General features: G+C 42.2%; 21 protein-coding genes, 1 long non-coding RNA gene and 1 other non-coding gene across 45 annotated transcripts in view; 13 read left to right on the forward strand and 10 right to left on the reverse strand.

Moving 5' to 3' along the window:
* The first annotated feature begins 5,496 nt into the window (after positions 1 to 5,496).
* On the forward strand, positions 5,497 to 7,539 carry LOC118385035 (cystatin-B-like). The gene is made up of 3 exons (XM_035771822.2): positions 5,497 to 5,665; positions 6,431 to 6,532; positions 7,226 to 7,539. The coding sequence occupies exons 1-3, from the start codon at positions 5,600 to 5,602 to the stop codon at positions 7,352 to 7,354; spliced, it is 297 nt and encodes a 98-aa protein (XP_035627715.1). The 5' UTR covers positions 5,497 to 5,599; the 3' UTR covers positions 7,355 to 7,539.
* Positions 7,540 to 14,288: 6,749 nt separating this feature from the next.
* LOC118385034 (lipocalin-like) lies at positions 14,289 to 16,990 on the forward strand. Its single transcript, XM_035771821.2, has 6 exons — positions 14,289 to 14,476; positions 14,794 to 14,933; positions 15,079 to 15,158; positions 16,076 to 16,189; positions 16,347 to 16,448; positions 16,745 to 16,990. Exons 1-6 carry the CDS (start codon positions 14,381 to 14,383, stop codon positions 16,762 to 16,764), a joined length of 552 nt encoding a protein of 183 aa, XP_035627714.1. The 5' UTR covers positions 14,289 to 14,380; the 3' UTR covers positions 16,765 to 16,990.
* Positions 16,991 to 18,868: 1,878 nt separating this feature from the next.
* On the reverse strand, positions 18,869 to 29,460 carry LOC118385036 (zinc finger Y-chromosomal protein 1-like). 2 transcript variants are annotated; one of them, XM_035771825.2, is made up of 8 exons: positions 29,330 to 29,460; positions 23,427 to 23,523; positions 22,899 to 23,234; positions 22,602 to 22,751; positions 22,386 to 22,493; positions 22,168 to 22,302; positions 21,870 to 22,016; positions 18,869 to 21,699 (listed from the first exon to the last, which is right to left on the reverse strand). In XM_035771825.2, the coding sequence occupies exons 2-8, from the start codon at positions 23,491 to 23,493 to the stop codon at positions 20,420 to 20,422; spliced, it is 2,223 nt and encodes a 740-aa protein (XP_035627718.2). In that variant the 5' UTR covers positions 23,494 to 23,523; positions 29,330 to 29,460; the 3' UTR covers positions 18,869 to 20,419. The 2 variants fall into 2 exon arrangements, with proteins under 2 accessions (XP_035627718.2, XP_035627716.2); XM_035771823.2 differs by lacking the exon at positions 29,330 to 29,460 and adding an exon at positions 28,566 to 29,255.
* Positions 29,461 to 38,004: 8,544 nt separating this feature from the next.
* On the forward strand, positions 38,005 to 43,689 carry LOC118385040 (MICOS complex subunit MIC26-like). Of its 5 annotated transcripts, XR_008139050.1 has the most exons (7): positions 38,136 to 38,213; positions 39,450 to 39,551; positions 39,667 to 39,786; positions 40,035 to 41,703; positions 42,202 to 42,284; positions 42,445 to 42,533; positions 42,850 to 43,689. XR_008139050.1 is itself a non-coding variant. In XM_035771830.2 (6 exons), exons 1-5 carry the CDS (start codon positions 38,151 to 38,153, stop codon positions 42,482 to 42,484), a joined length of 408 nt encoding a protein of 135 aa, XP_035627723.1. In that variant the 5' UTR covers positions 38,011 to 38,150; the 3' UTR covers positions 42,485 to 42,533; positions 42,850 to 43,689. The 5 variants fall into 5 exon arrangements, 2 of the variants coding, with proteins under 2 accessions (XP_035627724.1, XP_035627723.1); XM_035771830.2 differs by lacking the exon at positions 40,035 to 41,703 and having other exon boundaries at positions 38,011 to 38,213; XR_008139049.1 differs by having other exon boundaries at positions 38,137 to 38,213; positions 40,035 to 42,284.
* Positions 43,690 to 43,744: 55 nt separating this feature from the next.
* Positions 43,745 to 45,882, reverse strand: LOC118385039 (diamine acetyltransferase 1-like). Its single transcript, XM_035771829.2, has 6 exons — positions 45,637 to 45,882; positions 45,385 to 45,436; positions 45,194 to 45,277; positions 44,474 to 44,575; positions 44,157 to 44,197; positions 43,745 to 44,019 (listed from the first exon to the last, which is right to left on the reverse strand). Exons 1-6 carry the CDS (start codon positions 45,700 to 45,702, stop codon positions 43,846 to 43,848), a joined length of 519 nt encoding a protein of 172 aa, XP_035627722.1. The 5' UTR covers positions 45,703 to 45,882; the 3' UTR covers positions 43,745 to 43,845.
* A 2,361-nt stretch (positions 45,883 to 48,243) lies between these two features.
* LOC118385038 (peroxiredoxin-4-like) lies at positions 48,244 to 57,075 on the reverse strand. 3 transcript variants are annotated; one of them, XM_052520835.1, is made up of 8 exons: positions 57,039 to 57,075; positions 56,164 to 56,289; positions 52,108 to 52,225; positions 49,948 to 50,064; positions 49,728 to 49,850; positions 49,369 to 49,499; positions 49,209 to 49,243; positions 48,244 to 49,095 (listed from the first exon to the last, which is right to left on the reverse strand). In XM_052520835.1, the coding sequence occupies exons 1-8, from the start codon at positions 57,058 to 57,060 to the stop codon at positions 49,045 to 49,047; spliced, it is 723 nt and encodes a 240-aa protein (XP_052376795.1). In that variant the 5' UTR covers positions 57,061 to 57,075; the 3' UTR covers positions 48,244 to 49,044. The 3 variants fall into 3 exon arrangements, with proteins under 3 accessions (XP_052376795.1, XP_052376794.1, XP_035627721.1); XM_052520834.1 differs by lacking the exon at positions 57,039 to 57,075 and adding an exon at positions 56,931 to 56,997; XM_035771828.2 differs by lacking the exon at positions 57,039 to 57,075 and having other exon boundaries at positions 56,164 to 56,498.
* A 1,253-nt stretch (positions 57,076 to 58,328) lies between these two features.
* Positions 58,329 to 69,714, forward strand: LOC118385037 (pyruvate dehydrogenase E1 component subunit alpha, mitochondrial). Of its 2 annotated transcripts, XM_035771826.2 has the most exons (13): positions 58,329 to 58,493; positions 58,899 to 59,007; positions 60,886 to 60,906; positions 62,618 to 62,686; positions 62,771 to 62,944; positions 63,320 to 63,446; positions 63,606 to 63,697; positions 63,847 to 63,939; positions 64,053 to 64,208; positions 64,292 to 64,363; positions 64,486 to 64,553; positions 64,806 to 64,914; positions 68,451 to 69,714. In XM_035771826.2, the coding sequence occupies exons 2-13, from the start codon at positions 58,951 to 58,953 to the stop codon at positions 68,613 to 68,615; spliced, it is 1,203 nt and encodes a 400-aa protein (XP_035627719.1). In that variant the 5' UTR covers positions 58,329 to 58,493; positions 58,899 to 58,950; the 3' UTR covers positions 68,616 to 69,714. The 2 variants fall into 2 exon arrangements, with proteins under 2 accessions (XP_035627719.1, XP_035627720.1); XM_035771827.2 differs by lacking the exon at positions 60,886 to 60,906 and having other exon boundaries at positions 58,336 to 58,493.
* Positions 69,715 to 69,983: 269 nt separating this feature from the next.
* Positions 69,984 to 92,367, forward strand: LOC118385041 (ribosomal protein S6 kinase alpha-3). Of its 2 annotated transcripts, none has more exons than XM_035771832.2 (22): positions 69,984 to 70,312; positions 70,779 to 70,820; positions 71,858 to 71,974; positions 72,152 to 72,233; positions 72,401 to 72,481; positions 72,599 to 72,678; positions 72,788 to 72,906; positions 73,122 to 73,159; positions 73,333 to 73,475; positions 73,662 to 73,732; positions 73,836 to 73,924; positions 76,201 to 76,265; positions 78,068 to 78,170; positions 78,270 to 78,394; positions 78,500 to 78,625; positions 78,721 to 78,810; positions 83,540 to 83,698; positions 83,885 to 84,046; positions 84,219 to 84,295; positions 86,021 to 86,138; positions 89,250 to 89,390; positions 89,496 to 92,367. In XM_035771832.2, exons 1-22 carry the CDS (start codon positions 70,247 to 70,249, stop codon positions 89,616 to 89,618), a joined length of 2,217 nt encoding a protein of 738 aa, XP_035627725.2. In that variant the 5' UTR covers positions 69,984 to 70,246; the 3' UTR covers positions 89,619 to 92,367. The 2 variants fall into 2 exon arrangements, with proteins under 2 accessions (XP_035627725.2, XP_035627726.2); XM_035771833.2 differs by having other exon boundaries at positions 69,985 to 70,312; positions 72,800 to 72,906.
* Positions 92,368 to 92,491: 124 nt separating this feature from the next.
* LOC118385043 (eukaryotic translation initiation factor 1A, X-chromosomal-like) lies at positions 92,492 to 95,523 on the forward strand. The gene is made up of 7 exons (XM_035771834.2): positions 92,492 to 92,685; positions 93,244 to 93,327; positions 93,586 to 93,689; positions 93,973 to 94,023; positions 94,100 to 94,181; positions 94,427 to 94,518; positions 95,281 to 95,523. The coding sequence occupies exons 1-7, from the start codon at positions 92,670 to 92,672 to the stop codon at positions 95,284 to 95,286; spliced, it is 435 nt and encodes a 144-aa protein (XP_035627727.1). The 5' UTR covers positions 92,492 to 92,669; the 3' UTR covers positions 95,287 to 95,523.
* A 959-nt stretch (positions 95,524 to 96,482) lies between these two features.
* Positions 96,483 to 116,560, forward strand: LOC118385044 (MAP7 domain-containing protein 2-like). Of its 7 annotated transcripts, none has more exons than XM_052520841.1 (18): positions 96,483 to 96,948; positions 99,888 to 99,995; positions 100,988 to 101,098; positions 101,320 to 101,397; positions 102,203 to 102,366; positions 104,028 to 104,127; positions 105,194 to 105,274; positions 110,225 to 110,346; positions 110,475 to 110,590; positions 110,676 to 111,133; positions 111,251 to 111,401; positions 111,550 to 111,712; positions 111,872 to 111,976; positions 112,108 to 112,167; positions 112,499 to 112,550; positions 114,310 to 114,880; positions 115,242 to 115,504; positions 115,670 to 116,560. In XM_052520841.1, the coding sequence occupies exons 1-17, from the start codon at positions 96,906 to 96,908 to the stop codon at positions 115,498 to 115,500; spliced, it is 2,742 nt and encodes a 913-aa protein (XP_052376801.1). In that variant the 5' UTR covers positions 96,483 to 96,905; the 3' UTR covers positions 115,501 to 115,504; positions 115,670 to 116,560. The 7 variants fall into 7 exon arrangements, with proteins under 7 accessions (XP_052376801.1, XP_052376797.1, XP_052376802.1 ...); XM_052520837.1 differs by having other exon boundaries at positions 96,484 to 96,948; positions 111,550 to 111,730; positions 115,242 to 115,520; XM_052520842.1 differs by having other exon boundaries at positions 96,485 to 96,948; positions 110,742 to 111,133; positions 111,550 to 111,730.
* Positions 116,561 to 125,800: 9,240 nt separating this feature from the next.
* Positions 125,801 to 133,059, forward strand: LOC118385045 (serine/arginine repetitive matrix protein 1-like). 3 transcript variants are annotated; one of them, XM_035771844.2, is made up of 9 exons: positions 125,801 to 126,005; positions 126,958 to 127,019; positions 127,197 to 127,934; positions 128,260 to 128,907; positions 131,207 to 131,337; positions 131,492 to 131,597; positions 131,818 to 131,881; positions 132,099 to 132,200; positions 132,391 to 133,059. In XM_035771844.2, the coding sequence occupies exons 1-9, from the start codon at positions 125,958 to 125,960 to the stop codon at positions 132,529 to 132,531; spliced, it is 2,040 nt and encodes a 679-aa protein (XP_035627737.1). In that variant the 5' UTR covers positions 125,801 to 125,957; the 3' UTR covers positions 132,532 to 133,059. The 3 variants fall into 3 exon arrangements, with proteins under 3 accessions (XP_035627737.1, XP_035627739.1, XP_035627738.1); XM_035771846.2 differs by having other exon boundaries at positions 125,828 to 126,094; XM_035771845.2 differs by having other exon boundaries at positions 125,830 to 126,272.
* Positions 133,060 to 134,576: 1,517 nt separating this feature from the next.
* On the forward strand, positions 134,577 to 136,139 carry LOC118385638 (uncharacterized). Its single transcript, XR_004826065.2, has 3 exons — positions 134,577 to 134,811; positions 135,524 to 135,627; positions 136,001 to 136,139. It is a non-coding gene; the product is annotated as an uncharacterized LOC118385638 (long non-coding RNA).
* A 1,203-nt stretch (positions 136,140 to 137,342) lies between these two features.
* LOC118385046 (lipase member H-like) lies at positions 137,343 to 162,248 on the reverse strand. 2 transcript variants are annotated; one of them, XR_008139051.1, is made up of 12 exons: positions 162,160 to 162,248; positions 160,251 to 160,314; positions 159,591 to 159,961; positions 159,370 to 159,478; positions 159,124 to 159,225; positions 158,935 to 159,024; positions 158,620 to 158,787; positions 158,174 to 158,263; positions 157,772 to 157,880; positions 157,485 to 157,658; positions 154,720 to 154,901; positions 139,192 to 139,322 (listed from the first exon to the last, which is right to left on the reverse strand). XR_008139051.1 is itself a non-coding variant. In XM_035771848.2 (11 exons), exons 2-11 carry the CDS (start codon positions 160,306 to 160,308, stop codon positions 139,238 to 139,240), a joined length of 1,356 nt encoding a protein of 451 aa, XP_035627741.1. In that variant the 5' UTR covers positions 160,309 to 160,314; positions 162,160 to 162,248; the 3' UTR covers positions 137,343 to 139,237. The 2 variants fall into 2 exon arrangements, 1 of the variants encoding a protein (XP_035627741.1); XM_035771848.2 differs by lacking the exon at positions 154,720 to 154,901 and having other exon boundaries at positions 137,343 to 139,322.
* A 16,784-nt stretch (positions 162,249 to 179,032) lies between these two features.
* LOC118385047 (protein O-glucosyltransferase 3-like) lies at positions 179,033 to 185,268 on the forward strand. Of its 2 annotated transcripts, none has more exons than XM_035771849.2 (8): positions 179,033 to 179,550; positions 180,797 to 180,994; positions 181,361 to 181,644; positions 181,851 to 182,067; positions 182,165 to 182,361; positions 182,530 to 182,724; positions 184,562 to 184,666; positions 184,793 to 185,268. In XM_035771849.2, the coding sequence occupies exons 1-8, from the start codon at positions 179,316 to 179,318 to the stop codon at positions 184,934 to 184,936; spliced, it is 1,575 nt and encodes a 524-aa protein (XP_035627742.1). In that variant the 5' UTR covers positions 179,033 to 179,315; the 3' UTR covers positions 184,937 to 185,268. The 2 variants fall into 2 exon arrangements, with proteins under 2 accessions (XP_035627742.1, XP_035627743.1); XM_035771850.2 differs by lacking the exon at positions 179,033 to 179,550 and adding an exon at positions 180,179 to 180,560.
* Positions 185,269 to 186,082: 814 nt separating this feature from the next.
* On the reverse strand, positions 186,083 to 186,154 carry trnac-gca (transfer RNA cysteine (anticodon GCA)). The gene has a single exon. It is a non-coding gene; the product is annotated as a tRNA-Cys (tRNA).
* Positions 186,155 to 187,970: 1,816 nt separating this feature from the next.
* Positions 187,971 to 191,312, reverse strand: LOC118385049 (coiled-coil domain-containing protein 82-like). The gene is made up of 7 exons (XM_035771852.2): positions 190,503 to 191,312; positions 190,122 to 190,335; positions 189,935 to 190,027; positions 189,709 to 189,833; positions 189,377 to 189,547; positions 188,927 to 189,115; positions 187,971 to 188,658 (listed from the first exon to the last, which is right to left on the reverse strand). Exons 1-7 carry the CDS (start codon positions 191,022 to 191,024, stop codon positions 188,593 to 188,595), a joined length of 1,380 nt encoding a protein of 459 aa, XP_035627745.1. The 5' UTR covers positions 191,025 to 191,312; the 3' UTR covers positions 187,971 to 188,592.
* A 186-nt stretch (positions 191,313 to 191,498) lies between these two features.
* On the reverse strand, positions 191,499 to 193,809 carry LOC118385048 (sperm-associated antigen 16 protein). The gene has a single exon (XM_035771851.2). It carries the CDS (start codon positions 193,654 to 193,656, stop codon positions 191,758 to 191,760), a length of 1,899 nt encoding a protein of 632 aa, XP_035627744.1. The 5' UTR covers positions 193,657 to 193,809; the 3' UTR covers positions 191,499 to 191,757.
* Positions 193,810 to 194,245: 436 nt separating this feature from the next.
* LOC118385050 (aristaless-related homeobox protein-like) lies at positions 194,246 to 201,037 on the forward strand. The gene is made up of 5 exons (XM_035771853.2): positions 194,246 to 195,188; positions 195,729 to 196,263; positions 197,241 to 197,286; positions 198,124 to 198,428; positions 198,588 to 201,037. Exons 1-5 carry the CDS (start codon positions 195,008 to 195,010, stop codon positions 198,811 to 198,813), a joined length of 1,293 nt encoding a protein of 430 aa, XP_035627746.1. The 5' UTR covers positions 194,246 to 195,007; the 3' UTR covers positions 198,814 to 201,037.
* Positions 201,038 to 213,061: 12,024 nt separating this feature from the next.
* On the forward strand, positions 213,062 to 229,124 carry LOC118385051 (choline-phosphate cytidylyltransferase B-like). The gene is made up of 10 exons (XM_035771854.2): positions 213,062 to 213,141; positions 216,702 to 216,741; positions 224,656 to 224,826; positions 225,610 to 225,709; positions 226,166 to 226,282; positions 226,402 to 226,553; positions 227,086 to 227,164; positions 227,311 to 227,453; positions 227,632 to 227,820; positions 227,991 to 229,124. The coding sequence occupies exons 3-10, from the start codon at positions 224,746 to 224,748 to the stop codon at positions 228,234 to 228,236; spliced, it is 1,107 nt and encodes a 368-aa protein (XP_035627747.1). The 5' UTR covers positions 213,062 to 213,141; positions 216,702 to 216,741; positions 224,656 to 224,745; the 3' UTR covers positions 228,237 to 229,124.
* A 14,494-nt stretch (positions 229,125 to 243,618) lies between these two features.
* LOC118385639 (organic solute transporter subunit alpha-like) lies at positions 243,619 to 249,213 on the reverse strand. Its single transcript, XM_035772861.2, has 8 exons — positions 249,036 to 249,213; positions 247,762 to 247,913; positions 246,451 to 246,524; positions 245,553 to 245,711; positions 245,074 to 245,185; positions 244,774 to 244,920; positions 244,452 to 244,557; positions 243,619 to 244,277 (listed from the first exon to the last, which is right to left on the reverse strand). The coding sequence occupies exons 1-8, from the start codon at positions 249,115 to 249,117 to the stop codon at positions 244,111 to 244,113; spliced, it is 999 nt and encodes a 332-aa protein (XP_035628754.1). The 5' UTR covers positions 249,118 to 249,213; the 3' UTR covers positions 243,619 to 244,110.
* Positions 249,214 to 254,300: 5,087 nt separating this feature from the next.
* LOC118385052 (palmitoyltransferase ZDHHC20-B-like) lies at positions 254,301 to 263,875 on the reverse strand. Of its 4 annotated transcripts, none has more exons than XM_035771858.2 (14): positions 263,534 to 263,875; positions 262,767 to 262,793; positions 262,564 to 262,658; positions 261,158 to 261,275; positions 260,991 to 261,060; positions 260,818 to 260,850; positions 260,356 to 260,476; positions 260,069 to 260,104; positions 259,308 to 259,440; positions 259,072 to 259,198; positions 257,403 to 257,489; positions 257,231 to 257,304; positions 257,098 to 257,145; positions 254,301 to 255,939 (listed from the first exon to the last, which is right to left on the reverse strand). In XM_035771858.2, exons 1-13 carry the CDS (start codon positions 263,649 to 263,651, stop codon positions 257,102 to 257,104), a joined length of 1,083 nt encoding a protein of 360 aa, XP_035627751.1. In that variant the 5' UTR covers positions 263,652 to 263,875; the 3' UTR covers positions 254,301 to 255,939; positions 257,098 to 257,101. The 4 variants fall into 4 exon arrangements, with proteins under 4 accessions (XP_035627751.1, XP_035627750.1, XP_035627749.1 ...); XM_035771857.2 differs by having other exon boundaries at positions 254,301 to 256,930; XM_035771856.2 differs by having other exon boundaries at positions 254,301 to 257,145; positions 263,534 to 263,873.
* Positions 263,876 to 271,074: 7,199 nt separating this feature from the next.
* si:ch211-244c8.4 (APC membrane recruitment protein 2) lies at positions 271,075 to 275,555 on the forward strand. The gene has a single exon (XM_052520846.1). The coding sequence runs from the start codon at positions 271,672 to 271,674 to the stop codon at positions 274,366 to 274,368; it is 2,697 nt and encodes an 898-aa protein (XP_052376806.1). The 5' UTR covers positions 271,075 to 271,671; the 3' UTR covers positions 274,369 to 275,555.
* Positions 275,556 to 280,098: 4,543 nt separating this feature from the next.
* LOC118385053 (pleckstrin homology-like domain family B member 2) overlaps positions 280,099 to 283,849 on the reverse strand; it is a 39,799-nt gene continuing 36,048 nt past the window's right edge. Inside the window, 1 exon segment of the mRNA XM_052520847.1 lies at positions 280,099 to 283,849. This exon segment is cut by the window's right edge and continues 211 nt beyond it. The gene's annotated coding sequence lies outside the window, so the exon portion shown is untranslated.

The raw sequence follows: 283,849 nt of genomic DNA on the forward strand, positions 1-283,849 counted from the left end.
GTGGTTTGCAAAATGTTTGGTGAACAATGTTGTACATTTATACCTAATAATACCAGTCCTGATGGGAGTATATCAAAAGCATTGGTTGGGTTGGACGAGCTTGCGGCGGGAAATTAAGGGCGTGGCTGGGGTGGAGGAGTCTGGCTGGATGTCTTGGATGGGGGTGTGGATTGGCGAGTATGCATCACTGATGGTTACTGGATTTCTGATCCTAATTCTTGTATTTTTATCATTGATGTGTTGTGCTGCTTGCATCATACCGTGTTTTAAGAAGTCTGTTACAGATGTGGTGAAGGCTTCAGGCATGATGCCTTTGCTTGATGCTCCAGTTGGAGATGCTGATACTGAATCAAGCTTTCAGGGGAGGATGGGACTGACTGAAGATGACCCATGGTATACTGTGGGTGAGGTAGTAGAATAAATATTATACCACCACAGTTCCTTCTTTTACATTTTTGTTTTATGATAAGTTTTCTTTCCAGTATGTTTGTTCTCCCTGTTCTCCCTGTTGTGAGGGTTTGGAGTCCCTGGGTGGCATGGAGCCCACCTGGTACAGGATAGGAATAGCTGAGAGGACCAGACGGTTTATAATAATGCTTGGCTTTGCTTTACCCTGTTTTCCATGACCAAAGTTTTATCCTATATCTAACATGTCAATAAACAATAAAGTGTTATCCTATTTTTGACAAGTGACACCCTTGTGGGTGTCAAAAGGGGGAGACAAAAGCATATTTCTATTTTTATTTGTTGATTTTTCCTTGTGTTTGTATGTGACAATATTGAGCACATGGTGTGACTTGCTGTATCTTACAAAGTTGTGGTTTATCAGGTACAGGGAGGGGAGGCTCATCACAAGGTTTGATTGAATTAGAAAATACTGAATAACACAATAACAGATAACGGAAACTGAGTAGTTGCAGTAACTAGGGTGTGATACCAGAACAGTGAGAATCTATACATCGACAGAGGGTAAACTCCAAGAAGCGCCAAGAAGCTAGGACTAGTCTGAGCGCCTGTGATAGGCTGAGCAAAGTCTAAACCACGCTCAGCCTCTACTGTGATAGGCCAACAGACAGGTTGGAACTATGTTTATCACAGTATAAGAACAACTGTTTACGTACATCTGCACGACGCAACGCGGAGTGCCTGGATACAGCCCTTAGCCGTGGTATATTGGTCATATACCACAAACCCCTGAGGTGCCTTATTGCTATTATAAACTGGTTATTATATACAGTCGTAGTGGTTGTGTATCCAGTTTTCCATTTTTTTTCCATTATTGGTATCACTCCTGTATTTCAACACTAGGTGGAGACATTGACCACAGCACACCACACCTTGGCTGCATTTCAAACTCAAAGTAGACAGCCATCGGCTCTTAACCCTCAGCCCTTGAATGAGGTTTTACATCGTGTGTCTTAAATGTACCTTGCCCAAGCGAGGAAGAGTGATGATCAGAGAGGCAAAGTCCTTGGTGGAAATCTTTAAGTTGAGCTTAAAAACAACCAACCTAAAGCTATTAATGTACCTAGTAAGCTAACATAGTTAGCTAGCACTCATGTCGGGTAGCTAGCTACAGTTAGCTATAATGTTAACTGGCTGGCTAGTTTTATAGTTTGGTCATTTATTGCAATACATTTCAGAATTCCCCAAAATATGTTTATGAATCTAGCTCCGTTTTATTATCTCCTCATTACGAGACTAAGCCAATTTGCCAATGATTAAAACAATGTCGTTTATATATATTTTAGCAAACTACCTTCATAAATATTTCTGACATGCCGAAAATGCAGCCTTGTTGATTAATTTTGACCCTTCGCGGCCACCAGAGTTTGACATGTGAAGAGAAAAGGGGGGACCTGGTCAGTTGTACATCACATGATAGTGAGTGTATTACTACAAATATTTGTACTACTCCCTTCACAGACCATAGAGCTATTTACATTGATATCAAAAGATTTATCCATGATACTAACCTTGGTAGAGCATCTTACTGGAAGCTAAATAGCTCATTATTAAATAATGATATAGTTAAATTTGAGGTTAAAGATCTGCTTTCACACTTTTGGGAAAGTACTTGTGAAGAAAAATCTTATTGCAAGAACTGGGAGCTCTTTAAATTTGAGGTGTCCAAATACCTTAGAAAATATGGCAGTAATCTTGCTAAGACCAGAAGAGCTGAGAAGGAAAAGGTGATCATTAAGATAACTTCCCTTTCTCAGAGGTCCCCAACCGAGGAGAAGATGGAACTAATTGAGTTACAAAATAAACTGGATAATATTTATAAAGTAAAAGCAGAAGGAGCCTTTATTAGATCTAGGAAAAAATGGATTGAGGAGGGAGAACAGAATTCATCCTATTTCTTTAGACTTCTTTAGAAATTTCACTCTAAAAATAACACTATCCATAAGTTAAACATTGATGGTGTTATTACAGATGACCAAAAATTAATCGCTAAATACTGTAACAATTTGTACAGAAAATGGTATAGCTCTACGTACTGTCAGGAATCCACAGATATGTTTTTTAACTCACTGAATAATGTTCACTCTATCAGTGATATAGAATCTAAACAGTGTGATGAACCCATCAAAGTTGAAGAGATTATAGAGTCTATCAAACATCTAAAGAACAATAAATCACCAGGTGTTGATGGAATTACATCAGAATTTTTCAAATGATTTTCTGAACAAGTAGCTCCCTTCCTATTTGAAGTATTTGTAGAGAGTATTAAAAACAATGTTCTCCCTCCTATAATGAGTCAGGGGTTAATAACACTGATTCCTACGCACAAAAAATAAGTGCTCATCGATAACCGGTGTCCAATTTGTCTTCTTAATAATGACTATAAGATATTAGCTTTACTACTTGCAAAAATAATTAAAGAAGTCCTGGATGCAATCATTGATGAAACACAGTCTGGCTTCATGAGGAACAGACATATTTATAACAATGTCAGACTAGTATTAGACATACTTGACTACTCAGACCTAATAACTGAGGATAGCTTCATATTATTTTTAGATTTTTATAAAGCATTTGACACAGTAGAGCATCAGTTTCTCTTCCACTCCCTTGAGAGACTTGGCTTTGGGGACTTTTTTCTGTAAGGCTATTAAGACTCTCTATGCAAATGGTCACAGCTCTATCAAATTGAAATATGGCACTTCACCTAGATTTGAGTTAAAGAGAGGAATTAGGCAAGGTTGTCCTATCTCTCCGTACCTGTTTTTGCAACTCTCGCTCTCTTATAACTAATAACTGAGGATAGCTTCATATTATTTTTAGATTTTTATAAAGCATTTGACACAGTAGGCATCAGTTTCTCTTCCCTTAATCACCCAACTTCTTGCAAATTCTTTAAATAATAGTCCTGTACAAGGTATTTCCATAGCTGGTAAATAAATTATTATAAGCCAGCTGGCTGATGATAATTCACTTTTTCTGAAAGACGCTAACCAAATTCCCATATCGATCAATGTGATTACAATCCTTTTCCAGAGCATCTGGTCTATATCTTAACATTAATACATGTGAACTCATAGCTGTCAAAGATTGCGTGACACCTTCATATTATGGTATTCCAGTAAAAGAAGAACTTACATATTTAGGCATAACCATTACAAAGGATCAGAAGTCTAGAGGCTTACTAAATTTTAACCCTCTTATTAAAAATACCCAGAAGAAGCTAAATCAATGGCTACAGAGGGACGTATCTTTAAAAGGTAGTCCTAATAACCAAGGCCGAAAGTGTCTCTAGACTAACATATGGTGCTCTATCTTTATATCTTGACAGTAAAATAAGCAAGGAGATAGACCAGATGCTTTTCAACTTTCTTTGGAGAAACCGTACCCATTACATTAGGAAAACTGTTTTAATGAACATTTGTGAGAATGGTGGACTGAATTTTCTGGACTTTACTACTTTAAATAATACTTTCAAGATCAATTGGATAAAACAATTCCTAAGAAGACCCACTTCTATCTGGAATTTATTCCTCATCATGTCTTCTCTACTTTTGGTGGCCTTAACTTCATGTTGTTTTGCATATAATATTGACAAAGTTCCAGTGAAACGTTCTGCTTTTCATCGGCAGATTTTCTTGTCATTGTCCTTCATTTATAAACACAATTTTTCTCCACACAGATATTATATGTGGAATAATCATGATATATTGTATAAAAATACTTCTTTGTTTTTAGAATATTGGTTCCGAAATAATATCCTATTGGTGAGCCAACTGGTAAAGACAGAGGGTCTTTTACTCAGTTATAAAGAATTCTTATCACTTTACAAGGTCCCTGTAACACCTAAAGATTTTGCAATTGTTTTAGATGCCATTCCCTCGGGTGTTGCTCTGTTATTCAGGAACGTGTCAAGACCTGACCCTCGGAGCCTACCTTCTATTGACACTGTTGACTCATCAGTAGGAAAGATTTGTTTGTCTTTTGGTCCATTCAACAACATAGCGATACAAACCTTTTTTTCAGCAGGATGTTGTATACCTTATGTCATGCCTTATTGGAATGGATTTATTGATAATATCTGTTGGAAAAAAGTTTGGATGTTGCCACACACATACCTACTTGTTAACAAAATTAAGGAAGTTTCCTTTAAAATTATTCATAAATATTATCCTGCCAACCACTATATGAAGACATTTAAGGAAAACATCAACTCAAATTGCTCCTTTTGTAATGACCAACCCAGAAACAGTGTTGCATCTTTTTTGGCATTGTATTCATGTAAGAAAACTGTGGCAAGACATCAGTAGGTTTATAATTGAACACATTTATGAAGATTTTACACTATTATGGAGAGATGTACTGTTTGGATTCTTTACATACAATAGAAATATGCAGAAACATTTTTATGTCATTAATTTCATTATTCTTTTGGCCAAATTTCATATACACAAATGTAAATTTACAAACAGAAAACCACATTTTCGTACCCTACAAAAAGAAATTGAACTGTATTTTAAGACGGTTAAATGCTCTACTAACAAAAAAGCTGTTAGAATTGTAAGTATATGCATGTCCCTTAAGGTCCTTGTGGAATTGTAATGTGATATTGTACCCCCTAGCTCGATTGTCTATTGTTTGTAATCTATGTATGCTTGTGTTCCCTCGTGTGCTTTATGTATTGATTTGTTGTTAATAAAAAAATATATAATAATAATAAAAAATATATTTAAAAAAAAAAGAAAAAAAAAGAGACGCAGCAATTTGCCTCGTGATTGAACCGCCCACGACTGGAGCCGCACCTCCGCCTAAACTATTCTAAGGTTGAAGGGGGTTTAGCAAATTTTTATACACGATTAAAAGAGCACCTTTCTGGTCACATATACCCTAAATGACACAATATATGAATTTAAACATGCATTAACTACAAATGTTAAAGCTTGGTTTAAGTGCCCTATGTTTTTCATTATAAGATACAGCGGCTGTTTTTCCACTTCATAAACATAATGGTACCTTCTAAAATAACATGAAAACATGACTCGAGTCATGTGATGCGACAATATAAATAAGGAAGTTTAAATCCATGTGTGAAATATTTCAGTCGTAAGTAACTTTCCATCTGCAATTAATCGTAATGAAGTGTGGCGGTACTGCCGAGGCGAAGGATGCCACACCCGAAGTGCAGCAAATCTGCGATGAGGTAAGCATATTTCCTTCATTTATCCTGCATAGTCTAGCTGAGGAACACTCAACTCCGTTATCGAGGCAGAGTTGAGTATTGAGAGCTGGTCGCGCGATTTGCTAACAGCAATGTGTTCCCATTCGTCGATTTATATTTTTACAAGAGTGTAAACACTTACCTGTACTTATGTTTGTCTTGCACCACTGCGGTCCTTCAGCGGGGCGCTGAAAGTCATACTTTTAATGAACATTTATCGAATACAACCACCGATTTGTGTTGCTCAACTCGGCGCGAGAGTCCCAGTTGTAGTTTACTACGTCAAGGCCGCTACGTCTCCAGTTGATTAATGCAAATTAAGAAAAAGTCGGTTCTCGAAAAGTATTTATAAAAGTTAGGAATTTCAGCACTCTGCGGAAGGATCGCAGTTGTACAGGACAAACTTGGATGCATGAAAGCTTTTTCAGAATTGTCATTACTAGTATTGGCTGATGGTGACTCAAAGTTGTTGCGAGAATCTCGTGACCAGTTATAAATTCTCACCTCCGCCTCGATGTAGGAACGAAGTTGCGCGTTCCTCATCTGTCCCTCTGAACATCATCTTTTTAACAGCGTTGAGACTCAGACTTGATGGTGTGATCTATTGAATAATAAGCTCTACAGTGTGTATTGTCAACGTTCAATCTATAGGACTGTAGGTGTGCATGTGCGTATGCTATATGGAGGAAATGTGTGATGCTGTGGGAACAACTGAGTCATTGCCTGAGTATTGTTAAATGTTTCTAGATGAAGCCATATGCAGAGGAGAAAGCTGCAAAGAAGTTTGACGTCTTTGCTGCCAAAACATTCGCAACGCAAGTTGTGGCTGGGACCAACTTCTTCATTAAAGTGAGTTACATTTTATAAATATAATCTCTAGCCTTTCAGTTATGCAAAAATAGTCACCAGTTTCACTAAATTATATGTATTACCCCTAGATGGCTGACATTGTTTTGAAGCCACTGTACATAATTGTATTTTTTTAGAAAGCTATAAAATAAATGCATTGATTAATGTCTACATTTGTTTTTGACTATATTAGACACCTTTAATGCATAGGCCTACTTTTAAATTAAGTGAACTGAAAGTGAAAGTATTTTTAAATTCCTTCATTTTTTCAGAGTACCAATGTCACTGTCCCCAATACAACAAATACTTTATTTTGGTTTCAAGCTCGGTGACAGCCTGCCACATCCTCACAACCCCTGTGTGGGGTTCAAAGCATTGGGCTGCATCAAAAGGTTATAGGGAGTGAGGAAGGTGGTGGCACCTTAATTGGGGAGGACAGGCTCATAGTCATGGCTGAAATGGCATTAATGGAATGGTATCTAACACATGGTTTCCATGTGGTTGACGTCATTCCATTTACCATATTCCAGGCATTATTATAAGCCTTCATCCCCTTGGCAGTCTCCTGTGGAGTGAACATGTACATACTGGGAGAGCTATGTGAACTCTAAACAAAAAGGACTCTGAGTAATTATCTGTCTCCCCATCACCTATTCTTCACTCACCGGCCCCTATTCCATCCTTTTCTCATAGGTCCATGTTGGTGGAGATGAATTTGTGCACCTGCGGGTCCATAGAACTCTACCCCATGCTGGTGGGAAACTGGAGCTTCATGGCGTACAGACATCCAAAGCTCAACATGACCCCATTGGTTTCTTCTGATTACCTGTAACTCCCTGCAGGGGATGCCACACCTCTACTCCATGCCTGGATCATGTGTACCCTTGTTTATTATGGTCACCTGTATTGTATACTTCTGGTGTTAAATGTCTGTCTTTTGTACTAAAAGCTGTCTACACCTTTGACTAAATGGCTTTTGCTAGAACATAAATACAAATTTGACAGAAGACTTGTTTTTGTCAATCTGTGGCGGTTAGTAGTGACTAACCTGTTTCTCGGGATTGCGTGGTACATTTCGGGGAGGAGTGATTCAATTGGGTTTGTTTTTCCATTTAGAAAAAAAAGTTTAAATCCAGTGCAGTCTTTCAATTGAGGACCTCAAATAAAGGTCTCCTTAAAATCGGTACAGCTGGAGGAAGTGATTTGACACCCAGTTTTCCTTCCTGCAAAGAAGCCTCTGATTATAGCTCTATACTGTTTGAAAATCTATTTTTTGAAAGATAGAAAGATGTATGTAATTACTTTTGGTTCTGGACATCAAAATTAAATGTTGGCAACAGGAAAGGGTGCATCAATTGCGGTTTCTTTTTTCTGAAAACAATTGGGTGTCCACTGCATGCAACTCAAGAGGACTGCAACCATTCTAGAGGTGATCACAACTTGTAATGACAGCATGATTGGCTGATGGCAGCTTTTACCTGTTAAATTCCACAAACACACAAAGCTGAAAACTGCTAGTTATCCCTTTGCCTTTGGGGGTTTGAGGGGAATAAAAAGTAGAGGTTTATGGGAAGAATAGTGTACAAAACATTAGGCACCCCTTCCAAATATTGAGTTGAAATCCCACCCCCACTCCAATTACGCTCACAGTTGAATTAAGTTGGCTGAATGTCCTTTGGGTGGTGGACCATTCTTGATACACAGGTGACAAAGTGGAAAAACAGCTGCATTGCAGTTCTTGACACAAACCGTTGCACTTGGCTGGCACCTGCTACCATACACCGTTAAAAGGCACTTCAATATTTTTTCTTGCCCACTCACCCTCTGAGTGGCACACAATCCAAGTCTCCAGGCGTATACACTTTAACATTTCTCCTCCCCTTCATCTACACTGAAGTGGATATAAGTGACATCAATAAGAGATTATAGCTTATGTCAGTCTGTCATGGAAAGAGCAGGTGTTCTTTAAGTTTGTACATTTAAGTATCCTATTCTATAAGCCACCAGATTAAGAGAGTAGGTGAACACCACTAGAATGATCAAATAAAATTGTATTTGTCCTATGCGCCGACTACAACTAGCCCTTAACCAACAATGCAGTTTTACAAAAATAATTAACACCATGAAATTATAAGGCTATATACAGTGCCTTTGGAATGTATTCAGACCCCATTTTCCACATTTTGTTAAGTTATTTCCAAAATGTAATTTTATTTTTTTAGTTCCTCAATACCCCATAATGACATAGCAAACACTTAACATTTTTAAAAATAAATGCTTTATTTACATAAGTATTCAGACCCTTTGCTATGAGTCTCAAAATTGAGCTCAGGTGCATCCTGTTTCCATTGATCATCTTTGAGGTGTTTCTACAACTTGATTGGAGTCCACCTGTGCAATTGATTGGACATGATTTGTAAAGGCAAACACCTGTCTATATAAGGTCCCTCAGTTAACAGTATATGTTAGAGCAAAAACCAAGCCATGAGGTCGAAGGAATGAGCCGTAGAGTTCTGCGTCAGGATTGTGTCGAGACAGCTCTGGGGAAGGTTAAAGAAAAATATTGTCTGCAACATTAAAGGTCTCCAAGAACTCAGTGGCCTCCATCATTCTTAAATGGAAGTCTGGAACCACCAAAACTCTTCCTAGAGCTGGCCGCCCGGCAAAACTGAGCAATCGGGGGAGATGGGATAACATTCCAGAAGGACAACCATCTCTGCAGCTCTCCACCGATCAGGCCTTTATGGTAGAGTACCAGACAGAAGCCACTCGTCAATAAAAGGCAAATGACAGCCCGCTTGGAGTTTGCCAAAAGGCACCAAAAGGACACTCGGACCATGAGAAACTAGATTATCTGGTCTGATGAAACCTGAATGCCAAGCGTCATGGTGGAAACCTGGCACCATCCCTACGGTGAAGCATGGTGGTGGGGATGTTTTTCAGGGACTGGGAGCCTACCGGTAGTCAGGATCGAGGCAAAGATGAACAGAGCAAAGTACAGAGAGATCCTTGCTGAAAACTTGCTCCAGAGTGTTCAGGACCTCAAACTGGGGGCAAAGGATAGCCTTCCAACAGGACAACAACCCTAAGCACACAACCAAGACAATGCAGGAGTGGCTTCGGGACAATTCTCTGAATGTCCTTGAGTGGCCCAGCCAAAGCCCGGACTTGAACCCAATCGAACATCTCTGGAGAGAACTGAAAATAGCTGTGCAGCAACACTCCCCATCCAACCTGACAGAGCTTGAGAGGATCTGCAGAGAGGAATGGGAGAAAATACCCAATGCAGGTGTGCCAATTTTGTAGCGTCATACCCAAGTAGACTCAAGGCTGTAAACCCTGCTAAGGTACTTCAACAAAGTACTGAGTAAACAGTCTGAATACTTATGTCATATTTTAATACATTTGCTAAAGTTTCTGACCTTCCTATAGACGTACGTGTGTGTGTGTGTGTGTGTGTGTGTGTGTGTGTGTGTGTGTAAAAGGGTTTGAGTACTTCTCGAATAAACTGTACAGAGGGTACCAAGTCATTGTGCGTGGGTACAGGTTAGTCAAGGTAATTGAGAGAATATGTACAGTACCAGTCAAACATTTGGACACACCTACTCATTCCTGGGGTTTTCTTTAGAATAATAGTGATGAAATCAAAACTATGAAATAACACATGGAATCATGTGATAAAGAAAATATATTTTAGATTCTTCAAAGTAGCCACCCTTTGCACACTCTTGGCATTCTCTCTACCAGGTTCATGAGGTAGTCACCTGGAATGCATTTCAATTAACAGGTGTGCCTTAAGTTAACTTGTGGAATTTCTTTCCATTTTAATGCGTTTGAGCCAGTCAGTTGTGTTGTGACGAGGTATGGGGTGGTATACAGAATATAGTCCTATTTGGTAAAAGACCGAGTCCATATTATGGCAGTAACGGCTCAAATAAGCAAAGAGAAACAACAGTCCATTACTTTAACACATGGTCAGTCAATACGGAAAAAGTGCAGTCGCAAAAACCATCAAGCGCTATGATTAAACTGACTCTCATGAGAACCGCCACATTAGAGTTACCAACCTCAGAAATTGCAGCCCAACTAAATGCTCCATACAGTTCAAGTAACAGACACATCTCAGCATCAACTGTTCAGAGGAGACTGGATCAGGCCTTCATTGTCAAATTTCTGCAAAGACAATACACTACTAAATTACATCAATAAGAAGAAGATAGTTGTTTTGGCCAAGAAACACGAGTAATGGACATTAGACCAGTGGAAACCTGTCCTTTGGTCTGATGAGTCCAAATTGGAGATTTTTGGTTCCAACCGCTGTGTCTTTGTGCGATGCTGTTGAGCGGATGATTTCCCACCGTGAAGCATGGAAGAGGAGATGTGAGAGTGCTTTGCTGGTGACACTGTCAGTGATTTATTTAGAATTCAAGGCACACTTAACCAGCATGGCTATCACAGCATTCTGCGACGATACGCCATCCAATCTGGTTTGCGCTTAGTGAAGGAAAAGCAGCCAACAAGTGCTCAGCATAACTCCTGCAAGGCTATTGAAAAAGCATTCCAGTTGAAGCTGGTTGAGAGAATGCCAAGAGTTTATAAAGCTGTCATCAAGGCAAAGGGTGGCTACTTTGAAGAATCTAAAATTTAAATACATTTTGATTTAACACTTTCTTGGTTACATGTGTGTTATTTCATAGTTTTGACGTTTTCACTATTATTCTACAATGTAGAAAATGGTCCAAATATATAAAAACCCTTGAATGAATAGGATTGTCCAAACTTTTGGCTGGTTCGGAACATGTCGGTAGGGGTAAAGTGTGGCTTCGGGACAAAAGCGACTATGCATAGATAATAAACAGCGAGTAGCAGCAGTAGCGAGTAGCAGCAGTCCAGGTAGCCAATTGTTCAGCAGCCTTATGGCTTCAGGGTAGAAGCTGTTAAGGAGCCTTTTGGACCTAGACTTTTTGAAGATCTAGGGGCCCATGCCAAATCTTTTCAGTCTCCTGTGGGGGAATAAGTGTTGTCGTGCCCTCTTCACGACTGTCTTGGTGTGTTTGGACCATGATAGTTTGTTGATGATGGGCCACCAAAGAACTTGAAGCTCTCAACCTGCTCCACTACAGCCTGTCAATGTGAATGGGGGTGTGTTTGGCCCTCCTTTTACTGTAGTCCACGATCAGCTCCTTTGTCTTGCTCACATTGAGGGAGATGTTGTTATACTGGCACCACCCTGCCAGGTCTCTGACCTCCTCCCTATAGCCTGACTCGTGGTTGTCGGTGATCAGGCCTATCACCGTTGTGTCGTCAGCAAACTTAATGATAGTGTTGGAGTCGTGTTTGGCCAGGCAGTCGTTGGTGAACAGGGAGTACAGGAAGGGAAAAAGCATGCACCCTTGAATAAGGTCAATGCTGACCATGATGCTCGTGGTGGCGTTGCCTTGCTTACTGAAGCTGGCGAGTATGACATAACATAGTATGCAGCGTGACACTCAGGACATAATCATGTGATTATGATAAGTGTTACAGGATAGGCTACAGAAACAACCTTGAGTGACTCACGGACTTCCTTGTTTTATATATTTTTTATATGAAGAAACTCAAAGAAACGCAAAACCAAGAAAAAGAGGATGTCATTACCCAGAGGAGTGAAGAAGATTCAAGAAGCCCTGGGGGAGTCATACGTTATAACTTGACTTGTTTGCCTGTGTACTCTTCCTCTCTTTCTCTCCCCCACACCACCACTGTGTTTTCTGGGTGATTCCTTGCATGTGACACTGTGTGGTGATTAAAACTTTATTAAGAATTGAGAGCCTTGATGTTAAAACTGTTACGTTTCATATCCACATTTTTCTCTGTCCTTTCTGTCTGTTTTTCTGTCTGCCTGTCTGGCATTCATCAGTGATTAAAACAATCATTTCTGATCTTACAATTTAGAAAAAGTTATTGTTAAGGGTGTCTGTAAGACAGGTGAGTATAGTAAAATTGAGAGAAACCTAATGAAGACAACATACACATACTGTGAATGTTTTAGTGGACTGTTGTCTAATTAGTTTCCCTCATTTGGTTTCCTCCTGTCCTTTATCCCTACAGTCAGCTATTTATCAGGGATTTTATTAAAATATATATATAATTAGGTCAGTGCTTATGTTTGTCCTATTTCACACATGTACACGTGTATTAATACGCATATTTTATTTAATTATCAAGCAGAACAGAAGAACCACCAGGATCCGAACCTCGTAGGGTTAGAGTTGAATACCCCTGTAAGAGATGTTCTGCTTTATATCATCTAGTGATTCAAAGACTTGTACTCTCCTCTGTCCTCAACTTGAAGAACACCATGTCAATACTGTAGATGGACAGCAGAGGTCCTCTTCCTCACGGAATATGCTACGGTGCGAAGTTGGAGTGAAAAGACAGCAGAGGTCCTCTTCCTCATGGAATATGCTACCGTGCAAAGTTGGAGTGAAAAGACTTGCAGTAACATTTTGAAGCTTCTGCAGTCAAACCACAAACTGAGTCTGCCACCTGTCAGTATGAACATAGTGGCACACTATCTTACAGGGATTCAATACAATTGATGACTGTCCATTTTCGTGCTCATAGTACATACTAGTTCATCTAGAACACAACATAGTAATACCCAAACGTGCAGCTTCAGTCAGTAGACGACAAGCCATACATAAGTGGCAACCTTAGGTCAAACTTAACATTTACATTTACAATGACATTTTTTGTTAATAAGAGAATGTTCCAGTAAACTATTTTGTCCACTCAATCAAGTGGTTTGATTTTATTTGCACACTTGAATTAAGCACACAAATATTGTCATTAGATACTGAGAACATTTCGTGATTTGATTTCTCAACATTGGACTGATTCATGGTTTCCAGACCACTGTTTCAACTGGCAAGGTATGTGGGTTGCAGGTGTGTCTATGTCTTTTAGACTTGCCCACACCTGTTTCAGGAGTTCCATCCCAGTATGTCTATCACCTTACCTTAAGTCCAACAGTCAAAAGAGTGAAACATTTACCACTGGAAAATAGTTTCTTACCTCATCTCGTGTTTTAGAACTTTTATAAGAATGACTTGCCTGAAGCAGTATCCGATTTAAAGGGATAGATCCCCTAAAAAGATAAGTGGAGAAACATATTAGGTTGTGTTTTGAGGGGACTATAAATTTAAAAATGTTGACCTGAGATAAATCAAACTGAGATTACATGAAGGCTTGCTCTACCTCTTCCAGCAAGGTTTTACACTGATAGTTAAGATGTAATATTAAACCACACACACGCTCGCACACACACACACACACACACAAACACAAAGAGATTCAGGGCTTGTGTGTTAGGGGGAGCTCTGTTTACCATCCAAAGTGCTGACAGTTGGTTTTGATTATCTGTTTCCTGCCCACAGAAAGCACTGGAGAGGCAGACACTGCATTGTTCATCACTGTCTTTGTGGGGGATGGGGGGGTAGGGCGCTGCTCCTGTTTGAACCCATCCCACCTCCAGGGTTCTATAGAGGGAGGAGTGACTGGGAGGTCCCGGCCACACCCCCCACAAGCCCCATCTCCACCCGTTGGTATTGTGTGTGTGTGTGTGTGTGTGGGTGTGGTGTGTGTGTGTGTGTGTGTATGTCTGTCTAGGGGGTGTGGTATAGAGATGGTGACAGGTAGCAGGTTGTGTATGGGAAGAGGGAGGGGAGGGGGGTTATGTAAGCTCATGCTCTACAGTATATATAGGAGTGAGAGGCAGCGAAGAAAAACAGATCTCCTGTTCTGTCCTCTTCCTCGTACAACCACTGACTTTACAATTCTTGATACTGACCCTGCTCAGCTGTAGTCATGACGACCATGCTGCTGAGAGCGCTAGGAGCACTGCTCTGCTCCTTGGTTGTCACCGCTGAGGTTCTTCCCCAAGGAGACTTCAATCTACAGGGGGTAAGAGAGAGAATGAAGAGAGGGATTATCAAATCAGGGATATATTGAAAATCAAATGATGAGGACCAAACTAGAGATTATTATAGAGAAAAAATGTACTGAAAAAAAGAAAAAAAAAGAAACTGTGATACAAATGGAAATGATTAAGAGAAATGTGGGAATTCTAGTGACACATTTTCAGATTGAGAATTTCATTTATAAATGATTCAGGGATATTCCAGTATCAGCTCTCACAGATTTAGGATCGAAAAATTCTGTGACCCCACAAACAGGAATGAGAAGGTGTTGTAATCTAATCAGGGCTGGGTTTTTTTCAGGTTGCAGGAAAGTGGTACCTGATTGGATTTGCTACTAATGCCCAGTGGTTTGTCAGCCACAGGGCCGGCATGAAGATGGGCACCGCCATGCTGACACCAACTGTTGAAGGAGACCTGGACATGGCATATGCTAGCCTGAAGTGAGTGAGTGAGTGAGTGAGTGAGTGAGTGAGTGAGTGAGTGAGTGAGTGAGCGAGTGAGTGAGTGAGCGAGTGAGTGAGTGAGCGAGTGAGCGAGCGAGCGAGACTTTCTACTGAACCCGAATGAACTGTATTGTCTCTGTAGCACTGATGGCTCCTGCTGGAGAATGAACCACCTGGCTGAGAAGACAAACCTTCCTGGGAAATTCATCTTCAAGAGCCAGCGTAAGTCTATAACCTACACACATACACACACACAGGGCCGGTTATAACCTTTTGTGGGCCCTAAGCGAGATTTGGTTACAGGGCCCACACCTCGCAGAAAAACATTTTAGTGGCCCCCTCTAGACAGTGTAGAGAAACATTCCCTGCAATTCTACACATTTTGCCATGGGGCGAAGAGAAACTGTGCAGTTTTATAACTAACTTTGTTATGACTTATGCCACATTAATATGGTCTGAGTGAGAATGACTAACAAACTCGATGGGGGCTCCCCAACTGATGATGCACAACCAAATTGCACCTGGTGTATTCTACTATTCTTACCAATGATATATGTAAACCCTGGATTGCTGATGCTATGTATTAGGCAATGAGAGACTTTGAAGCCACTGGATGGCCACATTGGCACTCCTCAGAAAAGCAGTCCTCCATAGGAATAAATGTAACAACATTACATGTATTTAAGTGTTTTTGTTGTTGTAGTGGGGACAGTAACATTAGTACTTTCTAAGTATTATATAAAATATTATATAAACTTGTTTTATATCTTTTCAAATGTTTCATTTTTTATGTTTAGCTCACACAATATAGTTTAAAAGTATGCACTAAGGTGTCTGTAATAGAACAAGTGTTTCAAAAGCAAATGTAGACTTTTATAAAAGCCTTTCTATAGCTTCCAAAATATATTTTACAACGGTGGGGGAGTGCCAAGATGGAGTCGCGGTTGCTTCAAGACATCGCCCCCTGTCAGTTATCTAGTATATGTATAAACTGTTTGTTGAGACCCGACTGAGTTCCTAAAAAATATATATATGTTGCTTATGCCTGGAACCCTGCTCATATATATATATATATATATATATATATATATATATATATATCACACAAAAAATGTGTGTGTCTATTCACCCCTCTTTAGGCTGGAATAATGAAAATGACATGCGTGTCGTTGATGTTAAGTATGATGAGTACGCCCTCATTCACACCATCAAGACCAAGGGAGGTGTTTCAACTGTGCTCAACAAACTGTATGGTAAGTTCTTTTCCACTCCTCTGTTAATTCCTATAACTCAGTCTCATTTTGTCACTATTTTTCCCCCATAATTTGTTTGCAATCTTGCATTATAAATTGTATTGTATCCTTCATAGTATATTTAGTCTGCCATGTTCTGCCTGTGTGGTGTCTACAGCCCGCGGGACAGACCTGAGCCCTGACCTGCTGCAGAAGTTTAAGCAGTTCTCCATGGACACTGGCATTCTGCCTGAGAACATTGCTATCCTCCCCAAAAACGGTTAGTCCCATTTCTGTTTGTGACATGTATTTAAGGGTTCTATTAAATCCATATTGCAGAAGTTCAGCGTTACAGCGTGGTTGAAATTTAAAGGCAATGTTCCTGCGTTAGCGGAGACTGCATTTCATGGTGCATATGTAACCACTGCATATTTCTGCTCAATCAGATTTACCTTAACATTTCCAGCCTGCAATCTGTAATGCTTCAGCGGTACCGGTTGAATAGAGCCCTAAGTTGAACAATATTTCTGGATAGAAGTGTGGAATGTCTCAGGCCTTCTTTCTCTCTTTCTACAGATGAGTGCCCCGCTGCGTAATTTCATCGATGCTCATCACTTCCAAAGCATCCTCCCTTGATCCTTCTGCATGGCTTTGCTACTTGATGGGTAGGCAGACACATGGCAACTGTGACAACCAAGAATCACCTTAAGCTGCAGTGACCCATCTGGTTCCGCCTTAACCTGCAGCTACGCTACATTACCCACTGAAGCCTAGTTTTCCACTTCCCCGATTTGTTCCAATAAAATACTGTCTGGTGCTTTATCTGTTTGTCAGGCATCCTACTCTTATATATGACGGTATTTAATACCTCTGATCCTAAGTAATATAAGCTGCTTTAGAAGTCTGATCACATGTATGCCCTATTGTAAACCCAGCTGTAAAAGAAAATGTTATCCTACTCCTTGCAGTTATTAGTTGACAATTACACAGGGCCTTCAGAAAGTATTCACAACCGTTTACTCTTTCCACATTGTGTTGTGTTACAGCCTGAATTTAAAATGGATTCAATTGAGATTTTGTGTCAATGGCCTGTGGTGGATAAAGTTACCCAATTGTCATACAGATCAGAGGCAATAGGGATGACCTGGGATGTTCTCTTGATAAGTGTGTGAATTGGACCATTTTCTTGTCCTGCTAAGCATTCAAAATGTTACTAGTACTTTTGGCTGTCTGGGAAAATGTATGGAGTAAAAGGTACATTATAAGTATTTTTACAACACTGACTGTCCTACACACAATACCCCATAATGTCAAAGTGGAAATATGTTTTTAGAAATGTCTTGAGTCAATAAGTATTCAAGCCCTTTGTTATGGGAAGCCTAAATAAGTTCAGGAGTAAAAATGTGCTTAACAAGTCACATAAGTTGCATGGACTCACTCTGTGTGCAATAATAGTGTTTAACATGATTTTTGAATGACTACCTCATCTCTGTACCCCACACATTATCTGTAAGGTCCCTCAGTCAAGCAGTGAATTTAAAATACAGATTCAACCAAAAAGACAGAAGTTTCCAATGCCGTGCAAAGAAGCGCACCTCATTAGTAAATGGCAAAACAATTAAAAAAGCAGACATTGAATATTCTTTTGAGCATAGTGTAATGATTAATGGCACTTTGGGTGGTGTATCAATATACCCAGTCACTACAAAGATACAGGCGTCCTTCCTAATTCAGTTGCCGGAGAGGAAGGAAACTGCTCAGGTATTTCACCATGAGGCCCATGGTGACTTTAAAACAGTAAAATGGCTGTGATAGAAAATGAAGAATGGATCAACAACATTGTAGTTATGACAGAGTGAAAAGAAGGAAGCATCTAAGGAATACAAATATTCCAAAACATGCATCCTGTTTGCAATAAGTCGCTAAAGTAAAACTGCAAATGCGGCAAAGAAATTAACTTTGTCCTGAATACAAAATATTAGGTTTAGGGCAAATCCAACACATCACTGAGTACCAGTCTTCATATTTTCCAAGCATGGTGGTGGCTGCATAATGTTATGGTTATGCTTGTCATTGGCAAGGACTAGGGAGTTGTTTAGGATAAAAAATAAAAGGAATAGAGCTAAGCACAGACAAAATCCTAGTGGATAACCTTGTTGTCTGCTTTCCAACAGACACTGGGAGACAAATTCACCTTTCAGCAGGTCAATAACCTAAAACACAAGGCTAGATATACACTAGAGATGCTTATCACGACGACATTCAATGTTCCTTAGGGGCCTAGTTACAGTTTCGCCTTGAAAATCTATGGCAACACTTGATAATGGCTGTCTAGCAATGATCAACAATCAACTTGACAGACCTCAAATAAAAAAATATATAATAATGTGCAAATATTGTACAATCCAGGTTTGCAAAGCTTTTGGAAACTTACCCAAAGACTCAGATGAAATCACTTCTAAAGGTGATTCTAACATGTACTAACTCAGGGGTGTGAATACTTACATCAATTGGATATTTCAGTATTTCATTTCCAATACATTTTCAAAAATGTCTAAAAACATGTTTTCACTTTTATTAAATTAAAAAACTGTTCCATGTTTTATTCAGGCTGTAACAACAATATGGAATAAGTCAAGGGGTATGAGGACTTTCTGAAGGCACTGTATTGGTCAATTATTAAAAAGACAAACAAGCATGTAAAATACTTTGCTTTTATTATCTTTTTTCATATCTTTTTTTAACAAATACGTCAAGTACATCCATAACAACACAGTTCTGATTCCTCCTTTTATGTAAGTGTTTACATCTACACACTTTTTACAGATTTGTGTACAAAACAATAATTTACGTCCCATAGAATTCTAGTTACACTGAACTATACAACAAATTTCATGATGATGAAATAAATATAAAAACTAAAAATGATCACAGGGGAAGGAACTGACGAAGCCAGAGTACAAACATACCACGAGTTACATCTCTCTTCAGGGAACTAATACCGCTCACTGGTCACTGGTATAAGTAGATGGGAGAATCTCAATCGCATACTCCTCGCATCCTCTCCTTCTCAAAATCCAATTGAGAAGGTCAGATGGGATGGACCTATGGCTCTCTCATCCAATAGGTTTTGAGGAGCGTGTAATGTTGTGATCATGAATTAGTGGTACCAGATAGTGTGCATCCTCACTCCGAAGGCCTTGCTGGCGCTGCATCACGCTTCAGTCAGGTGTCTGATAATCAAGCTTATTAGGGGTAAAATTATATGTATAAAGAGGGGTTTATGGGTTGGAGTTGATACTGCTTACCTGTATATTAGATCCCTCTACCCCGATGGCATGGTTGGCCACATCTAGTATCTCACTGTGTTAAGAAGCGAATCAACTAATAAACCTTCTCTGAAGCCGCAGCTTTTACAAATGCCGTGGCTATTTGCTATGATGCAGTCAACTCCTTCACCGGACAGACAGTTCTCCTCAGAACAACAACGACAGTTCTCAGAATACCAAAGATAAGACAACAGGGAGATGTGGGGTCAGACTACCAGGAAGCACAATAGATACATTAACTGACATCCCTCACAACAGGCATACACACAAGCAAGCACTCAACTACATACAACACACATACTCTTCGTGTCTCAACGTTCAAAGCATCAGGTATAATTAATGAGTTCATGACTACTGCATTCATAATTCTTAAAATAAATTGGTGGCAAGTGCTATTAGAATTGAGTTAATCTCGACCACTCTGCTCAGTGGATCTGCCTTTTCTCTCAGCAGGTGAGTGTCCATTTTATTGTGTGAATACAAACAGCTTGTAGATCATATTTTATCTTAGTCGTGTGCCAAGTTAAAGTAGGCTTAAAAATCGGCACTTTAATAAAGAACTGATTGTGGCTGTGGAGTAAAAACAATGAATCTACAAAGACCTCAGAGAGACCTGCGACTCTTGCACATTCTGCCATGCAATACTGTCACCAGCAGGGGGACATGCAGATAAAGTGCAAGTCTGTACAGGGCTTTGTCACCGTATTCCATAGGCCTTACACCGGTATATGTACACGCAAATTCATTTTCAGTTGCAGGAAAGTTGGCTTGAGAGTCATTGCGGTAAAAATAATAGATGTTCCCTGTTAATGCAGCAGACACACACGCACACACACTCACACACACACATTCAATTGATTACGGTGTGGTGGTGGTTGCATTAGTGTTGTTCTGGTGGTATGAAGGGTGGGCAGTGCCAGGATCACTCTGCCTGCACCAAGTCCTTGTGGTGGCGTGCGATATGCTGGTTCTTCTCCGAGGGCCTGCGGAAGCCTTTAGAGCAGATCTCACAGCGGTGGGGGTAGTCTTTTGTGTGGATGGAGATCACATGGCGCTTGAAGCCTGAGGCATCCCCACTGCTGTAATCACAGTACTGACACTGGTACACCCTCCTCTCCCTGGGCCCTGTGGCCAAGCCCGCAGCACTAGAACTAGCACCAGGCACCAAAACCTGCTTCTTTGCCACCGGTGCACTGGCAGAGGCAGAAGCAGGGGAAGGTCCCAATAAGGTCCTTTTGGCTCCGTTCTTTTCAGGAGAGGCCTGTTGCTCCTTGGTGTGGACTGACAGGATATGGCGACTGAGCACAAAGGGGTCCGCGATCTTGAAGTTGCAGTGTCGGCACTGGTGCAGTTTCTTGGCACGGTGCGACGCAGAGTGCTTCTTCAGTTCAGACGGCCGGTGGAAACCTTTATCGCAGACTGCACATTTGTGGGGGTAGTCCTTGGTGTGCACCGATATGATGTGGCGCTTCAGGTCACTGGAGTTGGAGCTCTTGTGTTCACAGTGGGCACACTGGTGGGTTTTGGCCTCCTCGTGCGTCAGCCCGTGCTGCAGCAACTCCTCCTCCTCAGCAAAGGTCTGGAAGCAGCGCTCACACTTGAAGGGCATCTCTTTGCTGTGCTTGGTCTTGACATGCGTCTTCAGGTTGGAGGAATCAGCCGACTTGTAGTCGCAGTAGAGGCAAGAGTAAGGCTTCTCGCCGGTGTGCGTGCGCATGTGTTTCTTCAGCTCGGAGGGGTGCCGGAAACCCTTGCCACATTCCACACAAATGTGGGGAAAGCTCTTACTATGGACGGCCAGCAAGTGGCGATTGAGCAGTCCTTGTTCAGCCGTCTCATAGTCACAGAATTTGCACTTGTGCATCTTGTTGGCCTGTGAAGGCACAGGGCTCTTGGGCTCACGGTGGTGGTGCTGCAGTCGATGGGAGAACAGCGCCGCCTGCTGGTGGAACTCCTTGCCACACACCTCACACTCAAACAGAGCCTTGTTGCTCAGCGTGTGCACCTCCATGTGGTTATGAAGGCTGGCCTTCTTGTTGGTGGTGAAGTCACAGTCCGTGCACTGGTACTTTTTCCTGGTCAGGACATCCTGGTGGTGGTTTTTGGTGTGGCGCTTCAGGAAGCCTCGCGACTTGAACTTCTTGCCACAGAGCATGCAGGGATATACTGTCAGAGGCTGGCCATACGGACCAATGATGATGGCTAGGATGGGAAACAGCGAGAGAGAAGAAAATTAGGGCAGATACATGACTCACAGACATCACTTGACGGTGTAAAAACAAGATGGTCTGTATTCAAAAAATGAAACGTGAAAACCCAAGCCATAGAATCAGTACCAGATAGTTATTTTGTCCCATCTGACAGCTGTGTACCTGTCTGGACCTGGCGAGGCTCAGCCCTTGTTCTCTTGTTCTTGTTTCGTTGCCTGTTGAGCTTGTCCACTCCGTCTGATTCATCAATGTGCAGCAGAGCACTGGCAGCACCGTTTCTGTTCTCACAGCTCTCACTGTCCTCAGAACCTGCAATAACACAGCAAACGTTCGATGCAAATGCACACCTTCTCTCACCCCTGCTAGAGCAGAGATACGTATCACTACAGAAGGCAGGTGAGAAAGAAGACATTATCTGCCTTGTTAAACTGTATGTTTGTATGTAAAGTGTGTTACTGACCATACGTGGCTGCCCAGGCCACAGGCATGAAGTCCTTGCTGAGAGCCGTGCCGTCGTACGACCGCTCGTGGGTCACTGGTTCCTCACCCCCCACCACCACCTCCATATAAACCTCATCAGATATCTTTGATGAACCTGCAGGGTAACATACTAGTTACAACACAACCGTAAAAAACACACACACACACACACACACACACACAGAATTGATCACTTACCATGGTCCCCCTGAGACATGTACACCATCTTCTCTCGGAGCGTTCGGCCTGGAGAGTCCGTCAGTGCCACATCCTCTGTGTCTCCATCACTGATGTCCACTGTTTCTCCTACACAGACAACCACACACTGATATAATACTCCTTGGTGATCAACTATTATAGGTTATAGAATCCCTCTTTCCTGAGGTACTAAACATTATTCATATGTCTCCTTACCCAGGTCATCCTCCCCAGAGTCTGCCTTGAAGATGTACACCTTGATCACCTCCTGGCCGTCCTCATCCTTCTCCACCTCCTGGTCCTCCTCGGCTCCCTCCACAGTCACCTCTGTGCCATCGTCTGACACCATCTTGCCTGCCTCATCCACTGGAGGAAGACGAAAAGAGAGAGACAGGGTGAGAGATCCATTCACTACTGGTCATTAGTTTAACTGTAATGTTTCCTTTATAAAGAGGCCAGATGACAGTGGTATTGATGTAGAACTGGAGAGGAGAGAAGCAGCCTGGTACTCACAGGAGATCATCAGGTAGTCCCCACAGCCGTCTGTGTCTTGCTCTGGGTCCAGTTCATCCTGGGTATGCCCATCTGCGACCATCACATCCTCAGGAATGTCCCCCATGGCAACACCTTCGTCCTCCCCCTCCAGTGACATCACACACGTCTCCACGGCAACATCCTCATCCTCATCACAGTGCACATACTCAGACACTACGTCCTCAACAGCATCCTGGATCACCAGCTCGTCTGAAGCAAATCCATGCACCGCCATTCCCTCCCCCTCCCCCTCCGACACCAGCACAGTCTCCTGCAGCTCCACCACAAACTCCTCCCCTGCAGCACCACCCTCGTCTGGAACACATCAACACAGGAACAGTTGGATATATTCAGCATAGGCCTACATAAACATGCCGCAGAAAACACATTCATGCACTCTTACAGACAATAACAACAAAAAACTTGGGAAGAAATGTTAGATTTTTGTGCAGAACAACGAACAGTACAGGGAATTACTCGAATGCGAAAACACAATTTTGCTATTACCTGATCCATGGAGAATGATTTTAGGCTCTTGGGAATGTAGTGCCAGCCTGGTCTCGTCCTCATCCATTGTCCTTACACCTCATTGGTCACTGCAGCACTGGAGGCAATAATTGACCAGTCAAATCAGTCACATAGGCCTAATGGCAACCAAAATGAGTCTACCACAGGGGTGCAACTTTCACTGGGGACAGGGGAGACATGACCCCAACATATTCTAAAATTACATTTTTGTTCCCCCTGTTTTATCATTGCTGTGTGATACTAAAAGCGCCATAGGTGTGCTTAAGAACCATGCGGAGGCCTCAGAGCGGTTGGGTAAGTTGTTTGCCGGTTTCAGCAGGTAGGATTTAGGACCGCACGGAAACCACAGAGCGTGCGGACAGGCTGTATGAAGGCAAAGCTATTATTATCGGACCAGCACGGTGCTGCTGCCTGCATCTTCTGTGCATTCTCTCCAGGTTGTAAAAGCAAGCAGAGCAGAAACTGGCTACTTTTTATTTGATTGATGCAGCTGGCAAGGTAACTGTCGTTTGACTTAACAGAAAAAAGTATGTATTCCCAGTGCTGAGATAGTAGCGTAACTGACATGTAACATGACATGTTTCATCCCTCTCAAGAAGTTCTGTCTGAAGAGAACTAACTAGCTAGCTAATAGCTGCCACAGTTCTAGCCTCTAGCAATCTGTCAGATAGCAGCATCTAACAGCTGTTCTGTGTATGGAAATGTTTTGTAGCCTTTTTTGTCCTGTTTCAACAGAAGCAAATTAACTTGCCTAGTTTATGCTCGTTGATATAGAATTAGAGAGCTAGTCAAAAGTTGGCTAACGTTAGCTAGCCAGCTCACTAATTTCAGCTATTATTTTTGCCTCAATCACACTAGACCTGAATCAAACGAGGAAACCAGTGACCAAAAAATTTGAGGGACAATATTCAGACATTTTTTTGACAACGCAATGTGATTTTACATTAGTCACTATAGCAATGTAACGTTATTGATCTGTCAGTTTCTCTAGCTAATTCCCTACTTTTCACTCTGACATAGTATAAACAGTTCTACAGGCTACACTGTCATGGTGCACAGTCAGTACACAACACTATGTTCATCATATCTTAGCAGATCAGATGGTGACAGGTGTCCCAGCAGGATCAGACAGCCAGGGAAGACCAGTTTACAGAGCTCAGGTGAATATTGCAGTATATAAAAATCAGTGACTGGATACAAAGTTCCATGTTGCGTTGATGGGTTGGCTACAGTCTTGGATCTAGGAATAATGGCCATTTCAATTATTGAACCATGGATGCTGTTCTAGGATAATATAATGTATAAATGTACACCAAGGTCATTATTTTTCAAGCCTCGTCTGAGCAGGATCAGATGGTGACAGGGGACTCAGCATGGTCAGGCAACCAGGGAAGACCAGTCTCACAGCACTGAGGTGAACTTTTGCAGATACAACACTTTACAACACTCTGTGTAGAAAACACTGGACAAGCCAGGCGCTTCATAGATTGAAACTATTTTAAGGCAGTCTGACAAATCTCTAAAGTTGATTTCCAAAAAGTATCAAGGCTTGAGAGGCTTTTCCCAATGACACAAAACACTCCAAGCAAAAATGTGAGGAAGACCTGGAGACACTCACTATTGATGATGATGAATGGATACTGATATGTTTGAATGTCCAGTAATGTTCATGTATAGCGGCTAAGAAATGCATTGCTATTAATTGGAAGGTTGGTTATCTTCCCACAATGTCACAATGGATGGCAGAAATGTCAAGATATGCATCACTAGTAGAGGTCGGACAATTAATTGGAACGGCCGATAAATTAGGGGCGATTTCAAGTTTTCACAACAATCGGCGCCCAAAAATAACGATTTTCGATTGTTAAAAAAAAAAAGTATACCTTTTATTTAACTAGAGACAGATATTATTTTTTTGTCAGGGACAGCCCTATACCAGTCTGCTGTTCCCACATGCTTCAAGAGGGCCACCATTGTTCCTGTTCCCAAGAAAGCTAAGGTAACTGAGCTAAACGACTACCGCCCCGTAGCACTCACTTCCGTCATCATGAAGTGCTTTGAGAGACTAGTCAAGGACCATATCACCTCCACCCTACCTGACACCCTAGACCCACTCCAATTTGCTTACCGCCCAAATAGGTCCACAGACGATGCAATCTCAACCACACTGCACACTGCCCTAACCCATCTGGACAAGAGGAATACCTATGTGAGAATGCTGTTCATCGACTACAGCTCGGCATTCAACACCATAGTACCCTCCAAGCTCGTCATCAAGCTCGAGACCCTGGGTCTCGACCCCGCCCTGTGCAACTGGGTACTGGACTTCCTGACGGGCCGCCCCCAGGTGGTGAGGGTAGGCAACAACATCTCCACCCCGCTGATCCTCAACACTGGGGCCCCACAAGGGTGCGTTCTGAGCCCTCTCCTGTACTCCCTGTTCACCCACGACTGCGTGGCCACGCACGCCTCCAACTCAATCATCAAGTTTGCGGACAACACAACAGTGGTAGGCTTGATTACCAACAACGACGAGACGGCCTACAGGGAGGAGGTGAGGGCCCTCGGAGTGTGGTGTCAGGAAAATAACCTCACACTCATCGTCAACAAAACTAAGGAGATGATTGTGGACTTCAGGAAACAGCAGAGGGAACACCCCCCTATCAACATCGATGTAAGTCGCTCTGGATAAGAGCGTCTGCTAAATGACTTAAATGTAATGTAATGGAACAGTAGTGGAGAGGGTAGTAAGTTTTAAGTTCCTCGGCGTACACATCACAGACAAACTGAATTGGTCCACTCACACAGACAGCATCGTGAAGATGGCGCAGCAGCGCCTCTTCAACCTCAGGAGGCTGAAGAAATTTGGCTTGTCACCAAAAGCACTCACAAACTTCTACAGATGCACAATCGGGAGCATCCTGGCGGGCTGTATCACCACCTGGTACAGCAACTGCTCCGCCCACAACTGTAAGGCTCTCCAGAGGGTAGTGAGGTCTGCACAACGCATCACCGGGGGCAAACTACCTGCCCTCCAGGACACCTACACCACCCGATGTTACAGGAAGGCCATAAAGATCATCAAGGACAACAACCACCCGAGCCACTGCCTGTTCACCCCGCTATCATCCAGAAGGAGAGGTCAGTACAGGTGCATCAACGCTGGGACCGAGAGACTGAAAAACAGCTTCTATCTCAAGGCCATCAGACTGTTAAACAGCCACCACCAACATTGAATGGCTGCTGCCAACACACTGACAGACTCAACTCCAGCCACTTTAATAATGGGAATTGATGGGAAATTATGTAAAATATATCACTAAGCCACTTTAAACAATGCTACCTTATATAATGTTACATACCCTACATTACTCATCTCATATGCATACGTATATACTGTACTCTATATCATCTACTGCATCCTTATGTAATACATGTATCACTAGCCACTTTAACTATGCCACTTTGTTTACATACTCATCTCATATGTATATACTGTACTCGATACCATCTACTGTATCTTGCCTATGCTGCTCTGTACCATCACTCATTCATATATCTTTATGTACATATTCTTTATCCCCTTACACTGTGTATAAGACAGTAGTTTTGGAATTGTTAGTTAGATTACTTGTTGGTTATTACTGCATTGTCGGAACTAGAAGCACAAGCATTTCGCTACACTCGCATTAACATCTGCTAACCATGTGTATGTGACAAATACAATTTGATTTGATTTTGGATTTGATAGAAATACAGGAAATGAGCTTTAGAAAAATCCTGAGCGAGGTCCCCCCTGACAGTTTGTCCCATAGTCTACCATATTCAAATCCTAAATCTCAAACATATTTGTATCTCTAACAAGAAGCAATCATGATACAATGTAACATATACATATATCATTAAGCACATGTATTTCACATCCTGTGAAATGTAGCCATGTCCCAATCGGTCGAGACATCAATTATATTGGTCTGCACTTTGGGGGCAATCTAAACTCGCTAGCTATTTTACTTGGCCTACTGCCTAAACCAAAATGAGGAAGGGTATAGGCAGCGATTAGGTTTATTACATCTGTGATAAGAATGAAAATATCATACTTTTGTTGTAATGTGCTTTGCCATAACGAGCGACGTTTTCAGCCATGCAAAAACATTACTATCTTAATCCTCATAGTCTTGCAATGTGAAGGAATCCATGTGGTTACTTGCCGAAATGATTCGAGACAAAAAGGGTTTGGGCAACGTGCCGTTTAATTTCTCGTCCAATTCACCCACCCCCATGGTCAAATCTGACAGCAGTGGTGTGGGAGCGCGAGACAGGCAGTGCAGCTGCATAATGAGCTGATCTGACTCAAAACCTCTAGCTGGCCTACCATGAAAATAGGAACGAACTCAGTACAAAAACGACTGGTATAATGTATATTTACGCAAGAAAACATTTAAGACTAAAGGTCTGCAAGCAAACAAAATAAGGACATTTCACCAAATTATCTGGCGGTCGTAATAAAATGTTTACGTCATACCTAATATAAATCAAACAGTAGCTCGTCTAGCTAAATGTGGTTAATGTTGTTTGTGGGGCAGCTTTGAACTTGCTAACATAAATGGAAACATGAGTTTCATGACAATAGCCCACACATCCACCCGATAGTCAATATCAATGCATGTAGTAGCTATTTCGCGAGCCACCTGAAAGGTTTATAGCTAGGTAACTATGGCGGCTACCCTGGCTAGCTAACGCCCATTTCCTTCAGTGTTTTCAAAAACAGAAGTACGCCATTTTGTGTTGGAAATCACTGGACAAACATTTTGCCCAATATTGCATAATAATGCATGCACAGTATCATATTTGAACATGGTGGCTACTATTGTATTTTGTGGGGGTATCTGACTAGCAGACGAACGTTACCGATGTTTAGAAAAATCCCCTCCCGGATTTTCTAGGCCGTAATTGTGGCCTGCTTAAGGCCTGGGCCCAAATAAGCAAGAAAGGCCCAACTCCTCGTGCGCTTCTCCGCTTGTCAGATAGAAAAATAGAATAATGTAAACGCAATCACATATGCAAGGCATTTCATATGCTCCGTGCACATAAAAAAGCGTAAGATAACCTGCTTACCAGATTTTGTAGTACGGGTTGGCCTCTCTCCGTCGCTCGATTTCCAGGCCGTCCGGTTTCCCCAGACTCGGGCAGGATTCAATCGGGAGTTTTGCGCTAGCTGGGCGGGCCGCTGAGGCGCAGGGAGGGAGGGGCCGAGACTTTCGAAGCTCCACTGATACTCAGAATCGCTACAGCCCCCAGCTCCGCCAGCACCAAGGCCGCCGTCAGCATTCACGTCACAGCCCGAAAGTCGTAGGAAAATGCGGAAGAAGTCTGGAAACCTAACTGGTAATTGCAGGCAGGCCACGATCAGGGACTCAACACCGCGTCTGTTTGCTTTGCATACCTTTTGAAAGACTGGTTTAGTTTGTTCATGTATTGGTTCATTGAATGTCTCTAAAAATCAAGAACAATCTGCGAGAACTTTAACTGCTGCCGCCATTAATTAGCAAGATACTGTTATTTTACATCTATATTTAGCCCTGTATAAAACCCTTGGTTTGTTACTACCAACTTACACTACAGGTTAACTTCACGGCTACATATTTGCCATTGATTGACCACTTCTTTTTGGTCATTTGACACTATTTATTATTACAGTTGATATTCCTTGATCTTCTCTCTTGCCTGCAATTTGATGTCTTTTGAGATAAGAACATATTTTGAATGTAGCAAGAGAGACCAGCTGACAGGGGGCTCGATTTCTTCCTGTGCTGAGGGACACGCTCTACCACATGTACGGTAAAAGCCCAGGTCTCGTGTAGAAGCAGTAAAACACTTACACAAACAGTAGCCTATTCCCCAAGAAGTGTCTCCGTGCACAAAGCCCCACCTGTTAGCAGGGGACACGTACTTCTACAACACCCGTGACACTATAATAATAGTGTAGCGGGAGAGAGAACAGCATCGATTTTACGGTGCAGAGGCTACTGCTCTACCACCTGTAATACGAAAAAACAGGCCTCAGTTAAAGGCAAGAGACCACTCACAGTCACACACTGTATTACACAAAATACTTTATACGATTTGTGTGCAAAGAAAGAACAGAAAACTAACCCACCCATATGAGTGGAGCAGGGTAATGCTACCCATAGTCATTTTAATTCTGTATCATTTAGTCTTTTCCAGGTGAAGTTCTACAGTAGTTCAGATGGGCATCACATTGTCCAGAGCAGAGTTTCACTGCTTCCTCTTCCCACTCAAAATCTGAGAGGGAATCCTCACTGGAGTCTTCCTTCAGTCCCAATGGCACAACTATCTGGGGTGCTTCACAATACTTCCTTCCATGTCTTTTTCTCTTGTCTAATTTTGGGCAGGTTCCATTCTCTAATGGTTGGTTTTATTCCTCTGTTACTTCATTATTCTCATCCTGTAGAAAGATATAGAAAGAAACTGATCGGGAATCAAGAATGGCTACCAGTACATGAAAGTGGCTTCTTCTATGTCCTGTTTTCTAATGCACAGTGTATTGATTCATGGACAAATAACCAAGCAAGTAGAATTTATGGTGTGCATGAATATGTTGGATGTAGACTCACCTTCAGTGTACCCCCAAGGATATACAGATGTGTCTTGCGGGCAGCTGTGGTGCATGCACGGACAGAGGGGCGAGTTGAGGGGAGGGGTATGGAGTTAGTGGCAGGTTGTGAGGGATGGGGTGTTGTAGAAACCACAGAAGAGGGTGGTGCAGCAGGAGACCTATGATCAAGTGAAGACTATATTGCAGTCTGTCACGAGTCATAAACCACAGTTACTCAAATAATGTTACACACACACATCACTGACGCCACACACTTACACCCACATGCACACACCCCTCACACCTACGCTGCTGCAAAATTATTATTGATTAGATTCATTACTACCATTCTGCTGCTGTTCATTGATTATTGATTGCCATTACCATTAGTATCTAGCCATTTGTCCTGCTACTGGTCACTATTACTCCCGTTTACATGTATATACACTGCTCAAAAAAATAAAGGGAACTAAAATAACACATCCTAGATCTGAATGAATGAAATATTCTTATTAAATACTTTTTTCTTTACATAGTTGAATGTGCTGACAACAGAATCACGCAAAAAATGATCAATGGAAATCTAATTTATCAACCCATGGAGGTCTGGATTTGGAGTCACTCAAAATTAAAGTGGAAAACCACACTACAGGCTGATCCAACTTTGATGTAATGTCCTTAAAACAAGTCAAAATGAGGCTCAGTAGTGTGTGTGGCTTCCACGTGCCTGTATGACCTCCCTACAACGCCTGGGCATGCTCCTGATGAGGTGGCGGATGGTCTCCCGAGGGATCTCCTCCCAGACCTGGACTAAAGCATCCGTCAACTCCTGGACAGTCTGTGGTGCAAGTAGGTGTGTCCAAACTTTTGACTGGTTCTATATATCATGTGGATATAGTACATGTTGGATTGTACATGTGGATAATATGTTGGATTATGAATAAAGTGACATAATAATCTGACTGAAGTCAGTAATCCAGATAGATGGGGCAAAGATACAGAACGGCAGGCAGGCTCAGGGTCAGGCAGAGATCAGTAATCCAGATAGATGGGGCAAAGGTACAGGACGGCAGGCAGGCTCAGGGTCAGGCAAAGGTCAGTAATCCAGACAGTCTGGTACAAAATCAAAGTCTCAGCATCACTTGGTTACTGTTGAATTGCCCATGTTGATAAATTTGATTTCCATTGATCATTTTTGTGTGATTTTGTTGTCAGCACATTCAACAATGTAAAGAAAAAAGTATTTCATAAGAATATTTCATTCATTCAGATCTAGGATGTGTTATTTTAGTGTTCCCTTTATTATTTTGAGCAGTGTATTATTGTTACCCATCGGGGATCCTATGGGAGGAGAAGAGACAGTCTGGTACAAGTAAAAATCAATAATAGTCTACTGGTCTTCCAGCAATGCAAGCTCTCCGAATTTGGCCACGTAGCGGGCCACAACATTCTTGCTGTGGGCAAAGTCATTCCGTAGCTCGCCCACTTCCTGTTGTAGCGATTGGTGGATGTAGCGAGACATGATGTCCCAGATGTGCTCAATTGGATTCAGGTCTGGGGAACGGGCGGGCCAGTCCATAGCATCAATGCCTTCCTCTTGCAGGAACTGCTGACACACTCCAGCCACATGAGGTCCAGCATTGTCTTGCATTAGGAGGAACCCAGGGCCAACCGCACCAGAATATGGTCTCACAAGGGGTCTGAGGATCTCATCTCGGTACCTAATGGCAGTCAGGCTACCTCTGGTGAGCACATGGAGGGCTGTGCGGCCCCCCAAAGAAATGCCACCCCACACCATGACTGACCCACCGCCAAACCGGTCATGCTGGAGGATGTTGCAGGCAGCAGAACGTTCTCCACGGCGTCTCCAGACTCTGTCACGTCTGTCACATGTGCTCAGTGTGAACCTGCTTTAATCTGTGAAGACCACAGGGCGCCAGTGGCGAATTTGCCAATCTTGGTGTTCTCTGGCAAATGCCAAACATCCAGCACGTTATTGGGCTGTAAGCACAACCCCCACCTGTGGACGTCGGGCCCTCATACCACCCTCATGGAGTCTGTTTCTGACCGTTTCAGCAGACACATGCCCATTTGTGGCCTGCTGGAGGTCATTTTTCAGAGCTCTGGCAGTGCTCCTCCTGCTCCTCCTTGCACAAAGGCGGAGGTAGTGGTCCTGCTGCTGGGTTGTTGCCCTCCTACGGCCTCCTACACGTCTCCTGATGTACTGGCCTGTCTCCTGGTAGCGCCTCCATGCTCTGGACACTACGCTGACAGACACAGCAAATCTTCTTGCCACAGCTCGCATTAATGTACCATCCTGGATGAGCTGCACTACTTGAGCTTGTGTGTGTTGTAGACTCCGTCTCATGCTACCACTAGAGTGAAAGCACCGCCAGCATTCAAAAGTGACCAAAACATCAGCCAGGAAGCATAGGAACTGAGAAGTGGTCTGTGGTCACCACCTGCAGAACCACTCCTTTATTGGGGGTGTCTTGCTAATTGCCTATCATTTCCACCTGTTGTCTATTCCATTTGCACAACAGCATGTGAAATTTATTGTCAATCAGTGTTGCTTCCTAAGTGGACAGTTTGATTTCACAGAATTGTTTATTTTTTTGAGCAGTGTACATTATTTTACCATCAGTATATTACCATAAATATTTATATATTCCTGCTACCAGTCTCTCACACACTCACAATAACACCCACACTCCACTTATGCTGCCATATTGCTTATTATTATTTATCCTGCTACCAGTCACCTAATTCCTGTCTACATGTACCTCAACTACTCCAGTATCCCTGGACATTGTACATTTGGTACTGGCACTGACCCTGTATATACTATAGTGAACAAACATATAAATGCAACATGAAACAATTTCAAAGCTTTTACTGAGTTCCAGTTCATGTAAGGAAATCAATTAATTGAAATATATTCATTAGAAGCTAATCGATGGATTTCACATGACTGGGGAGCCAGGCCCAGCCAATCTGAATGAGTTTTTAACCACAAAGGGGCTTTATTACTGACATAAATACTCCTCAGCACCCCATCAGATGATCCCGCAGTTGAAGAAGCCGGATTTGGAGGTCCTGGGTGGGCGTGGTTACACATGGTCTGTGGTTGTGAGGCCAGTTGGACATACTGCCAAATTCTCTAAAATGGATGCGGCATATGGTAGAGAAATTTACATTAAATTATCTGGCAACAGCTCTGGTGGACATTCCTGCAGTCAGGAAGCCCATTGCATGCTCCCTCAACTTGAGACATCTGTGGTATTGTGTTGTGTGAAAAACTGCACATTTTAGAGTGGCTTTTCATAGTCCATGCACAAGGTGCACCTGTGTAATGATCATGCTATTCAATCAGCTTCTTTATATGCCACACCTGTCAGGTGAACGGATTATCTTGGCAAAGGATAAATTCTTACTAACAGGTTTGAGATAAATTGTGCTTATTGAACATTTCTGGGATCTTATATTTCAGCTCATGAAACATGGGACCAACACTTTACATGTTGCGTTTATATTTTTGTTCAGTATACAGTATATACAGTGCCTTCAGAAGGTTTTCACACCCTTTACTTTTTCCAAATGTTGTTTTACAGCCTGAATTTAAAATATATTAAATTGAGATTTTGTGTCACTGATCTACACACAATACCACATATCAAAGTGGATTTTTTGTTGTTGAATTTTCTAAAAATTTATAAAAAATGAAAAGCTGAAATGTCTTGAGTTAATAAGTATGCAACCTCTTTGTTATGGCTAGCTGAAATAAGTTCAAGAGTAAAAATGTGCTTAACAAAATCACAATAAGTTGCATGGACTCATTCTGTGTTCAATAAAAGTGGTTAATGTGATTTTTGAATGACTACCCCATCTCTATACCCAACATATACAATTATCAGTAAGGTCCCTCAATCGAGTAGTACATTTCAAGCACAGACTCAACCACAAAAACCAGGGAGGTTTTTAAGTGCTTCGCAAAGAAGGGCACTGATCGGTAGATATGTAAAAAAATATATATATATATATATATATATATAATAAAAAAACAGTGCTTCCAAACTCACTTGCCAGAGAGGAAGCAAACTGCTCAGGAATTTCACCATGAGGCCAATGGTGATTTTAAAACAGTTACAGAGTTTAATGGTTGTGATATGAGAGAACTGAGGATGGATCAACAACATTGTATTTACTCCACAATATTAACCTAAATGACAGAGTGAAAAAAGGGAGACTGTACAGAATAGAAATATTCCAAAACATGCATCCTGTTTGCAACAGGGCACTAAAGTAATACTGCAAAAACCGTGGCAAAGAAATGTACTTTTTGTCCTGAACACAGTGTTGTTTTTGGGGGAAATTCAACACAACACATCACTGAGTACCACTCTTCATATTTTCAAGCATTGTGGTAGCTACATCATGTTATGGGTATGCTTGTCATCAGCAAGGGCTAGGTTTTCGGGGGGGATAAAAATAAACGGAATAGAGCTAAGCACAAGCAAGATCCTAGAGGAAAAAAATGGTTCAGTTTGCTTTCAAACAAACACTGGGAGAGGAATTCATCTTTCAGCAGGACAATAACCTAAAACACAAGGCCAAATCTATGATGGAGTTGCTTACCAAGACAACATTGAATGTTCCTGAGTGGCTTAGTTACAGTTTTGACTTAAATCGGCTTAGAAATGTATGGCAAGACTTGAAACTGGCTGTCTAGCAAAGATCAATAACTAACTTGACAGAGCTTGAAGAATTTAAAAAAGAAAATCGGGCAAATATTGTACAATTCATGTGTGCAAAGCTATTAGAGACTCAAAAACTCACAGCTGTAATCGCTGCCAAAGGTGTTTCTAACGTTGACTCAGGGGGATGAATACTTATCTAATCAAGATTTGTTTTTATTAATTTGTAATAAATGTTAGAATTACATTACAAAATATTTTGTGTAGATCGTTGACCAAAAATGACAATTAAATCTATTGGAGTTCCACTCTAAAACAAAAGAAAATGGAAAATATTAAGGGCTGTGAATATTTCTGAGGAGACTGTAGCTGACATTCTCCAGTTTTTCTCGTGTTCTCGTGAATTTTACTTATATACTATTTTGATTTTGAATACTGCATTGTTGGGAATTATAAGGGCTTGCAAGTTAAACATTTCAATGTACCCATGCATGACACACAACTTGAACCTACTGTGCCTTCGGAAAGTATTCAAACCCCTCGACTTTTCCCCCATTTTGTTACCTTACAGCCTTGTTCTAAACTTAATATGCCATTTAGCAGACGCTTTTATCCAAAGCGACTTACAGTCATGTGTGCATACATTCTACGTATGGGTGGTCCCGGGAATCGAACCCACTACCCTGGCGTTACAAGCGCCATGCTCTACCAACTGAGCTACAGAAGGACTAAATTGTTTTTACCTTCATCAATCCACACACAATACCCCATGATGAGAAAGCAAAAACTTGTTCATTGAAATGTTTGCTAATTTATAAATAAAATAAAAATAAAACATTACATTTACATAAGTTCAGACCCTTTACTCAGTACATTGTTAAAGCACCTTTGGCAGCGTTTACAGCATCGAGTGTTCTTTGGAATGACGCTACAAGCTTGGCACACATGTATTTGGGGAGTTTCTCCCATTCTTTCTGCAGATCCTCTCAAGCAATGTCAGGTTGGATGGGGAGCGTTGCTGCACAGCTATTTTCAGGTCTCTCCAGAGATATTTCATTCGGTTCAAGTCCGGGCTCGGGCTGGGCCACTCATGGACATTCAGAGACTTGTCCTGAAGCCACTCCTGCGTTGTCTTGGTTGTGTGCTTAGGGTCATTGTCCTGTTGGAAGGTGAACATTTGCCCCCAGGCTGAGGTCCTGAGCGCTCTGGAGCAGGTTTTTATCAAGGATCTCTTTGTACTTTGCTCCGTTCATCTTTGCCTCGATCCTGACTAGTCTCGAAGTCCCTGCCCCTGAAAAACATCCACACAGTATGATGCTCCCTCCACCAGGCTTCACTGTAGGAATGGTGCAAGGTTTCCTTCCGATATGATGCTTGACATTCAGGCCAAAGAGTTCAATCTTGGTTTCATCAGACCAGACAATCTTGTTTCTCATGGTCTGAGAGGTGCCTTTTGGCAAACTCCAAGCAGGCTGTCATGTGCCTTTTACTGAGGAGTGGCTTCCATATGGCCACTCTACCATAAAGGCTTGATTGGTAGAGTGCTGCAGAGATGGTTGTCCTTCTGGAAGGTTCTTCCATCTCCACAGAGTAACTCTAGAGCTCTGCCAGAGTGACCATTGGTTTCTTGATCAGCTCCCTTGGTCAGCTCCCAAGCCTCTTCTCCCCTGATTGCTCAGTTTGGCCGGGCAGCCAGTTCTAGGCAGAGTCTTGGTGGTTCCAAACTTCTTCCATTTAATAATGATGGAGGCCACTGTGTACTTGGGGACTTTCAGTGCTGCAGACATTTGTTGGTACCCTTCCCCAGATCTGTGCCTAGACACAATCCTGTGACTGAAAAACAGCTTCTATCTCAAGGCCATCATACTCTTAAACAGCCACCACTAACATTGAGGGGCTGCTGCCAACACACTGACTCAACTCCAGCCACTTTAATAATGGGAATTGATGGAAATTGATGGAAAATATATCACTAGCCACTTTAAACAATGCTACTTAATATAATGTTTACATACCCTACATTACTCATCTCATATGTATATGTATATACTGTACTCTATATCATCTACTGCATCTTTATGTAATACATGTATCACTAGCCACTTTAAACTATGCCACTTTGTTTACATACCCTACATTACTCATCTCATATGTATATACTGTACTCTATACCATCTACTGCATCTTGCCTATGCCGTTCTGTACCATCACTCATTCATATATCTTTATGTACATATTCTTTATCCCTTTACACTTGTGTGTATAAGGTAGTAGTTTTGGAATTGTTAGGTTGGTTATTACTGCATTGTCGGAACTAGAAGCACAAGCATTTTGCTACACTTGCATTAACATCTGCTAACCATGTGTATGTGACGAATACAATTTGATTTGATTTGAAAAAAATATATATAAGGAATTAATCAAAAAAGTGTTAAACAAGTCAAAATATATTTTATATTTGAGATTCTGCAAAGTTGCCTTTGCCTTGGTGACAGCTTTGGACACTATTGGCGCTACCTGCTCGAATGCACAGTGCCAACTGTAAAGTTTGGTGAAGGAGGAATAATGGTCTAGGGCTGTATTTCATGGTTTGGGCTAGGCCCCTTAGTTTCAGTGAAGGTAAATCTTAAGGCAACAGTATACAATGACATTCTAGACGTTTCTGTGCTTCCAACTTTGTGGCAACAGTTCGGGGAAGTCCCTTTCCTGTACTGGCCTGCACAGAGCCCTGACCTCTACCCCATCGAACACCTTTGGAATAAATTGGAACGCAGACTGCGAGCCAGGCCTCACTACCCAATGTCAGTGCCCGACCTCACTAATGCTTTTGTGGCTGAATGGATGCAAGTCCCGGCATCAATATCTAGTGGAAAGCCTTCCCAGAAGATTGGAGGCTGTTGTAGCATCAAAGGGGGGACCAACTCCATATTAATTCCCATGATTTTGGACGAGCAGGTTAACACATATTTTTGGTCATGTAGTGTATCTCAGTGAGACATTTAACAACAAAGGCAGACTTGATTATGTGCGCCTCGTCTTGTATAATGAATATATGGCCCCTTACCCATATTTCATTATCCACTCCTGCAATGTTGTTTGGCTACTGACTTGTTTGAGAAGAGTTGCTAAAGGATGATTAGAATACTGACTTCATGAGCCAATGTCAAATCCACCTTTCCTGAGCTAATGAGCACTGAAAAAAGACCACAAAAACTTTACAGTAAACTGATTGTCGACATTTGCATTCTGCTATTTGTTAAATAACAAGTTACTATCAAGTAATTATCAGGTTATTCATTGGTTTTATTATGAGAGCACCGGCCTATAGTAGATGAACCAGAATTGAAAGAAGGTAACAAGAACGGATTGGAATGCAGCCAGAGAAGCAGCATGTCCCCTCTCATACACCGTAGGTACTTGAAGTTTGGCACCGCAAAAAGGATCATGTACAAGGTGAGAATATAAACTTTATTTACTACGTAACAACTAAATCACTTGCATTAATGTATGTCGTCTTCAGTCCACATAGATTTATTGTCGTGTTTTTACATTTTATTATTTGAATTGAATAGCGATCTGTTTCATAAAAAAATATTTAGGGGACTCGAACTCCCGGTGACGCACCAGAGGCTTTTAAGGACAGCGAGCCAGACACCAGACTGTCAAGGGCATTGCTTTGCAAGAAGTGCATAATGTAGTATAAAACCTATAATAAAAAAATAAAAAATAAAAATGCAGTATGTCGGGGACATTAATAACCAACTGAACAACGTTAACTCCTTATGGCGCTGTAAGGTAGCCAATATGTCACTAGTAATCCATAGCCAGCTAATTTAAAAAGTGAGTAAACTCGCCTAGTTACTTTTTCACACGTGTTATTTAACCAGTGAGTTTACCATTTTGTCATCTTGTTGCTACAGTGTGGAAATGCTTTAGGCTATGATGTGACTGCAAGAAATTCATGAACTGGACAGACACTTGATAACCGGTAAATGTGTGTAGCTATCAAGTCCCCACTTAATGGGATTAACAATACACTTATTTGACACTAGATGGCAACACAGTTTTTTTTGTAAATCTTAAGGGCCTCAATTCTCAATTTTATTACAACTTCTAGCGTCTACTCCTAGGGTGTTTGCAGGTCTGAATGGACTGTTGGGCCTGTGAAACGTTCAACATTGGGATGGCTCCATTGAGCCCTCCAATAGTATGTCTCAGCTACTAAATGTAACATTTTAGCCAAATATTTGGAAAGTATTTATTCAGTATTCAATTGTTTTTAATACTTAATATTAATGAAGGCAATATTCACATTCTCAAAAATGTGTGTCTGTGTGTTCATGTGTTTGACCTTTGCAAACAAGCACGAGTCAAGTCTATAATCCACTGAACAGTATGTCAAGCTAAATTCATGTAAATGATTGACAATCAAAAAATGGAGAAAAAAAACCTGAAGAGCTTCCAATACATATATATATATATATATATTTTGGGGTGAAATTTTGTGTGTTGTGTAAATGTTTCTTTGTTCCAAAATGTGACGTGTGTTTGCTTATGCTGCTATGCTGAGAGTGGATATGCTCTCAACTGCAAAACGTGAATAATAGCCTTGAGACCTATCATTTCTCTGTGTGACTGAGAGAGTGTAGACCAAACTGTTGATGTCCCAGTTGTTCTGTGTCACCTCAGGTAGCAGGGGTGGCTGCTGTGCCTGTAACTCTCAGCCTGATGTCAGGTACTGTGTTAGCTGCCGCCGAGGACAAGCCCAATGTCACCTTAAATACAAATGAGGTACTGCATTGTGCACAGAATCACACTTTCTGAAATCTGTCAGCATACTTCCTGTCTGAGGCAAGCCAACATTGGTATGAGGTAACTGACCCATGTAAAATGTTGTTTGTTACAGCTCTCCCTCTACACTACACCGCAGCAGAAGTTCCGCTATGTGGAGCCAGATATAGGGCACTTGGAGCCAGGTGTTACCACTCTAAGGAAACTGGCAGAGCCATATGTTACTCGGTGTCAGGTACATTGATAACCCTACTCACCAGTGAGCTACTGGGTGACAGTCATTATCTCCTTCTATATTCTATTATCTCCTTCTAAATTCATGAAAAATCCTACAATGTTATTTTCTGGATTTTTTTTCTAATTTTGTCTGTCATAGTTGAAGTGTACCTATGATGAAAATTACAGGCCTCTCTCATCTTTTTAAGTGTGAGAACTTGCACAATTGGTGGCTGACTAAATACTTTTTTGCCCCACTGTATACAGAATGGTGTCGTCTGCGTAGAGGTGGATCAAATAATCACCAGCAGCGAGAGCGACATCATTGATGTATACAGAGAAGAGAGTCGGCCCGAGAATTGAACCCTGTGGCACCCCCATAGAGACTGCCAGAGGTCCGGACAACAGGCCCTCCGATTTGCCACAGTGAACTCTATCAGAGAAGTAGTTGGTGAACCAGTCGAGGCAATCATTTGAGAAACCATGGCTGTTGAGTCTGCCAATAAGAATGTTGTGATTGACAGAGTCGAAAGCCTTAGCCAGGTCGATGAATACGGCTGCACAGTAATGTCTCTTATCAGTTGCGGTTATGATATCGTTTAGTACCTTGAGCGTGGCTGAGGTGCACCCATGACCAGCTCTGAAAGTGTTTCCTAGCCTTAGTGCAGTGGGCAGCTGGGAGGAGGTGCTCTTATTCTCCATGGAGTTTGTGCTACAGGATGCAAATTTCTGCTAGCCTTAGCTTTCCTAACTGCCTGTGTATAATTGTTCCTAACTTCCCTGAAAAGTTGCATATCACGGCGGCAGTAAATCTGTACATTTCACATGGATCAGTAGACCTTTACTGTGAATTCATGCTGCAATCGATAATCATTGCACGTGTTGGAATGATTTTGTCTGTCTGCTGTGAAGTGTTAGTTGTGATTGTGCTGCTCTGCTTCTGCCCATGTGATCACACCAACGATCTGCTACCCTTTTAGCAAACAAGCCATTCGACAGTGGAAAAGGTTCAGGTACTCCCCATAGCCACGAACACATACACTTGTGTACACACACACACACAGAATCATCATAAACTCAAAGAGGGGGATAAAGATTAAGCTGATTAGTTAATTTTAAGAGACTGGTAAAGTACTCTATAAAGAATGTAAAAATTCACAGGTACTGCTGACACATGCCAGACCTTACAATGCCTGGATAGGTCCTTTTTTTGTATCAGCTAACCACATCATATGTTTTAGCAATCTGTGAGTCGATGACACACTCAACCATTGGTTGATGCATGCAACGTCTGAGTAGGGGATCTCGACATCTGTGTTTGTCACTGTGTTCACTGTTTCTTAGTTGCCCTCCTTACCTCTCCCCATTGACTCTTTCAGTCCAGAGATAAGCAGCTCATTAACATACAGCACATGTTTGTCAGTACAGCGACTTGGCTGGAACTTTATTGGTAGTTGTTCTTGTACAGTGCAGAATGTCTTTACAATGAGTCAATGGTACACAAAGTGCTGTGGTTTGATGTTCAACTCAAGCACTCTACTGGATAACAGAATGGCCAGTGCTTAAGGCCCACAGAACTGGATGAGGTTTCTGGGGGCATGGCAGTCCTACCACTAGTTATACTACCAGTACAAACAACGTAAAGCATCACAGGTGCACAGTGTGCTCAGTAACCTTAAATTTAAGACTATTTGGCAAGAGCATATTTACTATGAAATATAGTATTATCATGTTATCATATTATTAAATGTGAACTTATTCTTTAACAATTAAAAATAAGCATTTATCCATTCTTGAATAGCTGTCAAGGTGCAGACATTGGGTGATATTACCGGATGTATGTTACATGTTCACTGTACTGTCCTCTCCTGTAGGGTTCAGGGTACCATTGTAAAAGTGAAGCCCAAGGTTGAAAGTGCCATCCAATTAGGAAGTGGTAAGAAAACACACACCCCGTGATACACACAAAGTGCACACATTACTCATTACTGTGATCCTGTGTGGCTCAGTTGTTAAAGCATGGTGCTTGTAATGCGTGGGTTCAATTCCCACTGGGGCCACTCAGTGGGACACCTGACTGTTTAGTAGTTACTTTGGATTGGGTTGCGGTCTATGGATTTGCTGGTATCGTTGGACTCTTTCTTGCAAGAGGTATTAGTTTTGAGTTTGGATGACGAGTACCCTGTTTTTTTTATCTCCATTGTGTGTTTGGGTTTATCCACTTTGTCTCTGTGTTTAAGCAAACACTCTGTATCAGTGAGTCTCTGAGCTAGAGTCTGGTCTAGCGGTAGAGCTGTTGCCTCCAGACCATATCAAATATCAGGCCTACTACTGCTTCCTGTTGCCCTATCCAGTTTTTCCTTTCTTGCTTCTAATCTATCTTCTTGAATAAAAATAGTCTGTGGTCCCCACTCTTGTGTCTCCTGGGCTCCAGGGTGAAGAAGCTCATCTACCCTACAGGGCTGATGGCTGCGGGACACTATGTACTACCCCCAAGCGGCCGCATCAATCGCCAAGGTGAGTGAGCGTGTCAATATATCGTATGTTGTTTTTATTTGTACTTGTGGGAGAAAATGAATATTGTTCCATGCCAAGACATGCTGTAGGGTAATCTTGTGATATTCAGTTCTCCATGTACAGTATACTGTTGTGTTGAAGCTATTTTTCCTTCCCACAGAACACTCGTTGTACGATTTCGCCCTGCAGGGCTACGCTAACATAGAGACATTTTTCAAGTCCACCACCACCACACCTGTAGAGGGGAAGGTGAGCTCATCCTGTCAGGTCCAAAACTAATACAGATTATTTGTGGGCTCCCAAATGGTGTATCAGTCACAGCATCGCTGTGCTAGAGGCATCACTACAGACCCTGGTTCAATACCGGGCTGTATCACAACCGGCCGCGATCGGGGGTCCAATAATTGGCCCAGCGTCATCCGGGTTAGAGGATTTGGCCGGGGTAGGCAGTCATTGTAAATAAGAATGTTTCAAGTGGACTTGCCTAGTTAAATAAAAGGTTACAAAAATGTGTAAAGGGTTGTCAAGTCTGAATTTTCACATGCTGCCATGATTACTTTCACAGCCAATGAAAAACAAGAGGAAAACAGCTCAGCTGCAGAGTCCGAAACCTGAACATTTCTGCACAATACCAGTCTTCCAGCACCTTCATTGACCTGGTGGTCAATTAGCCTCTTGATCAGCCTGCAGATGTATAGAACACCCCAATCACTTGTCAATTCATGATAAAACACAGTGTACTTTACATAGCAGGTGCTTATGCTAACAAATTATTGCAGCTAAAGGCTTAGTGACTTATTTCAGATAAGGTGTGATAGGATCGACAAAGATTAGCAGTATTCCCAGGTATAACAGGTCCAGCTCCCTGTATGCTACTGTACATATTGTTAGGCTAACTCCCAAATCTGCAATATCCCAGTGTTTCTCTGGCATTTACCCAGGACCAGTCACTTAGGTTATAAAATGTATGTTCAATTTTGTGATTTAAATGTACTGTATCTATGTTGACCTGAAAATGTTTTGTATCTATTGACAACATTGCTTTTTTTACAGTAAACTAAAGGCCACAAAAAAATACTATAATGGCACTCTAGGCATGTGAGGACAAATGAGTGGGAAAAAAAATACTTGTTTGACAAGACATTTAAGAGTCCTGTCCTTCCATAAACAAGCCCCTACTTCTGAGCCAGACGTTATCATTGGTAGAAAAACATAAGGAGTTTCGAAAGCAACATGCCGATTCCTCTATGTGCTAGTACACAATCACATGACTAGCTGATGTCAGTATAGTTCTGGGGTGATGTTAAATGTTTAAGACATCAGTTGACTTAGGTATCCCCATTTCCTTGATGAAGGTAGGTCACTCACAACCAGTCAGATGCAAGTAAATTGAACTTGCTGACTTTAGTTATGTTTTAAAAAATATATATAACCAGTCCTGCATGAAGAACTTTAACAAATAAGGTTCTGTATTTAATGATACACATTTTTAAAAAATAATTAAAAACATTGCCAATGGAGTCAAAGGGGGAAGGCTGCCATCAGTAATCATTTGACAAATTTAGCGCGTCTTGGTAGAAATCTTAACCAGGTCATCCTTCTCAATCGCATAGAGTCGCCAGCCCTCCTCATCCGACAGGTCTGAGGCTCCACGGCGCTTGTAGAACTCTATGGACGGCTTGTTCCACTCTGCTACAATGAAGTGCATGCTACTGCAGCGAGTCTTAACTGCAGTCTGTTGAAGGGAGGACAATAAAGTTAGACTGGACAGGGTCATCAAATAGCTTGAGATTGTTCCATAGGCTCAACTTTTTCATGTTTTGGAAAAGAAAATGTCCTTCCGGTGAATTGATTGCAAAAAAGTAGACCTACCCCACTCAGAAGCTTCAGGATATCTGACCCAATACCATAACCTGAGAATAAACAGGATCAAAGGTTACATTGATTTTTAAGCTCTGGATCCATGGACCCTGATTCACTTGCCTTCAAAGTAAATAACACATCATATCTACAGTATTATTGATTATGTTTTGTTCATTACATGTGTAACTCTGTGTTGTATGTGTCGAACTGCTATGCTTTATCTTGGCCAGGTCGCAGTTGCAAATGAGAAGTTGTTCTCAACTAGCTTACCTGGTGAAATAAAATAAAAATATTTTATGACAAGACTCAGGGTAGACAATACTTACCCCTGAACTCTTTCATCACATAGAAGTCCTCTAGGTAGAGCAGCTTTCCAATCCAGGGGTCATAGGTGAAGTAGTACATGGCAAACCCAATGACAGTGTATCCTAGAACAGTGAAAACATCCACATCAAAACCGGCAAGGAAGTAAGTGTAAAACTATTATACTACTAGGACTTGATGCTAAACCCCACTGGGCTTATTGTGTATGATAATGGACATTGGTCTTGGTCAGTCAGGAAAATCTATGGGGCCTAATTATGATATAACTAGGTGTTGGAGAATTTATAAGTTGACATTCCAAACCACATCATGATTAATATCAGAGTCCATGCTTGGTCAGGTTGGTCCTTGAGATAAATCATGCTCTGCGAGGTTGTCCGAGTTGAAACTGGACTTCGAGTTATGCACACCAACACTGCACATTTCAAGTTTTGAATTTAAAAGGGAAACGCCACTCAAACGCATATCGTCTCATCCCAATGATGGCAGGAGTTACTTTGCTTCTTGAACGTCCAATATCTTGAAAACTTGCCTGTTGACATATGCAAAACTTGTTGGGACTATAAACATTGGACTAATGTAAAAAATAAAATACAAAAATTGAGTTGGAGTGGATTTTCCCTGGAATGATTTAATCGTTGCACTATTTCCTTACAAACGGTCATTGAAATGTGTGTGGTGTGAGCGAGAGAACGTGGAAACCAAATTACAACATATTTTACCATCTGAGCTCTGATGATCATCAGGGACTTCCGCGACGACGCAATGGTAGAACGGATGATCCCCAAAGCCGTCCTCGAGTAGTTCTAAAGTAAATTATGAGGACATTTATGAAGAGACTTCGGATTTGTTTGGGGAAACATTTCATATGGTCACAATAGGCCAAACAAACACGGGCCTAAGAGTAGACTACCTTTCTCTGTCAAGATGACCTGCTCCTCCATTTCTTCAAATTTAGCAAGTTCCTGGAAATATAGGGCATGAAAAAAAAAAAATCCTTATATAGTTAATAAAATAATTGTTAGTCAAATGTCACAATAACATTGAGAAATATGCCTAGGCTTTTTTTAATGAACAAGAAAATCAAACTTTTCTAACAGGGATTTGAGAAAGACTTCATGCATTTCTACACAAATCCTTAAACATAGGGAATGGAACCTCCTACCTTTATGAGTCGCAATATGTCTGACACGTCCTTGGGCTCAGCTTTCCGTAATATAAAGTTCGACATTTTCTTCTTTTACTCTTTTTTCCTTTTCTTACAAGTCCTCGGAATGTAAAAAGAAGCAAAACCTGTTTCTTCATCCGCTTCTCAGGAGTTCACCCCCCGCAGTAAGGTTAGGATTCCAGCTCGTGCGGAATTACATTCGCCTAGGTCGCAGGCAGCGCAATACCTTTCTAGAGTGCTTTACCCCTTTTTATACGCACTTCGTAAGCATGTCACAATCACATCCGGATGACTAAAACGGTCGTCACTAGTTCCCCAAACAACAAAGTATTTTCTCAAATTAATATTCTTAAAATGTGATTTTAAACCTAACCTTGACCCCACTGCGAACTTAGTGCCTAACTCTAACCTTAAATGAAGACAAAAAAGCTCAAATGTTGTTTTCATACATTTTTATGAGAAATTGCGTTTAGAATTTGTGGCTGTGCTATCTAATGTCAATCAGACTAAACGGGGAAATAGCCTAACAACGTCATAGGGTTTCTGCCGTGCATTGGGTGTGGTGCGTTCAGCAATGCCGCGTTAAACTCAGGAAAGTGCACCTGCGACAGACAAACACCAACGTTAGTGGTTTTCTAACAGCAAGGCTCAGATCAACATGGCAGTGTCAACAAACATTTATAAACAATCCGTTTACTTTACAACATTTCGAAATATACTTTTCTATACCTCCACATCATACACACTCAAATTGAAAACATGACGCGCGTGCAATTGTTTCAGAGAGGTATCCCTGTAGCTTTTAGAATCACAGCAAAGTTGGTTCCTGTTTCAATCACGTCAAAGAGTATCTATTATATTGACAAGATAGTTGAGTGACCGCTCCAACATTGGAAATACAAGTCCTCAAAAGATGGAAGGCAGGCGAGATCAGATGGGGCCATTCTATCAAATGAGAGGGCAGACATACTGTGAACAACAGGCACAACTAAAGTCTTTTTTCTAAAATTTGCAGGAATGCCACGTACATCCACTCATATCAGTACGTTTGTTAATAGCCTAAACATTGCAAACCTCTATTGGATCAAATAGGCCTAGTGTAATTCGATTTTGCTCATTTTACACGGACAGATTTTGGGGTAAATCCTCTCGCTTCACCTCTTCCTTTTGGGTTATTTGATTCAGCTATGTATTGGGGGCAGGACCGAGTTCGGGAAACCCTGCATTTGACTGTTGTCTGTATGTTGCTGTTGATGAGAAGCATTCGCAGTGACTTGAAGGCAATTTCATCAAATCTGCATGATCTTTGATCACATGGTTTTTTGTAAAGTTCATTTTTATTCCCATAATGCAACACACTTTCAAAGGCGGTGACCATCGGACTAGACAAAATTGACCAGCTCAAACGCGCCCATTTTAGGACTTCTGCAGGCTGCTTAATGCTCATCTCTTGATGACAGTGCATGTACAGTAGGCCTACATCTGTCCATGCATTGTAAAGACTCTCTACAATAGGTTTAGGGTTAACTCTAATTCAGTCATATTTGCCTAGACGACCTACTTGACTTTGTGGAATGGGTCTATTTAAAAATATATAAAGTTATTAAAATCAGTGCACAATGACACACACTTTTACTAGTATTGTAAATGGGTCATGTTTTATATAAAAAGGTAATGTGATAAATGCATGAAATGACCAAAGTTATTTATCTTGTCACATGGTGTACAGTATTTGTGTGACACCCACATTGTAAAAACAGCGTCTCACAATGCCTTGAAGCTGTCCCACATGCACACATCTGTTTCACAGTACCATCAGAAACACATAGTCCATATGTTTATGATGTATCACAAGTTTGAGAAGGGATGGTCAATCAAGGGACATAAAAACAAATGTAGTTACGTGGTAGGCACATCTACAGAGTATTTATTGTACACATTGGTAGGCACATGTAGACTAATTACAGGTCACAGTTGTAAGTGCCATAACCCTGTGTGCCTACACTGTAATTACACAGTACCCACCTTTGTAACTTAATTGTAAATACATAGGCTTAAACATGAATCACTGAGGTTAAGGGCCCTTCATCTCTTCTTTATGTCAACAAAATATCCAATATTCTTAAGAAAAAAAACACCTATTCTTGTCAAATAGGCCTGCAGTCTTGGCAGCAATATTGTACTGCCAGTCTGAGTTATGTGAAATCCCAGGATTTATTGGAAGTGTCAGTTAGTTATAAAAGTCTTGAGTAATTTAAACTAGATAAGAGACCATATTTAAAAAATGTTTATGACTCAGTCCATGGCATTGCTCTGCAAAGCTTCATAGTAGTGACTCAGATGTACTACAATCTCCAGGAAAGCAGATGCTGGCATGATCTATAAACTTGTGACCTTGAACTGCCACGAAACTCTTTACGTTTGGTTTCTCTTTGACTGGTCCTGCATGTGATATTCTGATGGCATTTCATTAATTGAGACATGTGACCATGCAGACCTACTGTACATGTTGTGTAAATGAATTGTGTTTTTACTTTGAGGTACACATTATGGATGTACTGTAGTTTAATTTACATTTAAAATTATTTCCAGAGTGCATGTCCATCATATTCCAGAGTATTTATTTATTATAGGACCCCTCCCCAGGAATGCCCAATACTCAAGCGACTAGTTTATAGCCAACTGTTATCTGGTGTCCAGTCCATTGGAGTGGGACATATTTGGCACACTCAACATATTATATAATAACAGCGTTTCCCCTATATTCATTTAGACTCCAAAAATATGACTAAAACTAGATCAAGTATGTATGTAAAGTATGTCATGTAATAATTCTCATCTTTGAGAACTAACAATCACCAAAATAAAAAAAACTAAGTCAGGGAGAATCTAAAATACCCAAAATGTCATGACTTGGGGCACCATTATAGCATAGGAACACACCATAAACAATGGCAAAATGTGTAGAATTGCAAGAAATTAGTTTTAAAACAGCAACATTGTGTCTGCAGCCAAGAGTGCCTTAAAAAAAAAAAAAAAAAAAAAAAAAAAGGCCACGCCCACTACACTAACTTTGCCAACCTTGCTGGGCGAAAAAAATAAATAAAAAATAAAAAAAATCATAGGAGAAACATTGAATACATGCATTTCACTAATTTCATCAACAGCGCCATCTAATGTCTCCCATTAGGAGAGGGTGACTCAGTTCCAAAAGGCATTATTTGGTTGTTGTAGTTCGTGGCCTGTTTCTCATCTCAAAAGTAACCAGTTTACTCAGAGATCACTAGATGAGATTTAATAATGTCAAATATGCCTGTACATTGCTAAAACAAAACAGACACCAGATTATAAAAACCCTGTTTTTATTCTGAGCTTCAACCAAAGTGTTTAGAGAGCAAGGGAGGGTCAGTTCAGCTTGTCAAAGTACTTGAGTTTTCCCGATGGGTCTGGGATTATCTATGGAGAGTAATACACTGAATTAGTACAGTTGTCTCAAGCAATGTCTATGAAAATAATATTTCTCTCATGCATGCACTTATTTGGAAACACACACACAGTATGAAACTCACCGTATCACTGCCTGGCTTCCATCCTGCTGGGCACACTGCAAAAAGAAAAAGTATTTATTTCACACAAACTGTAAACAAAGACCATCCATAGCAACCACAGGTAGTTAAGTATCTAGCTGTAATATCTGAGAATGTGTTATGTGATGAGACTGAACCATACCTTCACCATGTTTGTCAGTGTACTGGAATGCCTGAACCAGCCGCAGGGTCTCATCTACAGAGCGCCCTACCGGGAGGTCATTCATGGTAATCTGCCTCAGGACTCCCTTGTCATCGATGATGAACAGGCCCCTGAGGGGGAGAATGACAACAATGATTGCTTCAGTTTCAAACTGCATGAATTTAGACTTCATGAACTTAAAACAGTTAACAGGTATTTTGTTGTACCGCTTTTCACTGAACCGATTTATAAAAGGAGGTTAATGAGGAAAAATGTTCTGGCTATAGCAGTTGTATCAAACCAATACTAGGCATCATCTTTTGTAGTAGTTTCTACTTCATGTGTGAGTGTAACTGCACCGGAGTGTGTGTCCTGCATCCTCTAGGAAGACTCCATAGTCCTTGGAAATCTGGTGTGTGAGGTCAGACAGCAGAGGGACTTTCATTGGCCCAAGTCCACCCTGCTTCCTAGGTGTGTTGATCCTGTTAACATAAAACCAGAGGGTCAAGGGAAAAAAGCTGAAGTTCTCTGAAAAAGTCCAAGCACCTCTGAAGAGGGGTGTGATGCTTATAATCTTACCATGCCAGATGGGTGAATTGTGAGTCAACAGAGCAGGCAACAACCTCAGCATTGATGGCATGGAACTCGTGCACACGATCACTGAATGCAATAATCTCAGTCGGGCAGACAAATGTGCTGCAGGTACACAGTGTGAGGGTCATCAGAATAATACATAGCCAACAGCATTATTACTTTAGACATAGCATACTGCATTTTCATTCAGTCAATGATTCTATAATATAGAAAATGTCATGTAAGAACTCAGAAAAGTGTATAAACAGTTACTACAGTGTATATTTTATAATAAAATACTAAAACAAATAGGCCAGACTCACGATTAAAAGCTGGGGTGTATTCATTACCCAATTCTGTTGCAAAACTTTCTATTGGACAACTACAGGAAGGTTCCTCCCTGTTTCGTTTGGTTCTTAAACTAGTAAACGGTTTCCATTGCAAGAGGTAATTAATACACCACAGATTATTTAGATTTCTATTTGATATTTTAGAGCAGTGGTCGGTCACCAACCTTTTCTCAGTCAGGATAACTTTTGCAGTCAAAAACAAAGCAGAGACCTACCGCTCAGATTTTTGCTTATTTTTTAAATCATGACTTAACTGTTTTTATTAGGTTCATGTAAAAAAAAAATTTAAAAAAAATGTAGGAACGAGGTTTGGGCAGTAGGCCTAAACATTAACACAGCATATTACCTTTATGCCTGGCAATATTGTTATTCTCAGACAGTATTAGATTTCAAAATACGAGCTTTGATAACAAAATGGGATAAGTTAGTGTAATAAGTTAGCACTTGCGGTGTACTGCGGAACATAAATTTAAATAATTTGCTTTTTCATTTTACTGGGCAGATGGTAAATGCATCCGATTGTGCTTTCAAGACAACAGGGAACTCGGGAGAAAATTTAAAAAATAAGTCAAATCATGACGAGTTGGATAACCTTTCCAAACTATTTTTTGTAGTCGGATCTCGCTTTTGTTCCTATGACTAGACAAATTGAAATATTCCGCAATTGTAAAATAGACAAGCTGCTAAGAATAATTTTAAAAACGCAGAGCTATCGATACACTTGGCTACTCATTCATTGCAGTTGCAACAAGAGTAGAAGTAGAGAAACACGTTTTATATTTTTATTCAACACAATTACAAAAGTGTCGACACTGCTGAACAAATACGTAAACATGGCCTCCCAAAGTGGCACAGTGGTCTAAGGCACTGCATCACAGTGCTAGAGGTGTCACTACAGATCTGGGTTAGATTCCGGGCTGTGGCACAGCCAGCGACGACCGGGAGACCTGTGAGGCGGCGCACAATTGGCCCAGCGTCGTCAGGGTTAGGGGAGAGTTTGGCCTGCTGGGATGTCCTTGTCCCATCGCGCTCTAGCGACTCCTTGTGGCAGTACCGGCCCATCCACGCTGACTGCGGTAGCCAGCTGTACGGTATTTCCTCCGGCACATTGGTGCCGCGCGGCTCGGCGGGGTCGTGTTTCGGAGGACGCATGGCTCTTGACCTTTGCCTCTCCCGAGTCCATACAGACTTGGACAAGTCTGTATGGACTAACTACCAACTAACTACCAATTGAATATCACAAAATTGGGGAGAAAAGGGGGTAAAAAGTCATTTAAAAAAAATTTAAACATGAAATTATGCAAAAACAGCAGCTCTTTGCTTTATTGTTTGACAGTCTCTGAGGTCATGGTTTTAAAAAAGATTACATCATACGCTAGTCTCAAACTTTGCCATGGCCGGGGGCATGGAAGATCTGTAGGCACAGTGATTTGAACTATCCAATTGGCTACATTGAGTGGCCAAAGATCTCCCGGTCCGCCGGGTAGGCAGAGTTAGTCATTTCAGACAGAAAAAAAAAAATAGTTAAAAAATGGGAACACTTTGCTTATCCAGTACGCAGGGCTTCTGAATCAAGTGCACCTACCACCAACAGCTCAACAAACAATCATTTTTAAAAAAGTGCCAGCCTTTATCGTTGACTTTTCTACAGAAAGGTTTGGTGATCGACTAGGGATGCCTGGAATGTCGACCACTGTTATAGAGTAACAAAGTTACTAACAGAAAGTTAATAGCCTATGAACACATTTTCTGACAGTTGCAACCAACAGTACAGAGATTTGTTTTAGGATGAAGGTCAATAAAAGATAGTACTCACAAGTCCAGGGGGTAGAAGAAGAAGACTAGGTATTTCCCTTTGTAGTCAGAAAGCTTGAGCTCCTTAAACTCTCCATCGATCACAGCTGACCCCTCAAAATAAGGTGCCGGCTTTGAAACTGCAAAAATAAGAAAGAAATATATAATTTCATAATGGTTCCAAGCACGAGCAAGCAAGATATTTGCTGATCACCTTTTAGGGACAAACAAATCAAAAGTCTTCAGATTCAAAATGAAAAAGTAACAGGAAGGGTACAAATCCTGCTGTGCACATGATTACTGCATTTATACTGAACAAAATATAAAACTCAACATGCAACAATTAACAATTTTACTGAGTTACAGTTCATATAAGGAAATCAGTCAATTGAAATCAATTCTTTAGGTCCTATTCTACGAATTCCACATGACTGGGCAGGGGTGCAGAATGAGAATCAGAATGAGTTTTTCCTCAGACAGAAATAATAATATAATAATAATAAATGCCATTTAGCTGACGCTTTTATCCAAAGCGACTTACAGTCATGTGTGCATACATTCTACGTATGGGTGGTCCCGGGAATCGAACCCAATACCCTGGCGTTACAAGCGCCATGCTCTACCAACTGAGCCACAGAAGGACCACTAGTCCTTTGTTTCATCAGCTGTCCAAGTGGCTGGTCTCAGATGATCCTGCAGGTGAAGAAGCCGGACGTGGAGGTCCTGGGCTATTGTGGTTACATGTGGACTGCAGTTGTGAGGCCAGTTAGACAAACTGCCAATTTCTCTTAAACAAAATGTTGGAGGTGGCTCATGGAGAGAAATTTACATTAAAATTCTCTGGCAACAGCTCTGGTGGGAATTCCTGCAGTCAGGATGCACATTGCACACTCCCTCAAAACATCTGTGGTATTGTGTTGTGCGAAAACTGCACATTTTAGAGCTGCCTTTTATTGTCCAAAGCACAAGGTGCACCTGCGTAATGATAATGCAGTTTAATCAGCTTTTTGATATGCCACACCTGTCAGGTGGATGCATTATCTTGGCAAAGGAGAAATACTCACAGGGATGTAAACACATTTGTGCACAAAATAAGCTTTTTGTGCATATAGAAATTTCTGGAATCTTCTTTCAGCTCATGAAACATGGGACCAACACTTTACATGTTGTATTTCTATTTTTGTTCAGTATATTATGCATGGGGGACAACTAATAGTATTTGTTCATTGTTGGTGAGCAGTGTGCAGGTAGGCCTATATCTCAGGCCAGGTTTGTGGCACACTTGGCTATCCCTTGGGGAGCATCACATCATTGGGTGCATATCAGCCAGAATAGATGTCGACCCCACTCTTGATTATAGCTGCACTGGGGTCAGACAGGATTCCTGTTTAGATTAAGAACACGCAGAGCCAGCACAAGATATGACTTGGAAAACAAACCTCAATACAGGGTTAAGAACTGCGTTGTACTCCGTTATCCCAACTGTTACACCTCGAAGATTAAAAAACTGCTAGTTTTTTTTCCGTCCTGATGCTAGGTAGCAGTAGTCACAGCTGCCATTATGGAAAGGCATATGTTGAATAACAAAGGAGCCGATTGGCTGACACTACTGGTCTGAGGGAGCAGGCGCGTCGCACCAAACGAGAAGTATTTTGGTGTACGAGATTTGACGTTACAAGAGTTACAGGCTGTGTCGAGTGGTGGTGTCAGTGTTGGCCTGAGGTAGGTTTAGAGTGGAGTAGGGTGGTGGGTTTTTAATGAGTGTAGGGTTAGATGATTGGGCAATAGTTGATTTATTTTCCTTTTTTCAAGCAAAGTATAAGGGTTATACACTAGTCTAGTTGGTGGTGGTAATGCAACATTTATTGGATACCAACCGCTGTTTAACTTCAAAGAAGGCTGACACTGCCATTACAAAATGGCTGGTGTGGCTTATGCTACCTAGCATGAGCTCGAAAAGGGCAGTTATTTCATGTAACAGTTGGGATAATGGTCCTATTCAGAGTATAACACATTTCTTATTTCTTCTGATTTGGAGTCACACGCAAAATTAAAGTGGAAAACCACACTATAGGCTGGTCCAACTTTGATGTAATGTCCTTAAAACAAGTCAAAATAAGGCTCAGTAGTGTGTGTGGCCTCCACGTGCCTGTATAAACTCCCTACAACGCCTGGGCATGCGCCTGATGAGGTGGCGGATGGTCTCCTGAGGGATCTCCTCCCAGACCTGGACTAAAGCATCCGCCAACTCCTGGACAGTCTGTGGTGCAACATGGCGATGGTGGATGGAGCGAGACATGATGTCCCAGATGTGCTCAATTGGATTCAGGTCTGGAGAACGGGCAGGCCAGTCCATATAGCATCAATGTCTTCCTCTTGCAGGAACTGCTGACACACTCCAGCCACATGAGGTCTAGCATTGTCTTGCATTAGGAGGAACCCAGGGCCAACCGCACTAGCATATGGTCTCACAAGGGGTCTGAGGATCTCATCTCGGTACCTAATGGTAGTCAGGCTACCTCTGGTGAGCACATGGAGGGCTGTGCGGCCCCCCAAAGAAATGCCACCCCACACCATGACTGACCCACCGCCAAACCGGTCATGCTGGAGGATGTTGCAGGCAGCAGAACGTTCTCCACGACGTCTCCAGACTCTGTCACATGTGCTCAGTGTGAACCTGCTTTCATCTGTGAAGAGCACAGGACGCCAATGGCGAACTTGCCAATCTTGATGTTCTCTGGCAAATGCCAAACGTCCTGCACAGTGTTGGCTGTAAGCACAACCCCCACCTGTGGACGTCGGGCCCTCATACCACCCTCATGGAGTCTGTTTCTGACCGTATGCACATTTGTGACCTGCTGGAGGTCATTTTGCAGGGCTCTGGCAGTGCTCCTCCTTGCACAAAGGCGGAGGTAGTGGTCCTGCTGCTGGATTGTTGCCCTCCTACAGCCTCCTCCACGTCTCCTGATGTACTGGCCTGTCTCCTGGTAGCGCCTCCATGCTCTGGACACTACGCTGACAGACACAGCAAACCTTCTTGCCACAGCTCGCATTGATGTTCCATCCTGGATGAGCTGCACTACCTGGATGAGCTGCACTACCTGAGTCACTTGTGTGGGTCGTAGACTCCATCTCATGCTACCACTAGAGTGAAAGCACCACCAGCATTCAAAAGTGACCAAAACATCAGCCAGGAAGCATAGGAACTGAGAAGTGGTCTGTGGTTACCACCTGCAGAACCACTCCTTAATTGGGGGTGTCTTGCTAATTGCCTATCATTTCCACCTGTTGTATATTCCATTTGCACAACAGCATGTGAAATTCGTCAATCAGTGTTGCTTCCTAAGTGGACAGTTTGATTTCACAGAAGTGTAATTGACTTGGAGTTACATTGCGTTGTTTAAGTGTTCATATATATATATATATATATATTACTGCTCAAAAAAATAAAGGGAACACTTAAATATATATAGTGTATTCTGGATGGTTGCATCTCAGAAGTCTGGTATTGGCTTCCTTGTCACCTAGCCATCTTGTTTGGAAAACGCAGGAAATGTGAAAGCGAATGGAGGCCACCTACTGAGAATATACATTTCACCTGCCTCTTAACGAATGCTGATGAAGGCGTGAGCTCGAAAAGGAACCCACATAACTGACTGAGATGCATCCATTGGGATTGTGTGGTACGCAGTAATTGTTAATACGCGGGTACTCCTGTACTCGACAAAGTAATTGGAGCAACGTTTTGGCTTAACGTGTCCAAATGTACTAACTACTACTTATTAATGTTGATCTACAAGTAAAAGCTGGCATTATTACAATAACGCGCATACAAATGTTATGCTAACGTCAGTGGTGAACTTTGCAAGGGAAAACTGGACAATTTGCAGATTATTAGCTAGACACGGTGCAAATTAAGTCAGCTAACGTTAGCTAATTAAGTTGCCTGCAGTCAAGCTAAATAGCGCCGTAGCTAAAAACAAAAGTACCATATGCATATAATGTTGAGTAAAAAAATGATTAAAATAATTTGAGACAATGTGATTGTTAAGTACAACTGTACAGGGACAATACCCACTTTTCGCCTTGCTGAGGTGCAGGGAATGGTCAGAGACGGGGACACGGAAAGCCTCTCCAGGGTAAACGTGTCCTCCAGCGTAGTTGTGACACTCTTGGTCCTTTTTCCCATTAGAGCCGTCTTGGGCTGCAGTGGAAAAATTGGTGACCAAACAAATTGTGCAAAACACACTTAAAATGCCCTTTAACATCTTCATATGAAGCATGACGTCCATTACACTGTCTTGCTAAAAGCACGTAGCTAGCTAGTTTCTAGGAAAGTGCAGGGGCGCTATTTCACGTGAACGCGAAATTGGCCTCGATCGATAGAACCTTTTCGCAATGTACTTTCCCTTTCTCCTGAAAGGAGGTCGTCCTTGTTCAAGTAAACGGAAATGGTTATTAGTGTCTGATAATGATCGATTTGGGTATATCGAACTATATGAAAACAATGTGATGAACGCATATATTTCCTATTTTATTTATTTGATCATTATTATTTTTGCATTCAAGGGTCCTCACAATATAGTTCATATTGTGTTACTTCATCTTAAACAGGGATGTGCAGATTCAAATCGAAGTTTATTGGTCACGTGCACATGGTAGAGTGAACCGCTTGTTTGTTAACTCCTCAGCAATGCAGTAGAATAACAATATCAATCAAAAGTCAAATACAAAATTAAAAAAAGAACAAGTAGTAATAAAAATCTGAAGAAAAAAGAGAAACTAGGTCCCTGTATAAAAAAAATCATATACCAGTCTATACATCGTTTCTATTTATGACTTTACCATTTTCTTTTGTATGTGCCTGGTAATTCCCGAGGCTTGCACTGATGGTCATGATAAAGATTTGTTTTAAGTCTGATGGTAGGAGTAACATTTTTGCAGAAAGTTTACCGGTGCCTTTTGGATGATCCATATATGGTTTCAGAGTGGGTTAAAACGTTGGGTGCTGTGGTATCGGTTAAGGTAACCCTACGTGACCTTGTGATAATTGTGTTTCCCGCTGGTCAGAGGGAGCAGGGGTTCCGCGCCACGCGAATGGGGACCAGAGATGGGACTTGTTTTGCGCTAAAGAAAAGAGCGCTGTTGAAAAGAGTGATTACTGGGGTAACGGTAAATGCGAAAATGGATCAACTGAAGGGGAAGATTCCCGGTGTTTGTGACGCTCATCGTTTGGTGCGACACAGACAGGGTGTAGTGACAGGTGAAACAGAAGTCATTGTTTGTTCTTTTGAGTTGATGTTGAGTCTTTGACCGACAAAGTGATGTTAGGATATTTCAGTTATCCACTACAAGCTTTTGTGACGAATCCATTATGTTGTTACAGGTGTCAAGCTTATAGGCATGGCCCAGCAGTGTGTAGGAGGGAGGTTACCAGGTGTGCAGAAGGGCATGAGACAAAGGAATGTGTAGTATTGAAGGGAAAAAAAGCAGCATGTGTTAATTGTACAGGTGCCCATGGGGCTGGGGATCAGAAATGTCTGGTGCGAGAGACAGGTTGAGGTTAGAGTAGTGCAGAGGGTGTCTGTCAGATGTTGAGGCAGTGAAGAAAGTAGAGGAAGATGGGTCAAGGGGGAGGGATCCTGGGAGGATTAGTGTGAGAATTGGCTTTGGCTTTTTAGCATTCATAGCTATGGTTATCAACTGTACCACAGGGATGGAACATAAGTCGCAGAAAATAGAGGTTGTGGTGGCAGCTGCATAAAAATGTTAGTGTACGAGATTTGACGTCAGAAGAGTTACAGGGTGTGTTGAGTGGTGTCCTGTCTTTCCAGGCGGTTGGCCTGAGGTAGGATTATATATGTTTAAATAGTCAACTAGCGTGGTGTGTTTAATGAGTGTAGGGTTATGGTAGGATATTTAAAAACGATATCTTCCCTCAAAGTACAAGGCAGGACTGTCCAACCCTCTTCCTGGAGAGCTAGGTTCAGTCCAACCCTAACTTAGCATATCTGATTCAGCTAGTTAAGGTCTTGAGCAGCTAATTAGTAGAATCAGGTGTGTTAAATTAGGGTTGGACTGAAACCCCACAGAACTGTAGATCTCCAGGACGAGGGTTGGGTTGCTTATATATATATATATATATATATATACACACACACACACACACACACACAAAATATCCCAGTCTAGTTTCATTTAACTAGGCAAGTCAGATAAGAACAAATTCTTATTTACAATGACGGCCTACCAAAAGGCTCATTTGAGGACAGGGATAACAAATTCAAAAATACATGTAGGACAAAACACACCACTACATAAAGAGACCTAAGACAACATAGCATTGTAGAAACATTATTGGGCAAGAAGGTAGCGACAATACCTCACGCGAAGCAGCCACAACTGTCAGTAAGTGTCCATGATTGAGTCTTTGAAGAGATGGAGATAAAATGGTCCAATTTGAGTGTTCCAGTCGCTATCTGCAGCGAACTGAAAAGAGGAGCGACCCAGGGATGTGTGTGCTTTGGGGAACCTTTAACAGAATGTTAAAGGTCCCTCCTCTTTTCAGTTGGTTGCGGTAATGCAACATGTATTGGATGCAATCCGCCGTTAAACATAATCGAATAAGTACCTGGTAATTCATTGTGCAATCAAATACTTGAAGAGGAACTCGCTCGTACAGAAAGAAGCCTGTGCTTCTGCAAAATCTCGAAGCTCTTGCATTTATTTATTTTTCGGCGTAGCGCATGTCGTCATCTGCAGTCGACGTGGATTTTGTCGGTAACGTCATTTTGGTAGCGTTTGTTTTGACAGGCAGGAAGGACGGAGGGGAAAACCTTCTGCAGATCGCTGGCGGCCAAATAGTATGCAAAAGATGTTGACAATAATCTCCAACGTGCTGAGGGGTAGCGCAAGAAGAAATGTAAGTACTGTTTATGTATAGTATTTTAATATAGGATACACATGACCGCTTGTCCTTTTCTTAAAAAACGAGACGAGCTGCGGTCCTGACCTTGCCATCCCGATAGGCCCCGATTCGTACCCGTACCACAGTAACTTGCTAGCCGCCCTTGGCTTTAGCTAAATATGACTTGGCAAGTTTTAGGTAAATCTGCGAACTAGCTATAATCCAAAGAATCATATGCCTACTTAGTTAGCTGCCAACTTGTCAAAATAGTTATCATTGCGGTGCGTTCAAGATTGCCTGGATTGGGAAACTCGATGTTCAATTCCATAGAATTCTATGTCGGACAGAAATCAGAGTTTGAATCAGGAAAGTGATCGATCACGACCTCAACAAGCCAGCATGTTGAATACACATTTATTTCAACGTACTTTACCGGTGTTCTGTGCGGTTGGTGTTTTTGCTGTTGTAATGTGAGACAATGTCCACAGGAAGTATAATTACATCTACTTTTCAAGGCGCTGGTACTGCATTCCGTTTTCTATTACCCAAAGCACGTGCAGAACCATGTAAACACGTGCATGTGTCTTGTGCATCTATTTTTATATTGTTCGCATGTTTCAGGTGATAGAAATGCAATGCCAGCGCTTTGAAAAGTAATTAAACTGTAATGAAACAGGCAGGGAGCAGGTCTCGAACCCTCGACCTTCTAGCCCAACGTCCGGCAGGGTCGATTTCCACGCGTATAAACCCAGGGTAGTTACAATACTTTCCTGTGGTTATATACTTACCGCCAAAAGGATCAACCACACGGGCAACCCGTAAAGATAACTTTTCTCATTCAAACTCTCTTTGCCACCATGTCAGCTTTTAATCAAGATATCCAGTGGTAAGTAGCAACCGTCTCAATTATGAGAAAAAGCTTTGACGAAGGCTCATAGGTGAATAATGGTAAGTAGAAGTACCGGTAATGAAAAACCTTTTATTAATATATTTGGTAGACATTTCTTTATTTTCACCTCTCCACAGTTCATTGGAAGTGTAAACTCTTAACAGTCTATTACCTAGAAAAGTATCTTGGCGGCGTAAAGAATTGTGCTATTGTGAAGCTCATTTTCTGTAGTTCTACCAATTAATTTTGATTGTTAGTTCTCAGAGATGGTATTTAAAAATAAATATAGTTCAATATTTTCTGCGTGCTTTTGAAAATTATCACTTAGAACCACGTAACAATTTTCTATAAAGGAAAAACCCCTGTATTTAGCTCCAATGACTAATTTTCTTCATATTAAATGGATATATTTAGGCTATGAAGCCATTTATCTACTTCCCCAGAGTTAGCATGCTAGCTGTTCATCTAACTGTTGCTGTAGACTTCCACTAATTGCGCTAATGCGTGTTCATCATTGGCTTGTGAAATACCTTTAACTAGGGCTCCCAAGTGGCGCAGCGATCTAAGGCACTGCATCTCAGTGGCTGTATCACATCTGGCTGTGTTTGGGAGTCCCATAGGGCGGCGCACAATTGGCCTGGGGTAGGCCGTCATTGTAAATAAGAATTTGTTCTTAACTGACTTGCCTAGTTAAATAAGCTTCCTTCATACTGGACTCGTAGACATAAAAATGCATTCCACGATGGTATTCTGTTGTAGCTAGTGATATTTTTTTTTAAATTAGAGGAAGGGGGAATTAATATTTGCAATGATTGGCTGGTCACCATGAATAACACAACTCAAATATTTGTGGCACAGAATTGTCTGAATTTTCCCTTTAATGTCTGACAATAAAATCTTTCCTGTGATTCTCTAATGTAATAATCTCTTTATATATTAATGTCTCCTGTTGTACTCCCTCAATGCTTCCCTTTTCTGCTTCTCTCCCATTGGCTGCCTGATAGGGAGCCCAGGTTGTGTCAGAGGTAAGATGTGGTTTTACTGTGGTGTAGTCGGTGATACAATCCCTGTGGCACACCCGATTCTGCCTATTTTGTGCTCCATCTTTATTCCTAATGATTTCTTTCCCTTTCACATGTTAACATTATATTCTATACTTTAACTCATTCATTTAGTTATTTATTTGGGGTCCAATTACAGAATAATTTAACATTGCATTTACCCAACCCCATAAGAATAATTTTCATTTGGAAATGTTCTCGTTCAGCAATTATGCTATGCATCATAGACCACACTTTAACAGAAGCAGAAATGGTATCTGACCGACTAACTCTAGAACTACCATCACCAGAAATACCTCTTAAAGTGGACCAACCAACCCGGGAATGAAACGTTTCAGAACCTGACATCAGTACTAACAGGGGTGCTTCTGACTCATCCATATTTGAGCTTCAGCTGGCAGAGAGGAGCCAGAATACTGACATAGCGTTGCTTCAACACCCTGAGATTGCACTGAGCTTGACTGAACCATTCTAACTTTTACAGTACTTTGCCTGATGCTGTGAGCCGCCTGCTTTCTCTCACTAACACCATGCCCAAACCAGACGCGCACGTGTGTCTGCCATCGTGCACAAATGTTTTTTGTCCCCCCACCCCAAACGTGATCACGACACGGGAGGTTCAAGTATCAAAACAAACTCTGAACCAATTATATTAATTTGGAGACAGATTGAAAAGCATAAAATATTTATGGAAATTTGGCTAGCTAGCTTGCTGTTGCTAGCTAATTTGTCCTGGGATATAAACATTGAGCTGTTATTTTACCTGAACTGCACAAGGTCCTCTACTCTGACAATTAATCCACACAAAACGGTCAACCGAATCATTTCCTCCTTCCAGGCTTTTTTTTCTTTGGACTTTATATAGCGATTAACAACTAACTTTCATAATAAGATGCTTTACCACAACTGACTTCAGTTCATCTTTCAATCACCCATGTGGGTATGTGTTCTTAAAAACCAATGAGAAAATGGCACGTGGGTATAGGCTTCTAAAACCCAATGAGAAGTTGGGAGAGGCAGGACTTGCAGTGCGTTCTGCGACAAATCGAATCAACTTCTATTTTAGCGCCTGGCAACGTAGATGCTCGTGAGCAGTGTGGGTGCAATGATTGAATAACATGTATGTGTACATTTATTTTGCAACGCTCGTGCACGCGACACGACCGGTGTGGTCAGCATGTAAGGCCATGGTGTGATCACTCATATTCCTTAGTGCTTGAATTGACTCGCTGTGTGAACCTGCCCACTCTGAAATTTGGTCTACAACACAATAATATATTTCTCCTTCATTAACCATTCACATTTGAACACACATTTGATTTTCAGAGTGACGGAAATATTCTGGATATGTCTTTTTCAGCCAATGAGGCATTCTTGTTAGTTGATTGGTTCAGTGTTTTTCAAGACAGTCTGACTTTTCACCGGTGCTTGTCAGTGACAATGGAGTGTTTCTTCAGTCTCATTGTGGTGTGTGGATCAACCTCTGGAAGTATAGCTATGTTCCATACCATAGTTTTTCACTCTACTTCTCACTTTGGGTCTGTCCTACTGCAGATGCTTTTGTGCTACCTCTCCCGGCTTGCCCAACCGCAGGTCTTGCGAAGTAGATTTGTGTTGTGAAAAGACGTGATGTCCGGTTAAATGAATCTCTCAAGTGTCCTCTGTTTTATTTTAGGCTACCAGTCTGGTGGTGGCATCACGCTCGTATGCTGATTTCACTCCTGAGGCCACCTTTGACATTAAGGTAAAACAAAAAATATACACAATGTGTAGCTGATTTTGATGCTCAGTCTGCCGTGTTGAGTTCTCATTGTGTGTTCTCCTACAGAAAGTTGACCTTCATCGTCTGGAGGAGGGCCCACCCCTGACAGCCACTCTGACCCGGGAGGAGGGGCTGAAGTATTATCGTACCATGCAGACCATAAGACGCATGGAGCTGAAGGCTGACCAGCTCTATAAGCAGAAGATCATCAGAGGCTTTTGTCACCTGTATGATGGCCAGGTTAGAAGACACAATCTCACTCACCTATTGTATAAGCAAACATACAGTTTCACATTAACACACACTATTGCAGGCTGGTGGGAGGAGCTATAGGAGGACAGGCTCATTGTAATGGCTGGAATGGAACAAATGGAACTGTATCATATACATAAAACATGTGAAACACGTTTTTGATTCTGTTCCATTTATTCCATTCCAGCCATTATAATGAACCTGTCCTCCTATAGCTCATCCCACCAGCCTCCACTGACTCACGCACACACTGCATTCAAATAGCAACTAGCATTTCGCTGCACCTGCAATAACATTGCTAAATATTTGTGACCAATAAAATTTGATTTTAATATGAATGCTCAGATTGTTATTCTTTGATAGGAAGCCTGTGCGGTTGGCATTGAGGGGGGTATCACCCTGTCAGATCACCTGATCACTGCATACCGTGCCCATGGCTACACCCTCACCAGGGGTGGGACTGTCAGGGAGATCATGGCAGAGCTCACTGGTGAGTGGACTTGACTCAGTCCAATAGAGAACCCTAATAAGATCTAATCACTGTACTTTGAACCTCTGATTTTATCTCCCTAAACATTAAAACTAACCTCTTTCGCTCTTTTTGTTTTCTTCCCTAATTTTTGTATTTTCTACCTTTGCTGTCTCTTAGGTCGTAGAGGAGGCATTGCTAAGGGCAAGGGAGGCTCTATGCACATGTATACTAAAAACTTCTATGGAGGCAATGGCATTGTGGGAGCTCAGGTAATTCACAAAGGCCTAGCGTTATTCCTTTATCTTAGATTTGAAAGAATCCCATTTAGATTTTTTTTTAAATTTTTTACCTCATTTGCATCTGGTTTATATCCGATTCAAAGATCCACAAATATAACATCTGCCTAATTTCCGCTCAGGTACCGCTGGGAGCCGGTGTAGCCCTGGCCTGCAAGTACCTGGGCAATGATCAGCTGTGTGTCAGTCTCTATGGTGATGGCGCAGCCAATCAGGTTTGACATAAGGCATGCTTCTTGAACCCTGCATGCATTAAACATATGAAGGACACTCAACTTCAAGTTTTTATTTGACCCCAGCTGTTGACAGAATTTTTATTAATCCACAGGGTCAGATCTTTGAGACATATAACATGTCATCTCTGTGGAAGTTACCCATCATTTTCATCTGTGAGAACAACCAATATGCCATGGGCACATCAGTAGAGCGCTCTGCTGCGAGCACCGAATACTACAAGAGAGGAGACTACATTCCTGGCATTAGGGTAGACCGCTAACTAATATATTCAAACTCCTATACCTCTTACAAAATATATTCTGTAGTCTCACACAATGCATCTGTATCCAGGTGGATGGGATGGATGTCCTGTGTGTTAGAGAGGCCACCAAGTTTGCAGCTGCTCACTGCCGATCTGGAAAGGTGAGCATCAACCTTAGTAGGTAGGATGGTTGATTTGTTTCTGTGTGTACTGTGTATAGGTTTGTGTGTTTTTAGTTGAAGTAGCACAACTTAAACTTTCTCTGTGCACCACCTGTGTTAAGGGCCCTATCCTCATGGAGCTACAGACCTACCGTTACCATGGACACAGCATGAGCGATCCTGGGGTCAGGTAAAAGTCTACATCTATATTGTTATTATTGGATTACTGTTGTTGTTATTGACATTATTATTGTTACATACCTATGTTTTTTTTACTCCATCAGTGCCAACGTACCAGGGATTCAGCTAAGCTTTCAGTGCTCTAATATATTGCTGTCCCTGCACTCTGCTATGTCCCCCAGTAGCCTCCTCCCTGCCCTCCTACCCCCCTGTAGTGACACTGCATAGCCCTGATCCCTACCCGCTCTTCCCCCTTCCTCAGCTACCGCACACGTGAGGAGATCCAGGAGGTCCGTAGTAAGAGCGATCCCATCTCCATGCTGAAGGACCGCATGCTCAGCAACAACATGGCCAGCATAGAGGAGCTCAAGGTGATTCTCAAACATTCACTAATATACTGCACATTCAACACAGTATGAATAGGCAGCATATACAGGTATCTGCCATAATAAAGGAAATGCCAACAGTGTCTTCACACGGTGTTGGTAGGGCTGGGTGACATCTCAAATTAATTTGTTTGTTTTGGCAAATACCTGTATCACAAGAATCTAGTTTTTTAGAGAGCTTTCTTTTTTATGAGAGCTTATGTCCGTCCGCTTGTTTTCTATTGGTCTCTTTCGTTCCTTCTGCTGTGACTGTACACCTTCCCATTTACACACAGCCACTCCCCTACCTGGCACTCACTGTTAACTTGAAATGACACAACGACAAGGTTCCAGTTTAACATACTTTACTATACCGTGTGAACACACTGCAAGGTAGCCATGCCACTCAAGGCTAGGTCCATCAACAACTAAACTTCCCGCGCAGGCGCACTCTTGACAGAGTGATAGCCCCGTAATAATAGAAATATATACTTAAAACATGAACTTCACACTCACGACAACGAAGATGAAACATCACTTCTTCAATAAGCGGTTTCAACTCGCTATTTGCATTTGATGTTTGGTATAACAGAATCGGTCATATTGAGACATTATTTGACTGTAATAGATGAGAAATTTATCTTTCTAAGAATACCCTTTTTATGTTTCAAATCAAATTGTGCAGAGCAGACTCTACTAAAATGGGAGTATCAATGAACATTGATTCTGGAAAATATATACGCAGTTTGTTGCGCGTGACATTGCGGTACCATGTACTGCTAGCAGCATTTATGTGTGTGTTTTATAAATGTGCAATAGCCATAAAAAAAGTTATTATATAAGGAATTAGCAACTTATTCTGAGAAATAAGGTAGGCCACTTGATTTCAACATCTGAACAAAGTGGACAGGCTAGCATGCTGTTCAAACAGTTGGAGACAGAAGGGTGTCTTCATAACAATTCAACTGTTTTACCTCGTTAGCTAGCAAATAGATCCAAGTTTACTTTAACTGTAAAGATTAGCTGGCTACTCACTAGCAAGTGTGCTTGTGCTTGAGAGATTGTTTGAGATCTGTGTTAATTTTCTATAATGCCTGCTACAAGAAGTTGGTCATTAGTGAATGCCTTGTGTGGTTCTCATTACATTTTCTATTGTAAAGTGGCCGTTCCACTGGATGTCATAAGGTGAATGCACCAATTTGTAAGTCGCTCTGGATAAGAGCGTCTGCTAAATGACTTAAATGTAAATGTAATTTTCAATAAAAAGGGCCATTCTGATAGACTTGAAAGCAAGATCATTGATCATAAAAATTAAAAGCAGGTTAAACCTGTGTTTATTAGTGGGTCTTATGGTTGTGGAAGGCTTATATTACATTTACATTTAAGTCATTTAGCAGACGCTCTTATCCAGAGCGACTTACAAATTGGTGCATTCACCTTATGACATCCAGTGGAACAGCCACTTTACAATAGTGCATCTAAATCTTTTAAGGGGGGGGGGGGGTGAGAAGGATTACTTATAGGATCTCGCTAGCTCGTGCTTGGCTCTGCCCACTTCCTTACTTGTTCTGCCCACTATGACTCATCTGTTCCCATTGGAAACGACAGGCTGTGGTCTATCTTCGTTTAGTTATAAAAATCTTTGCCCTAGGTTTAGCTGAACGCCATCCCCAAACTACTAGCATGTGTATATGAAAAACTGTTTACCAATACAACAGTGACACTTATGGTAACGGGGCATAATGCTACATACTATAAATGATATGCCAAACAGAAGTGTAATAGCTGTACTATAGAACATATAGTTCCACATTGATCATAGTTACTGAGTCATCTGTGGTTATTACCCATTACTACACAACATGTAAAAAGAAACCAAATACACCCCCGCAACTTACATTTCGATGCACGCACAACATTCATGTATTCTTGTTACTATCCAAAATAAAAATTGTCCTCAGAAATTGTGCGTCTTCTTTCTTCCTATGAGGAGTGAGGGATTCCTAAAAGGGTAGGCTGCTGGGAATTAGCAAAACAAAGAGTGTTCCCCTCCTGTCCTTGACTAGAAAATAAACTGAACATCATATTTAATTTTTTTGGCCCATCCAAGTTGAGAAACCAGTACCTATTTTACTAATAATAACAGTACCAGCATCACAGTTAATGGTTTCCTCTCAGCCAACTAGCTATTCATGAAAATATGAATAACAGATGAAAACACACAACAAACATCCCGGTGTGTCACAAAGACGTGTGCCGAGAAGAGCTCCATTTTACAATGAATTCCAAGTCCATTATAATAATTATTAGACCTCGGTAGAGAACATACCAAGCCAGAGATAATGTTTTTTATCCACTCTCAGGCTTTTAACTGACATCAACATGCCTAATCATTTATATTTGAGTCACACTCTTACCCAGCCAGCGACCTTTCTGTAAACCGGTCCAAAGTTTTTAACCTCCAGGCTACCTGCTGCTGTTCTCACCCTTCCTGTCCTCTCCGTCTCTAGTGAAGCCACACCCCACTCTGGTCTTGAGGCAGTGAGCATGCCCAGTTGAGACCAACATGCCTGTTATCTCTCACTGATGACCACGAAGTCAGAAACATAGTATTTCAACTGACTATGACATGAAGCAAGAACACCAACTAAATGTTATTTAAATTGGGAAAACAAACAAGCAGTTTTCAAATAACATTTTCTTTCTTCCCAGATATTTCTTTCTGAACGCAGACTTTTTTGACTGCTAGTAATCTGTTTATGCTAGTAATCTGTGTACTGGGTATAACAATCCTTCAGCCCTATACAAATACAGTATTTTTCAGCAGCGACTTATATTTAGCCGAGGTATAATTTAACAAGCGCTGACTTCATTAGAGTATGTTTGAAATGCAGTGTATTTTAGCAAAGCTTCTTTAGAGAAAAAATGGATGTATGATTTTAGGCCATATCGCCCAGCCTTAGGCGTTGGGCCACCATGAGCCGCTTCAATGTGCCTTGGCATAAATTATACAAGTGTCTGGAAGTCTATTGGTGGGATTCAACACCATTCTTCCATGATCAATTCCATCATTTCATGTTTTGTTGATGGTGGTGGAAAACGCTATCTCAAGTGCCGCTCCAGAATCTCCCATAAGTGTTCAATTGGATTGAGATCTGGTGACTGACACACACCCACACACCATTTAAACCCCCTATGCTCCCTTGAGGCCCCTCTTTCAAAGTTACTGATCTCTTCTTCTAGCCATGTTAGGCAAAATAATGGGAAACTCAGCATTTTTGTACATGACCCTAAGCATGATAGAATGTTAATTGCTTAATTAACTAAAGATCCACATATGTGTGGAAGCACCTGCTTTTATACTTTGTATCCCTCATTTATCCAAGTGTTTCCTTTATTTTGACAGTTTCCTACACAAAGTCAAATAGCTGAATTTGTTTGAAAAACGCATGATTATTGACACATTGAAAATAGTTACAGCTGACTGAAGCATGTCTTTGAGGATGTAAAGACCAAACTTCCCTTGTCCTGTATGTGTGCAGGAGATTGACATTGCGGTGAGGAAGGAGATTGAAGATGCTGCACAGTTCGCCACCACAGACCCCGAGCCCCCTCTGGATGACCTGTGTAGCCACATCTTTGCCAACGATCAGCCCTTTGAAGTGCGTGGTGCCACCCCATGGACCAAGCTGACGTCGACCAGCTAAAGTAGCGTTTCCCAAACTCTGCCCTCGGGACCCCAAGGGGTGCACATTTGTTTTTTCCCTCTCTCTACACAGCTGATTTAAAATAATCAAAGCATGATGATTAGTTAATTATTTGAATGGGTTGTGTAGTGCTAGGGCAATAACCAAAATGTGCACCCCTTTGGGTCCCCAGGCCCGAGTTTGGGGAACCGCTGAGCTAAAAGCTCTTGTGCCCCACCCATTTGTCTCCCAGGCCCTTCCCCTATCCTCCATCAATGCACATTTGTCTTTGCACACATCACCTTCTCCATCTCAGCCAATGGCCTTCGTGGACTCTAATCTCTCGCCCCAAAGAAAGGCTCTTTAACAGAGAAGTTAAGAACCTTGCATTGTCCCTCTCCAAATGTACTGAGACTGGTCACATGGACCAATTGTCCTTATCAACATTACAGGTGTAGTTACTCCTATTCAATGATTGTGGTTGGTTTTCTCTCCAAATATAAGATTGAAAGGTATTTTAAATAAAGTGATTTACATTGGGATTATTTTTTGTCATGCCAAATCAAATCTGTGCCTGTGGGATCTGGTCTGTGTTTCGACCATGCGCGTCTCTAGGCTGCGGATCACTCATAGCAGAACACAAACACTGCAGAGCCGCATGGATGAAGTCTGGATATTGTGGTGTGATGCTTCAGAGAGATATTATGAAATCATGTTGACCTCATGCCTTCACTTTCTTGTCAGTCATACCCCAACTTTGTAGACAATGATTGTCCTTCTAAATCATTATTTGCCCTGCTCTCTTGTTTCCTGAATTGTTTTTATTTTTTATTCTATCAGCCTCATGTATTTATTGCTGAATGTGTTTTGTAACTGACATCCCAATGTGGTTTGTTCAAACTACAACTACTTTAAGCAGGAATAGAAAATGCTGATTTTTTTTGGGTCGTCAACTGTTACAGTGGATAATGGTCAGAGAACAGTGGGGCACTACACACAGATCTGTCCTAGTTTTCCCCCAGAGATGCTAATGTATCAGGAAGTGTATGTATGCCTTGATTGTCTTTGTACAGTCTATCAAACAAATAAACTTAGAAAGAAAGCTTTGTATACAAATGTGTCTGAAGTGTGAATGTGTGATCCTTGTTCTAAACAAAAGGCATGGATGGGGGGCTTAATGTTAAACAATTACATGGCTATTCAACTTATATGACCCTATTGTGATGTAAGTTCTAGGTTACATTTTCCATGTCACATCGAGGCTTATTGCATATTTGATCAACTTTAACCTAGTAATTGCTTATCATCACCTGTTTTGATGCCATATCATGTCCCTCCCAACCAATGACGTATGACGCATTCCAGAGCCTCGTTCTGACATACAGGTAGACCGAACCACGGCGCCATATTGAGAGAGAACGGAAGTGAGTGATTTTTGATGTGGAAAAAGTGTTTATGAAGTTCCTAGAAAACATTGGCAAGAGTGATGAAAGCCGTTTAAACGCACAATTAGGGTTGAACTGGAACCATTTTACTATTTTGTTTTTTTTATCGCTTAAGAGAACCCCCCTCAAGAAATACTTTTTCGAATCCCACCCTTGACAGTGTTAAGTCACTGGAAGCGCGCGGCAGCGACTGAACTCTTGTCGAAGATGCCCTTGGCACAGTTTGGAGCAGACCCATGGCAGAAAATGGCCTTGGAGAATTCGGAAAACGAGGTAATGAACATGCCAATGAACGATGGCCACCTTAGCTGTATTTGTCAACGTTTGACGCGGGCTGTTGTGAATCCACTTCCTCACACAGTTTGTGGGACACCAACTCCGATTTAGTTTCGCATAAACTGATTATTAAACTTAAGCGATTAAAAAAAGGACTACATATTTGTGATTAAAGCTGTCTTATTTCTCAAGAAGTGCAGGCTGATAACTAACAGCCATTTGTTGCAGGACATCGTGGGGGGGGGGACAAATCGCTAACTACTCACTACAGCGAACATGTGATATTTATCGTTCAAGTTGCTATTTCTAAAGTGTAAACTGGGTCTATTAAAATGCAGTTTTATTTCTATATGTTCTAATCAACTAACAATTGGCCCTGAAGCATATTACACAGTTTCAATAACACGAGCCCACCCCAATTTTGTGTGAGAGACAAAGTTAAATCGCTTTCTCTGTGTTACAGGTCATGGATGACTCAATGGGGGAGGATGAAACCGTATGTAGTGTGAGTAAACATTTTTAATAATCTCACCTGTCTTCTCCCAGACTGTCTCATTTTCACAGGAGGTTGGTGGCACCTTAATTGGGGAGAACGTGCTCGTGGTAATGTCTGGAGAGGAATCATTGGAATGGTATCAAACACATGGTTTCCATGTGTTTGATGCCATGCCATTTCCTCCTTTCCAGACATTATTATGAGCCGTCCTCCCCTCACTAGCCTCCACTGGTGTGTGCATATGTGTTTATGTTTCATGTTCTCTCTCAATTCAGTTTTCTCTCTTTGTCCTCTCGCACCTACTCACACACCTACATCCAGGCACTCCACAATAATACTGAGTACTATTAATATGGACTAGTGGTGGGGTCGGTGAGAGCAAAATGATTAAAGAGAAGATAAGGGTAGCGAAAGAGTGAAAGCGACTGTGAAAGAGGGAGAGTGCATGCTATGTCTTTTAGTCATCCTCCTCCACACCTTTTGATGCAGTGGGAGGGGGTGTTGAATGCGTGGAGCCGGTTGCAAGCTGTCCGTCGGCAGCTCCCTCCCCCGGCAGATCAGAGCGTAGCGCAGTCTATCCCAGTGCAGCCACACTGTGACACAGGGACAGGGGCTCTGCTGGCCCAGCACCGGGATGGGGGATTTGGACACCGCTGGGGCAGAACACGGGCCAAAGAAGGAATTTGCTGAGAGCTGGTGTGCTGTACGTGGGTCTGATGTGGCTTGGTGTTGTGTTTGGGTGGGAAAGCATGGGATTTGATTTCTCCATCCTTCCACAGTATGACTCTCTGCTCTAGTGCAAAGAAAAGGTTCTGAGTATGCAGCGCTGAAACAGTCTCTTTCTTGGTAGGGTTTTACTTCAAAACTTGTGAATGTATTTTATTTTATTAATTCCATTGCTTCTCTTTATTATTCTTTGTGATGTGTGTCTGTACATTTGTGTGTTTGTTTTATAGAATTACTGTGTATTCCTATTCTCTCTCCACACTGCGGTGCATTTGGCGCGTACCTGGTTTTGTTTTGACTGTGTCTCTAATCTTTCACAGGATGAGGGCTCAGTGAATGAGATCAGTATCACAAACCATGTTAAAGAGGGCTCTGAAAGGGCTGATCCTAGGCAGTTTGAGCTCCGCAAGGTACTGGGACAGGGATCCTTTGGGAAGGTAAATGACAGTGTGTGAGATGAAACTGTGTAGTGGTTGAAATATATATTTTTTTAAATTATGAATTATGGTTTTCATATCTCTGAACATTTCTGTATATTAGACTGACTGATTGATGGATGCTGTTGGGTTTAATAGCTGAATTGTTATGTGTCTTATCTATGTTCCCCTGTTCAGGTGTTCCTTGTGAAGAAAATAACAGGGCCTGATGCTGGACAGCTGTATGCTATGAAGGTGCTGAAAAAGGCCACTTTGAAAGGTACACTAGTCTGCTGTGATAATGATTTTTTTTCTGTGAATATTTTTTCTGTGAATATATTATGCTTGCAATGGTTTTAAAACTACTTTACAAATACAGTATATATATATTTTTTGAATTATATTACAGTCATGTTTTTAATTGTCATTTCTTTCACGAATTAACAGTGCGAGATAGGGTCCGTACCAAGATGGAGCGAGACATTCTGGTAGAGGTGAACCATCCTTTCATAGTCAGACTACACTACGGTGAGTTATCAGACATTATCTGCCTGCCCTGTCATATGTCTACGTCTGATATAAGCACAGGTCATTAAACCTTACAGATGAGTTTTGACTTCAATATGTACCCATGATTCTTCACAGCATTCCAGACAGAAGGGAAGCTGTACCTGATTCTGGACTTCCTCCGAGGTGGAGATCTATTCACACGGCTGTCTAAAGAGGTGAGCAGAATTAAAACAATAATTATTTATTTTTTTTACATTAAAAAAATGTATATTTTTTCCTGGTAATTCATGTCCATATTATATTAGGTGTGTTGTTTTTAACAAGTCTGTCTACCAGGTGATGTTCACAGAGGAGGATGTGAAGTTCTACCTGGCAGAGCTGGCTCTGGCCCTGGACCATCTGCATGGCCTGGGAATCATCTACAGAGACCTTAAACCTGAGAAGTACATATTACACTAATGCTATGACATTGCTTCTTCCCATTAGGTACTTGTTTCTCTTCCAATCAGCAACCAGGGAAATGATTGCATATTTTTTTATTTAAATCTAATGTTATTTTGAGCTTCGAATTTATGTTATATACTGTCTGTTTACTGTATGTGTTTCTGCTGGCGGATGTTGAATTTCCTCTCTGACTGAGATCACTCTGTCCTTTCAGCATTCTGTTAGATGAGGAGGGCCATATCAAACTCACTGGTGGGTGATTTTCTGCTCCTATTACATATTAATGTTTCATATTCACACTCGGCCTGACTCAGCCACCGAGCAGAATAAGAAAGTGTTTTTAATGCCTTTTAATTGTAGGAGCCCTTAGTCTTCCTATGTACCATTTTCACTCGACTCATTTTGCTGCCCTTTGTTTGTTCCAGACTTCGGCCTTAGTAAAGAGTCCATTGATCATGAGAACAAGGCCTACTCTTTCTGTGGAACAGTGGAGTACATGGCACCAGAGGTTGTGAACCGCCGAGGACACACCCTTAGCGCTGACTGGTGGTCCTACGGTGTGCTCATGGTGAGTGTTGGAGTTCCAAATGGTTCTGTCTCTCTGCAATTCATTACCCTGGGATGTGTTCAAATATCTGATATCCAGTATCAAGTGTGTCCACATTCATATCTGCCTGGATGGGCCAATGTGTCCAATGGCTGACATTGCCACTGATTAGACATGTTAATACAATGTTGTTTTCATCTTCCCCAGTTTGAGATGTTGACTGGGACACTGCCTTTCCAAGGGAAGGACCGGAAGGAAACCATGACCATGATACTGAAGTGCGTCTTACTCAACCTGTCTTGAGTACAAGTTTAACCAGGCTGTTAGCACATAACAGTTTAATCTCAATCTACCATGGTAATTGTTTTGTTTGCACTGCAGGGCCAAGTTGGGAATGCCACAGTTCCTGAGCCAAGACGCCCAATCTCTCCTACGTAACCTTTTCAAACGCAACCCAGGCAACAGACTAGGTAATCATTCTCCATCACTAAAAGGGTATTGTGCACCATGGCTTGTAACTGATGATTGCTTAAAGTGGCAATCAACAGTTGAAACAATAACAAAGCGCATCCCTGCCCTTGTTTTGGTAAAAAGCTGAGGGGTGGGGCTGGAGAAATGTAACCACTCTTAAATTCATAGACATAGCTATGGATGCAAAGATTGACCATTCATGATATCAACATTTATAGTTTTAAAAGTTTAGGCTATGAAGTGTTTTTACATTTACTTTGTTTACAAACATTGGAGTAAAAACAGCTTATTTTGAGTTGTTATGGCGTACAACAGTTGAACTAATAAGTTCATGAGGTATTTTATAAGTTCATGAGGTATTTTATAAGTTATCTTATTCAACCAATACATTTGAAGTCGGAAGTTTACATACACCTTAGGCAAATACATTTAAACTCAGTTTTTCACAATTCCTGACATATAATCCTAGTAAAAATTCCCTGTCTTAGGTCAGTTAGGATCACCACTTTATTTTAAGAATGTAAAATGTCAGAATAATAGTAGTGATTTATTTCAGCTTTTATTTCTTTCATCATATTCCCAGTGGGTCAGAAGTTTACATGCACTCAGTTAGTATTTGGTAGAATTGCCTTTAAATTGTTGATCTTGGGTCAAACGTTTCGGGTAGCCTTCCACACGCTTCCCACAATAAGTTGGGTGAATTTTGACCCATTCCTCCTGACAGAGCTGGTGTAACTGAGTCAGGTTTGTCGGCATCCTTGCTCGCACATGCTTTTTCGGTTCTGCCCACAAATTTTCTATAGGATTGAGGTCGGGGCTTTGTGATGGCCACACCAATACCTGGACTTTGTTGTCCTTATTTGCCACAACTTTGGAAGTATGCTTGGGGTCATTGTCCATTTGGAAGACCCATTTGTGACCACGTTTTAACTGTCTGACTGCTGTCTTGAGATGTTGCTTCAATATATCCACCCAATTTTCCTACCTCATGATGCCATCTATTTTGTGAAGTGCAGCAAAGCACCCCCACAACATGATGCTGCCATCCCCGTGCTTCACGGTTGGGATGGTGTTCTTCGGCTTGCAAGACTCCCCCTTTTTCCTCCAAACATAACAATGGTCATTATGGCCAAACAGTTCTAATTTTGTTTCATCAGACCAGAGGACATTTCTCCAAAAAGTACGATCTTTGTCCCCATGTGCAGATGCAAACCGTAGTCTGTTTTTTTATGGTGGTTTTGGAGCAGTGGCTTCATCCTTGCTGAGTGGCCTTTCCGGTTATGTCGATATAGGACTCGTTTTACTGTGGATATAGATACTTTTGTACATGTTTCCTCCAGCATTTTCACAAGGTCCTTTGCTGCTGTTCTGGGATTGAGTTGCACTTTTTGCACCAAAGTAGGTTAATCTATAGGAAACAGAACGCGTCTCCTTCCTGAGCAGTATGGCGGAATTGTGACGCAGTGAATTATAAGTGAAATAATCTGTCTGTAAACAATTGTTGGAAAAATGACTTGTGTCATGCACAAAGTAGATGTCCTAACCGACTTGCCGAAACTATAGTTTGTTAACAAGAAATTTGTGGGGTGATTGAAAAACAAGTTTTAATGACTCCAATGACTCCAAGTGTATGTAAACTTATGACTTCAACTGCACATATTTCATTCACAAGTCCAAAAATGTTTGTAGCAGTCACAGATTGCCCCTTTAAATGAATCTCACTCGATAGAAGAAAAAAAATATCTTGCCACTCTAGGCGGAACATAGTGTTTGGTTGTCTCCCAAGTGGTGCAGTGGTCTAAGGCACTGCGTCGCAGTGCTAGAGGCGTCACTACAGATCTGGGTTCTAGCTGGGCTGTGTTGCAGCCAGCTGTGACCGGGAGACCCGTGAGGCGGTGTACAATTGGCCCAGCATTGTCCGGGTTAGGGGAGGGTTTGGACGGCAAGGATGTCCTTGTCCCATCGTGTTCTAACGACTCCCGTGGCAGGCCGGGCACACTGACACGGTCGCAAGTTGGACTGTTTCCTCTGACCCATTGGTGAGTCTAGCTTCCGGGTTAAGCGTGCAGTGTGGCTTGTGGCAGGGTCGTGCTTCAGAGAACGCATGACTCTTGACCTTCACCTCTCCCGAGTCTGTACGGGAGTTGCAGCGATGGGACAAGACTGTAACTACCAATTATATACCATGAAATGAAATTTGTCATCACTGAACTGCAATCATATTACAAAAGATACCACAGGTATCCTGTAATGTGTGTGGATTTGTTGTTCACAGGTGCTGGTCCAGATGGAGTGGAAGAGATCAAGAGACATTCCTTATTTTCCACAATTGACTGGAACGTAAGTTTGCATATTAATATGCGTTTGCCATCTGCCTGCTCCTCTGTCAGTGTGTATTATAAATGCTTTATGTTTTTAAACTCTCGAGTGGCGCAGCTGTCTTTAGTTCTAGAGGCGTCACTACGGACCCTGGTTCGATTCTGGTCTGTATCACAACCAGCCTTGACTGGGAGTCTCATAGGGCGGCTCACAATTGGCCCAGCGTCGTCCGGGTTAGGGTTTGGCCGGATTAGGCCATCATTGTAAATAGGAATTTGTTCTTAATCTGTCTTGGACTTGGGTTCCATTCCGGTCGCGCAACCCCTCGCCAACAGCCAATAAAATTGCAGGGCGCCAAATACAGATCAACAGTAATCTCATAAATCAAATTTCTCAAACATACAAGTATTAGGCACCATTTTAAAGATACAATTCTCGTTAATCCTGCCACAGTGTCTGCTTTCAAAAATGCTTTACAGCGAAAGCTCCACAAACGATGATGTTAGGTCACCACTTATCACAGAAAAACCCAGCCATTTTTCCAGCCAAAGAGAGGAGTCACAAAAAGCACACATAGAGATAAAATTCATCACTAACCTTTGATGATCTTCATCAGATGGAACTCACAGGACATCATGTTACACAATACATGATGTTTTGTTCGGTAAACATTTACATTTAAGTCATTTAGCAGACGCTCTTATCCAGAGCGACTTACAAATTGGTGCAGTTCATATTTATATCCAAAAATCTTATTTTACATTGGAGTGTTAGATTCAGTAGTTCCAAAACATGCAGTGATATTGCAGAGAGCCACATGAATTCACAGAAATACTCATAATAAATGTTGATGAAAATACAGCTATTATACACTAAACTTTAAATACACTTCTCCTTAATGCAACCACTGTGTCAGATTTCAAAAAAACTTTACGGAAAAAGCATAATCTGAGAACGGCGCTCAGAGCCCAAAACAGCCAGAGAAATATCCGCCATTTTGGGTCGTCAACATTATTCATAAATAGTATCATAAATATTCACTTACCTTTGATCTTCATCAGAATGCACTCTCAGGAATTGCAGTTCCACAACAAATGCTTGTTTTGTTTGATAATGTCCTTCATTTATGTCCAATAGCTTATTTTGTTAGGGCGTTTGGTAAACAAATCCAAATGCTCGATCTGGTCTATTTGGACAAAATGTTTTAAAAAGAAAATTGTCAAACTAAGTATAGAATCCATTTTTAGGATGTTTTTATCATAAAAGTTCAATAATGTTCCAACCGGAGAATTACATTGTCTGTTGAAAAGCAATTGAACGACAGCTACCTCTCAAGTGAAAGCGTGTGACCGAGAACGAGGCAGTAGGCAGACCACTGACTCAGAGCTCCCTTCCGATCCTACATCACATGAGAAGCCTGAAACAACGTTCTAAAGACGGTTGACATCTAGTGGAAGCCTTAGGAAGTGCAAAATAACCCATATCCCACTGTGTATTCGATAGGGGTGACTTCAAAAACTACCTCAATTTCCCACTTCCTGTTTGGATTTTTTCTCAGGTCTTTGCCTGCCATATGAGTTCTGTTATACTCACAGACATCATTCAAACAGTTTTAGAAACTTCAGAGTGTTTTCTATCCAATACTAATATGAATATATTAGCATCTGGGACTGAGGAGGCAGTTCCCTCTGGGCACACTATTCATCCAAAAGTGAAAATGCTGCCCCCTATCCCAAAGAATTTAACTGACTTGCCCAGTTAAATAAAATGAACATGTTAAGGTTTATTCCAATGTTTCCCCCTTTTTTTTGGTATGCCTGTAGAAATTATTCAGGAGAGAACTCCATCCCCCCTTTAAACCTGCGAGTGGCAGACCTGATGACACCATCTACTTTGACTCTGAATTCACTGCAAAAACTCCACGGGGTAAATGACAGATTCTTGTTTGGTGCTTTATACAATACATGAAAAGTATGAAAAGTGAATGAAAAGTAGTGAGGGTTGACATGAGGATTTTCCCCACAGACTCTCCCGGCTGTCCCCCGAGTGCCAACACCAACCAGCTGTTTAGAGGCTTCAGCTTCGTGGCTATCTCAGATGAGGAGAGTCAACCTCCACAGAACATTAACATCAACATGTCCTCTATACAGGTACCAACACACGCACGCACTGGATAGGTCCCTGTATTTATTTATTATAATATGGTTGTGTGTGGAAATAACAGAATTGGTCTCTGTGTCTATCTCTCTCTTCAGCAACTCCACAGAAACACAGCAAAGTTTAGTGATGCCTACGATGTAAAGGAGGACATTGGTGTGGGCTCTTACTCCATATGCAAACGCTGTGTTCAGAAGAGCAACACTATGGATTATGCTGTAAAGGTGAGCTGTAACGCTGGGGCTGCCCATGTCACACCCTGGGAATGCCCATGGTAGAATGGTAGGATTAACTGTTATTACTGATGTTGTTATCCCAGATCATCAGTAAGGCCAAGAGGGACACAACAGAAGAGGTGGAGATTCTTCTGCGCTATGGACAGCACCCCAACATCATCACTCTCAAAGATGTGAGTCATTACATCAGCAGTATGCGAATGAAGCAAGCAGCAATGTTTTTTGAATATTTTTTTTATGTATTTGACTTTTTCTTCCTAATTTTGATCTTCTCGCATCACTGCGACTCCCCAACGGGCTCGGGAGGCGAGTCATGCATCCTGCCAAACAGCACTTCTTAACACCCGCTCACTTAACCTGGAAGCCAGCCGCACCAATGTGTCGGAGGAAACGCTGTTCAACTGACAACTGAGGTCAGCCTGCAGGCCTACAGCCTGCCACAAGGAGTCGCTAGAGCACGATGAGCCAAGTAAAACCTCTACTAACCCAGACGATGCTGGGCCAATTGTGCGACACCTTATGGGATTCTCGATCAAGGCTGTTTGTGATACAGCCTGGGATCGGACCGGGGTCTGTAGTGACGCCTCTAGCACTGCGATGCTGTGCCTTAGACCGCTTCGCCACTCGGGAGGCCCTGCGCTGTTTTGCTTTTAAGCCTCAGTTGTCACCGTTGACTGAAGTTACAGCAAGATGGTGTTATTATCCTAAATTCAGCAATAAAAGAAAAGTCCTCTCACTGTCAACTACGTTTATTTTCCGCAAACTTAACGTGTAAATATTTATATGAACATAATAAGATTCAACAACTGAGACATAAACTGAACAAGTTTCACAGACATGGAGGGTCATGTCAGGATGAGCCTGCAGGAAGGGTACCATATGAGGGAGGAGGATGTCTTCCCTGTAACGCACAGCGTTGAGATTGCCTACAATGACACTAAGCTCAGTCCGATGATGCTGTGACACACTGTCCCAGACCATGATGGGCCCTCCAAATCGATCCCACTCCAGAGTACAGGCCTCGGTGTAACGCTCATTCCTTCGACGATAAACGCAAATCCGACCATCACCCCTGGTGAGACAAAACTGCGACTCGTCAGTGAAGAGCACTTTTTGCCAGTCCTGTCTGTTCCAGCGACGTGTTTGTCCACATAGGCGACGTTGTTGCCGGTGATGTCTGGTGAGGACCTGCCTTACAACAGGCCTACAAGCCCTCAGTCCAGGCTATTGTGGACAGTCTGAGCACTGACGGAGTGATTGTGCATTCCTGGTGTAACTCGGGCAGTTGTTGTTGCCATCCTGTACTTGTCTCGCAGGTGTGATGTTCGGATGTACCGATCCTGTGCAGGTGTTGTTACACGTGGTCTGCCACTGCGAGGACGCTCAGCTGTCCGTCCTGTCTCCCTATAGCGCTGTCTTAGGCGTCTCACAGTACGGACATTGCAATTTATTTCCCTGGCCACATCTGCAGTCAGTAGAAAGGCCTCTTTTAGTGTCCTAAGTTTTCATATATATATATATATATATGCCATTTAGCAGACGCTTTTATCCAAAGCGACTTACAGTCATGTGTGCATACATTCTACGTATGGGTGGTCCTGGGAATCGAACCCACTACCCTGGCGTTACAAGCGCCATGCTCTACCAACTGAGCTACAGAAGGACCACCCATTCATAACTGTGACCTTAATTGCCTACCGTCTGTAAGCTGTTAGTGTCTTAATGACCGTTCCACAGGTGCATGTTAATTTAATTGTTTATGGTTCATTGAACAAGCATGGGAAATAGTGTTTAAAAGACAGGGTCCTGAATGAGGGACGTTTCTTTTTTTGCAGAGTTTTATATATATATATATGTGTGTGTGTGTGTGTGTGTGTGTGTGTGTGTGTGTGTGTGTGTGTGTGTGTGTGTGTAAACTTCAGAGTTCAACCTTTATCTATTACAGCTGAAGTCGGAAGTTTACATTAAAACAAATTGTTCAACCACTCCACAAATGTCTTGTTAACAAACTATAGTTTTGGCAAGTCTGTTTGGACATCTACTTTGTGCATGACACAGTTCATTTTTCCAACAATTGTTTACAGACATTATTTCACTTATAATTCACTATCACAATTCCAGTGGGTCAAAAGTTTACATACACTAAGTTGACTCTGCCTTTAAACAGCTTGGAAAATTCCAGAAAATGATGTCATGGCTTTAGAAGCTTCTGATAGGCTAATTGACATCATTTGAGTCAATTGGAGGTGTACCTATGGATGTATTTCAAGGCCTACCTTCAAACTCAGTGCCTCTTTGCTTGACATCATGGGAAAATCAAAAGAAATCAGCCAAGACCTCAGAAAAACAATTGTAGACCTCCACAAGTCTGGTTCATCCTTGGGAGCAATTTCCAAACGCCTGAAGGTACTACATTAATCTGTACAAACAATAGTACGCAAGTATATACACGATGGGACCATGCAGCCGTCATACCGCTCAGGAAGGAGACGCGTTCTGTCTCCTAGAGATGAACGTACTTTGGTGCAAAAAGTGCAACTCAATCCCAGAACAACAGCAAAGGACCTTGTGAAGATGCTGGAGGAACCAGGTACAAAAGTATCTGTATCCACAGTAAAACGAGTCCTATGACTCGTTCAGCAAGGAAGAAGCCACTGCTCCAACACTGCCATAAAAAGCTAGACTACGGTTTGCAACTGCACAGGGGGACGAAGATTATACTTTTTGAAAAAATGTCCTCTGGTCTGATGAAATAAAAATAGAACTGTTTGGCCATAATGACCATCGTTATGTTTGGAGGAAAAGGGGGAGGCTTGCAAGCCGAAGAACACCATCCCAACTGTGAAGCACAGGGGTGGCAGCATCATGTTGTGGAGGTGCTTTGCTGCAGGAGGGACTGGTGCACTTCACAAAATAGATGGCATCATGTGGAAGGAAAATGATGTGGATATATTGAAGCAATATCTCAAGACATCAGTCAGAAAGTTAAAGCTTGGTTGCAAATGGGTCTTCCAAATGGACAATGACCCCAAGCCTACTTCCAACGTCGTGGTCAAATGGCTTAAGGACAATAAAGTCAAGGTATTTGAGTGGCCATCACAAAGCCCTGACCTCAATCCCGTAGAAAATGTATGGGCAGAACTGAAAAGGCGTGTGCGAGCAACGATGCCTATAAACCTGACTCTTGTTACACCAGCTCTGTCAGAAGGTATGGGCCAACATTCACCCAACTTATTGTGGGGAGCTTGTGGAAGGCTACCCAAAACGTTTAACCCAAGATCAACCATTTTTAAAGGCAATGCTACCAAATACTAATTGAGTGTATGTAGACTTCTGACCCACTGGGAATGTGATGAAAGAAATAAAAGCTGAAATAAATAATTCTCTCTACTATTATTCTGACTTTTCACATTCTTAAAATAGTGTTGATCCTAAAACAGAATCATTACTTTGATTACATTTCAGGAATTGTGAAAAACTGAGTTTAAATGTATTTGGCTAGGATGCATGTAAACTTCTGACTTCAACTGTATTTGAGTTTATATGGTTATCTGACTCTTGTATTGTATAATCATGTGCGTGTGTATTGTGCTTATATCGTGTGTACACAGAGCAAAAATATATAAATGCAACATGTACATTGTTAGTCCCACGTGTCATGAGCTGAAATAGAAAATCTCTGAAATGTTCCATACGTACAAAAAGCTTATTTTTCTTTAATTTTGAGCACAACTTTGTTTACATCCCTATTTGTCAGAATTTCTCCTTTCCCAAGATAATCTATTCACTTGACAGGTGTGGCATATCAAGAAGCTGATTAAACAGCATGGTCATTACACAGGTGCACCTTTTGCACTGGGGACTATTTAAAAAGCCACTCTAAAATTTGAAGTTTTGTCACACAACACAATACCACAGATGTCTCATATTTTGAGGGAGTGTGCAATTGGCATGTTGACTTCAAGAATTTCCATCAGAACTGTTTCCAGATAGTTAAATGTTCATTTCCCTACCATAAGCTGCCTCCAACATCGTTTAACAGAATTTCCAACTGGCCTCACAACCGCAGACCACGATGTCAGCACTCCAGACCAGGACCTTCACATCCGGCTTCTTCGCCCGAGGGGAGGGGGGGGGGGCATTTCTGTCTGTATTAAAGCCCTGTTGTGGGGAAAAACTCATTCTGATTGGCTGCTCCTGGCTCTCCAGTGGGTAGGCCTGACTCACAAGTGGATGGACCTATGCCCACCCATGGCTGCACCCCTGCCCAGCCATGTAAAATCCATAGATACGGGCCTAATTTGCTCAACTGTATGTGTAAACATGTATACGCAGGGCCCAGCTTTAAAAGAGACCTTGGTCTCAGTCTGTGTTCCTTGTTGAAATAAAGGTATAATAATAATTTAAATGTACTAATTTAAACTAACTGTAACTCAGTACAATATTTTTCATTGTTCCATATTGCTTTTATTTTGTTGTTCAGTATATTTAATATATGGCACATCAGGTTTGAATTCTCATGCTGACCAAAGCTCCAATCAAATCCAGACATTATATACTTTTGAATGGCACTTCCGGTTTTGGCGGGAAATACCGGTTTACCCAGGAGGAAAGTGATTTATTCGCAGGATGGAACATTTGTAGAATACCGGGAAAATATATAAGCCTAGTGCGTGTCGGACATTTCTGGGATATTTTGTTTCAGCTCATGATACATGGGACCAACACTTTACACGTTGAGTTCAGTGTAGATTAGCAATTAAATTGTTTCATTGTTTGGCTAGTATGTCGATGTTCTGAGAGTTATGGGAATATTTTTTTGTGTGCTGAATACTCTTCTATAATGAGTTATTTGTGAGTCTCTGAGTGACATTGTGAGATTGTGTGCCCTGTTAACTGTAGGTGTTTGACGATGGGCGCTCAGTGTACCTGGTGACAGAGCTGATGAAAGGAGGAGAGCTGCTTGATAAGATCCTCAGACAGAAGTTCTTCTCTGAGAGGGAGGCCAGTGCAGTTCTCCACACCATCACCAAAACTGTGGAGTACCTGCATGCACAGGGGGTAAAACATTCACCATCACAATGATGCATAATACTGATATATTACGCGTTCCAACTATATACACTATATTTTGAGCACTTTGCTACTTTCAATACACAGGACCTTTCTACTGTATAAGCAATACGAGTTGACAATCTACAATTTGCCTCCCTGACTCAGTGTCGGAATTTCTGTCCCCCTGCTCAGGTTGTCCATAGAGATCTGAAGCCCAGTAACATACTGTACGTGGATGAGTCTGGAAACCCAGAGTCCATCCGAATCTGTGACTTTGGCTTCGCCAAACAGCTGAGAGCTGAAAATGGACTCCTGATGACTCCCTGCTACACGGCCAACTTTGTCGCCCCCGAGGTGCCTCTTCTACATGTTTCTGTGACTAGTACCTGCATGCTCAGCTAATGGTCGTCTAACTATAACAAGTTCATCGTATTTTCAGTTTTCAATATATTTGTCTAGTAACTGACATGGCATTCTTTGCATTATGTATTCTAATGCAGTGTGCTATACTTCCTATTGTTGTTAGGTCCTGAAGAAACAGGGCTATGATGCAGCCTGTGATATCTGGAGTCTAGGAGTGCTGCTCTATACAATGCTTACTGGGTAATGCGTGCTTTACCAATAGTAATGCAGCCAATGATGTTCATGAAAATATGAACACATACAGTGGGGAGAACAAGTATTTGATACACTGCCAATTTTGCAGGTTTTCCTACTTACAAAGCATGGAGAGGTCTGTAATTTTTTATCATAGGTACACTTCAACTGTGAGAGACGGGACTCTAAAACAAAAATCCAGAAAATCACATTGTATGATTTGTAAGTAATTAATTTGCATTTTATTGCATGACATAAGTATTTGATACATCATAAAGCAGAACTTAATATTTGGTACAGAAACCTTTGTTTGTAATTACAGAGATCATACGTTTCCTGTAGTTCTTGATCAGGTTTGCACACACTGCAGAAGGGATTTTGGCCCACTCCTCCATACAGACCTTCTCCAGATTCTTCAGGTTTCGGGGCTGTCGCTGGGCAATACGGACTTTCTGCTCCCGCCAAAGATTTTCTATTGGGTTCAGGTCTGGAGACTGGCTAGGCCACTACAGGACCTTGATGCTTCTTACGGAGTCACTCCTTAGTTGCCCTGGCTGTGTGTTTCGGGTCGTTGTCATGCTGGAAGACCCAGCCGCGACCCATCTTCAATGCTCTTACTGAGGGATTTGGCCAAGATCTCGCAATACATGGCCCCATCCATCCTCCCCTCAATACGGTGCAGTCGTCCTGTCCCCTTTGCAGAAAAGCATCCCCAAAGAATGATGTTTCCACCTCCATGCTTCACGGTTGGGATGGTGTTCTTGGGTTTGTACTCATCCTTCTTCTTCCTCCAAACACGGCGAGTGGATTTTAGACCAAAAAGCTCTATTTTTGTCTCATCAGACCACATGACCTTCTCCCATTCCTCCTCTGGATCATCCAGATGGTCATTGGCAAACTTCAGACGGGCCTGGACATGCACTGGCTTGAGCAGGGGGACCTTGCGTGCGCTGCAGGATTTTAATCCATGACGTCGTAGTGTGATACTAATGGTTTTCTTTGAGACTGTCGTCCCAGCTCTCTTCAGGTCATTGACCAGGTCTTGCCGTGTATTTCTGGGCTGATCCCTCACCTTCCTCATGATCATTGATGCCCCACGAGGTGAGATCTTGCATGGAGCCCCAGACCGAGGGTGATTGACGGTAATCTTGAACTTCTTCCATTTTCTAATAATTGCGCCAACAGTTGTTGCCTTCTCACCAACCTGCTTGCCTATTGTCCTGTAGCCCATCCCAGCCTTGTGCAGGTCTACAATTTTATCCCTGATGTCCTTACACCCTCTCTGGTCTTGGCCATTGTGGAGAGGTTGGAGTCTGTTTGAGTGTGATGACAGGTGTCTTTTATACAGGTAACGAGTTCAAACAGGTGCAGTTAATACAGGTAATGAGTGGAGAACAGGAGGGCTTCTTAAAGAAAAACTAACAGGTCTGTGAGAGCCGGAATTCTTACTGGTTGGTAGGTGATCAAATACTTATGTCATGCAATAAAATGCAAATGAATTACTTAATCATACAATGTGATTTTCTGGATTTTTGTTTTGGATTCCGTCTCTCAGTTGAAGTGTACCTATGATAAAAATTACAGACCTCTACATGCTTTGTAAGTAGGAAAATGTGCAAAATCGGCAGTGTATCAAATACTTTTTCTCCCCACTAATACAATAGCAACAATAAAGTACATTCATATTTTATTAGTCCTTATTATTAGTATGTATTTATCTTGATATTTCAGGTTCACTCCTTTTGCCAATGGACCAGAGGATACTCCCGAAGAGATCTTGGCTCGGATCGGCAGTGGAAAGTTCTCTCTGACGGGTGGCTACTGGAATTCAGTCTCCGTAGAGGCCAAGGTATGTCTGGGATGTCGGTTGTACTGCAGCACTGTGCTTTCCATAGTATCCAATTACTCTATGATAGTGGTTTCAAAACGGAATCATTTTCCTAGCACTATACAGTGCATTCGGAAAGTATTCAGACCCCTTCACTTTTTCCAAATGTTTGTTAGACTTACTCTAAAATTAATTCAATTTTTTTTCATCAATCTACACACGATACCCCATAATGACATTTTTTGCAAATGTATTAAAAATAAACAAAATTAGTATTCAGATCCTTTGCTATGAGACTCGAAGTTGAGCTCCGGTGCATCCTGTTTCCCAATGATCATCCTTGAGACGTTTCTACAACTTGATTGGAGTCCACCTCTGGTAAATTAAATTGATTGGACATGATGTAGAAAGGCACACACCTGTCTATATTAGAGGTAAACTCCGATACCGATTATTGGAGGACCAAAACGCAGATACCGATTTTAAATCGGCCGATTTTAAAATAAAATAAAAAATAAATAAAAATATTTGTAATAATGACAATTACAACAATACTGAATGAATACTTATTTTAACTTAATATAATACATCACTAAAATCAATTTAGCCTCAAGTAAATAATTAAACATGTCCAATTTGGTTTAAATAATGCAAAAACAGGAGAAGAAAGTAAAAGTGCAATGTAAGAATGCTAATGTTTCATATGAAAGCTGGTGGTTCCTTTTAACATGTCTTCAATATTCCCAGGTAAGAAGTTTTGGGTTGTAGTTATTATAGTCCTATAATTCCTATTTCCCTCTATACCATTTGTATTTCATTAACTTTTGACTATTGGATGTTCTTATAGGCACTTTAGTATTGCCAGTGTAACAGTATAGCTTCCGTCCCTCTCCTCACTCCTCCCTGGGCACGAACCAGCAACACAACGACATCAGCCACCATGGAAGCAACGTTACCCATGCAGAGCAAGGGGAACAACTACTAGAAGGCTCAGAGCGAGTGATGTTTGAAACGCTATTAGCACACGCTAACTAGCTAGCCATTTCACTTCAGTTACACCAGCCTCATCTCGGGAGTTGATAGGCTTGAACTCATAAACCCTTCAATGCTTGACGCACAACGAAGAGCTGCTGGAAAAACGCACGAAAGTGCTGTTTGAATGAATGTTTACGCGCCTGCTTCTGCCTACCACCGCTCAGTCAGATACTTAGATACTTGTATGCTTTTATTTATTCGTTATTTTACATGTTCTCATTTGCAGCAATGACCTGGGGAATAGTTACAGGGGAGAGGAGGGGGGATGAATGAGCCAATTGTAAATTGGGGACACTGCCCTGCTTGTATGATTATATGCAACGAAGGACACGCTAGATAATATCTAGTAATATCAGCAACCATGTGTCGTTAACTAGTGATTATGATTGATTGTTTTTTATAAGATAAGTTTAATGCTAGCTAGCAACTTACCTTGGCTTACTGCATTCGCGTAACAGGCAGTCTCCTTGTGGAATGCAACAAGAGAGGCAGGTCGTTATTGCGTTGGACTAGTTAACTGTAAGGTTGCAAGATTGGATCCCCCGAGCTGACAAGGTGAAAATCTGTCGTTCTGCCCCTGAACCAGGCAGTTAACCCACCGTTCCAAGACCGTCATTGAAAATAAGAATGTGTTCTTAACTGACTTGCCTAGTTAAATAAAGGTATAAAAAAAAATAGGCAAATCGGCGCCCAAAAATACAGATTTCCGATTGCTATGAAAACTTGAAATCGGTCCTAATTAATGGGCCATTCTGATTAATCGGTCAACCTCTAGTCTATATAAGGTCCCACAGTTGACAGTGCATGTCAGATCAAAAACCAAGCCATGGGGTCAAATAAATTGTCCGTAGAGCTCCGAGACAGGATTGTATCGAGGCACAGATCTGGGAAAGGATACCAACATATTTCTGAAGCATTGAAGGTCCCTAAGAACGCAGTGGCCTACATCATTCTTAAACGGAATAGGTTTGGAACCACCAAGACTCTTCCTAGAGCTCCAGAGTTCCTCTGTGGAGATGGAAGATCCTTCCAGAAGGACAACCATCTCTGCAGCACTCCACCAATCAGGCCTTTATAGTAGAGAGTGGCCAGACGGAAGCCACTCTTCAGTAAACGGCACATGACAGCCCTCTTGGAATTTGCCAAAGGGCACACAATGGACTCTCAGACCATGAGAAACAGATGCTCTGGTCTGATGAAACCAAGATTGAACTCTTTGGCCTGAATGCCAAGTGTCACATTTGGGGGAAACCAGGCACTGCTCATCACCTGGCCAATACCATCCCTACGGTGAAGCGTGGTGGCAGCATCATGCTGTGGGGATGTTTTTCAGCGGCAGGGACTGGGAGAATAGTCAGGCTCGAGGGAAAGATGAATGGAGCAAAGTACAGTGATCCTTGATGAACCTGCTCCAGAGCTCTCAGGACCTCATGAGTGGCCCAGCCAGAGCCCGGACTTGATCCCAATCTAACATCTCTGGAGAGACCTGAAAATAGCTGTGCAGCGACGCTCCCCATTCAACCTGACAGCTTGAGAGGATCTGCAGAAAGAATGGGAGAAACTCCCCAAATACAGGTGTGCCAAGCTTGTAGCGTCATACCCAAGAAGACTCGCTGTGATTTTTATTTATTTTATTTTTATTTTACCTTTATTTAACTAGGCAAGTCAGTTAAGAACAAATTCTTATTTTCAATGACTGCCTAGGAACAGTGGTTAACTGCCTGTTCAGGGGCAGAACAGGCAGTTAGCTCAGGGGTTTGATCTTGCAACCTTCCGGTTACTAGTCCAACGCTCTAACCACTAGGCTACCCTGCTGCCAAAGGTGCTTCAACAAAGTACAGAGTAAAGGGTCCTGAATACGAGTAAGTAAGTGATGTTTTAGATTTTTTAAATAAGTGTTCAAAAATGTCTAAACCTGTTTTTTAATTATCATTGTGTGTAGATTGAGGGAATACAAATGATTTAATCAATTTTAGAATAAGTCTGTAATGTAACAAAGTGGAAAAAGTGAATGGGTCTGAATACTTTCTGAATGCACTGTATACTTGATGGAAGTGATAGTATGCACAATCTGAACATTGGCATTGCTGTCTTTAGGACCTAGTGTCCAAGATGCTGCATGTGGACCCCCACCAGAGGCTAACTGCTGCTCAGGTGCTGCGACACCCTTGGATATTACACAAGGACCAGTTGCCCAAGTACCAGCTCAATAGACAGGATGCTCCTCATTTGGTCAAGGTAACAAAACTTTATTCAATGCACAAGTCTCTCTTTTCTGACACTCTGAAAGCTTCTCTGCTGGGTATTGATAAATTAACACCAAGACTGTTCTCCCTCTTACAGGGTGCGATGGCAGCCACTTATTCTGCTCTGAACATGCATGTTCCCCCTGTGCTGGACCCTGTAGGGCGCTCCTCGTTAGCTCAAAGAAGAGGAGTGAAGAAGTTGACCTCTACAGCCCTGTGATCCACTAGTATCAATCTCACCTGTTTAATGCTACTGCACCAGTGCATTAGTGTGTTTTGACTCCCGCTGTGTTAGAAGAACAGTGTGTAAGACCAAAAAGAAACGGTAACCCATTCACTGAGAAAATGTATCATGTATTTGCCTGTACAATCATCACTGCCTTCAGACCAAGAGTTACAAACTCTTGGAAAGGCTGAACTGTATATTTGATGAAAATGAGATATTTACTACAAAAATAGAATGAAATGTATACGGGTTCCTACAGGTCTGTGTTTTAAACAGAGATTGTGTTAAGCACTGTGGGATGAAGGGGTTTGGAAAGGGTTAAAATGATGTTTCCCCCAGTTGCATGGAGCACAGTCAGTCCCCCTTATTCCAAATCAACCGCTAAGCCCCTACCCCCTACCTATGCACTTGTATAGATCTGAAAATATTCGATACGTGTAAACAGTCATATTTTTAGTTAGGCCAATTTTTAGAATGTTATTCTAATTCCAGACATTTGGGTACATAGCATTGTTTAAATATTCCCCATGTCATGTTAAATGAGGGAACTAACCATAGAAATAGAATGAATGGAACTGACTTGGTGCTCCAACCCTGGCAATTTGACTGGTTAACGAACTCACCGTATAGCCCCACAGTGGAGGTGTCATAACACTCCTAAAACCTAGCAGTTAAACAGGGAAATGGTTCCAATTGTTTTTCCACCATTCATTTCTCCCATATGATACTTAATAAGAGCTTTGTTTGGTGAAGGTTTACCCTGGCGTGTCATTTTGATGACCATGTAAATCTCTGACAAGTTGACTAACCAATATATTTGTCTCCATTTACTCTGCTTCAAAAATGCTAATTAGTGTCCAAGTAGACATCACGCAAGATTACAAATACCTGCAAGCTCATGCACGTGCTGACACCTTTGCTAACAGTTATTGTGTCAAGACAGTTCACATAATTGTCAATTTAAATACATAATTGTCCATTTAAATACATTTTGCCAATGTATTCATTACTAAATGTAACTAAAATGGTTAATCCAGACATTATCTCCTTTGCCTCGATTTGGCAGTCTCGTTCGTCCAGGTCATCATGGCATTTGTAGGTCGTTATGAAAGCCACGTTCACAGTTAATTAGCACATTTTTTTTGGGGGGTAAATACAGGCAAATATATTTACAAGTCACCTTGTCCTAGAGAGATTTACACCGTTATCAAAAGCCCTTATTTTAAGTGTTTCTAAAATCCCCTATGGGAAAAATGAATGGAGCCATTTCCTTGTTTGACCCCTAGGTTTTATTTGGAATATTCTATCAATAGATTCTGGATTGCCATGGTAATGTAGAATGTTCATTCAAATTATGCTAGCTCAGGGGTGTCAAACCTTTTGCATGGAGGGCCTTGTCTGTTGGTTTTTTGTTTCAATCAATCCCTAGACAACCAAGTGTGGGGGGGAGTTCCTTACTAATTTGTGATCTTAATTCATCACTCAGGTACAAGGGAGGAGCAAAAACACGCAGACACTCGGCCCTCCGTGGAATGATTTTGACATTTGTGTGCTAGCTGATGTGGCTCATGAATGTATTTTTTTGTGATGTCAGTTGAGTTGACTTAACAGATTGAAGTTTATACTTCTTGCTTTTACTTCCTGCCATTGGTCTAAGGAAAAAATATACAGGTTAAGACAACGTCGTCACAAATCTGGGATCATTGGTGTTCGTTAACTACCAGCGCCATTGCTAACCAGCACAGCTGGTCCTATTTTTGCAAAGAGTTATGGGCTATTAGAATCTTGTTTTCTTAACCTTTGTCATATTCAACCTAGTCATAGGTACACTCAATGGCTGCCAGTCCAGCCATTATGCTACCGTTGACTTTAATGGGGATGCCTGTTATATTCATTCTATTTCTATTGAACTATTATGGCTGCCATGGAATGTTTTAGTGTCATGTTTTTGCATCATTGCCCAATTCAGACATTCAGTTTTATACAATTTTCTATTTTATTTTTATATTCCCCATGTAGCTATTGTTAATAGTGAGCTAACATGGCTGCCATAGAATGTTGAAGTGTCAATATAAAGTGCATCATGATGCGGAAACCGCATTGGCTCAACTTTCTAAATACAAGGCTCTGGGAATAAGCAACATGGAATTATTACTATATTGCTTATTTATCGGGCAATTAGGGTTTGGACACTGACAAACTCCTTAATAGTGCAACAGTTTACCAAGGCCCTGTCAGCAATGGGGGAGAAAAAGTGCTTAACCTCCTTCCTCACTCCAGTATCTGCTGCTGCACTTTCTCTCAGACCTTTGTGTTGGGGCAGGGCCCAGAGGGGTTGGAGTTTTCTTGCTTTACTTAGTCTTTCATTTTTTTTTGTCCTTCTCATAATCATAAAGGGAAACGTGAACTTGGGATATACTTATAGCAATTAAGATTACTTTTCCAGTCTACCTTTAAGAGACCATTAAGAATGTATTTTTGTATATTTTCTACTTGGTGTGCATGATGGTCACAGGACAGCTTTAGTTTGGGGGGGTTAAGGGAAAGGGAAGGGCTTTCCAAGAAGATGCTGGGGAAATGTAACATTCTAGATGGAGGGGTGAATACATAGCGTCTTTCCCCTCTGGTTGTTTCCATGTTTTACAGATACATGTTTCTCAGATGTGGGCCAGGCAAGTGACTGCAGCTTCATTTGTAACCTAAAAAATGATCATGAATACATCAAATAAATATACAAAATCAAGTAATGCATCAATTGTTAATTCTTTCCTCCACCGAAAGGCCACATAACTATCAATTTTAATGAGTATATGATGTAGGAGACCAGATCGGTTAGGAAACATGGGAAGCCACTTTTTAAACCCTAATGCTGCTTCACGGTGTTGCAAGCGGAAGTGGTTTCCCCGAGAAAGCTAAGCTAACAAGCTTGCTAACTTTGTAAGTGTGTGACATCGTCACGGATTGGTATTTCATTCCATTTTTATAACGCACAATTCGATACGGACAAAACAGGAGTGATTTAACAAAGCCTGTTAGTTTGGGAATATGCCGAAGAATAAAGGTAAGTAGCAAACATGTTGCCTTTGGTTGTTAGCTAACGTTATTCCATGGAATGGTTGTTTATGCTAGCTAGCTAGCCACCCGGGCCCATGCTTAGCAACGTGACTGGAGGAAGGTATGGCATTTAACAAATATTTAAACGTGTGGAAACGTTGCTTAACCTTCATTACCACCAATCTCATATTGTTTATATTATCGCAATTTGACTATTAATAATTTAGGAATTCGACTGGCGAACTATGAACTGCCTTTTGTCACATTATTTTGCGCAACTGAATGACGTTAGTACCAACTAGTGCGGTAGGCCAAAAATATCCCTGCCCTGTGCCTATCATCTTGAGCCTCAGCCCTGATGCTGTCACATTAACTAACTAACTAACTAGCACAGGTAAAAGGGATTAATTAAAGTATATTTGTAGCTAGGCTACAACCATTTGGTTGGCCTATTTATCCGTGTTTATTTCACTCATGTTGCCACTGACTGGTGGAATTGGAATGACAGTCACCCATTAGATAGAAAAATTGGCATTCTAATACATCTCTCATCCTCTTATTACAGGTAAGGGGGGAAAGAATCGACGACGTGGTAAAAATGAGAATGAATCAGAAAAGAGAGAGCTGGTTTTCAAAGAGGATGGCCAAGGTGAGTGCAAGGTCTCCCTTCAACCGTATTTAGTCTGTAAATTTAGCAAATAGGTTCTGACTTAATTTCAACCAATTGTCAACTGCTTTAACACTGACCATGCTAACAGTGTAGCTACTAATCGAATACAGTTATGATCTAGATGTATTCAACATTTGTGTGCTCCCTGGTTACCAGTTCAGCACTTACATTTGAGTCACCTCGTGACCTCTATGAATTGCCTAACTGCTTCATCTCTGTTCGTCTGTTCTAATCTAGAATATGCACAGGTCATTAAGATGTTGGGTAATGGACGACTGGAAGCTATGTGTTTTGATGGAGTCAAGCGACTTTGCCACATCCGAGGAAAACTACGGAAAAAGGTAATTCTGTACACAGTAGCCTATATAGCGTTAGTGCTGCTAGTCACAAAATTTGGCAAATAGCTGGAGGCTGAAGACTGTTAATCATATGTGAACTGTATAAATGCAATCCAATGACATCATCCTTTACGCGCTACTTCCGTAATGCTTTGGGTTGGAAATGACATGAGGGTTGACAGACTCTTCTACCTGGTCTGTATGTGTCCAGTTCTATGATGGAAGTATTACAGTTATTATACTCCAAATTATCCTTGCTGACATCTTGTTATTCTCTCTTTGGCAGGTTTGGATCAACAGTTCAGACATCATCCTGGTGGGACTTCGAGATTACCAGGTAATAATTATGAGAGACAAAAATCAGCAATGGTTTGTATTTTTTAATGATAATGATAATACATTCTTCCTTGAAGGACCAAAAAGCTGATGTTATCCTGAAGTACAATGCAGACGAGGCCAGGAGTTTGAAGGCTTATGGGGAGCTTCCTGAACATGGTAAGTATCTGGGACCTACCTGCTTTTCGACCACTGAATGCTCAGCTATGAAAAGCCAACTGACATTTACTTCTGAGGTGCTGACCTGTGATTATTATTTTACCCTGTTTGTCATTTATGAACATTTGATCATCTTGAAGACCGATCTGGCTTTAATGGCCATGTACTCTTATGATTATGGGCACATGTGCACTCTTTAAGGCAAACTATTTAATTAACGGTGAGTGTATGTTCTAACTCCCTAGCTAAAATCAATGAGACCGACACGTTTGGACCTGGTGACGACGAGGACATTCAGTTTGATGACATTGGAGATGATGACGAGGACATTGATGATGTGAGTAGACGGTTCCTCTTGCAAGTCACAAGGAAAGCTGTCAATGAGTAATATGCTTGGGCAATATACCGCATACCAGGGTATTTCAAAATACGGTATGATTTTAAGTTAAGTATAACTAAGAAATCTAAGATGCCATGAATTATATACAGCACAGGACTCCAGCTATACATTTAGTCTACTAAGTGGCTAAATGTCAACATCAAGCTTCTTGGTTACAGCAGAGACATTCAATCCCTGCCTGAATTAAGATCCCTGTTACAATGTTCCATCTTCACCATGTTCTGTTATAATCTCCACCTGGCACAGCCAGAAGAGGACTGACCACCACTTATAGCCTGGTTCCTCTCTAGGTTTCTTTCCTAGGTTTTGGCCTTTCTAGGGAGTTTTTCCTAGCCACTGTGCTTCTACACCTGCATTAATTGCTGTTTGGGGTTTTAGGCTGGGTTTCTGTACAGCACTTTTATATATCAGCTGATGTAAGAAGGGCTATATAAATTGATTTGATTTGTTGCCTAAATTGTTTTGTGCGCCCCTTGTATGCACTTCTGTTAATACTGTATACCCCGGTATGGCACAGAAACGGTATGGAATCTGAATACCCCCCAACCCAAATGGATAACTGATGTAGTCAATCAACTGAAATCACATACAATTGAGTGAAATGCTTTTTTGTTCTGTGCAATTTGCTTGAACATTTTGTCTTTGCTATTGGTTCAGGTAATACTACTTGGTAACATGCCTCTCTCCCCTTCCTCTCAGATCTGAATCAGGACTATTGTGTGCCACATCATTTACGCAGAGGAAAGTGGACATTTCTATAATCCTCAAGTCAGTTGAGACTGCTTAAGACCTGGAATCTGTCAAATCATCATCACACCTACTTCAGTTCACACTTCATATTTTTGTTATAGGTGTAATATATTTATATTTTATTCCATCTCATGCGGAATATAGGCTCAAATTACAGAACACCAGAATTTAAAATAAAAAAACTGAAATAAATGTTTGGTCTGAAGATTTGTCTAGAACAAAGTATCCCCCCCTTTTTTTTAGAACATACTTTTGTTTTCTTGATATTGATGATCAATAAAGTAAGTATTTTAAAATTTGTGCTAATTTGATATGCCTTTTTCAATCAAAAACCATCTTGGCTGGCAACAGAAATTTCACTTTGTAAAAATGGTGAAAGCAGGTAGAAGAACTCTGTCCTATTGGTAAAACCTTTTATTTAGCATTTACAGTATTGGCACAACACTGGACCTAGTATGTAATAGTGCCTTGTTTTTATACAGTACTCCACCTATCAATAACAATGCTGCATTTAATCCTAGGAAACAAATACTTCGTCCAGTTTTGTAACCAAATTAGGAGTGCTCAAATAGATCTGTGCTGGCCTACAGCACAATCACGGGTGAACTCAGGCAAGGATGGTCTCTTCGCATTTGTTTTATTTGCTATGGCTTGATGACGCACAGAATTTGGCTGGCTTTGCTACAAAGTCAGACTGACAGTACCAGGCGAGGTTAATTTGAGTCTGGAGCGAGACCGCCGCAGGGTACCCAGTCTTGCTCAGATGCTGCACACCACTTAATCCACGCTCACGTCTCTGGGCAGAGGGGATCAGAGACACATCTACTCAAAAGTTTTGACGCTGTCATTGTAATGTTTTTCACTAATAGCCTATTTGAAGAAAGCATATTAATAATAAAATTAAGACATCAGTTATCTATTTCCAAATTCATATTTGGCTTTTTTAAGAAAAGTATTATTTCACCCCAAATATTGCCCAATGGAAAATAAAACGCACGAAACAACTGTCTGTCCCACTCCCATCATGTATCCAATTATTTAATGGCAACGTATAATGCTATTAAATGCAATTCAATAATTCGATTTTAGCCTACTTAATGCATTTGCTTAGGCTACAGTTTGTCCCTCCATCAATGATGTAATGCGGAGCCGGCTGGCGAGGCACTGACGCGCTGTCGAATATTCGCACATCATCTCTATCCAGCTCTACTCCCTGAACTGGAGCGCATAATTTTCTCCCCTCCTTCCCAACAGTTATCCAAGGATACCTAGCCACGAACACTTTTGACCTTCAAACTAGTCCACTAAACAGCAGCCTATTGCCTCATTCAGTAACCGCATTCACCCGAATATCCTACTGCTCTCCTGACCGCCTGTACACCGTTCCGGGGGAGCGCACATATTGCAGGCAGTGGAAAACAGATACATCCCTCGATAGCGCAGCATATGTTCTCATGCGCCTGAAGGTAGAAGCTGGCGATGCGGTTTCCCTCGGCTTGATTTGGAGCCTTTTGCTGCGGGGTGTTTGACATTGCACCCATACATTTGAGGGTGATCCGCTAGTGACTACGACGATGGCGGAGAAGGCAGTCAATACAGCGTCCAGCGCCTTGACAGGTAAGCTAGGTAAAACGTTAACGGTCTATTGTTTACAATATCCAATGTTTCTCTCCACTGTAGCCTATTTTGTCAAGGGTTCTATAACATTGGCATAGGGCTACGCGCATAAATCACTGTATCCCCAAACTGCATTTCATTGTAGTCTTCAGTCATTCCTAATGTAGCCTATATAGCCTATGCTAAATATCGTTGACTGTATTGAAGGTCAGTTGCCTAAACAGTTAATTATTGTTACATCAAAAGGACAACTTGCACCTTTGTTGATTGCCAAATTGATTGTCTCTGTGCCAGAGGTATCATGCCAATAGGGGGCACATGGGCAGGTAACCCCCTGTTTAAAAATTGTATTATAATTTTAGATGTTTTATTTTTATTTTTGGGTTGTTTCTCTGTAATGCTACTAGCCACCTAGTAATTTTATGAAGTTGGTGTTATTTAGCCCAGATAGGTTCCCAGTCTCTCAACCTCACAACTAGCTACTAATAAGCCATTTCAGGCTATCAATGAAGTTAGAGTAGCTAGTTTGTCTATCTACACTACATTACCAAAAGTATGTGGACACATGCTCGTCGAATATCTCATTCCAAAATCATGGGCATTAATATGGAGTTGGTCCCCCCTTTGCTGCTAGTGTCTCCACTCTTCTGGGAAGGCTTTCCACTACATGTTGGAACATTGCTGCGAGGACTTGCTTTCATTCAGCCACAAGAGCATTAGTGAGGTCGGGCACTGATGTTGGCTGATTAGGCCTGGCTCGCTGTCGGCGGTCCAATTCATCACAAAGGTGTTTGATACGGTTGAGGTCAGGGCTCTGTGCAGGCCAGTCAAGTTCTTCCACACCAATCTCGAACAAACCATTTCTGTAAGGACTTTGCTTTGTGCATGGGGGCATTGTCATGCTGAAACAGGAAAGGGCCTTCCCCAAACTGTTGCCACAAAGTTGGAAGCACATAATCGTCTAGAATGCCATTGTATGCTGTAGCGTTAAGATTTATTTTCACTGGAACTAAGGGGCCTAGCCCAAACCATAATTCCTCTTCCAACAAACTTTACAGTTGGCACTATGCATTCGGGCAGGTAGTGTTCTCCCGGCATCCACCAAACCAAGATTAGTCCATCGGACTGCCAGTTGGTGAAGCATGATTCATCACTCCGGAGAATGTTTACTCTGCTCCAGAGTTCAATGGTGGCGAGCTTTACATCCCTCCAACCGACTCTTGGCATTGCACATGGGGATCTTAGGTTGTGCGCGGCTGCTCGGCCATGGAAACCCATTGCATGAAGCCCCAGACGAACAGTTCTTGTGCTGATGTTGCTTCCAGAGGCAGTTTGGAACTCGATAAGGAGTGTCTACGCGCTTCATTCCTCGGCGGTCCCAATCTATGAGCTTGTGTAGCCTATCACTTTGCGGCTGAGCCGTTGTTGTTTCCACTTCACATTAACTAGCAGGGCAGAAATTTGATGAACTGACTTGTTGGAAAGATGGCATCCTATGACAGTGACACGTTGGAAGTCACAGTTTTTCACTAATGCCAATCTACCAATGTTTGTCTATGGAGATTGCTTGGCTGTGTGCTCTATTTTATACACCGGTCAGCAGTGGGTGTGGCTGAAATAGCCGAATAGCCGTAGACTTTAAAATATCAAGCAATTACTAAATTCACTGAATAAGACTCACATTCCTTTTAATCCTTTACCCAGACTCCCGATTGGCTCAGTTGTCTTAGGCAGTGCAGTGCTAGAGTTGTCACTACAGACCCAGGTGCGATCCCAGGCTGTATCACAACCGTCCGTGATCTGGAGTCCCATAGGGCGACGCACAAATGTACCAGCGTCATCCGGATTTGGCTGGGGGGGCTTTACAAGTAGGCTGCCATTGTAAATCAAGGTTGAATAAAATCAAATAAAACGATTTTTAGCAGAAATGCAGATAAGCATATTTAGTTTGAAAAAAGAGCCACCAGTCAGGATGACACAGACAGCTCAAAAGGTATGATTAGATATGCAGAAACATATATTTTTTTGACATAGAATTAAACATGGCTCTAGATTGCAGGAAAAGGCTGTTTCTGCTGTTTGAAACCAACCTATGGACAGGGTGCATGACGCCACAAATTAAATTCTTGGGTCAATTTTAACCGTTGCCTAGATTTTGGTGTCCAAGGTAATTGTTTTCAGTTACTGGTACAAATGTCATCATCAAGGTATGATTTGTGCTCAAATAACCCAGTCAGATGTAACCTGATCTGTGTTAGCTAAGGAACGCTCAACTACGTTCTCCGAGGAGTTAAGCATTCCTTAGCTAGATCTGAGTATGTCCAATCAAAATTGCCCAGTAGCTTAGAATTTAGGGCTGATCAAAGGCATTTAGCTACATCTGGTTTTGAGGCCTTATTTAGTTTTCATAGGGTAGACATGTATTTAAAAATCAAATCAAATCAGGGACTTGAAACATATGGTTTCTCACCAGAACACATACCATTTATCAATAGTTAAAGACATGTGACCTGGCCAGTGAAAAGGTATTCTTGTTAGTTGCCTACCTATAAGGCCTGTCCTGGCAGATTTAAGTTAATAGCCTATACTCTAAAAGCATGATATGGACAGTCTCAATCGAAAGTGCCTTTTCATTTATAGGTTTACTTACACTGGGTCTGCGAAAACACCCCTCAGTATCTAGGCTAATTCCTAGTTTCCCAAAAGTCAGTTCTTTCATTATAGGCCGTGTACAACCCAATTTTGTGATTTGATAGGTTTCTCCTTGACTGGGAGCTGTATTAGATTTTGGTGAGTGATGCATAAGTAACAGGGACAGATTATGGCTGTTGTTTTTAATCTAGTACAGAATAAATCAATGGCCTGGCTGCTATTTGTCCTTGACTGACATACAATTGCTATTCAGACTTTTCGCTTGACACATATGTTCTCTTCTCCAGCCGAAGGATTGACTCCACCGTCAGTTGCGGAGAAGAGACCCCAAAGCAACAGCCAAGGCTCCCCAGCCCGCGTTGTACTTCATCCAGGGAGCCCAGCTATGAAAAACAGTAAACTGCTCCAAATCACACTCTTAACATTTAAAAATATGTATTGGGTGCTTATTGGGTACTTGTCTGAATTGAAAAGGTGCATTACAGAATTACTTTAATAATTATTTTATTTGGCCTTACTGCTGTTAGCCCATACAAACACATTGAATAACAGATAGTCCTTACTGCTATTAGCCCATACAAACACATTGAATAACAGATAGTCCTTACTGCTATTAGCCCATACAAACACATGTAATAACAGATAGTCCTTACTGCTATTAGCCCATACAAACACATTGAATAACAGATAGTCCTTACTGCTATTAGCCCATACAAACACATGTAATAACAGATAGTCCTTACTGCTATTAGCCCATACAAACACATTGAATAACAGATAGTCCTTACTGCTATTAGCCCATACAAACACATTGAATAACAGATAGTCCTTACTGCTATTAGCCCATACAAACACATTGAATAACAGATTCACTACATGGAACAACAGATAGTCCCACCCCAAAATCTAAAGGATGTTTGTTGTGAAGTGTCTGTCTTATATCTGAGAGATATCAGGAAACAGTCAAATAAAAATAAAAAATGTATTGAAGTATTTTTGTCGTAAAACAGTCTCCATATACAGTATACTGTAATAATTTTTTAAACTGGTACCAGGAGACCTTCAGACGAGTCTTGTGAGTCCTGTGGGTGTCCTAGAGCAAAACAACCTACATGTTGTATTAGTGTGTAGCCCACTGGCAGATTAACTGTAGCGACTTCAGACGAGTCCCATGATGCTTGTGGGGGTCGTAGAGCATGACCACACTGGTATGACCACTCTGGTATGACCACTCTTTCCATAGAGTGGTCATAGTTTTGTAGGTCAAACCGTTCGGACCCTACAGAGATTACACATCCAGTGCATCCAATACTGTGGTTTAATGCTATGTATAGCACTGCTTTCCTCTGCTGATAAACTGTGGGGACTGTTATCTCTCCCATATCAGACGAGGTGCTGAGCCCAGCATTGGTCATAGAGAAGAAGCCCCAGCTCAATGGGCTCCCCTCCCCTTTACGTCTGCCAGGCAACAACACTAATAATCATGCAGGTAAACAGTGTAAGTCACACTCTCACCCCCACTGTGGCTGTTAGCTCCCATACAGAATCTTTCCCTTTTTCTAGATATGAAAGCTGTTTAAGATCTTCAAGGGTCCTCTCTATAAGCACATCTCTCCCTCACTATCTATTTGAACGTCTCTCCTTGCTCTGTTTCTGTCTAGCTTGTCTGTTTCTCTTTTTGAATCCCATTTCATATCACTTTATATCTCATTCCCTCAGATGTGGAAGGGTATCTGAGGACAGATGACAGGGTGCGTTTAGCCAAAGAGAGACGTGAGGAAAGAGATAAAGGTTTAGGTAAGTGATGTTCCTGTCAGTATTTAGACTGATGGAAATCATATTTTATTGAAGCCAATATTTGGATTATAGCAGATTAGCAGGAATGTTGTATAATTTATTATAGCAGATTAGCAGAAATGTTGTATAATTTATTATAGCAGATTAGCAGAAATGCTGTATAATTTATTATAGCAGATTAGTAGAAATGTTGTATAATTTATTATAGCAGATTAGTAGAAATGTTGTATAATTTATTATAGCAGATTAGCAGAAATGTTCTATAATTTATTACAGCAGATTAGCAGAAATGTTACATAATTTATTATAGCAGATTAGTAGAAATGTTATATAATTTATTGTAGCAGATTAGCAGAAATGTTGTATAATTTATTCCAGCAGATTAGGAGAAATGTTGTATAATTTATTCCAGCAGATTAGCAGAAATGTTGTATAATTTATTCCAGCAGATTAGCAGAAATGTTCTATAATTTATTACAGCAGATTAGCAGAAATGTTCTATGATTTATTATAGCAGATTAGCAGAAATGTTCTATAATTTATTACAGCAGATTAGCAGAAATGTTCTATCATTTATTATAGCAGATTAGCAGAAATGTTCTATAATTTATTACAGCAGATTATCAGAAATGTTCTATAATTTATTATAGCGTGTTAGCAGAAATGTGGTATAATTTATTATAGCAGATTAGCAGAAGTATTCTATAATTTTGCCCCATAAAACTTCCAGTTCAGGAACAAAGATTGTTTCTTAAAGTGGTGTTGGAGAGGGTGGTAATCTGGGTGTGTTGGTTGGTGTTTCCAGCGGTACGAGAGCAGGCGATCATGGAGAAGGAGCGGCGGGCTCAGCTGCAGTATGAGCGTACCGTGGAGGAGCGCTGGAGGAAGCTGGAGGAACAGAGACAGAAGGAGGAGCTCCGCAGAGCTGCTGTGGAGGAGAAGAGGAGACAGAGGCTGGAGGAGGAAAAGGTCAGACTCACCACTTAGCCACTACATCTTCCAGTGCATGATGTAGTTCCCTCTGTGCTCACACTAAGCTCTTTCAGCTTCAGTTCAGTTTCAGTTCCATTTTTGTGTGTTTATTATTCAGTTTGTATGCTTTGTTTTTGTTTCTATGTGTGTGTGTGGCATGTGCAGCAATAGCCCCAACAGCCAGATGTTGAAATCCTTCTGTGGCGACGTTGTTTTGGGTTTTGGAGAGAGAGATAAGCAGGAACATAATGTATGCTCTTAAATTCACTCAAATCCTGTAGTTCATTAATCACAGTACTTAATGTCGTCTCCCAATCAAATATTGGATAGACCTCTGCTCTGTTAGGTAATGGGGATTTTCACCCACCCCCTCTTGTCTATCCCACCCTGCATACCAGTCAACACTGGCTTCTGGGAAGCTGATGCCATTGGTATTGATCTCTATGTAAATCTCAGTGACCTCATCAGCCTAATCAATGAATGTCTCTGCCATTCCATTTGTTTAATCTGATCCTAATCCTGCTTTGTCATTGCTCTCAATTTGTCAATGCTTCCCAAAATATCTGCTCAGCCACGACGACATTGGCAGCTTTGTCTTTTTAAACCATGTCACACACTGCCACTTTCCAAAGACGGGTCCATTTATTTTAAGGATTTGTAGCCTACATTGATTCCACCGTTTAGCCTTCAAACCTAGCATAAACATGTATGTTATAGAGAATTAAGTAAGTCTAAGTGGAATGAAATAACATGAATTATAATTTTTGTCTGCTCTCTTTATCTTTATAAAATTGGTAATATTCATAAGATCATGCATTTTTGAGACGGATGATTTACCTGGGCATCAATCTCACCCGGATCGATTGTGTGCGTGTGTGGTGTGTGTTCCTATTGGATGGATTATATCCTCTGGATGATGTCATTTTAGACCAATAGAAAAACAGGAGGAGCCTGTTGTCGGATTTTCGTTTCTGTGTTGCTAAGATTCTTCACTTTCTTTTCACCCTTTATTGAATCTTTGCAGTGTCATTCTCATTCAAATATTTGCTATTGTGCTGGCTTCATCTGTGTGTGTAGTTCATATTGCCGGTGCATGTCCATGTATTTTTCTTTGTTAGGTAGGAAGAAATTAAAAGCAATAGCAGGGATATATAGGAGGAAAAGATGGAATAATTGTAAATGGAGAAATGTTGGCAATGGTTGATCCCCCACCAGATGGCTTTGTCTCCTGCTCTGTGTACCATGGCAACACTGTGGGTGGGGAAGGGTTAACTAGCTTGGATGAAAGATGATTTACTGGGGAAAATCTGAGTAGAACAGGAGGCCAGAAGAGAGTGGGGGGGTATAGGATAAAGGAAGAAGGGAGCTGGTCTCCAAACTGTGTCAATACTGTTGCATGCTGGGAGATTGACTGTGTGAGTGTCTTTGTGTCAACATGTGTATGTGATTGGAGGGGTGGAGTCCCCAGGCAGCTGTGCTCTCTTTCTATCTGCGTTATGAGGTAAAGTGAGATTGTGCTGTGCTGTGAGACTGTACTGTGCTGTGTAAGAGGAGAGGTGGTGGTTATGGAGCGACCAGCCTGGTCCTCGTGGGAGGTCCAGGGGAGCAGCTCAGTGATAGAGTCCCTTGTCTTCCCGGTCCTGGAACGGAACAACCAGGAGCGACTGGACGCTCTGATGAAACGCTCCCTGGAACGCAGCCTGCAGCTAGAGCAAAGGCCCAAACGCTGGACATGGGGCGGAGCTGGAGGAGCACAGGGTGAGTCCACAACAGGGAGATGGAGAGGAGTACAATGAGGTGTGAATGATGAATCAGTGACTGGAAGAAGAAATGGTGAGAGGGAGGGAGGAACCGCACTAAATGTTCTAGGCTAATTCGATTTGGCATGTCCCTTTGTGGCTTCTAAAGTCATAGGATACACATTTGGAGTTCTCCGCTCTACCAGATACAAGCACACAAGCAGTCCATCAGATAAACTAGCACACAAGCAGTCCATCAGATAAACTAGCACACAAGCAGTCCATCAGATAAACTAGCACACAAGCAGTCCATCAGATAAACTAGCACACAAGCAGTCCATCAGATAAACTAGCACACAAGCAGTCCATCAGATAAACTAGCACACAAGCAGTCCATCAGATAAACTAGCACACAAGCAGTCAATCAGATAAACTAGCACACAAGCAGTCAATCAGATAAACGGGCACACGATAGGTGTTGTTCTGGAAGCTGCTGGTAGCTTATGACTCTCCTCCACCCTTCTAGACTCAAGGTCAGACTGTAATGTCCCTGTGCCTGCCTGTCCCAGACCTGTCGTAAACCGTGGAAATAGTAATCAGTCCAGTCAACCCTGAGGGGAGCAAAGCAGACAGTTTTAGAATTGACAGCATACTTGCTGCTGGTTTAGGGCATTATTGAGGGCTTCTTTCCTGAGTCAGGTATTGATGATTTCATTTCGATGGGGCACTGGGAGTTTGGTGTTCTTTATGGATTAAGATGGAGGACTGAGATACAGAAACATAATGTTCTAAATGTAGATGCTGATGTTTATTACACTGTTTTCTGAATGTGTTTGTACATGTGATTTGGATTGGGTCATAGAGGGATACATGTATATGGTGTGTATGTGAGAGAGAGAGTCTTTCTCCCTGGCCTGCTCATTGCCTCCAGCCTTGCTGCATGGGTTTACCTCCCCAGACAGTTGTCTACCGGAGCACCCTGCTGGGTGCACAGGTATATCAGGGGGTCATCAGGTAAAGCCATGAGTGGCAGCTCTGGCCATAACGCTGTGCTCTCTCTGCTCTGCTCCGCCCGCTGCCTATAGGTGACTGTGAGAATGCCCCTCTCCCCGCCTCCACCTTTCCCCATGAACTCGCCGCCCCCTTTCCTGCTGCCAGCGAATCCGGTAATGTTATGAACCCCTCCCGTTCGGTCCACCAATCCCCTGTCCCCCATCCTGCTCTCCACCCCACAGTGACCACTGCTCTCATTGGCTGTTTTGTTTTAGGGAAATGTCATGCCGACTCAAAGGTTTTATGTATATTTCCCAGAATGCATGTGCAACAGCTAAATCAGAAAGTGTATCTGGAAGCATGAGGGTGTGTGGGAGGAGTTGTGTGCCTGGAACAATTACTAATGTACAAGTGCACATTGATGTTGTATAATTGCTGCTTTTATCAATATTTTTTTACGTGTGTATGTGTGAGGGTATGTGTAGGTGTTTGTGCTCAGCTTTGCTATTTTGATATCTTAGTCTTTTGGCACTTGCAAGTCAATCCGGGTCGAGCAAAAGAGACAGCAAAGGGATAACAATAGAGATGTAGGGTTTAAGGATACACAGAGAAGAAAGTGAACAAGAGATCCATTAGGAAAGGACAGGCATTAGGGCCACGGCACATGTACACCACTTCACATCCTCCGTTTCATTGTTTGAAACCTCCTTGTCGCTCCTCATTGAAAGCATATGTCATATGTCAATATAACCCATTGAAATACTCAGTGTTATATATTTTGTATTTCAGAGAGCCCATCCTATCCCCATGAGTATTTGGAAAACATAACCCAATAATAATGAAGTGACGAGCAGTATTTGCCATTGAACATGTACAGGAACAGGTAGTCCACCAGTTTTACATACAAGTACTACTAATACTCCTTCTACTACTATCACCACTAGTATTACTACTACTACTACTACTAATCCTTCTACTATCACCACTAGTACTACTCCTTCTACTACTATCACCACTAATACTACTAGTACTACTACTATTACTACTACTATCAGCACCACTACTACTACTACTACTACTACTCCTTCTACTACTATCACCCTAGTACTACTACTACTTCTCCTTCTACTACTACCAGCACCACTACTGCTACTAATACTCCTTCTACTACTATCACCCTACTACTACTAGTACTACTACTACTTCTCCTTCTACTACTACCAGCACCACTACTACTACTACTACTACTACTTCTACTCCTTCTACTTCTATCACCACTACTACTACTACTTCTCCTTCTACTACTATCAGCACCACTACTACCACTACTACTACTAGTACTACATCTACTTCTCCTTCTACTACTATCACCACTACTACTACTATTACTACAACTGCTAGTACTACTACTACTTCTATCACCACTACTACTCTCACTACTACTACTCTCACTACTACTACTACTACTACTTCTCCTTCTACTAATATCACCACTAGTACTACTACTACTTCTATCACCACTACTACTATCACTACTACTACTACTACTATCACCACTACTACTACTTGTACTACTACTACTACTACTACTAATCCTTTTACTATCACCACTAGTACTACTACTTCTACTACTACTACTACTACTACTACTCCTTCTACTACTATCACCACTACTACTACTAGTACTACTACTACTTCTCCTTCTACTACTATCAGCACCACTACTACTACTACTACTACTACTACTAATACTACTAGTCCTTCTACTACTATCACCACTACTACTACTATCACCACTACTACTACGATCACCAAAACTACTATGACTGCTACTACTATTTCTACAACTATAACCACTAGTATTACTACTATCCCCACTAGTACTACTATTATCACCACTGGTACTACTACTACTACTTCTATCACCACTACTACTTATTTCACCACTAGTACTACTTATATCACCACCACTACTACTACTACTACTGCTAGTACTACTACTACGACTAATCCTTCTACTATCACCACTAGTACTACTACTTCTCATTCCACTACTATCAGCACCACTACTACTACTATTACTACAACTACTAGTACTACTAATACTTCTATCACCACCACTACTACTCTCACTACTACTACTACTACTCCTTCTACTACTATCACTACTACTACTACTACTACTACTTCTCCTTCTACTACTATCACTACTACTACTACTACTACTACTTCTCCTTCTACTAATATCACCACTAGTACTACTACTACTACTACTACTACTACTATCACCACTACTTCTACTAGTACTACTACTACTACTACTACTACTCCTTCTACTACTATCAGCACCACTACTACTACTACTTCTCCTTCTACTACTATCACCACTACTACTACTATCACTACAACTACTAGTACTACTACTACTACTATCACAACTAGTACTACTACTACTTCTATCACCACTACTACTATTACTACTACTACTACTACTACTATCACCATTACTACTACTACTAGTACTACTACTACTACTATCACAACTAGTACTACTACTACTTCTATCACCACTACTACTATCACTACTACTACTACTACTATCACCATTACTACTACTACTAGTACTACTACTATCACCACTACTACTACTAGTACTACTACTACTACTAATCATTCTACTATCACCACTAGTACTACTACTTCTACTACTACTACTACTACTACTCCTTCTACTGCTATCATCACCACTACTACTACTACTTCTCCTTCTACTACTATCACCACTACTACTACTACTATCACTACAACTACTAGTACTACTACTACTACTACTATCACCAATAGTACTACTACTACTTCTATCACCACTACTACTACCACTACTACTACTACTACTATCACCACTACTACTACTACTACTACTACTACTACTACTAGTACTACTACTACGACTAATCCTTCTACTATCACCACTAGTACTACTACTTCTACTACTATCACCACTACTACTACTACTTCTCATTCCACTACTATCAGCACCACTACTACTACTACTACTCCTTCTACTACTATCACCACTACTACTACTAGTACTACTACTTCTCCTTCTACTACTATCAGCACCACTACTACTACTACTACTATCACTGCAACTACTAGTACTACTGCTACTTATATCACCACTACTACTATCAATACTACTCCTTCTACTACTATCACCACTACTACTACTACTACTATTACTACTACTACTACTTCTCCTTCTACAACTATCACCACTACTACTACTATCACTACAACTACTAGTACTACGACTACTACTATCACCACTAGTACTACTACTACTTCTATCACCACTACTACTACTATTAGTACTACTACTACTACTACTAATCATTCTACTATCACCACTAGTACTACTCCTTCTACTGCTATCACCACTAGTACTACTCCATCTACTACTATCACCACTAGTACTACTACTATTACTGCTACCACTGCTACTGCCACCACTAGTACTACTACTACTACAACTGCTTATTTCACCACTAGTACTACTACTACTACTACTACTACTACTACTACTTATTTCACCACTAGTACTACTTCTATCACCATTACTACTACTCCATCTACTACTATCACCACTAGTACTACTACTACTACAACTGCTTATTTCACCACTATTACTGCTACAATTACTGATACTATCACCACTAGTACTACTCCTTCTACTACTATCACCACTAATACTACTCCTTCTACTACTATCACCACTAGTACTACCACGATCACCACTATTACTACTATTACTGCTACTGTGGCTGCTATCACCACTACTAGTACTATTATCACTACTACTACTACTATCAGTGCTACTACTACTAACCTAAACACTATGACTTTGGAAACTGCTACTCTCACCCTCACTGCTCATAGCTACTTCTGTCGGTGGAATCACAAATGACAATGAAACATTTTTGAGGCAGACCCATACATCTTTTCCATTGTCCGGGTGTACAGTACTCACTAGTCTAGGACAAGCATTCTTAGCCCCATTCTCCTTCTGCTTCGAGCACCTTCATTTCTCCGTCTCATGTCCCTCATGGCATTTTGTTTTGTTCGTCATCCTCATCTCCATCCTCTCCTGCCAACTCCTCCATTGACCCCTGACCCCTCCATCAGCCCAGCGCTGTCACATGAACTCTGTGGAGAGCCTGATGGTCCACCGCCTTCTTACCCACACCCACTCCTCTATGACCCAGTGCCACAGTGCCACAGTGCAGCAGACCTCCATCTGCCCTGCCACCGATGCACAGGGAGCAGCTAGACAAAACATTTGGACCGACAAGTTTTTGCACATAGGCAGTAAATGTTTCCAGGCAGGTAACACACCAGTGACATCATGCAGCGTTAGTGATGTAGAAACTAGGGAATGCATGGCAGCATTTCTACTTCTGCCGATAGACATGACATTTGATCTATTTTATTTATGTCTAGGTCTGGCTTTTTTGAATGTATGTGTCTGAGGGTATAGATGTGTTTAAATGTGTGTATTCAGTATGTGTGTAACAGCTGTCTACTGTGTTTCTGTGTATGTTTTGGAGTGACAAGGAGAAAAAATACCTACACACTAAGATGCTTCACAAAAGTGTTGCCTAACATTGCATGCCTTACATAATGTACAGTGATGTAGTGGTAAACAAAATAGGTGGATAAACACAGTACTATCAATACATTTTTCTGTAACGCTCGTGTGAAATAAAAAAGGTGAGTAAACAGTGTTTACCCTCCACTACACCACTGTAAATATGGCAGTAGTAATGTGTGTGGGTGTTTTTTATTTTATTTTCTAAATGACAATTTATATAGTATTCGTGATGTATTTGGGGGGATTGTGCAAACATCACTCTAACTTGCGACATATGACCATGCAAAAAGACAAAATAATTTGTATGATTCATTACAAAAATGGATAGTATAGTTAGTTTCCTCCATACCTATACTGTGGATATTGATCGGAAAATATGGAATTACCATCATTGTATCTCCTCTGACCACAATACATCTTAACTTGATTTTATCCTTTGACCTCTGAGTGTCTGATGTCTGTCGTTGTGCAGCTCCCTGCAGCCCCCACAGGTCACCCTATCAGGGCTCGCCAAGCCGGGCTAATCGACGGAGGCTCCAGGGCTCTCCAGAGGAGTCTGCAGGGGGGTCTATCTCCACCCCTCAAACCCCCAAGGTCAGACTTGTTTTACCTACCCACTTGGTTGTGGAATAGACAGAAACCAGTGAAGAGTTGGCAGGGCCATGTTGGCAGGATTACACACACATGCACACACACTGACATTCTCTCTGGTGTGTTTTCAGAAGGAGAGGTTGCGCAGAGAGAGAAGGACTGGCTCCCCGGCGACAGGCTCCCCTGTGAGAAGAGCAGAATCCCCAGCCATGTTCACCAGACGCTCAGCCTCCCCCGCCACCCCCAAGTAAGACTCGCTGTCCTGCTGCTGAATCCATGTGGTCGATCCTAGATACTGTGACAGAGGGTGATGATGTCTTTCTTGTTGCTAGGTTGTTGCCTAAGAGCTGTACCCAGTCTCCTTGCACTGTGCGCCAGTACCACTCTTCTCCCATCAGGCACAGACCCACCACCCCGGTTGCTGACGGCAACAAGAAGGAGGACGGACAAGTTGAAGAAGCCAAAGGGCACAACAACATCAGTGACAGAAATGTCTCCAAGCCAGAGACCCCTGTGAAAAAGATGTCTGATATTCAGAGCCCTGAGAAGTCTTCTCAAGCCGACACCGCTGAAAAAAAACTGTCTAACACTGAGACCCCAGAAAAGAGATTCCCAAAAACTGAGACCCCCAGTAAGAACTTCAAAGGTGAGATTTCTGAAAAGAAGGACAACCCTGATAAGAAGAGTCCTATGGCTGAGACTGCTGATAGGAAAGCCTCGAAAATAGACAATCCAGACAAGAAGATGCCAAAGTCCGCCTGCAGCGACCTGAATACAGATAACAGCACAGGTGAGAATCTTTACCAATCGTTTTGTGTATATCAATATTTAAGTACATCTATCAGTGCATTGTCAAAAGGGCACGAGTTTCAATGCACACACATTTGGGCCTTTATCTTTGTGACAGAGCCATCGTCAGTGACGCCAACAGGAAAAGGAATTGCTGGAACGACAAGCGCAGAGGAAGCATCTAGACTGCTAGCGGAGCGTAGGCGTCTGGCCAGGGTGCAGAAGGAGCTGGAGGAGAAACAACGTCGTGAGCAGGAGGAGGATGAGCGGTAAGGAGACTGTGTGTCTCAGTGGTTAGTGTCACCATGCGTCTCTTTGTTTGTCAGTACATGACGGACAGATGGTGTGTCTGCGTGTCTGTGGATGTGACTGATGGCATATACTGCAAGTCATCATGTCTGTCTCTGTGTCACTCAGTCTGAAGGCGGAGCAGCTGAGGAGGAGACAGGCAGAGGAGCGAGCACGGCAGGAGGAGGAGGCTCGACGGGCTGAGGAGGAGAGGAGCAGACAGGAGGACCTCCGTAGGACGTGGGAGGAAGAGGAGAAACTGCAGCGGGAGGGCCAGGATAAGGAGCTACAGGTCAAGATGGACAGAGAGGTGGGGGGGTCACTATGTTGTGACTGTCTGTATGGTGATATGCAGAAAGTCTACTCTGGTGCATGTTTAACATGGGTTGTTTGCACAGCACACAGTACTGTTTCACTTCCAAGCATAAATCCTCTATCTTCATCAATACAGAAGGAGGAGGCCGAGTTACAGGCACAGAAGGATGCGGAGCGTCAGCGTCAGGAGAGAGAGGTACTCAAGCTACAACAAGAAGAGGAGAGACATCTGCGGAAGAAGGTTTTTATGACTCAGAACTCAATGCCTATTACTGAATAAATCAGCCTCTCTGAAACCCAGTTTTCACCGCTCAATACACGTCATCAAAGTCTGGACCGGTCCTTAATCAAATGTTGATGCAATCCCCACAGAGAATTGAGGAGATAATGAAGAGAACGAGGAAGAGTGATGAGAACCAGGCTGAGATGAAGGTACTGTAGACATGCCTGCCGTTCTCATAGCTCTGCACCGCTTCAAGAAAGGGACCTGCTGACTGTTATATTATCCATGTGATGTTGTGTGATCTTGTAAGGTATTGCATACTAACATAGTATGTCCTTTGCAGCTTGTACCCCCCACTCCCCGAAGAGCTTTTGTTTTTATATCTATGTTGTGATCATTATCAGGATTAAATTGTATCATTGTTGATACATTGGTTTATGCGTCCTGATTACTACAGGTCTTAATCACACAGTATTGTACATCATCTTGTTCTTATTTGCTGTGGAATAATGTTGCCTCCATCTTTGTTCCATATTGAAGCAGAATGAGGAAGGGCAGGTGGATACTCTGCCTCAGCCTGTCTCACCACCAGGTAGGTGATCCATTCCACTCACCCACTGATACTCTGCCTGCCCGAGCAGGAAAGACCCCCTATGAATGTATAAATGCTTATTAAAGCATGTTGTATAGGAGTCCCACCCAGTGGCAACAGAAAGTAGTCTGGGCATGGTGGGTGAGAGACCCCAGTACTTTTCCATCAACATAGGAGACTCCTGCATGGCTGTAATTTAGCAGTGTTTTTCCAATACCTGTCCTCGGGAGAGGATTGGATTCGCTCTGCATCCTAGATTATGTTCAAGGTCTTTGGCTATTTATAACTCCTCTGTTCCTGCCAAAATGCAGCCCTCAGCATGTAACTTCATCCGTACTATTTTTCACTAGAAAGGTTGAACATCAAATCAAATGTTATTTGTCACATGTGCCGAATACAACAGGTGAAATAACCTTACAGTGAAATGCTTACTTATGAGCCCTTAACCAACGATGCAGTTTTAAGAAAATACAACAACATTTTTTTTAAAGTAGGAGATAAGAAAAACAAATAATTAAAGAGCAGCAGTAAATAACAATAGCGGGCTATATACAGGGGGTACCGGTACAGAGTCAATGTGTCAATGTGCGGGGGCACCGGTGTCGAGGTAATTGAGATAATTATGTACATGCAGGTAGGGTTGTTAAAGTGGCTATGCATAGATAATAACAGAGAGTAGCAGCAGCGTGGGGAGGGGTGCAAATAGTCTGAGTAGCCATTTGATTAGTTGTTCAGGAGTCTTATGGTTTGAGGGTAGAAGCTGTTTAGAAGCATCTGGGACCTTGACTTGGCACTCCGGTGCCGCTTGCCGTGTGGCAGCAGAGAGAACAGTCTATGACTAGGGTGGCTGGAGTCTTTGACAAATTTTAGGGCCTTCCTCTGATACCGCCTGGTATAGAGGTCCTGGTTGGCAGGAAGCTTGGCCCCGGTGATGTACTGGGCTGTACGCACTACCCTCCTGAAGAGAAATAGGTTTTGTCGTGCCCTCTTCACGACTGTCTTGGTGTGCTTAGACCATATTAGTTTGTTGTTGATGTGGACGCCAAGGAACTTGAAGCTCTCAACCTGCTCCACTACAGCCCCGTCGATGAGAATGGGGGCGTGCTCGGTCCTCCTTTTCCTGTAGTCCACAATCAACTCCTTTGTCTTGATGTTGAGGGAGAGGTTGTTGTCCTTGCACCACATGGTCAGGTCTCTGACCTCCTCCCTATAGGCTGTCTCATCGTTGTCGGTGATTAGCCCTACCACTGTTGAGTCATCAGCAAACGTAATGATGATGTTGGAGTTGTGCCTGGCTGTGGAGTCATGAGTGAACAGGGAGTACAGGAGGGAACTGAGCACGCACCCCTGAGGCGCCCTCATGTTAATGTTCAGCATTGCGGATGTGTTGTTACCTAATACATACAGTATTTAGAAAATGTAATGAAATTGAAGAGAAAGACCAATCTGCATTTCTTGTTCTATTTGATTAGCTGATGTAGAACAAGCAAATCTGCCTGTCTACTTGATCTTGGGAACCCCTCTGGCTCACAAATGTAGTCATGTATGATATGTTGCCACAGTAGTGCATATAGGTTAAGGAATGGGACAATTTCAAGGGGTAATATTGGCCAGGGATTTAACAAATTCTGACATGATTCTAGGGGAGGCATGGGATATGTGTATATTTAGCATATTTTTAAGCCGTCCTTGGTCAGTTCTTGTGGTGCTCTTTCTCAGGGAATAGTTCTGTGCAATGTGATAATTTTGTTCTCTACAGGGGAAATGCAAATGAACTCAAAGATCAAGATTGAAACTAATGCTCAGGTGAATGTGCAAGAAAACCCAAAGGTTGAGTCTCAGGTTAATGGACAGGTCACTGTTCATGTCAACAAGCAGGACAGTGTCCTGGTGAAGGGACAAGCCACCTACCAGGTAACCCCACTGAAGACTGATCTGCAAAAGGGACAGGACGCTAAACAAATAAATAAACAACAGACCGCCCAAGTGAATGGACAGGGTGGAGCCCAGGTTCTTAAGCAAGAGAGTGTCTTTGTAAAGGGACGGGTCGCTTCCAAAGTGAACCAGCAAGAGAATGTACAGGTGAAGAAGCTGGAGAAACCGGAGGAAACCCAGGTGAGCAGCCAAGTCACTGCTCAGCTCAAAATCCAGAAGTGTACCCAAGTAAATGTGAAGTTGGCCACACAGACAATCGCACAAGAGGTGCAGCCCAAGAAACCGTCCATGGCGTCCCTGCCGGTGGGCCGACCCCCACCCCCACTCATCAACCTGGAGCCTCTGGTTGTGAAAAGCAGCGGGGTGTATGACGAGGTGCAGTCCATGGAGGTCAGGTAAGCCATCAGAGCAAGGCCATGTCTATCTACAGGAATACATGATGATGTACATATAACTGATTCAATAAATGGAACTGTATGAACATTTGCATATGTATTGCCCACCATACCAGCTACCTATGTGTGTTACCCTCAGGGCATATTAGGGATTTTGTATCAACAGAATCCTATTCCGAGCTTTTCCACAGCACTTCGTCATACCCTGAGGAATATTGATAATGAAAATGGCTTCACATTTATTATTCACCTCATATCCGCCCTCGATTACTCAAGGGCAGCATGTTCCATAGTAGTATACCATCGAGGGAATAACCATTATGAAATTCACAAATTTGCTCCATCCCTTGTCCTCTCTCAGCCCAGTTTCCAAGGAGGAGCTTGTCTCCATCCCAGAGTACTCCCCAGTCAATGAGGTCCAGCACAATGGCATAAGTAATGCCCGAGCCCTGGAAGATCTACTGGACCTAACGGGCCATGTGGCCTACCCCAAACTCTCCCCCATGGGAAGCCTAGGAGACTGCAACAAGAACCTGATCGAGGGGCTCTGCAGCCCCGGTGCCGATGCCAAGCTCATCCAATCTCATCCTCCAGCCTCACACAAGTTCAACATCCAGTAGTCCGGTACATAAACATTTATGTGAGGATGAGAATGTGAATCTGTGAGAATGTTCACAGGTGCATGTTTACATACTTTAAATCACAAACGCAAGTTGTCACATACAGTAGCTCGCCCACACTAACTTCTCTCAAACACACAGAATCTTATGATGACCTTTTTCTTTTCAGAGCCCTGGACTGGCAAGCCATGATGGAGAGAGCAGGGGGAAAGCATCTATGTTGTCTGGTGTTATTGAGGATGGAAATCTGGCACCTCTTGAGATGAGAGAGTGAAAGCACTCTGAATGTAGTTTTTGATCCTCCTTGTTGGTCTCCAACCTTGAATGTCCATTAACCTTCAACCTCCTACAATACATCTGTCTTATCTCCTAGGCCTTGGACCACGGAGCATATGTGACAATAATATTCATAGATTTACTGTACTTCTCAGATAATACCTTGATGATAGTCATAGCTATCTGTGTCATGTCATGTACTGCATAGAGCTGTTGTTAGTGTCTGAAACATGTGTGTGTGCGTGCGTGAGAGAGACTGTCTCAATGAAACAAAGTGCCCATGAAGCAAGACCCCACACCCATGTAGAGAATCATATCAGTAAGTTGCCTTTGCTACTGCAGTATTGGTCCTCTAATGACAAGAGTATTGTTCCTTTAATGATTGACATATTAATACTGGTCTGTATCCACCCACTGTAGTTTAGTATGTACTGATCTTTCAATTAGATTGTTCCACTGAAAAGTCCACCGTTTTCTGGCTGTGGATGCCTCAGGTTAGCTTGTATCTCCCTGGACATAATTCACTCCCAAAAGACTCAAGCTTGTTGTCATAATGTATGTGTCCAACCTGCTGTGTGATTGGGATTGTAGCATGTGTGCCATAATACTTGAACCCAGGTCAAACAGTAGGCCCTACTGCAACTCAAAAGTCAAAATAAAGAAGCTGTACAGAAACATTCCTCAGTATAATCCAGATTGTCATCAACCCATGCATTGCAGGTTTTGTTCTCTCTTTCCTCCTCGATCAACAAAGTATGGAGCTGTGCCTGATCCTTCAAAAGTCTGAAACCAGTAAGCTGGTATCATTTGAATGTTAAATGGCTTTGTAAGATGGAATCCAGTTGGCTGTGTTGTCAAAATGAAGTACTTTTGGTGTGTATATGCACAGATGTGAGTGGACAGTCAATGGCTCCACTATGACTGTATTGTGTTTTGAGAAATAATGCACCAGAAGAAGGCAAGATTTTTTACTTGAAGTCGAAGCAACCAGGGATATAGAAAATCAGTTTTAAAGAGAAGAAATGCTATTAACAATTCAAACCTACGGTGTCTGTCGTATCTCTAACTAAAGCAGCATTGCAATGAATTAAAAAATGTGACTATTGTAGACATTGTGCATGGATCATTAGCATGAGATGATAAATATCAGTACTATTAATAAACCTTTAAACAATAATGTATTGTTGTATCTGAATGCCTACAGTTGGTCACAAAGCCACCTAAAATAAAGCCACCTAAATATATCTGATAAAAATCTGAATATGAAATGTCATAAACAAGACTAGCCAGTGTGTGCCCAGTGGGTAAATACCAATGTCTTAATGGTTTCATGTCCTGTATAATCCTTTGATAATAACTAATGATGTTTGCACTGCAAAAATGTTGTACAAAGTCAGTGTACCAACCCAATTTCATCCTACAATCAATTGTTCATCAATTGTTAGAAAACAGCCCGATGCCTCTACCAACTGATTGACTTTTTCTTATCCTATTGGCTATAGCACTTTAGGTGTTGTGCTATTCATTCCAATTATGTGGAAAGGTTTAGCCATATACAGTGCATTTGGAAAGTATTCAGACCCCTTGACTTTTTCCGCATTTTGTTACGTTACAGCCTTATTCTAAAATGTATGAAATTGTTTTTTCCCCCTCATCAATCTACACACAATACCCTATAATGACAAAGCAAAAACAGGTTTTTTGACATTTTTGCAAATGTACACTACCAGCCAAAGGTTTTAGAACACTTACTCATTCAAGGGGTTTTCTTTATTTTTACTATTTTCTATATTGTAGAATAATAGTGAAGACATCAAAACTATGAAATAACACATATGGAATCATGTAGTAACCAAAAAACTGTGAAACAAATCAAAATGTAAAAAATAAGTTTTGTCGGTTCAACCATAGTTTAACTACCTTATCTGTTTACTTAATCCACAACCCATTCGTTGCTTCCTAGTTGGAATGGTGTTCATTAACTTGAAATACTCCTTGTCCGTGTCACACAATCCCTTCTTATGAACTCATATAGTTAATCAGAAATAATAAAACAGAGTATAAGTTTACTTAGTTACAGTTCTATTTGAAAAGGGGATATTGTTTATTCATTTATTCATAATAATTCTAACAGGTTCCAACCACCGTGTCTTTGTGAGACAAGGTGTGGGTGAACAGATGATCTCTGCATGTGTATTTCCCACCGTAAAGCATGGAGGAGGAGTTGGTATGGTGTGGGGGTGCTTTGCTGGTGACACTGTCTGTGATTTATTTAGAATTCAAGGCACACTTAACCAGCATGACTACCACAGCATTCTGCAGTGATACGCCATCCCATCTGGTTTGGGCTTAGTGGGACTATAATTTTTTTTTCAACAGCACAATGACCCAACACAACTTCAGCCTCTTTGACCAAGAAGGAGAGTGATGGAGTGCTGTATCAAATGACCTGGCCTCCATAATCACCCAACATCAACCAAATCGAGATGGTTTGGGATGAGTTGGACAACAGAGTGAAGGAAAAGCAGCCAACAAGTGCTCAGCATATGTGGGAACTCCTTCAAGACTGTTGAAAAGCATTCCAGTTGAAGCTGGTTAAGAGAATGCAAGAGTGTGCAAAGCTCTCATTGAGGCAAAGGGTGACTATTTGAAGAATCTCAAATATAACATATATTTTAATTTGTTTAACACTTTTTTGGTTACTACATGATTCCATGTGTGTTATTTCATAGTTTTGTTGTCTCAATATTATTCTACAATGTAGAACATAGTACAAATAAAGAAAAACCCTTGAACAAGTAGGTGTTCTAAAACGTTTGACTGGTAGTGTGTATATATATATATATTAATTAATTATCACATTTACATAAGTATTCAAACCATTTACTCAGTATCTTGTTGAAGCACCTTTGTCAGCAATTACAGCCTTGAGTCTTCAGGTAACTGAGCTAAACAACTACCGCCCCGTAGCACTCACTTCCGTCATCATGAAGTGCTTTGAGAGACTAGTCAAGGACCATATCACCTCCACCCTACCTGACACCCTAGACCCACTCCAATTTGCTTACCATCCCAATAGGTCCACAGACGATGCAATCGCAACCACCCCGCCCTGTGCAACTCGTTACTGGACTTCCTGACTGGCTGCCCCCAGGTGGTGAGGGTAGGTAACATCTCCACCCTGCTGATCCTCAACACTGGGGCCCCACAAGGGTGCGTTCTGAACCCTCTCCTGTACTCCCTGTTCACCCACCACTGCGTGGCCATGCACACATCCAACTCAATCATCAAGTTTGCGGACGACACTACAGTGGTAGGCTTGATTACCAACAACGACGAAACGGCCTACAGGGAGGAGGTGAGGGCCCTCAGAGTGTGGTGTCAGGAAAATAACCTCGCACTCAACGTCAACAAAACTAAGGAGATGATTGTGGACTTCAGGAAACAGCAGAGGGAGCACCCCCCTATCCACATCGACGGGACAGTAGTGAAGAGGGTAGTAAGTTTTAAGTTCCTCTGCGTACACATCACGGACAAACTGAATTGGTCCACCCACACAGACAGCGTGGTGAAGAAGGCGCAGCGCGGCCTCTTCAACCTCAGGAAGCTGAAGAAATTTGGCTTGTCACCAAAAGCACTCACAAACTTCTACAGATGCACAATCGAGGGCATCCTGTCGGGCTGTATCACCGCCTGGTACGGCAGCTGCTCCGCCCACAACCGTAAGGATCTCCAGAGGGTAGTGAGGTCTGCACAAAGCATCACCCGGGGGCAAACTACCTGCCCTCCAGGACACTTACACCACCCGATGTCACAGGAAGGCCATAAAGATCATCAAGGACAACAACCACCCGAGTCACTGCCTGTTCACCCCTCTATCATCCAGAAATGCTTATCCAGAAATAAGCATTTCGCTACACTTGCATTAACATCTGCTAACCATGTGTATGTGACAAATAACATTTGATTTGATTTGTATGACGCTACAAGCTTGGCACCCCTGTATTTGGGGAGTTTCTCCCATTCTTCTCTGCAGATCCTCTCAAGCTCTGTCAGGTTGGATGAGGAGCGTTGCTGCACAGCTATTTTCAGGCCTCTCCAGAAATGTTTGATCGGGTTCAAGTCCAGCTCTGGCTGGACCACCCAACTAAATTCAGAGACCAGTCCAGAAGCCACTCCTGCGTTGTTTTGGCTGTGTGCTTAAGGTCGTTGTCCTGTTGGAAGGTGAACCTTCGCCACAGTCTATGGTCCTGAGCTCTCTGCAGCAGGTTTTCATTATGGATCTCTCTGTACTTTGCTCCGTTCATCTTTTCCCTCAATCCTGACTAGTCTCCCAGTCCTTGCCACTGAAAAATAATCCCCACAGAATGATGCTGCAACCACCATGCTTCACCGTAGGGGTGGTGCCAGATTTCCTCCAGACGTGACATTTGGCATTCAGTCTAAAGAGTTCAATCTTGGTTTCATCAGAATAGAGCATCTTGTTTCTCATGGTCTGAGGGTCCTTTAGGTGCCTTTTGGTAAACTCCAAGCGGGCTGTCATGTGTCTTCTACTGAGGTGTGGCTTCCGTCTGGCCACTCTACCAGAAAGGCCTGATTGGTGGAAGTGCTGCAGAGACTGTTGTAGTTCTGGAAGTGTTAAGGGATTTTTATGAATAATGACTAAATGATGTATGCATTTAAATCAGATCTATAACTAAACAGAATACTACTATGTTACTGTAGGGATGTATGAATCTTATTATAATCATAATACTGAATGTAATGTGTGTAGTTTTCGTCACAAATTAGAACAAGGACTTTCTGTTCCTTGTTAGAAACTAATGGAGCTATCGTCAGACCGGCTGGAATGCTGTGTTCCTTACAGGACATTCTGTCTCTACCCAGGGAGGGGGGAGACCTTGGGCTAGTAGTAGATTGTTTAACAGGTGGCAGACAATGTGGGAAGGCTTGTGAACTATATTGCCATTGTATCTGAGAGGAGGAGAGACATTTACGACGAAATGTGAGGTATATAATATAAATGTATATTTACCAATATATAAACCAATGTACATTGTATTATGACGAGTGCTCTCGAAAATAAACGCTACTGATTAATTATGAGACTGGTCTCTGCCCATTTTATGCAAATAAGTATCTTACAAATTCTTAGAAACGGACAGAGTGTTTTAATTGAACATATAGGAAATAAATTCCTCTAACAGGAAGGTTATCTCATCCCCATAGAGGAACTCTGGAGCTCTGTCAGAGTGAACATTGGGTTCTTTGTCATCTCCCTGACTCCCCCTGATTGCTCAGTTTGGCTGGGCAGCCAACTCTAGTCTTGGTGGTTCAAAACATCTTCCATTTAAGAATGATGGAGGCCACTGTATTCTTGGGGACCTTTAATGCTGCAGAAATGTTGGGGTACCCTTCCCCAGATCTGTGCCTTGACACAATCCTGTCTCGAAGCTCTATGGACATTTCCTTCAATCTCATGGCTTGGTTTTTGCTCTGACATGTACTGTCAAATGTTCAAGCTTTTATAGACAGGTATGTGCTTTTCCAAATCATGTCCAATCAATTGAATTTACCGAAAGGTGGACTCCAATCAAGTTGTAGAAACATCATAATGATGATCAATGGAAACAGGATGCAACTGAGATCAATTTCAAGTCTCAGCAGTCTGAACACTTAAAATTGAAGTCGTAAGTTTACCTACACTTAGGTTGGAGTCATTAAAACAAATTGTTCAACCACTCCACTAATGTCTTGTTAACAAACTATAGTTTGGGCAAGTCAGTTAGGATATTTACTTTGTGCACGACACAAGGGGGTCAAATGTTACATACACTAAGTTGAATGTGCCTTTAAACAGCTTGGAAAATTCCAGAAAATTATGTCATGGCTTTAGAAGCTTCTGATAGGCTAATTGACATAATTTGTGTCAATTGGAGGTTTACCTGTGGATGTATTTCAAGGCCTACCTTCAAACTCAGTGCCACTTTGCTTGACATCATGGGAAAATCAAAAGAAAAAAATCAAAGAAATCAGCTAAGACCTCAGAAAATGGTGGTCCTTCTGTAGCACAGTTGGTAGAGCATGGCGCTTGTCACGCCAGGGTAGTGGGTTCGATTCCCGGGACCACCCATACGTAGAATGTATGCACACATGACTGTAAGTCGCTTTGGATAAAAGCGTCTGCTAAATGGCATATATTATATATTATATTAAAATAAATTGTCGACCTCCACAAGTCTGGTTCATCCTTGGGAGCAATTTCCAAATGCCCGAAGGTACCAAGTTCATCTGTACAAACAAAAGTATGCAAGTATAAACACCATGGGACCACGCAGCCGTCATACTGCTCAGGAAGAAGATGCGTCCTGTCTCCTAGAGATGAACATACTTCGGTGCGAAAAGTGCAAATCAATCCCAGAACAACAGCAAAGGACCTTGTGAAGATGCTGGAGGAAACAGGTACAAAGTATCTATATCCACAGTAAAACAAGCCCTATATCGACATAACCTGAAAGGCCGCTCAGCAAGGAAGAAGCCACTGCTCCAAAACCGCCATAAAAAAGCCAGACTACGGTTTGCAACTGCACATGGGGACAAAGATTGTACTTTTTGGAGAAATGTCCTGTATGGTGGATGGTATACGAAAACCCACTTTGTCTATATTGTTGTTTTTTGCTGAGTCTCTCCCTTCTCATGTAAAGCTATGCTTTTGTGCACAAGCCCCTCCAGTGTTATAAACAGAAATTATTTGGGCATGTTTCAAGTGTATGCAGACGGGAAGAATATTGTATGCCAGCTGAGGTTACATGTTGCAACTGTGGTGGTGAACGTGAGCCTGAGTCCCCGGATTTCCCTGTTAGGGTGAAGGAGACAGAGGTGGCGAGAATAAGGGCTGTCCAGCGTGTCTCCTATCTGGAGGCAGTGAGAAGAGTGGAAGGAGCGAGTGGAGTTGAAGACTCAATGTTAATTCGAACTGCACCAGTGAATGTTTCTCGGCAATCAAGGGATCCTGATATATTACATGAAAAGGGTGGACTTTGTAGAATTTATTGCAATGGTCATAAACTGCATAGCAAAAACAATGAAGAAATCAGAGAAAATTGTAATTATTGTGAGTGCAGCAGATTGCTTTTTGGGGCTCAGCGAGTTTAGAGTTGAGGTATTGCAAAAATTATTGTGAAATAATCTTCGCTCCTCACAAATAATCCTGATAGGTAACAGTCTGGTGTTTTCTGTAATGACCTTAGTGGTCACTATCTTACAGCCTGTGTTCGTAATGCTTGTTCAGTGAAACGACCTGTCCTGATTTGTAATAACACTTGCTAAAAAACTTTCATGAGCAATCCTTCCTTCATGACCAGACCTCCTGTTAATTGGTATAGAATGAGCTTGACCCCCTCTGTCGAAGATGCTTAGGACCTTCTATTTTAATATTTACAGTGGTATTGTTAAACGCCCCCCATAAAGAAAATGAGAAATAATAACAGGTTCAGCCCCTGATTCGACCGTGATCTGGCAGAGTTACTTCACCTCAAGAATTAAATTTGGTGAAAGGCTCGGCACACGCATACTCAGGCTGACTGGCTCTCGTTCAGGCAAATAAGATATAAGTGCACTCATGCTATCTGGAAGGCCAAAGTTAGTTAGTTTAAGGAGAAGTTCTGCCCATGTCCCTTAATGTTGATGATGTGGTTGTTACTGACAAGGAGCACATGACTGAGCTGTAATCACCACTTCATTAAGCCAGGATTCCTAATTGACTCAGCCATGCCTCCTTGCCCGTCCAACATTTCCTCATATCCCACCTTTCTAATGCGACTATCCCCGATGCTCCTCCCTCTTTTTCCCCTGCCCCGCTACAAAGTTTCTCCCTGCAGACGGTCACTGAGTCCGAGGTGCTAATGGAGCACCTTAAACTTGACCCCAAAAAAACATCTGGGTCAGATGGTTTATACCCTTTCTTCTTTATAGTTGCTTCCCCTATCATCACCAAGCCTATATCTGACCTTTTTAACCAGTCTCTCCTCTCTGGAGAGGTTCCCATTGCTTGGAAGGCAGCCACGGTGCGTCCTTTATTTAAAGGGGGAGATTAAGCTGATACGAACTGTTATTGGCCAATTTCTATTTTACCCTGTTTATCAAAAGTGTTGGAAAAACTTGTCAATAATCAACTGACTGGCTTTCTTATTGTCTATAGTATTCTCTCTGGTATGAAATCTGGTTTCCTCTTAGGTTATGGATGTGTCACTGCAACCTTAAAGGTCCTAAATTATGTCACCATTACACTTGATTCTAAGCAATGGTGTGCTGCCATTTTTATTGACTTGGACAAAGCTTTTGATACTGTAGACCATTCCATTCATGTGGGCCTGCTAAGGAGTTTTGGTATCTCTGAGGAGTCTTTTGGCCTGGTTTGCTAACTACCTCTCTCAAAGAGTGCCGTGTATAAAGTCAGAACATCTGCTGTCTCAGCCACTGCCTGTCACCAAGGGAGTTCGCCAAGACTAAATCCTAGGCCCCATGCTCTTCTCAATTTACATCAACAACATAGCTCAGGCAGTAGGAAGCTCTCTCATCCATTTATATGCAGATGATGCAGTCTTATACTCAGCTGGCCCCTCCCCGGATGTTGTGTTAAACACTATACAACAAAGCTTTCTTAGTGTCCAACCAGCTTTCTCTTCCCTTAACTTTGCTCTTAGCACCTTCAAATCAAGGGCCATGTGGTTTGGTAAGAAGAATGCCCCTCTCCCCACCTGTGTGATTATGACCTCTGAGGGTTTAGAGCAAGTACTTGGGAGTATGGCTAGACTGTCCTTCTCTCAGCACATATCAAAGCTGCAGGCTATGGTTAAATCTACACTTGGTTTCCTCTATCGTAATCGCTCCTCTTTCACTCCAGCTGCCAAACTAACCCTGATTCAGATGACCATCCTACCCATGCTAGATTTTGGAGACTTAATTTATAGATCTGCAGGTAAGGGTGCTCTCGAGCGGCTAGATGTTCTTTACCATTCGGCCATCAGATCTGCCACCACTGCTCCTTATAGGACACATCACTGCACTCTATACTCCTCTGTAAACATCTCTGTATACCTGTTGCAAGACCCACTGGATGATGCTTATTTATAAACCTCTCTTAGGCCTCACTACTCCGTATCTGAGAAACCTACTGCAGCCATCATCCTCCACATACAACACCCATTCTGCCAGTCACATTCTGTTAAAGGTCCCCAAAGCACAAACATCCTTGGGTCGCTCCTCTTTACAGTTCGCTGCAGCTAGCAACTGGAACGAGCTGCAAAAAACACTCAAACTGGACGGTTTTATCTCCATCTCTTTGTTCAAAGACTCAATCATGGACACTCTTACTCACAGTTGTGGCTGCTTCATGTGATGTATTGTTGTCTCTACCTTCTTGCCCTTTGGGCTGTTGTCTGTGCCCAATAATGTTTATACCATGTTGTGGTGCTGCCATGTTGTGTTGTCATGTGTTGCTGTCATGCTATGTTGTTATCATAAGTCTCTCTTTATGTACTGTTGTGGTGTCTCTTTTGTCGTGATGTGTGTGTTTTGTCCTATTTTTTTATTTTATAAATCCATCCCCCTGTCCCCGCAGGAGGCCTTTTGGTAGGCCATCATAAATAAGAATTTGTTCTGAACTGACTTGCCTAGGTAAATAAAGGTTAACTAAAATAAAATAAAAGTGACTTGAATTGGAAGGTGACAGAAGGTATGGAATTGATTTTTTTTAATGTGGGTATTTTGTATGATGTCAGCTTTCCCACTGTTTTACTACAATGGATTTTTTTTCTATAGGACCGCCATAACACCATAGAAGAAGAAAGTTTCTGAGTGACCGTTTACGCAAAGATATTAATAATTAAACCAAGATAAACCACAACCCATCGTTTCAAATGGGAACAAGTGAGTAAGAGTGGGCGGAACAACCAAGGAGGTTGGCAGTGCTAATCACAATTTAGCGAGATTCTATTGGAGTCTTTCCGTTAGGGGACGCCTACTCTGAAGTGCGCGTGTGCAATAACTCAATTCGCCTTTGCACTCCTATACAACGCAATTCGTTTTTTCCCTTTGGCAAATGGTACATTTGACAAAAATTTGTCCACTCTGTTTTGGGAACTGAAAACTGTATTGCGATCAGATGTTTAATCGATGAGATGATTAGCAGGACGTCGGCCAAAATTCATCTCGTTCCATCTTCTGTTGTGAGTGTAAACGCCAAGCGGATTGCTTCACATCTGGTGAAATATGTCTCATTGTTCTAACTGTGCCTCAAGCGTTTGCAGCACTGAGGGTTAGTTATACAAATATTTGGCTGGATATAATAAGATTTGCAGCGGCACACCCTCCACCATTTTTTTTTGTTGTTGTTGCACATTTCTATGTCATTTAACTTTAGTACAGTATTTTCGTTTCGACGGATCTGACTGTAGAAGAACGAAGGCGTTTAGTGTCGATTACAAAATTGAAAGGTAAATTACTATTAAAATGTCCCATTTACAAACAACTAGTTTTACGTGGTGGTATGCAAATCAACTTTAAAGAGACGTCGCTAGCTGGTAGCTAGTTAACGTTAGCCAAAACAGGCTTTGGGAGTTTAGCTAGCGAGAATGTACAGTGTAGCCTCTTAATTTATATTCAATAACAGATGTCTATTTAATCATGTAAACCGCAACGTTTGTTTATTAACGCGAGCCAACTAATGTTAGTTGACTTAGTTAGCTAGGTGGACTTGTTTTGCGAGACGATATCAAAATATAACGTTACTGATATAATATGGCCTACTATAGTCGAAGTTGTTTGGTACACAGCGTTTAGTCATAACATCATCCCACATTTCCCCCCACACTCGTAGATCTCAATTTTTATCAGATGACGAACTACTTTTTATAGCAACTGTTACATAACGTTACAGCTATAACTAGCTAATTAGATGGATATATTCGCACAGTTCTGACAACCCGGTGTAGCTAACGTTAGCTAGCTAACAAGCTACCGGCTAACATGTGCCCTTTTAAAATGGCCGCAAGGGTCGTGTGTGTCACGTCAGTAGCTAACTAGCTATAGTTTCGCAAAATCGGCTAGCTAGTTAGGCATATTTTTTTTACCACTAACTGGCACCTCTGTCAATGCAAAAACGTTATTTATTGTCTGCAGATTATTCAGTGTATCCCAAAGATGGTCAGACCTTACTCCGGACCTCCTCGGTTCAAACCCAGGTATGTGCAGAGTTACAACAAAAGGGGCAGTGTATACTAATTAATAATTGGAGATGTCAATTAATTTGTATTTTAGTCTATTTTACTTGTGTAGACTAGATATGTCTAATGATATAAATAACATGAATTGTGTGGGTGTTTCAAGTTTCTTCAAGACTTTGTTTTGTTATTCAACAGGCCCTACTCTGATGCCTACAACATGCCACATGAAGAGAATTACAGCCCCCACCCCAGGAGTCAGAGAGGATTCCGGGGCCACTCAGGAAAGGTCCCTCCAAGCTGGAGAGATTCCAGAGGCAGAGGACGTGCTCACTTTGCCAAAAGGCCCCCACTGATGGGAGAACGGAGACCCCCACTGATGGGAGAACGGAGGCCCCCACTGATGGGAGAACAGAGGGAGCGACCTTTCAATCAGTGGAGGTCCCAAAACCAGGATTCCTTCAACACATACCCCTCCCAAACGGAGCCCCATCATGGCCACAGGAGGCCTTCCCCTTCCGGGCCAAACCGTCCCCCCCCAGCTCAGCATAGGTCCTCCCCGCATACTCCTGGACAAGGGCCCCAGGGCCAGAGGGGTGCACTTATCCATGGAAACCACTCAGGTTACAGATCCCCCTCACCACGCCATTATCATAACCAACCTCCTGACAGGAGGCCACAACCCTCACAGTCCCCCCACAGTTCCTTCAGGGGCCCTCACAAGCGCCCAAGTCCGTCTCCCGAAGAGGACAGGAGCTGGGGTGTCCGGCCACCTTATAGTCCCAGGGAGAGGCAGTTTGAGCGCCCAGGTCGCAGGGGGATGCGCTGGAATGGGCCAGGGCCCATTCCCCAACCACACAATGGTGAACGTGGGCCCTCTGGCTCCCCCCAGAGAAAGCCACGGGATTTTCATGGCAGAGATCCTTATCCAGAGAGGTACAGGAGTGAAGATACAGTATGGGCTGGGTAATATAAATGGAGGGGAAAAGTGTAAACTCACGTAGTCCTCTGCGTCAGGTCAAAATTATCGTTCAGTATTACAATGCTGATAAACAGTAAAATACAGTGATCTGATGTTATTACACTACTAGTCACCTGCCACTGGAAAGTATATGCTCTGAAGGTTTTACTCTCCTACCTGTATCATGGCATAATGGTGAAGGGGCAGCATAAAGGAAAGCTAAACCTCCGTTTCCCACTTCGCACGATAATGGATCTTCCAATGTAATCATTTTTTGTATTGTTTGTGATGGATGTGCAGGTGGTCTGCTGAGCGAGATCCCAGGCAGCAGCATGGAGTGGTGGGAAGGGAGCGGGAGGGTAGCGGACGCCGCAGCGCTGAGTGGGCACAGGAAGGCAGCCCTCACCACCCTCCCCACAGATCCACCACATGGAAAGGAGGTTGGTCGTCGTCCTCTTTCCACGAGAACAGCCCTCAGGCAAGGCCAAGTGGACCACCACACAAGAGGAAGTTCCAGGAGCGTGGGATCCCTCCTGCAGGCCCTGATGTCGAGCATGGTCACCCAAAGCGCCCTCGCAGAGAGATTCCACATTACTTCAACACCCCTAGGGGATTTGGCGGCCGTCCCTTGTCATTCAGGGACAAGAGTCGTTTGCTGAAGGGGCGTAAAATGAGAGCGGAGTCGGTGATGAGGCTCAAAGTACCTCCACCTCAGCCCCAAGGAGCAGAGATCCATGAAGAGGAAGGGCCTCATACGTCCAGGGGAAATGCGCCATCCAAGTTTGCTCTTCGGAGGGAGCGTTTCCAAGCAAACGCTGGCCCACTGAGGAAGAGGCCGATGCCCCATCAATCACCCCCCAACCCAGAAGCCAATTCAACCAAGTCTTCCAGGGACTCAGAGTCACAGAAGGAACAAGTGGACTCTCAGCGAGCCTTGAGCACACACAGGTACGGTATCTTCCTTCTCACTCTGGGAGCAGGGGCGTGATGATGTTTAGAAGGTCAATCTTCAAAGATATCTGAATATGAAGGGAATGCCGACTTACAGCCATTTTCCTGTGATGGAGGAAATTGATTTACAGTGATGTCCTGTATCAGTTAAGTTTTGAAATCAAATATCCAAAGACCTCTGGGGTTGCACTTTCAAGTGTGCTGGCAGTGTACAAAATAATTCACAAGGGATTGTTCTGGGCGCCAGTCATTCAAAGTTGAATTAATATCTGCCTATTCGATACAATGTCATTGAAAGATACTAGAAAATCTCTGTGTTTTGCGAGGCCTGTCCCTCTGGTGCTATTGGGGTCTGAAGCTAGAGGTGCTCTGAGGAGCTTCTAGAGGTGCTCTTCTCTGACCAAGTGGAAACGTTGAAGAAACATTCTCACGATGCCAGACACAACAGAACCCCCTGACATAACAGAAGTTCAAAAGAGCAGTTCATACATGAAGAGGACTGCTAATAAGATAACTGAGGACATTCCCTTTAAATCAGCTGAAATGCCACAGTCGTTGCACACCAACATGCATGACTCATAGGAAAGGAGGAGATTGATGTTGATCACCAGATAGAAGGCTCTGAAACTGGAAGCTGTCATACTGGTTCAGGTTACACAATCTGTCAGTTTGAGCAATAACATTCAAATGGCAAATGAATATGCACCAGCTTCCATGAAGATGTCTTGAGGAACTTTGGGGAAAATGCATGATACTACCACTGGCAACAACAGGACAAGCGGCAAGAGGAGAGGACGATGCAATTTAATTATTTCTTTTTTAAACAACAAAAAAAACATTTGAATAATTTTTTGTAGTCTGCTATCCAGTGATTTACAGTAGTGAGTGCATCAATTCTCATACTTTTTTATACTGGTCCCCCATGGGAACTAAACCCACAACCCTGGCCAAGTGCCACGCGCTATCAACTGAGACAATTGGGACCTTACGCTGTGATAATACATAGATCATACAATACTACTTTTAATTCTTAGAATGCAGACGTGCAGTTGACTCTGTGTCTATCTAAAAAAAATGATGAATTACTCCCCAAATGAACAATTTGACCTTCAAGAAGCAAACTGACAACTGAAGAGCTAATGGACCACACCTCTGTACATTAACAGCACACTGAACTTCATCTGGCTAGGCCAGTGAACAGTGGACTTGTTCTGCATGCAAGAATACATCAAATCTGTGTATATACAGAACATATGCAGTGGACTACCGTTCTCTACACTACACAGTGGATCTATACTCTACACCGCAAGTTTTACAGAGGATGGCAGCCTTACAAGTACAACAATTGGAATGTTTACAAGCAAACAATGGATTCCATTCATACAAAGTGCAAGCTGCTTTACAACAATTGCTCTGTATGGCTTGTTTATTCAAGCGTACTAAGTTTTGACTGAAGATGTACAAGTGGAACACTGACCGTACACTGACCACCTCGAGCTGAATTCCTCACACTACTTTCACCAGACAGGATGCAAGATTACAAGATAATCCCCCTTTGAAATTGAATGCCCAGGGTTTGAAGAGGAGTTTAGATTTGGATGCTGAGACTGACCTTAACGAAGACAAGTAAGGATGAACTAAAGATCAACAGGGAAATCATGGATAGATGGACAATTTGGCTGAACAGATTAGACGTTCATCTCCCTTTTTCATCATTATTTCAATAGTAAGTGGAGAGAATTGACAGCCTTTCGAGTCTAGCTTCAAGTGAAAATCTGGACAGCAAGAGACCAGTTCCTCAGCTTTCGGCAACACTTTTCCATTCATGCGTGTCAATTTTCATTCTGAATTTGTGAGCAGCACTACTGGAATGTCAGGTGGATTCGGGGTTGAGTGACAATACAGCGGTAAGAAAACATGGACATTATGTGCTCTTTGTAAGTACCTGAGTGATGATCAGCTTTTATCATTGTTTTTATTCCACATGTAGACCAGTGGTCTTTCCTGAGTAATTATGTGAATGTAGCTTTTCCAACAGAAATCTGTCCTTTCTGTTTGTCTTTCCATGTCGGTCCATTTTTTGAGATTACATGTTTTTGTTCTACAGAATAAAATAATTTACATTTTCCAGGGCATTATTTAGACTGATGGAATTGTTTACTTACAGGGCAACATCTAAAGATGATGCTAGTAGTAGTAATGTTCTGCTCCGCTGCTTACCTAACCTGGCCTCACAGGCTCCACTGATGGGATGCTCATCACTTGTAATTCTCTGTCTTGGCTGGTCCCGCTCCAGCCCTTCCTCTATAGACAAACGGCTGGCTCGTGACCTAGTCGTTGTGTCCCAGTGGCAGGCACCTGGAACTAACTCAAGCTCAAAGGACAGCCCCCCAAGGGATAGAAGTAGGACACCAAAAAACAGAACTGGCAAGTGGCCCCTGATTTGGTTTGGTCTCATTTTGTCTGTTGGCTAACAGTTTGTTTGATGCTCCTCAATGGGAATGCAATGTCTCTTGGTGAATTTTAATATTATTCATTATGAGAATGATACCTCTTACTCACTCAACTCCTGACTTTTCAGAGCGCTGTTACAATTCAGATGAACAACTTACGCTGAATGAACGTTTCTCTAAAATTCATGACTCCAGTCCTTCCCCTTCACCAAGAGACCGGAGATATGCAGAAAGGTAATCCACCAATATGAAAATCAATATCAAATATTTTATGTGAAGTGGCTTATGAGTGTATTGCATGGAATATAACCATTTGATTTGTTTAAATCTTGGTGCCTAGTGGTTATGGGCATTTGGTAATGATGTGTCACACGATGGGTGTGGCTTCACACCAATAACTAGTTTCATTCAAGGTTATTTAGTCAGATAATTCCCTTTTTCCTTGTTATTTTAGGCCAACGAACGTGCCACAGGAGAACCACAGACCTGAAAGACTCTTCAGGAAACCAGGACCACCGGTGAGAACTTCCTGATGGCTGGGTTCTTTGAAAGCTGAGTGTTCATAGCTTCAGTCTTGGGAGTGGGAACGTGTTTACTGTAATGAGTAGGCCGCCCAGGGATACAATATGTCGAATGTTGCCTCCCATACATTTTTGGCAACCCCTGCGCAATTATATTTCTTGATAAACTCCCATTCCACCATGTATGCACATCCTTTACTCGTATGTCCCACAGAGATCAAGCTTCCGTCCCACTAGCCCAAATCGCAAACCAGGTCCTCCTCCTCAGAGAAGACCAGGCCATGAACCGCCTGGTCCCTTTAGGAAGCCACTCATGGTATGTTTAATTTGTGAGCAGCTCCTATTATAACTTGTGGCCAGTAGGACTTGTCTTAGCCCACTGACTGTGTTCATGTGCCTCTTGGCCTTTTGAAAATGGAGGTAGTAATATCATGGGGATGAAGCTGTAGGTCACTGAAACTGCATTTCTGACCGGTGTTTGTTGAATTTCTTTCCCCCCTCTGTAGGGAGGCTTTGTGCCACGTCCTTTCTCTCAAAGGCCAGTGTTCAGGAAGAGCCAGAGCATCCTGTCCAAATACCGTAACATGCCGACGATGCGTCAACATGTACCCCCCCCCAACAGAGGGTCTAATTATCGCCGCTGGTGATCAAACTAGAGGGACCAAGGGCACAGTTCAGGGTTACACACCCTTTCCCCCTTGGCCTTGGGTTGCGTCTTTGTCCTGGACATGGTCCCCCAATGGAACTCTCCCTGTCGTCAGGAGTACATCAGAAAATGACAGTTGCACTGTTTATTTTTTGACTCTGTTTGCATAAGATGTGTTTAAATATACAGAATAGGCTATCAGTTTCTAGTCTTCCAGACTGGTTATTATGGACATTGTTTTTTTGATTTCACAACTGTTACACCTCTCGTATCATGTAAATGAAATTATGAAGATTTTACCTTTTTATAGTTCCCAGTACCACTTTTGTTTTCCCCCAGTGTTTAGAGAAACACTTTTTGCTGTAAAGTAGAAGCAGTCTTCAAGACGATTCCCCAAGGGCTGTTGAATATGATGCTCAGTCTAATTCTCAACCTGTAAAAACTACTGATGCCATCTTCAAGTCCTGCTCATTTCAACCTATGTACATTGTTTTTGTTTAAGATATTGCAAATAAATGGCTCAACATGCTTTTTGTGAAATTGTCTGTTGTGCCGTAGGATACACAATAGAATTGGATCTATTGGATGTGTTTTCATAAGGACTGGGGAGATCTAGTTTGCATTTCACATTGCGTGGCACCAATTTCATAATGTCAAGGTTAATGTAAAATAGATGCTTTATTACTGGTCTCCCTTTACTCCAATAGAAGCTTAATGGAAAAAGCAGTGATCAGAATATAGCTGGGAAATTCAATAGACTGATTCTCATTTATGAATACAATGATGTAGATGCTTTATGTAAATCAAGTCTTCACATCAGATCTCTTTCAGAGCCTAGTGGTTAGAGCGTTGGGCCAGTAACCGAAAGGTTGCTGGATCGAGTCCCCGAGCTGACAAGGTCAAAATCTGTCGTTCTGCACCTGAACAAGGCATTTGACCTACTGTTCACCGGTATGCTGTTATTGTAAATAAGAATTTGTTCTTAACTGACTTGCCTAGTTTAAGGTTAAATTAAATAAAATAGGGCTGCCTGTCTAAATGCAGGTAAGGCAAAACCTTGACAGATGTTAAAGACAATGTACAGAGAAAGAATCAAATAGAAAAACGTGATAGAAGGAAATGCGCTGAAGTGAGAGGTGTGGAGACAGCTGTTCTCTGGTGTGCCGTAAATGCATTCCTTGGGGATCCCCAGTCTGACGAGCCGTTGGCGCTGTAGTGTAGGCTAGCCGTGTCCTTTCTTGTGATTGGTTGTACAATGTCACCATAAAAGGAGAGGACTGCAGGGGACCATTTGTTTTTATGGACAGAAAAGAGCAGAAGCTCAGCTATCCGATCAGGCCCATTGTCTGTTGGACCGGTTGCATTCCAGAAGTGTCAAAGGTTTGACAGCTGAAGGAAGCTTGTGGAAATAACGGGTATAGATGTATAGAACAGTAATAATTTAAATAAAGAAGACAAAGGTACAAATACACTTCTTTACAGGTTTGCTACAAAGGTGACATTAGGTAGCAGGAGGGTTACAAGACCACCATCCACTTTTACTCTATGAAAAAAGATTGCTTTCAGAGTGCAGTATAACTGCAGAATGCTGAAAATACTGTGTCCAAAATATATATTTTTACTGCAGTAATGTTGTAGTGTAACTGCAGTTACAGTGCAGTATTACTGTGCCACATTTGACTGCAGTGACTACTTTTACTGCTGTTTAAAAATGCATTTTTCTTTGGTAAGGGTGGAGTTAGTTCCACTTAGAGTGAGAATGGTATAACAAAGGACAGGATATGGTTAAATATCATTAAAATCCGACTCATTTTGGTAGACTGAGAGTCACATATCTCATCTCTGCATAATATACAAAAACTAATGATAAACTGGTTGCGCTTCATATTCCAATTCAACAATCCAGCTTCCTCTGGACTTTTTCCATTCAAATTCAAACTCAAATTATGGAACTGACTTTGTGTTTTCATGTCATTTCATGCTGTATAGATAGATCTCAGCACCCTGCTCTCCCCTCTGAGGATATTGGATAAATGTGTGTGTTCGATGCCCTGTAGTCTGTCCCTTTAAGTACTCCCAAGTCTGTGTCCCTGCAAACTAGTTGTATCAGGGACTGCCCCAATGGTATTGGTGGTAAGCATGTCTGTGTGCTAAACTTCGCCCAAGACCACCTCTCATCACACTAGCACAATTCATTTTAGGTTACAATGGAACCAGGAGTGAATGGTGTAGAGTTACCATCAATGGAGCTGTATTGCGATAGGAACACTGGCCAAACAAGGTGTGTACAGCACAACTCCTAACAATACCAGCTAAGATTGCTGTTTTGTCAATCAGTCGCTGTCTATTTTCTTGGCTGTAACAAATGGTAACTGCTGACGCTTGGCATTTCTTCTACTGGGCACAGCACTCTGGTTATAGTGTATGCAATCATGTTATATTTCAAACAACAGTTGAACCTAGTTTATTTTCTTGATAAAGAATGATTCATTAATTATCCTCTTGGCTGTTGATATCTGATAAGTTTGACGCTTTTCAAAATAGGCTTGAACACGTGCATGTCTATGTTCTGATTGACTAATATGCTTAGTTGGAGAAATCCCAAAGACTATCTACTGACTTAACTCACTCCACTCTGTCATCATTTTTTGATAAAAATTCGAAGCTTCTGGAGCTCTCTTCTCACTTTCATTTTGTCGCTCGACATAATCACGTTGGCATTCTTCTGTGTCTCCATGGGCAACTTATAGCTCTGGCCTTACCGTGGGTAAGCGATGTCATCATTCTCAAATCCTTTCTTATGTTCCTTTGAACTCACCTATGACGCTTTAGATTCTCCAAACTGTCATCAATGGCAAAACAATGTAATACTGCATGACACTCTGTTTTTGACAGCCTGTTGTTTTGCTTCGATGACCCCACCATTAATTAGGCCTTCAAATCAAGTCAACAATTAATCTAATGCGTCTGTTGGTTTGTTTTATTTCTCCAAGACATTGAAGATTTTGAGTCACACAGTGTTTCAGTCACAGAGACCCTGAACCAATTGGCAGCACGTGTGGCGGATGAAAGATTTCAGTCACAGATTTTTTCACTGGTATGTATATTTGTACACTGATGTCAATGGCTATCTGGTTATTATTGTGGAGTAGTGAAGCATGCGAGAGAGGTTGTTTATTGTCTCTGAGGAAACTTTTCAACTACTCACTGTGTTCTGTTTGTGTCCCATTTGTCCTTGAGTTAAATTGACCTAATTTGAGCTGGCAAGATGGCAGACAACACAAACGTGCATTTGGCGTGTGTTAAATTTAAGTATTCCATATACTATAGTCATTAAGGACTACAGATCAAACGACCACAATATTACCATAACTACATGTACATGTAACAGGATATATGTCAATCAAAATAACAAAATCCTTCTTTCAATCCTCATGTTTCTCTGTCTGTGTTTGCTTGTGTCCTCTCAGGCTCCTCAGTCTAACCTTGACATACAGGAAGACGTACAGGTATCCCCTACACAGGTGGGTGAGACGCAAGAGAATGAGAAAGAGGACCTCTCCTCTGACATATCACTCATCAGCAGCCTGGCAGCACCTACAAATACCCCAGTGTTACCTGTAATGTAATTCACCTTAGTCACCTTACTATGCATGCTGCCCAATGTCAATGTGCTCTATAGAGTTGCTTATTCAATCAATATTGTTCCATCAAAACATTTACACCCAAAAGGATCTTCTGCATGCCTCTTGAATTTGTCTGACCAGTTGTACTGTTGTGATGTGTCGTTGGACATGTGGTTGAAAATAAGCTTCACCGGCCTTCAAGGCCCACAATGCTCTCCTCCTCATTATCCACTGGTGCCAGTGCGCCACACCCCTTCTCCACACTCATCCCTGGGGCTCTCTCAGCTATCCTGCGTGCTACCCTGCCCCCTCACCTTACCTCTGACCCCAAGCCCAGGAGAGAGCCAGGTGCCCAGTGCCAACTTACCCTCGAGCAGCTGCGGACAGAGCTCCGGGACCTAAGGGATGAGGTCTAACTGATGAAGAGCCAGCACAAGTAAGTCTTTGTTTATCTCAGTGTGTGCAACTACAGTAATGTCTTCTGTTGTTAAAGTATCTCTGTTTGTGCAACTATTGTTTTGTATTGTTGTTTGTGTGTGTGCAACGACAGTAATGTATTGTATTGCGTTTTCTAAGTGTGCCACTGATTTAAGATTTCTCTTCTCTATGTGTTAGCAAAGAGATTCAACTGCTGATGAATGAGCTGGATGAGGAGGAAAGGATTTGCTTGTCATTACAGTTACTGCAGGTCTGTCGGGAGACGTCTGCATATGATCCAAGTACTGAATACATCACTCTATCAAATATGTACCTAACAGAGATTAGGGGTGTACCTCCACATTGTATTAGTGATCAATTTTATGACATTAACTTTTCCTGACTTACAGGCCCAATGCAGTTGTTTTTATATCAATATTAAATAATTTCTGGGTAACAATTAAGTACCTTACTATAATAGTTTTCCATTACATTTTCAAAAATATCAATAATTTAGCTAGGAATGTATGGGAGTGGTCTGAGTGGGGAGGGGGGAATCTGAACTCTCATTGTTATTAGTTTATTAACCAATTTACCACCTGGTGATGTCACCACCTGGTGATGTCACCAGGTAAGTTGAAACTCCCACCCATGAAAACCTGCTGATTAGAAGGTCCTCTGTAGATTGTATTTTCAACCAGCAACTATCAGGGAATAACACTAATCAGCTGTTGTGCAATATGATACAAAACACAAACAAAACAGAATTTTGACTGTACTGGGCCTTTAAGACAAATTTCAGTTTATTACAAGTCAGATTGATTTCATATCATGGTGCAGTGCTAGCTTGCTCTTGTGTCTACTTGATGTTACCTCTGGGTCTCATGTCTGTGTCCCAGATGGACGTGGCACAGATGAAGAAGCCTAAATGAGCAGCAAGAAGTCTGAATGAGCAGGCAGGCTCAAACAGCATGGCATCACCAACAATGCCAGAACAAGTGGTAATCTGTCTCTTAGAATGTTCTCTCAAAATGAAGTATCAATGAAATCCAGACAGGAATTTGCTGTGTAGTATCAATCATGTATGAAACAACAGAAAAACTATAGTGAATATTTTTTAAATATAGTGAACAATCTTTGTTGTCTATTTGAGAAAAGTTGATGTAACGTATGTAACAAAATAAAACTAATGAGCATCTTCTACAAAAACATTTTATATCAGCTTATTATGGGACATTTTTTATAAAATAAAAACAAAAAACAAGCATGTTCTTTAAGTCAAGTGGTTTAAAGTGTTCAATTGCATTGGGGTCATTCCACCAATTTGATGTAACTTGGTCAAAAAAACGTTTGATTTCACCTAACTTTAAGTGTCAAATTAAGTAACAGGGTTAACCATAACAGGGTTGACCATAACAGGGTTGACCATAACAGGGTTGGGGCTTTACAATGAGGGTGGAAACTCTTCCTGGAAGTCACAGAGGAGGCACAGAGGGACACAGAGGGACACAGAGGTGCATGGAGGGACACAGAGGAGGCACAGAGGGACACAGAGGGACACAGAGGGACACAGAGGTGCATGGAGGGACACAGAGGAGGCACAGAAGGACACAGAGGGACACAGAGGTGCATGGAGGGACACAGAGGAGGCACAGAGGGACACAGAGGGACACAGAGGGACACAGAGGTGCATGGAGGGACACAGAGGAGGCACAGAGGGACACAGAGGGACACAGAGGTGCATGGAGGGACACAGAGGAGGCACAGGGACACAGAGGTGCATGGAGGGACACAGAGGAGGCACAGAGTGACATGTCAAAATGCTTAATATTGGCACTTTAGCAAGTTGTTATTCATATAAAAAATCTGTATTGAATTCTCCACGTGATGTTTAAAATAAAATATGTACAATAAACCCCTTATTTTTGGCACTAAACAGTCCAAGTCCTGTCTAAAGGGGGGTGTTCTACTAAACTATATGGAATTGTTTTAAGGTCATACTAAGGATATCTGAGAGATATAAGAAAGAGCAGGGAACGTATTTACCCTTATTTTTGGCACTAAACAGTCTCCATATATACTTCCAATCTTTTTTTTAAACAGGTACCGTGGGACATTCAGACAAGTCTTGTGAGGTCCTAGAGCAAAACAACTGATATTGACTGACAGACGAGTCCCAAGAAACTTGTGGGGGTCGTAGAGCAAAACGGAGAACACAATCGTGTTCGAGAGAGTCTCCTCTTTCCATAGAGGGGTTGATTAAGATATCAAAGGGATACAAAATGCGCTCTTTTCGTGTAATGACCCATTGACGTGGCTCTCATTCCCAAAAATGTCATATGTATTTACATTAATAAAATATGTATTTAGTAGTGGTTTCCCACAGACATTATACCACACAGTGGTCTCAGTGATACAGACACATTCATCATACTACTTTAAAAAAAATCATAAATGAATACAATATATCATTCATTAAAATCATCACACTTACACACATTTACAATGCTCTGGACTCATACTAGACTTATGCCACTGAATAGACGGACCAGAGGGTGAGTAGCATGTAGGCTACCTGGGTCAACTGCCTCACTCCATTTACCCAGAGAGTCATCAAATGGCCACTGCTGACTCTCTACATCATACTGTGTATCTGTTATTGTCTCAGAAGTTGGACTCCTCACAGGGGATGGATCTGAAGGTCACCTCTCTGTTGTCCTCCACGAGAATGTCATAGCGGCAGAGAGGCCTGTGTGTGAGAGAGGGTGACATGGATGATTTAGTAAAAGGGTACGAGAAGTAAGATGAGAGGTGAAAATGTTATGCAAAATGCACAGAGGAAACAGTGACTTCACATATTGTTAAAGCTACTATATCTCTCCTCTCGTGAATCGGTCTCAACCCGGACCTGCCTATCTCACAGCAGTCAGTTATTCCTTGTCCCTGATCCCAAGCGGCCCGTAAAAGGCTTCTTTGCCTTGACAACAGACTGGTCACAGCTTGGGTCTGGACTAAGCCTCGGTGCCAAGGGCCTTATCAAATAGCGAGGGATCCTCAGAGTCAAATACCCATGCTACCTCACCCTCTTGTGAGTAGGGCTTCTACCGTAAACATTAAGTACCAACCTCTCCTTGCCTGGCTAGGACTAGATTGAGATACTATACAGACTCCTACTAATGCCTTACTTTTGACAGCTGGGTGTGGAACCTTTTCTAGAAACCAGGACTCTTAACGCCTCCAGCCAGAACTGTCAATAGGCTAACTGAAATGTTTTGTTTTGTTGTTTTAAGAGGGTCTTTGAGATTCTTGCTGTAATTAAAAGCACTATTTTACTAGGCAAGTCAGTTAAGCACAAATTCTTAATGACGGGTTAGGAACAGTGGGTTAACTGGGGCAGAGCGACAGATTTGTACCTTGTCAGCTCATGGATTTGAACTTGCAACCTTCCGGTTACTAGTCCAACGCTCTAACCACTAGGCTACACTGCCGCCCCAATACAAATTACATCTTATTATTAATATAATTTATTATTATTATAAAATCCTCAATCAACTATAACTAGAACAAAAGTCCTGAGTAAAATACATGCACTTGTCTGACTCTTTAATTTAATGGAAACAGGTTTGGAAATAATAAAACAAGTTTATTAAAAGTTTCACAACAGGATTAAGAAGTCCATGTGGTCACATTTAATCACATGTACATGACAAATGCAATATTTATTTGACATTACATAATGCTTCTGGCGCCTTTAACTACATCCCTTTAGGCATTGTTTTATTGTATTGACTGTGTTTCTGAATGTGTAATACACTACATTACCAGAAGTATGTGGACACTTGCTCTTCGAACATCTCATTCCAAAATCATGGGCATTAATATGGAGTTGTATTTATTATGGATCCCCTGCCAAAGCAGCAGCTACTCTTCCTGGGGTCCGGCAAAATTAAGTCAGTTCATACTATTTAAAAAACATAACAATACATTCACAGATTTCACAACACACTGTGTGCCCTCAGGGCCGTACTCCACCACTTCCACATATCTACAGTACAAAATCCATGTGTATGCATGTGTATAGTGCGCGTGTTATCGTGTGTGTGTGTGTGTATGCATGTGTATAGTGCGCGTGTTATCGTGTGTGTATGCATGTGTCTGTGCCTATGTTTGTGTTGCTTCATAGTCCCCGCTGTTCCATAATGTGTATTTTAATCTGTTTTATTTAATCTAATTTTACTGCTTGCATCAGTTACTTGATGCGGAATAGAGTTCCATGCCTCTATGTAGTACTGTGTGCCTCCCATAGTCTGTTCCTGACTTGGGGACTGTGAAGAGACCTCTTGTGGCATGTCTTGTGGTGTATGCATGGGTGTCCAAGCTGCGCACGAGCAGTTCAAACAGCTCGGTGCATTCAACATGTCAATACCTCTCATAAAAACAAGTAGTGATGAAGTCAATCTCTCTACATCCAAGGGCCAGCCATGCTGCCCTGTTTTGAGCCAATTTCAACTTTCCTGTCCTTTTTTGTGGCACCTGACCACACGACTGAACAGTAGTCCAGGTGCGACAAAACCAGGGCCTGTAGGACCTGCGTTGTTGATAGTGCTGTTACGAAGGTAGAGCAGAGATTTACTTCTCCCCATCTTAGCTACTGTTGTATCAATATGTTTTGACCTTTTGCTGCTATAACAGCCTCCACTCTTCTGGGAAGGCTTTCGACTAGATGTTGGAACATTGTTGCGGGTACTTTTTCGATTCAGCCACAATAGCATTAGTGAGGTCGGGCACTGATGTTGTGCGATTAGGCCTGGCTCACAGTAGGCATTCCAATTCCTCCCAAAGGTGTATGATGGGGTTGAGGTCAGGGCCCTTTCCAGGCCAGTCAAGTTCTTCCACACCGATCTGGATAAACCACTTCTGTATGGAGGTCGCTTTGTGCACAGGGGCATTGTCACACTGAAACAGGGAAGGGCCTTCCCCAAACTGTTGCCACAATGTTGGAAGCACAGAATTGTCTAGAATGGCATTGTATGCTAAAGCATTAAAGAGCCTAGCCCGAACCATTAAAAAAAGCCCCAGACTATTATTCCTCCACCACCAAACTTTACAGTTAGCACTATGCATTCAGGCAGGTAGTGTTCTCCTGGCATCCGCCAAACCCAGATTCGTCCGTTGGATTTCCAGATGGTGAAGCATGATTTGTCCAATGGCGGCGAGCTTTACACCACTCCAGCTGACGCTCAGCATTGCGCATGGTGATCTTAGGCTTGTGTACTATTGCTCGGCCATGGAAAACAATGAAGCTTCCCGTCGAACAGTTCTTGTGCTTAAGTTGCTTTCAGAGGCAGATTGGACCTCTGTAGTTCTGCTGCAACCGAGGATAGATTATTTTTGCACGCTACGTGCTTCAGCACTCAGTGGTCCCCTTCTGTGACCTTGTGTGGCCTACCACTTTGCGGCTGAGCCGTTGTTGCTGCTAGACGTTTCCATTTCACAATAACAGCACTTACAGTTCACCAGGGCAGTTCTAGCAGGGCAGAAAAGGTGGCATCCTATGATGGTCCCACGTTGAAAGCCACTGAGCTCTTCAGTACGGGCCAGTCTACTGCCAATGTTTGTCTATGGAGATTGCATGGAGGTGTGCTGGCTTAAATACAGCTGTCAGCAACGGGTGTGGCTGAAATAGCCGAATCCAGTAATTTGAAGGGGTGTCCACATACTTTTATATATATATATATATATATATATATAGCTTGGTGCATATATATATATATAGTGCATTTTCCTAGAATAATTACAGACCATAGTCCTTTGACCTTTATGTTTAAGCTCAAATGCAAAAACATAGCGATTTAACAAAATGTTACTCAACACAGAAAGATGTTTTTGGAAAAACATTTATACAATGAAGTATGCCCAACTATTGTCTGGGAATCTGTTAAAGCAAGAGGGTGTATCATGTCTAACTCTTAACATGAGAAAAAGAAGACCCCATATAGAGTAATTGAACAGAAAATCCACGACACGAACACAATTTAGATAGAAATGTTGAAACCATTCAACAGTTGGAACACTTTGAAGCTTGAATATAACACAATAAGCACCCAATCTGCAGAGATTGCTGCCATCAAATTCAATAAGAGAGAGAAAGAAGGAAGAGGAACATCCCATCTACTGTATAACATTCAAACCAAAGATGGTAGTATGACAATGGATCCTTCTAAAATGAACTCGGTCTTAAAAACATTCTATCACAAACGGTATCAATCTGAAAAACAAAAGCTCAAAGGAGGATATAGACAATTTCCTTAAGGCTGTTTTACCAATTATAAGTGCACCAGAGAAAATGTATATGGATAGAAACATTACCCTGTGTGAACAATTGGAGGCCATCAATAATCCATGAATTGGGAAATCTCCTGGTAATGATGAATTCCCAGTGGAATGTTCTAGACATTTTGGTCACAAATGATTAAAGCCAATGTTACTCACGCTCACAGTAGCACTAGAAAAAAATTAACTTCCCAAGTCACTATGTTTGGCTACAATCCCTCTACTTAAAAATAAAGTAATGCAGAGCCTTCCACCCAGTATCAATTTGTCCGGTTTATATTTAGTGGATTGAACTATTGTACAAATTTCTATAAGTGTCTTTACAAACAAATGGACAGATCTCTGAATCATTTAAGTTATCAAGAGGGAAAAGACAGGGAAGACCTTTGTCAAGTTATTTATTTTCTCTAGCCACAGAACCCCTAGCATCAATCATTAGAAATCATGGCTCAATCTGGGGCATAGAGATTGGTGGAGATCAACATGTAATATCATTGTATGCAGATTACAGCTGACATTTTACTTTATTTTTTCTTTTAGACACCTATGGTGCTGTATCAGGATTCAAAGTGAACTGGGAGAAAACTGAAATAATATATATTTCTGCTTAGAAAGTACATTTAAGTGGAAATAGACAAACACACATATGCAACACCTGGGTGTACTTATACCATGCGATCTGGAGGAGGCATATAAAATCAATTACTCTCCTTTAATAGGTTTGAATCTGATGTTCAGCGATGGAGATCTCTCCCTATTTCTATGTTAGGTAGGGTCAACATAATCTAAATGAATATATTACCAAGGTTGATTAATTTTTTCCAGGCCTTGTCAGTTTCAATTGCATCCAACTTTTAAATAGAATAAATGGTCTGCTCTCCAACTTTATTTGGAATGGAAAACCTCAAGAGTCAAGTTGACAGTTTTAAACTTACCCTACACAGCTGAAGGTTTTGGAATACCTCATATGAAGATGTATTATTGTGTTCAAAGGACAGCAGACTATCCTTGTGAGTGGAAGAGTATCGAAGCCACAAATGTAATACTGTATGATCTAAAATATACTTACTACTTCGGGTCCATGGCGTTGATGAAAACAACAGACAATCCAACAATCAATAAGACTCTTGAACAATTAATAAAATGGCCACCCAGACTATTTATATTGACCCCTTCCCCACATTTGTTTTGACACTGTTACTACTCTTTGTTTATTATCTACAGTTGAAGTTGGAAGTTTACATACACTTAGGTTTCAGTCATTGAAACTCGTTTTTCAATCACTCCACAAATTTCTTGTTAACAAACTATAGTTTTGGCAAGTCGGTTAGGACATCTACTTTGTGCATGACACAAGTAATCTTTCCAACAATTGTTTACAGACAGATTATTTCACTTATAATTCTCTGTATCACAATTCCAGTGGGTCAGAAGTTTACATACACTCAGTTGACTGTGCCTTTAAACAGCTTGGAAAATTCCAGAAAATGATGTCATGGCTTTAAAAGCTGCTGATAGGCTAATTGGCATAATTTAAGTCAATTGGAGGTGTACCTGTGGATGTATTTCAAGGCCCACCTTCAAACTCAGTGCCTCTTTGCTTGACATCATGGGAAAATCCAAAGAAATCAGCCAAGACTTCAGAATTTCTTTTTGTAGACCTCCACAAGTCTGGTTCGTCCTTGGGAGCAATTTTCAAATTCCTGAAGCTACCACGTTCATCTGTACAAACAATGGTACGCAAGTATAAATACCATGGGACAACGCAGCCGTCATACCGCTTAGGAAAGAGACGTGTTCTGTCTCCTAGAGATGAATGTACTTTGGTGCGTAAGTGAAAATCAATCCCAGAACTACAGCAAAGGACCTGGAGGAAACAGGTACAAAAGTATCTATATCCACAGTAAAACGAGTCCTATATTGACATAGCCTGAAAGGCTGCTCAGCAAGGAAGAAGCCACTGCTCCAAATCCGCAATAAAAAAGACTACGGTTTGCAACTGCACATGGGAACAAAGATCGTACTTTTTGGAGAAATGTCCTCTGGTTTGATAAAACAAAAATAGAACTCTTTGGCCATAATGACCATCGTTATGTTTGGAGGAAAAAGGGGGAGGCTTGCAAGCCGAAGAAAACCATCCCAACCGTGAAGCATGGGGGTGGCAACATCATGTTGTGGGGGTGCTTTGCTGCAGGAGGGACTGGTGCACTTCACAAAGTAGATGGCATCATGAAGAGGGAAAATTGTGTGGATATATTGAAGAAACATCTCAAGACATCAGTCAATAAGTTAAAGCTTGGACGCAAATGGGTCTTCCAAATGGACAATGACCCCAAGCATACTTCCGAAGTTGTGGCAAAATGGCTTAAGGACAATAAAGTCAAGGCATTGGAGTGGCCATCACAAAGCCCTGACCTCATTCCTATATACGATTTGTGGGCAGAACTGAAAAAGTGTGTGTGAGCAAGGAGGCCTACAAACCTGATTCATTTACACCAGCTCTGTCGGGAGGAATGGGCCAAAATTCACCCAACTTATTGTGGGAAGCTTGTGGACGGCTACCCAAAACGTTTGACCCAAGTTAACCCAAGCTACCAAATACTAATTAAGTCTATGTTAACTTCTGACCCACTGGGAATGTAATAAAATAAATAAAAGCTGAAATAAATAATTCTCTCTACTATTATTCTGACTTTTCACATTCTTAAAATAAAGTGGTGATCCTAACTGACCTAAGGCAGGGAATTTTTACTAGGATTAAATGTGAGGAATTGTGAAAAACTGAGTTTAAATGTAAGGTGTATGTAAACTTTCGACTTCAACTGTATGCATAGTGACTTTACCCTTACCTACTTATACCAATTACCTAGACTAACCTGTACCCCCGCACATTGATTCAGTACCGGTACCCCTGGTATATAGCCTCATTATTGTTATTTTATTGTGTTACTTTTTATAATTTTTTACTTTAGTTTATTTGGTGAATATTTTCTTAACTCTTTCTTGAACTGTTTTGTTGGTTAAGGGCTTGTAAGTAAGATTTTCATGGTAACCTGTTGTTTTCGGCACATGTGACAAATAAAGTTTGATTTGATTCTCAATACCATTCGTATTTGTGAAAATGTACATAAATTCATGAAGTGGAAAGAACCAATATAACCAGGCACCTCTATTTGGAATAACCCCACCTTACATCCAGTGTTTAATGACAACACATTTAAGTTCTGGTTCCAAAGTGGCATCGTGATTTAAAAAAAATCTCCACTGCCATTCAATCAATAAAATAAAAGAGTTGTATTATCCAAGTCCAATTTCTTCAAGTCCTTACAACTCTGAAATCGTATTTAATCGCTTCTACAGAATCTGGATACACCTAAGGCCTCTGGCACAGAAAAAATACTGAAAGAAGCTGCTGCAACAAAGAAGTTGATTGAAGTTATATTAAGGGTTGATTAAAACTCTACCTCATGGTTCAGAACCTATAAGGGAAAAATGGGAAACAGATCTAAAGAAAGAAATTGAGAACAATTGGTCACAGAGATGTGAAAATGTTCATACCTGCCCTACAACCTAAAACCTCAAATAATGCCATTTAAGATCATCGATAGGACTTACCTCACTCCTGCCAGAATGCATGTAATGCACCACCAAATGTCACATCTCTGTTAGAGATTCAAAAAGCACAAAGGAAACCTATTACATATATTGTGACAAACTGACACCATTTTGGGATCATGTATGTCAGGGATCATAAACTAGATTCAGCCACAGGGGCGGCAGGGTAGCCTAACTGACTTGCCTAGTTAAATAAAGGTAAAACATTTAATTAAAACAGGCCAATTTCTTTTCTTGAGCAGATGGTCTGGGGGCTGGAACATAATTACAAATCATTTGTAGACTACAAATTGACTGCAAGAAGCTCAAACAGTTATAATATAATTTGACGTAAACAATCATTTCAAAACTTGCATACTTGTATACGATCACGGGCCTTTCTATTATGCATCGGAATACTTAGGAACAGATGAACAAGCGTGCGGTCCAAGCGTGCGGCCCACGCTTGGATTGCGTCCCCTACCTGACAGGTCTCCTCACCACGCGCTCTCACCACTGGGGTCCCCCAGGGCTCTGTTCTAGGCCCTCTCTTATTCTCGCTATACACCAAGTCACTTGGCTCTGTCATAACCTCACATGGTCTCTCCTATCATTGCTATGCAGACGACACACAATTAATCCCCCCTTCTGATGACCAGGTGGCGAATCGCATCTCTGCATGTCTGGCAGACATATCAGTGTGGATGACGGATCACCACCTCAAGCTGAACCTCAGCAAGACGGAGCTCCTCTTCCTCCCGGGAAGGACTGCCCGTTCCATGATCTCGCCATCACGGTTGACAACTCCATTGTGTCCTCCTCCCAGAGCGCTAAGAACCTTGGCGTGATCCTGGACAACACCCTGACGTTCTCAACTAACATCAAGGCGGTGTCCCGTTCCTGTAGGTTCATGCTCTACAACATCCGCAGAGTACGACCCTGCCTCACACAGGAAGCGGCGCAGGTCCTAATCCAGGCACTTGTCATCTCCGTCTGGATTACTGCAACTCGCTGTTGGCTGGGCTCCCTGCCTGTGCCATTAAACCCCTACAACTCATCCAGAACGCCGCAGCCCGTCTGGTGTTCAACCTTCCCAAGTTCTCTCACGTCACCCCGCTCCTCCGCTCTCTCCACTGGCTTCCAGTTGAAGCTCGCATCCGCTACAAGACCATGGTGCTCGCCTACGGAGCTGTGAGGGGAACGGCACCTCAGTACCTCCAGGCTCTGATCAGGCCCTACACCCAAACAAGGGCACTGCGTTCATCCACCTCTGGCCTGCTCGCCTCCCTACCACTGAGGAAGTACAGTTCCCGCTCAGCCCAGTCAAAACTGTTCGCTGCTCTGGCCCCAATGGTGGAACAAACTCCCTCACGACGCCAGGACAGCGGAGTCAATCACCACCTTCCGGAGACACCTGAAACCCCACCTCTTCAAGGAATACCTAGGATAGGGTAAGTAAGGGTAGGTAATCCTTCTCCCCCCCAACAAGATTTAGATGCAAGTGGCTGTTCCACTGGTTGTCATAAGGTGTATGCACCAATTTGTAAGTCGCTCTGGATAAGAGCGTCTGCTAAATGACTTAAATGTAAAAATGTAAATGTAACAAAATTAAAATAAATTGGAGCTGATTTCCTGGTGCTTTTACAGTCTTTTATGTCCAACAATGAAAAAAATATATATATTTATTTATACAGTATATACAGTACCAGTCAAGCGTTTGGACACACCTACTCATTCTAGATTTTTCTTTATTTTGACTGTTTTCTATATTGTAGAATAATCCTGAAGACATCAAAACTATCAAATAACGCATGGAATCATGTAACCAAAAAAGTGCTAAACAAATCAACATATATTTTATATCTGAGATTCTTCAAAGTACCCACCCTTTGCCTTGATGACAGCTTTGCACACTCTTGGCCATGAGAAACAAGATTATCTGATCTGATGAAATCAAGATTGAACTCTTTGGCCTAAATGCCAAGCATCACTTCTGGAGGAAACCTGGCACCATCCCTACAGTGAAGCATGGTGGTGGCAACATCATGCTGTGGGGATGTTTTTTCAGTGGCAGGGACTAGACAGGATCGAGGCAAAGATGAACCGAGCAAAATACAGAGAGATCCTTAATGAAAACTTGCTCCAGAGCACTCAAGACCTCAGCCTGGGGTTCACCTTCCAACCGGACATCAACCCTAAGCACACAGCCAAGACAACGCAGGAGTGGCTTTGGGACTAGTCTCTGAACGTCTTTGAGTGGCCCAGCCAGAGCCTGGACTTGAACGTGATCGATCATCTCTGGAGAGACCTGAAAATAGCCGTGCAGCAATGCTCCCAATCCAACCTGACAGAGCTTGAGAGGATCTACAGAGAAGCTTCAACAAAGTACTGAGTCTGATACTTTTTGCTAATAAATTAGCAAACATTTCTAAAAACCTGTTTTTGATTTGTCAGTACGTGGTATTGTGTGTAGATTGATGAGGGGGAAAAAACAATTTAATACATTTTATAATAAGGCTGTAACGTAACAAAATGTGGAAAAAGTCAAGGGGTCTGAATACTTTCCAAAGGCACTGTGTGGAGACTGTTTAGTTAGATTTTTTTATATTTTTAACATGTATTTTTCTTATCTCTCAGATATAGGATAGACACACCATTTTTGGGGTGGGACTATCTGTTGTTCCATGTAGTGAATATTTTGTTCAATGTGTTTGTATGGGCTAATAGCAGTAAGGACTATCTGTTATTCAATGTGTTTGTATGGGCTAATAGCAGTAAGGACTATCTGTTATTCAATGTGTTTGTATGGGCTAATAGCAGTAAGGACTATCTGTTATTCAATGTGTTTGTATGGGCTAATAGCAGTAAGGACTATCTGTTATTCAATGTGTTTGTATGGGCTAATAGCAGTAAGGACTATCTGTTGTTCAATATGTTTGTATGGGCTAATAGCAGTAAGGACTATCTGTTATTCAATGTGTTTGTATGGGCTAATAGCAGTAAGGACTATCTGTTATTCAATGTGTTTGTATGGGCTAATAGCAGTAAGGACTATCTGTTGTTCAATGTAGTGAATCTGTTATTCAATGTGTTTGTATGGGCTAATAGCAGTAAGGACTATCTGTTGTTCCATGTAGTGAATCTGTTATTCAATGTGTTTGTATGGGCTAATAGCAGTAAGGACTATCTGTTATTCCATGTGTTTGTATGGGCTAATAGCAGTAAGGACTATCTGTTATTCAATGTGTTTGTATGGGCTAATAGCAGTAAGGACTATCTGTTATTCAATGTGTTTGTATGGGCTAATAGCAGTAAGGACTATCTGTTGTTCAATGTGTTTGTATGGGCTAATAGCAGTAAGGACTATCTGTTGTTCAATGTGTTTGTATGGGCTAATAGCAGTAAGGACTATCTGTTGTTCCATGTAGTGAATCTGTTATTCAATGTGTTTGTATGGGCTAATAGCAGTAAGGACTATCTGTTATTCAATGTTATTGTATGGGCTAATAGCAGTAAGGCCTATCTGTTGTTCAATGTGTTTGTATGGGCTAATAGCAGTAAGGACTATCTGTTATTCAATGTGTTTGTATGGGCTAATAGCAGTAAGTACTATCTGTTATTCAATGTGTTTGTATGGGCTAATAGCAGTAAGGACTATCTGTTGTTCAATGTGTTTGTATGGGCTAATAGCAGTAAGGACTATCTGTTGTTCCATGTAGTGAATCTGTTATTCAACGTGTTTGTATGGGCTAATAGCAGTAAGGACTATCTGTTGTTCAATGTGTTTGTATGGGCTAATAGCAGTAAGGACTATCTGTTATTCAATGTGATTGTATGGGCTAATAGCAGTAAGGCCTATCTGTTGTTCAATGTGTTTGTATGGGCTAATAGCAGTAAGGACTATCTGTTATTCAATGTGTTTGTATGGGCTAATAGCAGTAAGGACTATCTGTTATTCAATGTGTTTGTATGGGCTAATAGCAGTAAGGACTATCTGTTATTCAATGTGTTTGTATGGGCTAATAGCAGTAAGGACTATCTGTTGTTCAATGTAGTGAATCTGTTATTCAATGTGTTTGTATGGGCTAATAGCAGTAATGACTATCTGTTATTCAATGTGTTTGTATGGGCTAATAGCAGTAAGGACTATCTGTTATTCAATGTGTTTGTATGGGCTAATAGCAGTAAGGCCTATCTGTTGTTCAATGTGTTTGTATGGGCTAATAGCAGTAAGGACTATCTGTTGTTCAATGTGTTTGTATGGGCTAATAGCAGTAAGGACTATCTGTTATTCAATGTGTTTGTATGGGCTAATAGCAGTAAGGCCTATCTGTTGTTCAATGTGTTTGTATGGGCTAATAGCAGTAAGGACTATCTGTTGTTCAATGTGTTTGTATGGGCTAATAGCAGTAAGGCCTATCTGTTGTTCAATGTGTTTGTATGGGCTAATAGCAGTAAGGACTATCTGTTGTTCAATGTGTTTGTATGGGCTAATAGCAGTAAGGACTATCTGTTATTACATGTGTTTGTATGGGCTAATAGCAGTAAGGACTATCTGTTATTCAATGTGTTTGTATGGGCTAATAGCAGTAAGGCCTATCTGTTGTTCAATGTGTTTGTATGGGCTAATAGCAGTAAGGACTATCTGATGTTCAATGTGTTTGTATGGGCTAATTGCAGTAAGGACTATCTGTTATTACATGTGTTTGTATGGGCTAATAGCAGTAAGGACTATCTGTTATTCAATGTGTTTGTATGGGCTAACAGCAGTAAGGACTATCTGTTATTCAATGTGTTTGTATGGGCTAATAGCAGTAAGGACTATCTGTTATTACATGTGTTTGTATGGGCTAATAGCAGTAAGGACTATCTGTTATTACATGTGTTTGTATGGGCTAATAGCAGTAAGGACTATCTGTTATTCAATGCGTTTGTATGGGCTAATAGCAGTAAGGACTATCTGTTATTACATGTGTTTGTATGGGCTAATAGCAGTAAGGATTATCTGTTATTCAATGTGTTTGTATGGGCTAATAGCAGTAAGGACTATCTGTTATTACATGTGTTTGTATGGGCTAATAGCAGTAAGGACTATCTGTTATTCAATGTGATTGTATGGGCTAATAGCAGTAAGGACTATCTGTTATTCAATGTGTTTGTATGGGCTAATAGCAGTAAGGACTATCTGTTATTCAATGTGATTGTATGGGCTAATAGCAGTAAGGACTATATGTTATTCAATGTGTTTGTTTGGGCTAATAGCAGTAAGGACTATCTGTTATTCAATGTGTTTGTATGGGCTAACAGCAGTAAGGACTACCTGTTGTTCAATGTAGTGAATCTGTTATTCAATGTGTTTGTATGGGCTAATAGCAGTAAGGACTACCTGTTGTTCAATGTGCTTGTATGGGCTAATAGCAGTAAGGACTATCTGTTATTCAATGTGCTTGTATGGGCTAATAGCAGTAAGGACTATCTGTTATTCAATGTGTTTGTATGGGCTAATAGCAGTAAGGACTATCTGTTATTCAATGTGATTGTATGGGCTAATAGCAGTAAGGACTATATGTTATTCAATGTGTTTGTATGGGCTAATAGCAGTAAGGACTATCTGTTATTCAATGTGTTTGTATGGGCTAATAGCAGTAAGGCCTATCTGTTGTTCAATGTGTTTGTATGGGCTAATAGCAGTAAGGACTATCTGATGTTCAATGTGTTTGTATGGGCTAATTGCAGTAAGGACTATCTGTTATTACATGTGTTTGTATGGGCTAATAGCAGTAAGGACTATCTGTTATTCAATGTGTTTGTATGGGCTAATAGCAGTAAGGACTATCTGTTATTCAATGTGTTTGTATGGGCTAACAGCAGTAAGGACTATCTGTTATTACATGTGTTTGTATGGGCTAATAGCAGTAAGGACTATCTGTTATTACATGTGTTTGTATGGGCTAATAGCAGTAAGGACTATCTGTTATTCAATGTGTTTGTATGGGCTAATAGCAGTAAGGACTATATGTTATTACATGTGTTTGTATGGGCTAATAGCAGTAAGGATTATCTGTTATTCAATGTGTTTGTATGGGCTAATAGCAGTAAGGACTATCTGTTATTACATGTGTTTGTATGGGCTAATAGCAGTAAGGACTATCTGTTATTCAATGTGTTTGTATGGGCTAATAGCAGTAAGGACTACCTGTTGTTCAATGTGCTTGTATGGGCTAATAGCAGTAAGGACTATCTGTTATTCAATGTGCTTGTATGGGCTAATAGCAGTAAGGACTATCTGTTATTCAATGTGTTTGTTTGGGCTAATAGCAGTAAGGACTATCTGTTATTCAATGTGTTTGTATGGGCTAACAGCAGTAAGGACTACCTGTTGTTCCATGTAGTGAATCTGTTATTCAATGTGTTTGTATGGGCTAATAGCAGTAAGGACTACCTGTTGTTCAATGTGTTTGTATGGGCTAATAGCAGTAAGGACTATCTGTTGTTCCATGTAGTGAATCTGTTATTCAATGTGTTTGTATGGGCTAATAGCAGTAAGGACTATCTGTTATTCAAGGTGATTGTTTGGGCTAATAGCAGTAAGGACTATCTGTTATTCAATGTGTTTGTTTGGGCTAATAGCAGTAAGGACTATCTGTTATTCAATGTGTTTGTATGGGCTAACAGCAGTAAGGACTACCTGTTGTTCCATGTAGTGAATCTGTTATTCAATGTGTTTGTATGGGCTAATAGCAGTAAGGACTATCTGTTGTTCAATGTGCTTGTATGGGCTAATAGCAGTAAGGACTATCTGTTATTCAATGTGTTTGTATGGGCTAATAGCAGTAAGGACTATCTGTTGTTCAATGTAGTGAATCTGTTATTCAATGTGCTTGTATGGGCTAATAGCAGTAAGGACTATCTGTTATTCAATGTGTTTGTATGGGCTAATAGCAGTAAGGACTATCTGTTATTCAATGTGTTTGTATGGGCTAATAGCAGTAAGGACTATCTGTTATTACATGTGTTTGTATGGGCTAATAGCAGTAAGGACTATCTGTTATTACATGTGTTTGTATGGGCTAATAGCAGTAAGGACTATCTGTTATTCAATGTGTTTGTATGGGCTAATAGCAGTAAGGACTATCTGTTATTCAATGTGTTTGTATGGGCTAATAGCAGTAAGGACTATCTGTTATTACATGTGTTTGTATCGGCTAATAGCAGTAAGGACTATCTGTTATTACATGTGTTTGTATGGGCTAATAGCAGTAAGGACTATTTGTTATTCAATGCATTTGTATGGGCTAATAGCAGTAAGGACTATCTGTTATTACATGTGTTTGTATGGGCTAATAGCAGTAAGGATTATCTGTTATTCAATGTGTTTGTATGGGCTAATAGCAGTAAGGACTATCTGTTATTACATGTGTTTGTATGGGCTAATAGCAGTAAGGACTATCTGTTATTCAATGTGTTTGTATGGGCTAATAGCAGTAAGGACTATCTGTTATTCAATGTGTTTGTATGGGCTAATAGCAGTAAGGACTATCTGTTATTCAATGTGTTTGTATGGGCTAATAGCAGTAAGGACTATCTGTTATTCAATGTGATTGTATGGGCTAATAGCAGTAAGGACTATCTGTTATTCAATGTGTTTGTATGGGCTAATAGCAGTAAGGACTATCTGTTATTCAATGTGATTGTATGGGCTAATAGCAGTAAGGACTATCTGTTATTCAATGTGTTTGAATGGGCTAATAGCAGTAAGGACTATCTGTTATTCAATGTGTTTGTATGGGCTAATAGCAGTAAGGACTATCTGTTGTTCCATGTAGTGAATCTGTTATTCGATGCATTTGTATTGGCTAACAGGGCTTAGATTGTTTAGTGACAAATAAGGAGTTATATACATGAACATAACAAAACATGTTTCCTGATCTTTCTTGTATCGCTCAGATATAGGACAGACAAGGCTTCTCTTAAAACTTCTTTGGGATAGGGGGCAGCATTTTCACTTTTGGATGAATAGCGTGCCCAGAGTGAACTGCCTCCTACTCAGTCCCAGATGCTAATATATGCATATTATTATTAATTTATAGAAAACACTCTGAAGTTTCTAAAACTGTTTGAATGATGTCTGTTAGTATAACAGAACTCATATGGCAGGCAAAAACCTGAGCAAAAATCCAAACAGGAAGTGGGAAATCTGAGGTCGTTTTTGAACTCACCTCTACACAGTGGAATATGGGTTATTTTGCACTTCCTAAGGCTTCCACTAGATGTCATCCGTCTTTAGAACATTGTTTCAGGCTTCTCATGTGAAGGGGGCCGGATGGGAGCTGTTTGACGAAGGGGTCTGCCTGCAGCCTCGTCACGCACTTTCACATGAGAGCGACCTGCTCTGGCTTTTCTACAGACAATGGAATTCTCCGGTTGGAACATTATTGAACTTTTATGATAAAAACATCCTAAAGATTGATTCTATACTTAGTTTGACAAGTTTCTTCGAACTGTAATATAACTTTTGAACGTTTCGTCCGACTAAACCAGATCGCTTTTGGATTTGTATACCAAACGCCCCAACAAAAGAAGCTATTGGACTTAAATGGACATAAATCATGGACATTGTCGAACATAACATGCATTTATTGTGGAACTGTGATTCCTGGGAGTACATTCTGATGAAGATACATCCGCTAGCGGAACCCCAGTCCTAGACAGGTTAACCCTAACATCTAGGGCTAGCTAATGTTAGCGTTAGCCCCCTAACCACTTCGCTAACGTTAGCCACAACAAATTGGAATTCGTAACATCTCATACGTTTAGCCAATTTGTAACATATTGTACATTGTGCAAATTTGTAACTTATCATACCAAATGGATTAACACATACCATAAGTACAGCACCATTTTCAGAAATCCTCAACAGCACAGAACTCGAAATGGACCAATTTTGGATGGGCGCACTTACTGTATACAATGACTTATGTGTGTCTCTAAGTGTGCATATGATATCTCTCTGGGTATAAAACCTTGCTCCTTTTTCAACATACGCTGCTTTTCAAATGGAACATATAACATTTCTACAGTATACCTCAAACTGCAGATACACAGGATGTCATTATCTAAGTATAATTTCCTGTTGCAACAAGCAGACTTTTACTCTTCACTCAACCCCAAAAGATCCCTTGCATCGGCAGGATTCACATTTTACTTCACACAAGGTTTATTTAACATTTCGAATTTGAATCAAATTATAATTGCTATCAACATTTTCCAACAACATGAAAGGGAAAAGTAAAAGAAAAGGTTCCACGTAGAAAATACAGTGCCTTGCGAAAGTATTCGACCCCCTTGAACTTTGCGACCTTTTGCCACATTTCAGGCTTCAAACATAAAGATATAAAACTGTATTTTTTTGTGAAGAATCAACAACAAGTGGGACACAATCATGAAGTGGAACGACATTTATTGGATATTTCAAACTTTTTAACAAATCAAAAACTGAAAAATTGGGCGTGCAAAATTATTCCAGCCCCCTTAAGTTAATACTTTGTAGCGCCACCTTTTGCTGCGATTACAGCTGTAAGTCGCTTGGGGTATGTCTATGTCAGTTTTGCACATCGAGAGACTGAATTTTTTTCCCCATTCCTCTTTACAAAACAGCTCGAGCTCAGTGAGGTTGGATGGAGAGCATTTGTGAGTTTTCAGTTCTTTCCACAGATTCTCGATTGGATTCAGGTCTGGACTTTGACTTGGCCATTCTAACACCTGGATATGTTTATTTTGAACCATTCCATTGTAGATTTTGCTTTATGTTATGGATCATTGTCTTGTTGGAAGACAAATCTCCGTCCCAGTCTCAGGTCTTTTGCAGACTCCATCAGGTTTTCTTCCAGAATGGTCCTGTATTTGGCTCCATCCATCTTCCCATCAATTTTAACCATCTTCCCTGTTCCTGCTGAAGAAAAGCAGGCCCAAACCATGATGCTGCCACCACCATGTTTGACAGTGGGGATGGTGTGTTCAGGGTGATGCCCTGTGTTGCTTTTACGCCAAACATAGCGTTTTGCATTGTTGCCAAAAAGTTCAATTTTTGTTTCATCTGACCAGAGCACCTTCTTCCACATGTTTGGTGTGTCTCCCAGGTGGCCTGTGGCAAACTTTAAACAACACTTTTTATGGATATCTTTAAGAAATGGCTTTCTTCTTGCCACTCTTCCATAAAGGCCAGATTTGTTCAATATACGACTGATTGTTGTCCTATGGACAGAGTCTCCCACCTCAGCTGTAGATCTCTGCAGTTCATCCAGAGTGATCACGGGCCTCTTGGCTGCATCTCTGATCAGTCTTCTCCTTGTATGAGCTGAAAGTTTAGAGGGACGGCCAGGTCTTGGTAGATTTGCAGTGGTCTGATACTCCTTCCATTTCAATATTATCGCTTGCACAGTGCTCCTTGGGATGTTTAAAGCTTGGGAAATCTTTTTGTATCCAAATCCGGCTTGAAACTTCTTCACAACAGTATATTGGACCTGCCTCGTGTGTTCCTTGTTCTTCATGATGCTCTCTGCGCTTTTAACGGACCTCTGAGACTATCACAGTGCAGGTGCATTTATACAGAGACTTGATTACACACAGGTGGATTGTATTTATCATCATTAGTCATTTAGGTCAACACTGGATCCTTCAGAGATCCTCACTGAACTTCTGCTGCACTAAAAGTAAAGGGGCTGAATAATTTTGCACGCCCAATTTTTCAGTTTTTGATTTGTTAAAAAAGTTTTAAATATCCAATAAATGTTGTTCCACTTCATGATTGTGTCCCACTTGTTGTTGATTCTTCACAAAAAAATACAGTTTCATATCTTTATGTTTGAAGCCTGAAATGTGGCAAAAGGTCGCAAAGTTCAAGGGGGCCGAATACTTTCGCAAGGCACTGTAGGTGACACGTGATAGAAGCTTTAGAGGAAAGAGGATGTGACGGAACACTGACCTGTCTTTGCGCTCCAGGTGTGTGAGACGGATGCGGAGCACCCGTAGTTTGTACTTGGGTTTAAATGCATTCACCCTGGAGAATTTGATTGAGATCTTGTGGACTTTCTGAAGGTCTTTTTCAAACTGGGCCAGTAATCGGGTCTCTGAGTACTTCTTAAAACTGGATGCTTTACTGAAGAAGGAGAGCATATGAGATGTTAATGAGATTCCCCAGAGTGTCTTTCTATACTGTATGTACAGTATATGTTGTTTTGGTAATGATACAGTGAGTAAATAGTTACTTACTGGTTTATTGTTGCCTCTGTCACCTCACTACCATTGTGTAGTTTTATGGTGATGTAGCCCCAGCGAGTATCACGGTTCCATGTTACAATGTCCACCCAATAGCTCGTCTCTGAGAGAGAGAGTGGTAAAAAAGTAAATACTCTGACCAATGACCTAGTTACAGACTCTGTATGTTTCCATTCATTGAATAGGCGTAATAACATATTTTAACAACTTTGACAGAGCTCTTGTTAGTGTTGCTATACTGTACGTTTGCCTGATCATTTCAAATAAGCCAGGCACGCAAAGCTAGACCAGGAAGACCGTCACAGAAAAATGACTGGCCATTATGTACAACAGTATTCCCGGCAAGTCTCTCTTTAGAGGTCAAACGTGTGTGCAAGCTGATGATTATCCTCTTACTGCAGTATGGTGTCTGTTTATTGGTGGTGAAGAAAGCCTTGGTTTGCTGCAGAGGAACCAGAGACTCCTTCCACTCTATGATGTCATAACCTGAAACAACAGATAAAACAGCCATGTTATGTATACGTGAAGGGACACTGCCTTCCAAAACAGATTGCGTTTCACATTGAAGAACTATGGTTGCGATTGGACAGGCATCTCTGAAAAATATCTGATGTGAAAAGATCTGATGTGATTGGTCAAAATAGCAACTAGTGTGAAAACAATATATCAGAATTGGGATGCATGTGTAAGTGCAGCCTATGTGCGATTCAGTAACGTACAGTACATTAGCTTAATTAAGGCCTTGATTTTGGCGAGTAGGTAAACTATCACATCTTTATGTGATTAAAAAAAGCTTTTAATGAGATGAAACTCATGAATCTAAGGGGAGTTAGAGGGCCCACCAAATACAGGGCACCCGGCAGGTTTGAATTGATCACAATCCATGCAAAGTCCGTCCAGGAAGTCAGTATAGGAGGTGCAGGGGAAAGCTCTGATGTTACAGGTCCGGTTCAGGGAACCCAGATAGAGGAGCACTGATCTCTGGTGGTCACACTTAAAATATCCAGACCCTGGGAGAGTAGGAAGGGGAGAACTGAGGATGGATTTAGAGGACATCAGTAATGTATTTACCATTACAGGAATAAACTATGTGATACACATGTTGAATTCATATCTAATGTATCATTCGAAGGACGGTCTCTTACTAAGCGACTTACCTGATAAGATGGTCAGTGGACAGCCAGGCTGGTCGGCTCCACCGTTAGCATAGAAATCAATGTGGCCCAAAGGCTTCCTGAAACCAAATGCTGGTAATGCACAATGAACACGTGACAGAAGAGGAAACACATTACATGACTACATGATTCCCATTGTATTAAACCAAACAGGCAAGCAGAGGCACATACCGTCCATGTCTGTGTGCACAACGTCTACAAACTGTGCATCTGTAGGGTCCAGACGATCCTCAGGGGGTTTCCCGTTGAACTGAGGCCCGGCTGGATCGACAGCTGATCAGGTCAATATCAGATCAGTACAGATGTAGGATCTTAATTTTATCACTCTTTGCAAACTTATAGTGTATTCAAGGTTTTAAAAGACTTCTAAAGTTTGTATCCATAATAAAAACAACAAAGAAGAAAATCTATTCTAACCTGTGATCCTCCCAATTTTGCCATTAAACTTGGCTCCAACAAAGCCTGTGATGTGAGCTCCTAGACTGAGCCCAATCATATGGATGGAACTAAGAGAGGCACCATTCTCCTGACACAGACAAAACAGGCAAAGGAGATACTACACTGTTAGTACAAAGTAATACATTTGGCCCTCATCAAATATGTTAGGTATTCAGACTTCAGCACTCATTCTTAATAACCTGCATGTTTCGGATGAAGGCAGTGAGGTTGTCCGCTGTATCTCGTGAGTAGGTCACAACTTTCAGGTAGTTGATATTGGCAGCTCCGCGGTTCCAGTCCACCACCAGGACATTCATGTCTCCGCGGGCCAACAGCTGCTCTATGATGTTATTCAACCAGTTGGGCGGAGCGCCCGTAGGACGGAAGCCATGAACGACAAAAGTGGTGGGCTTGGTGAGGTTGAACTGGGGCTGGGCTGACAGGTTATGGTGGGACAGCTCCTGACCACAGGTCAGATTAGCTCTGGTGTACAGCAACAGCTTCACATACAGACTGGTTCCAATGATAGCGTGATAAAGGTCCAGATAAGTGAACACATCACATTCATGGGCTAGAGACAGGGTTAGTGAAGGGGAAAGAGAGAGAGTCAGAAAGAAGAAATCACCATCATTGCTGATTGGGAAGTAACATAAGCAGCCTTTCCTTTAAGTGACTGCTTACACAGCCTATTTATGTGATGATTTAAAGTTCCCAAATGGTCTGCCAATAGCTGGGGGGGCGTTGGGGGGGGTATTATTTGATGTCCCCACCCTATGTGTTGCACAGTTAAAGTGCACTTAATCAAGTGTGTATGTATGTATGTGTGTGTGTGCATGCGTGTGTGTGTTAGGTCACCATACCTCTATATATTTCAACAGATCCCAGCAGCAGTGCCAGGAACCACCAAAAGATCATCATTCAGGTCTGCAATGGTTACAAAATGTCATAAAACAGGGTGAACCTTTTTCTCCAACTATTGTAAAATAACACTATTTGATTGTACATTAACATGATGAGACCAGTTGACTGAGCTGGATATCTCTGTCCCTCTCGCTTACATTTGTGATTATGTGATTATGGTGAATTTGTGTACTACTGGGCATGCCGTGGCGCTGCATTTGCTTCACCGCATCAATCAGGGCATGTGTGAACTTGTAGAGCAGGCAAAAGAGGGACGATTTCGAAAAGTGTAAGTTCTCTAAAGCTAGTGAGCTATTTTTGATTGCAATTGAAAAGTATCCCTCAATTGTCACTGGAGAGTCACTCTGTCATCAGAACAGCTCATGGACATAGGTTGATACTGAAGCAGCACTCTGGTCATGTAAATGTAATGACAGATCAGCACTAGGTAATCTACTAGGTAGTTTTCTAATCCTGATTCTGCAGTGTGTGATCCCATGTGTGTGGCTTTCTTCGTTGTTACAATAAAATGAATGAGGAGATAGGAAGACATTCTTCCTGACTGATCCTGCATTCAACTCGAACAGTGATAGGCATTACTGATGGGCACTGATATGGCAAGTATCAGCTGCATTTCTTCTAACCAATGTCATATCACATTGGTTTGAATGACATTATGTGGACTGTGTGGGCTTCACTTCAAAGGCTTGTGAAATTCAGACAACTGCTTGCTGATTGCCCATTGGGTCAGGTATGAGTGTTCTGGGGTCCTAACCTTCCCAGTCAGTTTGAATACAATGGGAAGCCATCAGCAGGAAGTTAAGTATGCTAAACTGAGAGCCTGTGAGAGGGTTTGTGACAGCTGGCCGGAACAGTCATGTATGCTCTTTTACATAAAAGTGTAGGTTAACAGCAAGGATAAAACAATATCTTGATATGCTTGCTCAAACAATAATGATATCATATTGCATTAGTGATATTGGTGCTCGCCACTAAGACAGCACAGACACCTTCCTAATTAGTAGCACAGATAGAAGCACAATATCATTGCATTCTTTGGAACTCAAAGGACAGTAACTTCCAAAGTTGCCTCACCCTCCCGCGTGCAGTTTCAATTCCTGTTTGTATGAGAAAGGGATCCAATCTTTGTCTTAGTACAGTTTTTAATAAAAATGTATTCCTAGGAAAAATGTGTAAGCCTATAGCATGCATAAAAGTAAGTGTGTGTATGTGTGAGAGAGAGAGAATGAGATAGAGAGATAATAAAATAGATCAAAAGGAATTTGGTAAAAGGAAAACATTTGTTTCTGACCACCAAAACCTAATGCAGTAATAACACCGTTGATCTACCCTGTGACAACGACACTGCTTGGCTGTCAATGTGAAACCTTGTGGTTAATCCTTGTAGTTGTGTTCAAAACTTTTTGGATGTGATCATGTACTGAGCTGGATTGTCGTCAAAACACAAAGCTAATAATCCACACAACCGGGAGCCGGTTAGGTGACTGAATGCAATGTGAATGTTGAATGGCTTCACTGCAGGTAGATTGTAGGTTTTAATATTCAGTAATTAGAATGGGAAAAAAAGGTTAAAGGTAATCCACACAATCAGAAGAACAATGCCTGTACATGTTGCTCACAGACAACGTGTTTTATTTACATTATTAGACCTCACATGTTTACAGTAATAAAAACCCTGCCGTAATGCCATTCTCCATAGTGTACATGCTGTAGTCTGCTCTGCCAACAATCTACTCTATTATATAATAATAATACTGCTGAAGAAGCTTTAAAACCTTATTCAGGGAGAAATATAGGGAGTATGAGAGAGATAAGCAGAAAGGAATTGAGACATTGTGGAAGCCTTACCTTGTTGTTAGCTTGGGAGCACTGGTTCCCTGTGCTCAGTGTGTCAAGTTCCAGAGCCCTCTATTCATGTCTGCGTGTCTGTGTTCAATAGAGAAAGTAAAAGAGATGACCCCACTGTTCTAGCCTGGCCACACCCCCCTGCCCAAGGACATCATTTGGCACATTCCTACTCAGGTTGCTTGTCACATTCGCTGAATACAGTGTAGACCTTACAGTGAAATGCTTACTTACAAGCTGATAGAGGAATTCTAAATTCCTTTATGTTTTATTGCCAAAACCAATTTCTAATTCATGATAAGTTGTAAGTTTATCATTTGCATGAATTAGCAAGAGACCAGTCTTAAAAACAAGTTCAGCATTTATTCTTGATGAGTACTGACCCAAAATACAAAGAACATTACATTTTAAAGAAAGAGAACATAAAATGACGTCATCAGTTTCACACCCTCTCCCATCCTTACAATAGGTAGTATTCAGTCCTAGAGATGTTTTACTCCCCTCATAAAACTACATTCCAACCTGTCTAAAAGATATACTTCTCTCCACTAATGGAATCCAACCAAAACATTCTTATCTGTATGAAAAGCCATAGCATCGCTCCCCCTTTAACCTTCCCAAGAGACACAGACAATTAATTCGTTCTGCTTATATTTTCAGTAACAGCTTAACCAATAACTCTTACTTTTCATACCATAACATAATAGTATTAGAATAAATGGTTCTAATCAATAATGTATACATAATTAATCATCTTAACTATAATTTCCTCTAACACAAGCCCTTAACCAAAAATGCAGTTTTAAGAAAAATACCCCCCAAAAAAAGAAGAAATAAAAGTAACAAATAATTAAAGAATAACAATAATCAACTCTGCAACCTGCTGGTAGAACAATCAGAAGAGACCTTGACAATTTCACTTGCCATAAAAACACAATTGTCTCTTGTCAAAAAGTTTAATATTTTATTAACAGCATTAGAGACACATCAAATCAAAAATCAAATCAAATCAAATGTATTTATATAGCCCTTCGTACATCAGCTGATATCTCAAAGTGCTGTACAGAAACCCAGCCAAAAACCCCAAACAGCAAGCAATGCAGGTGTTGAAGCACGTTGGCTAGGAAAACTCCCTAGAAAGGCCAAAACCTAGGAAGAAACCTAGAGAGGAACCAGGCTATGGGGGGTGGCCAGTCCTCTTCTGGCTGTGCCAGGTCGAGATTATAACAGAACATGGCCAAGATGTTCAAATGTTCATAAATGACCAGCATGGTCAAATAATAGGTCTGGGACAGGTAGCACGTCCGGTGAACAGGTCAGGATTCCATAGCCGCAGGCAGAACAGTTGAAACTGGAGCAGCAGCACGGCCAGGTGGACTGGGGACAGCAAGGAGTCATCATGCCAGGTAGTCCTGAGGCATGGTCCTAGGGCTCAGGTCCTCCGAGAGAGAGAAAGAAAGAGAGGTACATACAGTAGCTCAGGGAACTGAAGTATGATGAAAGGCTGGAGAAAGGAAAAACTAAAAAGACAATAGTGAAGCAAAGCAAACACATTCATACATGCAAAAATTCAATATCACAAATACAGTACACAAAACATCGAAATCAAAGGACAACAGACACAAAATTACGAGGAGATATGGGACAAATGGACGCATTAAGAAATAAAACAACACAATCTTTGGTTGTGTAAAAATATATGGAGGTAGTCAGCACTCCTTACTGCCAGTTACTTACTATATGATGTAGTCAGTGTTATGCATTAGCCAGCTCCATTGTTGCTGCGGTGCCAAACTTGCTTGATTGGCAGGGCAGACAGCACTGATTGAGTGAGCTGAACAGAGCAGCTACCTGACAAGATGTCACATTCAATCAAAGTTGATTGAATACAGCCCTAGGTCTTTGGAAGAGCAGTGCAGAAAGCATGACATAGTCTATTCACTCCTAGGGAGCCAACATGAAAAACGGCCTTTCTATTTACATAACCCAGTAGGTAAGGCAAGGCATCGCTCTGCAGGCATCTCCACGGGGGACAAGTACAAATAAATGTGTAAATGTATGCACTCACTACTGTAAGTTGCTCTGGATAAGAGCACCTGCTAAATGACATACCGGTAAATGTTATTGTAAATATAAGGAAACCAGTCAATAATCTTTTTTTTAAATCATTAGGCCCTAATCCATGGATTTCATATGACTGGGAATACAGATCTGTTGGTCAGAGATACCTTAAGAAAAGGTAGGGATGTGCATCAGAAAACCATTCAGTGTGACCACTATTTGCCTCATGCAGCTTCACACATCTCCTCTGCATAGAGTTGATCAGGCTGTAGAATGTTGTCCCACACCTCTTCAATGGTTGTGCGAAGTTGTTGGATATTGGCGGGAACTGGAACACACTGTTGATCCAAACATGCTCAATGGGTGACATGTCTGGTGAGTATGCAGGCCATTGAGGAAATTGACATTTTCAGCTTCCAGGAATTGTGTACAGATCCTTGCGATATGGGGCTGTGCATTATCATGCTGAAACATGATAACCCACAGTTTCATCAGCTGTGACTGGTTTCAGACGATCCCGCAGGTGAAGCAGCCAGATGTGGAGGTCCTGGGCTGGCGTGGTTACTCGCCGGGCTGCCCTGCTCGCCGGGTAGGCAAACTGTTGCCATTTCATGTGTCTGAAGGCACAAACTCTGCCTTCCCGGTGGGCCTGGAGAGGAAATCAAGTGCACTATAACTTCGCTGGCCAATCAGATTGCTCAGATGAACGAGTCTGCAGGAATTTAGCAGCCATAAAAGAAAGCTAAAGGCAATATTGACTAGAGCGAGACTGTCAACGAATACAGCAAAGAGCTGCTGTTTTTATGAATGTGCTCATGTTAAGTTCTTACTTAGCACTGTCAACACTTTGTATTCAACACTTGTATAAACCATAAAATGCGCGTTCTTCCTATTTCCACTCAGCGCCACAACAAGCAGTGCAGTAGTAATGAATGAGTAGGAAAGTGTATCTATAGTCTTGCGTTGTTGTTATTATTAGCGGCTTGGTTCTTTTTTTATATCAAGGATTATTTCACGATCTCTGTTCATAGGAGTAACAACATGAATTTGTGCATGAGGGAGAAATAATGCAGTGCTACTCGAGTTTTCGCTATCAGCTGGAAGACAGTGTCCCCTTTTGGTCAGTGGAGGAAAGGGAGAGCGGAAGGATATTGAGAGACGGACCTTCAGTCTGCTGCTCTCTCCCTCCGCTGAGACTGACCATCAGATGCAGGCACCATCAGCCCAGTAAATTAAAAAGCAAATTATTTAAATGTATGCTCACTCAGCTGTACCTCACAAGTAATACATCAATAGATCTATTACCGGTGTGATCATAAGTTAAACCTTGGTTGCAAAATGGGTCTTCCAAATGGACAATGACCCCAAGCATACTTCCAAAGTTGTGGCAAAATGGCTCAAGGACAACAAAGTCAAGGCATTGGAGTCATAAAGCCTTCATAAAGCCTTGACCTCAATCCCATAGAACATTTGTGGGCAGAACTGAAAATGCAAGCAAGGAGGCCAACAAATCTGACTCAGTTACTATATATGCCATTTAGCAGACGCTTTTATCCAAAGCGACTTACAGTCATGTGTGCATACATTCTACGTATGGGTGGTCCCGGGGATCGAACCCACTACCCTGGCGTTACAAGCGCCATGCTCTACCAACTGAGCTACAGAAGTTACACCAGCTCTGTCAGGAGGATTGGGCCAAAATGCACCCAATTATTGTGGGAAGCTTGTGGAAGGCTACCCCAAACATTTGACCCAAGTTAAACTATGTCAATTCTACCAAATACTATTGAGTGTATGTCAACTTCTAGGATCCACTGGGAATGCGATGAAAGAAATAAAATAGTTCTCTCTACTATTGTTCTGACATTTCACATTCTTAAAATAAAGTGGTGATCCTAACTGACCTAAAACAGGGATTTTTTACGAAGATTAAATGTCAGGAATTGTGAAAACTGAGTTAAATATATTTGGCTAAGGTGTATGTAAACTTCCAACTTCAACTGTAGTTAGACTCACTACACACTACACAGGGCGGAATGATTATCGTATGACAGTTCATCACAGGAAGAGTGTGTGAATCACAGAGACCCTGAGAATTGGGTGTGAGCTGTCAGCTGATGGACAAGAAGACTGTACTGACTGATTGTGTGAGGAGGTCAGGAGGCCATGTGGTGTGGGAAGCGGCGTTGCTCGTCCACGGATGGACAGCAGTGTCTGACCCTGCTGGTGGTGTTAGTTTTATCATGGTCACCTGACTGACCCAGAGAAAAACCATCCAGACTTAAACATTTAGATTTTCTTCACTGTGACATTCAACGTCTCAAATAAAAATAAAAATAAATTGTTTTCACATGCGCCGAATACAACAGGTAGACCTTACCGTGAAATGCTTACTTACAAACCCTTAACCAACAATGTAGTTCAAGAAATAGAAAGAAAATAATCAAATAAAAAGTAACACAATTAAATAACAATACCGAGGCTTTATACAGGGGATAATGGTACTGAGTCAATGTGCGGGCATACAGGTTAGTCGAGGTAATTTGTACATGTAGGTAGGGGTAAAGTGACTACACATAGATAATAATAAGTGTTGTAAGTAGTCCGGGTGGCCATTTTATTAATTGTTCAGCAGTCTTATGGCTTGGGAGTAGAAGCTGTTAAAGACCTTTTGGACCTAGACTTGGCGCTGCAGTACCGCTTGCTGTGCAGTAACAGACAGAACATTCTATGACTTGGGTGACGAGTCTTTGACAATTTTTTTGGCCTTCCTCTAACATCGCCTAGTATATGGGTCCTGGATGGAAGAAAGCTTGGTTTCAGTGATGTATTGGGCCGTACCCACTACCCTCTGTAGCACCTTACGGTCGGATGCCGAGCAGTTGCCATACCAGGCGGTGATGCAACCGGTCAGGAGGCTCTCGATGGTGCTACTGTAGACATTTTTGAGGATCTGGGGACTCATGCCAAAACTTTCCAGTCTCCTGAGGGGGAAAAGATATTGTCATATATACTGTTATAAAATATATATACTGTTTGGACCATGATAGTTTGTTGGTGATGTGGACACCAAGGAACTTGAGGTTCTCAACCCGCTTCCGCTACAGCCCAGTCAATGAGAATGGGGGCGTGTTCGGTCCTCCTTTTCCTGTAGTCCACGATCATCTCCTTTGTCTTGCTCATTTTGAGGGAGAGGTTGTCTGTTGACAATGAGACTGAGTCTGAGGATAAAGATGTAACAGAGGTTGATGTTCCACGCCTACCCCGGTGGAGAACCCCACACTGCATACTTCAATGCTTACCCAGAATGGCAGGGCCTGCTTTCAAGATCTGACAATGCCCCCCCCCCAGAGTTTTTCTCTGAAGACATTCTGTAAGTTATTGTAGGGCAGTCAAATCTATATGTGGTACAATGTAATGCAAATAAGCCCCTTAACCTCACTTCAAAATAATTGGAGCAGTTCCTGGGTTTTGTAGTGTACATGTCATTGTTTGGTTTACCAGGCACCCATATGTTTTGGAACAAAGGCTGCCGAGTGTCCCAAGTAGATGACACCATGATACTGAATAGATGGGAGGCCATCAAAATCCCTGCACTTCAGTAACAATGAAGCGAGACAGGAGGAAAATGATGATTCACTCCACAAGATCCGACCACTGGTCACTCATCTAACCTCAAAACTGACATCAATCCCAATGGGTGAAAAGCTGGCTGTTGATGAGCAGATGGTCCCATTCAAGGGAATAAATAGATTGAAGCAATACCTGCCATCAAAACCAAAGAAATGGGACTACAAGATACTCGTCTTGGCTGGTTCTGATGATGTCACGCTCAACTTAGAAATCTACACAGAGAGAGTTGTGCAACCCCCTGAGATAGCAGATGTGGGAGCAAGTGGCAACGTTGTCCTCTGACTGGCCCAGCCTATACCCAAGCAAGAGAACTACAAGCTTTTATTTGACAACTGGTTTAAATATCGCCTATGTCATGATATAATATTTAACATGTTACAAAAAAATACTGAAGACATTGTTCCTTTTATTAAATATTGATGATCTTTTCTCTCTATTCTGAAATAAAAAAAGCACAACTCATTGGTCCGAACCATGCAAATGGCCTCATTGATGTGACAACATTACAAAGCTCAGGTGTTGTGGAGCCTACCACACAAGGCTCCGCTACAGATGAAAAAGTAAAGAAGCTGATCCCCCTGGGAAAAGTAGGAAGTGAAGCAAAGCAGGGGTTATACTATAACTGAGTAAAAGGGGTAATTTGGGGTTAAGGGAAACGTTGCCCATGTAAGTGTCTTTTTTGTCTAAAAACACAGAAGATATGTGTACTGTATATTAACACTAAACACACCTATACAATGACAAGTAAGTATGTAACCCTATACCTAATGTGAAGTTTATACTCATTGTTCATCTTCTCCCTCAATGCGGCTCGGATTAATTTGAGGTGTATATATGGAAACTAGGGGGGGGTATATCTGGAAACTTAGTTTGCACAGTTTCTACAAAGTGCTGCATTAGGATCTAAATGTTTCCCTTACCAATTATCAGTTTGACTGTCACTTCGACCCCTGCTCCCCCTCTCCGGTGCTCGATATCGCCGGTCTAGTAACCACCGGTCCTGGCAACCCATCCTGACGCACACCTGGCACACCTGGACTTCATTACCTCCCTGATTGCTTCCCCTTTATATAGCACTCTGTTGTTATCACCCACCAGGCAATATTGTTTAGACGCTTTTCTTGTTTTGTATCGTTCTTTCCCATTAACTTCTTATGGGCAGGTGAGACGGTAGCATCCCACCTGGCCAACATCTGGTGAAATTGAAACATCTGGTGAAATTCAAACATTTAACATTCTTGAAAGTATATGTGTTATACATCAAAATAAAGTTGAACTTCTTGTTAATCCAGCTGCTTCTTCTTGTTAATCCAGATTTCAAAAAGGCTTTACGGTGAAAGCAAACCATGCGATTATCTGAGGACAGCGCCCCGCATACAAACACATGAAAATTATACTTCAACCAGGCAGGTGCGCCACAAAAGTCAGAAATAGCGATATAATTCATGCCTTACCTTTGAAGATCTTCTTCTGTTGGCACTCCAAAATGTCCCAGAAACATCACAAATGGTCCTTTCGTTCTATAATATCCTTCTTTATGTCCCAAAAATGTAAATTTATTTGGCGTATTTTATTCAGAAATACACCGGTTTCAACTCGCCCAACATGCCTACAAAGTATCTAATAAATTACCTGTAAACTTGGTCTAAACATTTCAAACAATGTTCCTAATCCAACCACAGGTACCCTAAAACGTAAATATTCAATACAATTTAAGACAGAATAAACTGTTTCCGATACCGGATAAAAACAATGTGAAGCACGCTCCAGTTTACAATTTCTAAAGACTGTTGACATCTAGTGGAAGCAATAGGAACTGCAACCAGGTTCCTAATAATAAGGGTATCCCATAGAAAACAAATTGAAAATCCTATGACCTCAATTTTTTATCTTACCTGGATGGTTTCTCCTCGTGGTTTTGCCTGGCATATCAGTTCTGTTATACTCACAGACAATATTAAAAAAAATTTAAACTTAGAGTGTTTTCTATCCAAATCTACCAATTATATGCATATCCTAGCTTCTGGGCCTGAGTAACAGACAGTTTACTTTGGGCACGCTTTTCATCCGGAGGTGAAAATACTGCCCCCTACCCAAGAGAGGTTAAATTCACTTACTGCACTTGTTTCTTGACTCCCTGTGTCTACGTTACAGAATATTGCCTCACAGGATGGAAGCAGCAGCCAACCGAGATATCTCCCAGATGGCCGGTGAACAGGGAGACCTACTTTGCCAACACCACGATCAGCTGGCGCAATTGTGGACAGTGATGGATGAGGTCTTCCATATTCTTCAATATTTAGCCTACTCCAACTCTGGCAGGAGGACCAGCCCGCTGCGGATTACGCCATCACCTTTCGTACAGGATCCAGCGGATGGAATGACCCGGCTCTCCGCACCTTATTCAGAAGAGGATTGCGTGAGGAGGTCCAGACTAAACTGGCATGCCGAGACGACACCCCCTCATTGAACGCACTCATCTCGATGGCCATTCTTCTCGATAACCTCCTTCGGGAGCGTCTGCACTCCCATCGCCTCTCTCCCTCCTTCATTGGCCGATCTGAGTCAGTCTGAATCCATGGAGGTAGGGGCCACACGCCTCCCCGCAGCTGAGCGATACCGTCAGAGACAACTGTGGCTCTGTCCCTATTGTGGCCAGGAGGGACACCAGTTTCAATGGTTTCCGCAACGTTCTAACCCGAGAGTCACTAGAGCAGGGGGCGGTCCTGTGATCATCCGTCGCCCGGGGTAGGTGTGAGTATTCCATCATCTTCACTCTCCACCAAACCCTTCTTAGTACCGATTTCCCTAGCTGTGTTGTTTCCACAGCTCTAATGGACTCAGGAGCCACAGGGAATTTTATTGACCAGGGCCTTGCCTCCTCCCTGAACATAACATTATACCCGCTCTCCTCTCCATTTCCGGTTCAAGCTCTGGATAACCGACCACTGGGATCTGGCACAGTCACACAAAAACACAACAACATCTACCATCACCGTGGGACCCCTGCACCAAAAAAGCCTCCCCTTCCTTATCATCCAGGTACCCGTACACAAAGTCGTCCTCGTCCTCCCATGGTTCCAACTCCACGACCCCACCATCTCCTGGCCGAGGATGGAGATTACGGCCTGGGTACCCAGATGCCGGAAGACCTGCTTTGTGGTTTCACGTCAGTTGAGAGTCCTGTGGTTGCCTCTCCAAGCTGACATCCCGGAGGTTTTCTCCAAGACTTGCTCCCCCTGTCTCCCTCCTCATCACCCCTGGGACTGAGCCATCGACCTGCTAACAGACTCTGTGACTCCGCGCAGTCGCATCTGCACTCTGTCGGTGCCTGAAACCAAGGCAATGGAGGACTACATCCAGGAGGCTCTCCAACATGGTTTCATTTGCCCATCGACCTCCCCAGCATCGGCTGGTTTCTTCTTCGTGGCCAAGAAGGAGGGGTGCATTCATCTGTGTATTGACTACAGAGGTCTCAATGCCATCACCACCAAGTACCGCTACCCCCTCCCGTTGGGGCCGGGCGCCATTGAACAGCTCCACGGGTCCCAGTTATTTACCAAGCTGGACCTGCGGAGTGCCTACAATCTGATCTACATCCGGGAGTGGGATGAATGGAAGACTGGCCTTTAGTAGGGTGTCTGGGCACTACGAGTACTTGGTGATACCTTAAGGTTTAGCCAATGCTACGTCTGTGTTTCAGGTATTCGTGACCCAGGTGTTTCAGGACATACTTGGGTGCCAGGTGGTCGTGTATATCGACAACACCCTAATCTACTCAGCCACCTTGGATGAGCACATCCCCCACGTCCGGGTAGTCCTGGGATGCCTCCTGGAGAACCATCTGTACGTGATTGGTTTAAACTGGTGTAGTTAGAGCGGACACGAGAGTGAGAAAGACCGGAGAGCAAGACAGGGAATGTACATATTTATTCCAGCGGTCACATTTACACTAGCTAGCTATCCCAAGACAAGTTACATAGCTACAATCTCCAATCCTGACTCCTAAAATGGCTGGAAATTAAAATAAGTAAATATGTTGGGTAATTAAACTGTAGGTAATTAGTATGTCTTACTGAATAACTAACCACATATCCAACTAGCTAGCTAAGTTAACTAGCCACTAATGTTAAGGTTAGCTAATGTAGCTAATGTTAGCTATCTAGCTATCTGACATAAACAACTTAACTTTACAGTAGCTAGATTAAGTCATATAACAGTAGCTTAGTTGGAGGCCATGGTTATCTAACGTTAGCTAACATTAGACTAAAGCTAAAGGGGTTTTCAAAGCTATCAGTAACGTTAATGTAGCTGTCAATGGGTTCAGTAAAGCATATCCCTACTGACCCCATTGTAATGATTTCTCGATGTTGAACCTACAGATAAGTGGGTGCTAATAGAGTGGCTGGAGGAGCCACCCACATTTTATATTGTACTAATTTAAAAAAAAAACTCATAAAGGTGTTCAACCTGGGGGAAATAGTGGATGATGTGTGGGAGGACGAGAGTTCTCCTGTCAAAGTGATTGAAACAAGTGGTAGGTTTTGTTCTGTCTGTCTGTAACTTACTATATGTGACATCAGTTCTCTCTCACATGTCTGTCTGGCTGGTTGTCTGTCTGTCTCTAATGTTTACATGGATATGTTAAACTGGTGTCTCATATTATTGCCTTGCTTAGATAATGTTTGCCTAATTGTTGCTGTCTATCAACTCACACCTTTATTGAGCACAAAGACAAATTGTTGAGGAAATTACTCAAACTAGAGGAACCCAAAAGCAAAGAGAAACGCAGACCAAGCGCCCATACACTCCCCCCAGCACTCCCCAGTCTGCCAGGATCGACACCAGTCCAGCAAAGAAGATGAGAAAGGTAGGCCCAAGAGCTTTTATTCTTGTGCAGATACTTAAAGTTAATCATTCAATTGCTCTCTCAATTTCAAGGAACTCCTGTTTTCTTACATTGCACTTTTGACTGAATAGGTTGCTGACGGGACAAAGGATCAGAGAATATCACAGAAAGGAAAATAAGGCTAAGGAAGAGGAGGCTCTTAAAAAAGAGGTGAAACAGTTGAAAGTCCAAAACCAGGAACTGACAACCTTGAACATGTCTTTGCAGAGAGGTATGTTATAGGCATGTTTGAATTGTTAAGGAATCACCTGAATGTCTCTCTCTTCTGTCTTTCACTGTTTTCAAATTATTTAATTTAATATGTTGATTTGTTTCTGTTCTTCAATCTCATGAATACCCTTGCTTCTAAAACTTGAAGCTGTGCCCCAGCCTCTTTGGTCCCTGCCCAACTACCAGCCCCTCAGAACTCTGTCCAACCACCAGCCCCAAAGGTAAGTGCTTAATTAGCCATTCAAAAGTGTATTTGTCATCTTTTAATGTTGGACAGTGCTAAGATATTAGTGTATAATTATGTTAACATCTATACAGCCAGGACCATCGGCAGAGGGATTACCCCTTTGGGCATAAGTAATGCCACGCTGCAGGCCTACGGTAGAGGTGGTAGCTCCAGCACAGCCATGGTTAAAGACCTGGCTATGGCTGTGTTTGGGAGGGAGGTGATTGCTACCCATGGATTATCTGGAAAAAGCCAATAAAGGAACTTCAGCAAAGGTGGCCCTTGATGAGGGGAAAGTCAATGTAACGTAGACGCAGGGAGTCAGGATGCCAGTGTAATGATTAAGAACATTGAACGATACAAAACAAGAAAAGCATCTAAACATGGAAACATTAACAATATTGCCTGGTGGGTGATAACAACAGAGTGCGATATAAAGGGGAAGTAATCAGAGAGCTAATGAAGTCCAGGTGTGCCTAATGAAGGTTGCCAGGTGTGCGTCAGGATGTGTTGCCAGGACCGGTGGTTAGTGGACTGGCGACGTCGAGCACCGGAGAGGGGAAGCGGGAGTGGACGTGACAGCACGGGAGGGGAAAGAGTTTCCCTGATGGTGCGTTCCGGGGAGACTTGGTTTGGGAACGTATGGAGCAGGAGTTGATGTAGCAGGAGACCACAGGTGGGCCACCAGTACTTAATGAAGATGGATTGAGTGTTGCGGGTAATACCTGGGTGTCCAACGGCAAGGTGCCGAGGTCAAAATACGTTTTTGGAAGGGTAGGACAATAACCTAAAACACAAGGCCAAATATACACTAGAATTGTTTACCAAGACGACATTAAATGTTCCTGAGTAACATGGGTACAGTGATGACTTAAAACGTCTTGAAAATCTATGGCAAGACTTGAAAATGGCTGTCTAGCAATGATCTGGATAAGAGCGTCTGCTAAATGACTCAAATGTAATGTAAATGTAATCAACAACCAACTTAACAGATCGTGAAGAATGTTTTAAATGATAATGTGCAAATATTGTACAATCCAGGTGAACACATTTCTTAGAGACTTACCCAGAAAGACTCACAGCTGTCGTTGCTGCCAAAGGTGATTTTTTTTTAACATGTATTGATTCAAGGGGTTGAATACCTATGTAATCAAGATATGAGTATTTTATTTTTCATTTTTTACAAATGTTAGATTATTTTCTTCCACTTTGATATTACAAGTTATTTTGTGTAAACCATTGGCAAAATATTTAATTAAATCAATTGTAATCCAACCTTGTAACAACAAAATGTGTGAAAATTAAATGGTTGTAAATACTTTCTGAAGGCACTGTATGTGGGAGTATGTGGGACCTGTTTGAGTACTAAATACACTATATATACACAAAGAATGTGGACACCCCTTCAAATGAGTGGATTCAGCTATTTCAGCCACACCTGTTGCTGACAGGTATATAAAATTGAGCACACAGCCAGGCAATCTCCATAGACAAACATTAGCAGTACAATGGCCTTACTGAGGAGCTCAGTGACTTTCAACGTGGCACCCTCATAGGACGCCACCTTTCCAACTAGTCAGTTCATCATATTTCTGCCCTGCTAGAGCTGCCCTGATCAACTATAAGTGCTGTTATTGTGAAGTGGAAATGTCTTGGAGCAACAATGGCTCAGCCACGAAGTGGTAGGCCACACAAGCTCACAGAACAAGACCGCAGAGTGCTGAAACGCGTAGCGGTTCAAAATCGTCTGTCCTCGGTTGCAACACTCACTGCTGAGTTCCAAACTGCCACTGAAATCAACGTCAGCACAAGAACTGTTTGTCGGGAGCTTCATAAACTGGGTTTCCATGGCCGCACACAAGCCTAAGATCACCATGCGCAATGCCAAACATGCCCAATGCCAAACATCGGCTGGAGTGGTTTAATAAAGCTCACCGCTATTGGACTCTGGAGAGGCGGAAACTGGTCTCTGGAGTGATGAATCACGCTTCACCAGACAAATCTGGGTTTGGCGGATGCCAAGAGCACGCTACCTGCCCCAATGCATAGTGTCAACTGTAAAGTTTGGTGGAGGACGGTTAATGGTCTGGGGCTGTTTTTCATGGTTCGGGCTAGGCACCTTAGTTCCAGTGAAGGGAAATCTTAATGCTACAGCATACAATGACATTCTAGATGATTCTGTACTTCCAACTTTGTGGCAACAGTTTGGGGAAGGCCCTTTCTTGTTTCAGCATGACAATGCCCCTGTGCACAAAATGAGGTCCATACAAAAATGGTTTGTCAAAATCGCTGTGGAAGAACTTGACTGGCCTGCACAGAGCCCTGACCTCAATCCCATCAAATACCTTTGGGATGAATTGGAATTCCGACTGCAAGCCAGGCCGAATCGCCCAACATCAGTGCTCGACCTCACTAATGCTCCTGTGGCTGAATGGAAGCAAGTCCCAGCAGCAATGTTCCAACATCTAGTGGAAAGCCAAGTTCATCTGAGGATGTGGTTGATGCATTTGTCTGTAAATGTTGATATTCCCTCCAGGCAGTAGGTAATGTGCTGCAGCAGGGAGTGCTGCCCCTGGTGAGCTGGTCCTCACAGCCAGGATGGGGCCATGTACGTGGTGTGCTGCCCCTGGTGAGCTGGTCCTCACAGCCAGGATTGTGCCATGTATGTGGATTAACAATGGTTTTATCCCCCTGTGGGCAGTTTTTTATTTTTATTTAATTTAACCAGGTTAGTCTCGTAGAGATAAAAATCTCTTCTTCAAGAGAGACTTGGACACACTATAGCATGTTATTGGCTGTAGACCACTACATTTCTGGGTAATAACTACACCAGGAAATATTTTAGAAATGGTTGCTGTCCCAGGCGAGATAGTAAAGTGTGGGTATTTGTGTGATGTACAATGCATGCCATCAGTACACAATGCCATTGAATTACTGTTAGTAGTATCCATGTAGTAATCTTTGGTCTGATATATACATACTTAATCAGGAAATAAGATTAGATATCTCTCAAAGAGGCTGGCTTCCTAGCAAATACATACAGATGTGCCAAAAGTGAATGCCAATCTTGTTCTCTTCCATGGCCATAGGTCAGGCTCACTGCAGCACCACTTAGAGAGAGGACCAAGACAATTTGAGAGTAACTGGACCAGCATCAGAACCAGTCAGTCAGCCTCCAGTGAAGCATGATGATTGTACATCTATCCAATGGAGAGAACACATCCAACCATCAGCTGAATTGAAAACATCTATTCCCTCTAACAGCCCAACTCTGAACATATGTAGCAGCCCCATCAGAGAAGTCCGCTTCAGAAGATCTCTGGTTGCGCCATAACACCAGCTTGCCATTTGTCCTTGATCAGGCCACGGTGTGTGGAGTCGCCAGGAATGTTCTCCTTGCTAAGACCAAGCAGCTCCACCACACTGCCCAACTCCCACCATGTAGAGACCCAGGCTCAAGCCTCAGGCCTGCCCTCCAACCTCCCCTCCGGCCTTCCCTCCTCTGACCACAGAGAGAGTTAAGTCACCATGAGACAGCACATTTCATGTAGTCATCCCACCTTGTTCCCTGCCTCTGACCTACAGCGTGCTCCACCCCAGAGCATCAGCAGAACCATGCTTCATACCACACGGTCTCATTACCCTCCTGAATATAGGACCAGATTAAGCTCATCTTTGATATTTAACTCTCTGTCCATGTATAAGAACACCTCAGCTACAGCAACTGAGAGTCCAAAACACTAACAGGGCCAAGTCACTTGATAGACATTTAACCGCTGGTGACAATAACTCCCTCTACTCGCCACCCAGTAAAACAAGATGGTTGTCATCTTCTGAGAGAATCAACATGTTGGCAAAGCAGCATAACTTAGCAGCCCAAGTTGGTTAATCAAAAGCCATCAGCCCACAGAGGAATCTGCAGACAAATGCTTCTGTTCAATCCAATAACCAAAGAATGTTCAAACACCATGCATATTTTACAGGTGTATATGACACAGGTCCCAACCTGGCAATTACAACTCATTCTCTCTCCAGCCTTAGCTCCAGGTCCTCCCACCGGACTCAGACACCTCTTCACAGCTCCCCAGTTTCACTAGGTCATAGAAAGAATAAACGCAATTGGTTCAGAAATGAATGATTGTGAAATACATCATATCAGTCAGCTTAAACAGCAGACATCAAAAAAGTATTTGTTTGCATTTCGAGATAGAAAGAATAGCTTGGATCTGCCTACTCAGGGTGCAACTCCTGTCTCTGAGAGAGCTGAAAAAGAGCCCACTGGATACAGAAGCAACCGCAAAGTAGATCAGATACTGAATCACCTCAGGATAACATTCAGTAGCAAATGTATAGAGAGTGTGTTGCTTGGTAGAAAGGGAAAAATGGTTCCCTCAACACTTGAGGGAGCTTGTGACATCACTGAGAATAGAGGGACAGGGAAGAGCAATGGTCCAGAGGTCGAATAAGTGCTAAAACTAAGACTACAGAACAGAGGCAGGAATGGGCAGACAATGCCTACCATTAAAATAGCATCCATGAATGCCCAGTTAGGTTTTCAAGACAAAGAAAGGAACACAATATCAATATCAAATGCAAACCCATCACTATCAAAGGAAGAATTAAGTAGAACACATTATCAGCATTCACCCTATTTTAGTAGTCAATCTGTTGTAAAAGAATCCCAGATTGAATCTACAAGTTCTAGACCCAATCACGTTAGCCTCAACACGGAGAATGAAGATGCCTTCTTTAGCTCATTAGGTAAGGACAGTAGATCAGATAGGAGTACAACTGGCTGTTTTAAACTCACAGAGCACTCATACCCAAATGGCACTCCAACCACTACAGATTTGGGCCTGAAACATGGCCGCTCCATCTCTGTCACCAACATTTACTCAAACCGAACATCAAAAAACAGGCGCATCTCCACAGGAACTGATATGGCCTCCACAAGGGACCTAAGGAGTCTGGAGGATATCAGAGGGCCAGGGGACATTGGTCGCTCACACAGGACCCTTTCCAGAGCTTGTTCTTGCATACTGAGCCAGAGAACCTATGTTAGCCAGAATAGAACAGATCGCATCCTAAGATCTAAGAGCCTGACATTGACCCGGCCTCTACGGTTCAATGAGTCATCAATTTTGCCCACAGAGATTTAAAATTCACTTATCATTGATCAGACGTCACAGGTTCAGTTTGTCAGACTTTGAGGAGTATGACTCAGATACCACTACAGATGGAGAGTACTACTTGAGCAGTGATGATTGGGAGAAGAGTCAATACTCTAGCAAAGGGGGATGTTTTGAGTAACATTGTGCAAATATTTTTATTTAGCAATTCACGTTTTAGTGAAAATCATTTCTTACAGGCCTCTCTCTGTATTGTTGAAAAACATTACTAAAACGGGACTAAATATGTGCATTAATTGAATCCATATTGTAGCCAACTTAGTCACATCTCTACTGTTGCAGGGCTCTATGCTTTTTTACAAGTTGAAAAATGTTTGCGAACACAAAAAAATCGAAGAGCACAATGAAAAATATTTGAGGTAATAAAACTAGAATCTTACATTTTTCTAGTTTCAATTGTGCTCCTAAATAAAAATTCCAGGTCGCACAGCTAGATGTTTAGGCGTATATGCGAGTAAAATGCTCGCACCGTAGAGCCCTGCGTTGCACATATGAGCACAGTTAATATTTTTGTTTAAATAATTTAATCATTAAAAAAAAAATGTTAACCCTATGTACTGTTGCTTTGCGTAAGCGGAACTAAAGTATGGATCCCAGTGGACTACACCGAGGATATTTTCATGGTACATTCAGTCTGGAAAAAAGTTCGTGACATTAAACGAATCTTGTTTAATTAAAAGCGTGTAATATACGGTATTCTTCTGTAATATCTAATCGATAATAATTGGTCTGTGTAAACAAATGCTTTTTCCTGTGCGTATTTCATCAAAATTCCTCAATACCCACGAGTTCATACACCGTCCAATCACACTCCGCCAAATCAAAACTTCACCCCCCGATCTCCACCCTTCTCTGAAGACGAGATGCTGCCTGCATAATTGGTACCATAAAAATAAATATTAGTTTGCTAGTCTACTTTTAGAAATTAACTATGACGCGTAAAGATAACCTACTCAACCCTATACGGAGTTTATTTCCGTTAGTTTGTATAGTTTTAATATTATTCACATGTTGTAGTGACTTTCCGTGTTGTCAAGCTAGTGAAGTCGGTCCTGAAAAATGTCTTGTTTGGGGTCCAGGGCTCGACCCAAAAGTCGTTTTGCCCGTCCGATACTTCATCATCCAGGCTGTCAACTCAGCTGGGAAAAACTTCACCCTCTCTCCAGGTACGTGTTGATAAACAGCAGAATTACCTAAAACCAATGGGCGCAACCGACTGAAGACGAAAGTTGAGTGACGTCGGGGGGAGGTGCATCTGCGACAGCCGAAAGTAATGTGGTTTTCCAAAGCAAGGCTCAGATAAATATTTTATTTAACTAGGCAAGTCAGTTAAGAGCAAATTCTTATTTTTAAGACAGATTTTTACCTTGGGCTTCGATCTAGCAACCTTTCGGTCACTGGCCCAACGCTCCAACCTCTAGGCTACCTGCCGCCCCAAGAAATGCAGTGTTATCATGGTTTATAAAATGTTTTCTTTATGTCGATTTAAAAAAAAATCCAACACCAATATCACACACTCGCAACCTGAAATCACATGTGTGCAATCAATTAGTGAGGGAGAGCCTCAATCACATGGAGCTTCATTCACTCTAGGCTACACATGAATTGCAGCAAATTGGTTTATGTTTCTTTCGCGTGGGTCAAGTACAAACACCCGAATGATTGCTTGACAATAGCACCTCCCACAAAGCAGGTGATGGCTACAGGATGAAATTGGTGAAGAGCAACTGCAGACATTTAAAGTCAACTTCATGACCTTTGATCTCATGATTTTGTTAGGTTCATGCAGTCCATAGTCACTTTAACTCAACCTACATGTACATATTACCTCAACTAACTGGTGCCCCCTGTATATAGCCTCTCGACTGTTATTTTACTGCTGCTCTTCAATTATTTGTTTACTTATCTATTTTTTACTGAACACTTATTTTTCTTTAAACTGCATTGTTGGTTAATGGCTTGTAAGTAAGCAGTGAATGCAGAAAGCAACACACTGAAAGGCGGTGACCAACGATAGTCACTGACTTGACAAATGTGATCCGGTCGAACGCACCCAATTATTTAATATCTGTTGGATGTCTATCCCTTATCAAAGTTCTCTTTTGGGAAACTTTTTAGCAATCCATCCTTTTCAAGGCATTTTATCCCAATATCAATTGAGGTCTCGTATATAATGGTGAGTTTGTCATCTTCCAAATACATGTTTTTGTTGCCCTAGCCAATGTTTTATTGCTGCACAAAATCAAACTCTTAAACAGTGTCCATGATTGGGAACCCTTTTATTCCCCTAGTTGGCTTAGTCTTTGCAGACTGACTGACAATTACTCCATCTCTAATTGACCTTATGGTTACATTATTGTTTCCGTTACAGAGGTGATCCATCTAACTCATTTTAATTATCTTTACATGTAGGTAAAGACTCATTCAGAGTGAAGATTGTCTCACTCTCACAGAAGGAGCATGTCCGCATCCACGTCCCCCCCCCCCTGGACAGAGGAGATGGTTCTTTTCTGATGAGGTACCGTCTGTATGGCAGTATCCTCAAGGGACTGAAGGTCGAAGTACTCTACAGAGACAGTCACGTTGCCAAGTCACCTTACACCCTACAAGGTACCTATATCAGTCAATGGCTCACAGATTATTTCAATGAAAGCAGATTAGTGTGATCATTTGACAGAAATTACAAGTGAACTCCTCATCAGAGTATGCCTGTATGAATAATATAGGCTAGATCAGTGTATCCTCCAATACCCCCAACAGCACACATTTTTATTGTAGCCCCAGACAAAAACACCTAATTGGCTTGATGATTAGCTGACAAGTAGAATCAGGTTTGCTTGTCCAGGGCCATAACAAAAATATGTACTGTTGGGGGGACTGGAGCTGGGAAACACTTGACTCGATGGCAGTATGTTGTAAATTTGATCTATTCTTACTGCTTCCTCATGATGCATCCTTTTGGTTGTATATACTCAGGCCCAGTCTATCATGAGTACTGCAACTGCCCAGAGCATGATGTTCCCACCTGGCAGAGCATTATGCAGTGTCCTGCTGAGGAACCCCAGATCCAGAGGGACTTCAATGCCTTCCCCTCCATTGATCTGCAGCGCCTCCTACAGGAAGTTCCCCAGCGGTTCTCCAACAGAGGAGGTCTCATTCACTATGCTGTCATCAACAACCAGGTGTACCGTCGCTCGCTGGGAAAATACACTGACTTCAAGATGTTCTCTGATGAGATGTTACTATCCCTAGCCAGGAAGGTAAAGAGTTGCTTTGTGGGGGGTTTTGTGTGCAGGTCTCTGTCCTTTCATCAAGAAGTATGATCATGTTCCTTTCTGAACTGTTTTGTGATACTTTGTCCGTTGCCTGAAACTCTCCTAATACCGTATTTTCAATATAATTGTTTAGTTCATTGTTCTGCACAAACTGAGCTCCCCTGTCTTTGTCTCTGAATTTGAATTGAAAGGTGAGGCTGCCTGATGTGGAATTTTACATAAATGTGGGAGACTGGCCAATGGAAACAAGGAAAGCAGATGACGATCCTGGGCCTGTTCCAATCATCTCCTGGTGTGGCTCCACAGACACCCGAGACATCATTCTGCCCACTTACGACATCACTCACTCAACCCTGGAGACCATGAGGGGCGTTTCCAATGACCTACTGTCAGTCCAAGGCAACACAGGTAAGACCTATAACCTCATACACTATCCCTTAACCTCATTCTGCTTTCTTACACATCATTACTCACAATAACCTTATTCTGTTTCCTTGGTGTCTAGGTCCCCCTTGGGCCAACAAAACGGAACAGGCCTTCTTCCGTGGCCGAGATAGTCGTGAAGAGCGCCTACACCTCGTCACTCTGTCCAAGAAAAACCCAGAGCTGCTAGACGCCGGGATCACTGGCTGGTTCTTTTTCAGGGAAAGGGAGAAGGATCTGGGGAAAGCAAATCTTGTTGGATTCTTTGACTTCTTCAAGGTGAGGGAACATTCTGAACACTCCAATCACCCAAAGCCAGCAGTTTCCCATTTAAAAACTGATTTTACATGTGTGAGTAGTGAGAAGATAAAGAAATGTTAGCCATTGATGATTTTTAATTGATTTATTCAGAACTGTGACACCTTGAGTTCCCTCTCCCATTTATAGTATAAGTATCAGGTGAATGTGGATGGTACAGTGGCAGCTTACAGGTTCCCTTACCTGATGCTGGGGAACAGTTTGGTGCTGAAGCAGATCTCACCATATTATGAGCATTTCTACACCCATCTGAAGCCAGGCACCCACTACATCCATGTGAAGAGGAGTCTCTCTGACCTCATACAAAAGATTGAGTGGGCTAAGGTAAGGGAGAGAGTCAAATAAATAAAAAAATGTCACTTGTTACGTAAACAACATGGGGAAAACTAATAGTGAAATGCTTACTTTATGGGCCCTTCCCAACAATGCAGAGAGAACTAATAGTGAAATGTTTACTTACGGGCCCTTCCCAATAATGCAGAGAGAAAAAAATAATAGAAAGATAACATGAGGAATAAATACACAATGAGTAACGATAACCTGGCAATATACAGTGCATTCGGAAAGTATTCAGCCCCCTCACTTTTTCCACATTTTGTTACTTTACAGCTTTATTCTAAAATTGATTAAATTAATGTTTTCCCTCATCAATCTACACACAATACCCCATAATGACAAAGCGAAAAAGTTTAGACATTTTTGCAAATGTATTGAAAATAAAAAACATACCGTATTCAGACCCTTTGCTATGAGACTCGAAATTGAGCTCAGTTGCATCCTGTTTCCATTGATCATCCTTGAGATTTTCTACAACTTGATTGGAGTCCACATGTGGTAAATTCAATTGATTGGACATGATTTGGAAAGGCACCTGTCTATATAAGGTGCCACAGTTGACACTGCATGTCAGAGCAAAAACACAGCCATGAGGTTGATGGAATTGTCCGTAGAGCTCTTGAGACAGGATTGTGTCGAGGCACAGATCTGGGGAAGGGTACCAAAAAATGTCTGGCCACTCTGAACAGAGTTCTAGAGTTCCTCTGTGGAGATGGGAGAACCTTCCAGAAGGACAACTATCTCTGCAGCACTCCATCAATCAGGTCTTTATGGTAGAGTAGCTAGACTGAAGCCACTCCTGAGTAAAAGGCATATGACAGCCTGCTTGGAGTTTGCCAAAAGGCACCTAAAGGACTCTCAGACCATGAGAAACAAGATTCTCTGGTCTGATGAAACCAAGATTGAACTATTTGGCTTGAATGCTAAGCATAACGTCTGGAGGAAGCCAGGCACCATCCCTACGGTGAAGCATGGTGGTGGTGGCAGCATCAGGCTGTGGGGATGTTTTTCAGTGGCAGGGACTTGGAGACTAGTCAGGATCGAGGGAATGATGAACAGAGAGATCCTTGATAAAAAACCTGTTCCACTGTGCTCAGGATTTCAGACTGGGGCGAAGGTTCAGTTTCCAGCAAGACAATGACCCTAAGCACACAGCCAAGACAACGAAGGAGTGGCTTCGGGACAATTCTCTGAATGTCCATTTAAGAATAAGGCTGTAACTTAACAAAATGTGGAAATTGTCAAGGGGTATGAATACTTTCCGAATGCACTGTAGGTAGGGGTAAAGTGACTAGGCAACAGGATAGATAATAAGCAGCAGTAGCAGCGTATGTGATGAGTTAGTGCAACGGGGGTCATGCAGATAGTCTGGGTAGCTATTTGGTTAACTATTTAGCAGTCTTATGGCTTGGGGTGAGTAGAGGCCGTTCAGGGCCCTGTTGATTCCAAATTTGGTGCATCAGTACTGCTTGGCATGCAGTAGCAGCGAGAACAATATGACTTGGGTGGCTGGAGTCTTTGACAATTTTTAGAGCCTTCCTCTGACACTGCCTGGTATAGAGTTCCTGGATGGCAGGGAGCTCGGCCCCAGTGATGTACTGGGCTGTACACACTACCCTCTAACGCCTTGCGTCGTATGCCAAGCAGTAAGTGCATGTTAAGGAAGGACATGCCAAGGAATGTATGTCAATGTGTGTCAATATGCATTGCTACCATTTGTATGTTTGTCTGGTTGCGAATGCATTTTTTTACCATTAGGATTTAGCTGTTTTTTTTTGTTGTGCATATTTGATTAAGATTAGTAATGTCTTTATTTTCCCTGCAGGAGAATGATGCTGAAGCACAGGCAATCGCTAAAGCAGGCCAGGCAATTGTAAGAGAGCTGGTACAACCGAACAGACTGTACTGTTACTATTTTAGTGTGCTACAGGTAATTGCCTCCTGGTATTGTTTTTATGCTATGCTTGCCAATGCTAAATCTGCTCATATATTAAGGTAGCATTCTTATCATTGATATAAGAAACCCGGCTGAGGAAGTTCTTTCCTGTCATAACAGATGTACTCTGAGCGTCAGACAAGCCGGCCGACACAACATCCAGATATGGAGCTGGTGCCCCAGCCTTCAGACCAGAGTGCCCTTTGTAGCTGTCAGCGAGAGCCTCAAATAGATGATCCCAGCCGGAATAAGGATGAACTCTGATCAAAACACTTTGAAAGGAAAGAGGCGAGACCCTAGCTATTTCAATACAGAAAGTGCTTATTAAAGGAAGAATTACCTCTGAGATCAGGACTGCTAGCTAAGTGGATGTACCAACATTCATATAGAGAAATATTCCATTTGGTTTGAGCCAGAGGGACCATGTCACAGCTCACTTTGCCTGGATTATGACTGCTTTATTGACAAGACCATTATGCAAACATCTATTTCCACTGTTTTCACTGTCCTGTGTGATATTGTGTACTGCATTTTGTAATTGTATGATGGTCATCATGATTGCATTTTTATAAAAATGGATATATTTTTTAATTTTCTTAGATTGCCTTTGATGTTTGTTAACCTCCTGTTTGACCAAGATCAGGTCATTTGCCTTGGTTATTTATTTTTATTTAATTTAACCTTTATTTTTCTTGGCAAGTCAGTTATAAACACATTCTTATTTACAATGATGGCATACGAAAAGGCAAAGGCCTGCTACAGGGATGGGGGCAGAGATTAAAAATCAAATAAATTAAATATAAATATAGGACAAATCACATCACGACATAAAGAGAGACCTAGATGACGACATAGCATGGCAGCAACACGTGACAACACAGCATGATAACATGGAAAGCAACAAAAAAGGGTACAAACATTATTGGGCACAGACAAAAGCACGAAGGACAAGAAGGCAGAGACAGCAATACATCACGCAAAGCAGCCACAACTGTTCTAAGAGTGTCCATTACTATAGATATTCCTTGGATGGGGACAATATAAAACAATTTGTTGGCATGATATACTATAGATTGATTTTTTTCCCGGCATAAATATTGGTCTGGAAGAGGCTCTGCAGAGTGGTCACTAGCTGGCACAGCCACAAAGTCATCAAATCTGCTAACTGCTAACCATAGTGCCTAACCCTAACCTTAAATTAAGACCAAAAAGCGAAATGTTGTTTTCATGAATTTGTACAATACTGCGGTTCAACCATCTAGCGGAAATCGCTCAATTCTGCCTTCAGAGCAAGACTCGTGACAATAACCTATGATTGCGCAATTAATAAACTACATATTTGCTTCACAGTTACTGTTGCTTGTGATCCATTATTCTTGTCTACAACGAAGGCTAAAAATCACAAAAATGAGGGGGCACCCGGATTTGAACCGGGGACCTCTTGATCTGCAGTCAAATGCTCTACCACTGAGCTATACCCCCAGTGCGTTTAAATCAAGGAATGTTTTCAAATATATAGCTACTTATTGAACAGCACAAAGGTGGTTATGCATGTATTGTTAAATTTACATAGGGTATGTTTTAGTATTTATAGCTAGCCACTCGTTCAACAGCACCGAGATGGCTATGGTTAGATTGTAAAACTTACGTAGAGTAGTATTACATTCACTTCACTTTGACTTCACTTAACCAGCCTGTGGTTTTATTTCCTAGATAATTTAAATGTTTTGTCTAAAGTCTATCGCTACAGTTTTGATACAAAACAAGTATATTGTAATGAAACAGCAGGGAGCAGGTCTTGAACCCGAGGTCTGGCGGGCTATCGACTGTGCCGCAAAAGCGTACTCCTGTGGCAGAATCCATTTCCGCGGATATAAACCCAGGGTCGTTACGATATATATCTAGTAGTAGCTCGACGCCGGGTAGTTGTGGTGATGTGTGTTTTGTCCTACATTTTTATTTAATTTATTTACATTTGTAATCCCAGCCCTCGTCCCCACAGGAGGCCTTTTTCCTTTTGGTAGGCCATCATTGTAAATAAGAATGTGTTATTAATTGACCAGTTAAATAAAATAAATATAACGTTTCAGAGCCTACACCGGAAGTAGGCAGTGAGTATTTGTTCAATTGAATGACAAGACAGCAGCCATAGTGAGCATTTTGAGTAGTTTGCTAGCCAGCTATGTAACAATTTCTTCTAACCCAGTATCATATAGCATCTTACTCTAGAAAAGCTTTTCATACTTATCCCATTTCGAGAGGTCAAAAACAATGACCCTCTTGACCTGAATTCCAAGCCGATCCTTTTTCACCTTTAATCACGAAACACCCTCATCAAAGGTGGCCAGCTAAAGGGTGATCAAGCCTTAGCTTGTGTCCCATGCCCAATTAAGATGTATAGTAACCAGCTAGCTTTGTTTGGTCCATCCATACCAATGGTCCATACTAGCTAGTTAGCCAACTACATCAAGTTCTCTAGGAATTTGCTAGCTAGCTAGTTACCTTGCTACGTGTACTAAACTAATAAAAGTATTGTACATTTAATTGCTATCTAGTTAGTTTTCAGTGTCTTTGATTGTGTACTACACATGCATCTGTCTTTCCCACACTTTATTACACTGTCATCTTATCCTAGGAGACAAGCGCTTGACTTCCTACAAAGGGTGTGTTCGTAAATTCACTCTGGCTATCAACTCCAATTTCAGTGCACTCTCGTCTGAGTGCCAGATTGCAGAATAATTTAGGAATTCCTACAAAGTTTCAACCTTTCCCTAGACACATTCAGTGGGAGTGATCAGAGCATGTGGTTTGAGGATGTTCTTAATGGTGAGTATTTGAATACTATAAAAAAAAGTTGCACACACTAATCAATTATGCCCCTGATCATTTAATGGGTGTAGCAACCAATGTTTTGGCACACAGTGGCTTCTTCAACCCTGAAGAAAGCACAACACTGTGTGCCGAAACGTTGGTTGCTATACCCATTAAATGTTTTGGAGCATAATTAATATGCAACTTTATTTGTATAGTTTACTGTTTACTAGAGTATTTGAAAACGGCCATCATTCGGCTGTTTTACAAAGGAGTGTGACTAATGTGGTGGTCATATTTAGATTGTCTTGCAGATCCAGCTCAATGTGAATTGATGGGAGAGCTACATCTCAGGGTGGAGAACACATTGGGACTGATGTGTTTGTTACATTTGTCTGTGGGTTTATTTCTGTGTTTTTAATTGTTTTTCTTACATGCCAGATAAAATTGCAGTGTGAAATATGAATGTATGAGGATGGACAACATGTTGTTTAATGTAGTTTTTATTATTGGTTTGTGTTATGAAGCAGCACACAGGCATTTTTAATAGAAAATAAGCAACTCACAAGAGTCGTACCTTCCTATACTGCAGTCCACAGAACATTACTCATGTTTATATAGTCAATTCAGATCAATTTTAATTTCAGATCATCTGTTGTAGCAAACTCCATTTGACATGATCTTAACTATTAGAAGGACAACACTGCTTCAACTTAGTAGGGAAGGTAAGGACAGTTTAAAGAAAACACTCAGTGGTAGCATTAATTTGATTTACAGCAGTACCAGAGTATTCTGCTTCATCTTTGCACATACAGTATATAACATATGTCTGCACTAAATGTTTTGGTTGCTTATGAGCATTTACTGATATAAAATGGTTGATAAAATACAGGTACAATAGATGTCTTTGTATAGGGTAACGACTAAAGGAGGAAAATAGTTATTAAAAAGCTTTCAGTACAATCTTAAATGTTTACATTGAATGAAAATCAAATGTCTATAGGAATAAAACACTTCTTTCCTAACAATGTGCAGAATAAACAGTAAAACTTAAATGGATGCCGATATGATGTAGATATGGATCCATGATCCTGTCTGTTGTAAAACCTTCAGTCTAGCTTCTCCTCCTGGAAGTAGTCTGCCTCATTGAGATGGTCCTGGAACTTCTCATATTCCTAAGAGAGAGACATGAGAGTGAAACAGCGAGTGATGGTCAGTAAAGACAATCAGAGAGCAGGGCTTTCTATTCTACACATATGGAGTTTGGGGGAACAAGTAAAGAGGAAACAGGCATTAGATAACCAACAGTTCAAGAAAGAGTTAAGAGCTTGTAAGTAGGCATTTCACGGTAAGGTCTACACTATTCGGCGCATGTGACAAAGTTTGATTTGATGATTCAATGAGGAGTACTGTCATTTTATGGAGAGTAAGTGGGGTATATACCTCTGAGATCCAGCCACTCTCCTCCAGTTTTGTGAACACCCTTTTCACAGTTTCCTTCACCGGCTCCTCCTCGCCATTCTTCTCCTCCTCCATCACTGTCCGGCAGTGTTGAAACAAGTGGTACTTGAAGTGTTTCAGAGCATGATACACCTCTGTTCGGCTGGCACAAACAGAGCACACACTGAAAGCCTGTAATTTAGGAAAGACATGCAAGGTAGGTGACCTGTTGTGGAAAACCCTCTCAGACAAACTGCAAACCTGACATTTCACAAAAGGTTAAATTGGTGCAAGGATAAGGATACATAATTATTCGATCTGATGTTGATCTGTTGTGATGTACTTTTTGTTAGGGTGGATTTTATGGGATGCCAACGTCACATATTATATGCGTTCATCTGGGGACAGCGATGGATAAAACAAAGACTGTTGGTTTCTTCTCAGATGTAGTACCTGTGTGTCACTGGGCATGAATTGGTCCTCTTGAAGGCTGTTGAGGTCATACAGTTGCCCCGAGAGATTCACACTGAAACTGCACTGTCGCTGGAGCTTGCATGCCTCACAAACACTCCCATGCAATCCTAACTTCATCAGCTGGACCTTGGGGTAACACTCCACCCGCTCCTGTACATGGACAAAAAAAACACACCTCAGTTTGCATATATTGTTTTTTCACATGATGTAAAGAATGTTAGTCTTAGCCAAAGTACAAGCATAGATGTATACAGATCGGTGAATATGCAGCCAATGTTGAATGACTTAAGTTCTCTGAAATGTTTCTTCACCTTGTACCGGTCAGTCCAGCTGCTCCTCTGTTTTAAGTTCTCCAGGCGAGGGAGGATCATCCGCTCATCAAAGTGGAACAGCGACGCCATCATCTCCTGAGCATATCGCTTTGTCCGATCACCACCTGCTCACAGTGATCAACCAATTAGATTCCCTACACTTGGATGATACAGTCAATTGGGGATGGTTTTAAAGACCCATTATTGTTTAAAAAAAAACACTTACCATAAAGAGACTTGAGAAAGGTTTCATCCAGGACATTGATCATAAGGGCTTTGACGACCACTTGAAAGTGATTGAGCTGAGACCCAGTGATGACTAGCAAAAACAGGAAAATGAATCATAACTCATATAGTAGTGGTGATTTCAGGTGTAAACATTGACCCACAATATAGTGTCAGCTAAGACTCACACTGGCGTGGAAGAGAAACAGCCTTTTCATCTGACGACTCCTTGTCCCCTGTCTTTTTCTTATCCTCAACTATGAAGTCCTTCTGACTGTCGCTGTCATCTGCTGCCTCTTCTTCACTACTGCCCACCAATACTTCAGGGGCATCATCATTGTGGTCATCATCCTCATCACCACTAGCTTCTTTACCTTTCTTTTCTTCACCCGAATCCTGAATCTTTACAAGCGAACAAAACATTAGTTGTAAAACAATGTTAAACATTTCCTCAGTACCTTATGGACGTTTTGTGGGTATATGCGACATGATTTTGCACAATGGACCAACACTTAAAGATACTGCATGTTATGTTATGCTCGTTTACATTATATATGGTGATAAATTACCTCCAACGTGCTCTTGCGTTTCGGGGCGCGGGACTTCATCTTCTTGGATAATGCCAAGAGTTGAGACTGGCGTTGCTTTCGTTTAGCTGCGGTCTCTTTGGCTTCAGCAAATTGTTTGGCATTTTGTGCAGCACTCTGGTCCTCCGAGTCAGAATCTTGACTTTGCTGTTTAATGCGTTTTTTGGGAACGACTTTCCGTTTGGGTTTGGTTCCTACGTCGCTGTCAGAGTCACTGGAGCTATCAGCGAGGACGCGCTTCCGACGAGGACGGGATCTACCTTCGCTGGAGCTACTACCTTCACTCTGTTCTCCACTGGCAGGTGTACTTTCGCTCCCGCTGTCTGAATTCTGATCCTCACTCTCTGAGTCTGAGGCGCTGATGCTGGTCGTGCTCGCGCATGACTCCTCGTCACTGTCATCAAGGATAGACGACGGCAGACCGATTTGAGCCCTTTTCTTCTTTGCTTCAGCTTTATTTTTTCGCATCGTCGCGAACACTTGACGCTTGTACAGGCTTTCCATAGTTGCTTACACAGTGCTGCTAAGTTAACAGACCAAATAAAAGTTAAATAACGTTACCAACCCTGGCTGGCTGGCTGGCTAACGTTAGCAATTAGCTAGCTAATGTGAGATGCAGAACATGCTCATTTGTGTAAAATGTCGCCTATAAAACATTATCTATGCGATCAACCATATGTAAACAACGTTACTCTTAAGTTGATACCAAGCTTTAATCTCGGTGAACCTTAAAAAAATTGAAACTTCCAATTGTATCTCGTGTGCACGTTTTGTTTTGTTTTTATAGATGTTGTGTCTGTGCTTCTTCCCACTTCCGCTCTCCACTCAAAAAAAGGCTACTAAAATCATAGCGCCGCACCTGGGCATTCTAGAGAGAAACGACTAGGTTTTTCCTTACCGGTAGACTACTTGTGTCAATTAAATGAGTGATTTGTATTAATCATAGGCATAGCTAATGTGAATCATGTAAATAAGGTCATTAAAACCTTATTCATGCTTCAATTCATAAAAAAATTAAATTAGTAAATTATAAAACATCTTTAAATATCTTATTTTATTCGGGAAAAGTGGTAAATGTTAAATGTAAATGTAAAATGTAAATGTAAATGTTCTTCAAAAATAAGATAATTGGAGAACAGAATTATGTGCAAGAATCAAACAATGTAACATGTCAGCAATTAGAAGTCTATTTTACATTTAATAATCAGCTAAAAATCATTTTAAGCATTTATTAATTTCATGACCAGATGAGAATGGCACCATCTGATCCAGCTGATAATAAGTACTCCCCCTTGTGATCAAAGACTACACTCTGGACAGCATCATCATGGCCCAATAAACTGGACACCTGACTAGATGCCAGCTCCACCAGCTTAACTGAGCCATCATTACTGGCGATAGCCAGTGTTCGGCCTGACGGGCTAAAGGCCATTTGATTGCTGGGATGTGGCCCAGTGTCCATGGTTATCAAGGCTGCTACTTTCCTCACATCCCATAGTTTGACCACTCCATATGAATCACAGGAGGCAACAGTGTTGCCCAGTGCATTAAAGGTGGCATGGTTGCAGGAGTGCTGGTGGCCATAGAAGGTCTGTGCACACAGGCCAATCCTGGCATCCCACAAAGACAGGGTTTTATCAGCTGAACAAGTAAGAAGAGTGTTGGAAAAGGGCAGGAAAGTAACACTGTTGACCGAGTCAACGTGGCCACGCAGCGTGCTACGACAGCGCTCGCTCTGCAGGTCCCACACCTTTGCAGTGTTGTCCATTGAGCAGGAGGCCACAAAGTCCCCACATGAGTGGAAGGAGCAGCCCCAAGTGGCATGGGTGTGGCCATCCAGAGTCAGGATGCAGCGGCCTTGGGAGAAATCCCAGATCCTTACTGTTGTGTCTCCACTGGTGGTGGCCAGGCTACCACCATTTGGGTGAAAGCTGCAGCCAGAGAGCCAATCACTATGACCCTCTCCAGTCATGATCATGTCCCCCATGGGCATACCCCACAACCTCCAGAGCTGATCGTCACTGGAGGAGGCTACAATAAACTTCCGGGGGTGCAGGGCGAGACAGCTTATTGGCAGGGTATGGGCCTTCAGTGAGTTGGTGAAGCGGAATCCAGATGCTTTGGGGCAGTGTGAGGCCAGGGCTTTAATTTGGCCTAAGTAGGGGTTCACACGGCTGCTGACAGGAAACTCTGAGTCTTTCGGGTGTTTCTGAGCTGTGTTTTTGGTTGGGTCTTTGTCTTGGTCATAGAGGGCAATTCCATCATTCTGTAGCTGGATTCCTTTCCCAGACTTACTCTGATATTTCTCCTGTTGTGGGGGCAGACCTGTGTCTCTGTTGGCTGAGCGGATTGTAGATGAGGAATGTACATTACACAGGGTGGCTTCCAGGCTGTTGGCCTGGCCACATGCTCTGTCCCTCTCTAAACTGATGAGCATCTTCTGTTTCAGCGCCACTTGGTACTTATCACTCAACTGCTTCAGTGCAGGCTCATATGACCCATAGTGCTTCTTCAGTCGTTTGATGTCTTCAACAAGCCTGTTCTTTTCTTGGACAACACGCTTATGCTGCAGACGATGGAAATCCCTCTCTTTCTGAAGTTTGACCAGTGTTTCGCTAGCTTTGGAAGCTGCCTGCCTGTAGCTGTCCCGCTCTCTCTGTACATTCTTCAGCTCGTTGTCTAGAAGTTGGTTGTGTGTATACGCGTCAGGCACAAACTCCACTAGCTCGGTTTTCAACAACCCCCTCTGCTCCATTTCGTACCACTCTGCTTGGAAACAATCCAAAGTTCTGCTCATGCCCATTTTGACAAGGAAGTTGCGGAGAAAGTCGTCCACCACTTCTGGAATGTGTGAGACGGGTTGCTTAGCTGAGCTGAGCCTCTGTAACACTGACCCCGTTCCATCTGAAGTATCGCGCAATGCTCTTACCGCGGCCTCCAAATCCTCATCATCCCCCTCTGCCAAGCTCCTTTCTTCATCGGCCAGAACCTCCTCATATTGATAATCGTCGTCTGAGTCATCTGGTATCAACACCTTTTCAAGGTAATATGGCCCATCGACAGATTCTTGCGCTGTTTCATTTTTCGCAGCCATTATACCAACAACCGCTTTCTGTGTTTGTTTACCCGTCTCCATGGTCACACATTCTCGAACGCTGAGAGATTAAACATCCTGTTTGCCAAGTGTCTATGGAAATTGATAAGACAATCAACCCTACAGGCCAGAGAAATGTGGGTGATTTTCAATCTAAATAAAAAAACACTTATCCTTTTCCCCCCCAATCCTTTATTCCCCAACTACAACAATTACGCAGGAGTGTGTAAAATAGACAGAAACACACAACACACAATATCTAATGATATCCAATATCACACAATATCTAATGCCATTGCCATTGATTTGAATGCATTCATTGTGATAAAAAAAAGTAATTATATAGCTAGGCCTACCTGTGTACGTCATGCCAAATTGGCAATAAAGAAAGCGAGAAATAGAAAGGGAGCGAGTGAGAGAAAAAACGAAAACTGCGTTCGTTTCCTAACCTGCAATGGCAAAACAATTACAGCAGGTGGCATATTCAATTCACGGTTGACGTTATAGAACCACCACTCAATGACAAACACACACCTTAGCACTGATCGCTGCACATTAAAACGTCAGTCCCCCTATATCACCTGTCCTATAATAACCTTTATCCTATAAATTATATTATATTATACATTATATTATAAGGTTATTGTTCTTCCTCACCTAGGTCTATAACACAATTGTATCCATATGTCAAAGTATCTGATCTCAACGTGCATAAGAATTTAAATTATAAGGGTTTTAATAGTGTCATGAAACAGCAGGGAGCAGGTCTCGAACCCTCGACCTTCGTGCCCGAGGCCTGGCGCGCTATCGACTGTGCCGCAGGCTCGATTTCCGCGCTTATAAACAGGGTCGTTACACGACTCCCTCCAAAGAGCGCGTCCTCGCGCTAGCTTGCGACTCTTCGTCTTACAGGAACGCGCTTACCGGCCAAGCGCGTCATGGATGCGAGGTCCGATCACTTCTAACGCCAATGTAATGAAACAGCAGGGAGCAGGTCTCGAACCCTCGACCTTCGAGCCCGAGGTCCGGCGCGCTATCGACTGTGCCGCAAAAGCATGCTCGTGTGGCAGAGTCGATTTCCGCTCTTATAAACCCTAGCCTGAAATCGAAACGTATGGCAACAGCTCTTTAAAAAAGTAAGCTGTGATCTGTCTGGTTCTTGAAATTGAACTTGACTGACAATCGGGGGCTATTATGCTTATTTTTTCAGCTGGCAACCAATAGGAAGCCAAGAACACGTGGATGCGACAGATTTGGGACTGTGACAAGTAAAGTAGCCCGCAGATGTCAGTGTAGACGGGGGATGAGAGAGGGGAGGCAGCGTGGTTGAAAAACATACTTTTACGCAGTCAAGCTCAGTCCAGACAAGAGGCTCACCTGTGCGGCGTAAAAGATGAGCCATCCAAATGAGAAAGATGCCTCTGACACAACCGAGAGTAAACCTAAATCCCCCATGCTCTCGTACTGCATCGAAAGCATACTCGGCCGGAGAAGTCCTCTCAAAGTCAGACTCACAGGAATGCAAAGTTTACCAATGCTGGCTGGAAGAGTGGAGCATAATGCGTCTTTGGGAGGTAATATGTTGTTGGTTGACTTTCTCTGTAACACCTTGCACCCTACTTTGGGCGCAATATGCAATTAAATAATGTAAACATGTCCAAATGTATATTGCATTTGCAGCTAATGGTTAAGATATAGCCAGTGCTTGACTTGGACTGAAATAGGTTCCGGTACTCATTTTGGGTGCGGGTAATATTTATACAGTATTTAGGTGCAGGAGCTCCCACGATACGTTTGAGCTAATAGTCTATAAGAGGAACAGGAGCTCAAGCAGTAAAACCGGAGATGCCGGTAGGCCTACTCAGCTCCCGCCCAAGTCAAGCACTGGATATAGCGTTCAAAACGCATACGAACGAAACAACATGAGAAACAAAAAAATGGTCAAATTTGTGCAGCCTGCCCTTTGCATTTAACTTACATTTCATTAGGCCCGCCTATGGGTTTTTAGAGAAGACTAGCATATACAGGGCTATATACTAGTCTTATTAAACATATTGCATATTGCGCTGTTGATTATTTATAAGTTCCTTAAAATAAACGGCCTGTCTTCACAGCCTCTCAGAAAAATGCCGACATACACCTGCCCACCAAGTTGCGGCGTCTATATGGCCCAGCGGGGAAGTTCATGGACTCCAGTCGCGGAGTTCGCGATCATGAGAAGCAAGAAGACAGGGAGCGTCCTCTAGACAAAGCCCATGAAATTCTGAAAATCACTCAGGCGCCACAAGTTAACATCAGCCGCAGTAAATCATACAGGGAGAACGCGTCCCACAGTCCGAGAGAGGAAGAACAGAACCTCGGCCGAGGGAAAGAGGGGCAGGGTGAACTTGGCGCCCCAAAGTTCGAAGACACTTGCAAGGAGCGCATCTGCGAAGACGTAGAAACGTCCCCAAAGAACGGGGAGAGTTTGCACATTGATGGAGATGTAAAAGATAGCGAGGACAATGTGTGCCTTTCAGCTGGCAGTGACTCAGAGGAGGGGATGCTAAAGCGAAAACAGAGGAGATACAGGACTACGTTTACAAGTTATCAACTTGAGGAGCTGGAGAGAGCTTTCCAGAAGACGCACTACCCGGATGTGTTCACAAGGTAGAATTCTCGTGTGCCAGCACTTTTAAAAATATGTTATTTTAACACTATCAAAATGTTAATCTGTTGCATATATGGCTAGGCCTATGGTTATGAAAATAAAATAAAAATGAGCTTTCAGTTTGTGATAATCCAAATTAGGAGTCTAGATATGATTCGAAAGTTAGCCATTTTTAATGGTAAATCCTTGCATTGAGGTGATCAACATATAAATGAACATTGTTTGCCTAAGAAATGTAAGAATAGCAAACATTTATTATCATTAATAGTAATATCAGATAACAGTAATATAATTTATTAAATTGTTATGAATTATTATATAACAGTCATATTACGCATCATTAGCCTACTTTGTTATTAATAATACTAATAATACTAATAATAATACACTATAATTCACACATAACAAAATTAAATATAAAAAGGTGTGTGTGTGCAAGGAATAGAATACCAATGAAATATTATAGAGGCTATTATATTGGTTTAAATATTATATTCCTTTAAACCCATTGTAATGATGATCTGACAGTGACACACTCATTTTCATTATTATTAATTATAATTGTGAAATATTGTGTTTTTTTAACTCATGATAATTGTGGTTGCAAAAAAAAAAAATCCAAAAATATTGTTCGAAAGTGTTGAAATTATTGAGAGGTCAATTGAAGTTGGCTGCTGCAGATAGAAAGGTTTGTTATTAAATGATTGAGCTATTTGTCTGCATAATTGCAACATATTTGTGAGACATGATATCTATTGATTCAAACAGCAGAATTTTGAAGATTGATAGCTATGAATTGTCATTGTTTATTTTCATTATAAGAAGCCTACACAGAAAGTAAGCTAATCCAACAATATTTCATATTTTATATAATGTCATTTCTATTGTATCTTTAGGCTTGTATTATTCTCATCATTGAGATGTTTAAAGCGATGATACTGAATATTATTTGCATTTTTTTCTTCTTTCAATTTAGGGAGGAGTTAGCGATGCAGTTGAATCTCACCGAGGCGCGTGTGCAAGTGAGTCTAAATTATTATTACTTCATATTTTACATCATGATGACTATATTTGATTTCGATAAACAATGCAAGCACATTATATGATATCTTATAATAATGTACATTATAATACACGTGTAAAGTCTATGATAGACCTAATTGCATATTATTGCTATTATTATTATTACTACATTAAGTAATACAGTTCACGTATGACAGTGAGAGGGGAAATGATTTAAAAAACACACCAGAAAACGGAATTTGCTTTAGGGCGTTCATGACTTTACCGTGCACTTAATATCAGTTCAAACCGCCAATATTGACGTAACTGCCATCCTCTCACTGTCACTGCGGTGGCGGGTAATGCTGTTTGATTTCCCGTCTTCTTTTGTAATAGTCCTGCATTGATATGTTGATATCTCGCACTTCTGAGATAGACGCCATTATAGGTGTTCGCTACCCTATCCTACCCTATCCTCATGCTTACATTTTGAAACTAGAATAAACATTCAAACCCCCAGATGTCACTCGCTTCAGCTGTAGATTAGCAAATCATATTTTGGAGAGGTGATAAAACCTCGTAAATTCCATATATTTCGTTTTATAACCAGTGTCAAGTCTGTATGGGGGGGGGGAATCCTCGTCTCTGTTCTCTTCACTGTCGCCAATAATTGGATTACTTTCAATTTGAACAAAACATGATTTATTATCATTTCCAAATGACAATTTCATCAAATAACACATACTAAATACATAATACTAAGTATGTACCCAACATTTTGCAATACTAACCATAACCACATAACTCTAACCCCAACACTAGGCCTAATGTTCTTTCTCTTCTTCCCTCTATTTAAGGTGTGGTTCCAGAACCGTAGAGCTAAGTGGCGGAAACGAGAGAAATCCGGGGTTCAGACTCACCCCCAGGGCCACACCATCTCTGGACCCCTGGGTGCAGCACACCATCTAAGCCACTACCTGGAGGGAAGTCCCTTTTCGCCCCACTCTCACCCCTCCCTGGACTGTGCCTGGACAGCTGCTACCACCTCATTCCAGGGTCTAACCCACCCCCTCTCCTGCTCTTCCTCCCCCCTGGGATTTGGCCCCTTCCTGGGAGCAGCCATGTTTAGACACCCCACCTTTATTAGCCCCTCCTTTGGAAGGTGAGCACCATCAACACCTCTATTAGTAAGGCTTCATCTGATTGAAGTGGTTACTTTGGACTATATGTATAATGAATTATTTCTCACTTCTCTCCTTCCCTGACATCTTCTGTATCTATCTCTTCCACCCTTCTTTTATCGCCCTTCTTCCATTGACAGACTCTTCTCCAGCATGGGTCCCCTGACACTCTTACGTCAGCCCATACCTGCAGTAGAGGCCCCAGTCCAGCCCCCAACGGCCTTGTCAGAGGCCTCCCCCTCCTCGCCTGTAGACCGCCGGGCCTCCAGTATCGCAGCACTGCGCCTCAAAGCCAAAGAGCACTCAGCTCAGCTGACACAACTCAACATCCTACCTTCCAGCACCACTGGGAAGGAAGTGTGTTAGGAAACATTAAACCCCCTCCAATTCCTTCTACATGGAGCAGGAGTCATGACCAAAGGAATAGCAGCTTTGAAGTGGTAGGCTATAGCACAACAAGGCCTCATCTTTCCCAGTTAGTTGTCCCAATGTTCTGTTACTCCAGACTGCCCACAACACGCTTTCCTCATGAACTGAGGAAGAGAGAAGAAATACAAATAGTGAACTCCCTGCCCTTTGACCCTCAGGAATGACCCATTAGCAGCCTCGCACTGGGTACTACAGGCCACCAAAGGAACAGCTCTAGGCCCTGGAGAGGTTTAAAAGGAGAGCAATGCTGTTGATCATATAAGCCCAATGTATGTTTAGTGTATTGATGATATGGTGTTTGTTGATAGATAGATTTTCGCAGTCTTATTAAATTACTTGGGTATTCAAGTTATTATTTATGATCAATCATATATGAGCCAGAAGCAAGTTTTCAGGAGGAACATTTTAGAATATATATATATATAATTAAGTTTTCTTTCCTGGTTTCAGATGAATCAGTTGACAAGAAACTGTCAAATGCAAAACTTTGCACCTTTGCTTGCTTTTAACTGTGTTGCAATGAAATGAAAAATGCTAAATGAAATCATTCTGAGGACAGAATTGAGAGGTGTATTCAACAGCATGAAACAGTATTATCAAGCTTGCAAAAGAGAAACAGATGTGTCTCCAAAAATACTCTTGCCCAGTATGGATTGATGGAGCCTAGTTCATAGTCCCATTGATGGATCTCAAGAGCTGGATTCAACTCTTAAACAGGGACAAAGGTGTGGATTAAGGGATTTATATGGTCATATTTATTTTTGCAACAAAACGTAGACCGGCATTAAAAGACATTAAAAAAATACTGATTTTTTTTTCCACATGTGGTGCCGTAGCCTACCATCTCATTAGATGTCGTTTTTCCTCTTGACGTCTTAATTCGGAAGCCCTACCATTGGCTATTAACTTGATAGCAGTTACCGCTCCTTTTTTAAAAACCTTTATTTAACTCTTCTGCTCAATTTGACCCCGTCCATGCTGCTGAACCAAATCGCGTGAAATTACCTCTCCGATTAATATCCCTTTTTATTGAAAATCCTTCGCGTCTTTTATTTACTAATCTCGTCTAATTTAAACGACACAATAAAGCGACTTTTAGATAAAAGGGTCACTAGAAGTAGCTGTATTTCAGTTTCACCAGCTGGATTCCCTTTAGTATAGGGGCATTGTTACAAGGGCTAACTATTTCCCAACTATCTTTCCACGTGTTTTCCAAGCGTTTACATCTATGTGTATATGTGCGCGCATTTTTAGCCATTCCTTTCCCCTTTTCAAATAGCATGGCGTAATAATTAACCCAAATAAACTGTCCAAATAAATATTTTAAAATGTAACATTGTTTTCATGACAACGCATTTCGTCGGCATCTCAAGAAAGCATCTTTAAAAATGGACAATAACCCGATTAGTGAAGCCTGTTCCAGGATGAATAAACCTTAAAAAGCGACTGGAGATAACGTTGAATGACTGAATGACCGATTTTGAAAAGCAAAGAATGACTGAAGTATGGCACTCATTGTGTGACTTGCGTCAATTCTCTTGCAGCTCATTCTCCTTCATCCAATTAGAATACGTTATTTATTAAGCGGTTTGTCATCTCATAGCTTTCCATTCAGAGCAACAAGGAAATCACTTTGTTAAAAGGCTGGGGGTTCCATTATTTCCCTGAGGCAGGCTACTTACATATCCGACAATGTCATGAATAATGGCAAGAGAATAATAGTCCAGGATAGGCCTACACCAATCCCCCTTCAAAGGACTATCAGCAACACAGTAAATTGAATTTCATTGAGTAGCCTAATCCAAGGGAACTCAGAGGCAAGAAGAAAATAAGGAACAGCCAAACACCTGTCATATTGTGATGGGTGGTTGAGAGGCTTTGGCATATAGCCCCAAAGAGGGAAACAGGCCATGCTGAAACACTCTTCTGAATGCCAAGATGTATTTGAACACATTTGACCACACACAAGATGTTTAATCAGACTAAAGAACAACAGCACATGCAAGCAATGAAACAATAATGGCCAACAAGTTATAATTTGGATAAACAGAGGCAAAACAATGAGTAAGTGCATCATTAGCCACCAATTTGAGGTTGTCACTGTGCAACTTACGCCTCAAATGCCAGGCATTTTGTTGGATCACAAATTAGTCCATCAATAAGATAAAAGAGAGAGAGAGAGAGAGAGGGGGGGGAGAGAGAGAGAGAGAGAGAGAGAGAGAGGGGGAGAGAGAGAGAGAGTGTGAATGAACTCACTCTGTAGATGGCATATTGACTTTTCCCACCAGGTTGGAGAAAAGGGGACTATTTACTCCACCTCACAGCTGTAGGGGAGTTACAGCCAAACTTTCACTTACTGCCATGTAGGCAGAGAAGGAGGAGAGAGGGAGAGAAAGGAAGAGGAAGGTGGGCATTGGGGAGTTGGCTCAGAGATAGAGAGAGGTATACAAAATATCATAACAAATTATATTCTATTATAGAAAAAAAACATTTTCATTTTCAATAAACATTCAAATGGAAAACGTTACACCTTTCCTTGCTTTTAACTGTGTTGCAATGAAATGAATAATGCAATCATTCTGAGGACAGAATTGAGAGGTGTATTCAACAGCATGAACAGTACAGAGTGCACGTGAGAGAGAAAAAGTTGACCCACTCTGTTGATGGGTTATTGGCTTATAAAAATATCAGAACAAATTAGAACTCTATTATTGAATAAACATTTTCCGAAATTTGTATTTAGAAATAATTTAAAACCTTCCCATTTACGTATTCTGAAGGTACAAATTTGATGATGTCAACAAACAGAGGGGGAAATGAGGTGAATCTAAGGAAAGAGGAAAATATGTAAAGAGGAAAATACATTTGGAAAGAGGGAAGAATAAGTGAATAGGTTTAAGCATAAATTTAAAACATAATAATCCGTTTAGCAATTAGTTTATATTAAAAATATATACTTTTTAAAAAATCCTTTCAAACGCCTTATAACGAACGCCCATACCTTGGTGACAGGGCTTGTGACAATGGCCATCACACAGGCCTCATGCATGAGGCCTCATTCCAAGCATTTGACAAATACTGCTCAACTGGCACAGATTGAGTCATGGGTGAAACTCTGAGAGATGAGCACATGATGATCACACAAAAGAACCCAAATACAAGAGAAAGTAAAGAGAAAACAGGGAAGATAAAGAGGAGGATTAAAGGTCATAAAAACAAAAGCAATCATGCCAACAATTGTTCAAGATTAGATTTTGTATCATTCCGATTTGCATTTGAACAATCTGAGGAGTGGAGAGGTAGATAGATCATTCTAAAGCGATGGAGACTGTATGAGGCATCTTCTTCCCTTGAACACATTCACCTGAAAGCACCGCTGGGTCACAGCAGGAGCCATATCACAAGTCAAATGGCATGCCTTACAGCACAAATAAGAAAGATGGAGAGGAGAGAGAAAGGCTGAGGAAAGAGAGAGAGTACATTATTGTGAAAATGAGAGCTAAATTGACAGCCAAGAAAGGACAGTAGAAAATATCAAAACAGAAAGATAGAGAGAGAGATGAGGAAAGAGAGCGATAGAGAGAGAGAGAGAGAGAGAGAGAGAGAGAGGACAAAAGAGAGCGAGAGAGATGCTGTGATAATCTCTTCTACAGTCTGTACAGCCAGTCACAAAGTGTGTCAGCTTCAGTGAGTGCTAATAAGGTGTAAATACAATAACAATCATGTAATTAAGTGAGCATGATGAAGTTAATGGAGATAACACATTCCATTTGAGATGCTTATGAATATTCTATTAGATGTTATTAGGCAGCTGGGATAGCTGTTAATTTAATCATCACTCCGAGCAGAGAAAAGTTCTTTGTGCGATTGTAATTGCAGAGAATTAATAATTGGTTTGACAATTGTACCAGTGGATTCACAATGGTGCAGGGCTCAGGGGGTGGTAGGTGGGCTGAGTGAGTCCCAGCAAGACATGGAGCCTGAGAGAAAATGAGCAGAGCAGATTAAAGACCATTTTAGGTTATCAATGTGGTAAATGACATGTAAATATGCATGGAATCGCACAGACCACATTATAGGACATGAGTATGAGGAGTTACATATACAGGGCATGAGAGAACGCAGTATTCAGAGGGGGGATGAAAAGTTGTTCACATGAGAATACAATCAAAGTCAACAGAGAATCTGTTGATATTGGATATTCAATCGTCTGCGTTTTTTACGTTTCACCGAATAGCTCACACTGTGTTTTAAATTGCCTCCACATTTAACTTGGTAGACACCAATCAGGCAGAGAGGATTGTGGTCTACATGTAGATTAGCTGTGAGCGCCATCCCCCCTGAATCTCCACCCTCTTCTCCTTCTGACATTTCTCTCTTCATCCCTCTATTCATCCCTCTCTCTTTGCTGTTGCCCATCCTATTCAGAAATCAGAGCTTATTCCTGAGCTATTGAGTTTAAAGAGGAAAAGGGAACAAATGTGACTGAATGATTAAGGGGAAAATGGGTTTAAAAGGTTGCCATGCATTGCGTGTGAGAGAACACATTTGTGTGGTATCTATGCTTTTGCAGGTCTGTTCTCAGATGACCAGCAGCCAAATCTGTCACAAACTAAATGACAGAGGTCTGATTAGTGAACCACAGAACAGAGGACAATCATTAGGTTCTCTGGTCTCATCTCAACAGCATTGTCAGAAATATTCGTAGGGAAGAATAAATCAAATGTCCAATTGGGTCGCCTTTCACGTTGGAACAAGTTGTGCATTCCATTTTGAGTGTAGGAATGCACATGTAGTTATCATTACTTTTAGCCTAGCTGTTTAAAGTGTTGGGTGCTACATGACTTGAAGGTATAGCAATAAGGTATTGCATACTTCCAGCTATGTGGAAATGTATGAGTGAATCAGTACAACGTCTAATTGAAGGTTGGGAAACGCCATGGAGTTTAACATGCAAATGCATTTTCTAAATCAGTAGAAGTGTGTGTTTATTCATCTTGATGTGTGTATGTCTGTGTGTGCGTTTTCTCAGAATTATACGTGTGAACTGTTGCGTGCTGCTGAACCAGTGGCCCTTGAATCAGGGGGAATACAAATATATTGATGAATAAATATATACAGCAAACCTTGAATGCCTAAGTGGTGTCTGAAGAACAGAGGACAAAGAAAGAATCATGTTAGCCTCTCCCCTGGAATCCGGCCTAGACAGATGAGCATTCATCTATTGATTACACATCTAACCAGCCTCCCTGCCTTTCGCTACAACCTCCCAAAGTGTTCACTAACATTTAAACGAATCCATTCTAAGAGGGTCCCCTTTTTCAATCAAGTGACATCCATCATGGCAACGTGTGATGATAACGATCCCTTAGGCCTCTCAGGGCCCCAGATGAAAATACCAGGCCTGAAGCTCGTCTTGAGCGCTCCAAACAGGGCCTAGCTGGCCAGCTCAAACACATGCTCCATGTCCCATTATTTATGAAGGGCTATCCTTTTGCCCTCTCGTCAATTACTCTCCCTATCATTTCCCGGAGTCTGAAGACTGTTTTCAATCAACACCGGCCGTCCAGGCAGTGTGATGGTGCCCTCTTTCCCGCTGTCTCCTTGTCCTGCACCTAGGACAGTGATTGGTACAATTTGCATTGTGGATGCGTCCTGATTGCGACCACTGTAAAGTGAGTGCTGTCAAAATGTCCTTACCCGAGAGGAATATATAGGCGCATCATTTATTCTCCTCCCCAAAATGACCATCACTTGAGAAAACATTTCAACTGGCTGCATTGGACAAAATGGACAGTATGAGGGGTCAGGAATTGTAAGAATGGATTCTACAGAAATGACTGGATGAATCGCTGAGCTGCTGTCAGAGCTATCCTCAACCTATATAAGTGTTCCATCATCAAAATGGTTCAAGTCTCTTTGTGTGTGTTTTTTTTTACAAGGGGATAGGCTTAGAATATTCCAGCCATCAACAAATGAGCTGTACCAGAAGCTTATTCCAAAAGCCACAGAGGAGCTCATTACAAATTGATCATGATAAATATTGTTATGAAGGAGCAGAGAGATGGATCCTGTGATGTTCCCTATGAGAGGAGGGGAGACCTGTGAAAACCTTTAGTTTTGTTTGTAAATCCCTCAGTAACTGCCCTAACTCAACTCAACACCTGCCACTGTTGTTCCAGTCATACACACGAGTGATGGAGAAAAGCAGAGAAATGACCTCCTTCATAATAGTTTGTTTTGATAAGATATTGTGTGAGAAGCTGATGAGCAGTGGCTGTCAATTTGATTCGCCATTATTCTTCCTGCTAATTGTCATTATTGGGCCTGAACCGCTGTGTCCCCATAGTAGTCATACAATTCTTGCATGAATAACACTTTAGGGGGAATTAGGAAGAGTTGTGAATGGTTTTAATACTCTTGTTTGGCTTGGCAACTGTTACCCACGAACTGTAGCCTGTCAGTTCAGCAAAGCTCTATTAATGAACCCTTCCCCTCCGTCTCCAACACAAATGCTGACATTCCATGACTCCTATTTGCTGATCTGTTGCAAGCCTAAAAAAAAGCTATTTTCACAGCAAAGTTGCAGATTTTTCAGCTTGAGCTACGCTGGACTTAACCATCTGTGAAATGACTTCTTTATCAGAGCAATCCAATGTCCCCCCTCCTTTGGCTGCAAGCCCCTAAAAGTGCCGCTCAAATTCCAGGAACTTTCAATAAATTCCCTGATTTTCCAGAAATCCAGGGTTGGATTTCCTGATTATTCCCTTCTCATTCTGGGAATGCCGACTGGGATTTTGGGACTACCAAACAGGATTTTGGGACTACCAAACAGGATTTCAGGACAAGCAGGGAATTTATTGAACCCTACACCCCCACATGGATGTATTCCCATTACACCATCACATCCATGTTGTAAAACTGTTTACCAACACAATGGCCAAGAGCGAAAACAAACCTTATTAAAACGTCTGTCCAATACCTAGCATTATTCAGTCCACATTGGTATTCAGTCTAATAGTTCAAAGAGAATGCTTTGCTACACCTAAAATCAATTGTTGACTAGAGGGCAAGCAGCATGATTCTGGCCCCACAACTTCCATTGTAAACACATCAACAGTTATGTCTGCAGCTGCCGTAGAGAAACAAAAATCCTAAACAGGTTTGTTGAAGCTTAACAAAAATAAACCATTTTAGTTTATTTAATGGGCAAAAATGAGAGTGGAAAGTAATCCACAAAGCAGGTCGCCCCCTGAGTCAATATACTGTATGTACACCATTATAAGGAAAATAAGGAAAAGCAGGGAATTGGGAAACAAAGCCATTTAACTGAAGCACCAGTTGATGTCTCCACTTTTTGTTGCGTGTAATTTGTTCCCATTGAAAGGTATAATTGTCAGCAATTTGAAGATATTCATGCTAAATTTTAGAAATTAATTTCAATTGGAAAATGTAGAAATGTCAGCTCTCGTGAAAGGGATTTGATTTTTATTTTCCATCCTCAAAAGACTATGATTCCCAAATACACTTAAGCAAAATCATTTGTGTTCCAGAAATTCAGTGCTTAAAGAGCGATTAGGCCATAAATGGATGCTCTTTGAAATGGAGTGAATGTGCTGGGCTCCATCTGAATGGAGTGAATGTGCTGGGCTCCATCTGAAAGGCACTCAATTATCCCTGATTGCTCCCCTCTATAAAGTATCACAGAGAGATACCTGCTATTGCTGTAATTTGTGGGAGAATTAACATGCTGCAATTTGAACTGGAGAAAATAGGAAACTGTGATGCACATCAATACAACTTGAGGAAGAAAAGGGAAAAGTGAGGGGGAGATGAAATAGGGGGAGATATTGGCGGGAGAACAATAAAAAGATGAGGGGGACAGTTACTGTCCACAAAACCCCAGTCCTCTTGGACAAACATGCAGCTCAACAACCCCATAACAAGTCCCCAAATCAGTCTCTCTCAAACGCGCTCTCTCTCACTCCGTCTCTCTCTCTCTCTCTCTCTCTCCCCTCTCTCCTCACCCTCTCTCCTTCTCCCCCCCTCTCTCACTCTGTTGCTCTCAACTGTCTATTTCAAATCAGTATCCATTGTAACAGCTTGAATAGTATCATTATAAACCAGAGGTTTCTTTCAAAATCAGTAGAAACCATTGAATCAATCCCGTCTACTTGGAGCAATTTTAGTCCATCAGGATAGTGGGCAGGGCAAGGGGGAGTGGGGCTGTTCGTCCTGTGATGGGGGGTTCATAATACACTTTATAATAGAAGTGCATGTATAGAAGAACCTTTACTCAGATCTAATTGGCACCTGCCTTTCCCCTGGCAAAATGAGCTAAAGTCACACTGGTATGACACTCCCACTCACTACCACAACTAATGAATCACTATTGCTAGAAAATGGTAACTAAACTCAACTCTAAGTCCAGGCTGTGGGTATATAGACATTTGATATAGTTGTTTTTCTTGGGAAGGTTTAATGACTACTATACAGGCAACACTTAAATGGAAAGATGCCATATGATGGCACTGCAGCCTATACAGTATAATTTAGTCAGTTATTATGGTTGGAAATGAGGATGTCAGAGAAGTGGGGAAGGGAAATAAATCAATTCCACCAGCTGACAGCTTATTTCGAGGATAAAGCTCTACCAATTACATAATTATACCAGTCAATTTCTAATCCAATGAACACAGACACCTCTGCAATGAATTCCAGGTAATTTAACAAAACAGAGCAAGGCTACAAGGGCTCAGCATTCAAAGCAGCCAACCTGTCTCTCTTTGTTGCTCATCTCTCTATATACTGTATCTCTCTGTCCCTTGGTATTCCTTTGGTCAGCCCTCTCCCACCCTGGCCCTAACCGATGAAGAGTAAGCCTAAAGAATAAGCCCTCTCCCACCCTGGCCCTAACAGATGAAGAGTAAGCCTAAAGAATAAGCCCTCTCCCACCCTGGCCCTAACCGATGAAAAGTAAGTCTAAAGAATAAGCCCTCTCCCACCCTGGCCCTAACCGATGAAGAGTAAGCCTAAAGAATAAGCCCTCTCCCACCCTGGCCCTAACCGATGAAAAGTAAGCCTAAAGAATAAGCCCTCTCCCACCCTGGCCCTAACCGATGAAGAGTAAGCCTAAAGAATAAGCCCTCTCCCACCCTGGCCCTAACCGATGAAGAGTAAGCCTAAAGAATAAGCCCTCTCCCACCCTGGCCCTAACCGATGAAGAGTAAGCCTAAAGAATAAGCCCTCTCCCACCCTGGCCCTAACCGATGAAGAGTAAGCCTAAAGAATAAGCCCTCTCCCACCCTGGCCCTAACCGATGAAGAGTAAGCCTAAAGAATAAGCCCTCTCCCACCCTGGCCCTAACCGATGAAGAGTAAGCCTAAAGAATAAGCCCTCTTTTACATTTTCTTGGTAAATCAAGGGCTTTATATTCAGCAATTCAACCTATTATTTATCACAGATTATCACTTTCCCTCCTCTCCAGTCAACCCTCCCATCCTACCCTTCCACCAGCCGGTTACCATGGGTGACCCGCATGGTGAGCATAATTACAATGATTTGTGAAACGCCATGGCAACCTCCATTAAAGCAGGGTAAATACCAGGTCTTTGTGCAACACTGTTATTTCTGCTAGTGACGCTGGGCCAGACTGGGGAGTGAATGTGTAAATGTATATTTGCCTTTGCCCCCTGAGAATGTAAGCCTGCTAATGAGGACAGTAGTGAGGTGTCCAGGACTCTCCACCTCTCAATTCATTAATGCCTCTGTTTGGACAGGACTCTAAACAAACAATGCCCATTTCTTATCTGTAGCCATGTTAGCCTCAACTCCCCATCTTTACTTTCCTCCATCTATAAAACATAAACAGACCCCTGTATTTGTCCAGTCTTCTATTGCTAAGAGGACTTCTTTATTACAAGACAGGTGGCCCTGGGTTATTGGCTTGGGAGGGGTTAGGACAAGTCAGGCCTAGGTTAGGAGGTGTATAAGGTGTTTTGTTCTGTTTTCCACAATGTATTTGTTCAAACTAGACTCTCATTAAGGGTGCTTTGCCATATTGGGCTAAACATGAATAATTTATATTCTCAAGGGGGTGCCCTGAGCAGATCCATAATGTGTGATCTTGTTATTGTGAACAAAGTAATAATGGATGTATCAATAGAATCACGTTTCAAGTAAGACCCAAATGCAGACTGTCGAAGTAACAATGTTTATTACAGCAACAGGGGCAGGCAAACGACAGGTCAAAGCAGGCAAAGGTCGATAATCCAGAGTCGTGGGGCGAAGGTACAGGACAGCAGACAGGCTCAGGGTCAGGTCAGGCAGAGGTTGGTAATCCAGAGTAGTGGGGCAAAGGTAAAAGACGGCAGGCTCAGGGTCAGGGCGGGCAGAAAGATCAAAAACGGGAAAACTAGAAAGCAGGCACAAACAAGAGACAGGAGCAGAGGTAAAACCGCTGGTATGCTTGACGAAACAAAACGAACTGGCAACAGACAAACAGAGAACACAGGTATATATACACAGGGGATAATGGGGAAGATGGGTGACACCTGGAGGAGGGTGGAGACAAGCACAAAGACAGGTGAAACAGATCAGGGCGTGACAAAGAGACATTGGATTATGCAAAAAGTTTACATTTTATTAAACTGTGTAGTCTCGTAAACCCAACCCTGGGCAAAAGCAGTGACTAGGGTACGGTTTCAATGTTGGACTCTTTTGGCATAGAGGAACTATGTCACTACCTACGTCGATAAAGAGAAAACAACAAATCCCGGGACTCTCCTAACAAATCACGAGGCATTTATGCCAGAATGTCACATTTCGAAACCAAAGTTGACAGGAAAAAACCTTTGCAGTGATTTTATTGAAGGTAGTTGATGCAACCTAGCCACTCATTACAAACAACCTCCATAATCTACATCTTGCTAAAGTAGATACTGTTTAGTATTTTAGAGTAGTGATGTAGGCCGGGAGATGCCTAAAGAGTCTGTCATTTAAATTTGACCCTAGTCACTGTGTTGCCATGGGTCAGGTTTTAGAGACTTTTGAAAGGTTGTCGATCTTCCAGCGTTGAAGGTTGTTGATCTTCCAGCAGGACAACAACCCCAAACACACATCAAATGCACCCTGGAATGGTTCAAGAATAAACACAGGACTTTTCTGGAGTAGCCAATGAAGAGTTCAGATCTGAATAGCGTCCGTAACCCATGGCAAGAGCAGAAAACAGCAGTTGGTGGAGGGCACCGTTCAAAAAGTGTTTGTCTGCAGTTATCTTGGCCAAAGGCTGTGTAACCAAGTACTAGCTCCAGGTGCCAATCATTTTGGCCAAAATTGTCAACATAAGTTTACAGAAATAAAATTGGTTCTGCAATGTTAAAAGTATTTTTCAAATTCAACTTATTTTTGTAAATGTTTTACTATCGTCCATGTACTGTAAAGGGAGATGAGGATAGTGGCAAAGCTCAGATATTTGACGAGAGCTTCATTAGTCTTCCTTGTAGACTCCTCGATATGGGTCAGGAGTTTATCCTGATCAGATCACATGGGTCAGATCACATGATACGGTCACATGATCAGATCACATGGGTTAGGTCACAAGATCAGGTCGCATGGGTCAAGACAAACTTCTGTCCCTGAACATGATTTGTCTGTGGTTTATGAGTGTCCTGTAATACTGTAGATCTGTGCAATGTGACGTGTTCTGCTGTGTACCAGGCCACGTTCAGTGGGCTACAGCGTTTATCTCCCAGATGTCTCTAATTCTCTGGCTAATTAGTGGACATTTAGAGCTGTCTCCATTATCAGTGCTGTAAGTGCAGAGGAAACCCAATCCACTGGTTTGCAAACGGCTCTCTTAATTGGATGGAGGAATTCCAAAATGTTTACACATCACCCTGTATGAACGGGTAATGGGCTTGTGATAAAGTGGGGGTTTAACAGATGGTGCAGTTTGGGTTGTGTGTCGCAGGGGTTAAAACAACTGCATTTTAGTTAAGTTGTCCATGAGGGGTCTGAACAACACACAGGCACAGCGTAACACAACCATGCATGTACGCACATACACACACAGTTAACTTCCCAACTTCTCTGTATCTGCTTGAAACTAGGAAATGGTGTGCACTGTGATGAACTCTAACAGCTGCTAAGGGAGACTTGCTGCCAGAATTCCTGACAACCTCAGGAAAAAACACATTTAATTAGAACTTTTATTCAGTAATTCATCACTGCATCAGAGTAAGCCACTATGATTTCCTTTAAATGGAGGATAATTCAGTGAGAGGGTTATAAACAGCATTTAAATGGGACTTGAGATCCACACACAGGCGGAGTCATAATAACCACTAATGACTGCTAATCAGGAAACGCTTGTGTGGCAGACAGGGCCCCCTCTCTACCCCCTCTCTGCCCTAACAGCTGCAATAAGTGAGAGAGACACACAAACAGATATGAGGAAGAAGAGAGAGAGAGAGAGAGAGAGAGAGAGAGAGAGAGAGAGAGAGAGAGAGAGAGAGAGAGAAGGGGGAAGAGAGAGAGAAGGGGGAAGAGAGAGAGACTTATGATGATGGGAACTCCAACTGTGTGGTAAATTCACATAACTTCATTTTGTACTGGGTCATTTTTACCACAGCAACTTGTGGGCAGCAGAGAACTATGCAGTTGTATCCGAGGGTTATTGGTTACAATCATAGAATGGGCCGCAACCTTCACTCTTAGAAAAAAGGGTTCCAAAATGGTCATTCTGCTGTCCCCATAGGATAACAGTTTTTGGTTCCAGGTAGAACAATTTTTGGTTCCAGGTAGAACAATTTTTGGTTCCAGGTAGAACCCTCTGTGGAAAGGGTTCTACATGGAACCCAAAAGGGTTCTACCTGGAACCAAAAAAGGGTTCTTCAAAGGGTTCTCCAATGGGGACAGCTGAAGAACCCTTTTAGGTTCTAGCACTTATTTTTTCTAAGAGCGTAAGACAAATAAGACAACAGACTGGGCAGCTCATATTCAGCTGTATGACACGTGTGATGACACATAGTACAGTATGTAAGTGGTAGGACAGGTAGAGAAGTGTATGTGTATGTAACGTGATGTGGAACTCTTGGTGTACAGTACATGATAAGCATGTGTGTAGACTGTGTAATTTGAATGTATTTACTTACAGCATGTGTATTATGTGTGTGTGTGTGTGTATGTGATTAGCATGCGTTATGGTGTGTGTGTGTATGTGATTAGCATGTGTTATGGTGTGTGTGTGTATGTGATTAGCATGTGTCATGGTGTGTGTGTGTATGTGATTAGCATGTGTCATGGTGTGTGTGTGTATGTGATTAGCATGTGTATGTTGTGTGTGTGTGTATGTGATTAGCATGTGTCATGGTGTGTGTGTATGTGATTAGCATGTGTATGTTGTGTGTGTGTGTATGTGATTAGCATGTGTCATGGTGTGTGTGTATGTGATTAGCATGTGTCATGGTGTGTGTATGTGATTAGCATGTGTCATGGTGTGTGTATGTGATTAGCATGTGTCATGGTGTGTGTGTGTATGTGATTAGCATGTGTCATGGTGTGTGTGTGTATGTGGGGGTGACCTCTGCAGCAGAGGGATGTGGACAGGTGGGTGACATGGTCCTGTGGTTCAGAAATAAGGGTGCTAATCTGGGGCATGCAAACGGAGATGCTGTAGCTCTGCGTCCTGTCAACAGCAAGCCCAACCCCAAACTCACCCCTCGTCCCTCCACCTGAGACAAGGACACAGTGCGGCTATTTCTGTGTGAAGCTCGACTCCACAGAGCAGCTTATGGGTCCCCTTTTATAAGCTGAGGGAGGGAGAAGAGGCCTTATCTAATGCCAGAACAGCCCTATCGCTCTGCTTGTCATTCCTCCTTGCAAGGTCAGCTTGGATTCTGAGGTTAGGTGATTGGATATGAATGGTCATAATGGCAGGGGTCATGAGTCTCAGCTTAAAGAGATCAGAGGGAAAACAACTGCAAAAATACAATCTCCATAAATAAAGAGGCAGATTCCAGTCTAAATTCATCATGATCAACCTAGAGTTAATCAAACAGTCTGCATGGGGATCTGGTGGAGCTCTACTCAACTTGTGATAAGTGGCTGTGGTCTGGGGTCATGAAAAGAACTGAATGATCTGTGTGACTGTTGCTGTTCCAACAGGTGGGTTGACTTAGCACCGTTATTATCACCTCAGAGCACAGTCACTGAACACTGTCCTAGAAGACTTCTCCGGTGGTGGGAGACCACTGAAGCAGAGCTGTGAGTAATTATTCTGATTACTCCTGATTGTTCTGCCTGTCTACAGGAGCAGTTTGTCATTAGTCCTGATTGTTCTGCCTGTCTACAGGAGCAGTTTGTCATTAGTCCTGATTGTTTTGCCTGTCTACAGGAGCAGTTTGTCATTAGTCCTGATTGTTCTGCCTGTCTACAGGAGCAGTTTGTCATTAGTCCTGATTGTTCTGCCTGTCTACAGGAACAGTTTGTCATTAGTCCTGATTGTTCTGCCTGTCTACAGGAGCAGTTTGTCATTAGTCCTGATTGTTTTGCCTGTCTACAGGAGCAGTTTGTCATTACTCCTGATTGTTCTGCCTGTCTACAGGAGCAGTCTGTCATTAGTCCTGATTGTTCTGCCTGTCTACAGGAGCAGTTTGTCATTAGTCCTGATTGTTCTGCCTGTCTACAGGAACAGTTTGTCATTAGTCCTGATTGTTCTGCCTGTCTACAGGAGCAGTTTGTCATTAGTCCTGATTGTTTTGCCTGTCTACAGGAACAGTTTGTCATTAGTCCTGATTGTTCTGCCTGTCTACGGGAACAGTTTGTCATTACTCCTGATTGTTCTGCCTGTCTACGGGAGCAGTTTGTCATTAGTCCTGATTGTTCTGCCTGTCTACAGGAGCAGTTTGTCATTAGTCCTGATTGTTCTGCCTGTCTACAGGAGCAGTCTGTCATTACTCCTGATTGTTCTGCCTGTCTACAGGAGCAGTTTTTCATTACTCCTGATTGTTCTGCCTGTCTACAGGAGCAGTTTGTCATTACTCCTGATTGTTCTGCCTGTCTACAGGAGCAGTTTGTCATTACTCCTGATTGTTCTGCCTGTCTACAGGAACAGCTTAGCTACATACTCCACACAGCTCTCTCATTCATGGTTTACTGACTGTGGTCTCCACACCTTCTTAGGATGGCCACATGGTGCTGGTCAGAGGTGCTATTTAGAGACCAAGAAGAAAGAGAATGAGAGAGAGACAGAATGAATGAGAGAAAAAGATGGATCGACAAACAGAGGGAGAGCGAAACTTTTTTTGTAATGTTTACGGTTCATTGATATTTTTTTTCACTTTTGTTTATTGTTTGTCATATGCTTTGGCGATGTAAACATGTGTTTCCCATGCCAATAAAGCCCCTTGAATTGAATTGAGAGAGAGCGAGAGTGAGAAAGAGAGGAGAGGAAACAGAGAGATTACTAAAAAAATCTATATCCCCTAATGAATAAGCAGTGATGAGAGAGCAGTGATGACTACAAGGCTACAGTTCCACTTGTCTTATTAAGGTCTCTATTCAATTAGATCTGCTTTAGCTGACATCCGCATAGCAGTTGTTTTGGCGGTGTCTGGGGTGGAACTGCGTTAGAGCTGTCAAATCCACAAGCGGTTCCTGGCATTATAGCTAAAGTGGACATTGCCATTGGCTTCACAGAGTCACATTAACAGAAATCCAATGCAGCCTTGTTTACTTAAGCGTAATTATTTCTAGATTACACAGTTTTTCATTCTGAACTTCTAACACAAATGGGGCGGCTATGGCTTCCTGACAATGATCTCAAGAGCAGCTGCTCACCGATTTGACGGCTGTAAAACAGTTCCACCTCCAACACTGCCAAAACATCCGCTATGCGGGTGTCTGCTATCGCCTGTTAACACCTGATCTGATTGAATCTAGGCCTAGATTTCTGAGTGCTGTTCTCTGTGTTGAGTTTGTCACAGAGCTCATTAACCTTTGACCCCGGGGCCAAAGGGTGAGACAGTGTTTTGACAGGACTGACAGCTGAGGGACTGGGGTGGTGGTGTCAGTGAAAGACAAGTAGTTTGACCATGGCCTAGGAATGCTCCCCAGGGTGGAGGTTGGAGGGGCTCGACTTTAAACGCAAGCCAACGGACACATTTTAAGCCAATCAAAACATAGGACGCCATGAGGTTAGCTTCTACACGTGTCACATAACCCTTGCAATGTCGCCTCTGTGTATATATTATTATATTATTATATTATTATTATTATTATTATTATTATATTATTATTACTACTGTACACCTCCCATCGTCTGTTCTTGACTTGTGGACTGTGAAGAGACCTCTGGTGGCAGGTCTTGTGGGGTACGCATGGGTCTCTGATAGTGGTGTAAAGTACTTAAGTAAAAATACTTGCAACTACTACTTAAGTACTTTTTTGGGTATCTGTACTTTATTTTACAATTTATATTTTTTGACAACTCTTACTTTACTACATTCCAAAAGAAAATAATGTACTTTTTACTCCATACATTTTCCCTGACACCCAAAAGTAGTCATTACATTTTGAATGCTTAGTAGTACATTCACGTACTTATCAAGAGGACATCCCTGGTCATCTGATCTGTGGTACTCACTAAATACACATGATTGTTTGTAAATTATGAGTGTTGGAGTGTACCTCTGGCTATCCGTAAATTTAAAAAACAAGAAAATATTGCCATCTGGTTTGCTTAATATAAGGAATTTGCAATAATTTATACTTTCACTTTTATGTTTGATACTTAAGTATATTTTATACTTTTATGTTTGAAGTGTATTTTACCAATTACATTTATTTTTGATACATAAGTATATTTAAAACCAAATAGTTTTAGACTTTTACTCAAGTAGTATTTTACTGGGTGTCTCATTTTTACTTGAGTCATTTCCTATTTACTCAGGTATGACAATTGAGTACTTTTTCCACCACTGGTCTCTGAGCTGTGTGCTAGTAGTTTAAACAGACAGCTTGGTGCATTCGATATGTCAATACTTCTCACAAATACAAGTAGTGATGAAGTCAATCTCTGTTCAGACCACTCAAGGAGCACACACGGATATACTCAACACTCACACAAAAATCCAATGGAGAAACTGAATGCCATTGTCTCCAAAGCATGGGATATTCATAGACACTTACATACTGTATGCCAGGGTTCCCCAACTGGCTTCCTGTGGACCGAATATGCCCTGCTGGTGACTTAATTTGCCCCCCCTTCCCCCAAGTTCTCTGAGCAAACATATTTAAACGTTTTTACACCTGGAAGCAAAGCAAGGTTTGAAATTGTTATGTTTTCATCAAATATTATTTCTGTTTGGGGTTCTTTGCAGTCTACAATGATTTGTAATTATGTTCCGGCCCCCTGACCAGCCGCTCAAGAAAAAAATGATCCCGCGCCTGAATCAACAGTAGTTGATGATCCCTGCTGTATGCTGTGGTCATCAAACTATATACATTGTGTTGTTCCTAAATATTTATAAACTATACCAACATTCATACTTTGACTAAACTGCTACGGTCAGCTTTTCTCTCCTTGCTTTTCTCTATGTCAGTTGTAATAATTGTTTTATTTCAACCAGTGATATCCTTAAACGTTTTCCCTGAACATGATGTCTAATTCTCTATCCCTCGGTCTCCCCCTCTTTCTCTTCTCTCGCTCTCTTCCCCTCCCCTCTCTATCCCCCCCTCTCTTCTCTCCTCCCTCTCTCTCTTCTCTCCCCTCTCTCTATCCCACTCTCTCGCTCTCTTCTCTCTCCTTCTTGTCTAATTTACAGCTCAGCCTCTGTGAGCATGTCATTCTGATGTCACTTGAAGGTCAGTAATCAGGCCTGGAGGCCGGGAAGGGCATGCCTCAGTGTTGGGATCATAGAACTGAGACTCACCCTGTTCTGCACCCTTAAGTCCCCAGAAATACCACCTCTTATTTAATACAACCGCCTGAAATCACTTCAGCAGGCAGCGAGGCCAGCATTCTGGACATGAAACCTCTGAAAATCAAGACCTACCTCATCCCAAACATACCCTTTCCCCTGGCCGGGCTTGTCATCTGCGCAACAAACATCTTGACAATGAGGGTACTGCCTGGTGCATACCCCAACACATTAGAAACAGACACAGACATCACTCCACCTCCTAACAATGTGGTATAACCTATACATCCACCTCATACCATACAACCACCAGCACTATTCAATAACCCCCATTTAATCCTGTCCCATTAAGCCACAGCCCAATCCTTAATGAGTCTGACCCCATTCCTGTGTAGCCATGCCATATCAAATACATACTGGCAACGTGATTTTCCAGTATGCATGCACCTCTCCCATTATGTCTTGTTCCTGAAACATCAAACGACACGTTTTGTGGTTCTGACAACAGAGAGTACATCATTTGGGAGTGCAGACGAACATGTGCTTGGGAAAATGTTTACTCAGATCATATCTCTCCTCCACACACCTCCACCCCTGCCTCCCCCCCTGTCCCAGCCCTGGGTGAGTTATTGCCATAGGCATGGTCCACATTTTCAAACAGAGGCAGGTCCACGGACAGATAATGGGTCTAATTTAACTCTGTGGCTGGTGGCCAGTGGCCAATAGGTCAGAAGTCAGACTTCTCACAGTGTTCCACAGTCCAGTGGCACAGAGCCATTAGTCATAAACTTAACTTCATTACACCTCACTACACTGTCCTCTTTGGGGAGAAATAACTGACCCACATTATCCTGGAGGGATTGCATTTACATTTTAGTCCACAGGGACTTACAGGAGCAATTTGGGTTATGTGCCTTGCTCAATGGCACATCAACAGATTTTTCACCTAGTCAGCTCAGGGATTCAAATCAGCAACCTTTTTGATACTGGTCTAACGCTCTTACACTCAACCAGAGTCCTAGACATAGGTTACCACCAGATAAAGCCCAATTCTGGATCACTGGAGACATCAGGGTACATACAGCCTGTGGTGGTGATGAAGTAGATACAGGTGGTGTAATGGTCTTGCTTGGCTGTATGTTTTTGGCTTTGTGCTGCAGCACAGAGTTAGCTCCTGGATGGCTCTTGTATCTAATCCGGCAGTCGGCTAGTTCAACATCTTTGTGTTGCTGGGTCAGAGAGGGTTGATTAAGCCTGGCCCGAGGTGCTAATTGTGTCACACTGAACGTTTTCTAAGTAGAAATACGAGCAGGGTCATAATGCCTCAATAATCATTGCTGTTTGTGTTGTATTCTGGGCCTTACTAAACAAACCTTTGGCCTTCTGAAGTAGGCCATCTCATTGGGGAACATTTCAGTGCCAAGAGGCATTTCAATTCACTCAGATGGCAGGTTACTATTTAACCTGTTTCCAAGAAGCAAGTGGAACCACCATTAATAAAAGTAGGGACCCATGTTGGTTTAAACACTGTGGAAAGATCTGGTTCACCATCAACAATAGAATGTAATTGTGATATCTGCTGCCCTGCATGCCAACATCATTGGCATGCTTAAGAGCAGATGGTCTCCAACAGGTGGATCGCCAGCTACCAGTAGCTTTGAGCCCACATATGATTAGCTCGCCAAAAAATGCTAAAAGTACAAGCAATTTTTCATGTTTTCCACCGCAAACTAACATAAACAAGTCTCCCAAAGATCAGACAACCACAAGCTCCCAGCTACTAACTAATCAACACCAAATTGACACTATCCCACCCTTGGTTAGCCACTATTGGCTTAAAAAGCCAAACTTAACACAATATATCTTCCAATTAATGTCCAGCAATATTGCCCCTGTCTGTCTGTGTGGCACGCATTTATTTATCACTCTGTGTGTAGCCAGCCAGTTGATGTGATAACAGTCTTGTGGGTTGACAGAAATGTGTAGCCAGTTGATGTGATAACAGTCTTGTGGGTTGACAGAAATGTGTAGCCAGTTGATGTGATAACAGTCTTGTGGGTTGACAGAAATGTGTAGCCAGTTGATGTGATAACAGTCTTGTGGGTTGACAGAAATGTGTAGCCAGTTGATGTGATAACAGTCTAGTGGTTGACAGAAATGTGTAGCCAGTTGATGTGATAACAGTCTTGTGGGTTGACAGAAATGTGTAGCCAGTTGATGTGATAACAGTCTTGTGGGTTGACAGAAATACTTTTACCAAAACCTTCTAAATTAAATGTTAAATTAAGTAGGCTTACCTGGCAGAAGTATATCATGAGTAAGTATACAATTTGTATATATTATTTGTTATTAGCTTACTTTGCCATGACATGAGCAGCAGCAGTACAGAACCATCACTAGACCTGCACATTGGGGCGGCAGGGTAGCCTAGTAAGCACTGGACTAGTAACCGAAAGGTTTCAAGTTCATATCCCCGAGCTGACATCTGTGGTTCTGCCCCTGAACAGGCAGTTAACCCACTGTTCCTAGGCCATCATTGAAAATAAGAATTAGTTCTTAACTGACTTGCCTAGTTAAATAAAGGTTAAAAAAACAAACATTAGATGGACATTCCTCATTTGCTAGATGTGCAAATAAAGGTCCAGATGCGCAATTTGTTAGTTTTCTTCCAGACCTAAAGAAAATGGTCTTCTGATGTGATTTAATCATTGACATGGACTCAGAACATCCAATTTCCCCTTTTCTCTATGAACAATTGTCATTTTGAGAGTGAAAAACTAGCACAAATCCAAAAACAGGAAAAATAAAACTGAGAAAACATAATTTGGGTAAATATATATAATTCACAGATTTTATAGCCCCCCCTTTACAGATGTTTATTAACCATTATTTTACCAGGTATATTGACAGAAAACATAGTGCACTACTTTTTCTTGTACACTAAGGACCGGGGGAGGGGTTGAAGGGGAGAGGAAAAGAGGAGAATTTGTATATTTGAAAGCGAGAAAGAAAAATGGTACTTTGCAAAAACAAAAAATCAAATAGCTCTCATGCTAGACAAGGTTGGAGACCCCTGCTTTAGAGCCACAGGGACATGGCAGCCTGCCACCTCGACTCAAAAACTCCACAAGGGTTTGGGGGAGGGGGCACCAGGCCTTAGAAGAAAACCACTGCCTGAACAGAAGCTAGACATGCTAGAGCCGACCCTATTCTCTCAATTTTAAAACAAACACAGAGAATGTTGCTTTAAAAAATATATTTTACTACTGCAATTTAATGGAACTAATGCTCTTTCTCTGAGATATGGGTGCCTTGTGGTTGTCAAATAGTATATGTACACTACCGGTCAAAAGTTTTAGAACACCTACTCATTCATGGGTTTTTCTTTATTTGTAATATTTTCAACGTTGTAGAATAATGGTGAAGACATCAAAACTATGAAATAACACATATGGAATCATGTCGTCACCGAAACAGTTTTGCCAAAAAGTCAAAGTGTCTGAATATTTTACGAATGCACTGTATTTGATAAGATTCAACCAAATTTGCTCCAGCAATTACCGCGAGCCCGTCCTCCCCAATTAAGGTGCACCAGCCTCCTGTGCTACAAACATACAGGTTCACTACTTCCACACTACCCACACAATCACTTATGCCTGCATGCATTTAGGACAGAAAATGTGGCTACCTATGCACTGCCACAATCATATGCAAAGGTAACGGAACTAAATGCCTATCCCCCTGTGGCACTCACAGGGGGATCATATCACCTTCACCTTACCTGTCACCCTCGACCCACTTAAACTTGCTTACCGCCCCAATAGGTCCACAGACGATTGAATCGCCAACACACTGCAAACTGCCCTATCCCATCTGGACAAGACGAGCACCTATGTAAGAATGCTGTTCATTGACTATAGCTCAGCATTCAACACCATAGCACCCTAAAAGCTCATCATCAATATGAGGTCCTGGGTCTCAACCACGCCCTGTGCAACTTGGTCCTGGACTTCCTGATGGGTCGCCCCCAGGTGGGGAAGGTAGGAAACAACATCTCCACTTTGCTGATACTCAACACTGGGGGCCCACAAGGGTGCGTGCTCAGCCCCCTCCTGTACTCCCCGTTCACACATGACTGCGTGGCCATGCACACCTCCAACTCAGTCATCAAGTTTGCAGACAACACAACAGTAGTGGGCTTGATTACCAACAACAACGAGACAGCCTATAGGGAGGAGGTGAGGGCTCTCCTAGTGTGGTGTCAGGAAAATAACCTCTCACTCAACATCAACCAAACAAAAGAGATGATCATGGACTTCAGGAAACAGCAGAGGGAGCACCCCCGCTATCCACATCAAAGGGACAGCAGTGGAGAGTCGGAAAGTTTTAAGTTCCTCGGCATACACATCAAGGACAAAATGGAATGGTCCACCCACACAGACAGTGTGGTGAAGAAGGCGCAACAGCGCCTCTTCAACCTCAGGAGGCTGAATAAATTTGCCTTGTCACCTAAAACCCTCACAAACTTTTACAGATGCACAATTGAGAGCATCCTGTCGGGTTGTATCACAGCCTGGTATGGCAACTGCACTGCCCACAACCGCAGGGCTCTCCAGAGGGTGGTGCGATCTGCACAACACATCAACGGGGGCAAACTACCTGCCCTCCAGGACACCTACAGCACCTGATGTCACAGGTAGGCCTTAAAGATCATCAAGGACAACAACCACCCGAGCCACTGCCTGTTCACCCTGCTACCATCCAGAAGGTGAGGTCAGTACAGGTGCATTAAAGCTGGGACCGAGAGACTGAAAAACAGCTTCAAGCTCAAGGCCATCAGGCTGTTAAACAGCCATCACTAGCACAGAGAGGCTGCTGGCTACATACAGGCTTGACATAATTTGCCACTTTAACAAACGGAACACTAGACACTTTAATAATGTTTACATATCTTGCATTACTCATCTCATATGTATATACTATATTCTATACTATCTATTGCATCTTAGCCTATGCCGCTCTGTTATTGCTCATCCATATATTTATATTTATATATTCTTATTCCATTCCTTTACTTAGATTTGTGTGTATTAGGCATTTATTGTGGAGTTTCGCTACACTCGCAATAACATCTGCTAACCATGTGTATGTGACCAATAACATTTGACTTGATATGATTTGATATGGATGCCTATAGACACAAAATCACATACAAACCCTCCCTTCTACTCATCGTTCCTTCAACACATATAAATCCCTTTATACCCTACCATACAATAAAAAGGATTCATGTGGTTAATGGTTGGAAGTGGATTACCCATACTACCATCTTCAGAAGTACAGACCTAATGCTACTCTGACAGCCTGTCAAATGGCAAACAGGCCACAGGGAACTACAGTCTGTCTGAAGCCTAGCATCTCCTTCAACAACATCTCCCTCTCTACAATCACACATTGGTCCCGAGGGACAGATCCCCTTGCCCAGGAGCCATTAAGCCATACCGTGAACAAGGCTGGCAGAAATATGAGTACCATTGTTGAGAGTTGGGCGCTGTCTAGTTTCACATTTCTCAAGAAAGGTCCTGTCGTCACTGCCTCTCCCTGACTATGGCATAGAGGGAGGGTTATGGAGGGCCATGGAGGGGACTCTGGGGAGGATAGGGCCAATAGGATCATCTCATTGTTCATTTGATAACCTTGAACAGTTGTGTTTAATTGGATAAGCTAGTAGAACATTTATAATCTAGCTAAACGGCCCGGCTGTTAAGTTAACCATCAATTGTTGATTTGAGCGCTAAGCTGTTAATTGAGAAAGCTGGAAAAGATGGACAGTGTTCAGTTATCTAATCTGTTTTGATCTGATAACACCACCAAACGCTTTACTGAGGACAAGGAACTAACACAGGGCGACCAGTCAGATAATGAGGACCAGAGCACTTGATTTGTCCCATTTGATCCAGGCTCAGCAGCCCCAGTACTGTCTGTCCCCCATAAGCCATCTATTAATCAAGGAGAGACACGCAGCTGTTTGACACCCCCCATTCTTCCCTCTCAGGGCCTCCCAACCCAATAGAGCAGATAAAAGGATCGCACCCCCCCCTACAGAACAGGTGTCCACTGGGGTGATGTCACTCCCACAGACCAGACTCATCAAGACTGACTGACAACCTGGTCATGTCAGCAGCAGGGACCAGCATCAATGGTCAGGACCTACTAGATGCTTGGTTTCATTATCCATGTCTTTTCTGTGGTCTCAAGATTTCAGTTAATGTTAAACCAGTCTACATTCAACCAGTCTACATTCAACCAGTCTTGTATTTTTGTGTTTCCAATTGCCAGCTGGCGCCATACTTTCCAAAGGCATTGCTTCTTACACAGATGTAGACTAGTACTCTACTGCCCTCCACTGGTCTGAAACTTCGATGGAGGGAGACAAGATTTACACTTGGAACTGGCACATTTAATTCAAACAATGTGAAGCGAATGGTGTGCTTAACTAATAACACACACATATGGCCTGAAATTGTTATTTTATCATCCATCACATAAATACTGAATTTCAAGCCCTCAAGGAAAAGGGTATGCAATCATGGTCTGTATTACAGTATGCTGGAGCTGGAACTCAGGCCCGCAAATAGTTCTGCCTCCATGACATCCCCTACTGATTCTACATACCCATCCATCCGAGACAGTGTTCTAAACTTCTGAGAGGCCTTACTGATAATTAACATGCTTCAACCTCAACAACATCACTGTTGTGGAGAGGTCAACAGAGGTGGTTCAATGAGCCATGCTTACTTGATGACTGATGATAATCCCGTGTGGCTCAGTTGGTAGAGCATGGCACTTGTGACGCCATGGTTGTGGGTTCGATTCCCATGGTAGACCAGTATGGAGAAGAAAAAATAAAGTATAAACTGTATTTACATTTTAGCAGAATCTCTTGTCCAGAGCAACTTACAGTAAGTAGTGAGTGCATATACTGGTCCAGCATTGGGAATCGAACCCATAACCCTGGCGTTAAGCACCATGCTCTACCAACTGAGCCACACTGTATGAAATCATTACTGTAAGTCGCTCTAGGTAAGAACATCTGCTAATTGACTAAAATGTAAAAATGTCATGATTAACCTTGCCTGAAGACTTGTTAGCTCCTTGTGCTATGGCCTGTAGCTATGTGGGCGAATAAAACCTGTTTTCTCCATGTGCTGCTGATTCAGGCATAAGTGCATAGTGCATAGTGCATAGTGCATAGTGCATAGTGCATAGTGCCCTTATGCTTGAGGTGATTTGGGAATCTTGATAAAGTGGATTTACGATCAAAGGTGTGTCGCATGGCCAGTTAATGACGTTGTTTGAGTGAATGAGGTTTCACTAAACATTGCATAATCAGTGGAGTTGATATATAGGCACCTTGAGGCTGCCTCATGGACAACTTGTCCCACTATTATGTTTGGGTCAAGAGGTTGCCTCAGTCAGATCATATTTAAGAGCAATTTCTATGAATGAAACTAGGAAATATCATGTTAAAAATAAAATGATATTATTTCATGAGACAAAGTTAAACATCTATTTCTAATGGATGAGCCAATAATGAGGCAGATAACAGAATGAGGACATTAACATATAAGCTAGGCCTACGTCCAAAAATAAGAGGACAGTCCGATTGTAAAGGTCTGTTTAGGCCTACACGGGGAACTCCTGATCCACCCTGTATCTTCTACAGAGCTGATGAAAGAGACGCGGCCTGAAGTGCCCTAATACTCTTACCAACTTGGCTTGAACTTTGCACGTTAGATTTTCGTATCATCGGGGTCAGACCAGCCAGCGACATGCAAACTTTAAAACTCCCTCACAGATTGCAGAAGTGCAACACTGACAGGGTTGGAGGACGACCAGTTTGCCGAGGTACCAGTCGACAGGTAAACAAGGCAACAGAACATCCAGCATGGTGGGAAGGAGACGTGGCTCCAGAGCCACCAGGGGGTCACAGAAGCCCCAACAGCAAAGCACGGGGGGACCCCGCAAGGTGAGTCAGTCAGACTACCGAGAGGTGGCATATCAAATAGTTGAAAATACAAATGTAGCCTATAATGTACTTGTATAACATAGGCAGCTACAAATGATTCCTCAATAAATGTTATGATATTTTCACTGTAAATGTTAAAGCATTATGGGAATGGTCTCGCTCTTTGAATGGTAAATTGACCTCTACAGTCAATGAAAGCATTCTTAATCATTAACATGGATTTTTTTTAAACTCTTTGTTAGTCTTTTCTCAAATCATGGGCATATTTCAAACAGTTCAGGGTTCAAAGTGTACTGACAACTCTACAGATCATTCCTAATAACCATATACACTCCCACCCACTAGCTCTTACATGCAGAGGAAAACACGCATGAAGCCAGAAATCCCTTATGTATTCAAACGCTTATTAAAGCCCTGATGATTTCCATAACTGTGAATATACACACCTTTACTTATGTACAGACATCCCTTTCCATGAGGTCAGTTACAGACGTAGGATCTTAATTTGAGACAGTTTGCTACAACAGGAAAATAACCCTGCAGCAACATGAAATGTGAATTATTATGTGGATTACAATTCATGGAATATTTTTTGCAGAGGTTGATCCATTTTTCGTTAGGGCAAAGTCTGACATTTTAAAGTGGAAATGACAAAATTTAGAAGCCTTTTTAACCTCGAATACACCACCAGTTTGCATTTCCTGCTGTGCCGGAAAATTCTCAGCAACAAAAGAGTGATCAAATTAAGATCCTACATCTGTAACGCTTTCTGTTCCATCTCAGAGGCTGAGAGAGCCAGCATTATTTGCCAAGGAAGCAGGATATGAGTCGGAGGTCCCTCATGAAAAGCTGACCATCGCCCAAGCCAAGAGAGGCACACCAGGTCAGTCATCTACTCTGTGGTCTTACCAGGTCAGACCAGTCACAGGTGAGTCAGACTAATCAGAGGTCAGTGTGACCACCAGTTTGATCACTCCTGCTGGGATTAGTGAGGAATGACAAGCGAAAGAGGAGACCTACTCAGTTGCACAACTGAACGTTGCATTTAACCCAAATCCTTTGAATCAGAGAGGTGAGGGGGGCTGCCTTAATCGATGTCATTGGCACCCAGTTGTTGTTGGGTGTTAACTGCCTCAAGGGCAGAATGGCAGATTTTTACACCTTGCCGGCTCAGGGATTCAAACCAGCAACCTTTTGGTTACTGGCCCAATGCTCTTAACCTCTAGGCTACCTGGGAAAAAGGATAAGAAGAGGTAAGAGGCAGTCAACAGAGGGAGGGATGGAGACTGGGAGAACGTGGAGAGCGACAGATCAAATTTGCATTTTTCTTTTGTTATAGCAATCCGGCCGGTCCGAGTCTATGCTGATGGGATCTTTGACCTCTTCCACTCTGGACATGCTCGCGCTCTGATGCAAGCCAAGAACCTGTTCCCCAACACACATCTCATAGTGGGAGGTAAATAGTGCCTTTAAAATAGATCACAGACAGTGATTGGATCATATTGATCAGATCACGAAACTCACATTTTAGCGGCACAAGGTGTAAATTATGTTTTTGTGTGTCTGTCCTCGAAGTCTGCAGTGATGAACTCACACACCGGTATAAGGGCTACACGGTGATGACAGAGTCTGAGCGCTACGAAGCCCTGATACACTGTCGCTATGTGGATGAGGTGGTACGGGACGCTCCCTGGACCCTCAGCCCTGACTTCCTGAAGAAACATAAGGTCAGCACTTCTGGACAAGGGTCACATATACTGTACATCAGTGTTTCTCAACCAGGGGTTTTAGGCCCTATCCAGCTAGGACCTATCCACAGGGGGCACCAGGCCCTATCCACAGGGGGTACTGGGACCTATCCACAGGGGGTACTAGGACCTATCCACAGGGGATACTAGGCCCTATCCACAGGGGGTACTAGGACCTATCCACAGGGGGTACTAGGACCTATCCACAGGGGGTACCAGGCTCTATCCACAGGGGTACTAGGACCTAACAACAGCGGGTACTAGGACCTACCCACAGGGGGTACTTGAGAAGACTCATGAGACCATAAGCTTACTGGTAAAATGTAAATGAGGCGATACTTCAAGGGTTCTCTGGGCAAAATGTACTTGGTGGTACAGTAACTGAAAAGGGTTGGAGACCATTGCTGTACATTACTCAATATTACTAACAATCAGCCTTAAAATCTGATATACAGCATGTCCCTTTTTTCTGTTATAAAATCACCTTAACGATATCCTGTGATTTCCCCAGATTGACTTTGTAGCGCATGATGATATCCCATACACCTCTGCTGGATCAGAGGATGTCTACAAACACATCAAGGAAGCAGGTAACTAACTGATCTGCTCTGAAACAGATATTAACCTGTAGCCAATGGAGATTGTATCTGTGTGTGTTTGCTGAGTTACAGCCTACTATTTGTCACTACCTGTGTCTTGACTCTGTTTGAGCCCTGTTCTCTCTGTTGGGTTTCAGGGATGTTTGTGGCCACACAGAGGACAGACGGCATCTCTACATCTGACCTCATCACCAGGATAGTGAGAGACTACGACCTCTATGTCCGACGCAACCTGCAGAGAGGCTACACAGCCAGTGACCTCAACGTTAGCTTCATCAGGGTAAGAATGACATCATAATTACCTTAGAACAATGAATGAAGTTGGAATAAACATCTGTTACATTAGCTTGCATTTGAGGAAGATGAATGGTTGTTTCAGTATTGGTGGTTGTGGTTGATAAACACTAGACCATCTTTAGCTGATTCCCTACAGCCAACCGCATGTCTAACTTGTGCAGGAGAAGAAAATCCGTCTTCAAAACCAGGTGGATCGTATGAAGGAGACGGTAAAGACAGTAGAGGAGAAGTCCAAGCACTTTGTGCACTCGGTGGAAGAGAAGAGCCAAGACCTCATCCATAAGTGGGAGGAGAAGTCCTGGGAGTTCATTAGTAATTTCCTGGAGTCGTTTGGTCCAGGTGGAGCGTGGGTAAGTTTATCTTTAGCCCACAATAGATAGATACTATGTTAGGAAGCATGAAAGGTCAATAGGGGAAGATGGTTAGTAATGATCCCATTCCATGCTCGCTCTCTCTCTCTCTGTCTTTCCCTCTTTCCATTTCTTCCTCTCTCTCCCCCTCTCTCCCTCTCTGTGAGCAGCATGTGATCCAGGAGAAGAGTGGGCGCATGCTCCAGGCTCTGTCACCCTACACATCGCCCGTTGCCTCGCCCCGTGGCTCCCCCGGCAGCAGCCCCACCAGAGGGCGTTCTCCATCGCCTCCCTCCTCTCCCTCCTCTCAATCCCCTCGTTCTCCTCGTTCCTCCGCCACCTACCCCAAGGGTGCCTCTGCCCATCCCTCAACTTCCCTCAGCAGCATGAGTGAGGGGGATGACGACGAGAAATAGAGACAACACTTTCCCTCAAACACTCAGTGTACAGGTAACTGACGAAATAAAGTTGAAGAAACTTGAAGAAACACTTGACTAAATGAGAGATACAGGACAAGGGAAGCTTGGTCTTTACATCCTCAAAGACATGCTTCTGTCAGCTGTAACTATTTTCAATGTGTCAATAATCATGTGTATTTCAAACATAGACAAAGATAGATTCAGATTTTTGACTTTGTAGATGTAACTGCCAAAATAAAGGAAACATTTGAGTAAATGAGGGATACAAAGTATATTGAAAGCAGGTGCTTCCACACAGGTGTGGTTCCTGAGCATATTAAACCATTAGCATCCCATAATGCTTAGGGTCATGTATAAAAATTCCCAGTTGCCCATTATGTTGGCTAAAAGAAAAGATTTCAGTGACTTTGAAAGAGGAGACTCAAAGTAGCATAGAGGGTTAAATGGTGTGTGGGTGTGTCTCAGTCACCTGATCTCAAACCAATTGAACACTTATGGGAGATTCTGGAGCGGCGCCTGAAACAGCGTTTTCCACAACCATCAACAAAACACCAAATTATGGAATTTCTCATGGAGGAATGGTGCCACATCCCTCCAATAGAGTTCCAGGCACTTGTAGAATCTATGCCAAGGTGCATTGAAGCTGTTCTGGTGGCTCGTGGTGGCCCAACGCCAGAGTAAGAGACTATGTTGGTGTTTCCTTTATTTTGTCAGTTACCTGTACATGGTTACTTTGTGCACTGTGTGTGTGTAAAATGTCGCCCACGGTCTACCATATTTGTGTTATTTTATTGTGTAGGTCGTAAGGTAACTGAATGCACTGTTGAAACTCCATTCTCACTTCTGATTCCTGAACCACACAAATACATACAACTAATACCACTATTTCACTGTCTAAACCTGGCTTTATTTTAGCAACATGCTTAAATGTGTGTTCAGTTGTCTATGATAGAGTGCATTCGGAAAGTGTTCAAACCCCTTGACTTTTACCACATTTGGTTACGTTACAGCCATATTCAAAAATGGCTTGAATCCAGTTTTTTGTTGTTGACGTTTTTGCAAATGTATAAACAATTTAAAACTGAAATATCACATTTACAAAAGTATTCAGATACTTTACTCAGTAATTTGTTGAAGCACGTTTGGCAGCGATCACAGCGAGTCTTCTTGGGTATGACACTACAAGCTTGGCACACCTATATTTTGGGAGTTTCTCCCATTCTTTCTGCAGATCCTCTCAAGCTGTCAAGTTGGATGGGGAGTGTTGCTGCACAGCTATTTTCAGGTCTCTGCAGAGATGTTCGATCAGGTTCAAGTTCGGGCTCTGGCTGGGCCACTCAAGGACATTCAGAGACTTATCCCGAAGCCACTCCTACGTTGTCTTGGCTGTGTGCTTGGGGTCGTTGTCCTGTTGGAAGGTGAACCTTTGCCCCAGTCTAAGGTCATGAGCGCTCTGGAGCAGGTTTTCATCAACGATCTCTCAGTACTTTGATCCGTTCATCTTTCCCTCGATCCTGACTAGTCTTCTAGTCCCTGCTGCTGAAAAACATCCCCACAGCAAGAGGCTGCCACCACCATGCTTCACTGTACGAATGGTGCCTGGTTTCCTCCAGATGTGACGCTTGGCATTCAGGCCAAAGAGTTCAATCTTGGTTTCATCAGACCAGAGAATCTTGTTTCTCATGGTCTGAGAGTCCGTTGGGTGCCTTTTGGCAAACTCCAAGCGGGCTGTCATGTGCCTTTTACTGAGAAGTGGCTTCCGTCTGGCCACTCTACCATAAAGGCCTGATTGTTGAAGTGCTGCAGATATGGTTGTCCCTCTGGAAGTTTCTCCTATCTCCATAGAGGAACTCTGTGAGCTCTGTCAGAGTGACTATCGGGTCAAATCCCTGACCAAAGCCCTTCTCCCCTGATAGCACAGTTTGGCCAGGCGGCCAGCTCTAGGAAGAGTCTGGGTGTTTCCAATCTTCTTCCATTTAAAAACTTCTTAGGGCTGCAATCCCGTTAACGGAATCGATATGATAACAGCCAGTGAAAGTGCAGGGCGCCAAATTCAAAACAACAGAAATATCATAATTAAAATTCCTCAAACATACATGTATCTTATACCATTTTAAATGTAATCTTGTTGTGAATCCCACCACAGTGTCCGATTTCAAATGGGCTTTACAGCGAAAGCACCACAAACAATTGTGTTATAAAACCACCAACTCACAGAAAAATTCTGCCATTTTTCCAGCCAAAGAGAGGAGTCACAAAAAGCACAAATAGAGGTTGCTCCAGTCGTCTGGCTCAGGGCCGGTCTGGTAGTGTCTCCACGCTGACTTGTTGAAGACCGGGAGATGCTCAAAGGACTCACTGGACAGAGCCTGGAGGTCAGAGACAAACACATGGGATGCTGGAGCATGTTGACTCCAATGTTTACCACAGTTGTGTCAAGTTGGCTGGATGTCCTTTGGGTGGTGGACCATTTCTGATACACACGGCAAACTGTTGAGCATGAGAAACCCAGCAACGTTGCAGTTCTTGACACACTCAAGCCAGTGCGCCTGGCACCTACTACCACACACTGTTCAAAGGCACTTAAATATGTTGTCTTGTCCATTCACCTTCTGAATGGCACACATACATGATCCATGTCTCAATTACCTCAAGGCTTAAGAATCCTTCTTTAACCTGTCTCCTCCCCTTCATCTACACTGATTGAAGTGGATTTAACAAGTGACATCAATACGGGATCATAGCTTTCATCTGCAGTCATCTGGTCAGTCTATGTCATGGAAAGAGCAGGTGTTGCTAATATTTTGTAAACTCAGTGTAAATACAACATGATACAGTCAATAAGGAAAGACTTCACACATACACGACTGTTACGATCGTTTGTTGAATGAGGAGACCAAGGTGCAGCATGGTAGGTGAACATCTTACTTTTATTAAAATGACCACCGAAAAACAGCTAAATACAAAACAAATGTAAAGTTCTGCAGGCTACACAGCAACTATACAAACTCAAGATCCCACAAACTAAGGTAGGGAAAAGGCTGCCTAAGTATGATCCCCAATCAGAGACAACTGCCTCTGATTGGGAACCATACCAGGCCAAACAAAGGAATAGGAAAACTAGATTGCCCACCCTAGTCACACCCTGACCTAACCAAAATAGAGAATAAAAAGGATCTGTAAGGTCAGGGCGTGACAACGACAGTTCAAATTACGACCAGTTAATTGATAGCCTACAGAAACTTTATTTTGGTACAACATAAATACCACTCACCTTGAAGAGCTCAACCTGCATATGGAACAGGTGAGATAGCACATAAACCACCTGGATAGCCTTGGAAGGGTCCTTGGCTGAGAAAAGAGGGACATGTATGTTGATGGGAAATATAGCCAATCAATATTTATCAATCATCCTCTATTCATATATCATTACAGTAGTCATGTTTCATGCAATATCACATGGAATAGATATTCATTGGATCTGCTGCATCTCCTGCTGACATTTGCCGTCTCAGACAGAAGCCAATGGGAAACTCTAAGATGAGTTGAAAAGATTAGGGAGGCCTGGTCGACCTGATGAAGATCCGGTTCAGATCGAAGAGTTGTCCATAAAGCAGTTAATTGGGAGCATAAACAGTGTTTGGGCTTTCCTGTTCTTTTCAGGTATTTTTTATTAGCCCAGCACCTACAGTATGTTTTTAAGGATGTGCGTACGAACACAAACTTTTCTAGAAACTCTAAGATGAGGCTAACTTTCCATTCCAGATTACTTTTCCATTCCAGCTAATAAACCAGCCACATCCTAACCAAGAGCATAGCGTATACTCAGACGTCTCATAGGCATCTGCAGAACATTGGGGAAATAGTCATGACACTTACATATTACATTTTAGCCATTTAGCAGATGCTCTTATCTAGAGCGTCTTACAGGAGAAATTAACGTTAAGTGCCTTGCTCAAGGGCACGTCGACAGATGTTCACCTTGTAGGCTCGGGGATTTGAACAAAAAAATTCTAGATCACCTGTACTCCACACACAGAGACGCGTACAAAGCTCTCCCTCCATTTGGTAAATCCGACCATTCCTGATTCCTGCTTACAAGCAAAAATTAAAGCAGGAAACACCAGTGACTCGGTCTATAAAAAAATGGTCAGATGAAGCAGATGCTAAACTACAGTACTGCTTTGCTATCACAGAATGGAACATGTGCCGGGATTCTTCCGATGACATTGAGGAATACACCACATTAGTCACTGGCTTTATCAATTAGTGCATTGAGGACGTCGTCCCCACAGTGACTGTACGTACATACCCCAACCAGAAGCCATGGATTACAGGCAACATTTACACTGAGCTAAAGGGTAGAGCTCTAACCCGGAAGCTTACGAGAAATCCTGCTATGCCCTGTGACGAACCATCAAACAGGCAAAGCGTCAATACAGGGCTAAGATTGAGTCATACTACACTGGCTCTGACACTCGTCGGATGTGGCAGGGCTTACAAACTATTACAGACAACAAAGGGAAGCACAGCCGCGAGCTGCCCAGTGACACAAGCCTACCAGACGAGCAAAATCACTTCTATGCTCGCTTCAAGGCAAGCAACACTGAGGCATGCATGAGAGCATCAGCTGTTCCGGACGACTGTGTGATCACACTCTCCGTAGCCGACGTGAGTAAGACCTTTAAACAGGTCAACATACACAAGGCTGCAGGGCCAGACGGATTACCAGGACGTGTGCTCCGGTCATGTGCTGACCAACTGGCATTTTCAACATGTCCCTCATTGAGTCTGTAATACCAACATGCTTCAAGCAGACCACCATAGACCCTGTGCCCAAGAACACAAAGGCAACCTGCCTAAATGACCACAGACCCGTAGCACTCACGTCTGTAGCCATGAAGTACTTTGAAAGGCTGGTAATGGCTCACATCAACACCATTATCCCAGAAACACTAGACCCACTCTAATTTGCATACCGCCCAAACAGATCCACATATGATGCAATCTCTATTGCACTCCACACTGCCCTTTCCCACCTGGACAAAAGGAACACCTATGTGAGAATTCTGTTCATTGACTAGAGCTCAGCGTCAACACCATAGTACCCTCAAAGCTCATCACCAAGCTAAGGAACCTGGGACTAAACACTTCCCTCTGCAACTGGATCCTGGACTTCCTGACAGGCCGCCCCCAGATGGTGAGGGTAGGTAGCAACACATCTGCCACGCTAATTCTCAACACTGGAGCTCCCCAGGGGTGCGTGCTCAGTCCCCTCCTGTACTCCCTGTTCACCCACGACTGCATGGCCAGGCAGAACTCCAACACCATCATTAAGTTTGCTGACGACACAACAGTGGTAGGCCTGATCACCGACAACGACGAGACAGCCTATAGAGAGGGGGTCAGAGACCTGGCCGGGTGGTGCCAGAATAACAACCTATCCCTCAACATAACCAAGACTAAGGAGATGATTGTGGACTACAGGAAAAGGAGCACCGAGCACGTCCCCATTCTCATCAACGAGGCTGTAGTGGAGCAGGTTGAGAGCTTCAAATTCCTTGGTGTCCACATCAACAACAAACTAGATTGGTCCAAACACACCAAGACAGTTGTGAAGAGGGCATGAAAAAGCCTATTCCCCCTCAGAAAACTAAAAAGATTTGGCATGGGTCCTGAGATCGTAAAAAGGTTCTACAGCTGCAACATCGAGAGCATCCTGACTGGTTGCATCACTGCCTGGTATGGCAATTGCTCGGCCTCCAACTGCAAGGCACTTTAGAGGGTAGTGTGTACGGCCCAGTACATCACTGGGGCAAAGCTGCCTGCCATCCAGGACCTCTACACCAGGCAATGTCAGAGGAAGGCCCTAAAAATGGTCAAAGACCCCAGCCACCCCAGTCATAAACTGTTCTCTCTACTACCACATGGCAAGCAGTACCTGAGTGCCAAGTCTAGGACAAAAATGAGTCTCAACAGTTTCTACCCCCAAGCCATAAGACTCCTGAACAGGTAAACATATGGTTACTCGGACTATCTGCATTGTGTCCCCCCCCCCAACCCCTCTTTTACACTGCTGCTACTCTCTGTTTATCTTATATGCATAGTCCCTTTAACTATACATTCATGTAAGTCATTTCATCCACTGTAGTCATGACATCCACTGTAGTCATGACATCCACTGTAAGTCATAACATCCACTGTAGTCATGACATCCACTATAAGTCATAACATCCACTGTAGTCATAACATCCACTGTAGTCATGACATCCACTGTAGTCATGACATTCACTGTAGTCATAACATCCACTGTAGTCATGACATCCACTGTAGTCATAACATCCACTGTAGTCATGACATCCACTGTAGTCATGACATCCACTGTAGTCATAACATCCACTGTAGTCATGACATCCACTGTAGTCATAACATCCACTGTAGTCATGACATCCACTGTAGTCATGACATCCACTGTAGTCATAACATCCACTGTAATCATGACATCCACTGTAGTCATAACATCCACTATAAGTCATAACATCCACTATAAGTCATAACATCCACTATAAGTGAACGATTTTAGACTGAACTTCTGACACGCACATATAAAAAGCCCACAGTACTGTACATGCTTATTGGCTGGTGATGTGTACTTACAGTGCTGGTTGATGAGCATGCGGAAGGATATCCTTATGGTGTAGAAGCGATCCAGAAAGTATTCAATTAATCAATCAAATGTATTTATAAAGCCCTTTTTACATCAGCAGATGTCACAAAGTGTTATACAGAAACCCCAAACAGCAAGCAATGCAGATGTAGAAGCGTTGCTGCTGATGAAAAGGTCAAAGCCAAACTTCTGCTTGTACTCTATGACACACTGATCCATGGTGGGGACCACGTCATTGTGCCCGTTATGGATTTTGACCAGGATGTCTAGAAAGCTGTTACAGAGAAATATGGTGTGAGGACCCTCAGAAGTCTTTGTGCTGTTGAAGATGTGGTGGGTACCTGGTGTCACTGTGTACATGTCAACTCACTCGCTGGACACCTTGTGCTCATAGTCCAGCAGCTCCCCAAAGCTCTTGATTTACCTGATATTTTGCTTATTTATACAACTGTGCTTCATCTAATATCAGAACCGAATGTACACGGTGCAAGTAACCAATGCTATTTGAGATTCTGCGCAGATTATTACAGCAATTGTGAAGATCTCCACAAACCTGCAATGACCTATGCATGCTATCTTGAACATGCACACTTTATATGATTACATAAGAATAAATGTATAGTTACAGTAACCTCAAAATGTGGCCATGGATATGTTACTCATTTTAAGGTTGAATAAATACTGTTACATTAGTTTGTAAAATGGCCTTAACTTTAGGCTATTTACTGTATTGAAAACGTTATATTGAATTGTGTTTGGTTGAAAACGCAACCAAATATGAACATTTAAAGGAGCTGTATCCACTGCGTGGATGGTTCCATCTGAGCCACTGGCTTAATCCCATTCTTTAACTTTGATTTTTGGTTGGAGATGTGAATCCAACATACAGTATAATTTATTAATTTGTCGACAAGTTAATAGGCTATATTGTTTTTCAAAAGTGATATTGAGTGGTGTTTGGTTGTCAACGCAACCAAATATCAACATTTGAAAGAGATGTGTTTTCTGTTTGGATAATTCCACCACTGACTTAGTCTGACTTTAATTCTAGTTCATTTAAATGTAATACCTACATGTTTCAAGCAGACCACAATAGTCCCTGTGCCCAAGAACGTCAAGGTAACATGTCTAAATGACTATGTCCCCGTAGCACTCGCATCTGTAGCCATGAAATGCTTTGTTCAACACCATCATCCCAGACACCCTGGACCCACTCCAATTCGCATACCACCCCAACAGATCCACAAATCACCACACAATCTCCACACTGCCCTTTCCCACCTGGACAAAATATACATCTACGTGAGAATGCTGTTCACTGACTACAGCTCAGCATTCAACACCATAGTGCCATCCAAGCTCATCCCTAAGCTAAGGACCCTGGGACTGAACATCTCCCTCTGCAACTGTATCTTGGACTTCCTGATGGGATGGCCTCATGTGGTAAGGGTAGGTAACAACACATCGCCACGCTAACCCTCAACATGGGGGCCCCTCAGGGGTCCGTGCTTAGTCTCCTTCTGTACTCCTTGTTCACACACAACTGTGCGGCAGCGCATGACTCCAACATAATAATTAAGTTTGCAGACGACACAAAGGTGGTAGGCCTGATCACCGGCGATGATGAGACAGCCTATAGGGAGGTCAGAGACCTGGCAGTGTGGTGCCAGGACAACAACTTATCCCTCAACATCAGCAAGACAAAGGAGCTGATCATGCACTGCATTAAATGGAGGGCCGAGCACACCCAATTCACATTGATGGGGATGTAGTGGAGTGGGTTGATAACTTCATGTTCCTCTGTGTCTACATCACTAAGGATCTATCATGGTCCAAACACACCAATACAGTTATGAAGAGGGCACGACAATGCCTCTTCTACCCTCAGGAGGCTGAAAAGATTTTGGCATGTGCCCTCAGATCCTCAAAAAGTTCTACAGCTACACTATTGAGAGCATCTTGATTGGCTGCATCACTGCTTGATAAGGCAACTGCTTGGGAGATTATGAATGGCATTCTACCAAACTTTCCATCAATACTGTTCCTCAAGTAAATGTGTTTTAGAGACATTTTCAGTGGCAATTGTTAAAAATACAAATAAATTAAAGTTAAAAAATGGGTCTCAGAATCACTTGTGGAACTGTCGTAGAGTAAAAGTCACCCGTCTTATTTTCAATACAGTGGCAACCCTATACCATATCTGTGTCCATGATATTCAAACTCTTGCAGAACTTCTTTCTATACTCACCGAAGTCCAGAAATGGCTTTATAGACATTGACGAGGGAGAAAAATAGAATATTATTTTAGGTTTCGATGTAACCCAAGAAAGGAACGGTAACTGAACTAAATATCTATCGCCCCGTAGCACTCACTTCTGTCTTCATGAAGTGCTTTCAGAGGCTAGGTAAGGATCATATCAATCAAATCAAATCAAATTTATTTATATAGCCCTTCGTACATCAGCTGATATCTCAAAGTGCTGTACAGAAACCCAGCCTAAAACCCCAAACAGCAAGCAATGCAGGTGTAGAAGCACGGTGGATAGGAAAAACTCCCTAGAAAGGCCAAAACCTAGGAAGAAACCTAGAGAGGAACCAGGCTATGTGGGGTGGCCAGTCCTCTTCTGGCTGTGCCGGGTGGAGATTATAACAGAACATGGCCAAGATGTTCAAATGTTCATAAATGACCAGCATGGTCGAATAATAACAAGGCAGAACAGTTGAAACTGGAGCAGCAGCACAGTCAGGTGGACCTGGGGACAGCAAGGAGTCATCATGTCAGGTAGTCCTGGGGCATGGTCCTAGGGCTCAGGTCCTCCGAGAGAGAGAAAGAAAGAGAGAAATAGAGAGAGCATATGTGGGGTGGCTCGTCCTCTTCTGGCTGTGCCGGGTTGAGATTATAACAGAACATGGCCATGATGTTCAAATGTTCATAAATGACCAGCATGGTTGAATAATAGTAAGGCAGAACAGTTGAAACTGGAGCAGCAGCATGGCCAGGTGGACTGGGGACAGCAAGGAGTCATCATGTCAGGTAGTCCTGGGGCATGGTCCTAGGGTTCAGGTCAGTTGAAACTGGAGCAGCAGCATGGCCAGGTGGACTGGGGACAGCAAGGAGTCATCATGTCAGGTAGTCCTGGGGCATGGTCCTAGGGCTCAGGTCCTCCGAGAGAGAGAAAGAAAGAAGAGAATTAGAGAACGCACACTTAGATTCACACAGGACACCGAATAGGACAGGAGAAGTACTCCAGATATAACAAACTGACCCTAGCCCCGACACAAACTACTGCAGCATAAATACTGGAGGCTGAGACAGGAGGGGCCAGGAGACACTGTGGCCCCATCCGAGGACACCCCCGGACAGGGACAAACAGGAAGGATATAACCCCAACTTTGCACAGCCCCCACACCACTAGAGGGATATCTTCAACCACCAACTTACCATCCTGAGACAAGGCTGAGTATAGCCCACAAAGATCTCCGCCACGGCACAGCCCAAGGGGGGCGCCAACCCAGACAGGATGACCACGACAGTGAATCAACCCACTCAGGTGACGCACCCCCTGCAGGGACGGCATGAGAGAGCCCCAGTAAGCCAGTGACTCAGCCCCTGTAATAGGGTTAGGGGCAGAGAATCCCAGTGGAAAGAGGGGAACCGGCCAGGCAGAGACAGCAAGGGCGGTTCGTTGCTCCAGAGCCTTTCCGTTCACCTTCCCACTCCTGGGCCAGACTACACTCAATCATATGACCCACTGAAGAGATGAGTCTTCAGTAAAGACTTAAAGGTTGAGACCGAGTTTGCGTCTCTGACATGGGTAGGCAGACCGTTCCATAAAAATTGAGCTCTATAGGAGAAAGCCCTGCCTCCAGCTGTTTGCTTAGAAATTCTAGGGACAATTAGGAGGCCTGCGTCTTGTGACCGTAGCGTACGTGTAGGTATGTACGGCAGGACCAAATCAGAGAGATAGGTACGAGCAAGCCCATGTAATGCTTTGTAGGTTAGCAGTAAAACCTTAAAATCAGCCCTTGCTTTGACAGGAAGCCAGTGTAGAGAGGCTAGCACTGGAGTAATATGATTACATTTTTTGGTTCTAGTCAGGATTCTAGCAGCCGTATTTAGCACTAACTGAAGTTTATTTAGTGCTTTATCCGGGTAGCCGGAAAGTAGAGCATTGCAGTAGTCTAACCTAGAAGTGACAAAAGCAGTTTGTCACAAAAGTTTCTGATTTTTGCAATATTACGTAGATGGAAAAAAGCTGTCCTCGAAATGGTCTTGATATGTTCTTCAAAAGAGAGATCAGGGTCCAGAGTAACGCCGAGGTCCTTCACAGTTTTATTTGAGACGACTGTACAACCATTAAGATTAATTGTCTGTTTCAACAGAAGATATTTTTGTTTCTTGGGACCTAGAACAAGCATCTCTGTTTTGTCCGAGTTTAATAGTAGAAAGTTTGCAGCCATCCACTTCCTTATGTCTGAAACACATGCTTCTAGCGAGGGCAATTTTGGGGCTTCACCATGTTTCATTGAAATGTACAGCTGTGTGTCATCCGCATAGCAGTGAAAGTTAACATTATGTTTTCGAATAACATCCCCAAGAGGTAAAATGTATAGTGAAAACAATAGTGGTCCTAAAACGGAACCTTGAGGAACACCGAAATTTACAGTTGATTTGTCAGAGGACAAACCATTCACAGAGACAAACTGATATCTTTCCGACAGATAAGATCTAAACCAGGCCAGAACATGTCCGTGTAGACCAATTTGGGTTTCCAATCTCTCCAAAAGAATGTGGTGATCGATGGTATCAAAAGCAGCACTAAGGTCTAGGAGCACGAGGACAGATGCAGAGCCTCGGTCCGATGCCATTAAAATGTAATTTACCACCTTCACAAGTGCCGACTCAGTGCTATGATGGGGTCTAAAACCAGACTGAAGCATTTCGTATACATTGTTTGTCTTCAGGAAAGCAGTGAGTTTCTGCGCAACAGCCTTCTCTAAAATGTTTGAGAGGAATGGAAGATTCGATATAGGCCGATAGTTTTTATATTTTCTGGGTCAAGGTTTGGCTTTTTCAAGAGAGGCTTTATTACTGCCACTTTTAGTGAGTTTGGTACACATCAAGTGGATAGAGAGCCATTTATTATGTTCAACATAGGAGGGCCAAGCACAGGAAGCAGCTCTTTCAGTAGTTTAGTTGGAATAGGGTCCAGTATGCAGCTTGAAGGTTTAGAGGCCATGATTATTTTCATCCTTGTGTCAAGAGATATAGTACTAAAACACTTGAGCGTCTCTCTTGATCCTAGGTCCTGGCAGAGTTCTGCAGACTCAGGACAACTGAGGTTTGGAGGAATAAGCAGGTTTAAAGAGGAGTCCGTAATTTGCTTTCTAATAATCATAATCTTTTCCTGAAAGAAGTTCATGAATTTATCACTGCTAAAGTGAAAGTCATCCTCTCTTGGGGAATGCTGCTTTTTAGTTAGCTTTGCGACAGTATCAAAAAGGAATTTCGGATTGTTCTTATTTTCCTCAATTAAGTTAGAAAAATAGGATGATCGAGCAGCAGTAAGGGCTCTTCGGTACTGCACGGTACCGTCTTTCCAAGCTAGTCGGAAGACTTCCAGTTTATCACTTCTACCTTACCTGACACCCTGTTACATCTGCCCCTGCCCCGCCCTCTACTTCTCATCCTGTGTCTCCCTGACCTGCCACTCCCCCAGTGCTCTCTCCTTCTCTCTGTGTGGGTGTATCTGATTATGTGAGTGGAGACAGGTGTACTGGAGTCAGAGCAGATCCCCACCAGCTGCAACCTGTTCCATAATCAAGACCTCTACAAACACTCAGAACTGCCACTTCCACGCTGCCAGATCGTAGCCTCTGCTCTGTCAGTCGGCATTTCAAGCCGTTTGTTACTGCATAGATCTTATTATCCTGTAGTACCTGTTTTCCCTAGCCTGACGCTGCTTGTCTGTCTGCTACAGTTCCGTCCGCTCTGACTCTGGTTATCAGTCCCTCGTCTTGTCAGTCCTGCTCCCCTGCCCTGGACTCCCGCTCTACTGCTTCCTAGGATTCCGCTTCGGACCTGCTTACCCTGCCCCTACTCCCCTTGCCCCAGCCGCAACCTCAGTTCCTGGTTCCCTAGTATCCACCCGAGCTCCCCCTGGTCTCAACCCATCTCCCCCCCGCTTTTCAATAAATACCATGGTTACCTTATCCCTGTCTCCTTGTCTGAGTTGTGGGAAACAACACCTCCACTTCACTGATTCTCAACACAGGGGCTCCACAAGTGTGCATGCTCAGCCCCCTCCTGTACTCCCTGTTCAGCCATTACTGTGTAGCCACGCATGCCTCCAACTCAATCATCAAGTTTGCATATGACACAACAGTAGTAGTCCTGATTACCAACAATGACAAGACAGCCTACAGGGAGGAGGTGAGGACCCTGGGAGAGTGGTGCCAGGAAAATAACCTCTCATCAACGTCAACAAAACACAGGAGCTGATCGTTGACTTCAGGTAACAGCAGAGGGAACACGGCCCTATCCACATCGACAGGAACGCAGTGGAGAAGGTGGAAAGCTTCAAGTTCCTCACCGTACACATCATTGACGATCTGAAATGGTCCACCCACACAGACAGTGTGGTGAAAAAAACCTAACAGGTCCACTTCAACCTCAAGAGGCTGATGAAATTTGGCTTATCATCTAAAACCCTCACAAACTTTTACAGATGCACAATTGAGAGCATCCTGTCAGGTTGTATCCCCGCTTGGTACAGCAACTGCACCATTCTACAACCGCATGGCTCTCCAGAGGGTGGTGCAGTCTGCCCAACACATTTTGGGGGGCAAACTACCTGCCCTCCAGGACACCTACAGCACCCGATATCACAGGAAGGCCAAAAAGATCATGGACACCAAGAAACCAAGAAACATGAGCGATGGACATTAGACTGGTGGCAATCTGTCCTTTGGTCTGATGAGTTCAAATTTGAGATTTTTGGTTCCAACCGCCGTGTCTTTGTGAGACGCAGAGTAGATGAAAAGATGATCTCCGCATGTGTGGTTCCCACCGTGAAGCATGGAGGAGGAGTTGTGATGGTGTGGGGGTGCTTTGCTGGTGACGCTGTCACTGACTTATTTAAAATTCAAGGCACACTTAACCAGCATGACTCCCACAGCATTCTGCAGCGATACGCCCTCCCATCTGGTTTGCGCTTAGTGGGACTATAATTTGTTTTTCAACAGGACAATGACCCAAAACACACCTCCAGGCTGTGTAAGGGCTATTTGACCAAGGAGAGTGATCACCCAACCTCAACCCAATTGAGATGGTTTGGGATGATTTGGACCGCACAGTGAAGGAAAAGCAGCCAACACAATTCAAGTGCTCAGCATATGTGAAGCTGGTTGAGAGAATGCCAAAGAGTGTGCAAAGCTGTCACCAAGGCAAAGGATGGCTACTTTGAAGAATCTAAAATCTAAATATATATTTTGATTTGTTAACTTCTTCGATATAGGGGGCGCTCTTTACATTTTTGGATAAAAAAACGTTCCCGTTTTAAACAAGATATTTTGTCACGAAAATATGCTCGACTATGCATATAATTGACCGCTTTGGAAAGAAAACACTCTGACGTTTCCAAATCTGCAAAGATATTATCTGTGAGTGCCACAGAACTGATGCTACAGGCGAAACCAAGATGAAATTTCAAACAGGAAATGCCCCAGATTTTGAATGCGCTTTGTTCCAATGTCTCCTTATATGGCTGTGAATGCACAAAGAATGAGCCTACACTTTCTGTCGTTTCCCCAAAGTGTCTGCAGCATTGTGACGTATTTGTAGGCATATAATTGGAAGATTGACCATAAGAGACTACATTTACCAGGTGCCCCGCTTGGTGTCCTCCGTTGCAATTATTGCGCAATCTCCAGCTGCGTGTATTTTACCATTTGCTTCAGAGGAGAAACCAAACTGCCACGAATGACTTATCATCGAATAGATATGTGAAAAACACCTTGACGTTTGCCATGTTTCTGTCGATATTATGGAGTTAATGTGGAAAAAAGTTTGGCGTTGTAATGACTGAATTTTCGTTTTTTTTTCTTAGCCAAACGTGATGAACAAAACGGAGCGATTTCTCCTACACAAATAATATTTTTGGAAAAACTGAACATTTGCTATCTAACTGAGAGTCACTTCATTGAAAACATCCGAAGTTCTTCAAAGGTAAATTATTTTATTTGAATGCTTTTCTTGTTTTTGTGAAAATGTTGCCTGCTGAATGCTAGGCTTAATGCTATGCTAGCTATCAATACTCTTACACAAATGCTTGTGTAGCTATGGTTGAAAAGCATATTTTGAAAATCTGAGATGACAGTGTTGTTAACAAAAGGCTAAGCTTGTGAGCCAATATATTTATTTAATTTCATTTGCGATTTTCATGAATAGTTAACGTTGCGTTATGGTAATGAGCTTGAGGCTATAATTACGCTCCCGGATTGCTCGACGCAACAGGTTAAACACTTTTTTGGTTACTCAATGATTCCATATGTATTATTTCATAGTTTTGATGTCTTCTCTATTATTCTATAATGTAGAAAATAGTAAAAACTACAGAAAAACCCTTGAATGAGTAGATGTGTCCAAACTTTTGACTGAGACCAGTTGTAATTCACTACATTTATTGATATGAATACAAAATACATATTTCACACTCCCATTAACCCACTTTCTCTTTCCAACACCCTCTCACACCAAACTCCACATAGCCGTGTTGAGAGCTGAGGCAACTTGAGGAAATATGGATGGGACAGACATGTTGTTTGAGGTATATGTTCTGATATTATATTCAGCATAATGCAGGTAAACTTTTAATATACAGTAAGTTTCATCTCATACAAGACTAACCAACAACTAGAACAGCAGAATATACAGTATCACACCATCAAAACATCATTAATATACAAGTAAAACAATAGTGTAAATGTTTGGTAGAGAGTCCCTCTCTCTTTCTTTAACGCACACACACACACTCACGCAAACACACACACACTCACGCAAACACACACACACACACACACACACACACACACACACACACACACACACACACACACACACACACACACACACACACACACACACACACTCACGCAAACACACACACACACACACCACTCTCCCTCTCACTCCACCCCAATCTCTCAGACAGTGTGCTCCCCCTCTGGGGCCTGCAGGCTGATCTTGCTGTTCTGGTCGTTGTCGGTCTCGTGGCGGTCGGTGGGAAGAGAGTCATAGGTACGGCGGTACAACGCCCGGGTCACCAGGGTAATGATGAACATTTCCAAGATCATTAGCTGCTGACTCAACACTGCAGACAGACACATAGACACACACACAGACAGACCAAACAGAAAGACAAGACAAACCAGACCAGACCAGACCAGACCAGACCAGACAGACAGACAGAGTTGGTGGACATGGACTTCATATTGATCAAGTAATGGCTCTCGTTTGGCTGGTTTGGAGCTATTCTGTCACTTACTGGTACCACGGGCACTAGAGGAGAATGGCGGGGAGCAGGCGATGGTTCCATCCAAGGCCAGGATGTTAATGATGGCCGTCTGCAGCTGACTGAGCACCAGCACCAACTATGGACACATAACCAGCGACATCATGGAGATGCATAGAATATTGGGATGCAGAAATGGACACAGCCACACTGAATCAGACACTACACAACATTCCTAAAAACTCAAGGGTCAAGGACTAAGGAAATGACAGAAGCTGATGTAATTTCACCAACGGCATTGAGCAGGCAGTTCCTGGACTATCTGGTTTGTGCAGTAGGTCATGGACAGACTCACCTGGTACATGGCATATTTAGGTATGATCTTGATGCTGCGCAGTGTGTTGCATATGTTCATGAACATGATGGCGACAGGCCAGAGGGAGATGATGGTGAGAACACCTATAAATGGGTTGATCCAAATGGCCGTGCCTGTGATCTCCAGCTAAACATCGAGACATGGAGAAAGGTTAAAGAGGGTCGGCATTGAATAGTGGAATCAATGGAATGACACCAAGCTCAGTTTGAAGCTTAAGATGTAAAGGGGATGTTTGTTGTTGCTGAGAAGATTTTCACAGAAAGGAGGACAGTTACTTACATCAGAAAGATCAAAGTTGCCGTTGGTCCACAATATTATGGACACAATTGAGAGGACTGTCTTTAAGATAGCATACTGAAGAGCCCCCAGCTTCAGCAAGAATAACATGCACCTGAATGAAAACAGATCAGCGTTATTAACATGTTCTAACCACTTGTGTTAATAAACATTACCAACACAATGAATCTTCTGGCCCAAGTGTGACCTGAGTATGAATCATCATCCCACTGGTCACAGATGTCCTCTAGTTTTGATTTACATTCGGATTAATGATGAATTCAATGTGAAATTGACTAAAAAGGTCACAAAGTCATTAGATTTAAGCTAAAAGTTGGGCGAAAAAAAAATCAAAATACATTGATGATTTTTTGCAAATTCAATCAGTTTTCCTCACATCATCACATTGATATTTTTGGGATGAAATGACATGGAAACAAGTTGATTCAACCAGTGTTTTCCCAGTGGGTTGTTCCGGTTACCGTGTGACTGGAACGCGTGGCAAGCAGGGACAGCAGCAGCAGCAGGGTCCTACACTGATCTTGAAGGTTTTCTGGGCATTGCTCTTCAGAAAGGCCTCACTACCCCCACTCTCCTCTATCATCAGAACCAAGATCTTATACACCACCACTGCAAAGTACCTACAGAGAAAAGGAGAGGTTTTACTTGTAAATTGTTAGATACATTGTACACACATAACAAGTGTGTGTCACCAGCCTTCAAAACCAGTTAGTCTGCCCACTCAACTTTTGTTTGTGTCCCAAAAACATGTGTTTGTGCTTGTTTGTATCATTTCCTGAATTTTTCCCTTCCAGCTCTCTGGGGATGTGGGATGATCTCTGATCTGCTGCATAGCACGATTTACATTTAAAGGCAATGTTCCCGCATTTTCGGAGACTGCGTTTACGGTAAATGCTAAATTACAATTGTGCTATACCACTCAATTTAAATCGTGCTATAGTACGGATCTTCTGCGATAGGGATTGAATCGAGCCCTTATGCCAACCAGATGCATAGGAGTATTGTTTTGCCTGCATTTTCTGTACTTGATGCACAGGCTTTGCTTTTCAACTAGCTAAAAATGTAATTACCTTAATTTTTTCTTCCTAGGCGACCAACTCTCTGGGTATGATCTCTAACACAGTGTAATGATTAAGAGAGTGGTTAAACTGTGGTCACATAGTTGAGTGCATTCATAAAAACCCTCCTCCCATTTATGTCAGTACTCCTTACTATGGCTTCCTGTCAGCCCATTACTACAGGTGAAAGAGCACTGCATCTACTTAGTGCAGTATAGTCAAATAGTTTATGCGTTCATAGAAGGGTATGTGAAAGAGAGAGAGAGTAGTAAGTAGTGTGTTGGTTGGAGAGGAAACGTACGAATTGGACGTCATATCTGTAAACATGGTAGCCCTTGGTATCCACATCCCAAAACAAGCCATGGTGGCAATGACCTGAGACAGGAACAGAACGTTACTTTTAGTCATAACATTCATCATCCACATGGTTCCCATTCATATAAAGTGATGAATAAAATACTGTATGATCATAGAGTGACAGACATCCTCATTTACAGTTTAGCCCAGTGTAGTCAAAAATGTGATTATCCCGTGTTTTATATATATTTCCACAGTATGAGTTTGGAATAATTTTTGTGAAAATTAGGATAATGCCCTTTTCGTCTAAGAGCTGCTTGAAAAGACCACCTGAAATTTCAGCCTGTTTTGGTGGGATGGAGTTTTAACCTGCCTGGTGACATGACCAGGCAGGTTAGTTAATATACCAACAAGAATGACAGTTTCAAATCCCTCTGCCAATAACACCTCATTTTCAGATTTCCCCTCACCACTCCCAGACAGTCCCAGCAAAATAAATGTGTTTTGCTAAGAAGCTATTTTTGCTTATTTTTGACCATTTTAATAGAAAACAATCGCGTTAAGGTACTTCATTGTTACCCAGAAATGATTTGAAATTCAAATAAAAACGTCTGCATTGGACCTTAACACCCAAACAGATGTTTGTGATCTCCATGTAGGCAATCTAGCTGTGTATAACCACAGTAACAGATGTTTGTGATCTCCATGTAGGCAATCTAGCTGTGTATAACCACAGTAACAGATGTTTGTGATCTCCATGTAGGCAATCTAGCTGTGTATAACCACAGTAACAGATGTTTGTGATCTCCATGTAGGCAATCTAGCTGTGTATAACCACAGTAACAGATGTTTGTGATCTCCATGTAGGCAATCTAGCTGTGTATAACCACAGTAACAGATGTTTGTGATTTCCATGTAGGCAATCTAGCTGTGTATAACCACAGTAACAGATGTTTGTGATCTCCATGTAGGCAATCTAGCTGTGTATAACCACAGTAATACACTGCTGTCTCAGTCGCTCGTCAAATCAAATCAAATTGTATTTGTCACATGCGCAGAAGACAACAGGTGTATGCAGGTGAAATGCTTACTTACATGCCCTTAACCAACCATGCAGTTCAAGAAATAGAGTAAAGAAAATATTTACTAAATAAACTAAAGTAAAACATACGATAAAAAGTAAAACAATAAAATAACAATTAACGAGACGATATACTCATCCAGTCCAGACAGTGTAGCTATAACCACAGAGATCCACTGGCAGTACTTATTGCATTCAATTGTATCTGGTGAAGGCAAGGAGATGACTTCTCACCGGTGCAGCACCATTGACCCACATAATAGTTGTCTTCTTAGGAGACGGGACTTTTCTATAGATAAACACACACTCCTCCAGGTAGAGCAGCAGGGACAGCGTAGACATGAGGGTCAGCATGGAGTACAGAGCCACACCAAAGACATCCAGCTCTAGTTAAGGGAGAGAGTAAGGGGATCAGGAGGGAGAGAGAGAGAGAGGTTGTATAGGTCAGTAGAAGCCCCTGGCAACAACAACCTCTCTTGAGGATAGATCAATGCCCTGACAACATCCCCATGGACACAACAGCATTTGTGAAACAGCCTCCAAACCATTTTATTCAGCCTCTTTTGAGGTTGAGTGCTGATGAGATCCCAACAATACTTCACTCGGCCCAGTGCAAATCCAGCTGTCTAAATGTATCCTTGATTAGTTTCATATGGACTGAGATCGAGGCTATCTACAGAAACAATAAACCACCCTTGAAGAGATGTTGACTGAATACAAAAGGATGAAAGGCCATGCAAGTTATTTGTCATTCTTATCAAATGAGCCATCATATTTCTCAGAACAGAAAAATGACTTTGGAGAAACCAAACATGCATATATGTGGCCTACACATGGAGATGTATTGATGAGCAGAGTGAAATGATGTCCCTCCAATCAGCCTGGATTAGACTGTAGCCTTCCGTTTGGAGGACAAATCCATTCAGAATCTGTTTTATTGGGCTTGTCTGTGTATCAGAGATTGTTTGGTGAACAATAACATTCAGTTGCCTATCCTGACATGAAGTTCGTTCAAAAGAAAGTATTTGACTCTGACGTGTGCCACAGAAATACTTCCAGAGCTAACACCTGAGCTTTCGCTCAACGGGCTAATGAGGTCTTGTTGTGTGCCAGAGACCCAATCAGTCACATTTCTGCCATGACAATGGTCACGGTGTAGTTATCACACACATTTGAGAAAATAATGATATAGACTAACAGTCACTTCTAATATAGCCCTACTATATTATCATACTTCTGTAAGTCCTGTTTTGCCTTGGGATGCTAGACATGTCAGGTACAAATGAATGGTAGAAGACCAAGACATTATTTATTATTATTATTATTCATATTATTTGTTTCACATATCAATGAGTATGTTGAATCAATGAAGTCAAACATGCAAAAGAAACAGTCTGCGTCCCAAAAACTGTTTTGTACAATTTGTAGTGAAATTCACTTCCACAATTACAACTTTATAATGAAACACTATCTACAAACTGATAGATAAGGTAATCTGGGTAACTCACGCTTTATGACATCGACAGCCAGCGGAGGTTCTTCTAAACAGCTCGGATGGATGGTGCTGTTGAGAGCCTCTTCCATGTCCATAGTCAGTTGAAGTCGGTAATGTAAGGACTGACAGCCAGGTTGTGAGGATATGCAGAAAATAAACTACCAGTGATGTATCTCTTGCCCACTGACTGCAGTTATATGAGATGCGAGGAAGCAGACGGCAATAGATATTGAACTTTCCCCCGCAATTAACTTCTGACTGATGATGAGTAAGTTGTTTGCTCAGTGAATACTGCCCGATTTTCCAACGAGTCAATGAGACCACCTTCGCATAGAGAATGGCAGATAACTGTAATTCATTCAAATCTTAGAACTACTGTATTTATTGAGCAACCTTCCTTATCAAGGGGAGCCCAATGACCCACATTCGGCTCCTGTAACTCTCAGTGGAATTACTTTCCTATAGATTTGATTTGATTCAGCACACGTTTACGTTTCATGAGAATGAACTTTGATTGGGTGTATCGTTTCTTGCCAGCCAACATACAGGAATGAACGGGGTTGGTAAAGCATGCTCGAGTTAACATATTACCAAATGAATCCAAGTAGAAAATAAATATCCACAGTCAGTCCAACTTCTGGTTAAGATTTCCATTTGCCAACCTGAATTCAACGTGAAATCAACGTGAAATCAACAACACATTTCACCATGTAATTGGATTTCGGTTAATAGTTTGGTGACATTTTTTCAAATCCAATCAGCTTTCCACGTTGATTCAATGTCGTCACATATATTTAGTTGTTGTTGAAATGACGTGGAAACTATGTTGATTCAACCAGTTCTTCCCCAGTGGGTATTGTAATTGTTCAGCCATCAATCTTAAAGGTTGTGGGTTTATATACAAAATATCACCTCTCTCTCTCTCTCTCTGATTAACTGGAGCCATTTCATTTCAGTGTTCTGCCAATCGAATTACTGTCTCTCTGTTAATGCCACTATTTCATTGCCTTCACTGTGTTTTTCATCACGTACCCCATCTGTTGTGTATCTGTGTAACTTTTAGTCATGAAAACATTCACCAGTAATGACATGAACTGAGACCAGCAAGAGTGTTGAGGATAACTATAACCTTTTTTCAAATTCTACCAATTTCAAATCAATAAACGATCCCTTTATAGGATGAATCGATGTTGTTAGATCCCTAAAACTCCGTCCCCATATACAGAAGCTAGAATAAAGACTTTCCGGCAGTGGGCTGTAGCTAATGGCTACATGTAGATGGTCTAATCATCACTCAACTTCATAATTGCATTTGAGCTAAGAAAAACATGATTTTAGTATGTAGGGTGAGACAATTAGGTCTAATCAGTTTACCCGGTTACAAATTAAGTGAAGGGAGAAGGTGAAAGATGATCCAAAAACAGACCTGGATGGATGGATTACAGTCAAACAGAGAGGTTTAGTAAGAGATGGAGAGAAAAGGAGAGAAAGAGAAAAGGAATAAAGAGAAAAGGAATGGAGAGAAAGAGAAAAGGAAGAGCGAGTATGAGAGACAGAAAGACAGGTAGCATAAAATACAATCCGAATAAAAAAGAAGCCATGCATTTAAATGTAAACTTGCTTCGCCTACAGACACCTGTAGATCGAGTCATGTGTGACTTCCCCATAGACGTGGGCTTCTCACACATTTTTCTCCATCCGCACACACTCAGTGAGTCAGGTGGATAGCAGAGAGTTCATTCCCCCACAGTAGACACTGTCACACTCTATAAACCTGATGCAATTGGAAGGGACAATCACATTCCTGTGAGTCCTTGAGATATAAACTTGTTTCACTTCAATGCCATAACCATGCAGAGATAAACTTCTAAAACTGCCACTTTTTTGTTCAAGCCAAACAATTCATTCTAAAACAAAGTGTTATAAATAACGATATCATAACTGCCATCGATAAAAGACAATAATGTGCAGCTGTATTCATCGACCTGGCCAAGGCTTTTGACTCTGTCAATCACCACATTCTTATCAGCAGACTCAACAGCCTTGGTTTCTCAAATGACTGCCTCGCCTGGTTCACCAACTACTTATCAGACAGAGTTCAGTGTGTCAAATCGGAGGGCCTGTTGTCCGGACCTCAGTCTCTATGGGGGTGCCACAGGGTTCAATCCTCGGGCCGACTATTTTCTCTGTATACATCAATGATGTATACATGCTGCTGGTGATTCCCTGATCCACCTCTACGCAGACGACACCATTATGTATACTTCTGGCCCTTCTTTGGACACTGTGTTAACTAACCTCCAGACGAGCTTTAATGCCATACAACTCTCCTTCCGTGGCCTCCAACTGCTCTTAAATGCTTGCGATTGCTGCCCACACCTGCCCGCCCATCCAGCATCACTACTCTGGACGGTTCTGACTTAGAATATGTGGACAACTACAAATACCTAGGTGTCTGGTTAGACTGTAAACTCTCCTTCCAGACTCACATTAAGCATCTCCAATCCAAAATTAAATTGTGAATCGGCTTCCTATTTCGCAACAAAGCATCCTTCACTCATGCTGCCAAACATACCCTTGTAAAACTGACTATCCTACCAATCCTGGACTTTGGCGATGTCATTTACAAAATAGCCTCCAACACTCTACTCAGCAAATTGGATGCAGTCTATCACAGTGCCATCTGTTTTGTCACCAAAGCCCCATATACTACCCACCACTGCGACCTGTATGCTCTCGTTGGCTGGCCCTCGCTTCATATTCGTCACCAAATCCACTGGCTCCAGGTCAACTATAAGTCCTTGCTAGGTAAAGCCCCGCCTTATCTCAGCTCACTGGTCACCATAGCAGCACCCACCCGTAGCATGCGCTCCAGCAGATATATTTCACTGGTATAACAAACTGCAAAAATCATGAAGCTGAAGACTCATATCTCCCTCACTAACTTTAAGCACCAGCTGTCAGAGCAGCTCATAGATCACTGCTCCTGTACATAGCCCATCTGTAAACAGCCCATCCCCATACGGTTATTTATTTTGCTCCTTTGCACCCCAGTATCTCTACTTGCACTCATCTTCTGCACATCTATCACTCCAGTGTTTAATTGCTATATTGTAATTATTTATCAACTATGGCCTATTTATTGCCTTACCTCCCTTATTCTACCTCATTTGCACACAATGTATACAGTTCCTTGCGAAAGTATTCTGCCCCCTTGAACTTTACGACCTTTTGCCACATTTCAGGCTTCAAACATAAAGATATAAAACTGTATTTTTTTGTGAAGAATCAACAACAAGTGGGACACAATCATGAAGGGGAACGACATTTATTGGATATTTCAAACCTTTTTAACAAATCAAAAACTGAAAAATTGGGCGTGCAAAATTATTCAGCCCCCTTAAGTTAATACTTTGTAGCGCCACCTTTTGCTGCGATTACAGCTGTAAGTCGCTTGGGGTATGTATGTCTCTATCAGTTTTGCACATCGAGAAACTGACATTTTTTCCCATTCCTCCTTGCAAAACAGCTCGAGCTCAGTGAGGTTGGATGGAGAGCATTTGTGAACAGCAGTTTTCAGTTCTTTCCACAGATTCTCGATTGGATTCAGGTCTGGACTTTGACTTGGCCATTCTAACACCCGGATATGTTTATTTTTGAACCATTCCATTGTAGATTTTGCTTTATGTTTTGAATCATTGTCTTGTTGGAAGACAAATCTCCGTCCCAGTCTCAGGTCTTTTGCAGACTCCATCAGGTTTTCTTCCAGAATGGTCCTGTATTTGGCTCCATCCATCTTCCCATCAATTTTAACCATCTTCCCTGTCCCTGCTGAAGAAAAGCAGGCCCAAACCATGATGCTGCCACCATGTTTGACAGTGGGGATGGTGTGTTCAGGGTGATGAGCTGTGTTTCTTTTACGCCAAACATAACGTTCTGCATTGTTGCCAAAAAGTTCAATTTTGGTTTCATCTGACCAGAGCACCTTCTTCCACATGTTTGGTGTGTCTCCCAGGTAGGCTTGTGGCAAACTTTAAACGACACTTTTCATGGATATCTTTAAGAAATGGCTTTCTTCTTGCCACTCTTCCATAAAGGCCAGATTTGTGCAATATACGACTGATTGTTGTCCTATGGACAGAGTCTCCCACCTCAGCTGTAGATCTCTGCAGTTCATCCAGAGTGATCATGGGCCTCTTGGCTGCATCTCTGATCAGTCTTCTCCTTGTATGAGCTGAAAGTTGAGGGACGGCCAGGTCTTGGTAGATTTGCAGTGGTCTGATACTCCTTCCATTTCAATATTATCGCTTGCACAGTGCTCCTTGGGATGTTTAAAGCTTGGGAAATCTTTTTGTATCCAAATCCGGCTTTAAACTTCTTCACAACAGTATCTCGGACCTGCCTGGTGTGTTCCTTGTTCTTCATGATGCTCTCTGCGCTTTTAACGGAACTCAGACTATCACAGTGCAGCATTTATACAGAGACTTGATTACACACAAGTGGATTGTATTTATCATCATTAGTCATCTGGGTCAACATTGGATCATTCAGAGATCCTCACTGAACTTCTGGAGAGAGTTTGCTGCACTGAAAGTAAAAGGGCTGAATAATTTTGCACGCCCAATTTTTCAGTTTTTGATTTGTTAAAAAAGTTTGAAATATCCAAAAAATGTCATTCCACTTCATGATTGTGTCCCACTTGTTGATTCTTCACAAAAAAAAAGTTATCTTTATGTTTGAAGCCTGAAATGTGGCAAAAGGTCGCAAAGTTCAAGGGGGCCGAATACTTTCGCAAGGCACTGTATATACTTTTTCCTATTGTATTATTGACTGTAAGTTTGATTATTCCATGTGTAACTCTGGAGTTGTGTCGAACTGCTTTGTTTTATCTTGGCCAGGTCGCAGTTGTAAATGAGAACTTGTTCTCAACGAGCCTACCTGGTTCAATAAAGGTGAAATAAAAAATATAAAAATGTGTAACAGTGAATGCTGTGACTTTCCATGCATCTGTCACTGACACCTCGTTCGTTGACCCCACGATGTGTGAATAGTCTTATATTGCTAAACCTTGCCCTCACGTTTGCTGAAGATTTGCCAAGTGACTTATGACATGACAGTGACTTATTTTGGCGCATTGCTCTCATCATAAAGTGGTCTAACTAAAATGTTAAATCAGACGGTATCCAACATTTAGCAGGCCCTACCCTTGTTGTAATGGGACGTTCTAGGCAACCAACATGGTTTCTAACAACGTAGAAGTGCATTAATCAAGCATGAATGCACTGAAAACAGTATTTATTGTTAAAATGTACACATTAATACAGTGTATTCATCTAAAAAATAAAAAATTATTGAACTTTGTGCAAATTATTTCCACATTTAGATTATATTTAAAAAAACATGAACAACCAAAACTGGCTGACAGGGTAGTACAAATAGTGAGAAAATACTTAACATGCAAAACAGCTTCAATAAAAAAAATAAGATATTATTAAAAAAAAAAAATTAAACAGGAAATTGGTCCATGATTTACCATCAACAGATTTTGTGAATATACAATGTAGCACAAAATACTTCTCTATGGCATTAAATTAAAATGAGAACGTTAGGATTTCTGGTCAGTCACAATGCTCTCACTCTACATTCCTCCACGATAGGGTGTTATACAAACATTTATGCATCCAGTAAACAAACCACTTGCAAATTCCAAAGAACTCTCCTAAAAACCACATGGATCATAGTCAGTTGGAAATTGAGAAACCAGATCACAAATATTCTGAAATTTAAAAAAAATAATAATAAAAAGTGTCCATTGAGAGTTTGATGTCGAGCTCTGGCCCCCTCTTGGTGGTCTATGAGCATCCTGGCATGATTTACTACAGCAGAACAGTAACTTTCCCAGGGACTACTACACATGGAAACTGGCCTACTGGTATTAACAAATCTGGTTCAGTACATTAAATATTTATGTATATGCTCAACATTGTACATCGTCCACAACAAAACAATCAAATAATAAGAAAACAGCTATAATAATCAAAGAATGCAGCATTTGTGATGTAAAATGTGCTTTAAAAAACATTTTGTTCAAAGCCTTCCGTTTTTCTCCATATGTATGCCATTCATCAGATTGAGAAGTCAGGAATTGCATAAAGTGAACACAAATAGCAATTCCTTATTCTCAAAGATAGAACTCTGACATCAAACAATTAATCTCACTTTCCTGTGAAATGAGTCGAAGTCCCCTCTCACGAACAAAAGTGATGACTTCACAGATACCTTCATCTTCATAAACTCAGTTTAAAAAACACTACATATCTGAAAACAACATATGGCAATGCAGACAATAGCAAAAATAAACAATGGAAAATCTGCAACTTAAAAGAAACCTTGAAAATAAATACTTAATGGAATAACAATGCTGTTCAATGTTAATGAATTATACACCTCTGAAAAAAAAAAAAAACTGTTGACTCCCAACCAAATTCTTGATAAAATTTAAAAAAAAAAAATCTACCTGGTCACATACACTGAATGTACAAAACATTAGGAACATGAGACTGACCAGGTAAATCCAGGTGAAAGCTACGATCCCTTGTTGGTCACTTGTTAAATCCACTTCAATCAGTGTAGATGAAGGGGAGGAGACAGGTTAAAGAATCATTTTTAAGCCTTGAGACATGGATTATGTATGTGTGCCATTCCGAGGGTGAATGGGCAAGACAAAATATTTAAGAGCCTTTGAACAGGGAATGGTAGTAGGTGCCTGGTGGAGTGTCAAGAACTGCAATGCTGCTGGGTTTCACACTCAACAGTTTGTTTTCCAAGTGCATCAAGAATGGTCCACCACCCAAAGGACACCCAGCCAACTTGATACAACTGTAGGAAGCATTGGGAGTATAATTGGGTCAGGATCCCTGTTGAAAAGTTAACACCTGTGAGTCCATGCCCCGACATATTGAGGCTGTTCTGAGGGCAAAAGGGGGTGCAACTCAATATTAGGAAAGGCTTTCCTAATGTTTTGTACACTCAGTGTATATCATCACTGATGCACGGAATTGTGCAAAACATGAGTGGGGATTTGGCCCGTAAAATTGTAAACAAAAATGCTCTCCGGGTTCCATTTCCATCTGTATAAATTGTAAAGCTATTACATAATGCTACGGTCAACTATGGCACAGTACTATAACTTTGTTCTTCCATACTGTACTGAAGGCACAATGCACATTTAAGTTCCGATGATGCAGAGCAGGAGAGGATTTTGGGAGAGGCATAGGGTCCTACAACACCGTGGTTCGTATAAACCTACTGTCCTATTGAAATCAATGGATATGCTTAGCACTCGTCACAGGATTCAAGTGTAAAGTGCATACAGTACACACACGCTACAATCAACTGAGACAGTAGTGCTCATGACCTTCAAGGCCTCAAGACACCACATTGTATCCTCTGGGTTTAATCAAAGCCATGAACACATTTTCTATGCTAAGACACAGTGACCTCTTCATTTTTCCAATAAAGCAAGTGAATACTGATTTGACAGAGGCGTATAACTGTAAAGCAATTATTTTCCTGCACTTATCTGACCTAGTGCAAAGAGTATTCTTTTTTTTGCTTGAATAACAGAGCAGTTCCAGAGATGAATAATAGTTACCAACAAAAATATTGTTGTGCGTTTTTTGGTTAGCAACAAAGAAAACGCATCTGCATGCGTTTGGTGAGGATGGAAACTGAAAGCTGATTAAAGCTCTGGTGACAGATGTCGTGTCCAGGGTTTGTCCATGGTAACAGGGATGCTGTTTGGTGGTCATGAGAGCGACAATAGAAAGGATGACGGCTATTCGAGAGCGTTTACTTGACATTTTGTCCATGGTAGTAGGGGTACTGCATGTGATAAAAGGCTGGTTTCTGTAGAGACAGAGATGCTGCTGGTTGTAAGGCATCACAGTTAATGGCTCAGTTGTCTCCTGGCAGACATGTAAACTGGCCATTTGAGCCACCTGGTGGTCATCAGTTTCCACTCTAAGGTCTGCAGGAAACACGCGCACTTCAGCGGAACTCATCTATAGGCTTACCTGTCTATGATTCACTCTCCATTGTCACAGTTACCGTCTGGGCTACGTCTGAAACACAAGGGTTCTAGGGTCAGGCAGCACACAGACACATGGCTACTTGACATTACAGGATATCTATGGGGAATCTACATACCATCCTGATGGCCCTCAATGTGGTTAATGTTGTTGCCAAGGATGTGCTTGGGGCTTGCCAGACCATCTACAGAGCTGTTGGAGGACAAGGCAGAGATTCATTTAATGAATTAGGTGAGATCATTTTACTGAATCAGGAAATAAATAAATCAACCCGAGAAACCATAAATAACCTTTTGCCGTTGATCTGGAGGCCCACAGCTATTTGCTCAGGATCTAAGGTCAGCAACCGGGTGACAAAACTGTGTCCATCACCATGACTAACGGAGAGAAAGGAGAGGAGAGAGAGAGAACGGGGGGGGCATTTGGTATTTAAACCCTGCACTAAGTTTCTAATTACTTTTTAAAATGTTTTTTTTTAAACAATACAAAACATACAAATAACATCACACCTGCATCTCCAGAACCCTTATCACTCTCTGCCACATGGCTCAAACTGCACCCTTTTGTTTCTCTCCGTCGCCCACGCACTTTCAACATTCAGATAATAAGGCACTTGAACTTTCCATTGTGTTAACAACGGAGGATTGGTTTATTTCCAGGTTACGTATACGTTTTTTCAAGGTGACTGACGAGAAAAGTATTGTCCAACCCATTGGGTATCTCACTGCACCCTCATATGCCATGTCTGGATTAAAAGACAGATTGATTTAAAGTACATTTACACTAATACTTCTGACAGCTAACTTTCTCAATCCGCCCCTAACTTTTGGACTTTATAACAATCCCAGAAGGCATTGGATTATTGCCTCATTGTTAGTTTTACACTTAAAATATGACTCTGCAGTTGTGCTGTAGAATTTGTGAATTTTGTCTCTTGTATAATAAATTCAATACCTTATTTTATACTGGATTAAGCCTACATTTTCGCTAACTGTCATTTCGTTAGTTATGTTCCAACATTCCCTCCATCTTGTGCCAATATCAGTTATTTTTCCATTTTAGTTCCAATAGTTTTTGTCAGTTGGATAGGCTTGTATATCTTACCTATCATATGAACATCCTGTTCTGACTCAAATAGGATTCCCTCAAGATTGCTCTGTTGTCCAAAATATCAAATAGACATTGTGATACGTTTTAAGTTGCATACATTTTAAAATATCTACATTAGTCAATCCAAAATTGCTTTGTAATGCTGTCATGGAAATATGTGTGTTTCTATGACTTTAGATTTAAAATGTGGACCAATTTATTTATTGTGGAATTCTGAAAAGCTATCCAAGGACTGTTCGATAGGCTTGTGTTTTTATGAGGTCATATTGGTTTTTGTAGAATACGTAAAAAAATGTCCATGTTGTTCTTAACTATGAAGTTGTTAATGTTCTTAGCTTTTTCCTTTGAAAATAAGACACGTAAAAAGATTCTGGGGTGAACATGTGCATCTTCAAAACGTACCCATTTTTCCTCTTTCATGCATTTAACTATATGTCACAAGCAAAAGCCTTGAGAGGCGAGTTGATACAATTCCAAGTCTGGAAGGTTAAAACCAACATTTAGACATAGGAAGATGTAAAATGTTACTTTTTATTCTAGCAGTATTATTTGCCCATATACAGTCTGTTATGCCCGAGTATACTTCGGTGCGGTAATTCGTATTACCAAGAATAACTACACTTTGGGAGCCATTCCATTCTGAAAAGGTTAATTATACCGCTTAGATTTCTGTGAAGATTGTTCCATTTAATTAGGTCTGCTTTCATATTGGTGAGTGATGGGATCAAGTTCTTTATATATTTTTCACTTATTAAGCATCCTAAGTATTTGAAATGTTTTGTGGTCCACTTAAAAAAACAATTCTAAAGCTCCAAAAGAATAGGTAGATAGTAGACTTGGTGTTTTCACCTGGTGTAGATGGGAAACATCCAGTACTTCTTCTGGTCTCCAAACACCTCCACCACGTTCCTACTGAAGCCCAGAGAGAAGCCATTTTTGTCTGGGCCATTTCTGAAGACAGGAGCCCTGAAAGCCTCTGAAATAAAAACCAATGGCAAACAATGATAAAAATGTTGTCAACAATCAATCAAGACAATAGTGGATGAGATGTTCTGTGTTACAGCATGGTGAGGCATGGCAGCTACCTATGGTGGTCCTGTTCTTTCCCACAAGCCACAGATGGTAGCTGAAAAGCGACAGGATGCTGATGAAGAACATTGCCGCCACAAAAAACAGAAACAACACGTGGAATTTGGCGTGAGTGTCGGGCAGCTGATTCTTGAGAGGGAAGAGAGAGGAAAGCCGTTAGTGACGTCATACTTTTCAACAGAACCACACAGTAGTAATGTTAACCTTCTGCACAGACACACAGGATGTGCACAGACACACAGGATCAGTCAGTTGTAAATGACAATGGGTGACCTCATTCTGGAGAAGCAGAATCTGAGCCTACATGACTGTTCAGTGAATGGCCCCAGCAGGTACTACATACAGTACAGACCTTTGGTTGTCTGTGAATTCAATATGCAAAATAAGACATGCTAAACAACCAATCCTGTCCAACTCCACACTGGGCCTCAGTTGGCCAAGATGACAGTGGGCATTCATTGTCACAAGCAAGGCAGCATACAACACAGACAAGGACAGAAGCCCAGTCTTAACACTCAAGGAGGAACAGACAACGGCTTATGCTGCAAGACAAGAGTGTTTGACACATACTGAAGAGAATCCCTCAACAGCGACTTGTACATCAGAGACAAAAGGCCTGTGAATGCCATTATGGGTGGAGCTTCTCTAGCTTACCTTACTGTGACTTGCCATTAGTGGCAATAGGCTATTCAAAGAAGTGCACCCTTACTTTTTAAACTAACCATGACGATCAGATGGTGACAATCTTGCATTTTACCTGAGGACAATCCCCAACAGATCTCCTTCGGCAATGCTTTAGGCAAAGTATTAGAGACAGATTGTTAGTGGAGAAATGTGTGCAACTATTTTACAGCGATTAGATATAAAAATAAATCTGACATGCACACTGCTCAAATTTGAGGTGGATTATGTAGAGGATTTGGGTATTGGCTAATTGGAACATGCGATCGGAGATCTTACTGCTGTCAGTGTTTACACTCAACCACTAAGCTCTGGCTAGGGAAGAAATGAAAGGCAGCTAGAGTATTACTTAGTAGTACTTACTGTCCAGAATTTTATGAAATACTGCAGGACAGTAGCAGCGATAAACACACAATACAGCATGGAGTAGGCCAGAAACAAGACAAAGAACTTGTAGTTCGAAAATCCAACACAGTTATTCACCCTGAGCAAGAAACAGAGAGAGGGGTAAATTAATCAGTCAACGTGGCTCCTGCTGCCTTCTCCACTAGTTGCCTCTATTCTCTAATCTGTATCAAATACAGTGATGACACAGTCTAAAGAATTATCTGTTTGCGAGCTGGGTAATCCCTTTTCCAATGCTGTACTAGACAAAACAGTGACTTCATCAAGTAAAAAGGTCAGACAGATCAAATATGCTGATGCAGTAGAATGGAGAGGATTAAACTCCCCACTGAACCAATCACTATCAAGAACTTCACACACAAAAGGAGTGTACTGTTGCTAAGCATCTAAATTACAAGAACGGACTGAGGTGTTACATACCATGGACAGTGATGATCCATCTTCAGTACACACCTGAGAGAGAGAACAAAAAAAACAAGGGAAAGAAGAAAATAGTATATTACTTTGGAGTTGAAGCATCTAAAAAGGCTCCACATAAAATCCAATGGTGCATCTCATCTGAACCCCATAGAGACAGAACTAACTGAACTCACATGTCACAGGTGGAGCAGTGGTGGCAGCGGTCGGGTTTGATCACCTGACAGTGGTCACAGTACCGGACGGCTGTGGAGAACATACCAATACACCTGCTCAATCATCATCAGCTTTAAATCCAAGGTGTGTGTGTCCCAACCATGTGTCGACTGTATTGTATTCTCACCTCCGGTCCCAGTGCGTGTGTAGACAGGCAATCCTACGGCCACTTTCTTCAGGATGTCCTGCTGAGCGTCTGGCTGCTCCTTCTCATACTGCTCCTTCTCCACTTTGGCCAGACAAAACTCATGGGAGAACAGAGAGAGTTTCACCAAGTATGTTATAACATAGTTAGTATCAGTAGTCATGCATCTAAAAATTAGGGCCCAGTTGAAATGTGAAACAAGTAACTTGAGATTGAGACAGAGTAATCCCACTTCACAACCATATGCTCTCACACACTCCTATGTGAACATCTGCTGTACAGTGTAATTACAGAGCGCCTAGGGAACCACCCAGCCCAGTGCCCATTCCCCTGGCCCCGTGGCATTGTGGTGTAGCATCTCATGGGAGGCAGAATTAGTACTACTGGTGAAGACAGATACACTGTGTATTAGGGCTGTCTCCGACTAAAATCTTGACTGACCGAAAGTAGTCTGTTCTTATGACCAGTCGGAATTTTAAAACATGCATTTTTCCATATATAAACACAACATATGTTTGAATGAAATCAACTATATGTTGGCTACTGAGCTTATCTGATGCTTTAAGCACTGATTAAAAATTAAGAAACAAATTACTTAAGCGAGAGCCAGAGATCAAGATAGCCTAAACAGAAGCAGAAGACGGTAATAGGCTACACCAGCGGTCAGTAACCTTTTCCATTTGGAGTGCCATGTTATCCTACCATTTCTACTGATCTGCATGCCAGTTACAATTTACATATGCACATTTTAAGTTGTAATAAAGTCTATATATCTCAGAATCAATGTCATGTGGTAAATCAATATTCTATCTAAATGAAAATGATACAAATCTAAAAGTAACTTTATCGCCATTGGCAATATGTAAAAAGCCAACAAACAAAAACATTGCAGCCCACAGGAAGAAAATATCCTGATAAAAATAAATATCCTATAAATCACATTGGCTACACATGGCCTGTCTGTAAGGAACTTGAAACATTGTATCAACTATTAATTTGGTCTGAGCTAGCAAACTTGCAACATTGTATAAAATATTCTGGGCCATATCCTGAGCTAGTGGGATGCGGACAGACTGACACAGCTGTAGGATATTTGTGCATGGGATAAGAAGTAATTGGGTAGGCCTATTTTACAACATTTCCACAGGAAACAGAAATTGCCATAACCAAACAAACATTGTAGATGAGAAATTATGGTAATTAACTGTAAATGTACTACTGGTGATACTGGTGTGCCATCCCAGCGGCATCCGCAATGGATTAGCCCACTCAGACAGGCGTCTCGTGTGCTATACATTTAAAATATATATATATACTTGCCACCACCCCACATCAGCCAACAGCCTATCGACCAGTAGACTAAATTGGGTCAGCCCTACTCTGTATACCTCTTTAGAGGGGCTGGCAGGCCTACTGCAGATAGTCTTCCAGTAGGACCAGATAAACATGATGAAGAACAGGTGGAAGACAACCAGGTATGATACTGTTGGAGAGAGGGAGCAAGAACAAAAAACAACCAGGTATGATACAATAGAGTTTGTGTGATCAAAGACAGTTGTGAAAGCACCAAATGTTTCTGAATGTTACTTACTTTTTTCTGCATTATTTGGGATTGTAACTGAAACAGACAAAGCACACACAAAGAGAGAAAATAGGAGTTTAGAGAGGGCATCTGATTGATGCGTCTGCAGAGTTACAGTACTACAGTAGTATGCTCACATCTACAGACCCCCTCCTCTCACCCCCCCCAGCGGTAGCCTGGCACTACCAGTGGGGGACCCACCCATCACAGAATGCTTTGTTTGCCCTGCTGAAGGGATGCCCCTGATTACAGCCACTCACTGACTGACTGACTGACAGACATGCATGTGATTGTACCATCAGCAGCAGAAACAGGCTAAAACAGGTTTAGTCACAGAGGTTCACATGACGAGTCAACTATATGGGAATAAGAGTATTTGAGGGCAGGGTAGCCTCATATCAAATGGCTCTTAAGATTATTGGCACAATCTAATACAGAATCACAGCCCAGATGAGACCTAGGCTAAAGAATGTCAAAATAAGAAATAATTTAGGTCAAAGGGGCTCCCGAGTGGTGCAAGACACTGCTTCTCAGTGCAAGAGGCGTCACTAGAGTCCCTGGTTCGAATGCAGGCTGTATCACGCACATTCTAACTATGAGCATGATTGGCTATCCGCAACAAAGTAGTCTTTCACTGTTTCACCTGTTTTCGTCCCACCACATTTCTGTACTGTTTCCCGAATCCTACACATCCTCCAGCTGGGCAGTCAAGCAACTTAGTTTCAATGAGGAAACAAACCCCGTTAATCATCCTAAAACGATAATTGTATACTTACAGATACAGAGTTCCACGACGTATGCATAATAAGACCAGCCAACGACCAGGTTGATGAAAATAACAGGTATCCAAGCTAAACTCCGTTGACAGCACTTTAGTACATGATGCGGCGCCATCTTTAATCCTGCGGAAAATAGTGGTGTGACGTCAAAGCTCCAGTTTTTTGACTGAACCGAAGATGATCTATTATATTGACAAGATAGTCGAGTAGCTGCTCTAACAAATGACTGAACAATGGAAATACATGTCCTCAAAGATGGAAGGCAAACGGGAGGAGTCAATATCAGGTGGAACCATTCTAGCCAATCAGAAAGGGAAGATACGCGAGTGAACAACACGCACAGCTCCAATATAAATGTAGTCGTTTTTTCCCGAATTGCCGAAACGCCACGTGCGGCCACTTATATAGTGCATTCGTAACAACCTCACAATTACGAAACGTGTATTCGATCAAATAAGCCTCACGTGGAAAATTAGCAGTTACATTTTATGCTCGACCAAATTCGACACTGTCTCATTGACCTCCATACAAGAAAAATACGAGGTCCGACTGGAAAACCCGATTCGAATAGTCATCCAAATCGGAATTTCCACTCTGGAACTCGGATATCTTTTTTACAGCTTTTTAGACTTTACAACCTGAAGATCACTGACGTCATTATTTGACCTCGTATTATTTCGAGTTCCCAGTTGATTTGAACGCGGCATCAACCCTTTCGCTTCACCACTTCCGTTCTCACTGAACCAATGAACGCCTCTTCTCCATCAGATTAATTCACCACACATCTGTACACATCTGTTCACATCTGTGAACTGGTAGGCCATGGAGACTGGACGTGAATTGATAATCTTATTAAATTACCGAATTGTGTGGGGGTGGGTGATTCTAATAAGTTACTATTGCAATGTCTGCTTGTGTTCATTGTTTGAATAGGCTTCTTAAGTTTGTAATTTCCACTTTAAAACGTCAGACTTGATTTCCATAAGGAAACATTTATCAACCCCTACAAAAAATGTCCATTAATTATAATCCACTTAATAATTCACATTTCCTGTTGTTGCAAAATGATTTCCCTGCTGTAGCAAACTGGCTCAAATGAAGATCTTATGCCTGTAAGCCTAATACAGGGGTCTTCAACCTTATCATGCCCAGGGAGCCCCTCCCTGGCATACGGTGACCCAGAGACCCCATCATACTTTATCAATTCATTTTTTAATGTCTTATCTTATCATCAGGTGAATGATAATAGCAAGAAAAAGTTTGAAACATTTTTAAATTAATAGATTTGGAAGATAGTTTTTCATTATTTTGACCTCCCACATTCTAATTGGAAGAGGAGGTGTAAACTCTAACATAGCCTATTATCTAGAAAGGTAACTCCAAACCCATGTTCGCTAAGAGCAGTTGTTTAGGCCAATGTAGGCCAATGTCCAAGTCAAGAAAGCTTACCAGCAGCCAGTGGCACTTCCCGCGCTGGTAGCCTATTCTCGGATGCTTTTTCAAGGTCTATGTCAGATATTCCAGTGAGTGTAATTGGCTCCAATGAGTGTAGTTTGATCAATATTAGTTGATAAATAAAGTTGACATCATTAGAATATATTCGCCTCTTTTCTACTGTAGGTATGTCGCTAGCGATATACATTTTTGTTTTTAAATAACACTGAAAATAAAATATTATTTCTATTATTATATAGGACCCACTACAGTACCTTCGTGGACCCCCAGTTGAAAAGCCCTGGCCACATGAGAATGGATGTTTTATATGCTTCACCTCATGTGTCAAAGTTTATGACCTGGTTGCCAAACTTGCCATATTTTTTGGAGATAAGAGATAGGCTGTGCCGGGTACCTACTGTTTATTTTAATTTTAATATGCAAATGTTGTTTACTTCTGAGGTCAATTTGTGTACGATTATAATTTGTCACATGTAAGCCCCAGCTTCACATGGCCAAACCCTACAGCCTTACTCAAGCTGAGATGAGCTATTATATATATTATTTTATTGGCCAAAGTACAGTGCTCCTACCGAGAAACAGAGGGCAGCAGTGCTATTGAAAAAGACACCCGCAGACTAGTTCGTAGCTGTCACGAGTCCGACCGAGGGTGTTTCCCCTTCCCGGGCGGGTGGAGCTCGGCGGTCGTCGTCACCGGCCTATTAGCTGCCACTGATTGTTTCCCCCCCCCCTCCTTGTATGTTTAGTGGTAGCACCTGTTCATGTTAATTAGTTTGTCTTTATTAGACAGCCGGCCCGCCTGGTTGTTGTGCGGGATTATTTCATTGTAAACTTTGGCTCTGTTGTAAAGGTACGTGTTTGTGCCTGGTCGTGATTTTTTTTTTTTTCCATTGTAATTTTTGATTCCCTGTGTTTGGGAAAGTAACTTTTGTGAGCACCCTGTGGTGCATTGGTGCTATTAAAAGACGCACAGCATTGAACTCTGTCTCCTGCATTTGACTCCACACCCACGACACCCGGAGCATTACAGTAGCCTACATGATCCAATTTAAGCTAATTTAAGTCTGCCTGTAACCATGAGAGTATAGCAGATAAACAAAGTCAACTGAACATAATTGATCAACAGGCTAACGGTCCAAAATGAGTGCAGATACAAATACACAATTCAAATCACATTTTATTTGTCACATGTGCCGAATACAACAGGTGTAGTGAAATTAGGTGTGCCTTACAAGGAAATGTTTACTTACAAGCCCTTAACCAACAATGCAGTTTTAAGAAAATACCCCCGAAAAATGAAGAGATAATAATAACAAATAATTCAAGAGCAGCAGTAAATAACAATAGCAGGGCTGTATACAGGGGGTACCAGTACAGAGTCAATGTGCCAGTGTCGAAGTAATTGAGGTAACATGTACATGTAGGTACAGTTATTAAAGTGACTATGCATAGATAATAACAATTATGTTAGCACAGCTGAAAACTGCTGTGCTTATTAAAGAAGAAATAACACTGTCCTTCTTTAGACTAGTTGAGTATCTGGAGCATCAGCATTTGTGTGTTCGATTACAGGCTCAAAATGGCCCGAACCATGAACTTTCTTCTGAAACTCGTCAGTCTGTTTTTGTTCTGAGAAATTAAGGCTATTACATGTGAGAAATTGCCAAGAAACTGAAGATCTCATACAGCGCTGTGTACCACTCCCTTCAAAGTACTGCGCAAACTGGCTCTAACCAGAATAGAAAGAGGAGTGAGAGGCCCTGGTGCACAACTGAGCAAGAGGACAAGTACATTAGAGTATCTGGTTTGAGAAACAAACACCTCACAAGTCCTCAACTGGCAGCTTCATTAAATAGTACCTGCAAAACACCAGTCTCAACATCAACAGTGAAGAGGTGACTCTGGGAAGCTGTCCTTCTAGGCAGAAGAAAAAGCAAAGAAAAAGCCATATCTCAGACTGACCAATAAAAGAAAAGATTAAGATGGGCAAAGAACACAGACACTGGCCAGAGGAACTCTGCCTAGAAGGCCAGCATCCCGGAGTCGCCTCCTCACTGTTGATGTTGAGACTGGTGTTTTGCAGGTACTATTTAATGAGTTGGCTGAACGCCATGACCGGGCATTGGACAGTTAGCTGAAGCAATTCCGCAGTTTGTCTGGGAGGCAGCCTACCACGGTGGTAATCCCACAGCCGCTCAGAAACCCAGCTGTTAGCAGAGCCGTCTCATCGACCACTCCACCTTCTCGGGAGCACCGTTTACCCCCCCGAAACGCTTCAATGGAGAGTAGAGCATCTGTTGGGTGTTTCTTCTAGCTCAGTGTGCCCTCATTTTCAAGCTTCAGCCCTCCTCTTTCCCCTCAGGCTATCTTGGAGTGATCCATCTCATCACGTGGATGTCCGGGAGGGCTCTCACGTGAGCTACTGCTGTATGGGAAGCAGCCGGCCATATGCGTTAGTCTGGAGGGATTTGTGGGAGAGGTGAAGGTTTTTTACACCCCGTTCTCTGGAAGAGAAACTGCTCGGAAGCTAATTCAGCTTCGGCAGGACTCCTGCAGTGTGGCTGGATTTCCGCACGTTGGCAGCGGAGAGTGCTTGGAACCAGGAAGCACTGTTAGATATGTTCCTGCAAGGCGTCTCTGGGGAGGTCAAGGACGAGCTTGTTGTTCAGGAGTTACCTACGGATCTCGATTCCCTCATCGCTTTGACCATCAGAATCGATGGGTGACTTCGCTAACACGTCCAGGGATTCCACCTTGCATCCGAGTCATCCCGGAAGTCCCCGGCGATCCCATTTCCAAGAGAACCCGAGGCTTCCTGACCTTGCCTGAGAGTCGCCGAAGACTGCTGTGTCAACGCCTATGCAACTAGGTAGAGCTGGGCTATTGCCAGCGGAACGGCAATACAGGATTGACACAAAGAGTCAAAGGACTCTTGGTAATTCTGTGTCCTCTTGTCCTTTAAAGAGATCAGGCTCACTAGTAGGAGTGAGTACTCCTTCTTCTCTTGCTCGCACCCCTGTCCATGCCATTCTGCTGTGGGGAAACCAGTCTAAGTCTTTTCGGGTCCTCATTGACTCTGGGACGGATGAGAGTTTTTTTGGATGCTACTCTGGCTTCTGAGCTGAACATCCCCACTCAGCCTCTCTCCACTCCCATGGATGTTAGAGCACTGGATGGGCGGTCTATAGGTTGGGTCACTCATATTACCACTCCCATCAACCTACGGGTGTCAGGGAATCACAGCGAGACTATTCAATTCCTGCTCATCAAGTCTCCTCAGATTCCAGTGGTATTGGGATTCTCCTGGCTCCAGCGACCCAATCTCCTCATCAACTGGTCTACTGGTGCCATCATGGGCTGGAGTCCATTCTGCCACGCCCAGTGTCTGAAGTCAGCGCAACCTGCCCCGGGACGTCCTCCCCGGGGCTGGAGAAGGTGCCCCGGACCACTCTGCCATTCCCGCGGAGTACCAGGACCTTCGGGAGATGATCAACAAGGCTTGGGCTACTTCACTTCCGTCAAGGCTATGGACACCTACATTGGGGACTCCCTAGCTGCAGGATTTATATGTCCTTCGTCCTCTCTTGCCGGCGCAGGGTTCTTCTTTTATAGAAGAAGGACAATTGACTACTGGGGACAATGAAATAAGGTTAAAGAACTGCTACCCGCTACCACTCATCTCCTCTGCCTTCGATCCACTACAGGGGGCCACCATGTTTTCGAAGCTGGATCTACGGAACGCTAACCCCCGGGTGCAGATACGGGAGAGGGATGAGTGCACAACTCATGGCCAGTGGCCAGCACGAGTATTTGGTCATGCCATTTGTCCTTACCAACACCTCTGCTGTGTTCCAGGCTCTGGTAAATTATGTTCTCCACGATATGTTGAACCGGTTCATCTTCATCTACATTGATGACATCCTCGTCTTCTCCCACTCCCCCCAAGAAGATGTGATCCATGTTCGACAGGTTCTTCAACGCCTCCTGGAGAACCAGCTGTTTGTTAAGGCAGAGAAGTGCGAGTTCCATCACTCCACCATCCTCTTTCTGGGGGTAAATCTTCTCAGCTGGTAGTTTCCACATGGATCCTGGGAAGGTGAGGCCTGTGGTGGATTGACCCCAGCCTTCGTCCAGGGTGCAGTTGGAACGTTTCCTGGGGTTCGCCAACTTCTATCCTCGCTTCATCTGGGGATACAGCACCATGGCAGCACCAAATACACCCTGTGTATTTATACCTGTGTTCTCTGTTTGTCTGTTGCCAGTTCGTCTTGTTTGTCAAGTCAACCAGCATTTTTGTATCAGCTCCTGGTTTTCCCCAGTCTCTCTTTTCTCGTCCTCCTGGTTTTTGACCCTTGCCTGTCCTAACCCTAAGCCCACCCGCCTGACCTCTCTGCTTGCCCCTGCCTGCCGTCCTGTACCTTTGCACCACGTATCTTGATTATCGACCTCTGTCTGACCTTACCCTGAGCCTGCCTGCCGTCTTTTACCTTTGCAACTGTTGCTGTAATAAACATTGTTACTTTGAGACTGTCTGCATCTCATCTGGGTCTTATCTTATCCTGATACTAAAGTGTTCTGGTGAAAGTAGTACTTGAAGTCTGAATGAATGAAGCGGAAAAGAGAAGAGAGAAAGGTGTGAAAGATGGAGACCAGGTTAGAGAGGTGGATGTGAAAGATGGAGACCAGGATAGAGAGGTGGATGTGAAAGATGGAGACCAGGATAGAGAGGTGGATGTGAAAGATGGAGACCAGGATAGAGAGGTGGATGTGAAAAATGGAGACCAGGATAGAGAGGTGGATGTGAAAGATGGGAGACCGGGGTAGAGAAGTGGATGTGAAAGATGGAGACCAGGTTAGAGAGGTGGATGTGAAAGATGGAGACCAGGTTAGAGAGGTGGATGTGAAAGATGGAGACCAGGATAGAGAGGTGGATGTGAAAGATGGAGACCAGGTTAGAGAGGTGGATGTGAAAGATGGAGACCAGGTTAGAGAGGTGGATGTGAAAGATGGAGACCAGGTTAGAGAGGTGGATGTGAAATATGGAGACCAGGTTAGAGAGGTGGATGTGAAAGATGGAGACCAGGATAGAGAGGTGGATGTGAAAGATGGAGACCAGGGTAGAGAGGTGGATGTGAAAGATGGAGACCGGGGTAGAGAAGTGGATGTGAAAGATGGAGACCGGGGTAGAGAGGTGGATGTGAAAGATGGAGACCAGGATAGAGAGGTGGATGTGAAAGATGGAGACCGGGGTAGAGAAGTGGATGTGAAAGATGGAGACCGGGGTAGAGAGGTGGATGTGGAAGATGGAGACAGGGAAGAGTGATAGAGTAAAATCTTTGCACTCGTCTTTTGTTACTAGCTATAACTATACTGATAACTTCTTTAATGAGGAAAAGTGTACTTACTATGACTGATATGTGGTTGTCTCAATTAGCTATCTTAATAAGATGAATGCACTAACTGTAAGTCGCTGTGGATAAGAGTGTCTGCTGAATTACTCAAATGGGAAGGAGTGGAGGAGAGAGGCATGTAAAAACAGAAATTGAGGAATGACGCAAAAATTAGGCGAGATAATGAAGATGGAAGAGGGTGGAATCACACTCAAGAAACTGTGTTGGATAGGATGGCAACAAGCTCTCTGAGTGGAGTGCATAATGAATTCCATTAGAAGATGTATGTGCGCGTGTGTGTGTGTATGTTCATTTGTGTGAGAGAGTGAGAGAAAATTAGTTCTCTGCTTCCAGGCGATATAGAAGGAAAAATCCTCTCAGAGACTACATGCTCAGCCCAGACAGAGCTCTATGCTATTCAGCAATAACGTGCAACATAAGTACATTAGAGCTTTAATAGCTCTCAAATTCCACAGTCCCTTCAAATCCTAATTTTCCAGATTTACACAAATCCTATATGTGGGACATGGATCTGTCAGGAATGGAACCATGTTTTATTCAATTGGATTTATGTAATTAATACGAAAGGCTTGTTTGTCATCCTCCCTGATCTTGATTTTTGTTGAAGTTGTTGGAGAGGTCAAGGCAGTGAGGATTTGTGTTGGGAGGGAGCATTTACAGGCAAACTCATGCCACATGCACTCTTAAAATCAATGAATAAATATAGCCCGAACAAGTCAGGAATGACACGCTGCATTTACAGGCAAAGACAGAGACATACACACATCAACATACAACAGGTAAAATGCATACGTAACAACACAGGGGACATGAAACTCAGACAGAGGTGTAAACAAAAATAGACAGAGAGATAGAGAGAGGAGGGGGTATCAGCGATAGAGAAAGAGTAAGAAAGATGAGAGTGGTGTCTGGGGTGGGATGATGAAAGCCTCTGGCTCTGCTCCATCACTGACGAAAGCTGCTCAGCCCCTCAGTTGCCATGGAGACCTGCAGGAGCAGCCAGAGAAAAAGAGTGGATAGGGAGATGGGAGGGGCATGTGAGGGCGAAATAGAGGAGAAAGAGCTGGAGGGGAGAGATAGGCAAAGGGAGGGATAGAGAGAGGAGAGAGAAACATACTGCAAGCAATTGAAGCACAGCCAGTCTGCAGAGACGGGAAAAAGCGTAAGGTACGAGAAAATAATGGTAAATGTTCAGTTAGCTATAGGTGGGTGATAGAAATAGAGCACGAAGTAGGAAGATAACAGCAGACAGGAATATAGAGATTCAAAATGGATGTACAGTCGGAGAGTAGCGAACCCTCGCCATGCGATCCCCAGCCTCCTGGAAAAATCAGAAAAGCCTTCAAGCTGTTTGGGAAGCGCAAGCCAGGCAGCATCTTCTCCATACGTGGCAAAGGCGAGGGGAACAACAAGTCACCTATCGCCAGGAGCAAGACAGTGGACGGATTAAAGGAGTCTGTGGCAGCAGAGTCGGAGCTGGAGAAGGACAAGGAGCCGGAGAAGGAGCAAGAACCAGAGGTGAGTCAGAGAGAGGAGCAGGAACCAGAGGAGGAGCCCCTGGGTGATGATGGAAATCCCCCCATCCCTTCTGCCGAGCTTCCCTCCATCTCCTCCATCACCTCCGCCAAATCACTCAGCTTCCTGATGAAGCTGCAGCGCAGCCGACAAGGAGGAGTAGACCGCAGGTTCCGTACAGAGTCTCAGCCAACAATGCGTCAGCGTCGGGGCTTGAAAGGTCTCTTCGGCAGTATGGGATGGAATCAGCGAGAGGATGCCAGCGACGAGGCCGATACCCCTCCGAGCCCTCTCCTCATGTCGTCCTGTACAAACAGCATGGAGATCATCAAGGAGGACATGACTTTGACACCCAGACCTGCACCTCACAGCCTGGATGTCCCAGAACCTGAGTCTGGACAAGGGTCCCCTGTTTCTTCCAAGAGCCCCACAGTGCAGGAGAGCTCAGCCTCTATCCCACCAGAGACAACGGCTCTCTCAGCGGCTACATACAGTGTCACTGGATCTAATGAGGATGTAGCGTCGCCTCTGCCCACCATTGAACCACCACCGCTGGATCCTGCTGTGGATCGTCTGAGGTCGCTGCTTGCAGACATCTCCTCTCTGATAAGCTTCGACTCGCTGTCCGGATGTGGAGACATCACTGCTGAAGTGGAGGCAGAGTGGGGCAAAGCCAGCACCACTGTCGGAACCGGACCTGGGACCAAGGGAGCTGTGGCTGGAGAGAGTACCTCAACTACTCTTTCAGCCAAATCTGCCCCTTCCCCTATACCAACCCCTGCTCCTACTGCTGCTAATTCAGCTAGTACAACCCCTATCCCAATGCTTACCCCTTCCTCTGCCCCTACTACCAAACCTGAACCTACCAGCTGGTCGATAAAACCTGAACCTAACCCTATTGTGACAACCAAACCCTCAACTATGCCCACAACTATCACTAGCCCTACCACCAAATCAAGCCCCAAAACAAAAACCTCCCCTCCACCAACAACAAAATCCACCCCAAGCCCTGCCCCTATTGGCATCACTGCTACCTCTACTTTCAAACCTGCTCCAGTAGTAAACTCATCCCCACCTCCTGCTCCAGTGGTAACCTCATCCCCACCTCCTGCTCCAGTAGTAACGTCATCCCCACCTCCTGCTCCAATGGTAACCTCATCCCCACCTCCAGCACCTGTAGTAACATCATCTCCACCTCCTGCTCCAGTGGTAACCTCATCCCCACTTCCACCCCCTGTAGTAACCTCATCCCCACCTCCTGCTCCAGTGGTAACCTCATCCCCACCTCCTGCTCCAGTAGTAACCTCATTCCCACCTGCTCCAGTAGTAACCTCATTCCCACCTGCTCCAGTAGTAACCTCATCCCCACCTGCTCCAGTAGTAACCTCATCCAAGCCAGCTCCTGTAACCACCCCAGCCACTTTTACCTTTACCCCACCACCTAAAATTAGCTCTGCCCCATGTCTGGATTCCATTACCGCACCTCCTTCCCTAACATCCTTTTATCCTATGGCTGTCCTGAGCTCAGCATTTAAAATCCCCTTTATCCCAGTTCCAGTGCCAGCCTCAGTCACTAGCCCTGCTCCTGTACAAACCCCCTCTTCAATTCTATCTGACTCAAAGGCTCCCCCTGCCCCTACTCCAACACCAATCCCTATGTCTAAGACTCCTCCTTTCCGTACCCCTGCCCCTAACACAACTCCAGTCCCTATGTCTAAGACAACCCCTGTCTCTGCCCCTGCCCCAGTCCCTTCCTCTATGCCCTCTCCTGTTCTCACCCCTCTCCCTCTGCAGGATACACCTCTTGCCTCTGCTCAGGTGAAGGGTTGTGAGCGCAAGGCCTCTCTGAATAGAGGAGAGGACATGACGAGTCCAAACGGCATGGATGTGCAGGGTGCCTGGAAAAATTCACCCAAGAGAGAAGAGAAAAGTCATGTTACACAGAATGAAATACACATGGTCCCCCAGGGCCCCCCCACAGAGAAGAAGACGCGCCCAGTGAGGGCAGCAGGGCTCAGTAAGATCCCTGTCTGTGGTGGAGGCAGGATGGGCAAGTTGCCACTCCGTGAGAGTCAGCCCACTGACCACAAGGGGTGCTGGGACCCACCTATTACAGGGCTGGAAGAGGGGAGTCAACGCCCCAGCTTACGGCACGAAGTCAGCAAGGACACAATTAGTAACTCCTCTACTGAAGCTGAAGTCGAGGCCAGCCTGTCCCCTGTAAAACATAGCCCGGAGGAGAGTCGCCAGCTCCGGCAACCCACAGTCTACAGGGGTATACCACGTGACTCCAAGATACCTGTCAAGCTGGGAGTCCAGTGCAATATCCCTGTCCCCCAAGGAGCTAAGGAGCTCCCACGCTCCAAGATACCCTTGTCCAAGGTTCCTGTCCGCAGGATCGGCAATAAGCTCACAGCCACCACAGCTGCCAGCACTCAAATCAGAAAATAATGCTAAGAGACTGCTTCAAACTTAAACATCCAAATGGTTGCTTTCACTCAAAATCATTATTTTAACATTATCACATGGGCACCCTTTGCCCTGTATATTTACAAAGACAGTCCAATAATTGTTTTGCTCTGGTTCATCTTCATGACTTTCTCAAATGGCTCTCTATCCCACATCGCTGAAGTCTCTTTACTTATCCACACCAACAACAGCTTCAGAGCAACACTAACACGGAGGCTGAGGCTGAAGAACAACAACACATCTCCCCTGGGAACCGGAGTAATGACCATGGCTCCCTTGTATTGTGCCAACTTGACAGATGCATTCAGCCAAGGTTCAGGGCTAATCTCAACCTGGGATAAAATGGTGGTTGAGGAGGACGGTCACAACAACGTTTGTTTGGGATGTATCATTAAAGGGGACACGGTACGGTAGCATACCAAGGTCAGAAGCAACAACACATGGAGGAGAGAGATATTCTTAAGGGTGCTTTTTTCCTACTGACTATCAGAGTGAAAAATCTACTTTTTCTACAATACTTTTTATCTTTTGTTACTCCCTCTTTTTGAATTACTGTCTAAAAATCCTGTTTTCTTTTTCTTTTGATAAGTGATACTGTAGCCTTCGTGCCAAGAGGGTCCACGCCTCTGAAGAAACGCAACAAACAAACCAGTATCCTGTAACATCTCTGGATGTACAGCAATATGAGCCAGACGACTCTTCCTACTTTTCTCCACGTTTTTTATTTACACTGTGTGGAACTGTACAGACCCTGCCGGGCTGCTGCCTGCTCAAAAATAACAATCAATCACACTGTGTACTTTGGGAAAGACTGTTGCCCTGGATGGAGTTCATTATGGATGGGACGGCCCCTATGGAAGGTTTGGACAGGGGGTAAGCCTGTATAACGGACCCTGTGGAGTTTGAGTTACACTGAGTAGATGCTGAACGCTTCAGATGTTGGAAGGGTGCATCCCTTTACCCATCCCACCAATCTATACCTATTCCCCAGGTCGTTGCTGTAAATGATCATGTGTTCTCAGTCAAATTACCTGGTAAAATAAGTATAAATAAAAATAGCGGTGGTCATGCTCAGATGATGACAATATTTGTGTTTATACATGATCCATGTTTCCTATTTAATCAATAAAACAATGTGAGTACACTGTACGTAAGTCACCCTAAAATGACCCTAGATATCTCTGAGTGTGATGTCAAGGATCCATTTCACAACTACTGTTTTCAGTAACGTGTGACTTTGATGCAGTATTTGTATAACAACAGCACAGCGTCTGAAGCTTCTTCATCTGAATAGATAGCGTAGGGATATGTGCACAAACGATGCAGTTAGCTGATGGAGATCAATGTGTCAGCTTTATTTTAACAGATGGCATAAGGATTTGCATATACACTCTTCAACCCTCGGTGTCTATCTCTCACATTACATACCTAAGGAATTGCTATGCCTATCTTAAGCTGAGATAAATGACACATTGTGTAACTTCATTTCATGTGTGGATGCATCTTAGGATGTAGAAGCATCATGGAGGGATAAGTCTATGTGGGTCCTGAGGATGTAGAGACAGCATGGAGGGTAAGTCTATGTGGGTCCTGAGGATGTAGAGACAGCATGGAGGGATAAGTCAATGTGGGTCCTGAGGATGTAGAGACAGCATGGAGGGATAAGTCAATGTGGGTCCTGAGGATGTAGATCAATAGTATGTGTATGTTCATACAGTATGCATGAGTAAGAGACAGTATCAGCAGTGAGGGTAGGGCTCAATGGTGTGGTGACAAACCATTCCACCCCAAAACTGTCTCTACTGCAGTGGCATTATGTTAGGCCTGACACCATTAGAACAGAGGAGGGGAGGGACTGAGGATGTAGAGACAGCATGGAGGACAGCATGGGGAAAGAGGCAGCATTCCAGTCCTTTAAGACAGCATAACCTCCTGGGTCCTGAGGCTACCATATCATGTAGGCATTATAATGTCAATGTGACTGAGGATGTGCACTGGAGGGGGATGGTCCAATCTCAATGTGGGTCCAGAGCAGCATGGAGGGATTCTGGGTCCATGTAGAGACCATGGAGGGAAACCCACTGACCTGGAGGGTGATCCTGAGGATGTAGGGGCATGGAGGGATAAGTCTTTTAGTAGAGAAATGGAGAGAGAAATAAAGGATGTGTATGTATTTACAGTATAAGGAGACAGTATCAGCAGGAGAGGGTGTTTTATTTGGTCAATATGTAGGCATTATAATGATGACTGTGCACCAGTCTTTTAGCAAAAAGGAGAGCTGGGTATTTAAGCAATAAGGCCGGAGAGGGTGTTTTATTTGGTCAATATACCACGGCTAAGGGCTGTTCTTAGGCACGACGCAGCCCTTAGCCGTGGTATATTGGCAAAATTTACCACAAACCCCTGAGGTGCCTTGTTGCTATTATAAACTGATTACCAACGTAATTAGAGCAGTAAAAATAAATGTTTTGTCATACCCGCGGCTGTCAGCCAATCAGCATTCACGGCTCGAACCACCCAGTTTATAATTATAGATGAAGCGCAAGGCAGGCTGCACAAACACAGCTCTGTTCACTACGTAAAGCCAGAGACCCTGAGCAGAGAAGAGAGCAGTTGCCGTTTCACAGGAAAAGCATGAGATACTGCATTAGACATCAGGTCTGTGAAAACATCTCTCCCTGCGAAAATAGAACAATATCCTCCCCAGGCTCTATCTATCTACGAGGCAAGCAGGACATGAGAGAGGCTGGGTGGGACAGAATTAGGTGTAAGTAACGGTTGTTTCAAAGGATCGAGTGGAGTTGTTCAGGATAATATGAAGTGGAGTATGTGATAGATAGGAACATGGAATGTCTACACTTGCAGGTTGCTTGGTAGCGAGATGGTGTAAGGCAGAAAGGAGTAGCCTGTAGAGTGTTAGCTAGGTCGAGCAGGGAGGTCAGAGATCAGCAACAGAGACAATAGAGGCATTCATGACAGATCATTATGGATTTTCACTGGAAATTATGATGGGGGCAAAGAAAAATCTGGGATTATGAGCACATTTGAGTCTCTGTAGTTTGAGTCTCTGTAGTTTGAGTCTCTTTAATTTGAGTCTCTGTAGTAGTGTTTCTCTCTTTCTTCAGTCACTGTATGTATACATGACACTGGGACAGATGGAAGCCATTACCAAAGGTGAGAGAGGGTTTACAATGTAAGTGATACGCTCATTATGCATGTATTATAAGGCCTCCTGAAATTGGAGATGACATTTTCCATGAGAATTACACAGGAAGCAGATGGATGTATTCCTTGTTGTGCTTATACAATACGGTGCATACGTCTCTATCCGAGCACATACATGTAAACAATGCACTGAACAATAACCTTTGTTGCCTGCTATTTACCATAGTTTTACTGTCATGTTGCTTAGATGTTGAATACTAAGATGATAAACTATGTATTTTAGTATGGTATAAGACATGCTGATTCTGTCCGGCTGTACAGGAACATAAAGCTGACTCTTTACATTCTCAACCAGCTAGTCAATGTAGTTCTACCAACTAAACCACCCTCCTGCCCCAGATGTTACACAATTTACCATCCCCACAATGCACTTGGGCAATTCAATGAACAGTCTGTGTATGTGTGTGCTCGTCTGCGTCTGCCCCGAGAGAAAGGATGTACTCTTTTTGAAGCTAATTTAGCATGCTCAATTTCCAGTATCTCCATGCCAACCCCACTAGGTCAACCAATGAAAGGGTTGTGAGAGTAAGGAGGAGTGGTCTAGATGTACAGTACCAGTCAAAGGTTTGGTCACACATACTCATTCCAGGGTTTCTCTTTATTTTTTACTATTTTCTACATTGTAGAATAATAGTGATAACATCAACACTATGAAATAACACATATGGAATCATGTGTAACCAAAAAAAAGTGTCTATATTTTGAGATAAGAGCTTAATTTTTGAGATAAGAGCTTCACCTGGAATGCTTTTCCAACAGTCTTGAAGGAGTTCCCACATATGCTGAACACTTGTTGGCTGCTTTTCCTTCACTCTGCGGTCCGACTCATTCCAAACCATCTCAATTGGGTTCAGGTCATCTGATGCAGCACTCCATCATTCTCCTTCTTGGTCAATTAGCCCTTACACAGCCTGGAGGTGTGTTGGGTCATTGTCCTGTTGAAAAACAAATGATAGTCCCACTAAGCGCAAACCAGATGGGAAGGCGTATCGCTGCAGGATGTTGTGGTAGCCATGCTGGTTAAGCGTGCCTTGAATTCTAAATAAAATACATTTGATTTGATTAACACTTTTGGTTATTACAGGATTCCATATGTGTTATTTCATAGTTTTGATGTCTTCATTATTATTATAAAATGTAGAAAATAGTCAAAGTAAAGAAAAACCCTTGAATGAGTAGGTGTGTCCAAACTTTTGACAGGTACTGTATGTATAAGGGCCCCAACATGTGAACACACAAATAGGATGATGTCTGTAATAATATGTATCATACCATGCTTGGATGTATAATTCTAAATATTTCCTCATTCACTCATGATTTGCATAATGCTATCATAAGTGTACCTGCAAATTTGAAATAATCAATTTTAATGTGGTTATTATGTTGTTATGAAATGTAAAACATGGATATTGCCTCTTAATCCAGTTTGTGCTGTGAAGAAACACAGAGTTATTCTCCACCAAAACACAGCGTTCATCTCCACCAAAACACACACACAAGTGTGAAAAAAGCAACTAATTATCTAATGTATCATCTGTATGTGGATAAGCAGAAATAATTAGTGTGCACCAGATGGATACTCTGAGCCATGTAGGAGTTTGCAAATTAGGTCACTAGTTCACAAGTGAAGACAGTTAGCTAGTGTGAAGGCAGCAGAACACTTTGCATTTCATAAAACACCTTAATAACTCACTGGCTACACTACAATCTATAAAATACAACAAAACATGATTATGGTCCATACATGTTGAAGATTTTCCCTGTTACAATATTTGAATAAAAACATGAGCTGGCACAACACTCAGAAAAATTATTTTATGTGGAGGTGCTGACTACCGGTGAATAAACTATAAACTCTAAAAATAAGGAGAGTTGCACACTCCATCTATCAACTCCCAGTCGTTTATTGGGTAAATCACCAATGTCTCGGAATCACTCCGCCTCCTTCAGGGTGACGTCAAGAATGCTTGAACCAGGTTATGTAGACAAACAGTGCAATTAGTGCAACCAATAATTATTACGTTAATTAGAATCGATTGAGTGAAAATGTTAAAAATAATAGTTCATGTCATATTACATATATTCGGCTATTGTTATCATATGAAAACATAATTGAATATTGTACATAATATTAGCATCAACATACATTATTGTTAAATTCAATTTCACATATTTAATTGTTTCCTAGTTCATTTCATATTTGTTGGTTCAACCTTAATGCATAATAAGCATCAACAGGGGAACATATTAAGTGTACGCTAATAAGCTGTATAAAGAATATATCAACGTATAAGACTTGTTCATATAAGAGAGAAGTCAATATTCAGACCACTAGGGGTCAGTGTTTTTAGATAGGATAACCAGTAAGCCTCCCTTTGTAGCAGTTGGATCTCAATGTTACTTCTGCTCCTTGTTAGAGCAACACGCTCAATACAATACTTGACAAAGTATAAATATAGTGGAATAACAACAGTAACATGAAACAAATTAGTAAACATATATGATTTATTCTTACATTTGTTTAAAAAAACATGCAGGATTAACAATAACACTGTTCATATAAAAATGCAAAATATATATTTAAAATGCATCAAAAAAGTGTTGCAGTTATGTTGAGTTGTCTCCTTGGTAACTTATACATGGAAAATACCTGAAAAGTGTGTCTGTATTGTGTAGTCACACAGACTGAGCACATAGGGGCTCCTCCTTTAAAGGACAACTGGTCACAGAGAGCTTGTCAGTCACCTCTTCATAACGCGGTGAAAGATTCCCTGTGAGCTAACCTGCGGTCACCTCCTCAACACTGTCAGAGAAGTTAATTGGTCTCGTGTGCACTCCCGCAGTCAACTCTTCATCACAACACTCCCGCAGTCACCTCGTTGACAGTCAGGGACCTTGCTACTACGTTCTACCTGTGACTTCATGGTGAATGAGGGAGCCAATTCAGTATCATTACATCTTACAATTATCAGAACATTGTCATAATTACAAATATATCAGCTAAGATACCTGGGTCAAATAAGTAGAATCGCATTTTCTTTTTTCCATGACTTCATATAATCTCCCTAGAATACTGCAGATTGCATTGCTCTTTGGTTTCACACAAATAGCTGATTTGTATGTTCAACATGCACATACCACTGACAAATATTAATATATTTGTTAAAAAACAAAAAGAAAATTAAACTAATATAAATTAAATGTGCCATTATTTGTGACCCAAAAAGTAATAAGTATATCCAAGTACTGCACAGGTTTTATAGCGACTGTGTAATAACTCAAATTATAAACTGGGTGGTTTGAGCCCTGAATTCTGATTGGCTGAAAGCCATGGTATATCAGACCGTATACCACGGGTATGACAAAACGTTACATTTTTCTGCTCTAATTACGTTTGTAACCAGTGTATAATAGCAATAAGCTCCTCTGGGTTTGTGAAATATGGCCAATATACCACGGCTAAGGGCTGTTCTTAGGCACGACGCAACGCTTCTCAATCTTTAAGAAATGAATGAGCCCATTGATCGGGTAGGGAGCTGCACCCATCCACTGGCAGCATGATATTACTCTACATGTCATAAAACACAACTCACATGAAGGCACAATATACAATGCCACGCTCCATTAAAACATTTCATTTGAACTAGTACTGGAAGTGCCCTGGAATGTTTTTGCTAACTTATTTTAGCTGTATGGCACGCACACACACACACACACACACACACACACACACACACACACACACACACACACACACACACACACACACACACACACACACACAGTCAATGCCTTCCACACCTGGTAAGTAGCCCTTTGTGGAGCCTCAAGGTTCCATTTCCATGATTTCTATATTACATACAGACATGGTACGTCTTTGGTACATAGTGCTGAGAGAGGTACTTTCAAATCCTTTAAGTCCCTGATGTTTCAGGGTTTCCCCTGTTATCTCCACGTTCCTAAGCAACAACAGGATACAAAGGACACACATCGGGGATGTGCATCACCTTGGGTTTTCCACTGGAGGGACATATTGTCCTCTCAGTCTGTGCAGATGCTAGACAGTCTCGGGAGGGTTTGGCCCCGGAGAAAGAGGGAGTGTTTGAGGGAAAAAAGAGACTGTCCAGCTGGAAGGAAAACAGAGGGAGAGCTTTGGTTGACCAATCAACAGCCAGCTCAATTTGGATGATGAAAAGGATGGGACAGCTTGTGTTCCTTAAATCAATCTGGTCCCGGTTTCCCAAATGCATCTTAAGGCTAAATTCATCTTTAGAACCATTGAGCCTTAAGATGCTTTTGGGGAACCAGGCCCTGGTCCTCTTCTCAACCCAGAGAAGTAGAGGCGTTAGCTCAATTGGTAGTGCATGGGCCTTGCAACGCCAGGGTAATGGGTTTGATTCCCAGACTACCCGTACGTAAAATACATGCATGCATGACAGTAAATCACTTTGGATAAAAGCGTCTGTGAAATGGCATGTATTATAATATTATATCCAATGGCAGCCTCAATCCTATGATTCTACTGAATAATATATACTACTTTAAAGGATTCGATGTGTAATCTCACTACGCCACAATGGAAGAGTAGTATCTTGTCCTGAATGGGCAGTAATCTCTAGTACACTGTGAGCCTGTCAGACTACATAATACACCTCAGACATAGACTCTGGGTCATTAACAGTCCTGAAATATCATGAGGGTAAACCATGTTAAGGTGCCAAAAGGCTCCTCTCCAAACATAAGTATCAGAATCGTCTGAGTAAGTCCTATCCGAATGAACAAGCGGCACTGGGCACCCACTCCTCCAGAGGAAGTCCTTCCCTGCTAGACTGAGAAGTATCAGATGACCATTACATCAGCAGAATCTGGAAGAGGAGGAGAGAGCTGGGCTCACTGAAGTAAGACGGACATAAAAGTGGTTACAAAGCGAATAACCAGAAGGGTCACAGAGGTTCTCTAACCTGACCAGTCAACTTGTTTTGTCTTTGAGGCACCGATGGGACTGGAGGAGAGTATATTCCCTGTTTGTTAGTCATCCGAGAGTCTGTGGTCAGGATGGGGGGTTGTTTAGACCAGTAGCAGTGCCCCAATTATGATTGGTCAACAAAAATATTTGTATAAAAAAAATATACAGTATATATTATATAATTCATGAATTATGTTTTAAATGCTCATAAAAGTGCAGTAAATGTGTACATGTTCCTATTTTAAAACATTTAAAAAGACAGCTGTTCAGTTACTTACTACTCTGTCCCTCGCGGGTGCATATGTCATGCAAACATTGCTTATATTGTTTTGCCAGCTATTTGCTATGAGGGAGAACTGCCCCAATGAAATCGCAGGATTTCTTAGCATAAATTATAACAGTACAAAGTTAATGGACTGTCCTGGGGCACTCAAATGCGTGCTCTCTCGCGCCAGATCAGGTACAGATGTGTGCTCTATCAGGTACAGATGGCGCCAAAGCAACAATCTAATTGTAATTAACTTGTAAATAAATAACCATAGCAGTCATTGGAGCCTGTGACCTGACATCTACATCCAACAAGTGTCGAAAGACAGAGAGATATACTAGCTAGAACTTTCTCATTGGGGATCTGGTAGGACAAAAAAGCATGACGGTAGCTGGCCAATTGTATTGTTCCCCCCCCAAGTTGCTCATTTGGTTCTCTTGTAGGTGAGAGGGCGACATGTAGTGTGAACTGAAACAGCATGATCAAATTCATTAAGCCAGATACAGTCATTTTTATAAACATTGAGAAATAGTTTAGTAGATTTTTTTTGGTAAAATTAACCAGTTATCTACCTTTGACAAGCAGCTAGCTAGTTATAGCTACCTGGTAACCTGCTAGGTAGTTAGCTCCCATGCCAATTTCAAGTCTTTCTAAATATCTAACTCGGGAAATAAGGAAAATATTCAGAATGAACTGGCTAGCGCATCATGCTTTGTGACAGTATATTAGCTATATTACCCCAGTTAGATAATGTGTTTTCACTTACTGCATCTGCATGCTTGTTACGTTCTTGTTCGTTCGTGACCTGCTTCTCATTCTAAATAGTATAATCTAATCTGTTCAAAACAGTGGCAGCATGTGCAGCAGTGGTCATTTATGCTGTTGTTCAAATGCACAGATCGCTTTATATAATCTTCTCAAAGAAACTACCAGTAGCTCGAAAACTTGGCATCATATGTCATGCTGCTTTGTTGACAACTCCAACCACCTCGCGCCCCGGGCAT

Source organism: Oncorhynchus keta, chromosome 6 (genome assembly GCF_023373465.1).
Source record: "Oncorhynchus keta strain PuntledgeMale-10-30-2019 chromosome 6, Oket_V2, whole genome shotgun sequence".
NCBI lineage: Eukaryota > Metazoa > Chordata > Actinopteri > Salmoniformes > Salmonidae > Oncorhynchus > Oncorhynchus keta.

Bases quoted from the DNA above. Each gene is read 5' to 3' on its own strand.
- LOC118385047 (XM_035771849.2), top strand. From the start codon at position 179,316: ATGACGCGTAAAGATAACCTACTCAACCCTATACGGAGTTTATTTCCG. The intron at 180,995-181,360 runs GTACCTATATCA...GTATATACTCAG, and splicing joins GTCACCTTACACCCTACAAG to GCCCAGTCTATCATGAGTAC. The intron at 184,667-184,792 runs GTAATTGCCTCC...CTGTCATAACAG, and splicing joins ACTATTTTAGTGTGCTACAG to ATGTACTCTGAGCGTCAGAC.
- LOC118385037 (XM_035771826.2), top strand. From the start codon at position 58,951: ATGCAAAAGATGTTGACAATAATCTCCAACGTGCTGAGGGGTAGCGCA. The intron at 60,907-62,617 runs GTAAGATGTGGT...GTTTTATTTTAG, and splicing joins GAGCCCAGGTTGTGTCAGAG to GCTACCAGTCTGGTGGTGGC. The intron at 64,209-64,291 runs GTAGACCGCTAA...ATCTGTATCCAG, and splicing joins ACTACATTCCTGGCATTAGG to GTGGATGGGATGGATGTCCT.
- LOC118385050 (XM_035771853.2), top strand. From the start codon at position 195,008: ATGAGCCATCCAAATGAGAAAGATGCCTCTGACACAACCGAGAGTAAA. The intron at 196,264-197,240 runs GTAGAATTCTCG...CTTTCAATTTAG, and splicing joins TACCCGGATGTGTTCACAAG to GGAGGAGTTAGCGATGCAGT. The intron at 198,429-198,587 runs GTGAGCACCATC...TTCCATTGACAG, and splicing joins ATTAGCCCCTCCTTTGGAAG to ACTCTTCTCCAGCATGGGTC.
- LOC118385043 (XM_035771834.2), top strand. The intron at 94,024-94,099 runs GTAATAATTATG...TCTTCCTTGAAG, and splicing joins TGGGACTTCGAGATTACCAG to GACCAAAAAGCTGATGTTAT. The intron at 94,182-94,426 runs GTAAGTATCTGG...CTAACTCCCTAG, and splicing joins TGGGGAGCTTCCTGAACATG to CTAAAATCAATGAGACCGAC.
- LOC118385048 (XM_035771851.2), bottom strand. From the start codon at position 193,656: ATGGAGACGGGTAAACAAACACAGAAAGCGGTTGTTGGTATAATGGCT.
- LOC118385639 (XM_035772861.2), bottom strand. From the start codon at position 249,117: ATGGACATGGAAGAGGCTCTCAACAGCACCATCCATCCGAGCTGTTTA. The intron at 245,712-246,450 runs GTACGTTTCCTC...TTTTCTCTGTAG, and splicing joins ACAGATATGACGTCCAATTC to GTACTTTGCAGTGGTGGTGT. The intron at 245,186-245,552 runs GTAACCGGAACA...GTTTTCATTCAG, and splicing joins CCACGCGTTCCAGTCACACG to GTGCATGTTATTCTTGCTGA.
- LOC118385044 (XM_052520837.1), top strand. From the start codon at position 96,906: ATGGCGGAGAAGGCAGTCAATACAGCGTCCAGCGCCTTGACAG. The intron at 105,275-110,224 runs GTAATGTTATGA...GTCGTTGTGCAG, and splicing joins TCCTGCTGCCAGCGAATCCG to CTCCCTGCAGCCCCCACAGG. The intron at 110,347-110,474 runs GTCAGACTTGTT...GTGTGTTTTCAG, and splicing joins CCACCCCTCAAACCCCCAAG to AAGGAGAGGTTGCGCAGAGA.
- LOC118385051 (XM_035771854.2), top strand. From the start codon at position 224,746: ATGGTGGGAAGGAGACGTGGCTCCAGAGCCACCAGGGGGTCACAGAAG. The intron at 224,827-225,609 runs GTGAGTCAGTCA...GTTCCATCTCAG, and splicing joins GCACGGGGGGACCCCGCAAG to AGGCTGAGAGAGCCAGCATT. The intron at 227,454-227,631 runs GTAAGAATGACA...TAACTTGTGCAG, and splicing joins TCAACGTTAGCTTCATCAGG to GAGAAGAAAATCCGTCTTCA.
- LOC118385041 (XM_035771832.2), top strand. From the start codon at position 70,247: ATGCCCTTGGCACAGTTTGGAGCAGACCCATGGCAGAAAATGGCCTTG. The intron at 71,975-72,151 runs GTAAATGACAGT...TCCCCTGTTCAG, and splicing joins GACAGGGATCCTTTGGGAAG to GTGTTCCTTGTGAAGAAAAT. The intron at 73,476-73,661 runs GTGAGTGTTGGA...CATCTTCCCCAG, and splicing joins GGTCCTACGGTGTGCTCATG to TTTGAGATGTTGACTGGGAC.
- LOC118385046 (XM_035771848.2), bottom strand. From the start codon at position 160,308: ATGATGATCTTTTGGTGGTTCCTGGCACTGCTGCTGGGATCTGTTGAA. The intron at 159,479-159,590 runs GTTATTAAGAAT...TGTCTGTGTCAG, and splicing joins CCTTCATCCGAAACATGCAG to GAGAATGGTGCCTCTCTTAG. The intron at 159,226-159,369 runs GTTAGAATAGAT...TGACCTGATCAG, and splicing joins CAAAATTGGGAGGATCACAG to CTGTCGATCCAGCCGGGCCT.
- LOC118385045 (XM_035771844.2), top strand. From the start codon at position 125,958: ATGATTAGCAGGACGTCGGCCAAAATTCATCTCGTTCCATCTTCTGTT. The intron at 131,338-131,491 runs GCAAGTGGCCCC...CTGACTTTTCAG, and splicing joins GACACCAAAAAACAGAACTG to AGCGCTGTTACAATTCAGAT. The intron at 131,882-132,098 runs GTGAGAACTTCC...TATGTCCCACAG, and splicing joins TCAGGAAACCAGGACCACCG to AGATCAAGCTTCCGTCCCAC.
- LOC118385049 (XM_035771852.2), bottom strand. From the start codon at position 191,024: ATGGAAAGCCTGTACAAGCGTCAAGTGTTCGCGACGATGCGAAAAAAT. The intron at 189,548-189,708 runs GTGAAGAAACAT...GTCCATGTACAG, and splicing joins GCTGGACTGACCGGTACAAG to GAGCGGGTGGAGTGTTACCC. The intron at 189,116-189,376 runs GTACTACATCTG...CCTAAATTACAG, and splicing joins TCATGCCCAGTGACACACAG to GCTTTCAGTGTGTGCTCTGT.
- LOC118385039 (XM_035771829.2), bottom strand. From the start codon at position 45,702: ATGTCGAACTTTATATTACGGAAAGCTGAGCCCAAGGACGTGTCAGAC. The intron at 45,278-45,384 runs GTAGTCTACTCT...AATTTACTTTAG, and splicing joins GGTCATCTTGACAGAGAAAG to AACTACTCGAGGACGGCTTT. The intron at 44,020-44,156 runs GTAGGTCTACTT...TCCCTTCAACAG, and splicing joins TCCTGAAGCTTCTGAGTGGG to ACTGCAGTTAAGACTCGCTG.
- LOC118385040 (XM_035771831.2), top strand. From the start codon at position 38,151: ATGTCCCCTCTCATACACCGTAGGTACTTGAAGTTTGGCACCGCAAAA. The intron at 38,214-39,449 runs GTGAGAATATAA...GTGTCACCTCAG, and splicing joins CAAAAAGGATCATGTACAAG to GTAGCAGGGGTGGCTGCTGT. The intron at 39,787-42,201 runs GTACATTGATAA...CCTGGGCTCCAG, and splicing joins CATATGTTACTCGGTGTCAG to GGTGAAGAAGCTCATCTACC.
- LOC118385034 (XM_035771821.2), top strand. From the start codon at position 14,381: ATGACGACCATGCTGCTGAGAGCGCTAGGAGCACTGCTCTGCTCCTTG. The intron at 14,477-14,793 runs GTAAGAGAGAGA...GGTTTTTTTCAG, and splicing joins GAGACTTCAATCTACAGGGG to GTTGCAGGAAAGTGGTACCT. The intron at 15,159-16,075 runs GTAAGTCTATAA...ACCCCTCTTTAG, and splicing joins ATTCATCTTCAAGAGCCAGC to GCTGGAATAATGAAAATGAC.
- LOC118385036 (XM_035771825.2), bottom strand. From the start codon at position 23,493: ATGGATGAGGACGAGACCAGGCTGGCACTACATTCCCAAGAGCCTAAA. The intron at 22,752-22,898 runs GTGAGTACCAGG...GTCTTCCTCCAG, and splicing joins GGACTACCTGATGATCTCCT to TGGATGAGGCAGGCAAGATG. The intron at 21,700-21,869 runs GTACACAGCTGT...TTCCCATCCTAG, and splicing joins GCCTCGCCAGGTCCAGACAG to CCATCATCATTGGTCCGTAT.
- LOC118385035 (XM_035771822.2), top strand. From the start codon at position 5,600: ATGAAGTGTGGCGGTACTGCCGAGGCGAAGGATGCCACACCCGAAGTG. The intron at 5,666-6,430 runs GTAAGCATATTT...AAATGTTTCTAG, and splicing joins TGCAGCAAATCTGCGATGAG to ATGAAGCCATATGCAGAGGA. The intron at 6,533-7,225 runs GTGAGTTACATT...CTTTTCTCATAG, and splicing joins GGACCAACTTCTTCATTAAA to GTCCATGTTGGTGGAGATGA.
- LOC118385052 (XM_035771858.2), bottom strand. From the start codon at position 263,651: ATGGCGCCGCATCATGTACTAAAGTGCTGTCAACGGAGTTTAGCTTGG. The intron at 261,061-261,157 runs GTGAGAATACAA...TGTTCTCCACAG, and splicing joins CACACGCACTGGGACCGGAG to CCGTCCGGTACTGTGACCAC. The intron at 260,851-260,990 runs GTGAGTTCAGTT...TCTCTCTCTCAG, and splicing joins CACTGCTCCACCTGTGACAT to GTGTGTACTGAAGATGGATC.
- si:ch211-244c8.4 (XM_052520846.1), top strand. From the start codon at position 271,672: ATGGATGTACAGTCGGAGAGTAGCGAACCCTCGCCATGCGATCCCCAG.
- LOC118385038 (XM_035771828.2), bottom strand. From the start codon at position 56,377: ATGGACGTCATGCTTCATATGAAGATGTTAAAGGGCATTTTAAGTGTG. The intron at 50,065-52,107 runs GTGAGTACTATC...GTGTACCTGCAG, and splicing joins TTCTTCTACCCCCTGGACTT to CACATTTGTCTGCCCGACTG. The intron at 49,500-49,727 runs GTGCAGTTACAC...TCTCCCCCTCAG, and splicing joins GATGCAGGACACACACTCCG to GGGCCTGTTCATCATCGATG.